Source organism: Vicugna pacos, unplaced genomic scaffold (genome assembly GCF_048564905.1).
Source record: "Vicugna pacos unplaced genomic scaffold, VicPac4 scaffold_125, whole genome shotgun sequence".
NCBI lineage: Eukaryota > Metazoa > Chordata > Mammalia > Artiodactyla > Camelidae > Vicugna > Vicugna pacos.
In genome coordinates this window covers 19,681-308,038 of record NW_027328805.1, presented here as the reverse complement: position 1 = coordinate 308,038, position 288,358 = coordinate 19,681, and the positions used below count along the sequence as shown (strand labels likewise).

The 288,358-nt window shown below is 44.0% G+C and overlaps 2 protein-coding genes across 2 annotated transcripts; both read right to left on the bottom strand.

Moving 5' to 3' along the window:
* Window positions 1–55,424: 55,424 nt before the first annotated feature.
* On the bottom strand, window positions 55,425–190,087 carry LOC140695036 (uncharacterized). The gene is made up of 13 exons (XM_072957991.1): window positions 189,815–190,087; window positions 182,406–182,565; window positions 179,048–179,221; window positions 178,455–178,594; window positions 173,798–174,016; window positions 149,307–149,427; window positions 113,061–113,632; window positions 97,498–97,585; window positions 91,080–91,266; window positions 90,384–90,527; window positions 89,132–89,192; window positions 88,481–88,601; window positions 55,425–55,656 (listed from the first exon to the last, which is right to left on the bottom strand). Exons 3-7 carry the CDS (start codon window positions 179,188–179,190, stop codon window positions 113,308–113,310), a joined length of 948 nt encoding a protein of 315 aa, XP_072814092.1. The 5' UTR covers window positions 179,191–179,221; window positions 182,406–182,565; window positions 189,815–190,087; the 3' UTR covers window positions 55,425–55,656; window positions 88,481–88,601; window positions 89,132–89,192; window positions 90,384–90,527; window positions 91,080–91,266; window positions 97,498–97,585; window positions 113,061–113,307.
* Window positions 190,088–204,148: 14,061 nt separating this feature from the next.
* Window positions 204,149–272,216, bottom strand: LOC140695037 (uncharacterized). The gene is made up of 6 exons (XM_072957992.1): window positions 271,835–272,216; window positions 270,886–271,025; window positions 266,229–266,447; window positions 241,729–241,849; window positions 204,769–204,946; window positions 204,149–204,570 (listed from the first exon to the last, which is right to left on the bottom strand). Exons 1-6 carry the CDS (start codon window positions 271,948–271,950, stop codon window positions 204,424–204,426), a joined length of 921 nt encoding a protein of 306 aa, XP_072814093.1. The 5' UTR covers window positions 271,951–272,216; the 3' UTR covers window positions 204,149–204,423.
* Between the last annotated feature and the right edge of the window lie 16,142 nt (window positions 272,217–288,358).

Here is a 288,358-nt window from a genome sequence, read left to right as displayed (position 1 = left end):
GAAACCAGAGTAAGGTTTTCTCCTGCAACCCGTTCCCTTTGTGCTGGATGAACGAACGTCTCTCCACATGCTCAGTTCTGAGAGATAAGTGTGTGTGAAAGCCGTCCTTCACCTAGCTTGAAGGGAACACAAAGTTTCTTTTCAGTTGCCAACTCCACTCCATACATATATATGGGGAGGTACAAGCTCCAACTCGGTTTTACAGTGAAAACGGCAGGCACTTCAAACCGGCACTAGGAAACAGACTGAGAAACCAGAGTAAGGGTTTTTCCTGCAACCCGTTCCCTTTGTGCTGGATGAACGAACGTCTCTCCACATGCTCAGTTCTGAGAGATAAGTGTGTGTGAAAGCCGTCCTTCACCTAGCTTGAAGGGAACACAAAGTTTCTTTTCAGTTGCCAACTCCACTCCATACATATATATGGGGAGGTACAAGCTGCAACTCGGTTTTACAGTGAAAACGGCAGGCACTTCAAACCGGCACTAGGAAACAGACTGAGAAACCAGAGTAAGGGTTTCTCCTGCAACCCGTTCCCTTTGTGCTGGATGAACGAACGTCTCTCCACATGCTCAGTTCTGAGAGATAAGTGTGTGTGAAAGCCGTCCTTCACCTAGCTTGAAGGGAACACAAAGTTTCTTTTCAGTTGCCAACTCCACTCCATACATATATATGGGGAGGTACAAGCTGCAACTCGGTTTTACAGTGAAAACGGCAGGCACTTCAAACCGGCACTAGGAAACAGACTGAGAAACCAGAGTAAGGGTTTCTCCTGCAACCCGTTCCCTTTGTGCTGGATGAACGAACGTCTCTCCACATGCTCAGTTCTGAGAGATAAGTGTGTGTGAAAGCCGTCCTTCACCTAGCTTGAAGGGAACACAAAGTTTCTTTTCAGTTGCCAAATCCACTCCATACATATATATGGGGAGGTACAAGCTCCAACTCGGTTTTACAGTGAAAACGGCAGGCACTTCAAACCGGCACTAGGAAACCGACTGAGAAACCAGAGTAAGGGTTTCTCCTGCAACCCGTTCCCTTTGTGCTGGATGAACGAACGTCTCTCCACATGCTCAGTTCTGAGAGATAAGTGTGTGTGAAAGCCGTCCTTCACCTAGCTTGAAGGGAACACAAAGTTTCTTTTCAGTTGCCAACTCCACTCCATACATATATATGGGGAGGTACAAGCTCCAACTCGGTTTTACAGTGAAAACGGCAGGCACTTCAAACCGGCACTAGGAAACCGACTGAGAAACCAGAGTAAGGTTTTCTCCTGCAACCCGTTCCCTTTGTGCTGGATGAACGAACGTCTCTCCACATGCTCAGTTCTGAGAGATAAGTGTGTGTGAAAGCCGTCCTTCACCTAGCTTGAAGGGAACACAAAGTTTCTTTTCAGTTGCCAACTCCACTCCATACATATATATGGGGAGGTACAAGCTCCAACTCGGTTTTACAGTGAAAACGGCAGGCACTTCAAACCGGCACTAGGAAACCGACTGAGAAACCAGAGTAAGGGTTTCTCCTGCAACCCGTTCCCTTTGTGCTGGATGAACGAACGTCTCTCCACATGCTCAGTTCTGAGAGATAAGTGTGTGTGAAAGCCGTCCTTCACCTAGCTTGAAGGGAACACAAAGTTTCTTTTCAGTTGCCAACTCCACTCCATACATATATATGGGGAGGTACAAGCTCCAACTCGGTTTTACAGTGAAAACGGCAGGCACTTCAAACCGGCACTAGGAAACAGACTGAGAAACCAGAGTAAGGGTTTCTCCTGCAACCCGTTCCCTTTGTGCTGGATGAACGAACGTCTCTCCACATGCTCAGTTCTGAGAGATAAGTGTGTGTGAAAGCCGTCCTTCACCTAGCTTGAAGGGAACACAAAGTTTCTTTTCAGTTGCCAACTCCACTCCATACATATATATGGGGAGGTACAAGCTCCAACTCGGTTTTACAGTGAAAACGGCAGGCACTTCAAACCGGCACTAGGAAACAGACTGAGAAACCAGAGTAAGGGTTTTTCCTGCAACCAGTTCCCTTTGTGCTGGATGAACGAACGTCTCTCCACATGCTCAGTTCTGAGAGATAAGTGTGTGTGAAAGCCGTCCTTCACCTAGCTTGAAGGGAACACAAAGTTTCTTTTCAGTTGCCAACTCCACTCCATACATATATATGGGGAGGTACAAGCTGCAACTCGGTTTTACAGTGAAAACGGCAGGCACTTCAAACCGGCACTAGGAAACAGACTGAGAAACCAGAGTAAGGGTTTCTCCTGCAACCCGTTCCCTTTGTGCTGGATGAACGAACGTCTCTCCACATGCTCAGTTCTGAGAGATAAGTGTGTGTGAAAGCCGTCCTTCACCTAGCTTGAAGGGAACACAAAGTTTCTTTTCAGTTGCCAACTCCACTCCATACATATATATGGGGAGGTACAAGCTGCAACTCGGTTTTACAGTGAAAACGGCAGGCACTTCAAACCGGCACTAGGAAACAGACTGAGAAACCAGAGTAAGGGTTTCTCCTGCAACCCGTTCCCTTTGTGCTGGATGAACGAACGTCTCTCCACATGCTCAGTTCTGAGAGATAAGTGTGTGTGAAAGCCGTCCTTCACCTAGCTTGAAGGGAACACAAAGTTTCTTTTCAGTTGCCAACTCCACTCCATACATATATATGGGGAGGTACAAGCTCCAACTCGGTTTTACAGTGAAAACGGCAGGCACTTCAAACCGGCACTAGGAAACCGACTGAGAAACCAGAGTAAGGGTTTCTCCTGCAACCCGTTCCCTTTGTGCTGGATGAACGAACGTCTCTCCACATGCTCAGTTCTGAGAGATAAGTGTGTGTGAAAGCCGTCCTTCACCTAGCTTGAAGGGAACACAAAGTTTCTTTTCAGTTGCCAACTCCACTCCATACATATATATGGGGAGGTACAAGCTCCAACTCGGTTTTACAGTGAAAACGGCACGCACTTCAAACCGGCACTAGGAAACAGACTGAGAAACCAGAGTAAGGGTTTCTCCTGCAACCCGTTCCCTTTGTGCTGGGTGAACGAACGTCTCTCCTCATGCTCAGTTCTGAGAGATAAGTGTGTGTGAAAGCCGTCCTTCACCTAGCTTGAAGGGAACACAAAGTTTCTTTTCAGTTGCCAACACCACTCCATACATATATATGGGGAGGTACAAGCTCCAACTCGGTTTTACAGTGAAAACGGCAGGCACTTCAAACCGGCACTAGGAAACCGACTGAGAAACCAGAGTAAGGGTTTCTCCTGCAACCCGTTCCCTTTGTGCTGGATGAACGAACGTCTCTCCACATGCTCAGTTCTGAGAGATAAGTGTGTGTGAAAGCCGTCCTTCACCTAGCTTGAAGGGAACACAAAGTTTCTTTTCAGTTGCCAACTCCACTCCATACATATATATGGGGAGGTACAAGCTCCAACTCGGTTTTACAGTGAAAACGGCAGGCACTTCAAACCGGCACTAGGAATCAGACTGAGAAACTAGAGTAAGGGTTTCTCCTGCAACCCGTTCCCTTTGTGATGGATGAATGAACGTCTCTCCACATGCTCAGTTCTGAGAGATAAGTGTGTGTGAAAGCCGTCCTTCACCTAGCTTGAAGGGAACACAAAGTTTCTTTTCAGTTGCCAACTCCACTCCATACATATATATGGGGAGGTACAAGCTGCAACTCGGTTTTACAGTGAAAACGGCAGGCACTTCAAACCGGCACTAGGAAACAGACTGAGAAACCAGAGTAAGGGTTTCTCCTGCAACCCGTTCCCTTTGTGCTGGATGAACGAACGTCTCTCCACATGCTCAGTTCTGAGAGATAAGTGTGTGTGAAAGCCGTCCTTCACCTAGCTTGAAGGGAACACAAAGTTTCTTTTCAGTTGCCAACTCCACTCCATACATATATATGGGGAGGTACAAGCTGCAACTCGGTTTTACAGTGAAAACGGCAGGCACTTCAAACCGGCACTAGGAAACAGACTGAGAAACCAGAGTAAGGGTTTCTCCTGCAACCCGTTCCCTTTGTGCTGGATGAACGAACGTCTCTCCACATGCTCAGTTCTGAGAGATAAGTGTGTGTGAAAGCCGTCCTTCACCTAGCTTGAAGGGAACACAAAGTTTCTTTTCAGTTGCCAACTCCACTCCATACATATATATGGGGAGGTACAAGCTCCAACTCGGTTTTACAGTGAAAACGGCAGGCACTTCAAACCGGCACTAGGAAACCGACTGAGAAACCAGAGTAAGGGTTTCTCCTGCAACCCGTTCCCTTTGTGCTGGATGAACGAACGTCTCTCCACATGCTCAGTTCTGAGAGATAAGTGTGTGTGAAAGCCGTCCTTCACCTAGCTTGAAGGGAACACAAAGTTTCTTTTCAGTTGCCAACTCCACTCCATACATATATATGGGGAGGTACAAGCTCCAACTCGGTTTTACAGTGAAAACGGCACGCACTTCAAACCGGCACTAGGAAACAGACTGAGAAACCAGAGTAAGGGTTTCTCCTGCAACCCGTTCCCTTTGTGCTGGGTGAACGAACGTCTCTCCTCATGCTCAGTTCTGAGAGATAAGTGTGTGTGAAAGCCGTCCTTCACCTAGCTTGAAGGGAACACAAAGTTTCTTTTCAGTTGCCAACACCACTCCATACATATATATGGGGAGGTACAAGCTCCAACTCGGTTTTACAGTGAAAACGGCAGGCACTTCAAACCGGCACTAGGAAACCGACTGAGAAACCAGAGTAAGGGTTTCTCCTGCAACCCGTTCCCTTTGTGCTGGATGAACGAACGTCTCTCCACATGCTCAGTTCTGAGAGATAAGTGTGTGTGAAAGCCGTCCTTCACCTAGCTTGAAGGGAACACAAAGTTTCTTTTCAGTTGCCAACTCCACTCCATACATATATATGGGGAGGTACAAGCTCCAACTCGGTTTTACAGTGAAAACGACAGGCACTTCAAACCGGCACTAGGAAACCGACTGAGAAACCAGAGTAAGGGTTTCTCCTGCAACCCGTTCCCTTTGTGCTGGATGAACGAACGTCTCTCCACATGCTCAGTTCTGAGAGATAAGTGTGTGTGAAAGCCGTCCTTCACCTAGCTTGAAGGGAACACAAAGTTTCTTTTCAGTTGCCAACTCCACTCCATACATATATATGGGGAGGTACAAGCTCCAACTCGGTTTTACAGTGAAAACGGCACGCACTTCAAACCGGCACTAGGAAACAGACTGAGAAACCAGAGTAAGGGTTTCTCCTGCAACCCGTTCCCTTTGTGCTGGGTGAACGAACGTCTCTCCTCATGCTCAGTTCTGAGAGATAAGTGTGTGTGAAAGCCGTCCTTCACCTAGCTTGAAGGGAACACAAAGTTTCTTTTCAGTTGCCAACACCACTCCATACATATATATGGGGAGGTACAAGCTCCAACTCGGTTTTACAGTGAAAACGGCAGGCACTTCAAACCGGCACTAGGAAACCGACTGAGAAACCAGAGTAAGGGTTTCTCCTGCAACCCGTTCCCTTTGTGCTGGATGAACGAACGTCTCTCCACATGCTCAGTTCTGAGAGATAAGTGTGTGTGAAAGCCGTCCTTCACCTAGCTTGAAGGGAACACAAAGTTTCTTTTCAGTTGCCAACTCCACTCCATACATATATATGGGGAGGTACAAGCTCCAACTCGGTTTTACAGTGAAAACGACAGGCACTTCAAACCGGCACTAGGAAACCGACTGAGAAACCAGAGTAAGGGTTTCTCCTGCAACCCGTTCCATTTGTGCTGGATGAACGAACGTCTCTCCACATGCTCAGTTCTGAGAGATAAGTGTGTGTGAAAGCCGTCCTTCACCTAGCTTGAAGGGAACACAAAGTTTCTTTTCAGTTGCCAACTCCACTCCATACATATATATGGGGAGGTACAAGCTCCAACTCGGTTTTACAGTGAAAACGGCAGGCACTTCAAACCGGCACTAGGAAACCGACTGAGAAACCAGAGTAAGGTTTTCTCCTGCAACCCGTTCCCTTTGTGCTGGATGAACGAACGTCTCTCCACATGCTCAGTTCTGAGAGATAAGTGTGTGTGAAAGCCGTCCTTCACCTAGCTTGAAGGGAACACAAAGTTTCTTTTCAGTTGCCAACTCCACTCCATACATATATATGGGGAGGTACAAGCTCCAACTCGGTTTTACAGTGAAAACGGCAGGCACTTCAAACCGGCACTAGGAAACCGACTGAGAAACCAGAGTAAGGGTTTCTCCTGCAACCCGTTCCCTTTGTGCTGGATGAACGAACGTCTCTCCACATGCTCAGTTCTGAGAGATAAGTGTGTGTGAAAGCCGTCCTTCACCTAGCTTGAAGGGAACACAAAGTTTCTTTTCAGTTGCCAACTCCACTCCATACATATATATGGGGAGGTACAAGCTCCAACTCGGTTTTACAGTGAAAACGGCAGGCACTTCAAACCGGCACTAGGAAACAGACTGAGAAACCAGAGTAAGGGTTTCTCCTGCAACCCGTTCCCTTTGTGCTGGATGAACGAACGTCTCTCCACATGCTCAGTTCTGAGAGATAAGTGTGTGTGAAAGCCGTCCTTCACCTAGCTTGAAGGGAACACAAAGTTTCTTTTCAGTTGCCAACTCCACTCCATACATATATATGGGGAGGTACAAGCTCCAACTCGGTTTTACAGTGAAAACGGCAGGCACTTCAAACCGGCACTAGGAAACAGACTGAGAAACCAGAGTAAGGGTTTCTCCTGCAACCCGTTCCCTTTGTGCTGGATGAACGAACGTCTCTCCACATGCTCAGTTCTGAGAGATAAGTGTGTGTGAAAGCCGTCCTTCACCTAGCTTGAAGGGAACACAAAGTTTCTTTTCAGTTGCCAAATCCACTCCATACATATATATGGGGAGGTACAAGCTCCAACTCGGTTTTACAGTGAAAACGGCAGGCACTTCAAACCGGCACTAGGAAACCGACTGAGAAACCAGAGTAAGGGTTTCTCCTGCAACCCGTTCCCTTTGTGCTGGATGAACGAACGTCTCTCCACATGCTCAGTTCTGAGAGATAAGTGTGTGTGAAAGCCGTCCTTCACCTAGCTTGAAGGGAACACAAAGTTTCTTTTCAGTTGCCAACTCCACTCCATACATATATATGGGGAGGTACAAGCTCCAACTCGGTTTTACAGTGAAAACGGCAGGCACTTCAAACCGGCACTAGGAAACCGACTGAGAAACCAGAGTAAGGTTTTCTCCTGCAACCCGTTCCCTTTGTGCTGGATGAACGAACGTCTCTCCACATGCTCAGTTCTGAGAGATAAGTGTGTGTGAAAGCCGTCCTTCACCTAGCTTGAAGGGAACACAAAGTTTCTTTTCAGTTGCCAACTCCACTCCATACATATATATGGGGAGGTACAAGCTCCAACTCGGTTTTACAGTGAAAACGGCAGGCACTTCAAACCGGCACTAGGAAACCGACTGAGAAACCAGAGTAAGGGTTTCTCCTGCAACCCGTTCCCTTTGTGCTGGATGAACGAACGTCTCTCCACATGCTCAGTTCTGAGAGATAAGTGTGTGTGAAAGCCGTCCTTCACCTAGCTTGAAGGGAACACAAAGTTTCTTTTCAGTTGCCAACTCCACTCCATACATATATATGGGGAGGTACAAGCTCCAACTCGGTTTTACAGTGAAAACGGCAGGCACTTCAAACCGGCACTAGGAAACAGACTGAGAAACCAGAGTAAGGGTTTCTCCTGCAACCCGTTCCCTTTGTGCTGGATGAACGAACGTCTCTCCACATGCTCAGTTCTGAGAGATAAGTGTGTGTGAAAGCCGTCCTTCACCTAGCTTGAAGGGAACACAAAGTTTCTTTTCAGTTGCCAACTCCACTCCATACATATATATGGGGAGGTACAAGCTCCAACTCGGTTTTACAGTGAAAACGGCAGGCACTTCAAACCGGCACTAGGAAACAGACTGAGAAACCAGAGTAAGGGTTTCTCCTGCAACCCGTTCCCTTTGTGCTGGATGAACGAACGTCTCTCCACATGCTCAGTTCTGAGAGATAAGTGTGTGTGAAAGCCGTCCTTCACCTAGCTTGAAGGGAACACAAAGTTTCTTTTCAGTTGCCAAATCCACTCCATACATATATATGGGGAGGTACAAGCTCCAACTCGGTTTTACAGTGAAAACGGCAGGCACTTCAAACCGGCACTAGGAAACCGACTGAGAAACCAGAGTAAGGGTTTCTCCTGCAACCCGTTCCCTTTGTGCTGGATGAACGAACGTCTCTCCACATGCTCAGTTCTGAGAGATAAGTGTGTGTGAAAGCCGTCCTTCACCTAGCTTGAAGGGAACACAAAGTTTCTTTTCAGTTGCCAACTCCACTCCATACATATATATGGGGAGGTACAAGCTCCAACTCGGTTTTACAGTGAAAACGGCAGGCACTTCAAACCGGCACTAGGAAACCGACTGAGAAACCAGAGTAAGGGTTTCTCCTGCAACCCGTTCCCTTTGTGCTGGATGAACGAACGTCTCTCCACATGCTCAGTTCTGAGAGATAAGTGTGTGTGAAAGCCGTCCTTCACCTAGCTTGAAGGGAACACAAAGTTTCTTTTCAGTTGCCAACTCCACTCCATACATATATATGGGGAGGTACAAGCTCCAACTCGGTTTTACAGTGAAAACGACAGGCACTTCAAACCGGCACTAGGAAACCGACTGAGAAACCAGAGTAAGGGTTTCTCCTGCAACCCGTTCCCTTTGTGCTGGATGAACGAACGTCTCTCCACATGCTCAGTTCTGAGAGATAAGTGTGTGTGAAAGCCGTCCTTCACCTAGCTTGAAGGGAACACAAAGTTTCTTTTCAGTTGCCAACTCCACTCCATACATATATATGGGGAGGTACAAGCTCCAACTCGGTTTTACAGTGAAAACGGCAGGCACTTCAAACCGGCACTAGGAAACCGACTGAGAAACCAGAGTAAGGGTTTCTCCTGCAACCCGTTACCTTTGTGCTGGATGAACGAACGTCTCTCCACATGCTCAGTTCTGAGAGATAAGTGTGTGTGAAAGCCGTCCTTCACCTAGCTTGAAGGGAACACAAAGTTTCTTTTCAGTTGCCAACTCCACTCCATACATATATATGGGGAGGTACAAGCTCCAACTCGGTTTTACAGTGAAAACGGCAGGCACTTCAAACCGGCACTAGGAAACCGACTGAGAAACCAGAGTAAGGGTTTCTCCTGCAACCCGTTCCCTTTGTGCTGGATGAACGAACGTCTCTCCACATGCTCAGTTCTGAGAGATAAGTGTGTGTGAAAGCCGTCCTTCACCTAGCTTGAAGGGAAAACAAAGTTCCTTTTCAGTTGCCAACACCACTCCATACATATATATGGGGAGGTACAAGCTCCAACTCGGTTTTACAGTGAAAACGGCAGGCACTTCAAACCGGCACTAGGAAACCGACTGAGAAACCAGAGTAAGGTTTTCTCCTGCAACCCGTTCCCTTTGTGCTGGATGAACGAACGTCTCTCCACATGCTCAGTTCTGAGAGATAAGTGTGTGTGAAAGCCGTCCTTCACCTAGCTTGAAGGGAACACAAAGTTTCTTTTCAGTTGCCAACTCCACTCCATACATATATATGGGGAGGTACAAGCTCCAACTCGGTTTTACAGTGAAAACGGCAGGCACTTCAAACCGGCACTAGGAAACCGACTGAGAAACCAGAGTAAGGGTTTCTCCTGCAACCCGTTCCCTTTGTGCTGGATGAACGAACGTCTCTCCACATGCTCAGTTCTGAGAGATAAGTGTGTGTGAAAGCCGTCCTTCACCTAGCTTGAAGGGAACACAAAGTTTCTTTTCAGTTGCCAACTCCACTCCATACATATATATGGGGAGGTACAAGCTCCAACTCGGTTTTACAGTGAAAACGGCAGGCACTTCAAACCGGCACTAGGAAACAGACTGAGAAACCAGAGTAAGGGTTTCTCCTGCAACCCGTTCCCTTTGTGCTGGATGAACGAACGTCTCTCCACATGCTCAGTTCTGAGAGATAAGTGTGTGTGAAAGCCGTCCTTCACCTAGCTTGAAGGGAACACAAAGTTTCTTTTCAGTTGCCAACTCCACTCCATACATATATATGGGGAGGTACAAGCTCCAACTCGGTTTTACAGTGAAAACGGCAGGCACTTCAAACCGGCACTAGGAAACAGACTGAGAAACCAGAGTAAGGGTTTCTCCTGCAACCCGTTCCCTTTGTGCTGGATGAACGAACGTCTCTCCACATGCTCAGTTCTGAGAGATAAGTGTGTGTGAAAGCCGTCCTTCACCTAGCTTGATGGGAACACAAAGTTTCTTTTCAGTTGCCAAATCCACTCCATACATATATATGGGGAGGTACAAGCTCCAACTCGGTTTTACAGTGAAAACGGCAGGCACTTCAAACCGGCACTAGGAAACCGACTGAGAAACCAGAGTAAGGGTTTCTCCTGCAACCCGTTCCCTTTGTGCTGGATGAACGAACGTCTCTCCACATGCTCAGTTCTGAGAGATAAGTGTGTGTGAAAGCCGTCCTTCACCTAGCTTGAAGGGAACACAAAGTTTCTTTTCAGTTGCCAACTCCACTCCATACATATATATGGGGAGGTACAAGCTCCAACTCGGTTTTACAGTGAAAACGGCAGGCACTTCAAACCGGCACTAGGAAACCGACTGAGAAACCAGAGTAAGGGTTTCTCCTGCAACCCGTTCCCTTTGTGCTGGATGAACGAACGTCTCTCCACATGCTCAGTTCTGAGAGATAAGTGTGTGTGAAAGCCGTCCTTCACCTAGCTTGAAGGGAACACAAAGTTTCTTTTCAGTTGCCAACTCCACTCCATACATATATATGGGGAGGTACAAGCTCCAACTCGGTTTTACAGTGAAAACGACAGGCACTTCAAACCGGCACTAGGAAACCGACTGAGAAACCAGAGTAAGGGTTTCTCCTGCAACCCGTTCCCTTTGTGCTGGATGAACGAACGTCTCTCCACATGCTCAGTTCTGAGAGATAAGTGTGTGTGAAAGCCGTCCTTCACCTAGCTTGAAGGGAACACAAAGTTTCTTTTCAGTTGCCAACTCCACTCCATACATATATATGGGGAGGTACAAGCTCCAACTCGGTTTTACAGTGAAAACGGCAGGCACTTCAAACCGGCACTAGGAAACCGACTGAGAAACCAGAGTAAGGTTTTCTCCTGCAACCCGTTCCCTTTGTGCTGGATGAACGAACGTCTCTCCACATGCTCAGTTCTGAGAGATAAGTGTGTGTGAAAGCCGTCCTTCACCTAGCTTGAAGGGAACACAAAGTTTCTTTTCAGTTGCCAACTCCACTCCATACATATATATGGGGAGGTACAAGCTCCAACTCGGTTTTACAGTGAAAACGGCAGGCACTTCAAACCGGCACTAGGAAACCGACTGAGAAACCAGAGTAAGGGTTTCTCCTGCAACCCGTTCCCTTTGTGCTGGATGAACGAACGTCTCTCCACATGCTCAGTTCTGAGAGATAAGTGTGTGTGAAAGCCGTCCTTCACCTAGCTTGAAGGGAACACAAAGTTTCTTTTCAGTTGCCAACTCCACTCCATACATATATATGGGGAGGTACAAGCTCCAACTCGGTTTTACAGTGAAAACGGCAGGCACTTCAAACCGGCACTAGGAAACAGACTGAGAAACCAGAGTAAGGGTTTCTCCTGCAACCCGTTCCCTTTGTGCTGGATGAACGAACGTCTCTCCACATGCTCAGTTCTGAGAGATAAGTGTGTGTGAAAGCCGTCCTTCACCTAGCTTGAAGGGAAAACAAAGTTCCTTTTCAGTTGCCAACACCACTCCATACATATATATGGGGAGGTACAAGCTCCAACTCGGTTTTACAGTGAAAACGGCAGGCACTTCAAACCGGCACTAGGAAACCGACTGAGAAACCAGAGTAAGGTTTTCTCCTGCAACCCGTTCCCTTTGTGCTGGATGAACGAACGTCTCTCCACATGCTCAGTTCTGAGAGATAAGTGTGTGTGAAAGCCGTCCTTCACCTAGCTTGAAGGGAACACAAAGTTTCTTTTCAGTTGCCAAATCCACTCCATACATATATATGGGGAGGTACAAGCTCCAACTCGGTTTTACAGTGAAAACGGCAGGCACTTCAAACCGGCACTAGGAAACCGACTGAGAAACCAGAGTAAGGGTTTCTCCTGCAACCCGTTCCCTTTGTGCTGGATGAACGAACGTCTCTCCACATGCTCAGTTCTGAGAGATAAGTGTGTGTGAAAGCCGTCCTTCACCTAGCTTGAAGGGAACACAAAGTTTCTTTTCAGTTGCCAACTCCACTCCATACATATATATGGGGAGGTACAAGCTCCAACTCGGTTTTACAGTGAAAACGGCAGGCACTTCAAACCGGCACTAGGAAACCGACTGAGAAACCAGAGTAAGGGTTTCTCCTGCAACCCGTTCCCTTTGTGCTGGATGAACGAACGTCTCTCCACATGCTCAGTTCTGAGAGATAAGTGTGTGTGAAAGCCGTCCTTCACCTAGCTTGAAGGGAACACAAAGTTTCTTTTCAGTTGCCAACTCCACTCCATACATATATATGGGGAGGTACAAGCTCCAACTCGGTTTTACAGTGAAAACGACAGGCACTTCAAACCGGCACTAGGAAACCGACTGAGAAACCAGAGTAAGGGTTTCTCCTGCAACCCGTTCCCTTTGTGCTGGATGAACGAACGTCTCTCCACATGCTCAGTTCTGAGAGATAAGTGTGTGTGAAAGCCGTCCTTCACCTAGCTTGAAGGGAACACAAAGTTTCTTTTCAGTTGCCAACTCCACTCCATACATATATATGGGGAGGTACAAGCTCCAACTCGGTTTTACAGTGAAAACGGCAGGCACTTCAAACCGGCACTAGGAAACCGACTGAGAAACCAGAGTAAGGTTTTCTCCTGCAACCCGTTCCCTTTGTGCTGGATGAACGAACGTCTCTCCACATGCTCAGTTCTGAGAGATAAGTGTGTGTGAAAGCCGTCCTTCACCTAGCTTGAAGGGAACACAAAGTTTCTTTTCAGTTGCCAACTCCACTCCATACATATATATGGGGAGGTACAAGCTCCAACTCGGTTTTACAGTGAAAACGGCAGGCACTTCAAACCGGCACTAGGAAACCGACTGAGAAACCAGAGTAAGGGTTTCTCCTGCAACCCGTTCCCTTTGTGCTGGATGAACGAACGTCTCTCCACATGCTCAGTTCTGAGAGATAAGTGTGTGTGAAAGCCGTCCTTCACCTAGCTTGAAGGGAACACAAAGTTTCTTTTCAGTTGCCAACTCCACTCCATACATATATATGGGGAGGTACAAGCTCCAACTCGGTTTTACAGTGAAAACGGCAGGCACTTCAAACCGGCACTAGGAAACAGACTGAGAAACCAGAGTAAGGGTTTCTCCTGCAACCCGTTCCCTTTGTGCTGGATGAACGAACGTCTCTCCACATGCTCAGTTCTGAGAGATAAGTGTGTGTGAAAGCCGTCCTTCACCTAGCTTGAAGGGAAAACAAAGTTCCTTTTCAGTTGCCAACACCACTCCATACATATATATGGGGAGGTACAAGCTCCAACTCGGTTTTACAGTGAAAACGGCAGGCACTTCAAACCGGCACTAGGAAACAGACTGAGAAACCAGAGTAAGGGTTTTTCCTGCAACCAGTTCCCTTTGTGCTGGATGAACGAACGTCTCTCCACATGCTCAGTTCTGAGAGATAAGTGTGTGTGAAAGCCGTCCTTCACCTAGCTTGAAGGGAACACAAAGTTTCTTTTCAGTTGCCAACTCCACTCCATACATATATATGGGGAGGTACAAGCTGCAACTCGGTTTTACAGTGAAAACGGCAGGCACTTCAAACCGGCACTAGGAAACAGACTGAGAAACCAGAGTAAGGGTTTCTCCTGCAACCCGTTCCCTTTGTGCTGGATGAACGAACGTCTCTCCACATGCTCAGTTCTGAGAGATAAGTGTGTGTGAAAGCCGTCCTTCACCTAGCTTGAAGGGAACACAAAGTTTCTTTTCAGTTGCCAACTCCACTCCATACATATATATGGGGAGGTACAAGCTGCAACTCGGTTTTACAGTGAAAACGGCAGGCACTTCAAACCGGCACTAGGAAACAGACTGAGAAACCAGAGTAAGGGTTTCTCCTGCAACCCGTTCCCTTTGTGCTGGATGAACGAACGTCTCTCCACATGCTCAGTTCTGAGAGATAAGTGTGTGTGAAAGCCGTCCTTCACCTAGCTTGAAGGGAACACAAAGTTTCTTTTCAGTTGCCAAATCCACTCCATACATATATATGGGGAGGTACAAGCTCCAACTCGGTTTTACAGTGAAAACGGCAGGCACTTCAAACCGGCACTAGGAAACCGACTGAGAAACCAGAGTAAGGGTTTCTCCTGCAACCCGTTCCCTTTGTGCTGGATGAACGAACGTCTCTCCACATGCTCAGTTCTGAGAGATAAGTGTGTGTGAAAGCCGTCCTTCACCTAGCTTGAAGGGAACACAAAGTTTCTTTTCAGTTGCCAACTCCACTCCATACATATATATGGGGAGGTACAAGCTCCAACTCGGTTTTACAGTGAAAACGGCAGGCACTTCAAACCGGCACTAGGAAACCGACTGAGAAACCAGAGTAAGGTTTTCTCCTGCAACCCGTTCCCTTTGTGCTGGATGAACGAACGTCTCTCCACATGCTCAGTTCTGAGAGATAAGTGTGTGTGAAAGCCGTCCTTCACCTAGCTTGAAGGGAACACAAAGTTTCTTTTCAGTTGCCAACTCCACTCCATACATATATATGGGGAGGTACAAGCTCCAACTCGGTTTTACAGTGAAAACGACAGGCACTTCAAACCGGCACTAGGAAACCGACTGAGAAACCAGAGTAAGGGTTTCTCCTGCAACCCGTTCCATTTGTGCTGGATGAACGAACGTCTCTCCACATGCTCAGTTCTGAGAGATAAGTGTGTGTGAAAGCCGTCCTTCACCTAGCTTGAAGGGAACACAAAGTTTTTTTCAGTTGCCAACTCCACTCCATACATATATATGGGGAGGTACAAGCTCCAACTCGGTTTTACAGTGAAAACGGCAGGCACTTCAAACCGGCACTAGGAAACCGACTGAGAAACCAGAGTAAGGTTTTCCCCTGCAACCCGTTCCCTTTGTGCTGGATGAACGAACGTCTCTCCACATGCTCAGTTCTGAGAGATAAGTGTGTGTGAAAGCCGTCCTTCACCTAGCTTGAAGGGAACACAAAGTTTCTATTCAGTTGCCAACTCCACTCCATACATATATATGGGGAGGTACAAGCTCCAACTCGGTTTTACAGTGAAAACGGCAGGCACTTCAAACCGGCACTAGGAAACCGACTGAGAAACCAGAGTAAGGGTTTCTCCTGCAACCCGTTCCCTTTGTGCTGGATGAACGAACGTCTCTCCACATGCTCAGTTCTGAGAGATAAGTGTGTGTGAAAGCCGTCCTTCACCTAGCTTGAAGGGAACACAAAGTTTCTTTTCAGTTGCCAACTCCACTCCATACATATATATGGGGAGGTACAAGCTCCAACTCGGTTTTACAGTGAAAACGGCAGGCACTTCAAACCGGCACTAGGAAACAGACTGAGAAACCAGAGTAAGGGTTTCTCCTGCAACCCGTTCCCTTTGTGCTGGATGAACGAACGTCTCTCCACATGCTCAGTTCTGAGAGATAAGTGTGTGTGAAAGCCGTCCTTCACCTAGCTTGAAGGGAAAACAAAGTTCCTTTTCAGTTGCCAACACCACTCCATACATATATATGGGGAGGTACAAGCTCCAACTCGGTTTTACAGTGAAAACGGCAGGCACTTCAAACCGGCACTAGGAAACCGACTGAGAAACCAGAGTAAGGTTTTCTCCTGCAACCCGTTCCCTTTGTGCTGGATGAACGAACGTCTCTCCACATGCTCAGTTCTGAGAGATAAGTGTGTGTGAAAGCCGTCCTTCACCTAGCTTGAAGGGAACACAAAGTTTCTTTTCAGTTGCCAACTCCACTCCATACATATATATGGGGAGGTACAAGCTCCAACTCGGTTTTACAGTGAAAACGGCAGGCACTTCAAACCGGCACTAGGAAACAGACTGAGAAACCAGAGTAAGGGTTTCTCCTGCAACCCGTTCCCTTTGTGCTGGATGAACGAACGTCTCTCCACATGCTCAGTTCTGAGAGATAAGTGTGTGTGAAAGCCGTCCTTCACCTAGCTTGAAGGGAACACAAAGTTTCTTTTCAGTTGCCAACTCCACTCCATACATATATATGGGGAGGTACACGCTCCAACTCGGTTTTACAGTGAAAACGGCAGGCACTTCAAACCGGCACTAGGAAACAGACTGAGAAACCAGAGTAAGGGTTTCTCCTGCAACCCGTTCCCTTTGTGCTGGATGAACGAACGTCTCTCCACATGCTCAGTTCTGAGAGATAAGTGTGTGTGAAAGCCGTCCTTCACCTAGCTTGAAGGGAACACAAAGTTTCTTTTCAGTTGCCAACTCCACTCCATACATATATATGGGGAGGTACACGCTCCAACTCGGTTTTACAGTGAAAACGGCAGGCACTTCAAACCGGCACTAGGAAACAGACTGAGAAACCAGAGTAAGGGTTTCTCCTGCAACCCGTTCCCTTTGTGCTGGATGAACGAACGTCTCTCCACATGCTCAGTTCTGAGAGATAAGTGTGTGTGAAAGCCGTCCTTCACCTAGCTTGAAGGGAACACAAAGTTTCTTTTCAGTTGCCAACTCCACTCCATACATATATATGGGGAGGTACAAGCTCCAACTCGGTTTTACAGTGAAAACGGCAGGCCCTTCAAACCGGCACTAGGAAACAGACTGAGAAACCAGAGTAAGGGTTTCTCCTGCAACCCGTTCCCTTTGTGCTGGATGAACGAACGTCTCTCCACATGCTCAGTTCTGAGAGATAAGTGTGTGTGAAAGCCGTCCTTCACCTAGCTTGAAGGGAACACAAAGTTTCTTTTCAGTTGCCAACACCACTCCATACATATATATGGGGAGGTACAAGCTCCAACTCGGTTTTACAGTGAAAACGGCAGGCACTTCAAACCGGCACTAGGAAACAGATTGAGAAACCAGAATAAGGGTTTCTCCTGCAACCCGTTCCTTTTGTGCTGGATGAACGAACGTCTCTCCACATGCTCAGTTCTGAGAGATAAGTGTGTGTGAAAGCCGTCCTTCACCTAGCTTGAAGGGAACACAAAGTTTCTTTTCATTTGCCAACTCCTCCATACATATATATGGGGAGGTACAAGCTCCAACTCGGTTTTACAGTGAAAACGGCAGGCACTTCAAACCGGCACTAGGAAACAGACTGAGAAACCAGAGTAAGGGTTCTCCTGCAACCCGTTCCCTTTGTGCTGGATGAACGAACGTCTCTCCACATGCTCAGTTCTGAGAGATAAGTGTGTGTGAAAGCCGTCCGTCAACTAGCTTGAAGGGAACACAAAGTTTCTTTTCAGTTGCCAACTCCACTCCATACATATATATGGGGAGGTACAAGCTCCAACTCGGTTTTACAGTGAAAACGGCAGGCACTTCAAACCGGCCTTAGGAAACAGACTGAGAAACCAGAGTAAGGGTTTCTCCTGCAACCCGTTCCCTTTGTGCTGGATGAACGAACGTCTCTCCACATGCTCAGTTCTGAGAGATAAGTGTGTGTGAAAGCCGTCCTTCACCTAGCTTGAAGGGAACACAAAGTTTCTTTTCAGTTGCCAACTCCACTCCATACATATATATGGGGAGGTACAAGCTCCAACTCGGTTTTACAGTGAAAACGGCAGGCACTTCAAACCGGCACTAGGAAACAGACTGAGAAACCAGAGTAAGGGTTTCTCCTGCAACCCGTTCCCTTTGTGCTGGATGAACGAACGTCTCTCCACATGCTCAGTTCTGAGAGATAAGTGTGTGTGAAAGCCGTCCTTCACCTAGCTTGAAGGGAAAACAAAGTTCCTTTTCAGTTGCCAACACCACTCCATACATATATATGGGGAGGTACAAGCTCCAACTCGGTTTTACAGTGAAAACGGCAGGCACTTCAAACCGGCACTAGGAAACCGACTGAGAAACCAGAGTAAGGGTTTCTCCTGCAACCCGTTCCCTTTGTGCTGGATGAACGAACGTCTCTCCACATGCTCAGTTCTGAGAGATAAGTGTGTGTGAAAGCCGTCCTTCACCTAGCTTGAAGGGAACACAAAGTTTCTTTTCAGTTGCCAACTCCACTCCATACATATATATGGGGAGGTACAAGCTCCAACTCGGTTTTACAGTGAAAACGGCAGGTACTTGAAACCGGCACTAGGAAACCGACTGAGAAACCAGAGTAAGGGTTTCTCCTGCAACCCGTTCCCTTTGTGCTGGATGAACGAACGTCTCTCCACATGCTCAGTTCTGAGAGATAAGTGTGTGTGAAAGCCGTCCTTCACCTAGCTTGAAGGGAACACAAAGTTTCTTTTCAGTTGCCAACTTCACTCTATACATATATATGGGGAGGTACAAGCTCCAACTCGGTTTTACAGTGAAAACGGCAGGCACTTCAAACCGGCACTAGGAAACAGACTGAGAAACCAGAGTAAGGGTTTCTCCTGCAACCCGTTCCCTTTGTGCTGGATGAACGAACGTCTCTCCACATGCTCAGTTCTGAGAGATAAGTGTGTGTGAAAGCCGTCCTTCACCTAGCTTGAAGGGAACACAAAGTTTCTTTTCAGTTGCCAACTCCACTCCATACATATATATGGGGAGGTACACGCTCCAACTCGGTTTTACAGTGAAAACGGCAGGCACTTCAAACCGGCACTAGGAAACAGACTGAGAAACCAGAGTAAGGGTTTCTCCTGCAACCCGTTCCCTTTGTGCTGGATGAACGAACGTCTCTCCACATGCTCAGTTCTGAGAGATAAGTGTGTGTGAAAGCCGTCCTTCACCTAGCTTGAAGGGAACACAAAGTTTCTTTTCAGTTGCCAACTCCACTCCATACATATATATGGGGAGGTACACGCTCCAAATCGGTTTTACAGTGAAAACGGCAGGCACTTCAAACCGGCACTAGGAAACAGACTGAGAAACCAGAGTAAGGGTTTCTCCTGCAACCCGTTCCCTTTGTGCTGGATGAACGAACGTCTCTCCACATGCTCAGTTCTGAGAGATAAGTGTGTGTGAAAGCCGTCCTTCACCTAGCTTGAAGGGAACACAAAGTTTCTTTTCAGTTGCCAACTCCACTCCATACATATATATGGGGAGGTACAAGCTCCAACTCGGTTTTACAGTGAAAACGGCAGGCACTTCAAACCGGCACTAGGAAACAGACTGAGAAACCAGAGTAAGGGTTTCTCCTGCAACCCGTTCCCTTTGTGCTGGATGAACGAACGTCTCTCCACATGCTCAGTTCTGAGAGATAAGTGTGTGTGAAAGCCGTCCTTCACCTAGATTGAAGGGAACACAAAGTTTCTTTTCAGTTGCCAACACCACTCCATACATATATATGGGGAGGTACAAGCTCCAACTCGGTTTTACAGTGAAAACGGCAGGCACTTCAAACCGGCACTAGGAAACAGACTGAGAAACCAGAATAAGGGTTTCTCCTGCAACCCGTTCCTTTTGTGCTGGATGAACGAACGTCTCTCCACATGCTCAGTTCTGAGAGATAAGTGTGTGTGAAAGCCGTCCTTCACCTAGCTTGAAGGGAACACAAAGTTTCTTTTCAGTTGCCAACTCCTCCATACATATATATGGGGAGGTACAAGCTCCAACTCGGTTTTACAGTGAAAACGGCAGGCACTTCAAACCGGCACTAGGAAACAGACTGAGAAACCAGAGTAAGGGTTCTCCTGCAACCCGTTCCCTTTGTGCTGGATGAACGAACGTCTCTCCACATGCTCAGTTCTGAGAGATAAGTGTGTGTGAAAGCCGTCCTTCACCTAGCTTGAAGGGAACACAAAGTTTCTTTTCAGTTGCCATCTCCTCCATACATATATATGGGGAGGTACAAGCTCCAACTCGGTTTTACAGTGAAAACGGCAGGCACTTCAAACCGGCACTAGGAAACAGACTGAGAAACCAGAGTAAGGGTTCTCCTGCAACCCGTTCCCTTTGTGCTGGATGAACGAACGTCTCTCCACATGCTCAGTTCTGAGAGATAACTGTGTGTGAAAGCCGTCCTTCAACTAGCTTGAAGGGAACACAAAGTTTCTTTTCAGTTGCCAACTTCACTCTATACATATATATGGGGAGGTACAAGCTCCAACTCGGTTTTACAGTGAAAACGGCAGGCACTTCAAACCGGCACTAGGAAACAGACTGAGAAACCAGAGTAAGGGTTTCTCCTGCAACCCGTTCCCTTTGTGCTGGATGAACGAACGTCTCTCCACATGCTCAGTTCTGAGAGATAAGTGTGTGTGAAAGCCGTCCTTCACCTAGCTTGAAGGGAACACAAAGTTTCTTTTCAGTTGCCAACTCCACTCCATACATATATATGGGGAGGTACACGCTCCAACTCGGTTTTACAGTGAAAACGGCAGGCACTTCAAACCGGCACTAGGAAACAGACTGAGAAACCAGAGTAAGGGTTTCTCCTGCAACCCGTTCCCTTTGTGCTGGATGAACGAACGTCTCTCCACATGCTCAGTTCTGAGAGATAAGTGTGTGTGAAAGCCGTCCTTCACCTAGCTTGAAGGGAACACAAAGTTTCTTTTCAGTTGCCAACTCCACTCCATACATATATATGGGGAGGTACACGCTCCAAATCGGTTTTACAGTGAAAACGGCAGGCACTTCAAACCGGCACTAGGAAACAGACTGAGAAACCAGAGTAAGGGTTTCTCCTGCAACCCGTTCCCTTTGTGCTGGATGAACGAACGTCTCTCCACATGCTCAGTTCTGAGAGATAAGTGTGTGTGAAAGCCGTCCTTCACCTAGATTGAAGGGAACACAAAGTTTCTTTTCAGTTGCCAACACCACTCCATACATATATATGGGGAGGTACAAGCTCCAACTCGGTTTTACAGTGAAAACGGCAGGCACTTCAAACCGGCACTAGGAAACAGACTGAGAAACCAGAATAAGGGTTTCTCCTGCAACCCGTTCCTTTTGTGCTGGATGAACGAACGTCTCTCCACATGCTCAGTTCTGAGAGATAAGTGTGTGTGAAAGCCGTCCTTCACCTAGCTTGAAGGGAACACAAAGTTTCTTTTCAGTTGCCAACTCCTCCTTACATATATATGGGGAGGTACAAGCTCCAACTCGGTTTTACAGTGAAAACGGCAGGCACTTCAAACCGGCACTAGGAAACAGACTGAGAAACCAGAGTAAGGGTTCTCCTGCAACCCGTTCCCTTTGTGCTGGATGAACGAACGTCTCTCCACATGCTCAGTTCTGAGAGATAAGTGTGTGTGAAAGCCGTCCTTCACCTAGCTTGAAGGGAACACAAAGTTTCTTTTCAGTTGCCAACTCCACTCCATACATATATATGGGGAGGTACACGCTCCAAATCGGTTTTACAGTGAAAACGGCAGGCACTTCAAACCGGCACTAGGAAACAGACTGAGAAACCAGAGTAAGGGTTTCTCCTGCAACCCGTTCCCTTTGTGCTGGATGAACGAACGTCTCTCCACATGCTCAGTTCTGAGAGATAAGTGTGTGTGAAAGCCGTCCTTCACCTAGCTTGAAGGGAACACAAAGTTTCTTTTCAGTTGCCAACTCCACTCCATACATATATATGGGGAGGTACAAGCTCCAACTCGGTTTTACAGTGAAAACGGCAGGCACTTCAAACCGGCACTAGGAAACAGACTGAGAAACCAGAGTAAGGGTTTCTCCTGCAACCCGTTCCCTTTGTGCTGGATGAACGAACGTCTCTCCACATGCTCAGTTCTGAGAGATAAGTGTGTGTGAAAGCCGTCCTTCACCTAGATTGAAGGGAACACAAAGTTTCTTTTCAGTTGCCAACACCACTCCATACATATATATGGGGAGGTACAAGCTCCAACTCGGTTTTACAGTGAAAACGGCAGGCACTTCAAACCGGCACTAGGAAACAGACTGAGAAACCAGAATAAGGGTTTCTCCTGCAACCCGTTCCTTTTGTGCTGGATGAACGAACGTCTCTCCACATGCTCAGTTCTGAGAGATAAGTGTGTGTGAAAGCCGTCCTTCACCTAGCTTGAAGGGAACACAAAGTTTCTTTTCAGTTGCCAACTCCTCCATACATATATATGGGGAGGTACAAGCTCCAACTCGGTTTTACAGTGAAAACGGCAGGCACTTCAAACCGGCACTAGGAAACAGACTGAGAAACCAGAGTAAGGGTTCTCCTGCAACCCTTTCCCTTTGTGCTGGATGAACGAACGTCTCTCCACATGCTCAGTTCTGAGAGATAACTGTGTGTGAAAGCCGTCCTTCAACTAGCTTGAAGGGAACACAAAGTTTCTTTTCAGTTGCCAACTCCACTCCATACATATATATGGGGAGGTACAAGCTCCAACTCGGTTTTACAGTGAAAACGGCAGGCACTTCAAACCGGCCTTAGGAAACAGACTGAGAAACCAGAGTAAGGGTTTCTCCTGCAACCCGTTCCCTTTGTGCTGGATGAACGAACGTCTCTCCACATGCTCAGTTCTGAGAGATAAGTGTGTGTGAAAGCCGTCCTTCACCTAGATTGAAGGGAACACAAAGTTTCTTTTCAGTTGCCAACTCCACTCCATACATATATATGGGGAGGTACAAGCTCCAACTCGGTTTTACAGTGAAAACGGCAGGCACTTCAAACCGGCACTAGGAAACCGACTGAGAAACCAGAGTAAGGGTTTCTCCTGCAACCCGTTCCCTTTGTGCTGGATGAACGAACGTCTCTCCACATGCTCAGTTCTGAGAGATAAGTGTGTGTGAAAGCCGTCCTTCACCTAGCTTGAAGGGAACACAAAGTTTCTTTTCAGTTGCCAACTCCACTCCATACATATATATGGGGAGGTACAAGCTCCAACTCGGTTTTAGAGTGAAAACGGCAGGCACTTCAAACCGGCACTAGGAAACAGACTGAGAAACCAGAGTAAGGGTTTCTCCTGCAACCCGTTCCCTTTGTGCTGGATGAACGAACGTCTCTCCACATGCTCAGGTCTGAGAGATAAGTGTGTGTGAAAGCCGTCCTTCACCTAGCTTGAAGGGAACACAAAGTTTCTTTTCAGTTGCCAACTCCACTCCATACATATATATGGGGAGGTACAAGCTCCAACTCGGTTTTACAGTGAAAACGGCAGGCACTTCAAACCGGCACTAGGAAACCGACTGAGAAACCAGAGTAAGGTTTTCTCCTGCAACCCGTTCCCTTTGTGCTGGATGAACGAACGTCTCTCCACATGCTCAGTTCTGAGAGATAAGTGTGTGTGAAAGCCGTCCTTCACCTAGCTTGAAGGGAACACAAAGTTTCTTTTCAGTTGCCAACTCCACTCCATACATATATATGGGGAGGTACAAGCTCCAACTCGGTTTTACAGTGAAAACGGCAGGCACTTCAAACCGGCACTAGGAAACCGACTGAGAAACCAGAGTAAGGGTTTCTCCTGCAACCCGTTCCCTTTGTGCTGGATGAACGAACGTCTCTCCACATGCTCAGTTCTGAGAGATAAGTGAGTGTGAAGCCGTCCTTCACCTATATTGAAGGGAACACAAAGTTTCTTTTCAGTTGCCAACTCCACTCCATACATATATATGGGGAGGTACAAGCTCCAACTCGGTTTTACAGTGAAAACGGCAGGCACTTCAAACCGGCACTAGGAAACAGACTGAGAAACCAGAGTAAGGGTTTCTCCTGCAACCCGTTCCCTTTGTGCTGGATGAACGAACGTCTCTCCACATGCTCAGTTCTGAGAGATAAGTGTGTGTGAAAGCCGTCCTTCACCTAGCTTGAAGGGAACACAAAGTTTCTTTTCAGTTGCCAACTCCACTCCATACATATATATGGGGAGGTACACGATCCAACTCGGTTTTACAGTGAAAACGGCAGGCACTTCAAACCGGCACTAGGAAACAGACTGAGAAACCAGAGTAAGGGTTTCTCCTGCAACCCGTTCCCTTTGTGCTGGATGAACGAACGTCTCTCCACATGCTCAGTTCTGAGAGATAAGTGTGTGTGAAAGCCGTCCTTCACCTAGCTTGAAGGGAACACAAAGTTTCTTTTCAGTTGCCAACTCCACTCCATACATATATATGGGGAGGTACAAGCTCCAACTCGGTTTTACAGTGAAAACGGCAGGCACTTCAAACCGGCACTAGGAAACAGACTGAGAAACCAGAGTAAGGGTTTCTCCTGCAACCCGTTCCCTTTGTGCTGGATGAACGAACGTCTCTCCACATGCTCAGTTCTGAGAGATAAGTGTGTGTGAAAGCCGTCCTTCACCTAGCTTGAAGGGAACACAAAGTTTCTTTTCAGTTGCCAACTCCACTCCATACATATATATGGGGAGATACAAGCTCCAACTCGGTTTTACAGTGAAAACGGCAGGCACTTCAAACCGGCACTAGGAAACAGACTGAGAAACCAGAATAAGGGTTTCTCCTGCAACCCGTTCCCTTTGTGCTGGATGAACGAACGTCTCTCCACATGCTCAGTTCTGAGAGATAAGTGTGTGTGAAAGCCGTCCTTCACCTAGCTTGAAGGGAACACAAAGTTTCTTTTCAGTTGCCAACTCCTCCATACATATATATGGGGAGGTACAAGCTCCAACTCGGTTTTACAGTGAAAACGGCAGGCACTTCAAACCGGCACTAGGAAACAGACTGAGAAACCAGAGTAAGGGTTTCTCCTGCAACCCGTTCCCTTTGTGCTGGATGAACGAACGTCTCTCCACATGCTCAGTTCTGAGAGATAAGTGTGTGTGAAAGCCGTCCTTCAACTAGCTTGAAGGGAACACAAAGTTTCTTTTCAGTTGCCAACTCCACTCCATACATATATATGGGGAGGTACAAGCTCCAACTCGGTTTTACAGTGAAAACGGCAGGCACTTCAAACCGGCCCTAGGAAACAGACTGAGAAACCAGAGTAAGGGTTTCTCCTGCAACCCGTTCCCTTTGTGCTGGATGAACGAACGTCTCTCCACATGCTCAGTTCTGAGAGATAAGTGTGTGTGAAAGCCGTCCTTCACCTAGCTTGAAGGGAACACAAAGTTTCTTTTCAGTTGCCAACTCCACTCCATACATATATATGGGGAGGTACAAGCTCCAACTCGGTTTTACAGTGAAAACGGCAGGCACTTCAAACCGGCCCTAGGAAACAGACTGAGAAACCAGAGTAAGGGTTTCTCCTGCAACCCGTTCCCTTTGTGCTGGATGAACGAACGTCTCTCCACATGCTCAGTTCTGAGAGATAAGTGTGTGTGAAAGCCGTCCTTCACCTAGCTTGAAGGGAACACAAAGTTTCTTTTCAGTTGCCAACACCACTCCATACATATATATGGGGAGGTACAAGCTCCAACTCGGTTTTACAGTGAAAACGGCATGCACTTCAAACCGGCACTAGGAAACCGACTGAGAAACCAGAGTATGGGTTTCTCCTGCAACCCGTTCCCTTTGTGCTGGATGAACGAACGTCTCTCCACATGCTCAGTTCTGAGAGATAAGTGTGTGTGAAAGCCGTCCTTCACCTAGCTTGAAGGGAACACAAAGTTTCTTTTCAGTTGCCAACTCCACTCCATACATATATATGGGGAGGTACAAGCTCCAACTCGGTTTTACAGTGAAAACGGCAGGCACTTCAAACCGGCACTAGGAAACAGACTGAGAAACCAGAGTAAGGGTTTCTCCTGCAACCCGTTCCCTTTGTGCTGGATAAACGAACGTCTCTCCACATGCTCAGTTCTGAGAGATAAGTGAGTGTGAAGCCGTCCTTCACCTATATTGAAGGGAACACAAAGTTTCTTTTCAGTTGCCAACTCCACTCCATACATATATATGGGGAGGTACAAGCTCCAACTCGGTTTTACAGTGAAAACGGCAGGCACTTCAAACCGGCACTAGGAAACAGACTGAGAAACCAGAGTAAGGGTTTCTCCTGCAACCCGTTCCCTTTGTGCTGGATGAACGAACGTCTCTCCACATGCTCAGTTCTGAGAGATAAGTGTGTGTGAAAGCCGTCCTTCACCTAGCTTGAAGGGAACACAAAGTTTCTTTTCAGTTGCCAACTCCACTCCATACATATATATGGGGAGGTACACGATCCAACTCGGTTTTACAGTGAAAACGGCAGGCACTTCAAACCGGCACTAGGAAACAGACTGAGAAACCAGAGTAAGGGTTTCTCCTGCAACCCGTTCCCTTTGTGCTGGATGAACGAACGTCTCTCCACATGCTCAGTTCTGAGAGATAAGTGTGTGTGAAAGCCGTCCTTCACCTAGCTTGAAGGGAACACAAAGTTTCTTTTCAGTTGCCAACTCCACTCCATACATATATATGGGGAGGTACAAGCTCCAACTCGGTTTTACAGTGAAAACGGCAGGCACTTCAAACCGGCGCTAGGAAACAGACTGAGAAACCAGAGTAAGGGTTTCTCCTGCAACCCGTTCCCTTTGTGCTGGATGAACGAACGTCTCTCCACATGCTCAGTTCTGAGAGATAAGTGTGTGTGAAAGCCGTCCTTCACCTAGCTTGAAGGGAACACAAAGTTTCTTTTCAGTTGCCAACACCACTCCACACATATATATGGGGAGGTACAAGCTCCAACTCGGTTTTACAGTGAAAACGGCAGGCACTTCAAACCGGCACTAGGAAACAGACTTAGAAACCAGAATAAGGGTTTCTCCTGCAAACCGTTCCTTTTGTGCTGGATGAACGAACGTCTCTCCACATGCTCAGTTCTGAGAGATAACTGTGTGTGAAAGCCGTCCTTCAACCAGCTTGAAGGGAACACAAAGTTTCTTTTCAGTTGCCAACTCCACTCCATACATATATATGGGGAGGTACAAGCTCCAACTCGGTTTTACAGTGAAAACGGCAGGCACTTCAAACCGGCACTAGGAAACAGACTGAGAAACCAGAATAAGGGTTTCTCCTGCAACCCGTTCCCTTTGTGCTGGATGAACGAACGTCTCTCCACATGCTCAGTTCTGAGAGATAAGTGTGTGTGAAAGCCGTCCTTCACCTAGCTTGAAGGGAACACAAAGTTTCTTTTCAGTTGCCAACTCCTCCATACATATATATGGGGAGGTACAAGCTGCAACTCGGTTTTACAGTGAAAACGGCAGGCACTTCAAACCGGCACTAGGAAACAGACTGAGAAACCAGAGTAAGGGTTTCTCCTGCAAACCGTTTCCTTTGTGCTGGGTGAACGAACGTCTCTCCACATGCTCAGTTCTGAGAGATAAGTGTGTGTGAAAGCCGTCCTTCAACTAGCTTGAAGGGAACACAAAGTTTCTTTTCAGTTGCCAACTCCACTCCATACATATATATGGGGAGGTACAAGCTCCAACTCGGTTTTACAGTGAAAACGGCAGGCACTTCAAACCGGCACTAGGAAACAGACTGAGAAACCAGAGTAAGGGTTTCTCCTGCAACCCGTTCCCTTTGTGCTGGATGAACGAACGTCTCTCCACATGCTCAGTTCTGAGAGATAAGTGTGTGTGAAAGCCGTCCTTCACCTAGCTTGAAGGGAACACAAAGTTTCTTTTCAGTTGCCAACTCCACTCCATACATATATATGGGGAGGTACAAGCTCCAACTCGGTTTTACAGTGAAAACGGCAGGCACTTCAAACCGGCACTAGGAAACAGACTGAGAAACCAGAGTAAGGGTTTCTCCTGCAACCCGTTCCCTTTGTGCTGGATAAACGAACGTCTCTCCACATGCTCAGTTCTGAGAGATAAGTGAGTGTGAAATCCGTCCTTAACCTATATTGAAGGGAACACAAAGTTTCTTTTCAGTTGCCAACTCCACTCCATACATATATATGGGGAGGTACAAGCTCCAACTCGGTTTTACAGTGAAAACGGCAGGCACTTCAAACCGGCCCTAGGAAACAGACTGAGAAACCAGAGTAAGGGTTTCTCCTGCAACCCGTTCCCTTTGTGCTGGATGAACGAACGTCTCTCCACATGCTCAGTTCTGAGAGATAAGTGAGTGTGAAAGCCGTCCTTCACCTAGCTTGAAGGGAACACAAAGTTTCTTTTCAGTTGCCAACTCCACTCCATACATATATATGGGGAGGTACAAGCTCCAACTCGGTTTTACAGTGAAAACGGCAGGCACTTCAAACCGGCACTAGGAAACAGACTGAGAAACCAGAGTAAGGGTTTCTCCTGCAACCCGTTCCCTTTGTGCTGGATGAACGAACGTCTCTCCACATGCTCAGTTCTGAGAGATACGTGTGTGTGAAAGCCGTCCTTCACCTAGCTTGAAGGGAACACAAAGTTTCTTTTCAGTTGCCAACTCCACTCCATACATATATATGGGGAGGTACAAGCTCCAACTCGGTTTTATAGTGAAAACGGCAGGCACTTCAAACCGGCACCAGGAAACAGACTGAGAAACCAGAGTAAGGGTTTCTCCTGCAACCCGTTCCCTTTGTGCTGGATGAACGAACGTCTCTCCACATGCTCAGTTCTGAGAGATAAGTGTGTGTGAAAGCCGTCCTTCACCTAGCTTGAAGGGAACACAAAGTTTCTTTTCAGTTGCCAACTCCACTCCATACATATATATGGGGAGGTACAAGCTCCAACTCGGTTTTACAGTGAAAACGGCAGGCACTTCAAACCGGCCCTAGGAAACAGACTGAGAAACCAGAGTAAGGGTTTCTCCTGCAACCCGTTCCCTTTGTGCTGGATGAACGAACGTCTCTCCACATGCTCAGTTCTGAGAGATAAGTGTGTGTGAAAGCCGTCCTTCACCTAGCTTGAAGGGAACACAAAGTTTCTTTTCAGTTGCCAACTCCACTCCATACATATATATGGGGAGGTACAAGCTCCAACTCGGTTTTACAGTGAAAACGGCAGGCACTTCAAACCGGCACTAGGAAACAGACTGAGAAACCAGAGTAAGGGTTTCTCCTGCAACCCGTTCCCTTTGTGCTGGATGAACGAACGTCTCTCCACATGCTCAGTTCTGAGAGATAAGTGTGTGTGAAAGCCGTCCTTCACCTAGCTTGAAGGGAACACAAAGTTTCTTTTCAGTTGCCAACTCCACTCCATACATATATATGGGGAGGTACAAGCTCCAACTCGGTTTTACAGTGAAAACGGCAGGCACTTCAAACCGGCACTAGGAAACAGACCGAGTTGGAGCTTGTACCTCCCCATATATATGTATGGAGTGGTGTTGGCAACTGAAAAGAAACTTTGTGTTCCCTTCAAGCTAGGTGAAGGACGGCTTTCACACACACTTATCTCTCAGAACTGAGCATGAGGAGAGACGTTCGTTCACCCAGCACAAAGGGAACGGGTTGCAGGAGAAACCCTTACTCTGGTTTCTCAGTCTGTTTCCTAGTGCCGGTTTGAAGTGCCTGCCGTTTTCACTGTAAAACCGAGTTGGAGCTTGTACCTCCCCATATATATGTATGGAGTGGAGTTGGCAACTGAAAAGAAACTTTGTGTTCCCTTCAAGCTAGGTGAAGGACGGCTTTCACACACACTTATCTCTCAGAACTGAGCATGTGGAGAGACGTTCGTTCATCCAGCACAAAGGGAACGGGTTGCAGGAGAAACCCTTACTCTGGTTTCTCAGTCTGTTTCCTAGTGCCGGTTTGAAGTGCCTGCCGTTTTCACTGTAAAACCGAGTTGGAGCTTGTACCTCCCCATATATATGTATGGAGTGGAGTTGGCCACTGAAAAGAAACTTTGTGTTCCCTTCAAGCTAGGTGAAGGAGAGCTTTCACACACACTTATCTCTCAGAACTGAGCATGTGGAGAGACGTTCGTTCATCCAGCACAAAGGGAACGGGTTGCAGGAGAAACCCTTACTCTGGTTTCTCAGTCTGTTTCCTAGTGCCGGTTTGAAGTGCCTGCCGTTTTCACTGTAAAACCGAGTTGGAGCTTGTACCTCCCCATATATATATATGGAGTGGGGTTTGCAACTGAAAAGAAATTTTGTGTTCCCTTCAAGCTAGGTGAATTTCGGCTTTCACACTCATTTATCTCTCAGACCTGAGTATGTGGAGAGACCTTCGTTCATCCAGCACAAAGGCAACGGGTTGCAGGAGAAACTCTTACTCTGGTTTCTCAGTCTGTTTCCTAGCGCCGGTTTGAAGTGCCTGCCGTTTTCACTGTAAAACCGAGTTGGAGCTTGTACCTCCCCATATATATGTATGGAGTGGAGTTGGCAACTGAAAAGAAACTTTGTGTCCCCTTCAAGCTAGGTGAAGGACGGCTTTCACACACACTTATCTCTCAGACATGAGCATGTGGAGAGACGTTCGTTCATCCAGCACAAAGGGAACGGGTTGCAGGAGAAACCCTTACTCTGGTTTCTCAGTCTGTTTCCTAGTGCCGGTTTGAAGTGCCTGCCGTTTTCACTGTAAAACCGAGTTGGAGCTTGTACCTCCCCATATATATGTATGGAGTGGAGTTGGCAACTGAAAAGAAACTTTGTGTTCCCTTCAAGCTAGGTGAAGGACGGCTTTCACACACACTTATCTCTCAGAACTGAGCATGTGGAGAGACGTTCGTTCATCCAGCACAAAGGGAACGGGTTGCAGGAGAAACCCTTACTGTGGTTTCTCAGTCTGTTTTTCTAGTGCCGGTTTGAAGTGCCTGCCGTTTTCACTGTAAAACCGAGTTGGAGCTTGTACCTCCCCATATATATGTATGGAGTGGAGTTGGCAGCTGAAAAGAAACTTTGTGTTCCCTTCAAGCTAGGTGAAGGACGGCTTTCACACACACTTATCTCTCAGACCTGAGCATGTGGAGAGACGTTCGTTCATCCAGCACAAAGGGAACGGGTTGCAGGAGAAACCCTTACTCTGGTTTCTCAGTCGGTTTCTTGTGCCGGTTTGAAGTGCCTGCCGTTTTCACTGTAAAACCGAGTTGGTGCTTGTACCTCCCCATATATAAGTATGGAGTGGAGTTGGCAACTGAAAAGAAACTTTGTGTTCCCTTCAAGCTAGGTGAAGGACAGCTTTCACACACACTTATCTCTCAGAACTGAGCATGTGGAGAGACGTTCGTTCATCCAGCACAAAGGGAACGGGTTGCAGGAGAAACACTTACTCTGGTTTCTCAGTCTGTTTCCTAGTGCCGGTTTGAAGTGCCTGCCGTTTTCACTGTAAAACCGAGTTGCAGCTTGTACCTCCCCATATATATATATATGGAGAGGGGTTTGCAACTAAAAAGAAATTTTGTGTTCCCTTCAAGCTAGGTGAAGGTCGGCTTTCACACTCATTTATCTCTCAGACCTGAGCATGTGGAGAGACGTTCGTTCATCCAGCACAAAGGGAACGGGTTGCAGGAGAAACCCTTACTGTGGTTTCTCAGTCTGTTTTTCTAGTGCCGCTTTGAAGCGCCTGCCGTTTTCACTGTAAAACCGAGTTGGAGCTTGTACCTCCCCATATATATGTATGGAGTGGAGTTGGCAACTGAAAAGAAACTTTGTGTTCCCTTCAAGCTAGGTGAAGGACGGCTTTCACACACACTTATCTCTCAGAACTGAGCATGTGGAGAGACGTTCGTTCATCCAGCACAAAGGGAACGGGTTGCAGGAGAAACCCTTACTGTGGTTTCTCAGTCTGTTTCCTAGTGCCGGTTTGAAGTGCCTGCCGTTTTCACTGTAAAACCGAGTTGGAGCTTGTACCTCCCCATATATATGTATGGAGTGGAGTTGGCCACTGAAAAGAAACTTTGTGTTCCCTTCAAGCTAGGTGAAGGACGGCTTTCACACACACTTATCTCTCAGAACTGAGCATGTGGAGAGACGTTCGTTCATCCAGCACAAAGGGAACGGGTTGCAGGAGAAACCCTTACTCTGGTTTCTCAGTCTGTTTCCTAGTGCCGGTTTGAAGTGCCTGCCGTTTTCACTTTAAAACCGAGTTGGAGCTTGTACCTCCCCATATATATGTATGGAGTGGAGTTGGCAACTGAAAAGAAACTTTGTGTTCCCTTCAAGCTAGGTGAAGGACGGCTTTCACACACACTTATCTCTCAGAACTGAGCATGTGGAGAGACGTTCGTTCATCCAGCACAAAGGGAACGGGTTGCAGGGGAAACCTTTACTCTGGTTTCTCAGTCTGTTTCCTAGTGCCGGTTTGAAGTGCCTGCCGTTTTCACTGTAAAACCGAGTTGGAGCTTGTACCTCCCCATATATATGTATGGAGTGGAGTTGGCAACTGAAAAGAAACTTTGTGTTCCCTTCAAGCTAGGTGAAGGACGGCTTTCACACACACTTATCTCTCAGAACTGAGCATGTGGAGAGACGTTCGTTCATCCAGCACAAAGGGAACGGGTTGCAGGAGAAACCCTTACTCTGGTTTCTCAGTCTGTTTCCTAGTGCCGGTTTGAAGTGCCTGCCGTTTTCACTGTAAAACCGAGTTGGAGCTTGTACCTCCCCATATATATGTATGGAGTGGAGTTGGCCACTGAAAAGAAACTTTGTGTTCCCTTCAAGCTAGGTGAAGGACGGCTTTCACACACACTTATCTCTCAGAACTGAGCATGTGGAGAGACGTTCGTTCATCCAGCACAAAGGGAACGGGTTGCAGGAGAAACCCTTACGCTGGTTTCTCAGTCTGTTTCCTAGTGCCGGTTTGAAGTGCCTGCCGTTTTCACTGTAAAACCGAGTTGGAGCTTGTACCTCCCCATATATATGTATGGAGTGGAGTTGGCAACTGAAAAGAAACTTTGTGTTCCCTTCAAGCTAGGTGAAGGACGGCTTTCACACACACTTATCTCTCAGAACTGAGCATGTGGAGAGACGTTCGTTCATCCAGCACAAAGGGAACGGGTTGCAGGAGAAACCCTTACTCTGGTTTCTCAGTCTGTTTCCTAGTGCCGGTTTGAAGTGCCTGCCGTTTTCACTGTAAAACCGAGTTGGAGCTTGTACCTCCCCATATATATGTATGGAGTGGAGTTGGCAACTGAAAAGAAACTTTGTGTTCCCTTCAAGCTAGGTGAAGGACGGCTTTCACACACACGTATCTCTCAGAACTGAGCATGTGGAGAGACGTTCGTTCATCCAGCACAAAGGGAACGGGTTGCAGGAGAAACCCTTACTCTGGTTTCTCAGTCTGTTTCCTAGTGCCGGTTTGAAGTGCCTGCCGTTTTCACTGTAAAACCGAGTTGGAGCTTGTACCTCCCCATATATATGTATGGAGTGGAGTTGGCCACTGAAAAGAAACTTTGTGTTCCCTTCAAGCTAGGTGAAGGACGGCTTTCACACACACTTATCTCTCAGAACTGAGCATGTGGAGAGACGTTCGTTCATCCAGCACAAAGGGAACGGGTTGCAGGAGAAACCCTTACTCTGGTTTCTCAGTCTGTTTCCTAGTGCCGGTTTGAAGTGCCTGCCGTTTTCACTGTAAAACCGAGTTGGAGCTTGTACCTCCCCATATATATGTATGGAGTGGAGTTGGCAACTGAAAAGAAACTTTGTGTTCCCTTCAAGCTAGGTGAAGGACGGCTTTCACACACACTTATCTCTCAGAACTGAGCATGTGGAGAGACGTTCGTTCATCCAGCACAAAGGGAACGGGTTGCAGGAGAAACCCTTACTCTGGTTTCTCAGTCTGTTTTTCTAGTGCCGGTTTGAAGTGCCTGCCGTTTTCACTGTAAAACCGAGTTGGAGCTTGTACCTCCCCATATATATGTATGGAGTGGAGTTGGCAACTGAAAAGAAACTTTGTGTTCCCTTCAAGCTAGGTGAAGGACGGCTTTCACACACACTTATCTCTCAGAACTGAGCATGTGGAGAGACGTTCGTTCATCAAGCACAAAGGGAACGGGTTGCAGGAGAAACCCTTACTGTGGTTTCTCAGTCTGTTTCCTAGTGCCGGTTTGAAGTGCCTGCCGTTTTCACTGTAAAACCGAGTTGGAGCTTGTACCTCCCCATATATATGTATGGAGTGGAGTTGGCCACTGAAAAGAAACTTTGTGTTCCCTTCAAGCTAGGTGAAGGACGGCTTTCACACACACTTATCTCTCAGAACTGAGCATGTGGAGAGACGTTCGTTCATCCAGCACAAAGGGAACGGGTTGCAGGAGAAACCCTTACTCTGGTTTCTCAGTCTGTTTCCTAGTGCCGGTTTGAAGTGCCTGCCGTTTTCACTTTAAAACCGAGTTGGAGCTTGTACCTCCCCATATATATGTATGGAGTGGAGTTGGCAACTGAAAAGAAACTTTGTGTTCCCTTCAAGCTAGGTGAAGGACGGCTTTCACACACACTTATCTCTCAGAACTGAGCATGTGGAGAGACGTTCGTTCATCCAGCACAAAGGGAACGGGTTGCAGGGGAAACCCTTACTCTGGTTTCTCAGTCTGTTTCCTAGTGCCGGTTTGAAGTGCCTGCCGTTTTCACTGTAAAACCGAGTTGGAGCTTGTACCTCCCCATATATATGTATGGAGTGGAGTTGGCAACTGAAAAGAAACTTTGTGTTCCCTTCAAGCTAGGTGAAGGACGGCTTTCACACACACTTATCTCTCAGAACTGAGCATGTGGAGAGACGTTCGTTCATCCAGCACAAAGGGAACGGGTTGCAGGAGAAACCCTTACTCTGGTTTCTCAGTCTGTTTCCTAGTGCCGGTTTGAAGTGCCTGCCGTTTTCACTGTAAAACCGAGTTGGAGCTTGTACCTCCCCATATATATGTATGGAGTGGAGTTGGCCACTGAAAAGAAACTTTGTGTTCCCTTCAAGCTAGGTGAAGGACGGCTTTCACACACACTTATCTCTCAGAACTGAGCATGTGGAGAGACGTTCGTTCATCCAGCACAAAGGGAACGGGTTGCAGGAGAAACCCTTACGCTGGTTTCTCAGTCTGTTTCCTAGTGCCGGTTTGAAGTGCCTGCCGTTTTCACTGTAAAACCGAGTTGGAGCTTGTACCTCCCCATATATATGTATGGAGTGGAGTTGGCAACTGAAAAGAAACTTTGTGTTCCCTTCAAGCTAGGTGAAGGACGGCTTTCACACACACTTATCTCTCAGAACTGAGCATGTGGAGAGACGTTCGTTCATCCAGCACAAAGGGAACGGGTTGCAGGAGAAACCCTTACTCTGGTTTCTCAGTCTGTTTCCTAGTGCCGGTTTGAAGTGCCTGCCGTTTTCACTGTAAAACCGAGTTGGAGCTTGTACCTCCCCATATATATGTATGGAGTGGAGTTGGCAACTGAAAAGAAACTTTGTGTTCCCTTCAAGCTAGGTGAAGGACGGCTTTCACACACACTTATCTCTCAGAACTGAGCATGTGGAGAGACGTTCGTTCATCCAGCACAAAGGGAACGGGTTGCAGGAGAAACCCTTACTCTGGTTTCTCAGTCTGTTTCCTAGTGCCGGTTTGAAGTGCCTGCCGTTTTCACTGTAAAACCGAGTTGGAGCTTGTACCTCCCCATATATATGTATGGAGTGGAGTTGGCCACTGAAAAGAAACTTTGTGTTCCCTTCAAGCTAGGTGAAGGACGGCTTTCACACACACTTATCTCTTAGAACTGAGCATGTGGAGAGACGTTCGTTCATCCAGCACAAAGGGAACGGGTTGCAGGAGAAACCCTTACGCTGGTTTCTCAGTCTGTTTCCTAGTGCCGGTTTGAAGTGCCTGCCGTTTTCACTGTAAAACCGAGTTGGAGCTTGTACCTCCCCATATATATGTATGGAGTGGAGTTGGCAACTGAAAAGAAACTTTGTGTTCCCTTCAAGCTAGGTGAAGGACGGCTTTCACACACACTTATCTCTCAGAACTGAGCATGTGGAGAGACGTTCGTTCATCCAGCACAAAGGGAACGGGTTGCAGGAGAAACCCTTACTCTGGTTTCTCAGTCTGTTTCCTAGTGCCGGTTTGAAGTGCCTGCCGTTTTCACTGTAAAACCGAGTTGGAGCTTGTACCTCCCCATATATAAGTATGGAGTGGAGTTGGCAACTGAAAAGAAACTTTGTGTTCCCTTCAAGCTAGGTGAAGGACGGCTTTCACACACACTTATCTCTCAGAACTGAGCATGTGGAGAGACGTTCGTTCATCCAGCACAAAGGGAACGGGTTGCAGGAGAAACCCTTACTCTGGTTTCTCAGTCTGTTTCCTAGTGCCGGTTTGAAGTGCCTGCCGTTTTCACTGTAAAACCGAGTTGGAGCTTGTACCTCCCCATATATATGTATGGAGTGGAGTTGGCCACTGAAAAGAAACTTTGTGTTCCCTTCAAGCTAGGTGAAGGAGAGCTTTCACACACACTTATCTCTCAGAACTGAGCATGTGGAGAGACGTTCGTTCATCCAGCACAAAGGGAACGGGTTGCAGGAGAAACCCTTACTCTGGTTTCTCAGTCTGTTTCCTAGTGCCGGTTTGAAGTGCCTGCCGTTTTCACTGTAAAACCGAGTTGGAGCTTGTACCTCCCCATATATATATATGGAGTGGGGTTTGCAACTGAAAAGAAATTTTGTGTTCCCTTCAAGCTAGGTGAATTTCGGCTTTCACACTCATTTATCTCTCAGACCTGAGTATGTGGAGAGACCTTCGTTCATCCAGCACAAAGGCAACGGGTTGCAGGAGAAACTCTTACTCTGGTTTCTCAGTCTGTTTCCTAGCGCCGGTTTGAAGTGCCTGCCGTTTTCACTGTAAAACCGAGTTGGAGCTTGTACCTCCCCATATATATGTATGGAGTGGAGTTGGCAACTGAAAAGAAACTTTGTGTCCCCTTCAAGCTAGGTGAAGGAAGGCTTTCACACACACTTATCTCTCAGACATGAGCATGTGGAGAGACGTTCGTTCATCCAGCACAAAGGGAACGGGTTGCAGGAGAAACCCTTACTCTGGTTTCTCAGTCTGTTTCCTAGTGCCGGTTTGAAGTGCCTGCCGTTTTCACTGTAAAACCGAGTTGGAGCTTGTACCTCCCCATATATATGTATGGAGTGGAGTTGGCAACTGAAAAGAAACTTTGTGTTCCCTTCAAGCTAGGTGAAGGACGGCTTTCACACACACTTATCTCTCAGAACTGAGCATGTGGAGAGACGTTCGTTCATCCAGCACAAAGGGAACGGGTTGCAGGAGAAACCCTTACTGTGGTTTCTCAGTCTGTTTTTCTAGTGCCGGTTTGAAGTGCCTGCCGTTTTCACTGTAAAACCGAGTTGGAGCTTGTACCTCCCCATATATATGTATGGAGTGGAGTTGGCAGCTGAAAAGAAACTTTGTGTTCCCTTCAAGCTAGGTGAAGGACGGCTTTCACACACACTTATCTCTCAGACCTGAGCATGTGGAGAGACGTTCGTTCATCCAGCACAAAGGGAACGGGTTGCAGGAGAAACCCTTACTCTGGTTTCTCAGTCGGTTTCTTGTGCCGGTTTGAAGTGCCTGCCGTTTTCACTGTAAAACCGAGTTGGTGCTTGTACCTCCCCATATATAAGTATGGAGTGGAGTTGGCAACTGAAAAGAAACTTTGTGTTCCCTTCAAGCTAGGTGAAGGACAGCTTTCACACACACTTATCTCTCAGAACTGAGCATGTGGAGAGACGTTCGTTCATCCAGCACAAAGGGAACGGGTTGCAGGAGAAACACTTACTCTGGTTTCTCAGTCTGTTTCCTAGTGCCGGTTTGAAGTGCCTGCCGTTTTCACTGTAAAACCGAGTTGCAGCTTGTACCTCCCCATATATATATATATGGAGAGGGGTTTGCAACTGAAAAGAAATTTTGTGTTCCCTTCAAGCTAGGTGAAGGTCGGCTTTCACACTCATTTATCTCTCAGACCTGAGCATGTGGAGAGACGTTCGTTCATCCAGCACAAAGGGAACGGGTTGCAGGAGAAACCCTTACTGTGGTTTCTCAGTCTGTTTTTCTAGTGCCGCTTTGAAGCGCCTGCCGTTTTCACTGTAAAACCGAGTTGGAGCTTGTACCTCCCCATATATATGTATGGAGTGGAGTTGGCAACTGAAAAGAAACTTTGTGTTCCCTTCAAGCTAGGTGAAGGACGGCTTTCACACACACTTATCTCTCAGAACTGAGCATGTGGAGAGACGTTCGTTCATCCAGCACAAAGGGAACGGGTTGCAGGAGAAACCCTTACTCTGGATTCTCAGTCGGTTTCCTAGTGCCGGTTTGAAGTGCCTGCCGTTTTCACTGTAAAACCGAGTTGGAGCTTGTACCTCCCCATATATATGTATGGAGTGGAGTTGGCAACTGAAAAGAAACTTTGTGTTCCCTTCAAGCTAGGTGAAGGACGGCTTTCACCCACACTTATCTCTCAGTACTGAGCATGTGGAGAGACGTTCGTTCATCCAGCACAAAGGGAACGGGTTGCAGGAGAAACCCTTACTCTGGTTTCTCAGTCTGTTTCCTAGTGCCGGTTTGAAGTGCCTGCCGTTTTCACTGTAAAACCGAGTTGGAGCTTGTACCTCCCCATATATATGTATGGAGTGGAGTTGGCAACTGAAAAGAAACTTTGTGTTCCCTTCAAGCTAGGTGAAGGACGGCTTTCACACACACTTATCTCTCAGAACTGAGCATGTGGAGAGACGTTCGTTCATCCAGCACAAAGGGAACGGGTTGCAGGAGAAACCCTTACTCTGGTTTCTCAGTCTGTTTCCTAGTGCCGGTTTGAAGTGCCTGCCGTTTTCACTGTAAAACCGAGTTGGAGCTTGTACCTCCCCATATATATGTATGGAGTGGAGTTGGCAACTGAAAAGAAACTTTGTGTTCCCTTCAATCTAGGTGAAGGACGGCTTTCACACACACTTAGCTCTCAGAACTGAGCATGTGGAGAGACGTTCATTCATCCAGCACAAAGGGAACGGGTTGCAGGAGAAACCCTTACTCTGGTTTCTCAGTCGGTTTCCTAGTGCCGGTTTGAAGTGCCTGCCGTTTTCACTGTAAAACCGAGTTGGAGCTTGTACCTCCCCATATATATGTATGGAGTGGAGTTGGCAACTGAAAAGAAACTTTGTGTTCCCTTCAAGCTAGGTGAAGGACGGCTTTCACACACACTTATCTCTCAGAACTGAGCATGTGGAGAGACGTTCGTTCATCCAGCACAAAGGGAACGGGTTGCAGGAGAAACCCTTACTCTGGTTTCTCAGTCTGTTTCCTAGTGCCGGTTTGAAGTGCCTGCCGTTTTCACTGTAAAACCGAGTTGGAGCTTGTACCTCCCCATATATATGTATGGAGTGGAGTTGGCAACTGAAAAGAAACTTTGTGTTCCCTTCAAGCTAGGTGAAGGACGGCTTTCACACACACTTATCTCTCAGAACTGAGCATGTGGAGAGACGTTCGTTCATCCAGCACAAAGGGAACGGGTTGCAGGAGAAACCCTTACTCTGGTTTCTCAGTCTGTTTCCTAGTGCCGGTTTGAAGTGCCTGCCGTTTTCACTGTAAAACCGAGTTGGAGCTTGTACCTCCCCATATATATGTATGGAGTGGAGTTGGCAACTGAAAAGAAACTTTGTGTTCCTTTCAAGCTAGGTGAAGGACGGCTTTCACACACACTTATCTCTCAGAACTGAGCATGTGGAGAGACGTTCGTTCATCCAGCACAAAGGGAACGGGTTGCAGGAGAAACCCTTACTCTGGTTTCTCAGTCTGTTTCCTAGTGCCGGTTTGAAGTGCCTGCCGTTTTCACTGTAAAACCGAGTTGGAGCTTGTACCTCCCCATATATAAGTATGGAGTGGGGTTGGCAACTGAAAAGAAACTTTGTGTTCCCTTCAAGCTAGGTGAAGGACGGCTTTCACACACACTTATCTCTCAGACCTGAGCATGTGGAGAGACGTTCGTTCATCCAGCACAAAGGGAACGGGTTGCAGGAGAAACCCTTACTCTGGTTTCTCAGTCTGTTTCCTAGTGCCGGTTTGAAGTGCCTGCCGTTTTCACTGTAAAACCGAGTTGGAGCTTGTACCTCCCCATATGTATGTATGGAGTGGAGTTGGCCACTGAAAAGAAACTTTGTGTTCCCTTCAAGCTAGGTGAAGGACGGCTTTCACACACACTTATCTCTCAGAACTGAGCATGTGGAGAGACGTTCGTTCATCCAGCACAAAGGGAACGGGTTGCAGGAGAAACCCTTACTCTGGTTTCTCAGTCTGTTTCCTAGTGCCGGTTTGAAGTGCCTGCCGTTTTCACTGTAAAACCGAGTTGGAGCTTGTACCTCCCCATATATATGTATGGAGTGGAGTTGGCAACTGAAAAGAAACTTTGTGTTCCCTTCAAGCCAGGTGAAGGACGGCTTTCACACACACTTATCTCTCAGAACTGAGCATGTGGAGAGCCGTTCGTTCATCCAGCACAAAGGGAACGGGTTGCAGGAGAAACCCATACTCTGGTTTCTCAGTCTGTTTCCTAGCGCCGGTTTGAAGTGCCTGCCGTTTTCACTCTAAAACCGAGTTGGAGCTTGTACCTCCCCATATATATGTATGGAGTGGGGTTGGCAACTGAAAAGGAACTTTGTGTTCCCTTCAAGCTAGGTGAAGGACGGCTTTCCCACACACTTATCTCTCAGACATGAGCATGTGGAGAGACGTTCGTTCATCCAGCACAAAGGGAACGGGTTGCAGGAGAAACCCTTACTCTGGTTTCTCAGTCTGTTTCCTAGTGCCGGTTTGAAGTGCCTGCCGTTTTCACTGTAAAACCGAGTTGGAGCTTGTACCTCCCCATATATATGTATGGAGTGGAGTTGGCAACTGAAAAGAAACTTTGTGTTCCCTTCAAGCTAGGTGAAGGACGGCTTTCACACACACTTATCTCTCAGAACTGAGCATGTGGAGAGACGTTCGTTCATCCAGCACAAAGGGAACGGGTTGCAGGAGAAACCCTTACTCTGGATTCTAAGTCGGTTTCCTAGTGCCGGTTTGAAGTGCCTGCCGTTTTCACTGTAAAACCGAGTTGGAGCTTGTACCTCCCCATATATATGTATGGAGTGGAGTTGGCAACTGAAAAGAAACTTTGTGTTCCCTTCAAGCTAGGTGAAGGACGGCTTTCACACACACTTATCTCTCAGAACTGAGCATGTGGAGAGCCGTTCGTTCATCCAGCACAAAGGGAACGGGTTGCAGGAGAAACCCTTTCTCTGGTTTCTCAGTCTGTTTCCTAGTGCCGGTTTGAAGTGCCTGCCGTTTTCACTGTAAAACCGAGTTGGAGCTTGTACCTCCCCATATATATGTATGGAGTGGAGTTGGCAACTGAAAAGAAACTTTGTGTTCCCTTCAAGCTAGGTGAAGGACGGCTTTCACACACACTTATCTCTCAGAACCGAGCATGTGGAGAGACGTTCGTTCATCCAGCACAAAGGGAACGGGTTGCAGGAGAAACCCTTACTCTGGTTTCTCAGTCTGTTTCCTAGTGCCGGTTTGAAGTGCCTGCCGTTTTCACTGTAAAACCGAGTTGGAGCTTGTACCTCCCCATATATAAGTATGGAGTGGAGTTGGCAACTGAAAAGAAACTTTGTGTTCCCTTCAAGCTAGGTGAAGGACGGCTTTCACACACACTTATCTCTCAGAACTGAGCATGTGGAGAGACGTTCGTTCATCCAGCACAAAGGGAACGGGTTGCAGGAGAAACCCTTACTCTGGTTTCTCAGTCTGTTTCCTAGTGCCGGTTTGAAGTGCCTGCCGTTTTCACTGTAAAACCGAGTTGGAGCTTGTACCTCCCCATATATAAGTATGGAGTGGAGTTGGCAACTGAAAAGAAACTTTGTGTTCCCTTCAAGCTAGGTGAAGGACAGCTTTCACACACACTTATCTCTCAGAACTGAGCATGTGGAGAGACGTTCGTTCATCCAGCACAAAGGGAACGGGTTGCAGGAGAAACCCTTACTCTGGTTTCTCAGTCTGTTTCCTAGTGCCGGTTTGAAGTGCCTGCCGTTTTCACTGTAAAACCGAGTTGGAGCTTGTACCTCCCCATATATATATATGGAGTGGGGTTTGCAGCTGAAAAGAAATTTTGTGTTCCCTTCAAGCTAGGTGAATTTCGGCTTTCACACTCATTTATCTCTCAGACCTGAGTATGTGGAGAGACCTTCGTTCATCCAGCACAAAGGCAACGGGTTGCAGGAGAAACTCTTACTCTGGTTTCTCAGTCTGTTTCCTAGCGCCGGTTTGAAGTGCCTGCCGTTTTCACTGTAAAACCGAGTTGGAGCTTGTACCTCCCCATATATATGTATGGAGTGGAGTTGGCAACTGAAAAGAAACTTTGTGTCCCCTTCAAGCTAGGTGAAGGACGGCTTTCACACACACTTATCTCTCAGACATGAGCATGTGGAGAGACGTTCGTTCATCCAGCACAAAGGGAGCGGGTTGCAGGAGAAACCCTTACTCTGGTTTCTCAGTCTGTTTCCTAGTGCCGGTTTGAAGTGCCTGCCGTTTTCACTGTAAAACCGAGTTGGAGCTTGTACCTCCCCATATATATGTATGGAGTGGAGTTGGCAACTGAAAAGAAACTTTGTGTTCCCTTCAAGCTAGGTGAAGGACGGCTTTCACACACACTTATCTCTCAGAACTGAGCATGTGGAGAGACGTTCGTTCATCCAGCACAAAGGGAACGGGTTGCAGGAGAAACCCTTACTGTGGTTTCTCAGTCTGTTTTTCTAGTGCCGGTTTGAAGTGCCTGCCGTTTTCACTGTAAAACCGAGTTGGAGCTTGTACCTCCCCATATATATGTATGGAGTGGAGTTGGCAGCTGAAAAGAAACTTTGTGTTCCCTTCAAGCTAGGTGAAGGACGGCTTTCACACACACTTATCTCTCAGACCTGAGCATGTGGAGAGACGTTCGTTCATCCAGCACAAAGGGAACGGGTTGCAGGAGAAACCCTTACTCTGGTTTCTCAGTCGGTTTCCTAGTGCCGGTTTGAAGTGCCTGCCGTTTTCACTGTAAAACCGAGTTGGTGCTTGTACCTCCCCATATATAAGTATGGAGTGGAGTTGGCAACTGAAAAGAAATTTTGTGTTCCCTTCAAGCTAGGTGAAGGACAGCTTTCACACACACTTATCTCTCAGAACTGAGCATGTGGAGAGACGTTCGTTCATCCAGCACAAAGGGAACGGGTTGCAGGAGAAACACTTACTCTGGTTTCTCAGTCTGTTTCCTAGTGCCGGTTTGAAGTGCCTGCCGTTTTCACTGTAAAACCGAGTTGCAGCTTGTACCTCCCCATATATATATATATGGAGAGGGGTTTGCAACTGAAAAGAAATTTTGTGTTCCCTTCAAGCTAGGTGAAGGTCGGCTTTCACACTCATTTATCTCTCAGACCTGAGTATGTTGAGAGACCTTCGTTCATCCAGCACAAAGGCAACGGGTTGCAGGAGAAACCCTTACTCTGGTTTCTCAGTCTGTTTCCTAGCGCCGGTTTGAAGTGCCTGCCGTTTTCACTGTAAAACCGAGTTGGAGCTTGTACCTCCCCATATATATGTATGGAGTGGAGTTGGCAACTGAAAAGAAACTTTGTGTTCCCTTCAAGCTAGGTGAAGGACGGCTTCACACACACTTATCTCTCAGAACTGAGCATGTGGAGAGACGTTCGTTCATCCAGCACAAAGGGAACGGGTTGCAGGAGAAACACTTACTCTGGTTTCTCAGTCTGTTTCCTAGTGCCGGTTTGAAGTGCCTGCCGTTTTCACTGTAAAACCGAGTTGCAGCTTGTACCTCCCCATATATATGCATGGAGTGGAGTTGGCAACTGAAAAGAAACTTTGTGTTCCCTTCAAGCTAGGTGAAGGACGGCTTTCACACACACTTATCTCTCAGAACTGAGCATGTGGAGAGACGTTCGTTCATCCAGCACAAAGGGAACGGGTTGCAGGAGAAACCCTTACTCTGGTTTCTCAGTCTGTTTCCTAGTGCCGGTTTGAAGTGCCTGCCGTTTTCACTGTAAAACCGAGTTGGAGCTTGTACCTCCCCATATATATGTATGGAGTGGAGTTGGCAACTGAAAAGAAACTTTGTGTTCCTTTCAAGCTAGGTGAAGGACGGCTTTCACACACACTTATCTCTCAGAACTGAGCATGTGGAGAGACGTTCGTTCATCCAGCACAAAGGGAACGGGTTGCAGGAGAAACCCTTACTCTGGTTTCTCAGTCTGTTTCCTAGTGCCGGTTTGAAGTGCCTGCCGTTTTCACTGTAAAACCGAGTTGGAGCTTGTACCTCCCCATATATATGTATGGAGTGGAGTTGGCAACTGAAAAGAAACTTTGTGTTCCCTTCAAGCTAGGTGAAGGACGGCTTTCACACACACTTATCTCTCAGAACTGAGCATGTGGAGAGACGTTCGTTCATCCAGCACAAAGGGAACGGGTTGCAGGAGAAACCCTTACTCTGGTTTCTCAATCGGTTTCCTAGTGCCGGTTTGAAGTGCCTGCCGTTTTCACTGTAAAACCGTGTTGGAGATTGTACCTCCCCATATATATGTATGGAGTGGAGTTGGCAACTGAAAAGAAACTTTGTGTTCCCTTCAAGCTAGGTGAAGGACGGCTTCACACACACTTATCTCTCAGAACTGAGCATGTGGAGAGACGTTCGTTCATCCAGCACAAAGGGAATGGGTTGCAGGAGAAACCCTTACTCTGGTTTCTCAGTCTGTTTCCTAGTGCCGGTTTGAAGTGCCTGCCGTTTTCACTGTAAAACCGAGTTGGAGCTTGTACCTCCCCATATATATGTATGGAGTGGAGTTGGCAACTGAAAAGAAACTTTGTGTTCCCTTCAAGCTAGGTGAAGGACGGCTTTCACACACACTTATCTCTCAGAACTGAGCATGTGGAGAGACGTTCGTTCATCCAGCACAAAGGGAACGGGTTGCAGGAGAAACCCTTACTCTGGTTTCTCAGTCTGTTTCCTAGTGCCGGTTTGAAGTGCCTGCCGTTTTCACTGTAAAACCGAGTTGGAGCTTGTACCTCCCCATATATATGTATGGAGTGGAGTTGGCAACTGAAAAGAAACTTTGTGTTCCTTTCAAGCTAGGTGAAGGACGGCTTTCACACACACTTATCTCTCAGAACTGAGCATGTGGAGAGACGTTCGTTCATCCAGCACAAAGGGAACGGGTTGCAGGAGAAACCCTTACTCTGGTTTCTCAGTCTGTTTCCTAGTGCCGGTTTGAAGTGCCTGCCGTTTTCACTGTAAAACCGAGTTGGAGCTTGTACCTCCCCATATATATGTATGGAGTGGGGTTGGCAACTGAAAAGAAACTTTGTGTTCCCTTCAAGCTAGGTGAAGGACGGCTTTCACACACACTTATCTCTCAGAACTGAGCATGTGGAGAGACGTTCGTTCATCCAGCACAAAGGGAACGGGTTGCAGGAGAAACCCTTACTCTGGTTTCTCAGTCTGTTTCCTAGTGCCGGTTTGAAGTGCCTGCCGTTTTCACTGTAAAACCGAGTTGGAGCTTGTACCTCCCCTTATATATGTATGAAGTGGAGTTGGCAACTGAAAAGAAACTTTGTGTTCCCTTCAAGCTAGGTGAAGGACGGCTTTCACACACACTTATCTCTCAGAACTGAGCATGTGGAGAGACGTTCGTTCATCCAGCACAAAGGGAACGGGTTGCAGGAGAAACCCTTACTCTGGTTTCTCAGTCTGTTTCCTAGTGCCGGTTTGAAGTGCCTGCCGTTTTCACTGTAAAACCGAGTTGGAGCTTGTACCTCCCCATATATATGTATGGAGTGGAGTTGGCAACTGAAAAGAAACTTTGTGTTCCCTTCAAGCTAGGTGAAGGACGGCTTTCACACACACTTATGTCTCAGAACTGAGCATGTGGAGAGACGTTCGTTCATCCAGCACAAAGGGAACGGGTTGCAGGAGAAACCCTTACTCTGGTTTCTCAGTCTGTTTCCTAGTGCCGGTTTGAAGTGCCTGCCGTTTTCACTGTAAAACCGAGTTGGAACTTGTACCTCCCCATATATATGTATGGAGTGGAGTTGGCAACTGAAAAGAAACTTTGTGTTCCCTTCAAGCTAGGTGAAGGACGGCTTTCACACACACTTATCTCTCAGAACTGAGCATGTGGAGAGACGTTCGTTCATCCAGCACAAAGGGAACGGGTTGCAGGAGAAACCCTTACTGTGGTTTCTCAGTCTGTTTTTCTAGTGCCGGTTTGAAGTGCCTGACGTTTTCACTGTAAAACCGAGTTGGAGCTTGTACCTCCCCATATATATGTATGGAGTGGAGTTGGCAACTGAAAAGAAACTTTGTGTTCCCTTCAAGCTAGGTGAAGGACGGCTTTCACACACACTTATCTCTCAGAACTGAGCATGTGGAGAGACGTTCGTTCATCCAGCACAAAGGGAACGGGTTGCAGGAGAAACCCTTACTCTGGTTTCTCAGTCTGTTTCCTAGTGCCGGTTTGAAGTGCCTGCCGTTTTCACTGTAAAACCGAGTTGGAGCTTGTACCTCCCCATATATATGTATGGAGTGGAGTTGGCCACTGAAAAGAAACTTTGTGTTCCCTTCAAGCTAGGTGAAGGACGGCTTTCACACACACTTATCTCTCAGAACTGAGCATGTGGAGAGACGTTCGTTCATCCAGCACAAAGGGAACGGGTTGCAGGAGAAACCCTTACGCTGGTTTCTCAGTCTGTTTCCTAGTGCCGGTTTGAAGTGCCTGCCGTTTTCACTGTAAAACCGAGTTGGAGCTTGTACCTCCCCATATATATGTATGGAGTGGAGTTGGCAACTGAAAAGAAACTTTGTGTTCCCTTCAAGCTAGGTGAAGGACGGCTTTCACACACACTTATCTCTCAGAACTGAGCATGTGGAGAGACGTTCGTTCATCCAGCACAAAGGGAACGGGTTGCAGGAGAAACCCTTACTCTGGTTTCTCAGTCTGTTTCCTAGTGCCGGTTTGAAGTGCCTGCCGTTTTCACTGTAAAACCGAGTTGGAGCTTGTACCTCCCCATATATATGTATGGAGTGGAGTTGGCAACTGAAAAGAAACTTTGTGTTCCCTTCAAGCTAGGTGAAGGACGGCTTTCACACACACATATCTCTCAGAACTGAGCATGTGGAGAGACGTTCGTTCATCCAGCACAAAGGGAACGGGTTGCAGGGGAAACCCTTACTGTGGATTCTCAGTCGGTTTCTTAGTGCCGGTTTGAAGTGCCTGCCGTTTTCACTGTAAAACCGAGTTGGAGCTTGTACCTCCCCATATATATGTATGGAGTGGAGTTGGCAACTGAAAAGAAACTTTGTGTTCCCTTCAAGCTAGGTGAAGGACGGCTTTCACACACACTTATCTCTCAGAACTGAGCATGTGGAGAGACGTTCGTTCATCCAGCACAAAGGGAACGGGTTGCAGGAGAAACCCTTACTCTGGTTTCTCAGTCTGTTTCCTAGTGCCGGTTTGAAGTGCCTGCCGTTTTCACTGTAAAACCGAGTTGGAGCTTGTACCTCCCCATATATATGTATGGAGTGGAGTTGGCAACTGAAAAGAAACTTTGTGTTCCCTTCAATCTAGGTGAAGGACGGCTTTCACACACACTTATCTCTCAGAACTGAGCATGTGGAGAGACGTTCGTTCATCCAGCACAAAGGGAACGGGTTGCAGGAGAAACCCTTACTCTGGTTTCTGAATCGGTTTCCTAGTGCCGGTTTGAAGTGCCTGCCGTTTTCACTGTAAAACCGAGTTGGAGCTTGTACCTCCCCATATATATGTATGGAGTGGAGTTGGCAACTGAAAAGAAACTTTGTGTTCCCTTCAAGCTAGGTGAAGGACGGCTTCACACACACTTATCTCTCAGAACTGAGCATGTGGAGAGACGTTCGTTCATCCAGCACAAAGGGAACGGGTTGCAGGAGAAACCCTTACTCTGGTTTCTCAGTCTGTTTCCTAGTGCCGGTTTGAAGTGCCTGCCGTTTTCACTGTAAAACCGAGTTGGAGCTTGTACCTCCCCATATATATGTATGGAGTGGAGTTGGCAACTGAAAAGAAACTTTGTGTTCCCTTCAAGCTAGGTGAAGGACGGCTTTCACACACACTTATCTCTCAGAACTGAGCATGTGGAGAGACGTTCGTTCATCCAGCACAAAGGGAACGGGTTGCAGGAGAAACCCTTACTCTGGTTTCTCAGTCTGTTTCCTAGTGCCGGTTTGAAGTGCCTGCCGTTTTCACTGTAAAACCGAGTTGGAGCTTGTACCTCCCCATATATATGTATGGAGTGGAGTTGGCAACTGAAAAGAAACTTTGTGTTCCTTTCAAGCTAGGTGAAGGACGGCTTTCACACACACTTATCTCTCAGAACTGAGCATGTGGAGAGACGTTCGTTCATCCAGCACAAAGGGAACGGGTTGCAGGAGAAACCCTTACTCTGGTTTCTCAGTCTGTTTCCTAGTGCCGGTTTGAAGTGCCTGCCGTTTTCACTGTAAAACCGAGTTGGAGCTTGTACCTCCCCATATATATGTATGGAGTGGAGTTGGCAACTGAAAAGAAACTTTGTGTTCCCTTCAAGCTAGGTGAAGGACGGCTTTCACACACACTTATCTCTCAGAACTGAGCATGTGGAGAGACGTTCGTTCATCCAGCACAAAGGGAACGGGTTGCAGGAGAAACCCTTACTCTGGTTTCTCAGTCTGTTTCCTAGTGCCGGTTTGAAGTGCCTGCCGTTTTCACTGTAAAACCGAGTTGGAGCTTGTACCTCCCCATATATATGTATGGAGTGGAGTTGGCAACTGAAAAGAAACTTTGTGTTCCCTTCAAGCTAGGTGAAGGACGGCTTTCACACACACTTATCTCTCAGAACTGAGCATGTGGAGAGACGTTCGTTCATCCAGCACAAAGGGAACGGGTTGCAGGAGAAACCCTTACTCTGGTTTCTCAGTCGGTTTCCTAGTGCCGGTTTGAAGTGCCTGCCGTTTTCACTGTAAAACCGAGTTGGAGCTTGTACCTCCCCATATATATGTATGGAGTGGAGTTGGCAACTGAAAAGAAACTTTGTGTTCCCTTCAAGCTAGGTGAAGGACGGCTTTCACACACACTTATCTCTCAGAACTGAGCATGTGGAGAGACGTTCGTTCATCCAGCACAAAGGGAACGGGTTGCAGGAGAAACCCTTACTCTGGTTTCTCAGTCTGTTTCCTAGTGCCGGTTTGAAGTGCCTGCCGTTTTCACTGTAAAACCGAGTTGGAGCTTGTACCTCCCCTTATATATGTATGGAGTGGAGTTGGCAACTGAAAAGAAACATTGTGTTCCCTTCAAGCTAGGTGAAGGACGGCTTTCACACACACTTATCTCTCAGAACTGAGCATGTGGAGAGACGTTCGTTCATCCAGCACAAAGGGAACGGGTTGCAGGAGAAACCCTTACTCTGGTTTCTCAGTCTGTTTCCTAGTGCCGGTTTGAAGTGCCTGCCGTTTTCACTGTAAAACCGAGTTGGAGCTTGTACCTCCCCATATATATGTATGGAGTGGAGTTGGCAACTGAAAAGAAACTTTGTGTTCCCTTCAATCTAGGTGAAGGACGGCTTTCACACACACTTATCTCTCAGAACTGAGCATGTGGAGAGACGTTCGTTCATCCAGCACAAAGGGAACGGGTTGCAGGAGAAACCCTTACTCTGGTTTCTCAGTCGGTTTCCTAGTGCCGGTTTGAAGTGCCTGCCGTTTTCACTGTAAAACCGAGTTGGAGCTTGTACCTCCCCATATATATGTATGGAGTGGAGTTGGCAACTGAAAAGAAACTTTGTGTTCCCTTCAAGCTAGGTGAAGGACGGCTTTCACACACACTTATCTCTCAGAACTGAGCATGTGGAGAGACGTTCGTTCATCCAGCACAAAGGGAACGGGTTGCAGGAGAAACCCTTACTGTGGTTTCTCAGTCTGTTTTTCTAGTGCCGGTTTGAAGTGCCTGCCGTTTTCACTGTAAAACCGAGTTGGAGCTTGTACCTCCCCATATATATGTATGGAGTGGAGTTGGCAACTGAAAAGAAACTTTGTGTTCCCTTCAAGCTAGGTGAAGGACGGCTTCACACACACTTATCTCTCAGAACTGAGCATGTGGAGAGACGTTCGTTCATCCAGCACAAAGGGAACGGGTTGCAGGAGAAACCCTTACTCTGGTTTCTCAGTCTGTTTCCTAGTGCCGGTTTGAAGTGCCTGCCGTTTTCACTGTAAAACCGAGTTGGAGCTTGTACCTCCCCATATATATGTATGGAGTGGAGTTTGCAACTGAAAAGAAACTTTGTGTTCCCTTCAAGCTAGGTGAAGGAGAGCTTTCACACACACTTATCTCTCAGAACTGAGCATGTGGAGAGACGTTCGTTCATCCAGCACAAAGGGAACGGGTTGCAGGAGAAACCCTTACTCTGGTTTCTCAGTCTGTTTCCTAGTGCCGGTTTGAAGTGCCTGCCGTTTTCACTGTAAAACCGAGTTGGAGCTTGTACCTCCCCATATATATTTATGGAGTGGAGTTGGCAACTGAAAAGAAACTTTGTGTTCCTTTCAAGCTAGGTGAAGTACGGCTTTCACACACACTTATCTCTCAGAACTGAGCATGTGGAGAGACGTTCGTTCATCCAGCACAAAGGGAACGGGTTGCAGGAGAAACCCTTACTCTGGTTTCTCAGTCTGTTTCCTAGTGCCGGTTTGAAGTGCCTGCCGTTTTCACTGTAAAACCGAGTTGGAGCTTGTACCTCCCCATATATATGTATGGAGTGGGGTTGGCAACTGAAAAGAAACTTTGTGTTCCCTTCAAGCTAGGTGAAGGACGGCTTTCACACACACTTATCTCTCAGAACTGAGCATGTGGAGAGACGTTCGTTCATCCAGCACAAAGGGAACGGGTTGCAGGAGAAACCCTTACTCTGGTTTCTCAGTCTGTTTCCTAGTGCCGGTTTGAAGTGCCTGCCGTTTTCACTGTAAAACCGAGTTGGAGCTTGTACCTCCCCATATATATGTATGGAGTGGAGTTGGCAACTGAAAAGAAACTTTGTGTTCCCTTCAAGCTAGGTGAAGGACGGCTTTCACACACACTTATCTCTCAGAACTGAGCATGTGGAGAGACGTTCGTTCATCCAGCACAAAGGGAACGGGTTGCAGGAGAAACCCTTACTCTGGTTTCTCAGTCGGTTTCCTAGTGCCGGTTTGAAGTGCCTGCCGTTTTCACTGTAAAACCGAGTTGGAGCTTGTACCTCCCCATATATATGTATGGAGTGGAGTTGGCAACTGAAAAGAAACTTTGTGTTCCCTTCAAGCTAGGTGAAGGACGGCTTTCACACACACTTATCTCTCAGAACTGAGCATGTGGAGAGACGTTCGTTCATCCAGCACAAAGGGAACGGGTTGCAGGAGAAACCCTTACTCTGGTTTCTCAGTCGGTTTCCTAGTGCCGGTTTGAAGTGCCTGCCGTTTTCACTGTAAAACCGAGTTGGAGCTTGTACCTCCCCATATATATGTATGGAGTGGAGTTGGCAACTGAAAAGAAACTTTGTGTTCCCTTCAAGCTAGGTGAAGGACGGCTTTCACACACACTTATCTCTCAGAACTGAGCATGTGGAGAGACGTTCGTTCATCCAGCACAAAGGGAACGGGTTGCAGGAGAAACCCGTACTGTGGTTTCTCAGTCTGTTTTTCTAGTGCCGGTTTGAAGTGCCTGCCGTTTTCACTGTAAAACCGAGTTGGAGCTTGTACCTCCCCATATATATGTATGGAGTGGGGTTGGCAAATGAAAAGAAACTTTGTGTTCCCTTCAAGCTAGGTGAAGGACGGCTTTCACACACACTTATCTCTCAGAACTGAGCATGTGGAGAGACGTTCGTTCATCCAGCACAAAGTTAACAGCTTGCAGGAGAAACCCTTACTCTGGTTTCTCAGTCTGTTTCCTTGTGCTCATTTGAAGTGCCTGCCGTTTTCACTGTAAAACAGAGTTGGAGCTTGTACCTCCCCATATATATATATGGAGTGGGGTTTGCAACTGAAAAGAAACTTTGTGTTCCCTTCAAGCTAGGTAAAGGTCGGCTTTCACACTCATTTATCTCTCAGACCTGAGTATGTGGAGAGACCTTCGTTCATCCAGCACAAAGGCAACGGGTTGCAGGAGAAACCCTTACTCTGGTTTCTCAGTCTGTTTCCTAGCGCCGGTTTGAAGTGCCTGCCGTTTTCACTGTAAAACCGAGTTGGAGCTTGTACCTCCCCATATATATGTATGGAGTGGAATTTGCAACTGAAAAGAAACTTTGTGTTCCCTTCAAGCTAGGTGAAGGACTGCTTTCACACACACTTATCTCTCAGAACTGAGCATGTGGAGAGACGTTCGTTCATCCAGCACAAAGGGAACGGGTTGCAGGAGAAACCCTTACTGTGGTTTCTCAGTCTGTTTCCTAGTGCCGCTTTGAAGTGCCTGCCGTTTTCACTGTAAAACCGAGTTGGAGCTTGTACATCCCCATATATATGTATGGAGTGGAATTTGCAACTGAAAAGAAACTTTGTGTTCCCTTCAAGCTAGGTGAAGGACGGCTTTCACACACACTTATCTCTCAGACCTGAGCATGTGGAGAGACGTTCGTTCATCCAGCACAAAGGGAACGGGTTGCAGGAGAAACCCTGACTGTGGTTTCTCAGTTTGTTTCCTAGTGCAGGTTTGAATTTCCTGCGGTTTGCACTCTAAAACCGAGTTGGAGGTTGTTCCTCCCCATATTTATGTATGGACCATATGCCGACACAAAAGATGAGATTGTAGTTAATATAAAGTGGCTGAAATCAATGTCCGGAAAACCTAGCTAAGTTTCCTAAATGTCCCAACTTAACTAACCACAGGACTGCCGCATCAAGAATGTGGCAAATAGCACCTTGTGAATTTTTTTTAATAAATAAATAATGATCCACTTCCTACCACCGGCAATTATGATAAGACTGAGTATAAGTTCTTACAACAAATAGTGTAGTAATCATAATTTCTACTTGATTCAAACCACTTCTTCTATAAAATTTGAATCTTTTTTCTTCAGACAGATTTGTGCCATTTGACCTAGTGATAAAATTTTCAACTTGCTTTTATTAAAAATATTCACCATAGTGAGAGTTTATTATATCAACTATTCCTTTATGGGAAACCCTTGTGCCTTGTCACTCTGTTTCATAATATTTCCTGTGGAAAATTCAATCCTTCATTTAGGAAAATCTGAGCAATATTTCTCATGGAAATCCGTCCTAAACTGCAACCCAAGAAAATGAAATTGACACTGAGCAGCCCGTGAAGCCGGCAGACACATGCAGTGCACTGTTGTGTTCCCGCCTCGTATTTCTGTAACCAGCAGGGAAATTTGTATCTCAAGAAATAGACATAAACATTTTTCAGGACCTGAGAACACAGTTTCCCTTTCAGGGTTTAGTGGGCTTCCATTTAATTCTATGAGAAATGTTTAAAACAACAGGACAACAGCTGAGATAGGGTTTAAAATAACTTTTATTTCAGTGAAAATAAAGCCAACTGACTGTTATCATTTTTACTTTATTTGATCTCACTCTCTTACTTTACCTTCCCAACCTCCTCCACAAAATGATGGTGAACATCCCCTCCTGGGTCAGAAATCTAAGTAGAAATTACCAATCACATTGAGGTGTGCTTTGTTGTTTTATTTTTCAAAACAACCAAGTTTCATTCATATGATTTAATAATTAAGATCAGAAACAAAGTCTACTCAATAAATGGTAGACAACACATGTCGTCATAGCTGCTCATCAGGTTTGGCCCCACGTTACACACTTTTACATGGACATGTGCCATGTGCTGTCATGGGAAACGGTGAGTGGGGACAGGGCCTCTGCTCTCACAGGGCACACAGCCTGGTGGGGCAGGCGGTGTTCAATCATTGCCCTTTTGTCTTTAATATACTTACAAATTATGGGAAATGCTATTTAAAAAGAACAAAATGAGTCACTGATAGTGAAAAATACAAGGACAGTATTTAGGCTGAGGGAAGACAGGGAATCTCTTTGAAGATCTGACACTCCACTGAGACCCAAAGGACAACTCTGGCACTGAAGGTGAAGGGCAGGGACACACTGATAAAGGGCTGAAATCCAGAATATACCAAAATTTCTTTACACTCAACAAGAAGGATGAATAACCTGATTAAAAAATGAGCAAAATGCCTGAAAACACACCTCATCAAAGAAGAAATCTGGATGCCAAAGAAGCCTTTGGAAAGATGCTCCACAGCACCTGTCATCAAGGGGATGCAGACTGAAACAGCGAGATACCACTGCACACCTGTCAGAACTGCCAAAATGCAGAACACTGACAGCACCGAATGCTGGTGAGGATGTGGAGCACCAGAAATTATAATGCATTGTTGGTGGGAATGAAAAATGGCCCAGGTACTTTGGAAGACGGTCTGGCAATTTTTTACAGAGCTAGACGTAATTCTAACATATGATCCGGCAACTGTGCTCCTTGGTGTTTACTCGATGAAATGGAAACTTATGTTCACACACAAATCTGCATACAGATGTTAATAGCAGCTTTATTCATACTCAACAGGATTCAGAAGCAACTAAGCTCTTCTTCAGTAGGTGAATGGATAAATAAACTGTGGTCCCGCCAGAAAATGGACTATTATTTGGTGCTAAAATGAAATGAGTTATCAAGGAATGAAAAGACATGGAGGAACCTTAAATGCATATTACCAAGTGAAAGAAGCCAATCTGGGAAGTTTCAGCAACTGTCTGATTCCAACTGTATGGTGTTCTGGGAAAGGGAAAAACACAGAGACTGAAAGATCAGTGGCTGCCAGAGGCTAGAGGGGAAAGAGCAATGAATGAGGTGCAGCACGGAGCATTTTAAGGTCACTAAGACACACGACTCTGTATGATGCTGTGATGGTGGATACATGTCATTGTACATCTGTCCAAACCCACAGAGTGCACAACACAATGTGTAAATCCTAGTGTCAACTATGGGCTATGGGTGATGATGACATGTCAGTGTAGGTTCACCCATTGTCACAAATGTACACTCTGGTGCAGGTGTCAATATTGAGGAGGCTGTGGGGGCAAACTGCAGTTCATACACCCAATCCAGCCCCAGCCACCGCTGTTAATAAAGCTCTATGGGTGTGTGGACTATCTGGCTGTTCTGGCATCTAAACAGTAGAGCTGAGCAGCTGCACCAGAGATCAGGAGGTTTTCAGACCCTGAAATATTTACCCCCAAGCCCTTGAAAGGAAAAGTCTGCTGAGCCCTGTTCTAAATGAATCAAGATTCACCCTGATGAGGCAGGACAGCAGGGCCCAAACCAGGCATGGTTAATGGGGCTGAAGCAATGTTTTAGTTCCAACACATTTGCTGAAGTCCTGCAAGTCCAGTGACAGACTGTAGCCAGGAAGCGTCTGCAGGAGGAGTCGGGAGCAGGCCTTCCCGCCAGGCTCCGGGATGCCGGGGGCCGCGTGCCGCACGGGGGCCACCCGCTTGAAGAAGGTGGACTTGCAGTGGAAGCCGATCAACTCGTAGAGCTCGGAGAGGATGCTGCACGGCTGAATTTTCTCCTCGGAACGCTGAAGCACAGGGAGAAAAGCAACAAGCATCTGAATGAAACACGTAAGTGAAAAAAGACCCATAAAAATGGTTTTCCCTTAAAACAGAGACCCGATGACACAGGAAGGAAGAGGAAGGCTGACTTAGTGCACTGATGGGACCGGATGCAGAAACGCAGGGAAGCAGCACTGTGCAGACACTCCAGACCCCCTCTGGGCCCCACCTCTCCGCATTCCACCTGTCCCTTTACTAGAAAAGCCCGTATTCCCTGAAATAGAGGAATCTGCTACCTAAACATGGGACACAGAGAAGGGAAAGAGGAAAAGGAAGGGAAAGTAAAGGAACAACAGTTCATCTAGACCCTAGGGTCTGGGCGGGACTTTCACCAAACACACAACTTCTCAAAGCACAGAGCGCACAGGGAGAGGCTGACAGAGTGATTGCGACTTCTGCTCCTAAAGCACCCAGCTACCTGTCAGCACACGCTGCGCCCATTACTGAATCATTACAATCATCTCAGAAACAACTACTACCCCGGCTCACAGGCAAGGAAATCTGAAACTCGGGGAGGAATTATTATCATCCTGGACAAAGTCCCACAGCCCAGTAGTCTCAGAGCCTCCGGCAGACCCTGGGCTAAAATGCTCCTCATCACCACGGGCCCTGAGACTCAGGCTGAGGCCACGTCAGGTCTGCACGGGCCCAGAGCACAGTCTGTGGGACAGGGAATGCTCCCACTCGAAGTGCCAGGTCAAGGCCCTCAGGAACTTGTGTAATGAAACCAAATCCCCAAACTCATTTCCAACCCACTGCCCTGTCCGGGAGGACTGCTCGGCACAACTGCGCTGTCACCTGTGCACAGGCTGAGCAAGGGGCCCAGACAGTGATGTGACATCCCAGTGGAAGTGGCTCGGAGACCACTTCATCACAGGACAGATTCTCCCGGCTTCCAACGTTAACTCTCCATTCCATTTCCAACTGGAAAGTAAGTTTAGACTTGTTTTCCTCTCTTAGAAACAAAGAGAGCGGTAACATCAGAGGGAAACTCAAGACAGAGGAAGAGTCTCCTGGTCATTTGCAAGGATAGGCCGGGGAGGGAACAGAGACAGGGATCAGAAAGACCCGTGTTCCAGTCCAAAGTCTGCACGTCACTCGCTTTGACAGTTTCCTTTTTAATACAGGTGATAAAATCTAATTATGATTTTTGGGAAAACTAAATGAAATAACGTATTCCACTAGCATAGGTGTAAAATCCTCCATGAGTGTTCCAGAAATGGACGTGATCGTGGTTAGTTACTGTCTGCCAATTCTTGTGTTCTCAGCTCACATCACCCAACCAGAGATGTGCGAGAGATTGCCTCACCAGCCAGCAGCCTTCTCCAACTTGGAAACTTACAGTGTCCGAAGAGCAGGCAGTGTTGGATGCTTTGCGGCACTCTGGAGGTAGCACTCCAGTGATGACTTTAAAAAGCTGGGGAGAATTTAGGGGACCATACAGTTCAAATACAGAGTACTCATTCCATGTCTACAAATATTCATCTCTAGCCATGATGAGTAAGAGAGGAAATACATATTCAAACATACATCATTTTCCCACATAAGTGCATCAAAACAATTTGGAAAGAGTGTAACTTTCTTCTCTAGATCACACAGCGGGGATTACAAGGTTTGTACTGACAGCCCTACTTGTAAATCATCTGCAAACGTAACTGGGTCCACTATCAGTCATCATAATTTGAAGGGAATGTTAGAAAAGAAAAAAGCCAAGCTAATACTCTCCAATCTTTTGTTTGGTTACGATGTCACAGAGGAAATGGACAGCTCAATAAGGAACCACTCTGCCGTGATCACGGAGCCGGGGAGCGGGATGTGCGGCAAGATGTATGACGCAGCCGCAACTGTGCCCATGATTCTAGGCAGGTACCCAAAGTCACCTTGACAAGGTGTGAAACGTTTATGCCCACGTCCTCATAACCTGACATGTATTAAGGAGAAATGGAAACTTATAAACGGCCAATACCCTTGGTGGATACACCGTCCAAAGAGCAAAGTCACAGTTTGACAACTGGCCATCCCGGTACCTTGGGATTCATTCTTGAAGAACCTTAAAAACCACTCCTCTGTCCTCAAGAAGTGCTGCCTACTAGTCCTATCTTTGGCTCATGGATACCACATGTTGAAGTGAACTTCAATGTCTGCACAGATTTGACTGTCTTTCTCCAGGTTCACTTGTCCATTCTGAAGAGGCCTGAGCTAAGTCCAAATACCTTAAGATTAATTCCCTCCAGTGACAACTCAACGAGCCTGTAATTACAAGCCAACTGAACAGGACTGTCCTCAGCGAAAAATGTCACCAACCCTTCACTGCTTTCTTAAACTCCTCTCCTGGTTAATTGCAACATACTAACACCACCCTCCACCAAGTTCCCCAACTATGTCAAATAGAAAGTAAGGTCCATAAAAGAGGAGACAACTCCATAGTCACCTTTGAATTCCTAGCATAAAGTAATGTCAATAAATAGAACTATGATTATGGCTTCTTTCCTTTAAAACCTTTCTGGTTATTTAAATGAGACCATGGAAGGGAGGTGTTTGAGTCCAGTATCTTGATCCAGAAGACTCTGGAGGCCTTTTTCAGAATGGCTGTCCACTGATTCATTCAAAACACACCTTCTCTTTCCGGGAGGAGCTGTGATTTTCTGCCATGGGTTTGTGGTCACTCTCATGCCAGAACAGCTTTAAACTAAATCCTTACTTTGGATATGTTATTTTTCCCGCTTCCAAAAAATTTTACTTTCCTTACTTCCTTGCCTTGAGGAATGCTTTTATTCTTTTCTTTCTAATTCAACCTTTTATAAAGCAGGATTCTCAGGATGTGTTTGGCCTTATATAAGAACAGCCATCCAACTCCCAGTGTGAGAGGCCACAGGCTCACCTCCTGCCCTCCTGCCAGGGCAACTGAAACTCAGTTCAGGAGCCAACCGGCACCCCAGGGCTTCTAAGGCTCACGTATCTCCCAGAATCCCTGCTTTCTGGTTTGTCTTGGCTTCTGAGAATTTCCCCTCACTTTCTTGACAATTAGCTGTGCAGCTTGAAAGATGAGGAAGGAAGGTTTTATTTCTTAATCAGAATTTAAAGGAACTTATGTAATGAAGCTTTTCACGAGTTTCTAGAACCCTCCATTGCTGAGACAGAAAACACACAAGATATTTTCTAAATTTAGCTATCATGTGCATTTTTTCTTTGCTTTTGTTTTGTTAAGTGCTAATAGACATTTTTTAATTAAAAAATAAAATAAGGTCCCAAATAAGATAGAAAATTGAAGGGGCAAACAAAATTAAAGAGCAAAGACAGAAAAATGATAAGTACTCTACAAAGTTAATAGAATAAATACACTATGGATCAGACCAGCAATTCTCAGTAACAGCTAATTGAAACCTGACCATGAGGTAAAAGGTCTCTCCTGTCAGGAGATGACCAACAGAAAATAGAATTAAATCAACAACCTAAAATTCTAAGTCTGGCGAGGTATAGAAGTCTACCAGCTAAGTGTGTCTTCTTCTGGAAAAGAGGGAGACTCACCAGCTCTTTTCTGTGGAGCCTGAGCCCAGGGGAGGACAGTGAAGTGTGTTCTGTAAGTACCCAATTAGCAAAGTGAGTGATGAATAAAGAGATGTGAGCTTTGATGAGAGATGATACTACTATTCACTTGTCCTGTAAAGTATGTCTTCGCGTTCAGAGATCAATATCTCAGCAGGAAAATGCACAGCCCGGGATCAGACCACTTCTGTGATTGTGACACTGCACTTAGATGTCTCAAGGGCACCTCCAACTCCACCTGCAAAGAGCTAACTTCACGGTGTTCCTCCCATAGCCATCCTGCCCAGGGCCCTTGGTCGGGGGCAAGGTCTCCCTGCCTCTCCCAGCTCAGGCCAATCACTCACAGATGTGACAAGACCCCTCCTTCAGGGGCAAATTTCCTCAGTCAACGAGATCCACCACCCACACCTGTCCTACCAGGTACTCACTGGCACTCCCTCAGCACTGACTCTGTGCTGGGGACCATGCTGCACACTGTGCACACGTTATCTCACTGGATCTACACAGCAGTCCTGGGAGTTCGGTACATCACTGCTTCTATTGATTAGATAAATTGTTTCACTTCCTTGGGTGTGTCATCCAAAGTGACACGGCTACTGAGCCACAAACCTGGGACTGAAAATCACTTGAAAATTGAACACTGCTACACCTCGCAGCCACCCTACTCTGACTCATCACATCACCTCCTGCCGAGCCTTCTAAATGTTTCTAAGCATTCTACAAGACAAAAGTGATCTACGAGAGCATCGCACTAGCCTACTTAAAATCTGTCAATGACGGTCCACTGCTCTTAGGAGAAAGCCCCACCGGGCCTGAGCACAGCCCAACGGCCCGGCATCCGCTTTCCCTGCGTGGCCGCGCCGCCTCACCCACCACGCAGCTCTACACGTGCAGCGTCCAGGACAGGGATGCTGACTCCGTACAACCCGGGGCTCGTCTCACTCAAACAATGATCACCCTCTTCAGTGGTTACCTTCTTCAATACTGAATCTCAGAAAAATATTTTCTCTGGATGAATCAATATCTTTTTCCTTACAACTTCCCATCATTGATAATGAGCTCCCCCCAAAAGAGAGAAGACCTAATCCTCAGTCTCCTTATCTGTAAAGTGCAAATAACAGGGAAATATGAGAGGTTTTATTAGAAGTAATATTCATGTGAGGCTGAGGGACAATTCCCAACATACAGTAAGTACTCAATATGTGCTTACTTAATATTAATAAGAATAGATTACATTCCAGCAACCTTAAATCAATGCTTTATGGCTTTGTCTAAAAGACTACCGACAAACTGTTGGACGAACTGTTTTGAGCAGATCAGCACAAGTGTACTGGGCGAGGTAAGCGCTGACTCCAGTTACAGCTGCAACCAACCAGCACTACGGGGCGGGAGCAGTTTGCTCAAACTCTTACATGTTGCTTGAGCATTTAGTTGTAGTTATTGAATAAAGACAGGTATTATTTACTCAAAGCTCCTGAAACATAAATCTTCAAAGATTGATGCAAATTATGTTTCAAGTACAACACTCTCACTAGAAATTACTTGAAAATTATAGTCTTAGCTCCTCCGCACATCAAAACAGCATTTTCCTAATGTATCTGACTATGTACTCTGAAAGGATTGTTTAAAAGAAATTAAGATGAAGCCATCCTGAATAAGATCTCAGTATCATCTACACAAACCCCACCCAAAGGTCTCATTTCTCACTTCCACATAGGTGTTCAGATGGCTTAAGCTGGGTCTTGGTTTCTTATGACACGGGGGTGGGAAGAATTGTGGATAGATCAATGTAGCAAATATAAACCTAGTGTATTTGCTATGTAGGAATCCTAGAAATAAATAAATTGATATATATAGTCCCACCCTTATGAAGCTAAGCCGTTCCATTTACAACTGCATAAAAAATAAAATGAGAGATACATTTAACAAAAGTTTACAAGATTTGTACATTGAATATTTTGAAGTATCACCAAAAAAATTTTAAAATATCTTCATATATGGAAGGCATCCCATGATCATGCAATGGTAGAAAATATTGTTAAAAATGTTAAGACTTCCCAAAGTAATCTACATATTTAATGGAATCCCTATCAAAATTCCAGCTGACTTCTTTGCAAAAATTGAAAAACTGATCCCAAAATTCATATTGAAAGCAAGGGACCCAGGTCAGCCAAAACAATCTTGAAAAAGAAGAGCAAATTTGGAGGACTCACTCAAAGGTTACAGCAAATCTATAGCACTCAAGTCATTATGCTTCTGTCATAAGTTTGGATGCAGAAATCTATGAGACACAATAAAAAATCCTGGGGGGAAACTTACATTTACAGTCAGTTTTCCAGAAATGTGCCAACAACACTCCATTGAAAGTATAGTCTATCCAACAAATGGAGCAGAGACACCTGGGTATCTGAAGGCAAAAGAATGAATCTGGAATCTGGACCCCGTATTTTATATAACAAATATTAATTCAAAATGGATCACAGACAGAAACGTAAAAACTAAATATATGAACTTTCTTAAAGAAGACATAGTATGAATCTTTGTGGTCATAGGATAGGCTATGGCTTCCTAGATACAATACCAAGAGCACAAGTGATAAAACAAAATAGATAAAATGGACTTCATCAAATTAAAATCATTTGTTACAAAGGGCAACATCAAGAGTGTGAAATGAAAGGGGAAAGGGGTAGCTCAAATGATAGAGTGCGTGCTAAGGAAGAAAAACAAAATGAATAAATCTAATTACCTCCCCTATAAAGAAATTGTTTTAATGTTTAAAAAAATTAAAGTGAAATGACAATCTGCAGAATAGGAGAAAAATCTTGCAAAGCATATATCTAATAAGAGACTAGTATCCAGGATATAAAACAAATGCTTACAACTGAACAATACAAAGAAAATCGACCCAATTTTTTAATTTGCCAAGGATTTAAATAGATACACAATTGGCCAATAAGCATCTGAAAAGATGGTCAGCATCACTAGCGAAATCAAAATCAAAATGAGATCTCATTTTAAACTCACTAGGATGGTTATAATCAAAACATGGACAATAACAAGTGTCAATCAGGAGGCAGAGAAATGGATACCCTCAATATGCAGCCGTTGGAAAGGGGCAATGGTGCAGCTTCTTTGGAAGAGCCCGATGTTTCCTCAAAAGGTTAGAGTTATGTGGCTGAGCAATTCCACTCCTACATGTAGAGTCATCCTTCAGTGTCCTCGGGGGGTTGGTTTCAGGAACCCCCACCCTGGATACCATAATCCAAGGATGATCAAGTCCCTTTGCAATCAGCCATCTGGATCCATGAAGTGGAAACTACAGATATGGTGGGCCAACTGTACAGCCAACAGAATGGAAATGTATTCTCACAAAAACTTGCACATCAATATTCATAGCAGTATCATTCAGAGTAGCTAAAAGTCACTAAAAATATCCATCCATCAATGAATGGATAAACAAAATTACCAAGAATAGTCCCACAAACTTTTGGTAATTGAATCTTTGACAAAGGAGGTGAGAACATACAATTGAGCAAAGACAGCCTCTTCAGCAAATGGTGCAGGGAAAACTGCACAGCTGCATGTAAATCAATGAAGTTAGACTACCCCCTCACAACATACAAAAAAATGAATTCAAAATGGCTTAAAGACTAAAAATTGTAGACAAGACACTATAAACCTCTTAGAAGAAGACATAGGCAAAACATCTGACATATATCTCAACAATATTTTCCAAGAGCAGTCTACTATAGCAATAGAAATACAAGCAAAAATATACAAGTGGGTTCTAATTAAACTTACAAGCTTTTGCACAGAAAAGAAAACAAAAATTAAAGCAAAAAGATAACCTATGGAGTGGGAGAAAATAGTTGCATTAAATGAAAGTGACAAGGGCTTAATTCCCAGAATATGTAAACAGCTTTTACACTTGATAAAAAAGAAAAACAAACAATTCAATCCAAAAATGGGCAGAAGACCTAAAGAAACATTTCTCCAATGAAGACATACAAATGGCCAATAGGCACATGAAAAAATGCTCAATATCATTATCAGAGAAATGCAAATCAAAACTGCAAACAAGTATCACCTTTCACCAGTCAGAATAGCCATCATTCAGAAGTTCATAGACACTAAATGCTGGAGAGGCTGTGGAGAATTGGGAACACTCCTACACTGTGGTGGGAATGCAGTTTGGTGGAGCCATTGTGGAAAACTGTATAGAGGTTCCTCAAAAGACAAAACCTTGCGGGCCCAGATGACACAGCAATCCCACTCCAGGGCATATATCCGAAAGGAAACGTAATTCAAAAAGACAGTTTCACCCCAATATTCACAGCAGCATTATTTACAATATCAAGACATGGAAACAACCTAAATGTCCACTGACAGACGACTGGATAAAGAGGTTGTAGTATATATGTCCAATAGACTACTATTCAGCAATAAAATAATAATAAAATAATGCCATTTGCAGCAATATGAATGGACCAGGAGAATGACATTCTAAGTGAAATAAGCCAGAAAGAGAAAGAAAAATACCATATGAGATCGCTCACATGTGGAATCTAAAACAAAAAAACAAACAAAAACAAAGGAACAAAAAGATAAACTTATCTACAGAACAGAAACAGACACAGAGACATAGAAACCAAACTATGGTTACCAGAGGGGAGAGGGTGTGGAATGAATAAATTGGGAGTTCAAGATTTGCAGATGCTGAGTATGTATACAATAAACAGCAAGTATATACTGTATAGCACAGGAGAATATATTTAATAACTTATAGTAACTTATGTTTAAAAAGAATATGAAAATGAATGCAGGTATGTTCCTATTTAACTGAAGTTTTGTGCTGTACACAAGAAACTGATGCAACACTATAAACTGACTAGACTTCAATGAAAATATTTTTAAATAGACCAAAAACGAAAAAAAAGGAAAAGGATATTATCAAACAAAAAGAATAATGTACTGATTCAGGCTACAATATGAATGAACTTTGAAAATTTATGCTAAAATAAGCCCGTCACAAAAGGGCAAATAGTGCCCTTTAAGGTGAACTGTATCTAAGCATTTATTGTACTACTCCTGTAAATTTTCCGGAGTTTTGAAGTCTATCAATATCAAAATAAAATGTATTATTCATTAAAAACTTAAAACCCTTCCTCACAGGAGGGCTTTAATTATTAAATGCAGAAAAGCATGTAAAACTCTTGGAACAACAATTTTCACGTCCACACACAGTCACTGCTGTCACTGCCACTCAGAGTGTGGTGCCAGCGCTGATGAGAGCTGCCTCCACTCGCTCCCCTGCAGAAAGGAGTGAAGGCCTGAGCTCTGACAGGCAGGGTGAGCGTGAACCTGAGTCATACACAGCCACGTTCCAGACTCTGCGTTACCCAACTTTCTTATACAAACTGCAACATGTAATGTAAACAATCTAGAGGGATGTATCTTACAACACAGGGAATACAGACAATGTTTTACAGTAACTATAAATGGAGCATCTATTGTACACCTGAAACATATATTTTAAATCAGCTATGTCTTTATAAAAAATTAAAAAATAATTTAAAAATGTTATCCCTTTAATATTCAATTTGGTTTTTAATTAACTACTAAACAGCTTAGAATATATAAAAGCATTTAAGTGTGATGTTTGTTTACATATTTATTTACTTCAGCCTCCTGCTAAAAGAGAAATTAAACAATTTTTTAAACACAGCTTAACAACCATAACAACAAAAAGGCAAAACTGAGAGTGAAGAGAAAATGGAGATTCAATACTTAAATGAAACCAGGGGGAGGTAAACTCATAAAAATGGATTCCATGAAGTCAGGGCAAGTGTTAAAGGCCGACTAGAAATTCAGCTGTAAGATTCTTGGCAGCTAAAGCAAAAAGAAAAAGATGATGGGGCAGGTGGTAGAGCGTGTGCTTAGTGTGAACAGGGTCCTGGGTTCAAGCCCCAGGGCCTCCACTAACAGATAAATATACCTAATTACCTACCCCCCAAAAGAGCCCCAAAGAAAAGAAAAAGAGAAATTTCTTTCCAAAAAAATCCTGATATTAAATTTGGATTAAATACTTTAAAAATAAAAGGAAAATAGAAAAGATGAGTGACACTGTGAACAAAAACCCCAGCTGGGCTAACAAGCTAAGTCACAAATCTAAGTGTGATAAGTGTCGGTTTACTGATCTAAGTTTTGCTGGGCTAACTCGTAAATCTGAAGTTCAGTGTCAGTTTACTGGGCTAACAAGCTAACTCGTAAATCCAAGGTCAACAATTGTCAGTAACGTGATCTGTTCCAAATTGATAAGCTTCAGTGTACTGATTCCTTGCTTTTTGTTGTTCGAGCCTTATTGGCTAAAAGCCCCATACTTGTAATTAACCCTATAAAACCTCATGTGCACGTCTTGGATGTGCTCAGGGCTTGGGAACAGAAGCCCCTCTGAGCCCGCTGGCATAATAAATCTCAGTACTCCCACCCTCTGAGTGCTGCTTATTTCTTGGCTGGCCTGTTGTTTCCGTAACAACACAAGCGATAATGCCCGTGAGATAAATCTGCAATGGCTGCTAGCAGGTCCCCATGTCTCATGTGGGAAAATCTGAAACATATTTCTCACCACTCAGAGTCATCCTCAGCCCACCCCACATCTCCCGCTGTTAAATGCAGGAACACACGCAGGGCCCGGCCTTTGCTCTCTCTGTGTCATCACAGTGAGACAGGATGGAAGGGGGCAGAGCAAGCCATTCAAGAAAGACCACAGCAATTAACATCAAAATGGTGGAGAATTCAACCCCCAATAGGTCTTGAGGCTCAGGATGAAGAGATTTAACTTCTAGTGTGAAGGAAAAGCTCAGCTGGGCTAACAAGCTAAGTCACAAATCTAAGTGTGATAAGTGTCGGTTTACTGATATAAGTTCTGCCGGGCTAACTTGTAAATCTAAAGTTTAGTGTCAGTTTACTGGGCTAACAAGCTAACTCGTAAATCCAAGCTCAACAAGTGTCAGTAACGTGATCTGTTCCAAATTGATAAGCTCCAGTGTACTGATTCCTTGCTTTTTGTTGTTTGAACCTTATTGGCTAATAGCCCCATACTTGTAATTAACCCTATAAAACCTCATGTGCACGTCTTGGAGGTGCTCAGAGCTTCGGAGCAGAAGCCCCTCTGAGCCCGCCGGCGTAATAAATCTGAGTACTCCAACCCTCCGAGTGGTGCTTGTTTCTTGGCTGGCCTGTCATTTCCGTAACATTTCTGGAGGCCCCAGCGAGATACAACCACGCCGGCCCCTTGAGCCGCTGGACTGGTGGCTCCGGCCGACCGGGGGACGGGACTCCGGCAGCGAACGAGGTGGCGCCACCCGACGGTATTCCGGGTTCTCTTTCGTGACGGCAACTCGGCCCCCCGGGTGGCTGGGCTACAACCAGAGCCAGACTCCGTGGAGGGACGGACAGACTCACCAGGTGGCCGTCCGGACAAGGTAGGATCCCCCGGGAGGAATCAGGTCCTGTCCCATTGGACAGAAGAGGAGGCTGATCCCCTCCTACAGGCTCTCCGTCTGATGGTAACTCAGACGGGGAAATCAGGAATCAGGTCAGGAATCAGGTCCTGTCCCAGTGGACAGAAGAGGAGGCTGATCCCCTCCTACAGGAAATAGGATATTGGTATTGGTGGGAGGAATGTTGTTAACCTCTGTGTATGTGTGTATGTGTGAGTGAATGAGCGGCCTGTGAAGCATGCGATCAGGCTCGAGTTTGTAGCTCCACGGCATTCTGCTACGGAGTTCGAGTGAGTCCCAACCTGCGGTTCCGTGGTGACCTCATACGGCTCAGGGCGGTATCGGTCCCTCAGGGTCCCGATCGGAGTCAGCGGCTTATACTGACCCGCCAAAGCTAAGAGGCACCTTCGTCCCCGCGAGGGGAGCGGCCAGGCGGACGCAACGAAAACCCTCCCTTGTCTTGTCTGCGACACCGGCACAGGGTGGCTACACTGGGAGGGAAAAGGACATAGCCAATGAGTCAACGCCCCTGTGCCCTTGGAGGCTAGGATGCTATTTCTTTGAGAAAGTCTCCTACCTGACTCTGTCACAGAACACCCGAGACTTATTGTTCCCCTACTGAACTGACCCAAGTAGTGCCCCTTTTGCCTAGCCCCAGACACCCAGGACGTAAGTTTAGAAGACGAATTCCTTCAGGACCGGGCTTGCCCAGCCCTGGAGGTCCCTTTTCTAGTCCATTTGTTTTGCCATCTGCCGTCAGTCCCACGCCCCTGATACGTTAGTTCAGAATATAGAGAGGATTTAATGAAGAAAGTCCCTGAAACTGCTTGAGGCCTTGAGATCCAGAGACATCAGCTGAGACTGGAACCCAGAGTCCCTGACCAAGTTAGCCTTAAAACAACTCATAGACCCAGCAAGAGAGCAGTCTCTCTGGGAACTCCGGTGTTTTGAAGAGTGAAGAAGAAAAAGATATAAAGGCTACCTTCCCAAACATCTAAAGCAACAGAACTATTATCCTTAAATATCTAAAAGAATGGGAGGCTCTAAGTCAAAACCCACCACTCTAGACTGCATGATTAAGAATTTCAAAAAGGGGTTCTCAGGAGACTATGGAATTCGAATGACCCCTGGCAGGCTGCGCACTTTGTGTGAGCTTGAATGGACTGCCTTTGGAGTCGGGTGGCCCTCAGGAGGAACTCTGGACCTAGCAACAGTGCGAGCAGTCTATCAAATAATCACTGGAACCCCAGGCCACCCAGATCAATTCCCTTACATTGACTCCTGGCTGAATATCGCCCAGACTCTACCCCCATGGATTCGGTTTTGCTCGAATGGACCTGGGCAATGCAAGATATTAGCAGCTCAGCCAGTCCAAGCCAAAAAGACAGAAAAAAAACCGATTTTCCAGGGAGACGCAGAAGACGAGATATGCCTGCCCCCTCCATATGCCCCCAAGGCACAAACACCTCCAGTCCCATTGGAGACACCACCACCCTCTGTGTCACCACCTCCCCAACCTGAGGACCCAGAGGCAGAACTCAGCCCCCAGCCTGAGCCGGTAGGAAGGAGACTCCGCTCAGCACAAGCCGTGAAGCCAGCACCACCGGCCCTCCAAATGCCGCTGCGGGAGACACAAGGGCCACAGCAAGTTGGGGAAGACGGGACTGTTCAGCCTGGGCACCCCGTACTCTACTACCAACCCTTTAGCACCACAGACCTTCTCAATTGGCGCCATCACACTCCTTCCTACTCTGAAAAGCCACAGGCTATGATTGACCTCATAGAGTCTATCTTCCATTCTCACCGGCCCACCTGGGAAGATGTCCGCCAGCTGCTTCTGACTCTTTTCAATACAGAGGAGAGGAGACGCATTCTCACTGAAGCACGAAAATGGCTGCAGGGCCGAGCCCCTGGGGACACAATGGATGTTGAGGCGTGGGCCATGACACGTGCCCCTGACACCAGACCAGATTGGGACTTTAACACTCAAGAAGGAAGAGAAGCACTACGTGAGTACCGGGAGGCCATCCTACAAGGGCTAAAAGCAGGAGCCAAGAAGCCAACTAACATGTCTAAAACGACCACAGTGACCCAGAGGCCAGACGAAACCCCCACTGACTTCTATGAGAGACTGTGTGAAGCATTCCGAGTCTACACTCCTTTTGATCCTGAGGCCCAAGAAAACCAACGGATGGTCAACGCTGCCTTCGTAGCCCAATCATACCCAGATATACGCCGGAAACTCCAAAAACTGGATGGATTCGCAGGGATGAACGCTACACAGCTGCTGGAAGTAGCAAACAAAGTTTTTGTAAACCGAGAACGGGAAGCCCAACGAGAAGCAGACCAGCGAATGAAGCAGAAAGCCGCGCTCCTTGCAGCAGCCCTGGGGAAAACAGGCTTCAGCCAGAACCCTGCACCACCCCGGAAGAGGGGACCCCAACCATGGATGCCCCTGGGCCGAGACCAATGTGCATACTGCCGGGAGACTGGGCACTGGAAGAGCGAGTGCCCAAACAGAAAGGATGGAAAGAGAGCACTCCCTAAAAGGCCTACTTATCAGCTGGAGCCACCAGCCAGTAATCACATCGGACTGGCTGGGGTTAACTCAGAATAGGAGAGACCGGGCTCCCTGCCCCTGGGCCCCCGGGAGCCCAAGGTCAAGATGTTTATAGGGGGCCAACCAATGACTTTTATGGTAGACACAGGAGCAGAGTATTCTGTGGTGACCCAACCTGTAGCCCCCCTGACCAAAAAAAAGGCGACTATTATTGGGGCTACTGGGGACTCAACTGCCCGCCATTTCTGCCAACCACGATCCTGTCAAGTAGGGGGCCATCTAGTGACACATGAATTTTTATATTTGCCTGAATGCCCAATACCATTGCTTGGAAGAGACCTTCTGTCTAAATTGGGGGCACAAATTACCTTTGTCCCCGGGAAACAGGCACATCTGACCCTACAGGGAGAGTCTATGATTCTAGCCATCTCAGTTCCCCGAGAAGAAGAGTGGCGTCTGTATGAGAGCAGAGAACTCCAGGAAAATCCTTGCAAACTCCTGGAAGAGTTTCCATTAGTCTGGGCTGAAAATGGACCACCAGGCTTGGCACATAATCAGGCACCACTGGTGATTGACCTCAAACCTGGAGCCAGCCCAGTCAGACAGAAGCAATATCCCATGCCTCGAGAGGCCCACCTAGGAATCCAGAAGCATATACAGCGCCTCAGACAAGAGGGAATCCTAACTGAGTGCAGATCTCCCTGGAACACACCGTTGCTCCCAGTGAAGAAAGCAGAAGGAACAGATTATAGGCCAGTGCAGGACTTACGAAAAGTAAATGAAGTAGTCACTACAATACATTCAGCAGTGCCAAATCCATACACTCTTCTGGGCCTCATTCCGGCAGATGCCAAATGGTTTACATGCCTAGACCTTAAAGATGCTTTCTTCTGTCTTCGACTCTCACCTGTGAGCCAGCCCATATTCGCATTTGAATGGGAGGATCCCCATACAGGAGGAAAAACTCAACTGACATGGACACGTCTCCCCCAAGGCTTTAAAAACTCGCCCACCTTGTTCGGAGAGGCACTAGCCACAGACCTTGTAAAATTCCCTGGGGAAACATTGAACTGTACTCTGCTCCAGTATGTGGATGACTTGCTGTTAGCCAGCCCCAGTGAAGAGGACTGTTGGAAAGGAACTCGAGCCCTCCTAGGGCTACTCCAAACAACTGGGTACAAGGTCTCATGGAAAAAGGCCCAGATCTGCAAAAAGACAGTCAAATACTTGGGATTTATTATCTCAGAGGGACACCGAGCCCTAGGACCAGAACGAAAACAAGTTATTTGTGCCATACCCAGACCGGAAACAAAAAGGAAACTGAGAGAGTTCCTGGGCGCAGCTGGGTTTTGCCGGATCTGGATCCCCGGATTTTCAAGAATAGCCAAGCCCCTCTACGAAGCAACTGCTGGATCAGGAAAAGAAACCCTCAAATGGGAAACTAAACAAGAAAATGCCTTTAGGCAATTAAAGGAACTACTAACCCAAGCCCCAGCACTAGGCTTACCAGATGTAACACGAGAGTTTAATCTGTTTCTACATGAAAGAGACCAAACTGCTCTTGGAGTCCTAACTCAGAATGTGGGGCCATGGCAGCGCCCTGTGGCTTATTTATCTAAAAGACTGGACCCTGTAGCATCAGGATGGCCACCCTGTTTACGGGCCCTCGCTGCCACAGCCCTCCTGGTCAATGAGGCAGACAAACTCACACTGGGACAGACTTTAAATGTAAAAGTGCCCCATTCTGTGGTGGCCCTGATGAATGGCCCAGGTTACAAATGGATAACTAACACAAGGATGACCCACTACCAGGGGCTTCTATGTGAAAATCCAAGAGTCCGTCTAGAGACTGTGCAAACCTTAAACCCAGCCACATATTTGCCTGAAGGGGAAGGGCAACCTGACCACAACTGCGAAGAAATCATTGAAGAGGTGTATGCAAGCAGGCCTGATCTAACCGACAAGCCCCTGCAAAACCCAGACCTGGAACTTTTCACAGACGGCAGCAGTTACATGCAAGATGGACAACGGCGAGCAGGTTACGCTGTAACAACAACCCGAGAGGTAATAAAGGCAGAGTCCCTTCCCCCAGGATGGTCTGCTCAGCGAGCAGAGATCTGGGCACTGGTCCAGGCACTAAGGGAAGGGAAAGGAAAACGAGTCAATATATACACTGATTCCAAATATGCATTTGCAACCTTGCATGTACATGGAGCCATCTATAAGGAGAGAGGACTTTTGACTGCTGGGGGAAAAGAAATCAAAAACAAAGAAGAAATTTTACAGTTACTGGAGGCAGTATGGGATCCAAAGGAAGTGGCCATTATTCACTGTAAGGGACATCAAAGAGGAAATGACCCTGTGAGCCAGGGGAACAGGCTAGCTGATCAAAAGGCAAGAGAAGCAACCGCCTGGGAACACTCAGTAATTAAAGTTATGGCAGCGCCAGAGCTACCCACTGCCCCAGAATATAGTCATGATGAAAACAAGTGGGCACAGGCTGAACGAGGAGAGAAAAGAAAGGACGGATGGTGGATCATGACGGATGGAAGGGTTTTCATCCCAGAACGACTAGCTTATCGTTTAGTCCAACAACAGCACGAAGCCACACATATGGGAAAAACAGCTTTAGAGGCCCTCTTAAAGCGATATTTCCTAATTTCTCGTCTCCCTACTCTATGTGCATCAGTTTCCCAACGCTGCTTGCTCTGTGCACAAAACAATCCAAAACAAGGGCTCACTGGGCCAATGGGAATACAACGATGTGGATTGGCTCCCTTTGAAGATTTAGAAGTGGACTTTACTGAACTTGGGCCCAATAAGGGATATAAGTACCTGCTGGTTTTTGTCTGCACCTTCACAGGGTGGGTAGAGGCCTACCCCACCAGGACAGAGAAAGCAAGGGAAGTGACAAAGGCTCTTCTCAGGGATGTTATCCCTCGATTTGGAATGCCTACCTCCATCGGGTCTGACAATGGACCCGCCTTTGTGTCAGAAATTGTACAGCAAGTGGCAAAGGCACTGAGCACTCGCTGGAACCTACACACAGCATACCGGCCTCAAAGCTCAGGGAAAGTAGAACGAATGAACAGAACTCTAAAACAAATTATAGCTAAAATCAGCCAAGAAACCCAGCTTCCCTGGGTGGACATTCTACCCCTGGCTCTGTTGCGAATTAGATGCACCCCAAGATTTAATATTGGGTACTCTCCCTTTGAAATCCTCTATGGGCGACCGCCACCTTTAGTCAGGATGAGAAACCCCACCCCAGAAATAGGAAATCTAGGGCTCCACCAACAACTGTTGGGACTAGGAAAAGTACTACGAGAAGTTTGGGGTTGGGTGATAGAGAAAACCCCCATTTCATTAGGGGTTCAAGTGCATCCCCATAAACCAGGTGACCAGGTATGGGTGAAGGATTGGAAAAAGGAACCTCTCAAACCAACATGGAAGGGACCATATTTAGTGGTATTAACTACTCCTACAGCTGTTAAAGTTGCAGGAATCGTCCCTTGGATCCACCACTCCAGAGTCAAGAGAGCAACTGCACCTCAGACAGAGGGTCCCTGGAAAATTGAGAGTGTCCCGGGAGACCCGCTCAAGATCAAGATCAAGAGGGACCAGAAAAGGATCGACGAGCCCTGCTCTAGCCACACCCGGAAGCTGGCTAGTCAACGCACGGCCGAAGCCTGAGGATCAACGAGCCCTGCTCTAGCCACACCCGGAAGCTGGCTAGTCAACGCACGGCCGAAGCTTGAGGAAAGCCCAACGCAGCTGTTAAATATATTTCTTTTGTGCTCCCTTGCCTCTTTCCTTGTTTTCTATACCAGTCTGCGTATTAGCAGTGGGGCTAGCTAGCGCCACCCCACCTGACTGGAACATAGGCCATAAAATCCTGATAGCTATTTTATATCTTCTTATAATTAGTGCCATCACTGCAGCATCATGTCTAAGATAATCATAAGGCTGATGTTACTAATGCTAATGTCCTCACTCTCCTTGGCTGTACAGTGCACCTGCATGGAACCGGGTGACAGGTGGTCCATATACCGGCCTGTATTTTCAGCTTATACTTATCAGCCGAGTCAATGCTATGACTCCGCTTCAGAGTGCACATATCAGGGAAAATCCTACTGGATTGGCACAATTAAGGCTTATTATGTATCTAGCATCAAATGCTATGGCACACCCGGCAAGCTGGTGTGCTGGACCAAGCAAACACATTATGGGATGAGTGATGGAGGGGGCGTACAGGACCAGGCACGCCGGCAAGCAGTCCAACAAGCTGTCCAGAGGCAACACCGGAAGTTATTACCTACCCGGAAGCCAATAAAACTTCCATCTTTAGCCGAGCCTCGGGATCTGGATCCACAAATAAATGGGCTGTTAGCCGCAGTCCATGGGATTCTCAATCATTCCAATCCAGACCTGGCTAAAGATTGCTGGCTATGCTTGCGTCCTGGCCCCATCCAGCACCTGGCTTTACCTCTGACAAACCTCACTAAGACTTTCACCACAACTCATAGCGATGCCGTTTCTACCACTAGGAGTTCCAGGCTGAACTGGGTACAGCTCGCCTACAAGGCACCAGAATGTTATTTCAACAATGGAACTAATCCTTTAGAGGGCAATCTAACTATAAATCAATGTATTAAAATCTCTCACTGTATGGGTCTAGGGTGCCAACCCACACAAAGATGGTGTTCTAATAACGGGACTTATTTTGTATGTGGTGAATTTGCCTACCGGTGCCTCCCTGCCAGATGGGCAGGGTTATGTGCTTTGGCTTATCTCACTCCCCGAATGGACATTATGCCTAATAATCAAAGTCTGCCCATCCCTGTCATAACTCACCAGCATCCACGGAGAATAAAACGAGCTATACAATTGATCCCCTTGCTAGTGGGGCTCGGAGTGGCAGCAGGGGTAGGCACAGGAATCGGGGGCATCGCCTCTTCCTCTTATTACTATTATCAGCTTACAGGTGAATTCAGCCACGATCTCCAACAAATAGCAGAAACCCTGGGAACTCTGCAGAATCAGATTGACTCTCTCGCCGAGGTGGTCTTACAAAACAGGAGGGGTCTGGACTTACTCACGGCCAAAGAGGGGGGACTATGCCTCTTTCTAAATGAAGAGTGTTGTTTTTATGCCAATCAATCAGGAATTGTCAGAGGGATGGTTCAAGAGTTACAAGACCGAGTGGAAAAAAGAAAACATATTTTAGATAAGAGCCCATGGACAGGCCCCTGGGGCTGGACCTCCTGGCTGGCACCGTTCATAGGTCCCTTACTCCTGATTTTTGCAGTTCTGCTGTTTGGGCCCTGTGTCCTAAACTTCCTGACCCGCTTTGTCAGTGAGCGGATAGAGGCTATGAAACTTCAGATGTTAGCCTCCAATTATGAGCCCCTGCAACAGGTAAATGATGATGCTTACTCCAACAAGGGTTGTGAAAGCATCAAGAGGGGGGAATGTGAAGGAAAAGCCCAGCTGGGCTAACAAGCTAAGTCACAAATCTAAGTGTGATAAGTGTCGGTTTACTGATATAAGTTCTGCCGGGCTAACTTGTAAATCTAAAGTTTAGTGTCAGTTTACTGGGCTAACAAGCTAACTCGTAAATCCAAGCTCAACAAGTGTCAGTAACGTGATCTGTTCCAAATTGATAAGCTCCAGTGTACTGATTCCTTGCTTTTTGTTGTTTGAACCTTATTGGCTAATAGCCCCATACTTGTAATTAACCCTATAAAACCTCATGTGCACGTCTTGGAGGTGCTCAGAGCTTCGGAGCAGAAGCCCCTCTGAGCCCGCCGGCGTAATAAATCTGAGTACTCCAACCCTCCGAGTGGTGCTTGTTTCTTGGCTGGCCTGTCATTTCCGTAACACTAGTAGATCCTGAGCTTCATTATACACCCATTGTAATAGTAACATGGTGAATAACACGGCCCCAGGCACCATGGCCGTCACAAGGCTAGCCACAAAAGGTCAAAGGGTGGAAAATGGCCAACTCCCTGGAATCCCAGCCCCTTGCCCTAAGGCTGGTCCTTCTACTTATTAGCATATGAAACCACGAAGCCCAAGAAAAGGAGCAACACAGAGCCACATCCCAGGAACCCCTCTCTCTACCTCTTCGGAGAAGGCCCACACTATTTCTGTGGAGTGTGTGCCTACTTTTAATCTGAGCATCAAACCCCCATACTTCGTGACGTTTCTCATGCCTGTCAATGTATCTCTCTGAATAAATCTACCTTTACTCAACACTGGCTTGTTCTTGAATTCTTTACTGCATGAAGCCAAGGAACAAAATCTGGTGGGGCACATCCCAGGGGCTCAACGGAAGCCTGGGACACAGCCCTTCTCATGCCCCACATATTTTTTCTTGTATCAACAGGACTGGGATGTGAAGTGAGGTCTGAGGCCCCAGCTAAGGGACAGAAGCAGCCTCCAGGTCTCCAATTGGTGGGCAGCCTCTCCCCCATCAGGGGCCATGGGGTCTGCCTGGTTCTGTGTGTTTTTTTGTTGTGCTGACTCCCCAGTCAGAGAGATTTCTCCTTAGGCCTGGCTCCACAAAACCCTTCTCTCCAAAATACAAGCACATCATGTCACAATCCTCTTGTTCAAACATGAATTTTTCAGCCAACTTTTTCCTTCCCCAGTTAAGTACCTAAATGTCCTCCCTGCCATCCCACCACTTCTTTCTTTTTGAGAACTCTGCACTCCCCACACACCATCCTGAACGCAGGTGCCTTGCTGGCTGGGACCGAGATGTTTCAGTCTCAAACATCCTGAGTCCTTTCTCTTTCCACTTGCTAACTTAAAAAGGCCTTCCTGTGTCTCCCACCGCTCTGATTCTGAACGTCAAAAAATGCTCAGGTTACATTCACTCTGTGAATACCTCCCAGGTTTTGGCTAGGTTTCCTTCCCAAGATCTTCATTAAGGAGCTGCATCAAGAAGTTTAAAGGGGCTATTCTTACATTTGAGTGGAGGAGCCTGCAAGAAATTTAAATGGCTTTGAAGAGAGAGTAAACCAGGGACAGAGAGGTCGCAGGTCCTAGTCAACAGTGTCATGAGGCAAAATGTTCTTCAAAGGCTCAGAGTGGCTTCTGAACACGGAGTCGGCAGGGAGGAGGTGACAGGCAGTGAGTGGGGTGAGAGACACAGGGTACGGTCCCCCAGCAGGGGAAGAATTGGTTATTTTCTAGTTTTCCAATTTCTTACTACCTTTTTCTCTTATTGCCACATACCATTTCCTACGAATTAAGCATATCAATGTCAGTCATTTGGGCCACTTGGGAGAAGCTGCACGATGCCATTCACAGGGCTGGGACATGACAGCCACACCAGTCTAGGTTGAAAGACCAGTGGGGGTATTTCCATGGTAATCACGGGCATGCAGCAAACTCCCCAGCTTCAATGACCTCCTCTCAAAGTTGGCGCCAATAAAACTACCAAGCAAAATGCGTGATGATTCTGGCCAACATCTGTTTATTAGTTAAGTGCCTGTGACACCTGCCACTTAATAGGGAATGAGTACGATCAACGAGGCCCTGTCTACCTGGCCACACGCGCCCTGCCTTCCTGCCTTGGTGCAGCAGCACAGCTTGTTTAGCTGAGATGAGCGCCCCCAGAGCAGCCCCGATGGGAAAGCTCCCAGCTCTGCACGGCCAGACGTGTTCCTTTCCTTCTCAGAGCTGATCACAATTTGCTGTCGTCTGTTTTTATGTTTATCCCTTTTGTAACTGCCTCTCCTCCGGAGACTTTGCTCAAGCAGCACAGGACCAGGTGTGTCTTGTGGCCTGCCGGATATTCTGGGCTGGGAAACAGCCGAGCCCACATCTGGCTCTGGTGCTGAACGGAGAGAGCAGAAGGCCCAGGAGCCCATGCTGAACCGAGGCCCCTGCACACAAAATTATGGTCTGACTTTGGGCAAATTACACAGTCTTTTTTACCCTGAGATTCCTCATCTGTCCATAAAAATAACTGCCCATGGCACACAGAGTTACAAGTATTAAAGGAAATCACCAAATTCACAAAGTAGCCAAGGGGCTACCAGTGCATCCTAAACAGACACATGCTGCCTTTAAGGCTCTGACACACACCAAGCGTGGTGGTCGAACAAAGTGTACACTGCTAAGTGTCAGTGTGTTAAGTGCTTCATGTGTGCTATAATAATCTTCAGAACTTACAACAAGCCCAGGAAGTAACGAATATTATTATGCCCATTTCACAGACTCACCATCAGTTTAAGAGAGGTTACATTCAAGTCCAAGGCGCTATGGTGAGTAAATGGCGATTTCAACCTGAATATGGGCCCAGGCCTGGGCTCCATCTCTGTCCCATCCACCTGACCACTGCCTATGAATTCCACCTGTCCAATACCCAAGTTGAAGCCAGCCAGCTCTTAAATGCAATGTGTGTCACCGTTTGTCAATGTTGGTTCATTACCATAAACAGTTCTCAGAAAGCACTTCAGAAAGGAAAGTTGGACTCACATACCTGCCCACAAAGAAGAAGAATTCTGCCTTGCCTTCTCCTGTAACGTGCAGAAACCCTTCCCATTCACCACCGAATCCTTTTGTATGCTTCCTCCGTGTTCATGTTTACACATGGCTTATTAAAGTAGAAGTTACCTGCAGTAATTCCATCTCGGTTCCATTCCAAGCTTCCAGATTATCCATAATCAGGGTAATACCATAATTTTCTGTGAATGAAAACACTACAAATTGAATGAAAATATTGCAACCATGTCACTAAACAAAGAATGCTGAAAACAAGTCATCAGCGGCTGCCGCCACCCCCCAGTGAAGACAGGCCTGCAGCCATTCACAACGGTGCCCTCTGAGCAGACTCAGAATAAGAAAGGACAGATTACTGGCCCTAGATAGCTAGGTGCTTGTCTAAAGTATATATTCAGTCAGCCCAAATGTTGGCTTCCTCCCATATATTGAAAAGCATTAAATTCATGAACTTGAGATACCTGGCTTTCTTTAGATAACAAGCAATGTTTTATTGTTCTGACTACCTGGTCTTTGTTGTAAAGCTCCTATATAATCCTAGCTTCTCCCCTACTCTTGCGAGCAGTCCCTCAGAGTGTTCTGAGAGGCGGTCATCCTGGCTCGAGTCCTTCTGACAAATAAAACATAACTCTTAATATTCAGGCTGCACGTTTATTTCAATCAAGTCCCAGAATAGACACAACTCATCAATTGTGTAATGGGACACACTGGATCAGGAACCAAAAGAGTGTAGTAGTCCCTAAGAACTACAGCTCCCTATTTCTTCCTGTCATTATACAATCCCACCAGAACTCATTACTTTGCTGTCTGCTCCTCTGGCAACCAAACTCAGAGAAGAGTCAACTCAGCAGAGCGTCCTGCTGGGGAGAACCCCTGCAGCAGCACTGCAGGCTGCCTGCCCTCCCGCACGATCTGACGACTGCTAGTGTCCTCCGTGGAAACCAGGCCAACAGAGCTGTTCCCTACAGCTACAAAGTCCCAAATATTAAATAAAACCTTTCATTTTATACTATATGTTACATATATACCCATCTCTGAAAACAGCTTTGCCAGAAGCCCAAATCTTCAACATTAATCTGCAAAGGCAAATCAGGTCCCCAAGGGAAAACAAGTCTTAAGACGATGCTAAGACCTCCAAAGTCCTCTCCACGACCATAAACCAAACTGACTGTAGGTCTGCAGCTGCAGGAGGCTACATGTCTGCTTTTAAAGCAACCCCTTCCTGCCCTCGGGTGCTACAATGCCCTTCTACGCCCTCCCATCTCAGGGTAAGAGCACCCACTGCAGAACCTTGCAGGGCAGCACTGACAGGACTGGACAATGAGGATCAGAGTTAAACTAAGCCTTCTGATGACACGAGTTGTCACTCTGTCACTTTACAGATGAAGATATATATAGAGAGAGGTGGGGTGTTATTGTTCAAAGTCACACAGATAAAAAGTGACAAAGTCTATAACTCTGCTCCTCCCTCTGGTGTGACGCCCCAACTGGGACAACCACAGGGTTCTTTCGTGCCTGCCTGACCAGTTCTTTCCTATCACTCATGACCCACCACAGGGTCTGAAATTAGCCTGCATTTGCAGCATCTTTTCCCTCCAGTTTCTCAGGAACAAGGCTGTTCGGGCCACTTTATGACTTCCAGGTCCCCGAAATCTCCGTGCTCAGGCTGCTCTTGCCTGTGCATCCGGCCCGCTGCTCAGAGGCTCTTCCTCCCCTGCAGGAGGATGTTTCTACTCTTCACAGGGACACCCCCTTAGGGGATCCCTCCTCTCGCCCTCAGCATGGCAGGTGTCCCAGGCCACATCGCGAGATGCCCCAATAGGACTGCATCTGCCCAGGTCTGCTAGTCAGACCAGCAGCCTCAGAGCCAGGGATTATGCCCAGGTCACACTGCAAACCTACTGCCCGCCTCACAGACCCCAGCCAGCAGGTCACCTGGAAGTCACAGCAAGTGCCCCACCCAATCCAGAAGCCTCTTCATTTCCCAGCACCACTGATGACTGGTTTCCAAACTTTGGTCAGTTTCGCACAAAACAACACCTTCTACTGTGTAGCGGGTGGTTTTTGCTTCTGCACCCCATTCTTACTGAAAACGTTAAGGGAAACCAAAAAGCCTCTTCTCAACCCTTTTCTGATGATACCCTCCCACCCACAATATACATATGCTCAAGAGATTTGGATCCACGTGATTTTGTTTCCCTTACGATAAGTGGCTCAAAACACTGCGGGATTATTTTTCCTTTGAGGGTATTAGGACTCAGTTTCTCGGCTTTAATCTGTTTTTGTCTTTGTCTTCTTTGTTCCTAGCAGTTGCCACCTCTTACTCCCTTCAGCAGCCTCCCTCCCAACTTCTAGTCTAGGAAATCAGCTGTGATGAGGGGCACGGGGGCATTCACAGAAGATGCAACAAAGGCAAAAAGAGGCTATATAATTTGCCAAAGATATCACCTTCAACCCCCAACAGAGTGTGTCATGTCCCTGTGTTTAACTCTTATTCTAAGCAAGTTAACTTTTTGTAGATTATGTTTATAAAGATGAGAAATCAAAATACATACAAGGACACACATCAACTCTAAGATATTCATTAACTCCACTATTTTGTTTCTATTTATTTTATTTGTATTAAAAAATTAAGAACCCCTGCAACCAATATAACAAAATGTTACTGGGTTTTAAATACAGAATATAGAGGGGTTAAGTGTGTCATTACTCATCCTTATATGTATGTTCACAAGATAAAATTATTTGAAAGTCTCTCTCCCCTCTCCCTACTCACTACTGGCTCTCACCTGAGATCCCAGACCACACATCTAACAACCTTTCACTTTACCCACAGCTGAACTCATCAGTTTTCCCCCAGAAATCCCTCTGCAGCTTTCCCTCCTCAGAGCACAGCAGGACCATCATTTAACTCATTAATCCACCCAGAAACCTGGGCCTTACTCCATCCTACCTTCACAGACAGCTTTAAATCTTTCTTTTTACCATCTAAACATGCCTTCAATCTGTTCGCTTTTACCCACTATCCTACCGCTCAAGTGGAAGCCACCAACACTGCCCACCTGGACTCACGAGTCTCCCAAGTGGCCCCACAGCCACTCTCCCCTACTTGAGACAAATGGGATTGTGTCACTCCCATGCTTTTTGGGCTCTTTTCAGACCCACTGTTCATAGAAGAAACCCCAATTTCTTCACCTTGTGAAGGTGTTTGCCATGAAACTGTCAGCTCATGGAGGGCAGGGCACGCCCTCTCCCCTCAACCCCACTCTCTGGCAGAGCATCAGCTTGGGAGGACCCGCTGAGCTACATCAGCCTGTATCCTAAACCTGGTCTTGGGTTCTTAGCAAACTGCTTCACTTATCCATACATATCCAAGGTAGATAAGAAAGATTTTAGATGTTGAGCTAGACTATTCATTTGGGGATTTTGCACTGGCAACCTGCAAGTATATGTTCTAATGTTTGTGTCTTGTTAAAACCACACCCAGATTAAAGGAGTATTTGTGGAATGTCTTCGGAGTAAAAGGGTTCTGTACTTTTACAGATTTTATGTTTTATAACATGAATAACCCGGACAGGGTCACAAATGGAACCGCCTCACAAGTGACAGAAGACAGGTGAGATGCATATAGCAACAGGTCACAAAGATGGTAAGAGCAAAGTTGTTTCTCCAAACCCCAAAAAAATTCCTCCAAGAACAGAAAACTCAGAATTTTGAAAGTAAAATACTATCATATAAGGAAAGAAAATAAATAATCCTCTTCATCAGGGGTTCAAGATCTGACTGCAGAGTTAATAGCAGGCTATACTGAATCCTAGCACAGAAAATTCAGATGGACTAGTGGTGAGTAAGTTCCAGGAAAACGGCAGTAATTCCTCCACTTGAAAGAGAACACACACTCACTTGTTCAAGGTGATTGCAAACAACATTCTGCAGAAATTCAGAATACTCAGGCACCGCATCTAGATGGTGATGACACGGAAGGATGGCTTGGATGCATGCTTCTAACTGAGTCACCGGCATTCTTACACTGCAGGGGGAAACGGAGGCCCTCAGCCAAGAGCAGAGATGTTCCTGTCATGTATCCCAGGTCGTGCCTCGGGGACTCAGTGTCCTGTAGCAGTCCGGCCCCAGGCGAGGACCAGCAGCGTGGCCCACCCAAGCAGGAAGGGCACTGTGCTTGAGAAAGCCCACACCAGATGGGAGCAAGAGTGGCTGGTGGGGTTTTGTGAACCTATGAATGCTCATAGAAAAACACCTGCATACATTCAAGTGATACAATTAACAGTAGCATTCTTTTTAACAAAATTTCAAATGTCAGTGGTAATTTTACCATTCCTTTTCTCTTGTCCCCTGCACTCTGAGACAGGCTTAGGTTCTCTCACACTTGCAGCTCTGATGCAATAGTTGTGAAGTTATTTTACTTTACTGCAAGTGTCTTCGCTCCACGTGTCACTGTGACTGTCGTCTCTTAACACAGTCAGATATCTTCCTGGATCTCTCCATGAGTTCCTTGCTCCTGCTTCTCAGATCCTGAGATAAAGAACAGGTGAAGGCACATGACTGGAAAAGTCAATGTGGACTTGAGCAAAGTCCTCAGTGACCCCCTAGGTGAGTGTTGACCACCCCTTAGCTTCGATTCTCAAAGTTCTGCCCAGGGTGACATCCAGACAGGAGGGAGTCCTGGGCCCAATTAAAAGCTGTGTGGCTTGGGTGCGGGGAAAGGTGCAGGAGCTAGTTCCGTAGCCGGGACCCTCCACACCTCTGCTCCTCTCTCTCCCGAGGCCCCGCTGCCAAGCCCCCACGTTCCCTGATATTCTGTCCTTCTCTTCTACTCTACTTCAAGCCCTTTTCCTCTTCCTTTATTCCCTGATTATCTGCAGCTGGAGAGATTTTTCCATCACAAAATCTGAAAAAATTTCCTGCAGCTGAAAAAGAGGTCTCCAGAGGTCAATGCCCATATGGTGGTTCCCGAAGAGAGCCCCTGGTTAGGGGGACCCTCACCAACACTCACGGGACATCCGGTATGTTACAGGGTCGACCACCCCCAACAAGAGTTTGCTGTGACACCAAGGCACGCACAGCATCCCTGCTCACTAAAGTGTAGTTGTAATCCGTTATTAAGAAGCAAAAATAAAAAAAAATTTCTCATGTTTCTTACTAAAATTATTTATGAGTTAGAAAAAGAAATTGTAAAAGAAAAGAACAAATTTGACTCCATGTTAGATGTGTTCGTTTGGCTTTAAACCTGTACCTTGTTTTCTAGGCTCCGACTTGCTATTTCTGCACCTTTTGTAAAAAAAAGTTGCCTTTAGCCTGAAATATCCAGGACAGCCTATTCTCCGGGCTCTGATCTTTAAGGATATTAGCTCTTCTACACTTATGTACAGATGGCAAGTTGCAAAATAGATAATAACCTTTCTTTCATTTGGAGGTTTTACGGGGGCACCTTAATTTGACCCACCATGGACAGCTGCAGGAACAAAGGATTCCTAGGACAAACAATTCGTACAGCGAGAAGTTTGCAACAACCAACCACATCCCCGCCGCTTTTTAGTATAAAAGGAGACTGAATTCTGCTTTGGGGAAGAGAGTTCTACTGGATATCAATATACCATTTTCTGGGTCTGCCAGATTTTCAAATGAAGTCACTATTCCTTACTCCAACATCTCATCTCCCCATTTATTGGCCTGTCATGCAGCAAGCAGAACGAGTTTGGACTTGGTAACAAAATGACTGCATTAGAGGTAGTATGTCTCCACTGTTTCCTCATTTCCAGTATGTCACAACCTATCAATTTTATATGCTGTTTAACAACATGACAAAGACCTATTATACAGAATTGATTCCACAGAAATAAAATTATTTCTACTCCCTCAAGACTTTTTTCTTTTCTATTTTATTTTGTTTTGCTTATTGAAAAGAAAATAAAAGTCAAATCATTTTATTTCATGTATTTTTATAGCTACATAATGTAAATACTACAAAAATATTTAAATTGCAATAAAACTTGTTAATATATTTGTATAAAGATATATAAACAATCAATGCAGATTAGGAAAGGAGTAGATATTTACTAAAAATCTACTGCACATCCAGTCTTTTACAAGCATATCCTGGAATATAAGCTCTATTATCCAGGGGTCCCCCACCCCCATTCTCACTGCCGATTCCCTTAGTAATCAACTACCAAGGCACCAGCATAGAACCATGCGATAGCTATTTTAGGTATAAATGAATGAATTAGCTCATTCAATTCTAAAACAGAAACCTTAAAATAAATACTGAACTTATTTACAGATAAACAAATTTGGACACAAAAAAGTACAGTTTCTCCCCCAAGACACAAAGATAATAATTGGTAAAGGCAAGATTTGAACTAATCTGCCTGATTATAAAGCTAAGGTGGAAATCCCCTTCAACTGTGTAGGTCCAGCAGCACAGCCCATCACCCTATCTTTGTTCAGATCTGGCTTTAGACAGCCTGAGACAGCACCCCATTCCTATGGAACTCGAGGGGAAACGATAACAATAAGGATTTTATATTCAGTAGTTTCTTAGGTCTCAATTATATAAAGTGTCAGCAGGTCAGCAGAAAACTCTGGGAAATATGAGTGGGTCCAGAGCTTTTCGCTGATAAGAAACTCAATCTATCAGGACAGAGTGACCTTCCCATGAGTGGCCTCATGAACATAAACTAAAGGCAGCTGAAATGAAAACTAGCAAGAACATGGAAGTGAAGCAGGAAGGATCCCTACTATCCCCTGCCCAGTTGCCTCTTCACCCGCGTGGACAAGATGGCAGAAGACCCAGGTTCTTGTCTAAGTTACAACATCATGGATTCTCACCCATAAAATGTTGCGACTCTATGCTGTCTTAAGTCCTTTACAACTAAAATATGATGACACCAATATCTCAGCGGAATGTCTATGTCTCCACTTTCTCTCTTCTATTAGGAGACTATATCTATGGCCACAAACAGAAATTCAATTAAAAACACCATGCACGAAGCCTGGTGAAAGTCTGTGTAAGAGACATTGTTCTCACTCTCTGTGAATGAAAACTCAGAAAAAGTGGACCTTCTCCCTCTGTAAGTGGGAGGTAGACTGATTTTGTGTGTGTGTGTGTTTGCACGCACATGTGTGTGTGTAAATCATATAAAATATATTCTGGGATTTGCAGTTTTTTTTATGATACTATCATTTCATGAGGATGAGCCAACCTTTAAAGTAATTTGAATCTATTTTTCTGAGAGGCTCTTTTGGTGGAGGATGGGAAAGGGGAAAGGAAAGGAGGAAAGAAGTAAATGAAGCAAAGCTGTAAGAATACTGCTAGGGAAAGGCAAGACATTAATTTTGTTCCTACTTGCATCACACACAAATTAGGGACTGGCTTTCCCCCATGTCTTGTCAAGCACTGAGCTGCAGAAGAACAGGCGACAGCCCATTTCTCACTGAGCTTGTGACTGTATGTGACATCTTATAGACACAAATTATTTAACCTGATCAAACACTCTAGCAGCAGGATGTAATTCTCCTAATTTGAGAGACAAGAAAACAGGAAGTGAAAGACGGTATATAGCTTGACAAAAGTCAGAGGACAAGTAAACTAAAGAGGATGAATTCAAACTCAGATCTGAATGCAGAGTCTGATATTCCCACTCCCAGGGCTGGAAAATCCTTAACACAAGGTTCCCCAGCTCCTCTGCATTGTTCCTGGCACCAAGCATTTCCCATGGCGATGGTCTCCAATTCTCAGACACAGTGCTCTGTGCAGCCAATAACCTCCATTCGACCTTGATCATCTACCTGCCACGCCTACCAGGCTTCACCATACAGGCAGGAAAGCTGGATTTCAAGTGCATACAAAGCCACCCTGGTTTAAGCTGGACTGTTTATCAGCTTTTCCAGCATAAAGGCAGCCATGAAAGTGCTCACAGTTTGTACATGAGCCACACTACCTCTCTCCATCTGTCTCCCCACCTATACTACTTAGCTATGACCATTTTGAGAATCTTGGAAACAAATTTTTAAAAACAGAAAAGAAAGGATTCTGTAACAAGTACTTAATACTTACAATTTTAAATGAGAAGTTACAAAGTGAGTATTTACAAACCGAATCTGCCTTCCTAGGTGTCAGTTTTAACAGTTAAAAAATATAATAGCAAAAATTTCTCACTTAAAAAATTAACAAAAACATCAACAATAATCTGGAATAAACTCAAAAACAATGCCCATGTTGTACATAGAGAAAGTACAGGACTGTACTGAGGGGTAAAGTAAAAGTGTGAAAGTAGAGACATCAACCTTTTGTATGGAGGAAAGCAGTTTTAAAGATGTACGTTCTCCTAAAGATAATTCAAAATTACTAAAAAATCCCATGACAACACTTATCTTTTTTTTTAACTTGAAAAAATTATATTAGAATTCTTCAGGAATAATAAAGTCATAATACAAGCCAAGAAATTTAGGGATCGAAAAAAGAATCAAAAAATTCAGACTGTAATATATTAAATAAATTTTTACAATATGTAAGATATAGTGCTAGAGTAAGAAAGTAAGATTGACAGAAATAGATCATGAGCTCAAAAAGAGACTCTAGTATACATAAGTATTTTTTACAGGTGGGATTTCAAATTAAAAAGCAAAGTATGAATTTAATAATTGTCTTGTTACAATCAGAGAATACCTGGAAAAAACAAATTCTATTCCCGTCAAAATGACCACAAGAAAAATTACAGAAAATGATGTAAATATTAGAAAGTACTAATAAGAGCAAATACAACTCTTTGCTCATATCAATTCAGCTTCTCCTCACTGTAACAAGTACCATTATCATCTCCATCTTAGAGATTAAAAAAACCTACAGAAGAAATTTATACCATTATAAGAAAGCATTTCTAAGAATAAAACCCAAAAAGAAGACATTTACTATCTTAAGATTATTTTGGGCCACAACAATAATGAACCTACTGAACAAAATGAAAGGCAAGAAATGACAAGTAAAAGCTCTCTGATACATGTTGATGAAGACAAGGGGTTAATGTTCATAATACACATTGAGCTGTCACAAAGCAGCAAGAAGCTCCCCCACTTAAATGTTTGCAAAGGACAAAAGGGATCATTCACTTTTTAAAAGTCAGATGGCTAATGAGTGAAAAATGCTCAAAACCTCACTGGTCATCAAGTGCAAACTAAAATAATGAAAATCATTTTGCTCGTCATATTGGCAAATATGTTTAAAAGATATTATAGCTAGTGTCCATCTTTGAGACAACAAACTGTGAGCGATCTTTTGGAGGATGACATGTCAATGGATATGTAAACTCTGAAAAACGTGTGTGCACACAGGCTGAACTCCACTTTTAGGAATCGTTACATTTAGAAAAAATCAGTTCAAAAAGATGTACTCATCAGAACATTTGCACAGCACTGTTTACAATGGTGGGAAGAAATGCTGAAGTGAAATCATATCCAGCGATAGAGAATTGGTTACATAAGTTATTCTACATCTTTTCATGCCCCACAGGAGAAGGAATTTCAAGATTCACTTGAAAGCATCCTGTGATGTATGAAGTTGTCACATCCAAGGACTAAATTTCCAGAAACCTTAGCTAAAGGAATACTCATACAAGATCACAGGAATGTTTGTACAAGAAGGATGCCAGTCAAACACCCTTTCTGACAGTGGAAAATGGAGAAAACTTAAGTGTTCACCATCAAGACAATGATGCGGTAAATCACGGAGAGCTGTGGGCACTAAAGTTGCAGCGTTTCAGCGTGGTCCAAGGCCTTGTCCACAGTACTCTCCCACGAAAGGTGTCGTTACACAAGAGACCAAACCTGCACATCAGGAGACCCCTTTACTCTATCTGAAAGGACCGGGTGAGTCTGGAGTGGGAGGAGGTCTATGATATATACGTTAGTGAATAAACCGAGCTACAGAAAACATATAGTATGGCCTTATTTTTCAATAAAGCATATATACACACACATATACATAGATTTCTCATATACGTGTATGTATGTGTGTATATATATATGACAAAGGCATAAAGGTCATGAAATATATACTCCACATTGTCAGCAGCTTTTACTCTCAGGAAAAAAGGGGAAGGGAAGTAGGGGACTTTCGGTACCACCACAGTTCTCTTTTCAGAATTTCAATTAAGTATACTTGGAATTTAAAAGTTTACTTAAGTACAAACTAAAATGGACGATGCCTCCACAAAACAGAATGCTATACTGGTCATTAAAAATCATGTCAGGGGAGATAGAATATTGTAGAAAAATGTGTAATAAGCCGAATGGAAAATGGAGGTCTCCACACAGTAAACAGGCACACAGTGCTCACTGGTTTTTATGACAGAGCTGATACACACTGATGAAAAGAACAGAAAATAGATGTTAAAGTGTTAATTATTATCTTTGAGTACTGGGACCAGGATAGACCCTTTTGACTCTTTTTTCAGACTTTTATATTAAATACACATTATTTTTCATCTGAAAAATGCATTTTTAGATGTCTAGTACCACACATTGGAAAAAATACATGAGTAGTTACAGAAACAAATAACTAGGAGACACCGCAGCACCGTCACACAGTGTAGAAAGGGCGATCCTGAATAACACCATGCAGTTACATAAGGACCCACAAAGTGAGAGCACCTGCTGTAACAGGACGCGGCTCCCTTCCATTTGTCAGTTGTGTCTTCAGGGCTGAGGCATTTCTGAGCACGGCCAGTGTCAGTGCTGGTGTCTGGATGGATGCCACTGGAGGTGAGGGCACCTGCAAGCCGAGAGGAAGAACAGAAGTAATCCTCTGCTTTTTCTGTCTTGTTTCTTTGTTACTTTTAAAGAGAGGCGTAAATAAGATAAACTGAATCTTCCTTACTGAAATTTCACTAATGAAGCCATTTTTAAAGTGTTCACAACTTATATTCTGCCTATAACTGTCTTTTCAAAAAAGCCTCATATTTATTAAATGTTAATTAACTCAGTTAATTAACTACATGTTGAAACCTTTTAAAAAACATGAAATGCACTACGTGAAAGCACCACACATGCAGTGACTAGCTCAGCTGTCTTTACGGCAGTGCAGTCAGCCCCCACCATCCCGAGACCCTGAACTCCTGATGCTGGGAAGAGAGCACGCTGCTTCCTCAGATGGAGAGAAACGGTAAAAGCATTTTCTGAAATCTACAGCACTGACAAAACATAACTGCTTAATCCCAGGCTCCTTGGAGGCTGTCATTTTCCGTTTCTGGCCAACACCCGTCAATGAGCAGAACCACCCCATTCCCGAGTCATGGGACTCACGTGGGCAGCAGTTTTGGAGAAATTTCCAGTTATAGAATGTTAACCAACTATACATAAAACTCTGAAAAAGAAAAGATGCAATACTCAGATTTTGGAAGACACTCAAAATATTCTCCTAAGTCTTAGTATTTGGAAAGGCTGGGCTTCTCCTAAGCCACTTATTTATTTCACAGCCAGTGAGCATCTCCCACAAACCCTGCTTCCCTGTGTGTGCTGGGAGCCTCAGGAACATTGATGCTGTCTATCTTATAAGTCACAAGGCAGAGGCGTGTGTCTCACGCCTGCAACTCTCACACAGGCTCAACTCCGAGCCTCAATTTGTGAACTTGGCCCCATTTTCTCACCTGTTTATTTGGTATCTGTTCTTCTGTAAGCTGCCTGAAGTGCTTCTTGGAACAAGTCAGAAGAATGAGTGGGTAGAGAAATGGACAGATGGACAGGTGAGAGATGGGCAGACAAACAGGGAGACTCCAAGAGAAGGGGAGCAAACAAAATTTCCTATGCAAAACCCTCTTCTAGTCAAGGAAGAAAACCATCACGAAGAAGTGTGAAGAGGCAGGTGGCTTAGGACTGTTTCCTGGATTCCATCAAAAGTCACACCACGTGATGAGAGGGTAGAAGTATAAATAATAAAAGAAAAAAAGCATGCATGTTTGAAAAATATATCTACATTATGTACTTTCTAAAGAATAGATTTATATCAGCAAGGCTCAATAACACAATCTTTGGGTATTTACAGAAGTGAGAATCCCATCTCCAATCCGCAAGACATCCCTTCGGAGCACTGAGGGTCTACACGGTGCGATCATAAAGCCGTAACCGCAAAAGCTGTGCTATCCTGCACTTACGAGGAACGAGCAGCTGTGCTTGGCCTGCCCACGCGCGTCGTTTACAACCCACAGCACCTCTACGGGGGAGGGATGACTAGCGAGCCCTGTCTCTGCAGGAAAGAAAAAAGTCCGGGAGAGGCTAAGCCGACCTACAAGTTCTCCATTTCACAGTACTTGTCACTCCAGAGCAGGACTCGAACTCGGCCCACGTTTGTAACCACAGTACTACCGTAATTTATGTGCTTTTTGTGTGTATAATACATTTGTTTCTGGCATGAAAGTGTATTTAATAAATGATCGGTTGTCTTGTATACTTCATTAGCTCACAATCTTTATATTTTTGAATTGTACTCTTCCCCTGGAGAAATGAACGGAAAGAGCAGTGGTCAGAATGAGGTGGGGCTTCATTCTTTATCTGTTACCTCATCTCATCCAAGTCCCCAAGCAGGGAGAAGGAGCAAATGTTCTCTTCATCTTTTAAAGAGAGGGCTCCAGTGATGGTGATTTACTCAACTCCAAAACTAAGTCTGGGGGAAGGGCACATGCAGCAACGAGAGCAGTATCACCTGTAGGAAGGCAAAAAGAGCTCAGGGGATGGCTCAATGGGTCAGCCTGATTTAATTTCAATTGATAATTCAATAACACACTCTAAAAATACTAGCATGCAATGGATTTGCTCTTTCTTGACATCTAGCAAGTTTCCACAGCCGACATGTAACATTATCATGAACTAGTGAAAAGAAGAGTCCACAGACAAGGAAAATCAATGCCACAGGCAGGCTGAAACCCAGGCTGGAGGAAAGGAAGAGAAAGGGCATATTTAAGAAGAGGGGAAAGTCTGGGAAAAAGACATCATCACAAGGACTCTCAAGCGTCATCCAGCAATCATATAATCATTCTTTCAAGAGAGAGTTACTTAGGTCCTATTTTGTGCTAGATTTTACAAAGGGCAAAGAGAGACCACAGCGTCCATGGTGGCAGCAAGTTGAGGGGCTATAATACAATTCTAATCTTGGTACCTTGCACAATTGTCCTCAGTATAAAGGCAAAAATTAAAGTAAAATAATACTATGTAAACCATACACATTGCTGAAATAAATTAAAGAAGACCTAAATACCTGGAAAGACAAACCACACAAATTCCTGGATCACATGACAATATTCTTGGGATGGCAGTGCTCCCCAGAGTGAAGCACACATACAACGTAGTCTTGATCACAATCCCAGCGGGCTCCTCAGCAATAACTGACTAGCTTCTGCTACAATTCATATGGGAATTCGAGGGTCTCAGTAACCAAAACGTACCTGAAAGAGTAGAACAAAGTGAGAGGACTTGTAATTCTCAATTTCAAACATTACAACTGTATCTACAAGTGAGATTAGAGGCCATTTTTAAGGTATTATTGTGTTTATCCTTATTTTCTAAATTCTGTACAACGAATATACCTGTTAGAATAAGAAAAATAAAAACTAAAGTATCTTTTAAAACATGCACACCGATTCATTCATTGGGGAAAATTATTTTAACTATAAAGAGGTAAACAAATATCTAGTGAAAAAGGACCACTTAAAAACAAGTCTGCATTTACAATTTTCATAAATTGAAAACTGAAAAGCACAAACACATCAAATTTCTAGGAAGACTGGTGAAACATATTAATAATTATTTTCAAAAATTCTAATTGCACAATGAAAACACAAGAAAGAGAAAATCGTGATTGACAGGAAACTGCGAACACGTGGAGAGCAAAGGCCTTGAAATCACTGTTCCTTTAACTCTGCTACTAGCTCAATAGGAGAGGAAATTCCTCACTGAGGGGACAGTGGAATCCCATGCATAAGATAGGATACACAGTACAAACTGCAGTAGTATCGGGAGTGAATATGTTAGAAGAATTCTGAAGTTACAACATTGCTGAAAAACTATAAAAACACTGACAGACAGATTAAAACACACAGTCATACATATTATATAGAAACATGAACTCTGCTCCCATGTTGCATAGAAATACAAACATATTTGTTCATTTATGGGCACTGATTACTTTATCCCAGGTAGAATATTTCAACTAAAACAAATAATCAATATTACACTCCTATTGTCAAATGTACTTGATAACTTACTCTGCTATGTAACCATATGTGTCTAAGATAGATCTAAAATTAGTGAAAAAGAGCTTTGTATGGTTTCTTGAATTCTTCTCAAAATTCCAAGCTTAATTTTAAAATAGATCTGAGCAGTATTTCTATATTATCTTTTCCCTTGTGAAATGAACAACACAGTCTGTTGTCAAAATTCTGTCCTTACAATGATTCACGAGCACCATATCCTCACAAAACTGCTGGACAGCAAGTCACTATCCAGACACTGTGACCAAATAAATGAAACAGAAGGAAGACAGTGATCCTATTCTGGAGGGCTTATAGTCTGTGTCAACACTGGGGTTTTTACTTGATTGGTTTGATTGGGTAGCAAAATAAAATCAATCAAGTACTTTCTTTGAGCATTCTATAAGTCATGACTGTTTTTAGTGTCATTAGCAGGAAAGACTTAAGCATGACTTGGTTAGGTCAACTAGCAACAATCATCACTGGAGAGTGAGTAATAAAGAAGTTAACTGATAGCAATGCTTCTGCCTACATGAGACCTAAAATAAATCTACACTGATATCCGAAAGGAAAATAAGGAGATGAGGTCCCCAATGAGAAAACAAACTAACAAGAAATCAAAAAATGAAAGTCATTTTCATTAACGATTCCAGGCAGTAGTGGAGCATGGTGGTGAAGATCACAAATGCTGGGGACAAACATGAGGGTCTGAAATCCCACAGCACTAGGTAGATGTGACACTGATATTTCAGTGAAATTTTCTGCATCTCAGTCTCCTATCCATAGACTGGGGACAACAACTGCACCCATCTCCTATAACGGTCCTAAGAATTAAGTTATTTTATATATAAAAGCTTAAATAAAATACCTCAGAGTTTAAATAATACCCCAAAAGCACAAGAAACAAAGAAAACAGAGACAAATTGCAGTTCATCAAAATTTAAAACTTTGCTTCAAAGGGCACCATCCAGAAAGTGAAACAACAACACAGAGGAGAAAATTTTTTCAAATCACTTATCTGGTAAGGAATTTGTATCTCAAAATGAAGAAAAAAAACCCCTACAACTCAACAATAAAAAGGCAACTCAATTAAAAGGTTAATAAAGTATCTGAAAAGGTATTTTTCAAGGAAAATATACAAATGTCCATAAAACACAATGTAATGATGTTCAATAGCATTAGCTGTAAGGGAAATCAAGTCAAAACCACTAGGAGAAACCGCTTCACACTCACTACAATAGGGTATAATAAAAAAAAAAGCGTAACAAGCACTAAAGAGGACACAGAGGAAGCGGAGCACGCAGCCCTTGCTGGTGAGGATGTAACACAGCGTGGCCACTTTGGAAAACAGCCTGGCAGGGCCTCAGAGAGTTGAACATTTCGTTTCTGACTTACCCAGCAATTCTGCTCTCTGGGCACACACGTAAGAGAACTGAAAACAAATATCCACATAAATAATACCACATGAGTGTTCACGGCGACATTACTCATCACAGCCAAAAACAGAAACAACCCAAATGCGTATCACCTGATGAATGGGTAAACAGTGGGGCCCAGCCATAGAGTGGAATGTTATTCAGCAATAGCATAGCATAGAATAGTGACTAAGGCCACAACATGAGCAAATATTGAAAACGTTACTCAGTGTGAAAGAAGTCAGTCACAATAGACGTTTCCACTTATATGAAGTGACTCGATTTACATGAAATGTCCAGCACAGGCAAATCCACAGAGAGAAAAGTGGCTCCTTGGGGCTGGGGGAGGATGGGGAAGATGAGAATGTCTGTTTATGCATACAGGGCTTCCTGTTGGGGGGATGAAAATATTCTAAGATTGAATGGGACGCACAATTCTGGGCATAGAGTAAAAACCGATGTACATTTTAATGGGTGAATTGTATTAAAACTCTTAAGAACAAAAGGACCTTGGGCCAGTATCTTCCATAGTAAATGCAAATTGCTAACTTTTATTAGAGGAAAAAGAAACTGCTCTCAGCATGAAAGCAGGAGATCAGCAAATGTGAGTTAACCGAAATTGGACAAGAGCATTTCACTTGAAACAGTTGCTGAGTGTACACGAAATATTCAGAAATAGGAAAATCACCTTGACATCACGAGGAAGCATTCTGTTTCAAATACAGATCAAGGATTCGGCAAGCCCAGCTGCCAGAAATGACCAGAGAAGAAACCTGGTTTATAAAACTAGCACCAGAGACAACAAGGAATGGTGATGAGGAAAGCAGGCGGCAAATATCTGGAACAGTTCACTACAAATAATTTCTCCACCAAAAATTGAAAAATAAAATGAAAGTGATGAAATGCTCTGTTGACATCTCGAGAATGGGCTTCCTTCTGTGCTCGACTGTTCTGTAACCCCGATTGAGAGACTAAGGAGAATCAGCATGGCTCCTGGGGGTCCCCAAAGGACTGCCCACCAGCACGCTGACCACCATCACATCTGCCAGGTTTGAATTGCAGAGAAGAGACCAAGTTCTGAAAGGCACAGGAAATATTGACAAGGGAAGAAAACGCTGAGGTCAGTCCTGGGACAGAAGCCCTCTGAGCAGAGGCCAGAAGGCTGCAGGTGAACTGCAGTAGACCTGGGGCAGGAAGGGATCACGGGGGAGCATATCTCAATTCTCTTCTGTCTCTGCCTCCGGTAGGAGAGATAAAGCCTGCATCCTTCTCACCTGGAACTGTGGGTTCTGGCTGGAAGAAGTCTTACTGACAAGGAATGATTATTCAAGACTCTGTGGAAAAAGTCAAGAAATCGAGAGGGATTAGGGAGCCATCTCCATAAGCCTCTCAAATGCTCCCATATTTATAGGGTATAATCAAAGGAAAACTTCGTTAACAGTTGTGAGATAGTAAGGAGGAAATTCGGGAAAGACAGGATGAGGCAGAGATTGTAGAATACACAATGAGTACAAAGGATTAGTGTATCTTTAGGGAAGTCATGGGGTGAGGGGAACAAGATACATTTTTAGATATGTTCATTAAAAAGCAGACCACCAGACCAGCCAGGTCCTTGTTTTGGGGATAATACATTATCTAACAACACACAAGCCCAGCGTTTATAGCTGAGGGTCTCGGTCCTTGCTTTACAACCAGCAGAGTGCTATCTAAAACCTCAACTACACAAGCAAAGCATTGTCTCTGCTTTTTAAGGCAAGGCGTCTGGAGTGAGGATGCACAGGAACTTGCTTGTAAAGCAGTATCAAAGCATATTTTTTCTTCTTAAAATTCAGAGGCGACTGGGGTGTGTTACAATTTGTTAACCCAATCATCTGCTTCCACATGGAACCATTATGGAGGACACCCTAGGATGAAAATCCTGGATGTGGGTCTCTTCCTGCCATCTTCAGCCACTCTATCAGGGTCTAGGCACATCCGTGAATAACGATCTTACAGTACCACTCACTCTCTTAACTCCTGGTGATTGAAACTTAATTTTAGCTCTACACAACTTAACGTAGAAAAGTTTCAGCAATAAAAGATATAATATTCCATTTATATCTCATCATATTACTGATTTTCTGATTGCTCTAAGCTGCTTCTACTTGGTAAAGCACCTCATTCTGAAGCTGAATTCAGTAATTTCCATTGTGCATTTCTAGCCAGTTTGGGCTCGCTAACTTCTTTTGGTCAAATATCGATATACTTAATTGATTTCTTTGTTTATCAATTTCAACCAGGAGGAGAGGGAGTGTCACTCTTTTCCTCAGCCCACCCTCAACTCTTTTCCCATCAACTCAGGCCTCCTGAAAACAAAACAAAGTATTTTTTTCCCTTCTACTCTTTCCACAAACCCAACAGGAAACATCAGCCTGGAGAAAGAATTCAACACAAATGTTAAAACAAAAATCTATAAACCTGAAACAATACCATCTCCGAATCATGATACACAATGACATGAGATTAAGTGTGTCAGGCACAAAGCATGAGGGAGCCTGACTACCTGATTTCTATTCTTCAAAGGAAGGAAGGTTTTCGTATTTTTTATTATCATTCTTGGTCATTGTTTCTGATTATGCCAAAAAATAATTTATGAAATATTTATGCACTGCAATAACTGATTTTTATTGTATCAATTTTAGAAGGCATTCAGAGGGGATAGGAAAACCCACCTCTGTAAAAAATGCAAAATTTCTTCCCCTGTAAAGAACACGTATACAAAATGCAACAGAGAATTCAAATTCTTGTGGAGAGGAGCAAAAGACACAGAATCAAATCAAAGTCATTACAATGAGTCAATTTAAAATTCACTGGACAAACATGCTCAATGCATACAAATAATTTTAAAGGCACACTGCAAACCATTCACTTAATGATCTGCAGGCTAGAGGAAGAATTTCACTCTTTAACAGACAACAGAAATCAATAGGGTGCCCCACCAAACAAAGAGCAGTGAACAATCAGGTTTTTAACAGTTCTGAGAAATCAGCATGTTCTAAAGATCAAAATCCAGAAATTTTAAACATTCATTCAAACCACAATGAAAAAAGCACTTAAAGAAAAAAAAAAAAGAAAGTAAGCACATAGATCATTGCAACAGAACAATGAGAATTTCTTGTACCGCTAGAAGAAAGAACAGGCTATAGCCTTTTACTTGAAAAGAGACTACTTTTAAAAATAACTGCTAAAACACATTTCATCATTCATGTTGCATTTAAAAATCTGAGGTACATGTATCTGATCAGAAAAGCAATTCTGAGTAATAGTATGTTACAATTCAGTGCCAGTTTGCTTTAGAAGAAAAGAGAAAAGTTACTGTTTCTAATTCTGCACAAAGTTTAAAGAACCTCCCTGCCTCTATCTCCTCCCATTTCCTAAGCTCATGCTCCCTAATCCTTCTGAAACAAGTATGAGAAAGTCTTATTCCCAATATGCCAAATGACAACTGAATATCAATTTATTAGTGTAAATATATGCCAACACCTTGAAATGGAGGAGAAAGGTATCAGAAGTCTATATGGAATTTCTTTCTACCTTCCTGAAATCACACACACCAACGTTCACACAGACACAGACACAGACACAGACACATACCCCCTGGATTACTGGGCACTTCACAAGCTTAGTACTTACAACTTGTAGAAGGTAACTTTGTAGTTACTTTAAAATACAAAACTGTCAGCTTTTGAAAGCCTTCATCATCTGCTAAACCATCTAAATATCAAAGAGACCCAATTAGCCTTCTCTGTAGAATGTAATTTCCCTTGATGGCAAAACAGTCTCTAAGAAGTACTGGATCAAAGATTCGTGTTTATCACTACCTATGATCGTTTTTAAGCACATTAACAGATTCAGAAATGTATGTCTCAAAAACATTTATTCCTATTGAAATAGTATACGTGTTCAATTGTCTATACAGTGACTAGGTCCCATGATGGTGTTTAAGAGCTATTTTGTGTATAGCAATATTTACCTTCAAGTGCAGAAAAGGAGGGTGTGTATTACTCAGTTGTAGAGCACCTGCTTAGCATGCACAATGTCCTGGCTTCAGTCCCCAGTACCTCCAAAAAAAATAAATAAAAATAAGTGCATATTTAAAAATAAGAATAAAGTTATAAAAAATGCAGACTAAAAACCACTGCAATCTAGGTGCTACAATTATACTAAAAAAACAAGTGTTTCTATCAAATATTAACTATATGCCAATCACAGAGACAACCAAAAGTCACACCTGAAGCATCACGTGTGATTCTCAGCAACCCTACTAAGTAGACACGGATGAGAAACCCGGCTCTGCGGATGAGGAGACGGAGCTCGGAGGAGCCGGGGACGCTGACTGTCCTGCTCCCCGTGACACCGCGTCAGCCCAGGGCAAGCGCTGACAGAGCTGCACTGAGGGGACACCCAGCTGCATGGAACCTTGGGGCACTGGGGAGTCCCAGAAAACACTAAAAACTTTTCAGTGAAAAACCAGCTAAAATATATTACACTGTGCTGCATCCTTTAAACAGGGAAAGTGACTGAGACCTTTTTGATGCCTCCGTGTCCTTTCTGCCATTATCAGTTACTTGCCCTCACAGTGCGACCAGTGATGATCTGGACCCCATATGAAGTGCACTCAGATGGAAGAGCTTTTAAAGCTGGTTTATGAAGTTTGTAAGACTGTCTATGACTCACAAAGGCGGTCATTCATCACTTCTCACCGGTGTGGACGTACCACCTGAAATCACTCCTTTCTGCTTTTTAAAATCCCTTCATCTACTCCAGACTTTTCAACAGCAAAGAAGTAGCTCAACCACAGACAGTGGGCAGCTTTTCACCAAATGGACTCGAACAGCCCATCTGACAACCTGGAAGCCCTTGTCTTCTATTAAACCCACTTCCAGGTACTTCATCATTTTCTGATTGGTGGACTCGGCCTCTGACTGGCCTACTCAGAGAGCTCCCAACCTCACATCCAGGGGTGGGAGAGGACCATGCTGTTGGGGGAAATCAGTGAGGAAGCTGGACATCCTCCAGCCACGTCTGCACGGGTAGAAGTGCCTCAACGTGCTCAGAAATTATACCGTCATCATCCCTGGGCTCCCATGGACTGGTTTCACATTAACCAAGCTCATGAGACACTGATGCAAGGAAACCAGAAACTTAAATTTTTAATGTAACAGAAGACGTGAATCTATGAACCAGACTGAAATATCAGAGTTCAACCATGAGTACATTTTCTCCTCCACGGCCCAATCACGGGCAGGCAGTCACATGGCAAGCATGGACAGAAACGGAGCAGGAAGGGTTTCTAGATTAATTCAATGGACTATATTTCTATTATACGAACAGATCTACTGCCCAGAAGTCAATTAACGCCAATCACGGTGCACTCTCCGTGGACAGCGGCCAAGAAATGACTATGAGCTCCTGTGTAACACTCCTTTCCCTGTCCTTTCTAGGCTAACTGATGCACAGAGGTATAAAGATTCAGGGATGTCGATAATGCTAAACACCCAAAGCCCATCTCTGGGAACCTCAAAACCAGACAGCCAGGGTTTAAATACCAGCTCTGCCAATTACTAGTTCTGTGATTTTGCCAACTTAATTACCCTCTGTGTGCCTCAATTTCCACACTGTAAAACTGGGATAACAATCAAACCTTCCTTACTCGCTTGTTGAGAAGATTGAAGGATTCATTTCTGTAAAATGCTCAGAAAAGAATGTAGCACATTTTGGGTGTTCAACAAATGTCAACTTAATATCAAATTGTTTTACAAGTCTCCCCTCTAATCATCTTATCTGTTTCCTGGCTAGCCTAAGTCCCAAATAAAATCCTTATTTCTCCTTTTACACACTCTTGGGGAGCACCCTTATGTTCCATCCAACCACCTGTTTAAACTGAGGGAGTGGATGTCTCCTAACCACTCCTCTGGGCCATGGAGGGTGCTTCTCCCTTCACACCCCTGGCCCCTGGCCCACAGCTAGCACTCATTACACTAACAGAGTGAGGTGTGAGTCCGGGGAGACAAGCAGGGCATGTGAAACCCTTCCTTTCACTCCAGTGTTGGTCACCATTGGGAAGCACGCGGGATGCTCAGCTCCATGTCAGGAAAGCCCTGTGCATGAAAGGGCAGGTCTTCTCAAGGGAAGGCTCTCTGTGGCCCAGAGCTACATGGGACAGGGTGAGTCTGTATTTCTGGGACACAGTATCATGACACGCATTTTCCCACAGCCTTGAAGTTCATGGAGAACGTGGCTTCATCAGTAACAAAGAAGACATTTATTGCCTGTCTACTCTTTTGTGTCATCTCTCAGTAGGCTGCTGGAGACAACATATGTATAAGTATTGGATCTCCTTAAACCCCAAAATATATGAAGTAACAAATAATTCTGTGGCTTAACGTTGGTTTAGGGCGACTGTGTAACAGTTCTGACTCTGCTGATGCTAAATTATGGGTATAGGAACTATGGAACCTCCTCAAATATCTTTCATCATAAAACCATCTCTTCTTATTTTCCTGTTTCTTAGTAATTGCCAAAGACTCTCAAATGATGGCTTCACACAAAACAGCAGCTAAAGTTTAAGAGCCCTCTTGACATACACACTGTGGTAAACACTGCACATAATTTCTAATTCTCACAATTCTACAAATCAGATACGAATGTCCCCATCTCACAGACGAGGGAAAAACTCAAAACGAACTGACTCAGGCTCAAGTGGCTCAGTGGCAGCGCGTGCAGGCAAACCATATCAAAAACTACACCCCTTCGTATATGTACCAAATCTCCTACCACCAATTAACACACAGCGGCGGGGTCAAAACTCAGGGAACTCAATACACTTTTCACCTTTAAGGTCCTCCAGATGCCGCTTCTAGCTGTTTTATAAAATCCCGGCTCACTGGTTTCTAACACTAGAAGAAAAGCCCGATTTTGCTATTGTTTGCACAGCAAGTCTGAAATGTTCACAGTGAGATGACAGAATAAATCTAAGATATAAGCAGAATAACTTTTCCAGTTAGACAGACATAATGGACATTGGGCTATTCTGAAGCATTAAGTAAAGTAATCAAAATAAAATAACGTTGTTTAAGCCTCCTTTTACAAACAGGAAAGTTAAGACTGTAAGTAGGTGCAACAGTGCCACCTATGGGTAAAATGACCTTCCAGGTTACCAGGAAAGATGCAACACAAAAATTGCCTGTAGGATCAGTAACGAGAATCAGATAAATAAAACTTATATAGCACATGCTGCACTTTGATTCGGGGGAAAGGAGGGATATTCAGTATTTAATCTGATATTGCTAATACTCCTGAATATAAACAGAAGATATAGGCTCATGGAAACTCATCTTAGAAGAGGAAAGAATCCAGTTCAGCCACTTCATTTTACAGGAGGGGAAACTGAGACATGGGATCTGTCCTCCTGGCAATCAGCAGCAAAGTTCTCCTATGCCTCATGTCTTGCACTGTAGCAAAAACCAACAGATCTGTACTAGGCCTATATTCATAAAATTCACGTTTGTATTTTTCCAACAGTAGGTTATCTAAGTATCTTGCAAAATACTAAAAGAGCCAGGATATCATACAATTTTGTTGCCATACAAAAACATTTATTTACATAATAAAACAGCATGAGCTTTATTCTCTCTATTAAAAAAGTGACATGTCAAATCAATGTTTTCATATTTTAAACCTGTTAAGAATGTAGAAAAAAATCAAAATTTTCTTTAATCACAAAATAGAGGAGTTTATTCCCTGAAAATGATCAATATGGATTTTACTAAACTTAACGGATCTGGTCAGAATCCCACGAATTTAAATGTCTGAGTGGATGGTTACACGGCAACATAAATTCTGATTTGTAACAATACATATTCTGTGTAAATAATCTTCAAGGTCATCTGATTAAGGCAATTTAACTAGTCCCTGTCTCACTAGAATGATACAGATTTCATTAAAACTTCATACTACACCAAAAAAAAAAAAATGAATCCTTGTTACTTTAAACCATATTCAAATATATCATACAAATACATATTGAATATGTATCAGAAATAAGCGACACTCTTTAGTATTCAGAGTTGATCCTTCTAAAATATCTGTCAGTGTGACAGCACACTTTTATTAAGCACCTCTTGGGTTCTTTGTATACAAGGCATCTACCTCTCACAGTCAGACAAATTAAACGATATTACTCAAATTTCACAAATGAGGAAATGTACTTAAGCCATGAAAATAAAGTACATATTCATCAACAGGAAAGAAAAGAGTAAAGACTTTTCTTACAATATTCACTGACAATCTTTTCTTCCATATTAAAACTACATAAAACCAATTCAGTCTTTGTAAGTATTTCTGTCAAAAAGGGCCACAAGAGAAAAACAAGCAACATCATTAGCAGTGGTTGGACTTTAAGAGCTCACTTCTCTTTTGCACTATAATTATTTTTAATGTTTTGTTTTTAGTGCTTACAGAGCACTAAAATAAAAAAAATAACTTTTTATGTAATTACCTGAGAATTAAAAATTTGTGAAAATGAACAATTTTAATTTCTGCCACTCTGTCTCAACTTCTCAATGGTGTCTCTCCTTTCAAGGCCTCATCAGTCTGAGGTCACTAAACTCGGCCGTTTATGGAGTCACAGGTGTTCGGGTAACCACTTAACGGGAGGCTGATAAGAGGAGCAATTAAGAATGCATTCTGTGCAGCCTGGGTTCCAGCACCGAGCTAGCCACAGCCTGCTGCGTGTAATTGGGACAAGCTGCTCCATCTCTCAATCCCTCAGCTGCAAAAAAGGAGACACTGATACCTACAATCAAACACCTGCTATGAATTAAAACATGAGGAAAACATTTTAGCCTTAGGTAGGTGTCCACTCACAGTGAGTTTGGTCATTATGATGATGAGGATGGCTGTTAACAAATTAAGCTAGACCAAACAGGAGAAATCCCCTTAAAGGAGAAACATTTTAAGTCAATGAGCATTTCTTTTTGGATGAATTGCAGAATATTCTAATGATTTTTTAATAAACCAAATTTTGTCCATTAATTATAGATTTACAGGTTCATGGACAAGTCTCCAGAAAAAGAATTAGAGGCCTCTTACCTCTGTAAACTAAGAAAGTAAATTTTAACAAAAATCACGGAGGAGATTATACCTCATTTGGGAGAGTAAGTGCTTAACATGCATGAGGCACTCAGTTCAGTCCCCATTAACTCCATTTAAAAACATGGTTTTTTAGGAAATGGAAAATTAAAGCAAAAAGATGGAGGAATACAGAATTTTTTAGAGACTCATCTCAGATTTAAGATGGGGAAGAAACCATCCATTTCTCAGAAGAAATCTTGAGGACTATGTAAACTGGATCTGAGATGTCTAGTCCTTTAACATTATTCAAGAATTCATATTACCAAGTCTTAAAATTACCTGATAACGCACAGTGGTGATACTGATCATAACAGCTTCCATCACGGATCGAGCTCCGGCTAGGACTGCTCTGTTCTGTCATCTCTGCCCCTCAGGCCTCACCAGGCTGAGAGCACTAAATTCGGTCATTCAAGAGCATCTTTTGTAAGTCCTCCATTTGTGCTTCTGACTCTCCCCTCACCAGCTCCTCTGAGGGAAGCACTGTTATCAGCTTTCCCACTCACAGATAAGGCCACTGAGGCACAGAGACTAAACTCGTTCCAGGTCACATTGGCATTAAAGGAATTCTGTATTTCTGCTGTTTGCTTTTGACAAAGGAATCTGAGATATCAATTCAAGGCAGACTGTTAAATAATCAAGTCTGTCAGGTCTTCACCTCAAAGAGCAGATAGTATAAATTCCTGATGTAGGATGAGGCTGCCGCCACAAACTGACTCAGCTTGAAATTAATGTCCAAGATGAAGCAGCGGATACACGTAAATATTCACGATTGTCAAGTCTGCTCACGGGTCTGGGCCCTTCACTGCCTGAACGGGGGTGAAATCCCCACCCGTGTCTGGGAGAGATGCACGGTGCTTCCCAGGCTCAAACAGGCTTCACGGGCTATTTCCTCCCACAGACTGGCCTCAACGATTAAAAGCTCTCAAGGTTTTTACACCATGCAAAACAAAAAGACATTTCTGCAGATGGAGCACTTTCTTAGGCTTAAATCTTTTTTTGCCTACACTCACCCAGGGGGAAAAAAGAAACATGACTCTGCAAAGTCTCTGACCCTCACCACTCACAGGAGTAGAACAGCCACAGCAGAAGATGGCTCTTCACATTGCAGGATGAGAACAAAATAAAGATGCCCCAACAACAGGCACTCCCAGACACAGCGCTCAGCAGTCTTCTGCAAACTCACGGTTGTGTAGCACCCATCACCTTCTATTTCCAGAACACTTCATCACCCCTAAAGAATCCGCCTATCACTAGCAGTCACTCCCTAATCCCCCTCCAACCAGCCCCTTCCAGCCATCACCTGCTCTCTGCCTCTGCATGTGCCTTTTCTGGGCATTTCAGATCACTGAAATCAACAATATTTGACCGTTTGTGTCTGCTTCCTTTCAATTAACAAGCTGTTATCAAGGCTTGTATATTTTGAAGTGGTATCAGCATCTCTTTCTTTTTTTTTTTTTGAAAACGTTAAAGATTATTAGAAGGTGGTAAGCACTATCAAAAAGAGTAGAGTGGAGCATAAGTGATTGGGTTTCAAAGGGAAAAGTGTGGGTTGAACAGTCAGGGTGGACTTCCAAAAACAGGTGGCCTTTTTCATTTTCCTCTTTTTTTTTTCTTTTTTATTCACTCTTACGTGTGAATAATCTTCCACTACATGGAGATACTACATTCTGTTCATCCATTCAGCAGCTATTTATGGACGAGTTCCAGAAAACTGAGTGTAAGAGTTGACTAGCATGGATGGCATTTAAGCAAAGGGCAAAATGTGCTTTCAAAAAAAAGCCAACAAACAGAGGCACAAGGAAATTCAGTGCGTTTCTGAGCAAAGTGCTTGCTTGCTTCGGCAGGACTACCGTGCAGGACTGTGGCGGATATTGGCAGGAGTCACGGTGTGGGAGAAACATGAGAAGACTCCCCACTGCAAGTAGCTCAGACAATTCTCCTCCCTCATCCTGTATTGTTAGAGCAATGTTTCTAGGTTACTCTTATTTCAAGTAATAGCACTTTAACTGCACATCTGATCATCTCCATCAGACCACCTTTCCTCCAAGCAACAGAAAAGCATTCAATGACCTGAGCAGCTCCAGGACATAATGGTGATGGATTAGGGAGTCCTGCAGCATTCCAGCCTGCAGGCACAAACCCCACATGTGCCCTGGTGATGTCCAGAAAATAAAATGCATGGAAATATCTCACTGTTTTTACACGACATCTGCCCTCAATTTGCCCCAAAATCATGCTCGCAAAGCACTAATCAACCCTCTCAATATAAAAATAAAAAAGCTAAGAAGGCAAATTTAGGCTCTTTCATTGAAAACCAGCAACCATCACTGCCAGTATCTGAGCTGGAATGCTCCTGACTTTGAAAACCACTGCGCAGTTACTTTTCAAGCGTAAAACTCATATATGTATTCCATGTAGATGATATTGCAGTAGGATCTTTCTTTTCAAAATTTCCACTTGCAACATTAGCACAAGAAAGTTTATGTATAGGCTTTAAAAAATCAATTATCCTCCACTTTCTTAATTTTGAACTAATTATTATTTTATAAATGTGGCTATGCTGCGTATTATAAACCGTTTGATTTCTGAAAACAAGACCTTTATGACCTCACTATTTCAGAGAAAACTTTAACGATTCTTTGAGAGGTGGGGCCTGGGGCGCCCACTATCAGCTCTTTAAATACTGACAAGGATGTGCTATGAAGTAATGCAAAGGCTCTAACTCCACATTAGCTCAGAAAGCAAAGAAACTTCACCAAAGACTTCCTTAAATATTTTATATATTTCTATTCTTTTGAATATTAAAGTTCTTAAATGATATGATTTTTTTGAAAAAGACAACAGCTGTATTAAATTTCCTCTCACCAAGAAAGCAATCTTTATGAAGTAAAAAACCCCTATGGAAATCGAAATGACAGGACGTTTCTAGCTAAGTGAACATCCAGATCTGAACACAAACCTAAATCCGATCAGATCTCACTCGAAGGAGCTCTACAAAGTCCTGGGCAACCCTGGAAATTAGCTCTTTTGTTCCAAATGTTGGCTGAGCTAAGATCATCACACTAGGCAGGGAAGGAGAGAAGAGGAAAATCCACCTGGCGGCCTCCATCAGTTTTCTTCCAGCCACAAAATGCCTCTAGGTCGGCCCGCTAACAAGTCCCCCAATAAGGAAAGCCGGCATCCACACTGCCCCTGCCATCCCCAAGTAGCCCCGATGCCCATATATATCCCAGCCTGTGAATGGTCTTCTAATGATCCCCCAGTTGGTGGCACCCACCCCCTCTTCCCCGCTATACAAACACAGAGAGCCACGGCAGCCTTCCCAAATCACAAATTTGATTACATCAACCCCCACTTCAAACCCTTTAGAGGCTCCCTGTTAGAGTTCTAGCCCCACCCCAGACCCTGCTCGCCCATCCTCACCTAAGTACACAGGTCCCCAGTGACCACAGGGGCCCCTGACCTGCTCCTACTTCCCACTTGCTCCAGTCTCATTTTGACTGTTTCCCAAGGAAGCCTTCCCTCCCTCCAACCTCCACAATTTGTTCCTCTCTTCCTAGAACATTCTAGGCTAAGTCAACTTCTGACAATGCTAAGCTCTCAAGAATCAAATACATTTTGCTTACTAAAGTGGCTACACGCTCTCTCCCCTAGACTCACAGAAGTGCACGTGTAATGTATAAATGAATGACCGGTTGGGTCTCAAAGGGACAGACATACCTGCTCTCACCCGTCCCGATCCTTCGGTCTGTAGAATATCAGAAGCAAAACCAGAAGTACCTTTCCTGAGGGTCACTTCTGTTGACACCCTTCACTGCCTACTGTGTCAGTTCTAGTAAAACTCAACTTCTTCCAAAGCCCTACATCCCGGACTCTCTCCAGTGTCCTCCCCAGCAGGGGCTCCCTCCACCCTGGACTGCACAGGGCACTCTCCCCGGGTGCCCACGCCAAAAGCCTCCAGGCCTCTGCCCGGGCTGCACCTGCGATCTGAGACACATTCTTGACTCCTTCTCCTGGCTGACTCTTACTCTGTCCTTACAACTGAATGTAGAGCCCATTTCTTCCAGGAATTCCTCTCCGATAATGTCCTTTAGGTCTTGTCTGGTCTCTATCTATAGCAGCAGTACATGGTGACCAACTGGGTGTTTGCCCGCTCCTTTGAGACCACGAACACTTGGGAACCACGTGGGAAGGAGTGAGAGATTACAAGACGGTTGAGGGAAGCAAAAAGCAGAAATCACAGTCCAAGTCCCAAATTCAAGGATACTTTCTCAGAAAAAAGTATAAACTATTTCACACGTGTGCAATTTGGCTACTATTTTTGTGGCTTGGGGACAGCAAGAACTTGGTGTTCTAGTCCAAAACCTAGGTTACATGCAAAGAAATGTATATATTCATATCCAAAGGAAACAAGAGCTGCTCAACAACAGTTTGCAGTTAGAACTGAAAGGAACTTTGATAAAGGCAATCTCTCTCTCTCTGTCTTCTTTCTTTTCTGGCATCATATAATTTTAGAAGTATTTGCGTGACTAACAGACGTCTACAGCCCGTGATTCTGCACTGAAGTGTTTGGGGCTGAGGAAGCCCAGATTACATTCACTCTGTAAATGCAATCACACCAACACACTGATAGGTGCCGTGTGGTGAAACTGATGTTCCAAAGCAGGCAACCTTATTCGGTAAGAGAACTCTGAATAGAAAGGAAGAAATGCAATGTCCTATACTGAATTTCATTTGCTATATGGGCCATTAACTGATAGTATATCTTGACTAATGAAACCCAAAAATAAATTGTCAATGTCGGTTTTCTTCATCTGACCATTTTATGCTAACTTCGGATATTAAATCCTCACTCCATACGGAAGCTCAGGCCTATGCTGCAGCACAGTTACACCCCGTGGAAGAAAGCCGACCAAGGGAGAATTGGAGAGTTTCCCTTTAGAAGCTGCGAAGTGTGGTTTTACACCTGTATATCATTTGCAACCACATCATCGACAATGGAGTTAGACGTTACCTCTGTGGGGCGAAAAGCACTGCATGCTTCAGAACCATCAAAGAACGCTGAGCTTTGTGAAACAGTCCTGAGGCACTTAAATCATACTTTTTCTGAAAGGCTCCAAATCTGACCCACTTCACCATTCCAGGTATAACAGGGAAGTACTGGAAACAGTAGAGAGAACATGCCCTTGAAGTCTGACAAGGCTCTGCTTGAATCCTGCTACAGCATTTATCAACCGCTAAACAAACCAATTCCTTAACCCCTCTGAGAAGGCTTCCCAATCCCCAAAAGGGGGCTGTCAGCGCCCACCTGGGAGTCATGGATGTGAATGAAACACACAAGTAGGGCGGCCGACTGCTACCTGACACGGGGCCTGGCTAGTTTCGCTCCGCTGCCCTTCTGCCCCTTTAAACTTGCACTGATCCCCCTGGTAAGGATCAAGTCCCCGGAACAGACTGCCCGTATCTTCTGTGTATCCCTGGATACATGACTTACACTTAGGAGGCCAGAAAAACAACTGCCTCCTCCCAAGTCACTAACAATATTCTTAAGAGTCTGGGTATTTTTAACTCTATTTTTCAGGGAGACTATTCCAGAACTTTCCAAGCACCATTCTCCAGGTTGGCTCCCCTCCCAGTGCCCATCCTTCTTACCTCAGATCCTCTGTCTGACTGCCTCCTGTTCATGGGAAAGCGAGTCCGGTAGGGTGGGGACTCCCTAGGCCTCCCTCCCTCCCTCACAGGTGACTGTGAATACCTTCTCCCCACTCCAACTCCAGCTTCTGAGGATTCTAACCTTCCGTATCCTGCAGCCTCTGCACCTTCCTAAGACGCACACGTGGCCAAGACTCTCCCTTTGGATTTCTTTCTGGCTGGCCCTGCTGACCCCCAGGCCCCTTAAGGATAAATGGGATTGCTCTGAAAATGATAAACGCCGCTGGCTGACACACCAAAGCTGCAAGGTCTGGGCTTACCTCCAACCGAGGCACAGCCCTCCCCTCCCTCAGCCTCAGTCTGCAGCTCTCGAGATGATCTAATTCACATGCAAGGCTGTGAACACCAGCTAAGAATGACGACTCCCAACTTGTATCTCTAGTCCAGCTCCTTCACCTGAGCCCCAGTCTCATAGAGCCGAGTGCCTCTTTGAAGTCCTAACTTGGATGAAAAATGGCATCTTAAAAATGCCTCATGTCCACCATTTACTCTGGAATTCGATTCCTGGCAGGTACCTCCCAGACTCCCCATTTTAGTAACAGCCTCAGCACCCACCTAGTTGTCTCAGCTCACATTCAATTTCCACTGTTCCCTCCCCCCGGCCCTGCCCTGGAATCAGTCCTGTTATTTTCGCCAATAAGCTGATCTCAAGTGTGGTTTTGCAGGGACCATGGCCGGAAACACACAAGCTCACAGCATGGTTCACTAACAGTCCGCCGTAGGGTGCTCCCTGGAGGGGGAGGCATCTCCTGCCGCTGGTCACCTCAGAAGGCACTGGATTCTCACACAGGAGGCCCAGGAGAAGGGACTCAAGATTTTCCCGTGGTCTGAGCTTTGAAGGGCCCGAGGTCTGGGGGAGCTCCTAATTAGCAGACACACTTGCCAGTGAGCAGATGAGGATGGGGGAACCCACGCAAGGCTGTTATCACTCCAACTCCTGGGCTCTCGGGAGCCACGGGAAAGACCTGTGTCCAGTGTACAGCCCAGCCATCACAGATCCCAGCCTGCATTTGCCAACCCGGACAGCCTAGACTCCATCTACTTGCGACACTTACTTCTGTTCTGTTCCCCACCCAGAATGTGATGGACTCATTCAGATATTCTGGCCTGTCTCAAGCGAGACAGATTCAGTGAAAAATGAAGTGTCCACATTTGGACCAGAGCATGAAAGGAGAAACAAGGCCTCATGGTCAGCATGATGGTGGTGGCCACACCCTTCCACCGGGTGAGATGAACCATGGTGAGGGTGAGAATCCAGGGTCCTAGGTCGGCCAAATCATCTTCCTTCACGGTTGTCTGGGGTGTTGGAGACTGACTGCCACAAACTAACGACACGGCTGTCAGTGGTGGATGTCAGCTGCAACAGAAACGGATTCAACTCTTTACTGCCAACATGGGTTAAAAGTAAAGGCCGGGGCAGGGAGGTCTGCACGGCTGCTGAGGCAAACCACAGACCCAGCTCTGAATGCCCACTGGCTGGAGCAGAGAGGAAGCTACGGCCCTTTTAGCTGTCCCTGTGTCCAACAGATCCAGGTGAGCCAGCTACTTAGGAGAAGGTCATGTTGTCCTGATACCCAGAAAAACCAGCCTCGTAAAGGGAACAAATAGTGTCATGGATTTTAGACCCAATTCTGCCCCTTTATGAAGGCAAAGTAAAGTAAATGGCACGGGGAAGTTGAATGCAAAAAAAAAAAAATTAAAGAACCAAACGGTGACCGCTTCCTCCAACAGCGTACCCTGCAGCTGTCACCCCCGAGCCGGCCACTTCCTCACCAGTGACCGCCGGCCAGGAAGCGCCGTCACGCACGTCACACAGCGACAGCAAGGAACCGCGTGCCGAGCACGTTTGTGTAAAAGCAGGAATCGAGCGAAATGCTGCAGAGTTTGACCTTACAACTTTAAATACTCCATGAAAAGAATCCCTGAGCAGCCGACTAAATCAATTCGCATCTTACTTCTTCAAAACAATCAAACAAATTTAATAAGGGCGCATTTGTCACCAAATGAAAGGAGGACCAAACAGGTCCCTCAAAGCAAGGATTTTAACAGGTATCTAACACCAGTGGGTAATGTGCTAACAAAGAAAATATTCCAAAACATTAGAAAATACAAAATGACTATGATAATACATGGATCAAGACAGATATTAAGATTTTGCTTTTTAAAGCGATGGAGACAGTATGGAGGGCAATCTGGCTATTTCCAATGCAGGGTGTGCACAGCCCACATTTTCAGATGCAACAACATGCTCACTGGGAAGTACAAATGAAAAAGGAATAAAGAAAAAGGAAAAGAGGAACAAGAGAAAATTAGAAACACACAAGAACAAAAATGATTTTGACAGCATGTACAAGAATTTACGTGAGTGTGTGAGGCCAGGGACGAGGGGATGGTGAGACCCACCCTCACCCCCTGCTCCAGGGAAAGCAGGGACCTAAGGGGAGCGGCGCTGCCGGGGGACCCCAACGTGGTCAGCGCCCCTAACCAAAATTCCACCTACAAGCTTCAAGGCAGCTTTTGAGCTACAAATTGTGGTCGCATTTCAGTCTGGACCGTTTTACTCACTTCCACCAAGAGTAGCAGGAGACAATTAGGCTCTGCTCCTGTACCAAAGAATTGTTTAAATAATTAATGACTGTGGAATACTAAAAGCAACAATGGGGTAAAAGTGACTGGAGGAGAATGTGCTTGACCCGAGCTCACTGGCCGCGTTATCTCACTGACGTTCAGAAGCTGGCTGAGCCCTTATGGTACCAGAACAGACAGACCCAAAAGGAGGGAGGTTTAATGCGCTGCTGTGTTTCGATACTGGGAGCCATGCCTGGTACACGAGGTTCTGGGTAAACAATGGGGACAGTGTCAACCACTGTGGGCTAATTACACATCCGGATACTCCGCCAAGTCCCAAGGGCAGACTTCAAAAGACAAAAACAAGCTGGCATTCTCTGGTGGGGCTGCAGACTCAGAGACAAGCATTTGTTGAGCAAAAATATCACCAGTGCCTCCTATGACGAAAGAGGAGGCACTGGCGTGGGGGCTGGGGCAGGGCTCCAGGCTTCCACTGCTCACTCACCAGTCTGTCCAGGGGGAGAAGTGGTCCCTGCTTATGTTGCACTGATGCACCTACCTTGACTAATGCCTGGGGCCTCAGCAGGTGTTGACAGGAGAGGTGAACGGAGCCAGACTTGGTGTAGCACGGTGCTGGCAGCTATGCCCTCAGCAGTGCCCAGGCTCCTATACATGCCAGCTCATCTTAAGAAGCAGATGGGGAGTGCGGGCATGTAGATCACAGGGCCCTGAGAGGACAAGTACAGATCATGGCTACAGCATGCTTCTCCCCTTCCTTAAGTCATAGAGGTATGTCTGGGAGGAACAGAAAATTCATCCAGAGCTCACTACATTATCTCTCGCAGGTGGGACTCGTGTCCCCTGTGCTTCTCACTCACAGGGCTGGTCTAGACATTCTTTTTATCAATTCTCTAGCATCTTCTCCTCCAACTTACCAACAACCAGAGAGTAGGATCTGATCTTAGCTAAGTTCAAGAGTCACAGAGCACTTCCTTCACAGCGGGCCCATAAACATGTGCCAGGTTCTCCGACCGTCACCTGTGGGACCACCATGAGCCCTCTCCAGACTCAAGGACAGAGGCCGTAGGCCGGGGGAACACAGCTTCCCTCACTCTCCCCAGCAAAGGTTTCCACGTCTCGGAAAAGGCATCTCACCCTCTTCTGCCTGAGGGACAGCACAACAGATACACCGGGAAACAGAGCTGAAGTTGGGGGGGTAGGCAGCCCAGAAGAGCTCGTCTGTACTTCCAAGGCAATGTGGGGCCGTTGACTTAATCACAGGGAAAAAGTGAGAATGAACATTTCCCTGCTCTGTCCCATACACCGTGATACGCCTTTCCCTGCATAAGGAGTTCATTCGGAAGTCCCCGGCGGTGTTTCTGATGTCCTAACTTGGCATGGAGGCTGTCGGGCAAGAAGAGAGGGCCTGAGCAGAATAGGTGCTGGGCCTGGGAGGCAGGAGACACCGGCTCCAGCCCCAGCTAAACCAGCTCCTCGTTCCGCCTCTCGGGGTTCAGCATCTCATCTATAAGCAAAGGGATGAGACTGTCCCAGGACAGGCTGCCCAACAGAAATGAAATGAGAGCCATGTAAATAACGTTTCCCATTTGCCACGTTTAAAATGGTAAACAAAGAAACAAACCAACAAACAAAAAACAAATACTAGAAACTGATTTTAAGAACAGATCTTACTTAATCTACTGTATGTAAAATACTATCATTTTGACATGTAATCAATATAGGAAGTAAAGAGATAGTTTATATACTTTTACTAGACAAGCCTCAGTGTCTGATGTGCATTTGACCTAGAGCACATCTCAGCTCAGTCCAGCCTCCTCCCCAGTGCTCCTAGCATCAGTGGCTTTGGCTACTTTATTGGACAGCAACCCCAGGGGTCCCACCATGGTCATGGCTGTAAAGCGGGAGTAAGTGTCCACACTAACCCTAAAAGGATCTCTCTGAAACAAAGGCGGATTCACTTTGAAATGTCTGGAAACCGGCGGGCTGCATCTCCATCCCCCCTTGGCTACAAGACAGACTTCTTCCTTGCTGATCCCTTTCTGGATGTAGGGAAGCAATCCGGCACAAAGCCAGGGTGGACTGGCCTCCAGGTAAACTTACCTGCTGTCTGTGTCCAGTCCCATGAAGTCCTCCTTCTCAAACGGGATGCAGGGGAGGGGGATCTTGTCCCCAGAATTCTTGGGGCCACCATCCAGCCACTTGGAATTGAGCAAGATGAAGAGTGACTCAGTGAAGTCCTCGATCCTCTTCTCCACCACCCTGCAGTCCTCTAAATTTGAAGGCAACGTCGGTGCGCGGCTGCTCGACTTCCTCCACATGCAGTACAAAGACAAAGAGCTGAGAGTCATTATCGAGGTGCCATACAGCTCCTCTGCACGTGGAGCTTCTCCAAGGCCTTGGCAGAGAGACAGTCGGTAATGGTGACAAGGCCCACGACCTTGCAGTGTTTCTGGAAGACGCTCCACCCATTCTCGGGCACATAGCGGTGCCTGTAGTGGATACAGAGTGTCCACTGGGAGCCACATGGGCTGATATGGCTCACCGAGGTGAGTAGCTGATAGATGCAAAAGAAATTCTCCTCTGAGATGATCTCCATGGTTTGGACTACAACGGGAAGAGTCTGGTGGTCCTCAGCACACTGCACGTAGTCAGGGATGCTCATGTTGCAGGCCCTGCCGAGACAGGAGAGGAGATCGAGGTACATACTCTGCTGTGTGCTATGGGCCCATCTGGGTTGCGGTGACCTGGTGTGTACCAGACAGAAGGCAAGGGAAGCCAAAGCAAATCCGGGGGTACAGTTTGTCCTCATAGTCTGCACATGGCTACTGTAGCTCGGATCACATTACCCAGCTTTTGGTCTAGGCTTCCTGCCTCTGCAGAGAAAGGTCATTTCTTATTTTCTATTTCCAAGCACCTAGCAAGGCCCTGATGCAAAGTCACTGCTCAAAAATGCTGAATAAAGAAATGAACAAAGGAAATGCTTCCCCAACCCCCTTCAGCAGAATATAAAGAGAAGGGCCACAGTAGGATCAAAAGATCTGGATTCCTATTCAATTTATTTGAACCCCTTAGCTTCATAGTAATGGATAAGAAAACTTGCCTTGGGGTAGAGGGTACTGTTCATTGGTGGAGCACATGCTTAGCATGTACGAGGTCCTGGGTTCAAACCCCAGTACCTCATTTTAAAAAATCAAACAAATAAATACACCTAATTTCCCTCCTGAAAAAGTATTTTTTAATTCAAAAGTCAAAAAACACCTTGCAATTGACACAACATTGTAAATTTGACTATACATCAATTAAAAAAAATCCATGCCTTGCAAGAATATATCTGGATTACGGATGTTTGCAAATGTAAAATGCCTAGGGTACCACCTGCATAAAAAGTGGTGACTGTACAATTGTACTATCCCCCCTTTATGAGCTATTCTTCCTTTGGGGGAGTTATAACCTCTCAGAGCTAATTTTCTCAGTTTAAAAAATATAAATATTTCCTGGTTCTCAGTACTGCTGAAGAATCAGATAACCCTAAGAAAGCATCTGACCCACAGAATTTACTCAATAATGTTTCTTGAATGAATGAATAAACAAGCAAAGTGAATGCTGCTCCCTGCCAAAGACCATCATAATGATACTTCCTGGGAATCCCAAGCCCACGTTCACCAGACTCTGCACTAACAATGTGGGTGACCTGGGCAGGCCTGTGTGCTTCTCTAAGCCCCAATTTAATCGTGGATAGAAATGAGGGCAATAACACAAACCTCAAATTGTTAGTGAGTCAGTAATGAATTGTACCCCAATATTGCAAGATGGAACCATTAAGGAAAACTGGGCAAAGAGTCCATAGGCTCTCTCCATATTATCTCTTACTACCACATGGGAATCTACATTACATCTCAAAATAAAAAGTCTAATTTTTTAAAGAGGTTTTCGAGGTTAGGTGAGCTCACTGTCTCAAATAAGGAACACACAGTACAAATAGGACAATGCCCAGCCCATCAGATACACTCAGTTAACATTCCCACTGAGCCCACTAGTCCCTCCAACTTCTAATGGTGTCCACTTCCAAGAGCCCATGTGACCATCCTTGTTCTAATTTTCTATTTGTAATTTTTTTCTTTTCATTAAATAGAAACACCCAATTCCATAGAATTCTTACCAGATATCATGATGGCAGCCCTTCAAAACCTGACCACAGAGATCATGATGGCAGCCCTTCTTGGTGAAACAATAAAATGAATAGCCATTTTCACAAGACCTCTGAGTAAATCTACTAGGGAACTTCATCCTGGACTGAGGAAGAGGACTGGGGAGGAGGGGGCATTCAGGGGCACAGAGAATCATGGGCCACCTGTCCCACGATGGACTTTAGACTCACCCTCACCCTTCAGGAACTACTAAATACACACAGACAGAGTGCTATGGACAAGATTTTTTTTTTTAAACAAATCCCTGAATCCCTAGCAGGTCTTGTTTCTACCCATACACAAATGGCTTATTTGCATAATGTTTCACAAAAGCCTTAAAATATTATCACCCCAACTTGACACATCAAGAAACTGAGGTAGAGTAGTTTATCACATTCTACAAGATTAGAGAGAGGCCACGTCAGACACCGTATTTAAATCCAAGCCCCTGCTCCAGTGCTCACACTAGAAAGTGTGACATACTGCCCCTTTCCTGCCCTCTCCCTGCAATCAATCTCTGAAGAGTCTTTTCTGTGTCACCTGGAATCACAATCACATTCATTTTCCACAAAGAGCTATGTCACTCCTTGGAGGACTTTTCAAAATCTAAAGGGTTGGTTTGAGAGGAGAGATTTGCATTTTCTGTTTCTCAAAGGAAACATGGCTTTAAAAGAAACTGAAAAGTAGTTATCTAGTCTAAGCCCTCATTGTGCAGAGAAAGAACCGGAGGCTCAGAAGAGATGAGGAAAGGGCCTTATTAACAAATATTGCCTCAGCGCAGCACCAAGCCAGACCTGGCACTTCTAGGGGAGGATCTGGAAGGCCCAGGAGAATGAGTGTTAGAAAACAGAAAGAGAAGAAGCATACAAGGCCCCGTCTCTTCACCACCATAACATGAATTTCCACCAAATTACCCAGAATGGGTGCAGCCAATATTAAGTTTGTCAAAAGAGGTTATAGAATTCTCAACCATAGTGGAAATTCCAACATTTACTGTGCTTTTTTCCCAGTTCAAGCATCAATTCAGTGGGCACTCTGTACCAGGGACTACACGAGGCCTGGGGTTCTCCCAAATACAGATCTCTATTACCACGTGTGCAAACCACATTAAGGCCACCAGAAGAAAAGCGCCCACAGATAAGATGGAATTACTGAAACTGAAAGCAGCAAAAGAGCATATATTACTAGGAAAAACGGTGCTCCTAGTAATGGACTCATGGACATAGAAAGCAAACTGTGTTTAGCAGGCAGGAAAGGGGGGATTAACAGATACAAATTAGTAAATATAAAATAAATGACAAGGACCTGCTACATAACACAGGGAACTATATTCAATTTCTTGTAGTGATTTATACTAAAAACAATCTAAAACATATATATATACATATGCATATGTTTATAACTGAATCTCTGCTGTACACTTGAAACTAACATTGTAAATTGAATACACTTAAATAAAAAATAATTTTAAAAAATAAGTAAAAATAAATGCAATGCCATTAAGAAAAAATAAAAGAACTCTCTAATCCCCTTAACTGTAGGTGGTCGAGAAATCTAGCTGCAAACACCAAGTCCACTGGATCACTCCAGCACTGGCTGTCACTCTTTCTGACCATCAGAGAGTCACTTGCTTCACTGAGGTTACTTTTCTCTTCTGTGAAAGGCTACAGTTGCAACTAACGATGTATAGAATCTCATCATTCACAAGCCCAAAAAGTAGTGAGGACTTCACATGGGCCAGGCTCTGGTCAGATGAAAAGATAGGGTCCCAGATATATTCATGGGTAGAAGAAGTTTATGCCATAAAGGTATAAATTCTTCCTGTTTTGATAGACAGATTCATTTCAATTCTGGTTAGAATTCCTACCAGATTTTTCTTGGAATATAACAAGTTAATTTATGGTCAGGAATAGCCAAGAAATTTCTTTAGAACCACCACTTGGGAGGGGTGGATAGGTCATTCATTTCCACTGCTCTTTCTGAAGTGATGAAAACGTTCTGGAATAATAATGCATGCACCACTGTGAATATGCAAAAAGCTGCTGAATTGTACCATTTAAATGGATGGAATTCATGGTGTGTGAACTATATCACAATAAAACTGTCCTATGAAAATTATTTCTTGACAATTATTTTTCAGTTTGTACACTAGTCTGTCCCACAATTTAAGAAAAACAAAAAACCTAAACAAGCCAAACTATGCCAGGAGCACTTTAGGGCTGCAATATGCCTGGGTCTCCAAGGCCTCTGGTGGTGCTGTTCCTGTTAACGCACAATAGCTGGGCTGGGCTAGTTAGGGACTGTAACTATCTTTTGAAAATCGAGGATCACTCCTTTCACCCTGGGAGAGGGAAGGAAGGAGGATGTCACAGCCTCATGCCTTCAGCACATTTTTAACAGAACCAAGCCCTGCTTTCACCACTGCAATCCCTCTCACTATAAAAACACGTGACATCAACAAGCACCGCCATCATAACACCTGAAAGTGTTCAAGGTACTTACCTGAGGCAGAAACATGGAGGGGGGAGACAGAACCTCGCTTAGCAGTGACGCTCCCTTTTCCCGACTCCACCAGGAGAAGCTGGGCGTTAGAGCCGGAGGCTTTCAGCCCAGGTAGCAGCGCCCACGCCACAGAGCTGGTCCTCAGGGAGCGGGAAAGGGAGAGCAGGGCAGCCCCGGGGTCGCGGGACAGGGAAAGCGGGGAGGGGGACGCGGGCTGCAGCCTCGCTCGGAGGACAGCCCCAGCCACAGTCCCAAGCGCCCGCCCCCGTCCGGGCCCGCAGACCCCGCCCGCCCGGGACACAGCCCGCCCAGGGGCGGGGACGGGCCGCCGGACGAGAAGAGGAAGCCCGGGAGGAGAGGACTAGCGGGAGGGAGAGGGGAAGGGGACGCCAGCCGCGGACTGAGGGGATCCCGGCTGGGTGAGAGATGGCAGGTGCACACCAGGCCCTGGACACTGTGGCCGGGACGCCGGGGCAGGTGGCGCTGGCAGAGGGGTCTGGCCTGAGCAATTCATCTGAACACGGGCTGACTAGCGCCCTTGGGGTCTGTGACAGGCGGACCGCCCTCCCGCAGCCGCCTGACCCCTTTCCCAGGAGCCCCCCACCTTGCACTTCCACAGTCAGAGGCCCCGACCCCAGGCAGGAACCAAAGGCCTACCGGGCGACGTAGTTGAGAAGCCTTTGGGCCCGATCCCCGGCTCGGATATGGAGTTCTCAACCAGCGGACCACTTGGCACTGACTGCGCATGCGCAGGAGGGCCAGCGATCCTCTCTGGGTTCTGTGAGAGAAGGTGGGACAGCGAGGGAGGGAGAAGATGGGAGCGGGTGGAGAGGACGGGAAAATTGGAGGGATACAGATGGACAGGATGAGCAGAGAGAAGGAAGGGATCTGGAGAAGGGAGGGTCTTAGAGGAGTTGGAGAAAAAAAGCTTTACCTCTGGGGCACCCCTAGGCGGCAGACCTGCCTCTGTACCCTTCTGTTACCCTTCAAGCCCCGCAGCTCAATTTTACCACCGTGATCCAACCCTCCGTCCGATGCTTCTGCAGAAACCCTAGGGAGATCACACCCGTTGCCCCCACGCGGAGCTGGGTTTTCTGTTGCTCTGAGAACCAAGCACCCGCAGGTGTTGTCGCTCAGAACTACCTTGGGAAGAGCACATATTCCCCTTTTACACGCTGGGAAACAGGCAGGCAGGATCTCTGCCTTAGCTCCACTGTCCCAGGTGTTGGGCTGGCGGGGAGCGGGATGGTACAAGATCAGAGCCCCAGACAGAGCAGACTGCCTGAGTGTTGGTGCATAGTCCCCATCCCTCCTGGGTAAACCATACCCCACCCTAGTGGAAACATCAAGGGCTCACAGTAGTTCCCTGGGTGTGGGAGAGCTGTCCTCATGTGAAGGAAAAGTCCAGCTGGGCTAACAAGCTAAGTCACAAATCTAAGTGTGATAAGTGTCAGTTTACTGATCTAAATTCTGCTGGGCTATCTCGTAAATCTGAAGTTTAGTGTCAGTTTATTGGCCTAACAACCTAACTCGTAATTCCAAGCTCAACAAGTGTCAGTAATGTGATCTGTTACAAATTGATAAGCTCCAGTGTACTTATTCCTTGCTTTTTGTTCTTTGAGCCTTATTGGCTAATCCCCCCTTACTTGTAACTAAGCCTTTAAAACCTCATGTGCACGTCTTGGAGGTACTCAAAACTTCGGAGCCGAAGCCCCTCTGAGCCCACCGGCATAATAATTCTGAGTACTCCAACACTCCGATTGGTGCTTTTGTCTTGGCTGGCCTGTTTCCATAACACTCAGCTCCAGTGCCCAGCTTTCTAGGTAGATAGGAGTGTTACCAAGTCGAAATTAATTCTCCTCAGTGCAGGACAGGCCAATAAGTTGGGAGACCAGATGTTGGGGCATGGAATAGCAAGTTTCTGTAGACCTAGATGGCAAACTAATGTCCTGGAAAACCATCTCCCCAAGTCACAATTCAGGCTCCTTTCCTATGTGCTTGGTTAGTGCAAACTTCTTAGTGTAGGAATTCCTTCTTGTTAGAATCCTTTCTTCTTGCAGCTATCTGCGTGGGTCAGATCCCTGTAAACCTCCAACAAAAGAAACGTTATTTTCTATTCTGCAATTTGCTATCTTTTAATGAATGAAAAAGTGTTAAATATCCTTAAAGGTCAGAGCCTTCAGAATAGGGTCTCCTGTTTATTTCAGGCTCTAGGCAACATTGTTTTACAAGCAAGGTGAAGCCTAGGTGACAGAGCATAGGGTTAAATTCAAAGGAACAAATCTAATATGGAGTCAGATTTGTTCTGTTATATTACCCGGCCAGATGCCACTTGAGGATTTAAACCCCTTTAAGTTAAAAATAACTAAAATTTTAAAGGAATTTACATACATAGGTGGGAATGTGCAAAGCATATCTGGAAAAACACCCAAAGGATAGTAAACAGAGGCATCTCCAGAGAGGGCTGAAAGAACAGAGGATGAGGGAAAACTTCTTTCACTTGTGTATTTTTGTTCTCTGAGTTTTTTTTAAACCATTTCCTTGTATTTCTTTTTCAGATAAAAGAAATGTGTAATGGAGCAAAGGAGTAATTAGCTTAGCAAATACAGCAGCCATGGAATCATTAGTCATCACTTTTGATTTAAGCCAGAAAGCATTTTTTGACTCTCTCCAATGTGCTCTGTCCTGTTTTAAGACTTCTATTAATATTATTATTATTATTATTATTATTATTATAATTATTACTATTACTACAAGTACTACTACTATGACTATTACTATTATTACTATTATTTTATGAAATAATAACACGGTTTACCTCACCCCTGCCCATGGCTGGTGGAAAACCAACTGAGTTTTTCTTGAGTTGTTTTCCAAGGAGTAGAGATGAGTTTATAAACAGAACACATCTTCAGGGCAAAACAGGCAGTGTGCATTACCAGCAGGCCAGACAGCAATGAAGGGTTTTCAATAGAGGCACCCAGAAGCTGAGAGAGAAAGCCTCCAGGACACTACAAAAAGCTGCCCAAACTGCCATCTCCATGGTACTACTGAAATAGGAAAGAACAAATCTGACTCCATATTTGATCTGTTTCTTTGACTTTAACAAAGCCAAGTTAATATGCTCCGGTCTTTTCATGGGTTATGATGTCACAGAGGAAACGGACAGGTCAACAAGGAACCACTCTGCCGTGATCACGGAGCCGGGGAAAGGGATGGGCTGCAAGATGTATGAAGCAGCCGCAACTGTGCCCGTGCTTCTAGGCAGGTATCCAAAATCGCCTCGACAAGGTGTCAAACATTTGTGCCCATGTCCTCATCAACAGACATGTATTAAAGACAAATGGAAACATATAAAAGGCCAATACCCTTGCTGGGTACACCGTCCAAAGAACAAAGTCTCAGTTTGACAACTGGCCATCTCGGTTCCATGGGATTCATTCTTGGAGAACCTTAAAAACCACTCTTCTGTCCTCAAGAATTGCTGCATATTTGTCCTATCTTTGGCTCAGGGATGCAGCACGTTCAAGTGAACTTTAATGTCTGCACAGATTTGACTGTCTTTTTCCAGGTTCACTTGTCCATTCAAAAGAGGCCTGAGCTAAGTCCATCCTCCGTAAGATCTATTCCCTCCAGTGACAGCTCATTGAGCCTGCAATTAAAAGCCAAGTGAACAAGACTGTCCTCAGCTAAAAAGTTCACCGATCTTTCACTGTTTTCTTAATCTCCTCTCCTGGCTAATTGCAACAGACTAACACCTCCCTCCACCAAGATACCCAACTATGTCATTTTTCTCCCCAAAGAGAAAATAAGGTCCATAAAATAGGAGACAACTCCATAGTCACCTCTGAATTCTTAGCATATAGTAATGTCAATAAATACAACTCAGATTATTGTTAGTTTCCTTTAAAACCTTTCTGGTTATTTGAATGAGACCTTGGAAGAGAGGTGTTTGCTGTCCAGTATCTTGATCCACAAGACTCTGGAGGCCTTTTTCGGAATAGCTGTTCACTGATTCATTCAAAATACAACTTATCAATCAAGGAGTAGCTGTGCTTTTCTGCCAGGAGTTTGTGGTCACTCTCATGCCAGAACAGCTTTAAACTATATCCTTACTTTGGATTTGTTATTTTTCCCCTCTTCCAACAAAATTGACTTTTCTTACTTTCTTGTTTTGAGGAATTTTTTTTTCCTATTTCACCCTTTAGTAAAGCAAGATTCTCAGGATGGGCTTGGCCCATTATATGATCACCCATCCAACTCCTAGTGTGAGAGGTCTGGGGCTCACATCCCTCCCTCCTGTCAAGGCAACTGAAAATCAGTTCAGGAGCCAACCAGCACACCACGGCTTCTAACGCTCACGTATCTCTCAGAAACCCTGCTTTCTCGTTTGTCTTGGCTTCTGAGAATTTTCCCTCACTTTCTTGACAATGAGTTGTGCAGCTTGAAAGATGAGGAAGGAAGGTTTTATTTCTCAATCAGCATTTTAAGGAACTTGTGTAATGAAGGTTTTCAGGAGTTTCTAGTACCCTCCATTGCCGAGACAGAAAACACACTAGACATTTTCTAAATTTAGCTCTCATGTGCATTTTTTCTGTGCTTTTTTTTTCTTAACTGCTAACAGACATTTTTTAATTAAAAAAAAATAAGGCCCCAAAAAGAATAGAACACTGAAGGGGCAAACAAAATTAAAGGGCAAAGACAGAAAAATGATAACTACTCTACAAAGTTAATGTAATACATACACTATGTATCAGATCAGCAATTCTCAGTAACAGCTAATTGAAACATGACCATGAGGTAAAATTTCTCTCCTGTCAGGACATGGCCAACGGAAAATACAATTAAACCAACAAACTAATTTCCTAAGTCTGGCGAGGTACAGAAGTCTACAAGCTAAATGTGTCTTATTCTAGAAAAGAGGGAGTCTCACCAGCTCTTTTCTGTGGAGCCTGAGCCCACGGGAGGACGGTGAAGTGAGCTCTGTAAGTACCCAATTAGCAAAGTGAGTGATGAATAAATAGACGTGAGCTTTGATGACAGAGATAATACTACTATTCGTTTGTCCTTTAAAGTATGACTTCACGTTCAGTGATCAATACTTCGGCGTCCTTAGGAGTTGAGATTTTAGGAAAATGCACAACCTGGGCCCAGATCTCCTCTTTAAGCTCGTGACACTGCAGTTAGTTGTCTCAAAGGCAGCTCCAACTCCACATGCAAAGAGCTGACTTCACGGTGTACCTCCCATAGCCGTCCTTACCAGGGCCCCTGGTCGGAGTGTAAGGTCTCCCTGCGTCTCCCAACTCAGGCCCATCACTCACAGATGTGAATGGACCCCTCCTTCAGGGACCAGATATCCTCAGACACCGAGTCCCACTACCCTCAACTGACCTACCAGATACTCACTGGCACTCACTCAGCACTGACCCTCTGCTGGAGACCACGCTGCACACTGCACAGTGTATCTCACTGGATCTCCACAATAGTCCTGGGAATTGGGTACATCACTGCTTCAATTGATTAGATAAATTGTTTCACTTCCTTGCGTGCGTCATTCAAACTGACACAGCTACTAAGCCACAAGCCTGGGCCTGAAAACCACTTGAAAATTGGACACTGCTACACCTCGCAGCCACCCTACTCTGACTCATCACATCATCTCCTGCCAAGCCTTCTAAATGTTTCCAAACATTCTAGAAGACAAATATGAACTATGAGAGCACCCCACTCTCCTACTTAAAATCTGTCAATGATGGTTCACTCCCCTTAGGAGAAAGCCCAACCAGGCCTGAGCACAGCCTAAGGCCCCAGCATCCGCTTTCCCTGCACGGCCGCGCCGCCTCACCCACCACGCAGCTCTACACGTGCCGTGTCTAGGACAGGGATGCTGACTCCGCACAACCCAGGGCTTGTCTCACTCAAACAATGATCACCTTCTTCAGTGTTCATCTTCTTCATTGCTGACTCTCACAAAAATGTTTTCTCATGATGAATCAATATCTTTTTCCTTACAACTGCCCATCATTAATAATGAGCTCCCCCCAAAGAGAGAAGACCTAATTCTCAGTCTCCTTATCTGTAAAGTGAGAATAACAAGGAAATATGTGAGGTTTCAAGAGAAATAATATTCATGTGAGGCTGAGGGACAATTCCATCATACAGTAAGCATTCAATATGTGCTTACTTAATATTAATAAGAATATATTGCATTCTAGCAACCTTCAATCAATGTTTTATGACTTTGTCCAACAGACTACTGACAAACTGTTGGACGAACCACTTTGAGCAGATCAGCACAAGCATACTGGGAGAGGTAAGTGCTGACTCCAGTTACAGCTGCAGCCACCCAGCACTACGGGGCGGGGGCAGTTTGCTCAAACTCTTACATGTTGCTTGAGCATTTAGTTCTCATTATAGAATAAAGACAGTTGTTCTTTAGTCAAAGCTCCTGAAACATAAATCTTCAAAGATTGATGCAAATTAGGTTTCAAGTACAACACTCTCACTAGAATTTATTTGAAAATTATAGTCTTAGCTACTCCGCACATCAAAAGGGCATAATCTTAATGTATCTGACTAAATACACTGAAAGGGTTGTTTAAAAGTAATTAAGAAGAAGCCATTCAGAATAAGCTCTCAGTATCATCTGCACAAAGACCCACCCAAGGGTCTCATTTCTCACTTCCACATAGGTGTTTTCAAGTAGCTTACCTTGGGTCTTGGTTTCTTATAACACGGGGCGGGGAATAGTTGTGGATAGATTTATGTAGCAAATATATACCAAGGGTATTTGTTGTGAAGGAATTCTACAAATAAGAAGATTGATACATAGTCCCACCCATAAGAAATTCAGCCTTTCCATTTACAACAGCATTGAAAATAAAGTGAGAGATACATTTAACAAAAATTTACAAGATTTGTACATTGAACTTTTTGAAGTATCACCAGAATAAATTTTAAAAGATCTACATATATGGAAGACATCCCATTTTCATGGAATGATTGACAATATTATTAAAAATGTTAAGAATCCTCAAAGTGAACTATATATTCAGTGGAATCCCTATCAAAATTCCAGCTGACTTCTATGCAAAATTGAAAAACTGATCCCAAAATTCACATGGACGTGCAAGGGGCCCAGGACAGCAAAAACAACCTTGAAAAAGAAGAGTAAAGTTGGAGGACTCACTTTAAAGTGTACTAAAATGCTATAGTACTAAGTCAGTATGATACTGGCATAAGTTTGGATAAATAAGTCTAAGAGACACAATAAAAACCCACGGGGAAAAACTTACATTTACAGACACTTTTCCACTAGGGGGCCAAAAACACTCCATTGAAAGAATAGTCTATTCAACTAATGGTTCAGGGACAGCTGGGTATCTGCAGGCAAAAGAATCAATCTGGAATCTGAACACCCATATTTTATATAACAAATAAAATTAATTGAAAATAGATCACAGACAGAAATGTAAAAATTAAACCTATAAACTTTCTAAAAGAAGACACAGTATAAATCTTTGTGGGCCTAGGATAGGCTTTGGTTTCCTAGATACAAAACCAAGAGCACAAGTGATAGAAGGAAAAAGCAGATAAACTGGACTTCATCAAAACTAAAACCTTTTTCTTACAAAGGACATCATCAAGAAAGTGAAATGACAGGGGAAAAGGGTATCTCAAGTCAGAGAGTGCGTGCTTTGCAAAAAAATAAAATAAATCTTTACATCAAACTACCTCCCTTGTAAAGAAATTGTTTTAATGTTTAAAAAAATATAGTTAAAGGACAATGTGCAGAATAGAAGAAAAATTTTGCAAAGCATGTATCTAATAAGAGAGTAGTATCCAGGATATATAACGAATGCTTACAACTGAACAATACAAAAAAATACACCCAATTTTTAAATTTACCACGAATTTAAATAGATATACAAATGGCCAATAATCATATGAAAAGATGCTCAGCATCACTAGGGAAGTCAAAAACAAAATGAGATCTCATTTTACACCCACTAGGATGGTTATAACCAAAACATGGACAATAACAAATGTCGTTCAGGAGGCAAAGAAACCTCATATGCGGCCAGGGGAAAGGAACAATGTTGCAGCTTCTTTGGAGAAGTCTGGTATTTCCTCAAAAGCTTAGAGTTATATGTCTCAGCAATTCCACTCCTACATATAGAGTCATCTCTCAATATCCTTGGGGGGTTGGTTTCAGGAACACCACACCCTGGATACCATAATCCAAGGATGTTCGAGTCCCTTTACAATCAACCATCTGGATTCATGTAGTGGAAACTACAGATATGGCGGGGCAAATGTACAGCCAACAGAATGAAAACATATTCTCATAAAAAATTTCACATCAATATTCATAGCAGTATCATTCAGAGTAGCCAAAAGTTACTAACAATATCCATCCATCAATGAACGGATAAACACATTTACCAAGAATAGGCCCACAAACTTTTGGTCATTGAAACTTTGACAAAGGAGGTGAGAACATACAATGGAGTAAAGACAGCCTCTTCAGCAAATGGTGTAGGGAAAACTTAACAGCTGCATGTAAATCATTGAAGTTAGACTACTCCCTCACAGAATATACAAAAATGAATACAAAATGTGTTAAAGACTTAAACATGTAGACAAGACACTATAAACCTCTTAGAAGCAACCATAGGCAAAACATCTGACATACATCTCAGCAATGTTTTCCTAGAGCAGTCTACTCAAGCAATAGAAAAACAACCAAAAATATACAAGAGGGATCTAATTAAACTTACAAGCTTTTGCACAGCTATGGAAACAGTAAGCAAAACAAAAAGACAACCAACCTATGGAATGGGAGAAAATATTTACAATAAATGAAACTGTTAGGGGCTTAATTCCCAGAATATGTAAACAGCTTTTACACTTAATAAGAAAGAAAAACAAACAATTCAATTCAAAAATTGGCAGAAGTCCTAAAGAAACATTTCTCCAATGAAGACGTACAAATGGCCAGTAGCCACATAAAAAAATATTCATTATCATTATCAGAGAAATGCAAATCAAAACTGCAATCAAGTATCACCTCTCACCAGTCAGAATAGCCATCATTCAGAAGTTCACTGACAATAAATACTGGAAAGTCTGCGGAGAATTGGGAACACACCTACACTGTGGTGGGGATACAGTTTGGTGGAGCCATTGTGGAAAAGTGTATAGATGTTCCTCTAAAGACATAAAATTGACCTCCCAGATGACCCAGCAATCCCACTCCTGGGCATATATCCAGAAGGAACCCTAATTGAAAAAGACACCTACACCCCAATGTACACAGCAGTACTATTTACAATATCAAGACATGGAAGCAACCGAAATGTCCACTGAGAGATGACTGGATAAAGAGGTTGTAGCATATTTGTCCAATAGACTACTATTCAGCCATAAAATAATAATAAAATAATGACATTGGCAGCAACATCAATGGACCTGGAGAATGTCATTCTAAGTGAAGTAAGCCAGAAAGAGAAAGGAAAATACCATATGAGATTGCTCACATGTGGACTCTAAAAAAAAAAAATAGAAAGAAACAAAAAAATAAACTTATCTAAAGAACAGAAACAGACACAGAGACATAGAAACCAAACTATGGTTACCAGTGGGGAGAGGGTGTGGGAAGGAATAAACTGGGAGTTGAAGATTTGCAGATACTGAGTATGTAAAGAATAAACAGCAAGTTTATACTGTATAGCACAGGAGAATATATTTAATATCTTATAGTAACTTATGTTTAAAAAGAGGATGAAAATGAATACAGGTAGGTTCCTATTTAGCTGAAGTGTTGTGCTGTACACAAGAAACTAACACAAAATTATAAACTAACAAGACTTCAATGAAAATATTTTTAAATAGACCAAAAACGAAAACAAAGGAAAAGGATATTATCAAGCAAAAAGAATAAAGTACTGATTCAGGCTACAATTATGGATGAACCTTTAAACTTTATGCTAAAATAAGCCAGACACAGAAAGCCAAATAGTGCCCTTTAAAGTGAACTGTATCTAAGCGTTTATTGTACTACTCCTGTAAATTTTCCAGAGGTTTGAAATCTATCAATATCAAAATAAAATGTATTATGCATTAAAAACTTAAAACGCTTCCTCACAGGAGGGCTTTAATTATTAAATGCAGAAACGCATATAAAGCTCTTGGAAAAACAATTTGCACGTCCACACACAGTCACTGCTGTCACTGCCACTCAGAGGGTGGTGACAGCGCTGATGAGAGCTGCCTCCACTCGCTCCCCTGCAGAAAGGAGTGAAGGCCTGAGCTCTGACAGGCAGGGTGAGCGTGAACCTGAGTCATACACAGCCACGTTCCAGACTCTGCGTTACCCAACTTTCTTATACAAACTGCAACATGTAATGTAAACACGCTAGAGGGATGTATCTTACAACACAGGGAATACAGACAATGTTTTACAGTAACTATAAATGGAGCATCTATTGTACACCTGAAACTAATATCATATTTTAAATCAGCTATATTTTTATGAAAAATTAAAAAATATTTTTAAAATGCTATCACTTTAATATTCAATTCGGTTTTTAAGTTACTACTAAACAGCTCAGAATGTATAAAAGCATTTAATTGTGCTGTTTGCTTACATATTTATTTACATTCAGCCTCTTGCTAAAAGAGAATTTAAACAATTCTGTTAAACACAGCTTAACAACCATAACAACAAAAGGCAAAACGGAGAGTGAAGAGAAAATGGAGATTCAATACTTAAATGAAACCAGGGGGAAGTAAACTCATAAAAATGGATTCCATGAAGTCAGGGAAGGGGTTAAGGCTGACTAGAAATTCAGCTGTAGGATTCTTGGCAGCGAAACCAAAAAGAAAAGATGATGGGGCGGGTGGTAGAGCGTGTGCTTAGCGTGCACGGGGTCCTGGGTTGAAGCCCCAGGGCTTCCACTAACAGGTAAATACATCTAATTAACTGCCCCCCTAAAAGATCACCAAAGAAAAGAAAAAGAGAAATTTCTTTCCCAAAGAACCCTGATATTAAATTTGGATTAAATATTAAAAAAATGAAAAAAAGAAAAATTCAAAAGATAAGTGACACTGAAGGAAAACCACAGCTGGCCTAACAAGCTAAGTCACAAATCAAAGTGTGATAAGTGTCGGTTTCCTGATCTAAGTTTTGCTGGGCTACCTGGTAAATCTGAAGTTTAGTGTCAGTTTACTGGGCTAATAAGCTAACCCGAAAATCCAAGGTCAACAGTTGTCAGTAACGTGATCTGTTCCAAATTGATAAGCTTCAGTGTACTGATTCCTTGCTTTTTGTTGTTTGAGCCTTATTGGGTATTAGCCCCATACTTGTAATTAACCCTATAAAACCTCATGTGCACGTCTTGGAGGTGCTCAGAGCTTTGGAAAAGAAACCCCTCTGAGCCCGCCAGCGTAATAAATCTCAGTACTCCAACCCTCTGTGTGATTCTTATTTCTTGGCTGGCCTTTTGTTTCCATAACAACACAAGCGATAATGCCCGTGAGATAAATCTGGGGAGGCTGCTGGTAAGTCGCCATGTCTCACGTGGGAAAATCTGAAACATCCTTCTCACTACTCAGAGTCATCATAAGCCCACACCACACCTCCTGCCGTTAAATGCAGGAGCAAGGTTAGGGCCCGGCCTTTGCTGTCTTTGTGTCATCACAGTGATACAGGATGGAAGGGGGAAGAGCACAGCCATTCAAGGAAGGCCGCAGCAATTGACATCAAAATGGTGAAGGATTCAACCCCCAATAGGCCTTGAGGCTCAGGATGAAGAGATTTAACTTCTAGCAGATCTTGAGATTCAGTAAACATCCATTGTAATAGTAACCTGGTGAATAACATGCCCCAGGCACCATGGCAGTCCCAATGATAGCCACAAAAGGTCAAAGGGTGGGAAATGGCCAACTCCCTGGGAATCCTAGCCCCTTGCCCTAAGGCTGGTCCTTCTACTTATTAGCATATGAAACCACCAAGCCCAAGAAAACAAGCAACACAGCGCCACCTCGCGGTCACCACTCTCTGTCCCTCTTTGGAGAAGACAGACCTTCTGTCTGTGAGGTGTGTACCTACTTCTAATCTGTGCATGAAACCCCCACACCTCGTGACGTTTCTCTTGCATTTCAATGTATCTGTCTGAATATATATACCTTTACTCAACACTGGCTTGCTCTTGAATTCTTTACTGCATGAAGTCAAAGAACAAAATCTGGTGGGGCACATCCCAGGGGCTCAACGAAAGCCTGGGACACAGCCCTTCTCATGCCCAACGTGTTTTATTCTTGTATCAACAGGACTGGGCTGTGAAGTGACGTCTGAGGCCCCAGCTAAGGGACAGAACCAGCTTCCAGGGTTCCAATTTGCGGGCAGCCTCTCCCCCAGCTTGGGCCTTGGGGTCTGCCCGGTTCTCTGTGTTTCTCTGTTGTGCTGACTCCCCAGCCATACAGCGTACTCCTAGGCCTGTCCCCACAAAACCCTTCTCTCCAAAATACAAGCACGTCATGTCACAATCCTCTTGTTCAACCAGGAAATGTTCAGCCCACTTTTTTCCTCCCCAATAAATTACCCAACTGTCCTCCCTCCCATCACATCACTTCTTTCTTTGTGAGAACTCTGCACTCGCCACACCCCATCATGAACACAGGTGTCTTGCTGGCTGTGACCGAGATGTTTCTTTCTCACACAGCAAGCGTCCTTTCACTTTCCCCTTGTTACCTTAAAAAAGCCTTTCCTGAGTCACCCACCCCTCTGATTATGAACTCACAATGTGCTGAAGTTGCAGTCACTATGTGCATACATCCCAGTTTTGGCTAGGTTTCCATCACAAGATCTTCATTAAGGAACTGCATCAAGAAGTTATACAGGGTATTCTTACATCAGAGTGGAGGAACCTGCAAAAAATTTAAACGGCTTTGAAGAGAGTGTTAACCAGGGACAGAGATGTCGCGGGTCCTAGTCAAAAGTGTCATGAGGAAAAATGTTCTCCCAAGGCTCAGAGTGGCTTCTGAACACAGAATCCTCAGGGAGGAGGTGACAGGCAGTGATTAGGGTGGGTGATACAGGTTACGCTCCCCCAGCTGGGGAAGAATAGGTTTTTTTCTTGTTTTCCAAACAATTTCTTACTATCTTTTTCTCTTATTGCCACATACCATTTCCTACGAATTAAGCATATCAATGTCAGTCACTTGGGCCACTTGGGAGAAGCTACACGATGCCATTCACAGGGATGGGGCATGACAGCCACACCAGTCTAGGTTGAAAGACCAGTGGGGGTATTTGCAAGGTAATCACGGGCATGCAACAAACTCCCCAGCTTCAATGACCTCATCTCAAAGCTGGGGTCAATAAAACTACCAAGCAAATTGCGTGAAGATTATGGCCAATGTTTACTAGGTAAGTGCCCGTGAAAGCTGCCGCTTAATGGGGAATGAGTACGATCAATGAGGCCCTGTCTACCTGCCCACATGCGCCCTGCCTTCCTGCCTTGCTGCAACAGCAGAACTTGTTTAGCTGAGATGAACACCCCCAGAGCAGCCCAGACAGGAAAGCTCCCAGCTCTGCACGGCGAGACGTGTTCCTTTCCTTCTCAGAGCTGATCACAGTTTGCTGTCGTCTGTTTTTATGTTTATCCCTTTTGTAACTCCCTCTCCTCCGGAGTTTTTGCTCAAGCAGCACAGGGCCAGGTGTGTCTTGGGTCCTGCCGGATATTCTGGGCAGGGAAACAGCCAACTCCATATCTGGCTCTGGTGCTGAACGGAGAGAGCAGAAGGCCCAGGGGCCCATGCTGAACTGAGGCCCCTGCACCCAAAATTATGGTCTGACCTTGGGCAAATTACACAGTCTTCTTTACCCTGAGATTCCTCATCTGTCCATGAAAATAACTGCCCATGTCACACAGAGTTACAAGTATTAAAGGAAATCAACAAATTCACAACCTAGCCAAGGGGCTACAAGTGCATCCTCAACAGACAAATGCTGCCTTTACGGCTCTGACGCACGCTAAGCGGGGCGGCCCCACACAGTGAACACTGCTAAGTGCCAGGGTGTTAAATGCTTCATGTGTGCTATAATACTCTTTAGATCTTACAACAATCCCAGGAAGAAATGAATATTATCATGCCCATTTCACAGATTCACCAACAGGTTGAGAGTATGCATTCTATTCCAAGGCCCTATGGTGAAGAAATGGCAATTTAAACCGGAATCTGGGCCCAGGCCTTGGCTCCATCTCTCTCCCATCCACCTGACCACTTGCCTATGAATTCCACCTGTCCAATATAAAAGTTTGCAGCCGGCCATCCCTTAAAAGCAATGTGTGCCACCGTTTGTCAATGTTGTTTAATTACCATAAACTGTTCTCAGAAACCACTACAGTAAAGAAAGTTGGACTTAAGGAATTCTGCATTGCGTTCTCCTGCAATGTGCAGGATCCCTTTCCTACACCTCCAAATCCAAGTGTATGCTTCCTCCGTGTTTATGTTTGCACACGGCTTATTAAAGCAGAAGGTATCTGCAGTAATTCCATCTCGGTTGCTTTCCAAGTTTGCAGATTATCCATATTCGGTCTGTGAACGAAAATACTACAATGTGAATGAGAATACTGCAACCATGTCAGTAAACAAAGAATACTGATACCAAGTCATTAAAGGCTTCCCCCACTCCCCGGCGAGGACAGGCCTGCAGCCCAGCCACTGCAGCAACTCACAATGGTGCCCTCTGAGCAGACTCAGAATAAGAAAGGACGGGCTACTGGCCCGAGATAGCTAGGTGCTTGTCTAAAAAATGAATTCAGTGAGTCCTAATATTTGCTTCCTCCCATTCATACAAAATCACTAAATTCTTGAACTTGAGATACCTGGCTTTCTTTAGATAACAAGTAATCTTTTATTGTTCCAACAACCTGGTCTTTGTTGTAAAGCTCCTATATATCCTAGCTCTTCCTCAACCTCTTGGGAGCAGTCCCTCAGAGAGTTCTGAGAGACGGTCATCCTGGCTCGAGTCCTCCCGCCAAATGAAACATAACTCTTAACTTTTAGGCTGCACGTTTATTTCAGTCAACAGTTTTGGACACCATGAAGCACCACAGCAGATTTCTCTCCACCTGAACTCTCCAAGTAACCAGAGCCTTGGTACCAGCAGTGGCCCTTTGTGCTCATCCGCCTCCTCGGGGGGTCCAGATGAATTTGGCTGAGTCTCTCCTGGTTCTCAGATCTCACATATTGGTTGATGATCCTAAGTTTTATCTGGCGGTGTATCCAGGTACGTGGCCCTCCAGTTGAAAGAAACTGAGGTGAATTACCCACCCAGTGGAGACATCCCGAGTGGGTCCAAGTTGAAAGACACTGGGTTCAGGACTGAGTGGTTAGGTAAGAGGCTGGTCTAATGTTTTCCTCAATTTGGTTACCTCCATTGAATTTTTCAGGATAAAAGTAAAACTCTTATGAGGAAACTTTCAACTCCAAATTTTGGACCATCCTCCTGGCTGGTAACAGCATTCTCGGGTGACAGGGAATCTTCCAGGAGTGGTAGACACAAAGACTTCATGCCACAGAGTTGTCCCTCTGGGAAATCTTACTAGCAAATTTATTCTGAGAACCCGACCTTACAATGGGAAATAGAACTTTCAAAAAAAAAATAAAGAACAGAAAAGAAAAGAAAAAGAAATGACAGATTGCCAGTCTCCAAGTAAAACCCCAGCCAGATTTATGTACATACAAAACTTACAACATTAATCGGGAATAAGAAAAAAAAAAAAACTCACTCTGGAAATAACCAGGCCTGATAAAAACATTTTTTGGCATTCTGAACTTGTAAAAACAAAATCCCCTTTAGTGGGAACTTGGATTTCTCTTCCTGTGTCCTTGAAATGTAAACGTTTTATCTTTCTCTGGATGTTTTAAGTGTGTGCATGTAAGTATATATATGTTTAGTTTAGTTTTTAAAGGAAACCTTGGTCTCTGCCATACAAAAGTTCAAGTATTGTGTACATATGGTGGCCACGCAAATAAATTGGGATTCTAAGCAATTCTTTGATTGTACCAATTTTCAGATATTTTGCCATCTTAAACTTTGTTGCATCAGCCTGGACCACGAAGGCTTTAAGCTTTTGGAGAGTAAACCTTTGAATTTTATTTAGGCAACACCCCGACTCTCATGTGGAAGGGCCTCTTCATCTTATTGGTTTAAAATCACTATATATATATATATATATATATATATATATATATATATATATTTATTTATATATATATAAATTGATGGCCATATGATGGATTTTTTAATTTGGAAAAACTTTTTAATTGGTGAAAGTTTAAAGAGATCTCATTATAAACGGCTGTTTTATTGGTACCTATTAAAATAAAGTTTAAATGCAGAAAAATATATCTAATGGTTAACCTAAGAACTCAGATATAAAAATATAACTGGTTTGAAAAGCTACATTTTTGTTTTTCCTTTCTGATAAATGTTTCTAGAGATGCTAATAAAAACTTAGTATAATTAATGTTAATTAGGTTGAATAACTGGAAAAAGGATTGTAAAAATGTCAAAAAAACAGATAAGTGGCTTATCCCAAAAGGATAAATATTTTTATATGGTTATTTTGAATGAGATAAATAAAATGGACATTTTTGGATTTACATACAGGGTTTTGATACTACACTACGTAAAGTTAAAAAAAAAGGGCCAAAGAGTTCACCTACTCCCCCCCAACATTAAAGTTCAAACAAGTCCGTTTTATTTACCACAGTTTAACATATATTTATATGTAGACTGAAATACTTGATCAAGGATTGGGACAACAGACCAATTAATGAAATTAAAAATCGAGAAGGGCCTAAGCTCTTTGGCTGAAACTTGGGCATCCTAGAGACTTCTATAAAATTATATACAATGTACACCCACAAAAAAAAGGTTTCTGTCACTCCTTCTAGAAATAAGAATTATTGATTAAACTTAATAAATATAAAAATTAAAGGTATAAGATTTAATAAAATTGAGATAAAAGTTTGTGAAATTGGTATATTTAGATGGTCTTTATATAAACCTTTTGCTTATGTTGTGGGATAGATATGTTTCAGTGGAAAAACGCTTCCCCTTCTTGGTATTATAAGGCTGGGCACATGTCTATCCCTCTGAAAATATTAATTGAACAAATTAAAGGAAACCAATATAGTTACTTGAGACGTCCAATATAACGTAAATCTAAAAAGTAATTTGAGTAGCTAAAAAAAAAGATAGGTTTACCCTGGGTTTAACTTATAACTCAAGGAAAAGAGACCTTAATAAATGTCTTATGCAAGCTTTGGAAGACAAAATAAAGAAAACCTTAGTTTTAAAACATGGAATTCTTTGTTTACAGCTCTTCTCACTGATACAAAAATGCCAATTAAGGAGATAAAATTGGGTCTGGGTGACAGAGCATTTATCTGGGGACCTGGAAGAGAGTGTCTTTGTCTTGCAGATCAGAAATATAAATACAACAAACAGTGACCTAGGACTGAGCCTAATTAGCTCAACGAAATAAAACTTGAGGCCATGAAATTTTTGGCATTTTAGAACTCAGAACTCTGACGGGTCCTTCAGACTTTGTGAGGAAATCTTAATTATCTGTTTCATAAATAGTAAGCCTTAGTGATTTGAGCAAGCAAATTCAGCTTACTCCAACTATTATTATAAATATAAGTAAGTTTTAAAGTGAAGCTATGAGATCTCTAGCTTTTGTCTGTTTATAAGCCTGCATACAGATTATAGAAGTGAGATATTTCTACTGCTAAAAAAAAAAATTTCGAAGTCAAAGAGCTCTGCTTAATTGATGTAAAAATATAAGAGCTTAAAAATTAAGTATTTTTAAAATAAAAACTTAACAAATTGACTTTCAGTGTCATGTGAATTGGAAAATATTCAATATTAAGGTAATATTTGATATTGTTTAGTTTAAGTATGTTCTAATAAATGTAGACATCTTTAAAATCATCCATCTTAACTATAATACCTTTACTGTACCTAGGTTTAATGAAAGTCAAATAAGATCCTGTTATATCTGTTGCAGATTTGTCAAAAAAAAAATAACAGTAATGTGCTGTGGTAAAATTTTAAGTAAATTAAATGCAAATGAGATGAGAGCTTTGGGTAAATATTTAAAATATATTTTTAAAATGTATGCTTAAAATAATCTCTAAATGTTTGATATCTTTAAATTCTAGAGTTGTGCTAAATTAAGTTAAATGACAAGATTTTATTAAATATCTATGCCATTTTCAGATAAAATAAGATTGAAATATGAATTACTTAACATTTAACTTCCTCTTACAGTGAAACTAAAGGTGTTTAGAAATATTAATAAATGGTTGGTATCACACAGAAATAGTCTCTATTAGTAAGGGAATGATCTCAGTATCCTAGGAAAGTAACATAAATGCGTAAAGGAAGATGTAAGAATGGAATAATACTTTGTTAATGAAAAATAGTGACTTTCTCCTGAAGCTGGTTACCTCTGAATGGAAGACAAAATAAGGGACACACTAATATAAGGATAGAAAGCTGTGGAAGGCTTGTGGAAAAGGAACCCTGAGGAAAGTTTTGTACGTGGTCAGAATTGGCTAAGTTTAGAATCAAATTGGGCAACGTAAATGAATCTTAGGAGTTAGCTGGAACAAGATTAGATTTGGTTTTCTCTCTGTTAAGAGGAAAAAATTTTCTTAAAATATTAATCCACCTTCAGTAACAGATTGTAAAACTTCTTATACCACTTAGCTGATCTGTTCTGCCTTTACATTTGACATATTTTCTTGTTAATGAATTAGTACTACATTACAGTGATCTATATGTTTATCTGATCAAGTGTTCTGAAATCTTTCAAAAAGCTCCCCAAATATAAAATTCTAATTAATTAAATAAAAATTAATTTAATTAATTAAAATTCTTTTAATCTCCAGTTAAGTTTGGGATGCTACAGAAGGCCCCTGAAACATCCCAAAGAGAGATTTTTAACTATAAAGTTTCATTTGGCATTTTAAATAACATGGAATTGTCAAATGAATCATAAAACTTCTAAGGTTATATTGAATGAGAAATATTATTAATATAGGTATTGTAGAAATTATATGGACTCCCTAAAATTCTGGTTTATCTGAAATGTTACCAGTGATAATTATGGGTATAGTGAACAGGTTTCTTTATTGATTATAGTGTAACGGTGTTTAACCATGCTTTTAAATCTTTTGTCATTTATAGACAGTTAATTGTTTTCTTCTGATGGTTTTGCAAAATGCTTTCTCTTCAAGGAGATTTACTGATTTCTAATAAATTTCAAACTACAGCACTGAACTAAACTGGGTAAGACATTTTAAAGTTCTAATGAAAACTCTCATTAAAAGAATTAGTTACATGGGACTGATTAACCAGCTGAATATGGTTATAATTTTTGATATTGTTTGAAATACTACTGCCTTTTAACCTGTTTCCCAGACATAAAGAATCTCTTCTCCTTAAGCTAGTTATGGTTCACAGCAATTTGATAAATTATAACTATGTATACAGACTTGGAACAGTTATCTTTTCTCTCTATCTGATCCCTCAAAAGACTAAAAATACTTAGGTCCCCAGTGGCTCTATCAGACAAATTAGGGAGATCATCTCCTAAGAGATATAGGAGTATAAAGGTATTTTAAGGATTTTAAAGAGAAAAGAATTTACCTAAATCTGTAAGGCAAAAATCCATGAAAAGCCTTGACGTGGCTTTCTTGGCCTTAGAAAACCTTATTAACATTCTACCCTGAGACTCCGTATTAAAACTTCCAACACAGTCAATTTAAAAAGCCTATATGATCAAATAATCAGATTTAATTTGTAAAGAAATTAATCTTGATTTGGCTATATTTGAGAAAACTGAGGGTAACTTTAGAGAGAAAAAAATTATATTTTAGTCGATATTAAATTCTAGTTTTGTTAATTGAGGTCCATATTTACTAAGACACTTCCCAGATCATTCCTTGCTGTTATGTCACACTGCTGTACAGTTTAATTGAATTATGAAAAGAATACTCTAGGTTTGATTCTGAAGCTCAGTAATCTATCCTTGGGTAAAATTCCAATGCCCCATGACCTGCAGCCAGGGGATTATACATACTGCAACAGGCATGACTTAAAGAACTGTCTCCAACCTGAATGGAAAGACCCTTTTTCAGATACTCTTAACTAGACCATACACACCAAAGCTGAAGGAAACGGAGTCTCGGATTCATTTCCTATCTGAAACAGCCCCTGCAGTGCACTGGCCTATAGAGCACTGCTCACCTTAAAACAATGCCCAAATGGAGAAAAAGCTTCCATACCAGGATGAGAAGAAGACGACATCTGAGCTAGACTGCTGACCCAAGACACCGGACCAGGACTGTATACCAATTACTTTGATAATTTCTCCAACCTTTGATTATGAACTACTCCAATTGTTAAGTTTATGATAAATTACCTATGTCTAGTACTTCTGTGTTACCTTGGTGGGTTTCCCTACTCCAAGGCTCTAACTAGATAGCCCTCAGAAACGTTATTCTAAAAAGAATTTATAGTTCTGTTTAGGCCACTGTTGATCTTACAAGGTGGGAGATTTCAACTGGCCAATTAATACCTGCCCTGACCCTGACCATAAATATGAACTTTCTCATAGGATCAAACTCAGAAACACAAGCAAAATTTTAACCCAAAAATACAACTTCTCGACTATTAAATTCTTACTCGTGACTTTATTAACGTTACTAGCTGTATTACTTATATCCTGTCTATTTTATAAAATTGTTGTCTGTTACATTTCCCAATGTGTAACTAGGCCCACAAGATGGATGATGGCTAAACATCTTGAAGAAACAGATAAAATTTATAACCCTGAATAAAATAAATATAATAGTGTGATTCTAGGTATGGGAATGAGCAAAGATGGGTAAACACTTCCTGGATCATAATAGAGTAGTAAGACAGGTGATCCAGAGAACTTTTAGTATCAACAGGGCCTGATAAAAAAAACTAACACCTTGAATGGCAACTCAGAAGATTCTTCACCTGAACTAGGAATGAGCCATCCTAGCACCGTGGGACAAAATTGGTCATGAAATGTCTCTCAAAATATTGGTCGAATTTAGGACCAAGGGGGAACACTGTGAATGAAAATACTACAATGTGCATGAAAATACTGCAACCATGTCAGTAAACAAAGAATGCTGAATCCAAATCATCAGCGGCTGCTGCCAACCCCCAGCGAGTTCATGCCTACAGCCCGGCCTCTCAGCCACTCACAGTGGTGCCCTCTGAGCAGACTCAGTGCAAGAAAGGACAGGATACTGGCCCTAGATAGCCAGGTGCTTGCCAAAGGAATGAATTCAATGACCCAAATGTTTGCTTCCCACCATACATAGAAAACCACTAAATACTTGAACTTGAGATATCTGGTTTTCTTTAGATAACAAGCAATATTTTATTGTTCCAATTACCTGATCTTTGTTGTAAAGATTCTATTTATCCTAGCTCCTCCACTACCTCTTGGGAGCAGTCCCTCAGAGTGATCTGAGAGGCTGTCATCCCGGCTCGAGTCCTCCAGCCAAATAAATCAAAGCCCTTAACATTTAGGCTGAACGTTTATTTCAATGACGTTCCAGAATAGACACAACTCATCAATTCTGTAATGGAACACACTGAATCAGGAACCAAAAGCGTGTTTTAGTCCAGAAAATCTCCAGGTTCCTATTTCTTCCTGTCATTATACAATCCCTCCAGAACTCATTACTTTGCTGTCTGCTCCTCTGGCAACCAAACTCAGAGAAGAGACAACTCAGCAGAGCGCCCTGCTGGGGAGAACACCCCGCAGAAGCACTGCAGGCTGCCTTCCCTCCCGCACGCTCTGCTGACCCTTGGTGTCCCCCGTGGAGACCAGGCCAACACAGCTCTTCCCAACAGCTGCAAAGTCGCACACGTTAAATAAATCATTTTATTTTATATGATATTTTACGTATATACCCATCTCTGAAAACAGCTTTGCCAGAAGCCCAAATCTTCAACATTAATCTGCAAAGGCAAATCAGGTCCCCAAGGGAAAACAAGTCTTAAGACGACGCTAAGGCCTCCAAAGTCCTCTCCACGACCATGAACCAAACTGCCTGCAGGTCTGCAGCTGCAGGACGCTACATGTCTGCTTTTAAAGCAACCCCTTTCTGCCCTCGGGTGCTACAATGCCCTTTTATGCCCTCCCATCACAGGGCAAGAGCAGCCGCTGCAGAACCTTGCAGGGCAGCACTGACAGGACTGGACAAAGGGGATCAGAGCTAAACAAAGCATTCTGATGACACGAGCTTGTCACTGTGTCTCTTTACAGATGTAGATATATATAGAGAGAAGTGGGGTGATATTGCTCAAAGTCACACAGCTAATAAGTGGCAAAGTATATAACTCTGCTCCTCCCTCCTGTGTGACGCCCAACTGGGACAACCACAGGGTTCTCTCGTGGCTGCCTGAACAGTCTTTTCCTATCACTCATGACACACAATAATGTCTGAACTTAGCCTGCATTTGCAGCATCTTTTCCCTCCAGTTTCTCAGGAACAAGGCTGTTCGGGCCTGTATGAATTCCGGCTTCCTGAAATCTCCGTGCTCAGGCTGGTCTTGCCTGTGCATCCGGCCCGCTGCTCAGAGGCTCTTCCTCCCCTGCAGGAGGACGTTTCTAATCTTCACAGGGACACAACCTCAGGGGAGCTCTCCTCTCGCCCTCAGCATGGCAGGTGTCCCAGGCCTCATCCCGAGCAGCCCCGTTAGGACGGTGTCTGCCCAGCTCTGCTAGTCAGATCAGCAGCCTCAATGCCAGGGATTATACCCAGGTCACACTGCAAACCTACTGCCCGCCTCACAGCCCCCAGCCAGCAGGTCACCTGGAAGTCACAGCAAGTGCCCCACCCAATCCAGAAGTCTCTTCTTTTGCCAGCACCACTGATGAATGGTTTCCAACCTTCGGTCAGTTTCGCACAAAACAGCACCTTCAACTGTGAAACGGGTGGTTTTTCTTCTGCACCTCATCCTTACTGGAAACGTAAAGGGAAACCAAAAGGCCTTTTCTCAACCCTTTTCTGATGAAACCCTCCCACCCACAATACTCATATGCTCAAGAGCTTTGGATCCACATGATTTTCTTTCTCTTAGGCTAAGTGGCTCAAAAAACTAAGGGATTCTTTCTCCTTTGAGGGTATTAGCACTCAGTTTCTCGGCTTTAATCTGTTTTTGTCTCTCTCTTCAGTGACCCTAGCAGTTGCCACCTCTTACTCCCTTCAGCAGCCTCCCTCCCAACTTCTAGTCTAGGAAATCAGCTGTGATGAGGGGCATGGGGGCAGTCACAGAAGATGCAACTAAGGCACAGAGAGGCTACATAATTTGCCCAAGAAATCACCTTGAACCACCAACAGAGTGTGTCACGTCCCTCTGTTTAACTCTAATGCTAAGCAAGTTAACTTTTTGTAGATTATGTTTATAAACAGATGAGGTATGAAAATACATACAAGGACACACATCAACTCTAAGATATTCATTAACTCCACTATTTTGTTTCTATTTATTTTATTTCTATTAAAAAATTAAGAACCCCTGCAGTCAATATAGCAAAATGTTACTGGGTTTTAAATCCAGAATATACAGGGGTTGTGTCATTACTCACTCTTGTATGTATTTTCACAAGACAAAATGATTTGAAAGTCTCTCTCCCCGGCCCCTACTCACTACTGGCTCTCACCAGAGCTCCCAGACCACATATCTAACAGCCTTTCACTTTACCCACAGCTGAACTCATCAGTTTTCCCCCAGAACTCCCTCTGCTGCTTTCCCTCCTCAGAACACAGCAGGACCATCATTTAACTCATTAATCCACCCAGAAACCTGGGCCTTACTCCATCCTACCTTCACAGACAGCATTGATCCTTTCCTCTTTACCATCTAAACATGCCTTCAATCTGTTCGCTTTTACCCACTGACCGTCCCACCGCTCAATTGGAAGCCAACAACACTGCCCACCTGGACTCATGAGTCTCCCAGGTGGCCCCACAGCCACTCTCCCCTACTTGAGACAAATGTGATGGTGTCTCTCCCACGCTTTTGGACTCATTTCAGACCCACTGTTCTTAGAAGAAACTTCAATTTCTTCACCTGGTGAAGGTCCTTGCCATGAAACTGTCAGCTCAGGAAGGGCAGGACACACCCTCGTCCCTCGGCTCCACCATCTGGCAGAGCATCAGCTTGGGAGGATTGAGTTCTTAGCAAACTACTTCACTTATCCATACAAATCCATGGTAGATTAGAAAGATTTTAGATGTTGAGCTCGACTATTAATTTGGGGATTTTGCACTGGCAACCTGCAAGTATATATTCCAATTATTGTGTCTTCTTAAAACCATACCCAGATTAAAGGAGTATTTGTGGAATGTCTTCAGAGTAAAAGAGACTGTACTTTTACAGATTTTATGTTTTAAAATATGAACAACCCGGACAGGGTCAAAAATAGAACCGCCTCACAAGTGACAGAAGACAGGTGAGACGCATATAGCAACAGGTCACAAAGATGGTAAGAGCAAAATTGTTTCTCCAACCCCCAAAACATTCCTCCAAGAACTGAAAACTCAGAAATTTGAAAGTAAAATACTATCATATAAAGAAAGAAAATAAATAATCCTCTTCATCAGGGTTTCTAGATCTGACTGCAGAGTTATTAGCAGGCCATACTGAATCCTAGCACAGAAAAATCAGATGGACTAGTGGTGAGTAAGTTCCAGGAAAACGGCAGTAACTCCTCCACTTGAAAGAGGACACACACTCACTTGTTCAAGGTGATTGTAAACCACATTCTGCAGAAATTCAGAAGATTCAGGCACCGCTTCTAGATGGTGATGACACGGAAGGACGGCTTGGATGCATGCTTCTAACTGAGTCACCGGCATTCTTACACTGCAGGGGGAAATGGAGGCCCTCAGCCAAGAGCACAGTTGTTCCTGTCATGTATCCCAGGCCGTGCCTCGGGGACTCAGTGTACTGTAGCAGTCCGGCCCCAGGTGAGGACCCGCAGCGTGGCCCAAGCAAGCAGGAGGGGCACTGTGCTTGAGAAATCCCATCCCCCATGGGGGCAAGAGGGGCTGGTGGGGTTGTGTGAACCTATAAATGCTCATAGAAATACACCTGCATACATTGAAGTGATAAAATTAAAAGTAGCAGGCTATTTAACAAAATTTCAATTGTCAGTGTTAATTTTACCATTCCATTCCGCTTGTCCCCTGCACTCTGAGACAGGCTTAGGCTCTCTCACACATGCAGCTCTGATGCAATGGTTGTGAAGTTATTTTACTTTGCTGCAAGTGTCTTCGCTCCCAGTGTCACTGTGACTGTCGTCTCTTAACACAGTCAGATATCTTCCTGCATCTCTCCCTGAGTTCCTTGCTCCTGCTTCTCAGATCCTGAGATAAAGAACAGGTGAAGGCACATGACTGGAAAAGTCAATGTGGACTTGACCAAAGTCCTCAGTGACCCCCTAGGTGAGTGCTGCCCACCCCTTACCTTCGATTCTCAAGGTTCTGCCCAGGGTGACATCCAGCCAGGAGAGAGTCCTGGGCCCTATTAAAAGCTGTGTGGCTTGGGTGCAGGGAAAGCTGCAGGAGCTGGTTCTGTAGCCGTTCCCATCCACACCTCTGCTCCTCTCTCTCCTGAGGCAGCGCTGCCAAGCCCCCAGGCTCCCTGAGCTTCTGTCTTTCTCTTCTACTCTACTTCAAGCCCTTTTCCTCTTCCTTTACTCCCTGATTATCCCTAGCTGGAGTGATTTTTCTATCATAGAATCTGAAAAAATTTCCTGCAGCTGAAAAAGAGGTGCCAGAGGTCAACGCGCATATGGTGGTTCCTGAATAGAGCCCCTGGTTAGGGGGACCCTCACCAACACTCACGGGGCATCAGGCATGTTGCAGGGTCGACCACCACCAACAAGAGTTTGCTGTGACACCAAGGCACGCACAGCATCCCTGCTCACTAAATTGTAGTTGTAGTCCTTTATTAAGAAGCAAAAATAAAAAAATTGCTCATGTTTCTTACTAAAATTATTTATGAGGGAGAAAAAGAAATTGTAATAGAAAGAACAAATTTCACTCCATGTTAGATGTGTTCATTTGGCTTTAATCTTGTACCTTGTTTTCTAGGCTCAGACTTGCTATCTCTGCACCTTTTGTAAAAGAAAGTTGCCTTTAGCCTGAAATATCCAGGAGGGCCTATTCTCCGGGCTCTGATCTTTAAGGATATTTGCTCTTCTACACTTATGTATAGATGGCAAGTTGTAAAATAGTGAATAACCTTTCTTTTTTTTTGGAGGTTTTACAGGGGCACCATAATTTGACCCACATGGACAGCTGCAGGAACAAAGGATTTCAAGGACAAACAATTCATACAGCAAGAAGTTTGCAACAACCAGCCACATCCCCGCCGCTTTTTAGTATAAAAGGAGACTGAATTCTGCCCTGGGGAAGAGAGTTCTACTGGATAACAATATGCCATTTTCTGGGTCTGCCAGCTTTACAAATAAAGTCTCTTTTCCTTACTCCAACATCTCATCTCCCGATTAATCGGCCTGTCATGCAGCAAGCAGAACGAGTTTGGACTTGGTAACAAATTGACTGCCTTAGAGGTAGTATGTCTCCACTGTTTCCTCATTTCCAGTATTTCACCACCTATCAATTTTATATGCTTTTTAACAACATGAACAAAAAACCTATTACAAGGAATTGATTCCACAGAAATAAAATTATTTCTACTCCTTCAAAACTTTTTTCTTTTCTATTTTATTTTGTTTTGCTTATTGAAAAGAAAATAAATTCAAATCTTTTTATTTCACGTATTTTTATAACTAGATATTGTAAATACTACAAAGATATTTAAATTGCAATAAAAATTGTTCATATATTAGTATAAAGATATATACACAATCAATGCAGATTAGGAAAGGAGTAGATATTTACTAAAAATCCACTGCACATCCAGTCTTTTACAAGCATATCCTGGAATATAAGCTCTATTATCCAGGGTCCCCCACCCCCAATCTCACTGCGGAGTCCCTTAGTAATCAACTACCAAGGCACCAGCATAGAACCATGAGATCACTATTTTAGGTATAAATGAGAGTATTAGCTCATTCAATTCTAAAACAGAAACCTTAAAATAAATACTGAACTTACTTACAGATAAACAAATTTGGACACAAAAAAGTACAGTTTCTCCCCAAATTCACAAAGATAATAACTGGTAAAGGCAAGATTTGAACTCATCTGCCTTGAATATAAAGCTAAGTTGGAAATCCCCTTCAACTGTGGAGGACCAGCAGCACAGCCTGTCACCCTATCTTTGTTCAGATCTGGCTTTAGACAGCCTGAGACAGCACCCCTTCCTATGGAACTCGAGGGCAAACAATAACAATAAGGATTTTATATTCTGTAGTTTCTTAGGTCTCAATTATATAAAGTGTCAGCAGGTCAGCAGAAAACTCTGGGAAATATGAGTGGGTCCAGAGCTTTTTGCTGATAAGAAACTCAATCTATCAGGACAGAGTGACCTTCCCATGAGAGGCCTCATGGACATAAACTAAAGGCAACTGAGCAATGAAAACTAGCAAGAACATGGAACTCAAGCAAGAAGGATCCCTACCATCCCCTGCCCAGTTGCCTCTTCACCTTTGTGGACAAGACGGCAGAAGGTCCATGTTCTTGTCCAAGTTACAACATCATGGATTCTCACCCATATAATATTACGACTCTATGCTGTCTTAAGTCCTTTCCAACTAAAATATGATGACACCAATATCTCAGCGGAATGTCTATGTCTCCACTTTCTCTCTTCTATTAGGAGACTATATCTATGGCCACAAAGCCGAAATTCAATTAAAAACACCATGCACGAAGCCTGGTGAAAGTCTGTGTAAGAGACATTGTTCTCAAGCTCAGTGAGTGAAAACTCAGAAAAAGTGGTCCTTATCCCTCTGCAAGTGGAAGGTAGCCTGATTGTGTGTGTGTATGTGTGCGCACGTGTGTGTGTAAATCAAATACAATGTATTGTGGGATGTGCACAGATTTTTTTTATGTTACTATCATTTCATGAGGATGAGCCAACCTTTAAAGTAATTTGAATCTACTATTCTGAGAGAGTCTCAGGATCTTTTGGTGGAGGATGGGAAAGGGGAAAGGAAAGGAGGAAAGAAGTAAATGAAGCAAAGCTGTAAGTATACTGCTAGGGAAAGGCAAGACATTAATTTTGTTCCTACTTGCATCACACACAAATTAGGGACTGGCTTTCCCACATGTCTTGTCAAGCACTGAGTTGCAGAAGAACAGGTGACAGCCCATTTCTCACTGAGCTTGTGACTGTACGTGGCATCTTATAGACACTAATTATTTAACCTGATCAAACAATCTAGCAGCAGGCTGTAATTCTCCTATTTTGAGAGATAAGAAAACAGGGAGTGAAAGAGGGTATATAGCTTGACCAAAGTCAGAGGACAAGTAAACTAAAGAAGATGAATTCAAACTCAGATCTGAATGCAGAGTCTGATCTTCCCACTCCGAGGGCTGGAAATTCCTTAACACACAGGGTCCCCAGCTCCTCTGCTTTGTTCCTGGCACCAAGCATTTCCCATGGCGATATTCTCCAGTTCTCAGACACAGCGCTCTGTGCAGCCAATAACCTCCATTCGACCTTGATCATCTACCTGTCACGCCCACCAGGCTTCACCAGGCAAGAAAGCTGGCTTTCAACTGCATACAAAGCCACCCGTTTTATCCTGGACTCTTCAGCGGCTTTTCCAGCGTAAACGCAGCCATGAAAGTGCTCACAGTTTGTACATGAGCCACACTACCTCTCTCCATCTCTGTCCCCACCTATACTACTTTGCTATGACCATTTTGAGAATCTTGGAAACAAATTTTTAAAAACAGAAAAGAAAGGATTCTGTAACAAGCACTTAATACTTACAATTTTAAATGAGAAGTTACAAAGTGAGTATTTACAAACCGAATCTGCCTTCCTAGGTGTCAGTTTTAACAGTTAAAATATACAATAGCAAAAAATTCTGACTTAAATAATTAACAAAAACATCAACAATAATCTGGAATAAACTCAAAAATAATGCCCATGTTGTACATGGTGGAAGTACAGGACTGTACTGTGGGGTAAAGTAAGAGGTGTGAAAGTAGAGACATCAACATTTTGTATGGAGGAAAGCAGTTTTGTAAAAATGTACGTTCTCCTAAAGATAATTCAAAAGTACTAAAAAATCCCACGACAGCACTTCTTTTTTTTTTTAACTTGAAAAATTATATTAGAATTCTTCAGGAATAATAAAGTCATAATACTAACCAAGAAAATTTGGGATCGAAAAGAGAATCAAAAAATCGCACTGTCAGATATTAAATAAATGTTTACAATATGTAAGATATAGTGCTAGTGTAAGAAAGTAAGATTGATAAAAATAAACCATGAGCTCAAAAAGAGACTCTAGTGTACATAAGTATTCTTTACAGGTGGGATTTCAAGTTAAAAAGCAAAGTAGGAATTCAATAATTGTCTTGGGACAATCAGAGAATCCCCTGGAAAAAACAAATTCTATTCCAGTCATAATGACCGCAAGAAAAATTACAGAATGTGATGTGAATATTAGAAAGTACTAATAACAGCGAATATAATTCTTTGCTCATATTAATTCAACTTCTCTTCACTATAACAAGTACCATCATCATCTCCATCTTAGAGATTAAAAAAACCTACAGAAGAAATTTATACCATTATAAGAAAGTATTTCTAAGAATAATATCAGGAATAAAACCCAAAAAGAAGACATTTACAATCTTAAGATTATTTTGGGCCACAACAAAAATGAACCTACTGAACAAAATGAAAGGCAAAATATGACAAGGAAAAGCTCTCTGATACATGTTGATGAAGACAAGGGGTTAATGTTCATAATATACATAGAGCTGTCACAAAGCAACAAGAAGCTGCCTCACTTAACTGTGTGCAAAGGACAAAAGAGATCATTCACTTTTTAAAAGTCAGATGGCTAATGAGTGAAAAATGCTCAATACCTCACTGGTCATCAAGTGCAAATTAAAACAATGAAAAAGTACTTTTGCTCATCATATTGGCACATATTTTTAAAAGATATTCTAGCTAGTGTCCATCTTTGAGAGAACAAACTGTGAGCGATCTTTTGGAGGATGACATGTCAATGGATATGTAAACTCTGAAAAACGTGTGTACACACAGGCTGAACTCCACATTTTGGAATCGTTTCATTTAGAAAAATTCAGTTCAAAAAGATGTACTTATCAGAGCATTTACACAGCACTGTTTACAATGGTGAGAAGAAAAGCTGAAGTGAAATCATATCCAGCGATAGAGAATTGGTTACATAAGTTATTCTACATCTTTTCATGCCCCACAGGAGAAGGAATTTCTTGATTCACTTGAAAGGAGCCTGTGATTTATGTAGTTGTCACATCCAAGGACTAAATTTCCAGAAACCTTAACGAAAATAATACTCATACAAGATCACAGGAATGTTTGTATAAGAAGTATGCCAGTCAAACACCCTTTCTGACAGTGGAAAATGGAGAAAACTTAAGTGTCCACCATCAAGACAATGATGCGGTAAATCACGGTGAGCTGTGGGCACTAAAGTTCCGGTGTTTCGGCGTGGTCCAAGGCCTTGTCCACAGTACGCCCCCACGAAAGGTGTCCTTACACAAGAGACCAAACCTGCATATCAGGAAAACCCTCTACTCTATCTGAAAGGACCGGGTGAGTCTGGAGAGAGAGGACGTCTGTGATATATACCTGAGTGAATAAACCGAGCTGCAGAAAACATATAGTATGGCCTTATTTTTCAATAAAGCATATATACACACACATAGACATAGATTTCTCATATACGTGTATGTATGTGTTTATTTATATGACATAGGCATAAAGGTCATGAAATATATACTCCACATTGTCAGCAGTTTTTACTCTCAGGAAAAAAGGGGAAGGGATGTAGGGGACTTTCGGTACCACAACAGATCTCTTTTCAGAATTTCAGTTAAGTATACTTGGAATTTAAATGTTTATTTAAGTCCAAAGTAAAATGGACGAGGACTCCACAAGACAGAATGCTATACTAGTCATTAAAAATCATGCCAGGGGAGATAGAATATTGTAGAAAAATGTGTAATAAGCCGAATGGAAAATGGAGGTCTCCACACAGTATACAGGCACACATTGCTCGCTGGTTTTTATGACAGAGGTAATACACACTGATGAAAAGAACAGAAAATAGATGTTAATGTGTTAATTATTATCTCTGAGTACTGGCACCAGGATAGATCCTTTTGACCCTTTTTTCAGACATTTATATTAAATACACACTATTTCTCATCTGAAAAATGCATTTTTAGATGTCTAGTACCACACATTGGAAAATTACACGAGTACTTACAGAAACAAATAACTAGGAGACACCGCAGCAGCGTCACAAAGTGTAGAAAGGGCGATCCTGAATAACACCGCGCAGTTACATAAGGACCCACAAAGTGAGAGCACCTGCTGTAACAGGGCGCGGCCCCCTTCCATTTGTCAGATGTGTCTTCAGGGCTGAGGCAGTTCTGAGCACGGCCAGTGTCAGTGCTGGTGTCTGGATGGATGCCACTGGAGGTGAGGGCACCTGCAAGCCGAGAGGAAGAACAGAAATCATCCTCTGCTTTTTCTGTCTTGTTTCTTTGTTACTTTTAAAGAGAGGCGGAAATAAGATAAACTGGATCTTTCCTACTGAAATTTCAGTAATGAAACCATTTTTAAAGTGATCCCAACTTATATTCTGCCTATGACTGTCTTTTCAACAAAGCATCATATTTATAAAATGTTAATTAACTCAGTTAATTAACTCCCTGTTGAAACATTCTAGTAAAGAGCATGAACTGCAGTATGTAAAAGAACCACACCTGCAGTGACTAGCTCAGCTGTCTTGACGGCAGTGCAGTCAGCCCCCACCATCCCGTGGCCCTGAGCTCCTGATGCTGGTAAGAGAGCGCGCTGCTGCCTCAGATGGAAAGAAAAGGTGAAAGCATTTTCTGAAATCTACAGCACTGACAAAACATAACTGATAAATCCCAGGCTCCTTTGAGGCTGTCATTTTCCGTTTCTGGCCAACACCCGTCAATGAGCAGAACCAGCCCATTCCCGAGTCATGGGACTCACGTGGGCAGAAGTTTTGGAGAAATTTCCAGGTATAGAATGTAAACCAACTATACATAAAACTCTGAAAAAGAAAAGATGCAATAATCTGATTTTGGAAGACACTAAAATATTCTCCTAAGCCTTAGTACTTGGAAAGGCTGGGCTTCTACTAAGCCACTTATTTATTTCACAGCCAATGAGCATCTCCCACAAACCCTGTTTCCCTGTGTCTGCTGGGAGCTTCAGGCACATTGATGTTGTCTATCTTATAAGTCACAAGGCAGAGGCGTGTGTCTCACGCTGGCAACTCTCACACAGGCTCAACTCCTAGCCTCACTGTATGAACTTGGCCCCATTTTCTCACCTGTTTATTTGGTACCTGTTCTTCTGTAAGCTGCCTGAAATGCTTATTGAAACAAGTCAGAAGAATGAGTGGGTAGAGAAATGGACAGATGGACAGGTGAGAGATGGGCAGAAAAACAGAGAGTCTCCAAGAGAAGGGGAGCAATCAAAATTACCTATGCAAAACCCTCTTCTAGTCAGGGAAGGAAACCACCACGGAGAAGTGTGAAGAGGCAGGTTGCTTAGGACTGTTTCCTGGATTCCATGAAAAGTCACACCAAGAGATGAGAGGGTAGAACTATAAATAATAAAAGAAAAAATCATGCATGTTTGAAAAATATATCTACATTATGTACTTTCTAAAGAATAGAGTCAAATTAGCAAGGCCCAATAACACAATCCTTGGGTATATACAGAAGTGAGAATCCCATCTCCAATCTGCAAGGCATCCCTTTGGAGCACTGAGAGTCTACACGGTGCAGTCATAAAGCCATCACCGCAAAAGCGATGCTATCCTGCACTTACGAGGAAAGAGCAGCTGTGCTCGGTCTGCCTACACATGTCTTTTACACCCCTCAGCACCTCTACGGGGGAGGGACGCCTAGCGAGCCCCATCTCTGCAGGACAGAAAACAAGTCCAAGAGAGGCTAAGCCGACCTACCAATTCTCCATCTCACAGGACTTGTCACTCCAGACCAGGACTCGAACTCGGACCCACGTTTGTAACCACAGTACTACCGTATTTTATGTGCTTTTTGTGTGTATAATACATTTGTTTCTGGCATGAAAGGGTATTTAATAAATGATCGGTTGTCTTGTCTATCTCATTAGTTCACAATCTTTATATTTTTGAATTGTACTCTTCCCCTGGAGAAAGGAACGGAAAGAGCGGGGGTCAGAATGAGGTGGGGCTCCATTCTTTATCTGTTGCCTCATCTCATCCAAGTCCCCAAACAGGGAGAAAGAGCAAATGTTCTCTTCATCATTTAAAGAGAGGGCTCCAGTGACGGTGACTTACTCAACCCCAAAACCAAGTCTGGGGGAAGGGCACATGCAGCAACGAGAGCAGTATCACCTGTAGGAAGGCAAAAAGAGCTCAGGGGATGGCTCAATGGGTCAGCCTGATTTCATTTCAATCGATAATACAATAGCACACTCTAAAAAAACTAGAATGCAATGGATTTCCTCTTTCTTGACATCTAGCAAGTTTCCACATCTCACATGTAACATTATCACGAACTAGTGAAAGGAAGAGTCCACAGACAAGGAAAATCAATGCCACAGGCAGGCTGAAACACAGGCTGGAGGAAAGGAAGGGAAAGGGCATAGTAAAGAAGAGGGGAAATTCTGGGAAAAAGACATCATCACAAGGACTCTCAAGCATCATCCAGCAATCATATAATCATTCTTTCAAGAGAGAGTTACTTAGGTCCTATTTTGTGCAACACTGTACAGTGGGCGAAGCAAGAGCACAGCGTCCATGGTGGCAGCAAGCTGCGGAGCTCCAATACACTTCTGATCCCGGTACCTTGCACACTTGTCCTCAGTATAAAGGCAAAATATATAGTAAAATAATCCAATGTAAACTCTATGCAATGCTGAAAAAAATTAAAGAATACCTAAATACCTGGACAGACACACCACGCACATTCCTGAATCAAATGACAGCATTCTTGGGATGGCAGTGCTCCCCAGAGCGATCCATATATTCAACGTGGACTCGATCACAATCCCAGTGGGTTCCTCTGCAGAAACTGACTATCTGCTGCTACAATTCATATGGGAATTCGAGGATCTCAGTAACCAAACCGTACTTGAAATAGAAGAAGAGTTTGAGAGGACTTGTAATTCTCAATTTCAAACCTTACAACTGTATCTCCAGGTGAGATTAGAGGCCATTTTTAAGTTATAATTGTGTTTATCCTTATTTTCTAAATTCTGTACAACGAATATACCTGTTAGAATAAGAAATTTAAAAAGTAAGGTATCTTTTAAAACATGCAAACCTATTCATTCATTGGGAAAAAAATATTTTGACTATAAAGAAGTAAACAAATATCTAGTGAAAAAGGACTATTTAAAAACAAGAGTGCATTTACATTTTTTGTAAATTGGAAACTGAAAAGCACAAACACATCAAGTTTCTAGGGAGAGTGTTGCAACATATTAATTGTTATTTCCAAAATTCTAATTGAACAATGAAAACTCAAGAAAGAGAAAATCTTGATTGACAGCCAACTGCAAACACATGGAGAGCAAAGGCCTAGAAATCACAGTTCCTTTAACTCTGCTACTAACTCAATAGGAGAGGAAATTCCTCAGTGAGGGGACAGTGGAATCCCATGCATAAGACAGGATACACAGCACAAACTGCACTAGAATTGGGGGTGATTTCCATAGAAGAATTCTAAAGTTACAACATTGATGAAAAACTATAAAAACACTGACAGACAGATTAAAACACACAGTCATATATATTATATAAAAACATATGAAGTCTGCCCCCATGTTGCATAGAAATACAAACATATTTGTTCATTTATGGGCACTGATTACTTTATCCCAGGTAGAATATTTCAACTAAAATAGATAATCAATAATACACTCCTCTTGTCAAAACTAGTTGATAAGTTACTCTGCTATGTATGCATAATGTGTCTAAGATAGATTTAAAATTAGTGAAAAAGATTTTTGTATGGTTTCTTGAACCCTTCTCAAAACACCAAGCTTAATTTTAAAATAAATCTGAGCAGTATTTCTATATGATCTTTTCCCTTGTGAAATGAACAACACAGTCTGTTGTCAAAATTCTTTCCTTACAATGATTCACGAGCACCGTATACTCACAAAACTGCTGGACAGCAAGGCACTATCCAGACACTGTGACAAATCAAATGAAACACAAGGAAGACAGTGACCCTATTCTGCAGGGCTTATAATCTGTTCCAACACCGGGTTTTTATTTGATTTGTTTGATTGGTTAGAAAAATAAAATCACTCAAGTACATTCTTCTTTGAGCATTATGTAAATCATGACTCTCTTTTTAGTGTCATGAGCAGGAAAGACTTGAGTATGAATTGATTAGATCAACTAGGCACAATCATCGCTGGAGCCTGTGTAATAAATAAGTACATGAGATCTAAAATAAACCTACACAGATCTCTGCAAGGAAAATGAAGAGGTGAGTTCCCCAATGAGAAAACAAACAATCAAGAAATCAAAAAAGGAAAACTTTTTCATTAATGATTCCAGGCAGTAGTGGAGCATGGTGGTGAAGATCACAAATGCTGGGGACAAACATGAGGGTCTGAAATCCCACAGCACTGGGTAGCTGTGACACTGATATTTCAGTGAAATTTTCTGCACCTCAGTCTCCTATCCATAGACTGGGGACAGCCACAGCACCCATCTCCTAGAACAGTCTTAAGAATTAAGTTATTTTTTATATAAAAGTTTAAATAAAATACCTCAGATTTTAAATATTACCCCAAAAGCTCAAGGAACAAAGAAAACAGTGATAAATTGGAGTTCATCAAATGTTAAAAATTTGCTTCAAAGGACACCATCCAGAAGGTGAAAAAACAACAGAGAGGAGAAAATTTTTTCAAATTATTTATCTGATTAAGTATTTGTATCTTCAAATAAAAGAAAAAACTCCTACAACTCAACAAGAAAAAGAGAACTCAATTAAAATGTGTATAAAGTATCTGAAAATGTATTTTTCAAAGAAAATATACAAATGGCCAATAAGCACAATCAAACGATGTTCAATATCATTAGCTGTAAAAGAAATCAAGTCAAAACCACTAGGAGAAACCGCTTCACACTTACTACAATAGGTTATAATAAAAAAAAATGTGTAACAAGCACTAATGAAGACACAGAGGAAGCGGAGCACGCAGCCCTTGCTTTTCAGGATGTAACACAGGGTGGCCACTTTAGAAAACAGCCTGGCAGGTCCTCAGAGAGTTGAACATTTGGTTTATGAATGACCCAGCATTTCTGCTCTCTGGTCACACAAGTAAGAGAACTGAAAACAAATGTCCACATAAAAATTCCTACAGGAGTATTCACGGCGCCATTACTCTTCACAAACAAAAAGCAGACACAACACAAACGACTATCACCTGATGAATGGGTAAACAGTAGGGCCCAGATATACAGTAGAATATAATTCAGCAATAGCAAAGCATAGAGTACTGACCCAGGCCACAACCTGGAAATACATTGAAAAAGTTACTCAGTGTGAAAGAAGTCAGTCACAATAGACAGTTCCATTTACATGAAATAACTTGTTTTACATGAAATGTCCAGCACAGGCAAATCCATAGAGAGAGAACAGTGGCTGCCTGGGGCTGGGGGAGGATGAGGAAGATGGGAATGACTGCTTGTGCATACAGGGCTTCCTGTTGGGGGATGAAAATATTCTAAGATTGACTGCGATGCACAATTCTGGGCTTTGAGTAAAAACCGCTGCACATTGTAATGGGTGAATTGTATTAAAACTGTTAAGGACAAAAGCACCTAGGGCCAGAACCTTCAAATAGTAAATGCAAATTGCTAACTTTTATTACAGGAAGAAGAAACTGCCCTCAGCATGAAAGCAGGAGATCGGCAAATATGGGTTAACAGAATTGGACAAGAGCATTTCACTTGAAAGAGTTGCTGAGTGTACACGAAATATTCAGAAATAGGAAAATCAGCTTGACATCACGAAGAAGCATTCTGCTTCAAATGCAGATCAAGGATTCGGCGCTCCCAGCTGCTAGAAATAACCAGAGAAGAAACCTGGTTCTTACAACAAGCACCAGAGCCAACAAGGAAATGGTGGTGAGGAAAGCAGGCAGCCAAAAATCTGGAACAGTTTGCTACAAATAATTTCTCCACTGAAAATTCAAAAATAAAATGAAAGTGATGCAATGCTGAGCTGGCCTCACGTTAAAGGGCTTCCTCTGCTGCTCGACAGTTCTGTAACCCCGAATGAGAGACTCAGGAGAATCAGCATGGCTCCTGGCAGTCCCCAAGTGACTGCCCTCCAGCACGTTTACCACCATCACATCTGCCAGGGTTGTATTGCAGAGAAGAGACCAACTTCTAAAAGGCACAGGAAATGTTTACCAGGGAAGAAAAGGCTGCTGTCAGTCCTGGGACAGAGGCAGTGTGAGCAGAGGCCAGAAGGCTGCAGGTGAACTGGAGCAGACCTGGGGCAGGAAGGGACCACGGAAGAGCAGATCTCAATTTTCTACTCTCTCTCCCTCGGGTAGGAGAGATAAAGCCTGCATCCTTCTCACCTGGAACTGTGGGTTCTGGCTGGCAGAAGTCTTACGTACAGGGAATGAATACTCAAGACTCTGTGGAAAAAGTCACGAAAGAGAGAGGGCGTAGGGACCCAACTCCACGAGCCTCTCAAATGATCCCATATTTATTGTGTATAATCAAAGGAAAACGTCATTAACAGTTGTGTGATAGTAAGCAGGAACTTGGGGAAAGAAGGATGAGACAGAGATTGTAGAATCCACCATGAGTACAAAGGCTTAGTGTATCTTTAGGTAAGTCATGGGGTGAGGGGAATAAGATACATCCTTTAGACATGTGAATTACAAAGCAGACCACCAGACCAGCTAGGTCCTTGCTTGGGGGATAATAGAGTATCTAACTGCACACAAGCCCAGCCTTTATAGCTGTGGGCCTGGGTCATTGCTTTGCGATGAGCAGAGTGCTATCTAAAACATCATCTACGCAAGCAAAGCATTATCTCTGCTTTTTAAGGCAAGGAGACAGGAGTGAGGATGCACAGGCACTTGCTTGCAAAGCAGTTACTAAGCATACGTTTTCTTCTTAAATTTGACAGGCGGCTGGGGTCTGTTACAATTTGTTAACCCAATCATGGGCTCCCACATGGAACCATTATGGAGGACACCCTAAGGTGACAAATCCTGGCTCTGGGTCTTTTCCTGCCAGCTTCAGCCACTCTAGCAGAGTCTAGGCACATTCCTGAATAATGATCATACAGAACCACCCACACTGTTAACTCCTGGTGCTTGAAACTTAATTTTAGCTCTACACAACTTAACGTAGAAAAGTTTCAGAAATAAAAGATATTATATTTACTTTATATCTCATCATAGGACTGATTTTTCTGATTGCTCTAAGCTGCTTCTTCTTGGTAAAGCACCTAATTCTGCAGGTGAATTCAGTACTTTCTTTGGGCATAACTAGCCAGTTTGGGCTCGCTAACTTCTATTGGTCAAATACCGATACACTTAATTGATTTCATTGTTCATCAATTTCAGCTGGGAGCAGAGGGAGTGTCACTCTGTTCCTCAGCCCACCCTCAACCCTTATCATCAGCAACTCAGGCCTCCGGAAACCAAAAAAAGCTTTTGTTTCCCTTCTACAGTTTCAACAAACCCAACAGGATACATAAGCCTGGAGAAAGAATTCAACACAAATGTTAAAACAAAAATCAATAAACCTGAAGCAACTCCATCTCCGAATCATGATACACAATGACATGAGATTAAGTGTGTCAGGCCCAAAGCATGGGTGAGCCTGACCACCTGATTTCTATTCTTCAAAGGAAGGAAAGTTTTCCTATTTTTTATTATCACTCTGTCATTGTTTCTGATTAAGCCAAAAACTAGTTTATGAAATAATTAAGCATTGAAATAACAGATTTTTGTTGTATCAATTACAGAAGGCATTCAGAGGTGTTAGGAAAAACCACCTCTGTAAAAAATGCAAAATTTCTTCCACTGTGAAGAACACGTATACAAAATGCAACAGAGAATTCAAGCTCTTGTGGAGAGGAGCAAAAGCCACAGAATCAAAGCAAAGTCATTACTATGAGTCAACTCAAAATTCACTGGACAATCATGTTCAATGCATTCAATGAAATTTAAAGGCATACTGCAAACCATACACTTAATGATCTGCAGGCTAGAGGAAGAATTTCTCTCTTTAACAGACAAGAGTAATCAATAGGGTGCCCCACCAAACAAGGACCAAAGAACAATCAGATTTTTAACAGTTCTGATATATCAGCATTTTCTAAAGATCAAAATCCAGAAATTTTAAACATTGATTCACACCACAATGAAACAAGCACTTAAAAAAAAAGAAAAGAAAATAAGCACATAGAACATGTACATAGATCAATGAGAATTTCTTGAGATGCTGGAAGAAACAGGCTATAGTCTTTTACTTGAGAAATAAAACTACTTTTAAAGATAAATGCTAAAACACATTTCATCATTCATGTTGCCTTGAAAAATCTGAGGCACTTGTATCTGATTAGAAAAGCAATTCTGAGTAATAGTGTGTTACAATTCAGAGCCAGTTTGCTTTAGAAGAAAAGAGAAAAGAAAAGCTACCGTTTCTCATATACTGCACAAAGTGTGAAGTGTCTCCCTGCCTCTTTCTCCTCCCGTTTTCTAAGCTCATGCTTCCCAACCCTTCTGAAACAAGTATGAGAACCTCTTATTCCCGCCAATATGCCAAATGACAAAAGAAAATCAATTTATTTGTGTAAGTATATGCTTAAACCTTGAACTGGAAGAGAAAGATATCAGAAGTCTATATGGAACTTATTTCTACATTCCTGAAATCACACACACAAACGTTCACACAGACACAGACACAGACACATACCCCCTGGATTACTGGGAAATTCACAAACTTAGGATTTCCATCTTCTAGAAGATAACTTTGTAGTTAGTTTAAAATACAAAACTGTCAGCTTTGGAAAGCCTTGATCACCTGCTAAACCATCCAAATATCAAAGAGACCCAATTAGCCTTCTCGGTAGAATGTAATTTCCCATGATGACAAAACATACCCTAAAAAGTCCTGGATCTAAGTCTCGTGTTTATCACTAGCTATGATCGTTTTTAAGCACATTAACAGATTCAGAAACTTATGTCTCAACAGCATTTATTCTTATTGAAATACTATACGTGTTCATTTGCCTATACAGAGACCAGGTCCCATGATGGAGTTTAAGAGCTATTTTGTGTATTGCAATATTTATTTTTAAGTGCAGAAAAGGAGGGTGGGTATTACTCAGTTGTAGAGCACCTGCATAGCATGCACAATGTCCTGGCTTCAGTCCCCAGTACCTCAAAAAAAAATAAATAAAATAAGGGCATATTTAAAAATGAGTACAGTTATAAAAAAATGCAGACTAAAAACCACTGCAATCTAGGAGACACAATTACAATAAAAGAAAACAAGAGTTTCTATCAATTATTGGCTATTGGCCAATCGCAGAGACAACCAGAAATCACACCTGATAACCATCACGTGTGATTCTCAGCAACCCTACTAAGTAGACACGGATGGGAAACCAGGCTCTGCAGATGAGGAGACGGAGCTCAGAGGAGCCGGGGACGCTGACCGTCCTGCTTCCCGTGACACCACATCAGCCCAGGGCAAGCGCTGACGGAGCTGCAATGAGGGGACACCCAGCTGCATGGAACCTTGGGGCACTGGGGAGTCCCAGAAAACACTAAAAGCTGTTCAGTGAAAAACCAGCTCAAATATAATACACTGTGCCACATTCTTTAAACAGGGAACATGAGTGAGACCTTTTTGATGCCTCCGTGTCCTTTCTGCCATCGTCAGTTACTTGCCCTCACAGCGTGACCAGTGATGAACTGGACCCCATATGAAGCGCACTCAGATGGCAGAGCATTTGAAGCTGTTTTATGAAGTTTGTAAGACTCTGTCTGTGCCTCACACAGGCGGTCATCCATCACTTCTCACCGGTGTGGATGTACCACCTGAAATCACTCCTTTCTGCTTTTTAAAATCCCTTCATCTACTCCAGACTTTTCAATAGCAAAGAAGCAGCTAAACCACAGACAGTGGACAGCTTTTCACCAAATTTCTTGAACAGCCCATCGGACTACCTGGAAGCCCTTTACTTTTATTAAACCCACTTCCAGGTACTTCATCATTTTCGGATTGGTGGACTTGGCCTCTGACTGAGCTACTCAGAGAGCTCCCAGCCTCACATCCGTGAGAGGACCCTGCTGTTGGGAGAAATCAGTGAGAAAGGCGTACATCCCCCAGTCATGTCTGCATGGCTAGAAGTGCCACAACGTGCTAAAAATTTATACCATCATAACCCCTGGGCTCCCATGGACTGGTTTCACATTAACCAAACTCATGAGACACTGATGCAAGAAAACCAGAAATTTAACTTATTAATGTAACAGAAGATGTGAAACTATGAACCAGACTGCAATATCAGAGTTCAACCATGAGTATATGTTCTCCTCCACGGCCCAAACACGGGCAGGCAGTCACATGGCAAGTGTGGACAGAAGCAGAGCAGGAAGGATTTCTAGATGAATTCAATGGACTAAATTTCTGTTATACCAACAGATCTGCTGCCTGGAAAACAATTAATTCTAATCACGGTGCACTCTTCGTGGACAGTTGCCGAGACACGACTGTGAGCACCTGTGTAACTCTCCTTTCCCTGTCCTTTCTGGGCTAATTGATGCACAGACGTACAGAAATCGAGGGATGCAGATACATCTAAACACCCAAAGCCCATTCTGGGAGCCACAATACCATACAGCCAGGGTTAAAATACTTGCTCTGCCACTTACTAGTTCTGTGACCTTGGTCAACTTACCCTCTGTGTGCCTCAATTTCCACACTGTGAAACTGGGATAACAATCAAACCTTCCTTACTCGCTTGTTGAGAAGATTGAAGGATTCATTTCTGTAAAACGCTCAGAAAAGAATGTAGCACATTTTGGGTGCTCAACAAATGTCAAATTAATATTACAGTGGTTTACAAGTCTCCTTCCTAATCATCTTCTGTGTTTCCTGGCTAGACTAATACCCAAAGGAAATTCTTATTTCTCCTTTTATAAACTCATGGGATGAACCCTTCTGTTCCATCCCACCACCTGTTTAAACTGATGGAAGGGATACCTCCTCCCCACTCCTCTGGGCCATGCAGAGTGCTACTCCCTTCACAGCCCTGACCCCTGGCCCACAGCTAGCCCTCCTCACATTAACAGATTGAGTTGTGATTCCGGGGAGACAAGCAGGGCATGTGAAACCCTTCCTTTCCCTCCAGTGTTGACTACCCTAGGGAAGCACCCTGGATGCTCAGCTCCATTGCAGAACAGCCCTGTGCATGATGGGGCTCATTCTCTCAAGGGAAGGCTTGCTGTGGCCCAGAGATACCTGGGACAGGGTGAGTCTCTACTTCTGGGACACAGTATCATGACACTCATTTATCCACAGCCCTGAAGTTCATGGAGAACGTGGCTTCATCAGTAACAAAGAAGACATTTATCGCCTGCCTACTCTTTTGTGTCATCTCTCAGTTGGCTGCTGGAGACAACATGTGTATAAGTATTGGTTCCCCTTAGGCCCCAACATATATGAAGTAACAAAAATTTCTGTGGCTTAACGTTGGTCCAGGGCGACTGTGTAACAGTTCTGACTCTGCTGATGCTAAATTATGGGTGTAGGAATTATGGAACGTCCTCAAATATCTTTCATCATAAAATCAGCTTTTCTTATTTTCTTGTTTCTTTGTAATTACCAAAGACTATAAAATGATGGCTGCACACAAAACAGCAGCTAAAGTTTATGAGCTCTCTTGACATACCCACTGTGGTGAACATGTTACATAATTACTAATTCTCACAATTCTACAAAGCAGATATGAGTGTCCCCTTCTCACAGACGAGGGGAAAACTCAGAACGAGCTGACTCAGGATCACATGGTTCAGTGTCAGCACGTGCAGGCAAACCCAAGTCAAGAAACTACACCCCATCATATATGTACCAAATCAACTCCCACCAATTAACACACAGCGGCGGGGTCAATACTCAGGGAACTCAACACACCTTTCAGCTTTATGGTGCTCCAGAGGCAGCTTCTAGCTGTTTTATAATATCCCGGCTCACTGGTTTCTAACACTAGAAGAAAAGCCCGATTTTGCCATTGTTTGCACAGCAAGTCTGAAATGTTCACAGCGAGATAAAAGAATAAAACTATGATATAAGCAGAAAAAATTTTCCAGGTAGAAAGACATAATGGACGTTGTGCTATTCTGAAGCATTAAGCAAAGGAATCAAAATAAAATCACATTGTTTAAGCCTTATTTTACAAACAGAAAAATTAAGACTGTAAAAAGTTGCAACAGCGCCACCTATGGCTAAAAAGACCTTCCAGGTTGCCGGGAAACATGCAACACAAAAATTGACTGTAAGATGAGAAACGAGAATCAGATAACTAGAAGCTTATGTAGCATATACTGCACTTTGCTTCGGGGGGATGGAGGGGTATTCAGTATTTAATCTGATATTGCTAATACTCCTAAATATAAACAAAAGACATAGGCTCATGGAAGCTCATCTTAGAAGAGGAAAGAATCCAGTCCAGCCACTTCATTTTACACGAGGGGAGACTGAGACCTGAGATCTGTCCTCCTGGCAATCAGCAGCAAAGCTCTCCTAGGTCTCATGTCTTGCACTGTAGTAAAAACCAACAGAACTGTACTACGCCTATATTCATAAAAGTCACGTCTGTATTTTTCCAACAGTAGGTAATCTAAGTATCTTGCAAAATACTTCTCAAAGAGCCAGGAAATCATAGAAGGGTATTGAAATACAAAAACATTTATTTACATATTAAAACAGCATGAGCTTTATTCTCTCTATTAAAAAAGTGACATGTCAAATCAAAATTTTGAAATTTTAAAACCTGAAAAGAGTGCAGAAAAAAATCAAAATTTTCTTTAGTCACAAAAGAGAGAAGCTTATTCCCTGATAATAATCAATGTGGATTTTTCTAAACTTAATGGTTCTGGTCAGGATCCCGAGAAATTAAATGTCTGATGGATGGTTACACGGCAACATGAATTCTGAGCTTACATTCTGTGTAAATAATCTTCAAGGTCGTCTGCTTAAGGCAATTTAAGTAGTCCCTGTCTCACTAGAATGACACAGATTTCATTAAAGCTTCATACTGCACTTAAAAAAAACAATCCTAGTTACTTTAAGCCATATTAATGTATATCATATATACACATATTGAATATGCATCAGAAATAAGCTACCCTTTTTAGTATTCAGAGTTGATACTTCTAAACTATCAGTCACTGTGAAAGCACATTTTTATTAAGCACCTCTACGGTGCTTTGTATACAAGGCGTCCAGCTCTCACAGTCAGACAAGGTAAACCATATTACTCAAATTTCACAAATGACGAAATATACTTAAGCCATGTAAACAACTAAGATATTCATCATCAGGAAAGAAAAGAGTAAGGATTTTACTTACAATACTCACTGACAAAGTTTTCTTTCATACTAAGACTACATAAAACAAATTCAGTGTTTGGAAATTTTTCAGTAAATAAGCACCACTAGAAAAAACAAGTAACATCATTAGCAACAGTTGGACTTTCAAAGACCACTTCTCTCTTGCACAATAGTTATTTTAAATGTTTTGTTTTTAGTTCTCACAAAGCACTAAATTAAAAAACTATTTCCTTTACAGTCATTACCTGAGAATAAAACATTTGTGAAAATGTACAATTTTAATTTATGCCACTCTGCCTCTCATTCTCACTGGTGTCTCTCCTTTGAAGACCTCATCAGGCTGAGATAGCTAAAATCGGTCATTTATGGGCTCACAGGAGTTCGGGAAAACACTCAACGGGAAGCTGATTAGAGGAGCAATTGAGAATTCATCCTGTGCAGCCTGGATTCCAGCATCGAGCTAGCCACCGCAAGCTGCGTGTCATTTGGGGCAAGCTGACCCATCTCTCAATCCCTCAGCTACAAAAAAGGAGACACTGATACCTACAATCAAACACTTGCTATGAAGTAAAATATGAGCAAAGCATTTTAGCCTCAGTTAGGCGTCCACTCACAGCGAGTTTGGTCATTATGATGATGAGGATGGCTGTTAACAAATTAAGCTCGACCAAACAGGAGAAATCACCTTAAAGGAGAAACATTTTAAGTCCATGAGTATTTCCTTTTGGGTGGACTGTAGAATATTCTATAGATTTTTTTTTAATAAACCAAATTTTGTCCATTAATTGTAGATTTACAGGTTCATGGACAAGTCTCCAGAAAAATAATTAGAGGCCTCTAACCTCTGAAAATTAAGATGTAAATTTAAAAAAAAATCAGGGAAGAGATTATACCTCATTTGGGAGAGTATGTGCTTAGCATGCATGAGGCCCTCAATTCAGTCCCCAGTAACTCCATCTAAAAACTTTGTTTTTTAAGAAATAGAGAATTAAAGCAAAAGGATGGAGGAATACGGAAATTTTTAGAGACTCATCTCAGATTTAAGATAGGGAAGAAACCATCCAATTCTCAGAAGAAATCTTGAGGACTATGTAAACTGGATCTGAGATGTCTAGTCTTTTAACATTATTCATGAAATCATATTACCAAGTCTTAAAACTACCTGATAACCCACAGTGGTGATACTGATCATAACAGCTACCATCACGTATCGAGCTCCGGCTAGGACTGCTCTGTTCTGACATCTCTACCCCTAAGGCCTCACCAGGCGGAGAGCACTAAATTCGGTCATTTATGAGCATCTCGTGTAAGTCCTCCATTTGTGCTTCTCACTCTCCCCTCACCAGCTCCTCTGAGGGAAGCACTGTTATCATCTTCCCCACCCGCAGATAAGGCCACTGAGGCACAGACACTAAACCCGTTCCAGGCCACATTGGAATTAAAGGACGTCTGTATTTCTGCTGTTTTGCTTTTGACAAAGGAATCTGAGATATCAATTCAAAGCAGACTGTTAAATAATCAAGTCTGTCAGGTCTTCACCTCAAAGAGCAGATACTATAAATTCCTGATGTAGGATGAGGCTGCCGTCACAAACTGACTCAGCTTGAAATTAATATCCAAGATGAAGCAGCGGATACACGTAAATATTCACGACTGTCAAGTCTGTCCACGGGTCTGGGCCCTTAACTGCCTGAAAGGGGGTGAAATCCCCACCCGTGTCTGGGAGGGAAGCGCGGCTCTTCCCGGGCTCACCCAGGCTTCATAGGCTATTTACCCCCACAGACTAGCCTCAACGGTTAAAAGCTCTCAAGATTTTTACACCAGGCAAAACTGAAAGACATTTCTGTAGATGGAGCACTTTCTCAGGCTTAAATTTTTTTGCCTACACTCAGCCAGAGGGAGAAAAGAAACAGGACTCTACAAAGTCCTGACCCTCACCACTCACAGGAGTAGAATGACCACAGCAGAAGATGGCCCTTCACATTGCAGGATGTGAACAAAATAAAGATGCCCCAACAACAGGCACTCCCAGACACAGCGCTCAGCAGTCTTCTGCACAATCACAGTTGTGCAGCCCTCAACACCTTCTATTTCCAGAACACTTCATCAGCCCAAAAGAATCCCCCTATCACTAGCATTCACTCCGTAATCCCCCTCCACCCAGCCCCTTCCAACCATCACCTGCTCTCTGCCTCTGCATGTGCCTTTTCTGGGCTTCTCAGATCACTGAAATCAACAATATCTGGCCGTTTGTGTCTGCTTCCTTTCAATTAACATGCTGTTAGCAAGGCTTGTATATTTTGAAGTGGCATCAGCATCTCTTTATTTTTTATTTTTTTTGGAAACGTTAAAGATTATTAGAAGGTGGTAAGTACTATCAAAAAGAGTAGAGTGGAGCATAAGTGATTGTGTTTCAAAGGGAAAAGTGTGGGTTGAACAGTCAGGGTGGACTTCCCAAAACAGGTGGCATTTTTCATTTTCCTCTTTTTTTTTTCTTTTTTATTCACTCTTACGTGTGAATAATGTTCCACTACATGGAGATACTACATTCTGTTCATCCATTCAGCAGCTATGTATGGACGAGGTCCAGAAGAATGAGTGTAAGGGGTGACTAGCATGGATGGCATTTAAGCAAAGGGCAAAATGTGTTTTCAAAAAAAAGCCAACAAACAGAGGCGCAAGGAAATTCAGTGCGTTTCTGAGCAAAGTGCTTGCTTGCTTCGGCAGGACTACCGTGCAGGGCTGGGGCGGATATTGGCAGGAATCACGGTGAGGGAGTCACCTGAGAAGACATCCCACTGCAAGCAGCTCAGCCAATCCTCCTCCCTCATCCTGTATTGTTAGAGCAATGTTTCTAGGTTACTCTTATTTCAATTAATAGCATTTAACTGCACGTCTGATCATCACCATCAGACCACATTACCTCCAAGTCACAGAAAATCATTCACTGACCGGAGCAGCACCAGGACATAATGGTGATGGATTAGGGAGTCCTGCAGCATTCCAGCCTGCAGGCACAAACCCCACATGTGCCCTGGTGATGTCCAGAAAATAAAATACATGGAAATATCTCACTGCTGGAACACGACAGCTGCCCTCAAATTGCCCGAAAATCATGCTGGCAAAGCAGTACTCAACCTTCTCAGTACAAAAAAAAAAAAAAGCTAAGAAGGCAAATTTAGGCTCTTCCATTGAAAACCAGCAGCCACCACTGCCAGTATTTGAGCTGGAATGCTCCTGACTTTGAAAACCACTGCGCAGTTACATTTCAAACGTGAAACTCATATATATATACCACGTAGATGATATTGCAGTAGGATTTTTCTTTTCAAAATTTCCAGTTGCAAAATTAGCACAAGAAAGTTTATGTTTAGGCTTTAAAAAAATCAATTATCCTCCATTTTCTTAATTTTGAACTTATTATTATTTTATAAATGGAGCTATGGTGCGTATTTAAAACCTTTTGATTTCTGAAAACAAGACGTTTATGACCTCACTATTTCAGAGCAAACTTTAACGATTCTTTGAGAGGTGGGGCCTGGGGTGCTCACTAACAGCTCTTTAAATACTGACAAGGATGTGCTATTAAGTAATACAAAGGCTCTAAGTCCACATTAGCTCAGAAAGCAAAGAAACCACACCAAAGACTTCCTTAAATATTTTATATATTCCTATTCTTTTGAATATTAAAGCTCTTAAAACATATGATTTTTTTTGAAAAAGACAACAGCTGTAATAATTTTCCTCTCACCAAGAAAGCAATCTTTATCAGGAATAAAAACCCCTATGGAAATCGAAATGACAGGACGTTTCTAGCTAAGTGAACATCCAGATCTGAACACAAACCTAAATCCTATCAGATCTCACTCGAAGGAGCTCTACAAAGGCCTGGGCAACCCTGGAGATTAGCTCTTTTGTTCCAAATGTTGGCTGAGCTAAGATAATCACACTAGGCATGGAAAGAGAGAAGAGGAATGTCCACCTGGCAGCCTCCATCAGTTTTCTTCCAGCCACAAGGTGCCTCTAGGGCAGCCCCGCTAACAAGTCCCCCATAAGAAAAGCCGGCATCCACACTGCCCCTGCCGTCCCCAAGTAGCCCCGAAGCCCATATCCCAGCCTGTGAATGGTCTTCAAATGATCCCCCAGTTGGTGGCACCCTCCACCTCTTCCCCGCTACACACACACACAAAGCCACGACAGCCTTCCCAAAGCACAAATTTGATTACATCAACCCCACTTCAAACAGTTCAGAGGCTCCCTGGTAGAGTTCTAGCCCCAGCCCAGACCCTGCTCGCCCAGCCTCATCTCAGTACATAGGTCCCCAGTGACCTCAGGAGCCCCCTGACCTGCTCCTACTTCCCACTTGCCTCCAGGTTCATTTTGACTGTTTCCCAAGGAAGCCTTCCCTCCCTCCAACCTCCACAATTTGTTCCTCTCTTCCTAGAACATTCTAGGCTAACTGACAACGCTAAGCTCTCAAGAAGCAAATACATTTTGCTTATTTATGTGGCTACACTCTCTCTCCCCTAGACTCACTGAAGTGCACGTGTTATGAATAAATGAATGACGGGTTGGATCTCAAAGGGACAGACATACCTGCTCTCACCCGTCCCGACCCTTTTGTCTGTAGTATATCAGAAGCAAAACCAGAAGTACCTTCCCTGAGGGTCACTTCTGTTGACACCCTTCACTGCCTACTGTGTCAGTTCTAGTAAAACTCAACTTCTTCCAAAGCCCTACACCCCGGACTCTCTCCAGTGTCCTCCCCAGCAGGGGCTCCCTCCACCCTGGACCGCACAGGGCACTCTCCCCGGGTCCCCACGCCAAAAGCCTCCAGGCCTCTGCCCGGGCTGCACCTGCGACCTGAGCCACATTCTTGACTCCTTCTCTTGGCTGACTCTTACTCTGTCCTCACAACTGAATGTACAGCCCATTTCTTCCAGGAAGTTCTCTCTGATAATGTCCTTTAAGTCTTGTCTGGGCTCTATCTATAGCAGCAGTACATGGTGACCAACTGGGTGTTTGCCCGCTCCTTTGAGACCACGAACACTTGGGAACCACGTGGGAAGGAGTGAGAGATTACAAGACAGGTGGGGGAATCAAAAAGCAGAAATCACAGCCCAAGTCCCAAATTCAAGGATACTTTCTCAGAAAAAAGTATAAACTATTTCACACGTGTGCCATTTGGCTACTATTTTTGTGGCTTGTGGACAGCAAGAACTTGGTGTTCTAGCCCAAAACCCAGGTTACATGCAAAGAAATGTATATATTCTTATCCAAAGGAAACCAGAGCTGCTCAACAACAGTTTTCATTTAGAACTGAAAGGAAATTTGATAAAGGCAATCTCTCTCTCTTCTTTCTTTTCTGGAATCATATAATTTTAGAAGTATTTGCGTGACTAACAGACGTCTACAGCCCGTGATTCTGCACTGAAGTGTTTGGGGCTGAGGAAGCCCAGATTACATTCACTCTGTAAATGCAATCACACCAACACACTGATAGGTGCCGTGAGTGGTGGAGCTGATGTTCCAAAGCAGGCAACATTATTCTGTAAGAGAACTCTAAATAGAAAGTAAGAAATGCAATGTCCTGTACTCAATTTCATTTGCTATATGGGCCATTAACTGATAGTATATCTTGACTAATGAAACCCAAAAATAAATTGTCAACTTCGATTTTCTTCATCTGACCGTTTTATGCTAACATCGGATATTAAACTCTCACTCCATATGGAAAGCTCAGGCCTACGCTGCAGCACAGTTACATCCCGTGGAAGAAAGCCGACCAAGGGAGAACTGGAGAGTTTCCCTTCAGAAGCTGCAAAGTCTGGTTTTGCACCTGTACACCATTTGCAACCACGTCATCATCAAAGGAGTTAGACGTTACCTCTCTGGGACGAAAATCACTGCGTGCTTCAGAACCATCAAAGAATGCTGAGCTTTGTGAAACAGTCCAGAGGCGCTTAAATCATACTTTTTCTGAAAGGCTCCAAAACTGACCCACTTCACCATTCCAGGTATAACAGGGAAGTACTGGAAACAGTAGAGAGAACATGCCCTTGAATTCTGACAAGGCCCTGCTTGAATCCTGCTACAGCATTTACTAGTCGCTAAATGGACCAATTCTGTAACCCCTCTGAGAAGGCTTCCCAATCCCCAAAAGGGGGCTGCCACCGCCCACCTGGGAGGCATGGATGTGAATGAAACACGCAAGTAGGGCGGCCGACTGGTACCTGACACGGGGCCTGGCTAGTTTCCCTCCGCTGCCCTTCTCCCCCTTTAAATTTGCACTGTTCCCCCGGTAACGATCAAGCCCCCGGAACAGACTGCCCGTATCTTCTGTGTATCCCTGGATACATGCCTTACCCTTAGGAGGCCAGAAAAACAACTGCCTCCTCCCAAGTCACTAACAATGTTCTTAAGAGTCTGGGTATTTTTAACTCTATTTTTCAGGGAGACTATTCCAGAATTTTGCAAGCACCATTCTCCAGGTTGGCTCCCCTCCCAGTGCCCATCCCTTCTCACCTCAGATCCTCTGTCTGACTGCCTTCTGTTCATGGGAAAGCGAGTCCGGTAAGGTGGGGCTCCCTAGGCCTCCCTCCCTCCCTCACAGGTGATTGTGACTAACTTCTCCCCACTCCTCACTGCAACTCTAGCTTCTGAGGAGTCTACCCTCCCGTACACTGCAGCCTCTGCACCTTCCCAAGACGCACACGTGGCCACGACCCTCCCTTCAGATTTCTTCCTGGCTGGCCCTGCCCAGCCCCTGGCCCCTTAAGGATAACTGGCATTGCTTTGAAAATGGCAAACGCCACTGACTGACACACCAGAGCTGTATGGTCTGGGCTTTCCTCCAACCAAGACACAGCCCTGCCCCCCTCAGTCTCAGTCTGCAGCTCTCGAGACGATCTAATTCACATGCAAGGCTGTGAACACCAGCTAAGAATGACGACTCCCAACGTGTATCTCTATTCCGGCTCCTTCACCTGAGCCCCAGGCTCATCGACCCGAGTGCCTCTTTGAAGTCCTAATTTGGATGACAAATGGCATCTTAAAAATGCCTCATGTCCACCATTTACTCTGGAATTCCATTCCTGGCAGGTATCTCCCAGACTCCCCATTTTAGTAACAGCCCCAGCACCCACCGAGGTGTCTGAGGTCACATTCAATTTCCACTGTTCCCTCCCCCAGGCCCTGCCCTGGAATCAGTCCTGTTATCTCCATCAATAAGCCCATCTCAAGTGTAGTTCTGTAAGGACCATGGCCGGAAACACACAAGCTCACAGCATGGTGCACTAACAGTCCTCCGTAGGGTGCTCCCTGGAGGGGGAGGCATCTCCTGCCGCTGTTCACCTCAGAAGGCAGTGGATTCTCACACAGGAGGCCCAGGAGAAGGGACTCAAGGTTCTCCCATGGTCTGAGCTTTGAAGGGCCCGAGGTCTGGGGGAGCTCCTAATTAGCAGACACACTTGCCAATTAGCAGATGAGGATGGGGGAACCCACGCAAGGCTGTTATCACTTCAACTCATGGGCTCTCAGGAGCCATGGGAAAGGCCTGTGTCCAGTGTACAGCCCAGCCATCACAGATCCCAGCCTGCATTTGCCAACCCGGACAGCCTAGACTCCATCTACTTGCGACACTTACTTCTGTTCTGTTCCCCACCCAGAATGTGATGGACTCATTCAGATATTCTGGCCTGTCTCAAGCGAGACAAATTCAGTGAAAAATGAAGTGTCCACATTTGGACCAGAGCATGAAAGGAGAAACAAGGCCTCATGGTCAGCATGATGGTGGTGGCCAAACAATTCCACCAGGTGAGATGAACCAGGGTAGGGTTGAGAATCCAAGGTCCTGGGTTGGACAAATCATCTTCCTTCATTGTTGACTGGGGAGTTGGGGACTGACTACCACAAACTAACGACACGTTAGGGGGCCCACGTGGTGGGCGTCAGCTGCAACAGAAACGGATTCAGCTCTTTACTGCCAACATGGGTTAAAAGTAAAGGCCGAGGCAGGAAGGTCTGCACGGCTGCTGAGGCAAACCACAGACCCAGCTCTGAATGCCCACTGGCTGGAGCAGAGAGGAAGCTACGGCCCTTTTAGCAGTCCCTTTGCCCAACAGATCCAGGTGAGCCAGCTACTTAGGAGAAGGCCATGTTGTCCTGATACTCAGAAAAACCAGCCTCGTAAAGGGAAAAAATAGTGGCATGGATTTTAGACCCAATTCTGCCCCTTTATGAAGGCAAAGTAAAGTAAATGGCACGGGGAAGTTGAATGCAAAAAAAAAAATTAAAGAACCAAACGGTGACCTCTTCCTCCAACAGCGTCCCCTGCAGCTGTCACCTCCGTGGCGGCCACATCCTCACCAGTGACCGCCGGCCAGGAAGCGACGTCATGCACGTCACACAGCGACAGCCAGGAACCGCGTGCTGAGCACGTTTGTGTAAAAGCAGGAATCGAGCAAAATGCTGCAGAGTTTGACCTTACAAGTTTAAATACTCCATGAAAAGAATCCCTGAGCAGCCGACTAAATCAATTCACATCTTACTTCTTCAAAACAATGAAACAAATTTAATAAGGGCGCATTTGTCATTAAATAAAAGGAGGACCAAACATGTTCCTCAAAAGCAAGGATTTCAACAGGTATCAAACACCAGTGGGTGATGAGCTAACAAAGCAAATATTCCAAAAAATTAGAAAATAAAAAATGACTAAGATAATAGATGGATCAAAACAGCTGTTAAGTTGTTGCTTTTTAAAGCGATGGAGACTGTACGGAGGGCAATCTGGCTATTTCCAATGCAGGGTGTGCACAGCCCACATTTTCAGAAGCAACAACATGCTCACTGGGCAGTACAAGTGAAAAAGGAGTAAAGAAAAAGGAAAAGAGGAACAAGAGAAAATTAGAATCACACAAGAACAAAAATAATTTTGACTGCATGTACAAGAATTTATGTGAGTGTGTGAGGCCAGGGACACGGGGATGGTGAGGCCCAACCTCACCTCCTGCTCAAGGGAAAGCAGGGGCCTGAGGGGAGCGGCGCTGCCGGGGGACCACAACGTGTTCAGCTCCCCTAACCAAAATTCGACCTACAAGCGACTAGGCAGCTTTTGAGCTACAAATTATTGTCGCATTTCAGTCTGGACCGTTTTACTCACTTCCACCAAGAGTAGCAGGAGAGAATGAGGCTCTGCTCCTGCACCAAAGCATTGTTTAAAAAATTAATGACTGTGGAATAGTAAAGGAAACAATGGAGTAAAAGTGACTGGAGGAGAATGTGCTTGACCCGAGCTCACTGGCCGCGTTATCTCAATGACGTTCAGATGCTGGCTGAGCCCTTATGGTACCAGAATAGACAGACCCACAACGAGGCAGGTTTAATGCGCTGAACCACTGTGGGCTAAGTACACATCCGGCTACTCCGCCAAGTCCCAAGGGCAGACTTCAAAAGGCAAAAACAAGCTGGCATTCTCTGGTGGGTCTGCAGACTCAGAGACAAGCATTTGTTGAGCAAAAATGTCACCAGTGCCTCCTATGACAAAAGAAGTGGCACTGGCGTGGGGGCTGGGGCAGGGCTCCAGGCTTCCACTGCTCACTCACCAGTCTGTCCAGGAGGAGAAGGTGGTCCCTGCTTAGGTTTCGCTGATGCACCTACCTTGACTAATGTCTGGGGCCTCAGCAGGAGTTGACAGATGAGGTGAACGGAGCGAGACTCTGTGTAGCACGGTGCTGGGAGCTATGCCCTCAGCAGTGCCCAGGCTCCTAAACATGCCAGCTCATCTCCAAGAAGCAGATGGGGAGTGCGGGCATGTAGATCACAGGGCCCTGTGAGGACAAGTACAGATCATGGCCACGACATGCCTCTCCTCTTCCTTAAGCCATAGAGGTATTTCTGGGGAGGAACAGAAAATTCATCCAGAGCCTGCTAGGTGGGCTCTCGCAGGTGGGACTAGTGTCCCCTGTGCTTCTCACTCACAGGGCTGGTCTAGACATTCTTTTTATTAATTCCCTAGCATCTTCTCCTCCAACTTACCAACAACCAGAAAGTAGGATCTGATCTTAGGTAAGTTCAAGAATCACAGAGCACCACCTCCAAAGCGGGCCCGGTAGCACATGCCAGGTCTTCTGACCGCCACCTGTGGGACCACCATGAGCCCTCTCCAGACTCAAGGACCGAGGCCGTAGGCCGGGGGGACACAGCTTCCCTCACTCACCCCAGCAAAGGGGGACCACGTCTCGGCAAAGGCATCTCACCCTCTTCAGCCCGAGGGAAAACATGATAGATATACGGGGAAACAGAGCAGAAGGTGGGGGGTAGGCAGCCCAGAAGAGCTCATCTGTACTTCCGAGGCAAAGTGGGGCCATTGACTTAATCACAGGGACAAAGTGGGAATGAACAGTTCCCTGCTCTGTCCCATACACCGTGATACGCCTTTCCCTGCATAAGGAGTTCATTAGGAAGTCCCTGGCGGTGTTTCTGATGTCCTAACTTGGCATGGTGGCTGTCGGGCAGGAAGAGACGGCCTGAGCTGAAAAGGTGCTGGGCCTGGGAGGCAGGTGACAGCGGCTCCAGCCGCAGCTCAACCAGCGCCTCGTTCTGCCTCTCGGGGCTCAGCATCTCATCTATAAGCAAAGGGATGAGCATGTACCAGGACAGGCTGCCCAACAGAAATGAAATGAGAGCCATGTAAAGAAAGTTTCCCAGTTGCCACGTTTAAAATTTGAAACAAAGAAACAAACCAACAAACAAAAAACAAATACTAGAATGTGATTTTAAGAACAGATCTTACTTAATCTACTGTATGTAAAATACTATTATTTTGACATGTAATCAATATAGGAAGTAGAGAGATAGTTTATGTACTTTTACTAGACAAGCCTCAGCGTCTGATGTGCATTTGACCTACAGTACATCTCAGCTGAGTCCAGCCTCCTCCCCAGTGCTCCTAGCATGTGGCTTTGGCTACTTTATTGGACAGCAACTCCAGGGGTCCCACCATGTTCCTGGCTGTAAAGCGGGAGTAAGTGTCCACACTAACCCTAAAAGGATCTCTCTGAAATAAAGGCGGATTCACTTTGAAATGTCTGGAAACCGGCGGGCTGCACCTCCCTCCCCCCTTGGCTACAAGATTGACTTCTTCCTTGCTGATCCCTTTCTGGATGTAGGGAAGCAATCCAGCACACAGCCAAGGTGGACTGGCTTCCAGGTAAACTTACCTGCTGTCTGTGTCCAGTCCCATGAAGTCCTCCTTCTCAAACGGGATGCAGGGGAGGGGGATCTTGTCCCCAGAATTCTTGGGGCCACCATCCAGCCACTTGGACTTGAGCAAGATGAAGAGTGACTCAGTGAAGTCCTCGATCCTCTTCTCCACCACCCTGCAGTACTCTTAGATTGAAGGCAACGTCGGTGCGTGTCTGCTCGGCTACCTCCCCATGCTGCACAAAGACAAAAAGCTGAGAGTCATTAAGCGATGCACCATACAGCTCCTCTGCATGTGGAGCTTCTCGAAGGCCTTGGCAGAGAGACATTCGGTAATGGTGACAAGGCCCACGACCTTGGGGTGTTTCTGGAAGACGCTCCACCGATTCTCGGGCACATAGCGGTGCCTGTAGTGGATACAGAGTGTCCACTGGGAGCCACAAGGGCTGATATGGCTAACCGAGGTGAGTAGCTGATAGATGCAAAAGAAATTCTCCTCTGAGATGATCTCTATGGATTGGACCACAACGGGACGAGTCTGGTGGTCCTCAGCACACTGCACGTAGTCAGGGATGCTCATGTTGCAGGCCCTGCCGAGAGGGGAGAGGAGATCGAGGTACATTCTCTGCTGTGTGCTACGGGCCCATCTGGGTTGCGGTGACCTGGTGTGTACCAGCCAGAAGACAAGGGAAGCCAAAGCAAATCCAAGGGTACAGTTTGTGCTCAGAGTCTGCATATGGCTACTGTAGCTCGGATCACATTACCCAGCTTTTGGTCTAGGCTTCCTGCCTCTGCAGAGAAAGGTCATTTCTTATTTTCTATTTCCAAGCACCTAGCAAGGCCCTGATGCAAAGTCACTGCTCAAAAATGCTGAATAAAGAAATGAACAAAGGAAATGCTTCCCCAACCCCCTTCAGCAGAATATAAAGAGAAGGACCACAGTAGGATCAAAAGATCTGGATTCCTATTCAATTTATTTGAACTCCTAAGCTTCATAATAATGGATAAGAAAACTTGCCTTGGGGTAGAGGGTACTGTTCATTGGTGGAGCACATGCTTAGCATGTACGAGGTCCTGGGTTCAAACCCCAGTACCTCATTTTAAAAAATCAAACAAATAAATACACCTAATTTCCCTCCTGAAAAAGTATTTTTTAATTCAAAAGTCAAAAAACACCTTGCAATTGACACAACATTGTAAACTTGACTATACTTCAATTAAAAAAAAAGCCTTGCCTTACAAGAATATATCTGGATTACGGATGTTTGAAAATGTAAAATGCATAGGGTACCACCTGCATAAAAGGAGGTGACTGTACACATGTTCTATCCCTCCTTTATGAGTTATACTTCCTTTGGGGGGGTTATAACCTCTCAGAGCTAATGTTCTCAGATTAAAAAATATAAACATTACCTGATTCTCAGTACTGCTGAAGAATCAGATAACTCTATGAAAGCATCTGACCCACAGAGTTTACTCAATAAATGTTTGTTGAATGAATGAATAAACAAGCAAAGTGAATGCTGCTCCCTGCCACAAACCATCATAATGGTACTGCCTGGAAATCCCAAGCCCACGTTCACCCGACTCTGCATTAACAATGTGGGTGACCTGGACAGGCCTGCGTGCTTCTCGAAGCCCCAGTTTAATCGTGAATAGAAATAAGGGCAATAACACAAACCTCAAATTGTTAGTGAGTCAGTAATGAATTGTACCCCAACACTGCAAGATGGAACCATTAAGAAAACTGGGCAAAAGGCCCATAGGCCCTCTCCATATAATCTCTTACTACCACATGGGAATCTACATTACATCTCAAAATTAAAAGTCTAATATTTTAAAGAGGTTATCGAGGTTAGGTGAGCTCACTGTCTCAAATAAGGAACACACAGTACAAATAGGACAATGCCCAGCCCATGAGATACACTCAGTTAACATTCCCACTGAGCCCACTAGTCCCTCCAACTTCAGAGCAAGAGGATGGGTCCTCGTGGCAACAGGCCACAGCACCTGAAGCTAACAAAGCTAATGGTGTCCACTTAAAAGAGCCCCTGTCACCACCCTTGTTCTAATTTTCTATTTGTAATTTTTTTCTTTTCATTAAATTGGAACTCCAAATTGCATAGAATTCTTACCAGATATCATGATGGCAGCCCTTCAAAACCTGACCACAGAGATCATGATGGCAGCCCTTCTTGGTGAAACAATAAAATGAAAAGCCATTTCCACAAGACCTCTGTGTAAATCTACTAGGGAACTTCATCCTGGACTGAGGAAGAGGACTGGGGAGTAGGGGGTAAACTGGGACATGGAGAAATATGGGCCACATGTCCCACAATGGACTTTAGACTCACCCTCACCCTCCAGGAACTTCTAAATACACACAGACAGAGTGCTATGGACAAGAATTTTTTTTAAACAAATCCCTGAATCCCTAGCAGATCTTGTTTCTACCGAGACACAAATGTCTTATTTGTATAATGTTTCACAGAAGCCTTAAAATATTATCACCCCAACTTGACACATCAAGAAACTGAGGTAGAGAAGTTTATCACATTCTACAAGATTAGAGAGAGGCCACGTCAGACACCGTATTTAAATCCAAGTCCCTGCTCCGTTGCTCACACTAGAAAGTGTCACATACTGCCTCTTTCCTGCCCTCTCCCTGCAATAAATCTCTGAAGAGTCTTTTCTGTGTCACCTGCAATCAAAATCACATCAATTTTTCACAAAGAGCTATGTCACTCCTTGGAGGACATACCAAAATCTAAAGGGTTGGGTTGAGAGGAGATATTTGCATTTTCTGTTTCTCAAAGGAAACATGGCTTTAAAAGAAACTGAAAAGTATTTATCTAGTCTAAGCGCTCATTGTGCACAGAAAGAAACGGAGGCTCAGAGGAGAAGAGGAAAGGGCGTTATTAACAAATATTGCCTCAGTGCAGCACTAAGCCAGCCCTGGGCACTTCTGGGGGAGGATCTGGAAGGCCCAGGAAAATGAGTGTTAGAAAATAGAAAGAGAAGAAGAATATAAGGTCCCGTCTCTACACCACCATACCATGAATTTCCACCAAATTACCCAGTATGGGTGCAGCCAATAGTAAGGTTGTCTAAACAGGTTATTGAAACCTGGAATTCTCAACCATAGTGGAAATTCCAGCATTTACTGTGCTTTTTTCCCAGTTCAATCATCAATTCAGTGGGCATTCTGTACCAGGGACTACACGAGACCTGGAGTTCTCCCAAATAAAGATCTCTATTACCACGTGTGCAAACCACATAAAGGCAACCAGAAGAAAAGCGCCCACAGATAAGATGGAATTACTGAAACTGAAAGCAGCCAAAGAGCATATATTACTAGGAAAAATGGTGCTCCTATAAATGGACTCATGGACATAGAAAGCAAACTGTATTTAGCAGGCAGGAAAGGAGGGATTAACAGATACAAATTAGTAAATATAAAATGAATGACAAGGACCTGCTATATAACACAGGGAACTATATTCAATTTCTTGTAATGAGTTATACTACAAACAATCTAAAACATATGTATATACATATGCATATGTTTATAACTGAATCTCTGCTGTACACCTGAAACTAACATTGTAAATTGACTACACTTAAATAAAAAATAATTTAAAAAATAAGTAAAAATAAAAGCAACGCCATTAAGAAAAAATAAAAGAACACTCTAATCCCCTTAGCTGTAGGTGGTGGAGAATTCTGGTTGTAAACACCAAGTCCACTGGATCACTCCAGCAATGGCTGTCACTCTTTCTGACCATCAGAGAGTCACTTGCTTCACTGAGGTTTCTTTTCTCTTCTGTGAAAGGCTACAGCTGCAACTAACGATGTATAGAATCTCATCATTCACAAGCCCAACAAGTAGTGAGGACTTCCCATGGGCCAGGCTCTGGACAGAGGAAAATATAGGGTCCGAAATATATTCATGGGTAGAAGAAGTTTGTGCCATAAAGACGTTAATTCTTCCTGTTTTGATAGACAGATTCATTGCAATTCTGATTAGAATTCCTACCAGATTTTTCTTGGAATGTAACAAGTGAATTTATGGTCAAGATTAGCCAAGAAATTTCTTTAGAACCACCACTGGGGAGGGGTGGATAGGTCATTAATTTCCACTGCTCTTTCTGAAGTGATAAAAACGTTCTGGAATAATAATGGTTGCACAACTGTGAATATGCTAAAAGCTGCTGAATTTTACCATTTAAATGGATGTACTTCATGGTGTGTGAACTATATCACAATAACGCTGTTATATGAAAAAATATTTCTTGACAAATATTTTTCTTTTTATACCACTAGTCTGTCCCACAATTTAAGAAAAACAAAAAACCAATACAAACCAAACTGTGCCAGGAGTTCTTTAGGACTGCAATATCCCTGGGTCTCCAAGGCCTCTGGTGATGCTGTTCCTGTTAACACACACTAGCTGGGCTGGGCTAGCTAGGGACTGTAACTATCTTTTTAAAATTGACTGTCACACGTTTCACCCTTGGAGAGGGAAGGAAGGAGGATATCACAGCTTCATGCCTTCAGCTCATTTTTAACAGAACCAAGCCCTGCTTTCACCACTGTTAATCCCTCTCACTATAAAAACACGTGACATCAACAAGCACCGCCATCATAACACCTGAAAGTGTTCAAGATACTTACCTGCGGCAGAAACACTGAGGGAGGAGACAGAAGCTTGCTCAGCACTGATGCTCCCTTTTCCCGACTCCACCAGGTGAAGCTGGGCGCTACAGCCAGGGGCTCTCAGTCCGGGGAGCAGCACACACGCCACTGAGCTGGTCCTGAGGGAGGGTGAAAGGGAAAGGAGGGCAGCCCTAGGGGGGAGGGAAAGGGGGGGTGCGGGCTGCAGCCCCGCTCGGAGGCCAGCCCCAGCCCCAGCCCAAGCCGCCCGCCCCGTCCGGGTGTGCAGACCCTGCCCGCCCGGGACACAGCCCGCCCAGTGGTGGGGACGGGTCGGCGGCCTAGGAGAGGAAGCCCGGGAGGGGAGGACTCGCGGGCGGAAGAGGGGAAGCGGACGCCAGCCGCGGACTGAGGGGAGCCCGGCTGGGCCAAGAGGCGGCAGGGGCACACCTGGCCCTGGGCAGCTGTGGCCGGGGCGCCGGGGCAGGTGGCGCGGGCAGAGGGGTCTGGCCCGAGCAATCCAGCTGAACACACGCTGACTGGCGCCCTGGGGGGCTGTGACACGCCGACCGCCCTCCCGCAGCCGCCTCACCCCTTTCCCGATATCCCCTCACCTTGCACTTCCACAGCCAGAGGCCCCGGCCCCAGGCAGTAGCCAAAGGCCTACAGGGCGACAGAGCTGAGAAGCCATTGGGGCCGATCCCCGGCTCGGAGCTGGAGCTTCCAACCCGCGGTCCAGCTGGCAGCAACTGCGCATGCGCAGGAGGGCCAGCGATCCGCTCTGGGTCCTGAGAGAGAAGGGGAACCGAGGGAGGGAGAATAGGGGAGGAGGAGGGGAGGCGGGGAAAAGTGGAGGGAGACACATGGACAGGAGGAGCAGAGGGAAGGCAGTTATCTGGAATTGGGAGGGGAGTAACAGAGATGGGGAGAAAGCGTTTTACCTCTTGTGGCACCCCGAAGGAGGCAGCAGTCCTGCCTATACACCCTTCTCTTACCCGTCATTGCCCACAGCTCATATTTTACGTCCCTGGCCCAGCCCTCCAGCTAAGGTCTCTGCAGAAACCCTACGGGTATCATACCCGTTGCCCCCACAAGGAGCTAGGTTTACTGTTGCTCAGGGAACCAAGCACCCGCAGGTGTTGTTTCTCAGAACTACCTTGGGAAGAGTACATATTCCCCTTTTACACGCTGGGAAACAGGCAGGCACGATCTCTGCCTTAGCTCCACTGTCCCAAATGTTGGGCTGGCAGGGAGCGGGAGGTAAAATGTCAGAGCCCCAGAAGGAGCAGACTGCCTGAGTGTTGGTGTAGAGTCCCCATCCCTCCTGGGTAAACCACACCCCAACCTCGGGGAATAATCAAGGGCTCACCGTAGGCCCCTGTGTGTGGGAGAGCTGCCCTCAGTCCCAGTGTCCAACTTGCTAGGTAGGTAGAAGTGTTATTGAGTCCAAATTCATTCTCCTCAGTGCAGGACAGGCCAGTAAGTTGGGAGACCAAGTGTTGGGGCATGGAATAGCAAGTTTCTGTAGACCTAGATGGCAAACTAATGTCCTGGAAAACCATCTCCCCAAGTCAGAATTCAGGCTGCTTTCCTATGTGCTTGGTTTTTGCAAACTTCTTGGTGTAGGAATTCCTTCTTGTTAGAATCCTTTGTTCTTGCAGCTATCTCCCTGGGTCAGATCCCTGTAAACCTCCAACAAAACAAACGTTATTTTCTATTCTGCAACGTGTTATCTTTATATGATTGGAAAAGTGTTAAATACCCTTAAAGGTCAGAGCCTTCAGAATAGGCTCTCCTGTATATTTTAGGCTCTAGGCAACATTGTTTTACAAGCAAGAAGAAGCCTAGGAGACAGAGCACAGGGTTAAAGTCAAAGGAACAGATCTAATATGGAGTCAGATTTCTTCTTTTCTATTACTGTGGCAGAAGCCACTTGAGGATTTAAATCCCTTTAAGTTAAAAATAAGTAAAACTTTAAAGGAATTTACATACATTGGTGGGAACTTGCATAGCATATCTGGAAAAGCACACAAAGGATTGTAAACATTGGCATCTCCAGGGAGGCATGTAAGAACAGAGGATGAGGGAAAACTTCTTTCACTTGAGTATTTTTTGCTCTGTTTGAATTTTTTTAACCATATGCATATATTTCTTTTTCAGTTAAAATAAATGTGTAATGGAGCAAAGGAGTAACTAGCTCAGCAAATACAGCAGCCATAGACTCACTGAGTCATCATTTTCGATTTAAGCCAGGAAGCATTGATTGTCTCTCTCCTATGTGCCCAGTGCTGTTTTAAAACTCTTTTATATATTTTTTTAATAAAATAATAACATGCTATCCCTCACCCCTGCTCAGGGCTGGTGGGAAACCAACTGAGTTTTTATTGAGTTGTTTTCCAAGGAGTAGAGATGAGTTATAAACAGAACACAACTTCAGGGCAAAACAGGCGGACTGGTTTTCCAGCAGGCCAGATAGCGATGACGGGTTTTCAATAGAGGCGCACAGAGGCTGAGAGAGAAAGCCTCCAGGACCCTACAGAAAGCTGCCCACAGTGCCTTCTCCATGGCACTACTGAAATAGGAAAGAACAAATCTGACTCCATATTAGATCTGTTCCTTTGACTTTAAACCTGTGCCCTGTTTCCTAGGCTTAGTCTTGCTGTTTCTGCACCTTTTGTGAAACAATGTTGCCTAGATCCTGAAATATACAGGAGACCCTATTCTCAAGGCTCTGACTTTGAAGGATATTATCACTTTTCCATTCGTATAAAGATAACAAGATACAGAATAGAAAATAACATTTGCTTGTTGGAGGTTTACACGGATCTGACCCAGGTGAAGAGCTGCAAGAACAAAGGATTCTAACAACAAAGAATTCATACACCAAGTTTGCAACAACCAAGCATTCCCGCTTCCCCTTTTTAATATAAGAAGAGCCTGAATTCTGACTTGGGATGATGGTTCTCCAGGACATTGGTCTACCATCTTCTCCGCTGGCTTTACAAATTAAAGCCGCTATTTCTTGCCCCAAATCCTTGTCTCCTGATGTGTTGGCCTATAATGCACGAGTAGAACAAGCGTGGACTCGGAAACACAAACATACATTGAAAGTACGCATTTGGTATATTAAATGACCTGCTTCCACTCGTATTCCTGAGGTTTTCTTCTCTTGACCACTCCTACTATATTTATGAAAAACCTGTCATGTGGACACATTTCCTTCTCTAGCCACTACCCTTCCATGTAAAAACTGATGCCAAGAAGGCAATGGAAGTTGCTAGAAGGTATTACCTGGCCAAAAAAGAGCAGAAGTGGGTTCTGGCTGATGTTCAGGAGCAGGCCGGGGCACCTGACAAGATGTCATAAGTACGGATAGACAGCTGGGCACCAAAGGAGAAGCTTCTAAACTTCCATGAGGGAATTGTTGGATAGGAAGGAACAGTCCCAGACTATAGCTCTGATCCCACCATGAGCTTCCTGGGCAAGGCTGGGCAAGTCATTTAAATTCTCTAGACCCTTGCTGTCCAACACGGGAGCCACCAGCCACATGCAGGATTATGATGTTATTCTGTAGCCAGACAGAATTATAAATAAACACTTTATTGCAAAGGGTCAGCAGGTATAATATTTAAAAACATTATTGGTTATCTTGCCCTAACAAGTTATTTTTGTATGTCTAGCTTTCTGTGGGTTGTAATGCCTGCAACTAATGTTTCCCTTACAGTGAGGTATTTTGAAATTATAAGTTACTGGACACAGTACACTCATATCACAGTTGAAAAAAAACTGATCTAAATAAGCAAGGTGATCTGACTTAGTAGTTATGAGCAGGGGCTCTGGGGCCAGCCTGCATAAGTATTAATTCTCACTCTCCCTCCAGGGAGTTCTGTGTGAATCTTGGACAAATTATTGTTGCTGTTGTTGTTGTTGTTGTCATTGTCATTGTTATTATTTGTGCCTCTTTTTCCTTACCTTTTAAATAGCGAGGAAAATGTAGACTCTATCCCCTACAGTGTTGGCAGGATTAAATGAGTAAACGTCTGTGCTGCCCACTTCCCTGGGTTTCAGCATTCTCCAGGCAATCAGTGCCAAACGCAGTGGCATTCTCCACTGTCTTCGTCAGTCTGGGATTCTGTAACAAATTACCGTGTGTCGGGTGGCTTAAACAACCAGCATATTCCTTATGGTTTGGAGGCTGAGGCTTTCAAGGTCAATGTATCTGGGAGAGGATTGCCAGCTCGAAGATGGCTGTCTTCCCACTATCTTCATGGCCCAGAGAGGAGAGAGAAGCAAGCACTTTGGGGCCCTGTATAAGAACACTAATACCATTCATGAGGGCAATACTCTCATGACCTCATTTTATCCTACTAATCACCTCCCAAAGGCCCCGCATCCTTATATCATCAACCTGGGAGATGAGGTTTCGACATATGGATTTTGAGGGGATGCATTCAGTCCACACATCGGCTAACTCTCCCAAACATGCAGTCATCAAACCTGTAGCTAATTTCAAAATAATGTTTATATCTCTCTGCCCATTTCCATTCCTACATCTACTAACACTGAAGCCCTGCTACATTTTATTTCTTATTTTCCTTGTAGAGGTTTAATTGATTCCTCTAACTCCAAGGATTCGCTCACTCCAGTCTGCTTGACAGCCCTGCCAGGTAGGACTTCCTTAAAACACCTTCCCACTTCACCTGGTTGTTTTTTAGGTGTAAATGTCAGAATTCTCTCCACACCCCATCCTAGACCTTTAATCCCTTACACTACCGCTCACTATGTTATTTTCCTATTACCACTGTAACAAATTCCATTAAGCTTAATAGCTTAAACCAGCACAGACTTATCAGCTTATGGCTGTGGATGTCAGAGATCCAACACAGTTCTCATTGGGATAAATTCAAGATACCAGCAGGGTTCCTTCCTTCTAGAGGGTCTAGAAGAGAATGTTTCCTTTTTTTTTTTCCAGTTTACAGAGGTCACCCACCTTCCTTAGCTTGTGCCCCTCAACTTCCTCCATTTTCATGGTCAGCAGCCTTTCTGAACATTGCTCCATCGCTACACCTCCCTCTGATTTTAAACTCAGCTGGGAAATATCCTCCAATTTAAGGACCCCTGTGATTACATTCAGCCCACCTGGACAATCCAGACTACTCACCCTATTGTCTCATCTCAGGATCCCCTTGTCCCATCCCACTCAGGCAGTATGTATGTGGCTGTGACATTCACCTTGTGTAACATTTCCTCATGAGCAATTTATGGTTCAAGGCACTTATAAGTGACTTTTTGTTTTTCTTCCTTATCCTTTCTACATTCAGTTTGTCTGGTGAGATTATATGAATCCTTTTTATTTGTGCCCCTGCACTAATCTATAATAATGTATCATGGGTTTAAAGGCTAACTAATAGACAATTTAGGAGACAGAAATCCTCTAAGATTTTTAATCCTAAAATATCTGTCATCCCTTTTGCCATGTACAGTAACATGTCACAGGTGGCTACCCTGTGGCCGGGGAGGGACATGATTCTGCCATCACACTCCCCTCATTCTTACCAATGTGCTGATCAACTAACCAAGGATCTATGCTCTCCAACTCACTCACTTCCTCCTCCTTTGCATTGACTATCCTGTTCCCACCGCTTCCTTCATTCACCACATCAGGATTTCATGACCACATTCTCCCCTAAATGAAATGGGTATCTTGCATCTAATGCCTGACAGCTGTTCTTATTGTACATGCACACACTGACCTACACATAATCCCGTCCATCTCTTTATTTTCCTAGAATCTTCCAGAAGAATCAGTTCCATGATGATAATGATGATACTGACAATGATGACAGGGGCCTCTCAAGGATTCTGATAAAGAGGGAATCGATAAAGGGAGGGAATCATTGCAAAATTGCCCCAGAAACAGGCTTAAAGGTAAATAACTCTTATAGTGTTTAATGAAATTGACTAATATTTAACTATTTTTAAGACTTTATATCACTGAATTTAAAATTTTAACGGGAATTTTCATTCACCACTAACCAAGATTCAACTCTGGGACCAAAATCTAAGGATTTCTGTCTTCTAAAAAATTGTCCACTAGCCTTTTAAACACGTGATCCTTTTAAAAAGTTTAGTGCTGGGCTGAAAATAAGCAGGATTCATATAATCTCACGAGACACAGTGAATGTGGAAAGACTAAGAAATAAAAATAAAAAGCCATTCATAACGTCTTGAACTTTACGTTGCTCACAGGGGAAAATGTTTGCCAATGTGTGTGTCACATCAACATGACGACTGAGTGGGATGGGGAAGCTGATCTTCCTCATCAGTCATTTATGCTGATTTGTTAGATGCCAAAACAGTTTCCTCATTGAAATTGCTTCTAACAAGTATGGAAGAATTTAGGTTCTACCAAAAGCAGGCTGAACATTTTCCCCTGCTTTCAGGTCTCTGGACTGAATGTCCCCACAAGAAGGACATGATTATGTTTCATAGGGAAGTCTTCCTGAGAAGCAACAGGCTTTTCTAGGGCAGAACTGCAGGGCCCCCCATGGAGGGCTGGAGGAGGTCTAGAGGGGACACTGGAAAAATAGCAGGAGTGAATTCAGATACTGCTGCTCAGGTCGCCAAAGACAGCATTGCTATCTCTAAGGATATGACATTCTCCCAAATTTTCCATGAGTGAAGGAGCCTGTGAACACTAAGCAGGTTGTTAAGACACAGCAGCACATAATTTGCGTGACAACACAATTAGAGTATGATTTGATATTTGCAAAATAACTAGCCCATTGTTCTTTGAAACTGCAGCAGTAGCAATAGAAATAAAAAAGACTGAGCCGTCTTGGAGACAACAATCAATAAACAATTCTAAATCTGCAGAATTCCTTGACAATATTCAAGCAATGAGCTAGATGTGTGCTGCAGATACCTCTTACTGCAGGGCTCACTCCTGCAAAGCATAGAACTAGTTTCTCAGCACACAGAGGGAACCAAGTCAAGATTCCTAATCTTTTGAGATTTACTAAATGGCTGGAAAGATCAGACAAGTACATACAGGCAAATATGATTAAATGGAATCAAATAATATCAAATGTGATTTGAGCACAGACGAAAGGGAAATTCCTTTCACCTGGGATCTAGAGAGACTTCTTCAGAAAATGTGGCTCTGGAGACGGCCAAAGACATGGGTGGAATTTTGGCAGAACAGGATGTAAGGAATTTAAAAACTTATTCTATAATTCATATAAAAATTCAAAGGATCCCAAAAATCCAAAACAACTTTGAACAAGAAAAACAATGTTGGAAGACTTGCACTATCTGATTTTCAAACTTTTTTTTTATAAAGCTACAGTAATCAGAAATTATGGTGTTGGTGTAAAACAGGAAAATAGAATAATGGAACACAATAGAATGTTCAGAACTAAACCAAGACTTATACAGACAATTGATTCTCAAAAAGGATGCTGTGGAGAAAGGATCTTTTCAGCATGTAGTGCTGGAACAATTAGATAGTGATACGCAAAAAAAAAAAAATGAACTTTGATTCACACCTCACAAAATATACAAAATTTACCTCAAAATGGATCATAGATCTTAATAGGAAATCTAAAACTATAAAACAGCTAGGAGAACAAGCATAGGCTTAAGCTTTATGGCCTTGGGTTTGGCAAATTTTTCTATCATCTATTTTAAAAAGAAACTGATAGAGTGAACTTTATGAACATGAAGACTCTTCAATGCTCTTCTAAACACTGCTAAGCAAATGAAAAGACAAGCCATAGACAGAAGCTATTTGCAGATCATATATCTGATAATGGTCTCTCTTTGTATCTGATCCAGAATAAAGAGGTCTCAAAATTCAATAATAATTCAAACACCTGAGTGAATGAGGCCAGAAAACACACTTCAGTAAAGATATCCAGATGGATAATAAGCATATGAAAAGATGCTGTTTAAAGGTGTCATTAATGATTAGAGAAATACTTTTAAAAACCACAGTGAGATACTAGTTCACATACATACTAGAATGAATACAGTTAGAAAGACTGACCTTACAAGGTGCTGGCAAGGAAGTAGAGCAACCAGAACTGATACACACCACGAGGAATTTACAATAGTACAACCATTTTGGAAAAGTCTTTAACAGATTCTTTTAAAAAGGTAAACACCTATGTACCATATAATCCAGACATTCCTCATCTGGTGCTTTAGAAAGGAAAAGCATATGTCCATACAAAGACTTATAACCAAATATTCACTGCTATTTTATTTATAATAGCACAAGTTGTAAATAACCCATGCATCCATCAAGAAGTAAATGCAGAAAGAAATGATGGTCTATACAAACACTGCTCACAATAAACTCTTCAGTAAAAACTCAGCACTAAACAATACTCTACTATAAGACAAATAAGCTATTAATACAGCAACACAGATGATTCTCAAAATAATTACACTGAATGAAAGAAGTCAGACAACATAGAGTAGATACTGCATGAATCCATTCATATAAGGATCTTGAAAATGCAAACCAATATGTTGTGATAGAAAGCAGATCAATGGTTCCCAGGGGAAGAGACGGGGAGGGAGGGAGGGACAAAAAAAGTCAGGAGAGAAGCTTTGTGGGTGATGGGTATGTTCACTGTCTTGAGTGTGGTCATGGTTCCTTGGGGATATTCTTACGTCAAAACATATTAAGCTGTACACTTTAAACGTGTGAAAATTATTTTGCCAAGTATACCTCAAAGCTGTTTTAAGAAAAAAGGCACTTTAGTCCTGATCCACCTCAGCGCCTGATTGGAGTGACATGATCAGTCCCTCACACTGTCTGCCTAACGGGAAGGTAGAAAAGCTCTCACAGAAGATAACATGGATTTTTCATTTGCAATGTCTGCCATGTAATAAAGAATTTCTAGACATGCAACATGTCCAGACTATATGACAGATAACATGAGAATAAGGAGCATTAGACAAAGGATGCAAACCCCAGGTGATGTAGGCATCAGAGTTACCAATAAAGGCTATAAAATACTTTTAATATATTCAAGAAAATAAGGAAATGATGGGAGAATAGATAACAGGGTAGAGACTTTCACCAGAGAAATATACTGGAATGTATTTTTAGGAAAAATCAAACTGATACTCTAGAACTGAAGCTTTCAGCTCTGGAAACAGGTAAACAGAGCTAATTAGGATCCCTTTTAAGTAAAACTTTCAGTAATTCTGGGTAAAATATAACAACAAAGTAACACAGAGCTAACTATGGAAAGAGAAGTTCCCTGATGACAATACAAAGAGGACACTTAAAGCCCAGAGTGGTCATCTTGTGAGCTGATGCCACCGCACCCTGGAGGGAAGGGGTTTTCATCTGCACATAAATAAGGATACAATGTCCATGTAGGAAAAAGGGTCCATACCAGATGTAGAAGACTCTTCCTCTATATCTATATAGTCAGAGACAGAGATGTAAAGTGGCAGCAGAGGTCACAGTGACACAGGGCCCTGGGCCAAGGAGTGTGAGCACCTCTGCAAGCTGGGAAAGGTAGGATGATGAATCCCTCCCAAGAGCCTAGGTGTGGAACTTAGCCTTGGCCACTCCTTGGTTTTAGCCCACTGACATTGACTTTGCACTACTGCACCCTAGAACAGTGAGAAGATGAATGTGTATTGCTTTAAGCCACTGAGTCTGTGGTCCTTTGTTACAACAGCAATAGGAAAGGAACTCAGGAACCAATATGAACTTGAACCACAGGCTGCCTGCTGTGCTGGCAGGGAGTCCTTTGTCTCTGATCCTGGGGGAGTGTCCTGTCCTCTGGCAGCATCCACAAACTACCTCATGCTAACTTGGCAGTTTGCAGAGGGTTAAATCTTATCCCTGCACAGTTCTTGATATTTAGTTAATAAAAATGATGGTGTCATCATGGGTATTTTTCCATCTTTTAAATACCCTTCAGTCTTCTAATAAAGCTACTTCTAATTAAGAGACCATGTAAATAGTTTTCAATCTTCATAATAAATAACTGTGGTTTTATCTGGTTACTTAAATTATGAATAATAATGTTCACATTTGTAAAAGTTATTAAAATCAACATTGTTTAATGAAAATATCATTTCTTTTCGCATGAACATGTATTAACTACAAGAAATGTTCCATGCTTTCTTCTACGATTTACTGTTAGAGCCTTAAAGAATAATATTTTCCTCAAAAGATATTACGGCAAAGGGATTTCTTTTGGTGGAACTGTTCCGGCATCAAATCTGGTGCATGTCTCAGGCCACTGGCAACATAGAGATGATAGAAATTAGGAGGCATTATAAACACAGAATCACTTTTAAAGGAATTAAAAAAACTGGATGTGTGTAAACAAAGAATCAGAGAAAATTCTGGTGAAATAAATGTATTTTTCAGCTTAAGCAAGACATGGGGTGAATAAATCTGAAATGAAAAAACCACCCAGAGATTAGCAGCGAGTCATGCACGCAGTGTGAATGATCAAAACCAAGTTGTTTCCAAACCAGTGTGCAGGCTTGATGCCTTCATGAATCAAATCTGTGTGGCACCAGGCCACCTCGAATACATGTTGATGAGGTATTTATAAGCCCTTCACCATCCCAAATCAAAGCCCACGCACGAGCCACAAGACCATCACCTACACATTTGGAAAACACACAACATGGTGAATAGCACTTTTCTTGTTCAGTAGCCGGTGGCAGCGAACTGTCAGCAGACAGAGATACAGGGACACAGAGGCACCTCCCCTCACTCAGCTGATAAACTTCCGTGCATCCCTGGGGACAGGATTGTCATCAAATGCACCATGGATTGATCCTCCTCCTAGGAAAGGAACCGTAGTGCTGTCATTAGGTTTGAGCAGGGGTGGGTGGAGGATCTCAGAAGAGTTGTTTCAGCACACCAATAGAATTCTTGGCCACCGTGACCACGAAAGACAAGTCCCCTGCCATCCCGGTAGGCACTTGGGCTCCTGACAAAAGCTGGGCTCAGTAAAGGGTTGAGTAGAAGGCACAGACCTGAGGGATGCCCCAGCAATAGGCAGGAGGTAGGGCCTGGTTTATACTGCTCTGGGTGTATCCCAGACTCATCCGAATACGAAATCAGAAATTTGCAAAACAGCAGAGCTGGGGTGGATCATCTACTCCAGACTCCTCACCTTACAGTTAAAAGGGTGGCAACCCTGACAGGCAAAGCAACGTGCTAAAGGCAGAGCGTGGAAGTGGCAGTGCCAGATGAAACGCAGCGTGCAACCCCCGTTCAAGGCCGCTGACTCTGACGACGGGGCCAAGGTTTCCAATGAGGAGAATAAGACAGTGTAAATACTTTGTTCCCCCTAAAACCCCAAATGTTTTTTAAAGGCACAAAAACTCACCTTAACTAGATCTCTTCTGAGGGGGCTCTCTTCTGCTTCTTCGTCTTTCTGTCTCCATTTCCCTCTCTCAGACACAAACACATTCAGTTTTGTGAAAGGGGACTTCCTTCCATACAAAGACAGACTTCACATCTTCAGAAAGATACCTGAGAAAGCACGTTTCTCAATTCAAGTCTTTGTGGGAGTTCTGGGCAACTGGCTTATTTTCTAGAACAATCGGTAGTTACAAAATCAGGAAATCATCTTCCACAAAGGCAGAGTTCTGGTCCGTGTTGATAAAGTTGGGGATGTCACATTTCATGAGTCTGTTCGGCTCCTCCTCTGGCCACCTGCTGCATCTGATGGCTTCCTGGAGCCGAATAACACTGTAAAGGGCTATGGTAGGGATACCAGCTTTGGCCTTGTCCAAGTGGTCCACTTCATTGATGTAGCAGTGAAAGAGGGACCTAGATTCATCATTGCACTGCCAGAGAACACCTTGGGCAGCAGCGGTCTTCCAAAGTCTGACACAAAGCTGTTGAGTCTAAATCTCTTCTCGGGAGACTCTGCATTGCTACAAAGAAAACCAAAATAAAATATCGTTCACAGTGTAGCTCGGTGACCTGAAGAATCATAGTTTTTGCCATCTACTGAGAGTAAATCCCTGCACAGAGCATGCTGACATGCACTGGAATTGAAAGACATCACTTCTGAACACATAAAATTAAACTCAAGGCAAAAGTCTAAAGTGAGGGCCCATGGACCATCCTAAAAAGACATCGTTCCCTGAGAATCCTCAATATTGGTGCCTCGCACACCAGTGTTTCTCCGTGGGACACTCAGATCTCTTCATCAGGATTCGTTAAAGTGCTTCTTAAAATGCAGAATCCTGGGGTGCACACCCTCAGAGTCTCCAGAGGTAGCGACTGGTAGTCTGTATTTTCATAGCCACCAGGATAACTAAACATGCTCAGGTTTAGCACCGCAGTCTACATCGGGTCACCTGAGCATCGACATTTCTGTCTCACGGGATGGGGGGTGCCATGTGTGTCAGGGTGCTGTCCTACCCATGTGTCTCCCCTGATTCTCAGAACTGACAGTGCTGCCCCATTGGGCACGAAATACCACCGTTTCACAATGCATACGCAGGGCGCCCGACTGAAAAACAATCAGTGATAGGAGAGGGGACAAAACTCAGCTTCCTGTTACCTTGTTTCACTTACTGTGGGACGAGTGATCAATTCAAGGGTAATAAATCAGTGAATGAGTGAATAACATGACTCGCGTTAGTCCCACGAGTGCCTGGAAGAGCAAGCCTGGGCACATTGAGAACCATAACAGCCCATCTACTTAAATGTCATCCTCCACAGATCTATGTAAAGGTTACTTCCACCCAGGCAGTGACTCCAGAAGGGCAAGAATCATGTATGAACACACTCTCAAATCCAGAACAGAACCTGACAACAATTAGGCTCTGGAGTCTGTGTTTAGCGAGTGTGGAATCTCAGTGATTCCAGCTCTTACACCTTGCCTTCCCATCCCACCACACACGATATGGCCCTTATGTCCAGTTCTCCCGGGGCTGGGGCCACGGAACCCATTTATAGGACTGGAAGAATCTGATCATTTAAACCATCCCCCAGATTATCATCAAGAGTCACCTGCATTTCAGGGATCAGTAATCCCAGAAGCTTTGCAGTTCAGGCAGCTGAGGGATTTTTATATCAGCTCTGTCTTCTACTGTGACTGCCTGGGTGACATCAGACAAGGAATTCTGAAAAGCCTGAACTTTTCCTTTCAGGAATAATCTAATTAACAAATCTCGTTGACCACTCAACAAATGTGATGTGAAGATCAATGATTTTACACAGGAGTACAACATTCACTAGGTCGTGGATTTAGAATCAGAGGAAAATCATTTTAGAAAGATTGACAGAATGTAGCTTTAATGCGAATTTAAGTATTCTTACCTTTCAGTAAATCATCTTCCCCTACTTATCACTTCACCCAAGTTTAAAAGATGTCTGAGAACAGGGATGAGTGTGCCAGCAATCTGAGACCCAATAACCTAAAATTTCACCTAGGAAAAAGAGGGGAGTAACACATTTTTAAAAAGCATGGCGAGGATGGCGGGGCCATCCCCAACCCCAGACTAAGAAGCTCTGAGTAATAGCTTTCCTGCCTGCCTGGGGCATCAGCTGATGTGAAAATCCACCCAGAAACCTCACTGTCCAGCAGCTCTTCCATAACACAGGCTACACTTTCTCAGAATTAAGAATTGCGTCCAGTAACCACTTCGCTGAAGAATAAAGACAAAGGAGAACAAGAGAGTTCTGCCCCTCCCAAGGGAGAGCCCAGACCTCGGGCTGCATGCACTGCGCCCACCTCCCTGGAGAAGAATAAACTGGAGAAGGGCGTTCTGCGAAACTGGGGCAGCAAAGGTTGAGATGGGAACAAATTGACCAGCTGGCCAGGGACAGCCCCCTCCGTCGCTGCCTTGGCGGCTGCCTCAGCCCTCTCAGCCCATCCTGCCCACCTCTGGTGGCTAAGCTGTCAGGGAAATTGCTTTGCGATCTGGAGCAACAGAGGCTGCCCACAGGCCAATCTGCGGAAAAGATGGGCGCTAAACCCCCAGCTCCCGAGTGACAGGCTCCATACCCCCGCCAACACCCCGACGCCCCCGCACCCTACCGCAACCCCGGGGAAATATGACCCGAAGAAGTGTGACCTGGGAACGAGGGGCAGCAGAGGCCGCCCCCACGTCAGGCCTGCAGAGAGATTGGAGCTTATCCTCCAGCTCTCCAGGGGCAGCCCCTGTCCTCTCCACCTCCTGATCTCACCGCGCCTACCTTCCAGGAGCAATCAGACCCGGTGTGGGGTGTCAGGCGAATCTTGCGCCAGAGAGGACGTCCCCAGGCCAGGTCAGGGGAGAGGAGAAGAAGTGGCCCCATTAGGCGGGGCAGCCGGCCGTCGCAACTGCCTCTGCCCCTTGACCGCATCGGGCCCGTCTCCCAGGAGCAAGCTGACCTGGAGACGGGCATCCGGCTTCTTGGGCAGCAGAGGACGCCCCCAGGATTGTTCGCGGGGAAAAGGAGAGCAAATTGACAGGCTCCGCGCTGCAGGTCTTCTACCCCCGCCATCGCCACCCCCGCACCTTAAAGGCACCGCCCAGGGCGCCCCTCCCCCAGCAGGCTGAGTAGGACACGTGAGTCTGGTGACCTGGGGCAGGAGAGGCCACTCCCACACCAGGCCATCGGGGAGACGGGAGCCAATCCACCAGCTCCCCAAGGCAGCCCCTACCCCCGCAGCAGCCACCACTCTTGCCCATGACCTCACAGTGGCCTTCTCTAGGGAGCAGGCTGACCTGGAGATGGACGTCCGACGAACTTGGGACAACAGGGACCGCCCCCAGGGCAAACCATGGGGGGAAGTGGGAGCAAATGGACAAGTTCCATGGGAAAACCTGCCGCTGCTGCCACCACCCCCAAAGTACCAAGTCCAACTCCCGGGGTCAGGCCGACTAGGATACACGCGTCTCTTAACACAGGGCAACAGCGACCGCCCCCAGAACAAGACGCGGGGAAGATGGGAGCAAATGGTCCGCTCCCCCGCTGCAGGCCCCCGACCACCGCCACCCCTGCACCCTGACTACCCTGCCTCCCGCCCCCAGCAGGCAAAGTGGGACAGGGGTGTCCCGGGACCTGGAGCAGCAGAGGCCGCCTTCAGGCCACGCGGTGCAGACATGGAGCTAATCCACAATCTCCTCCGGGGCAGCCTCCCTATGCCTGCAGCCACCACCTTACCAGCCCCCTGACCGCACCGCACCCATCTCCCAGGAGCAAGCTCACCTGGAGTCGGACCTGAGGCAAATCTCCGGCGGCAGGCGTCGCCCCCAAGCCAGGCCGTGGGGGAGAGAAGAAATGGAGCAACTCCCTGGAACACATCCCCTGCCCCTGCCGCCTCCGCCGCCGCCTCCCAGGAGCAAGCTCATCTGGAGACCCGCGTCCCGCCTCTAGGGCAGCAGAAGCCGCCCCTGGCTCCGCCTCTGGGGAGAGCGGAGCGAATTGATCGGCTCCCCCGCGGCAGCCTCCCTCCCCCCGTGGGTCCCGCACCTTAACGGCCCCGCCCCCACTCCGCACTCAGCAAGCTGAGTGGGACAGGAGTGTCCGGCGACCTGGGGAAGAAGAGGCCGCTCCCAGGCCCAGCAGCCGGGACAAGGCAGCTATTCCACCCGTTCACCAGGGGTAGACCCGCTCCGCCCCTCTGCCGCTGCCACTGCCTTCTGACCTAACCGCCCCACCTACCAGGAGCAAGCTTACCTGGAGTGCAACATCTGGTGAATCTCCGGCGGCTAAGCCCCACCCCAGGCCAGGCTGCAGGGAAGAGAAGAAATCGATCGGCTTGCCCGGGCAGCCTCCCAACCGCCACCGCCGCCGCCGCCGCCCAAAAGCATTGCAATAGCCTACCGGGGTCAGGCTGACTGCAAGGATGTGCACTTGCCTTCTTATCCTGGCCAGGTCCCTGAGCACCTCCCTGCATCCCTACACTCCCTGCACCTCTGCACCCCTGCTACTCTCTGCAATTCTGCATCCCTCCACCCCCACATCCCCTGAAATGCCTGCGCCCTCCACAGCCCCTGCACCCCTGTCACCAGTTACACTTTTGCACTGCTTACACTCCTGCACCCCTGCATGTCCCACACACCACCTCTTGGGCCTTTGGCAGAGTCTCTGCTGTTAGACCAATGCACAGTGACTCACTCTTTGCCAGTATATGATGCATCAGTGGACGTCAGGGGTTGCCTGCAGGAAGGTACATGTTCCTGGTCACTAGCCTGGGCCACTAGGGTGATCTCTGTGAGGTCACCCAGGACGGGTTCAGAGATGCTGTTCTCTGGGAAGAGAGGAGTTGAAACCGGTCTTGAGGGCAGAGCTGTGCTCACCAGGCCGTCCACGCTTCATGTTTTACACAGGGCTTCGGAGAAGTGAAATGGATCCGGCCAAGTAATACCGGCCTGCTGTGAGCCCACCTCAGTCCTGGGCTCTGAGTCAGACCGACTGGCTCCCTCAATCAGGGCCCAGTTTGGGCACCTGAATGGTCCCTTTGAGGCATCCCAACAGTTCTCAGGATGAAGTCTGGCTGCTTCCACCCCATGGCCCTCCCTCCTACTGTGCTGGCCTCAGGAAGGTTCCTTATATGGGGAAGAAGGCAGCCCACACCCTACCCCACCCCTCACCTTTCTCTAACCCAGGCTGGTGCTCTCTCTGCCCCTCAGAGTCTGGGAAGCCATCCCTCTTCAGTTATGTCCCTTCTGAGATGGACTTGCTTCCACTCAATTCTAGGCGAGGATGCACCATGGAATGCACTGGGTAAGAGAACCAAAATAAATAATTTCTTCTGTGAGGTTGTCTGTTTATCTACTGGGGCTGGGCTGTGTGTAGTTTGCTACAGCTATTGGTGTGAGAGGCTAAAACAGCCTGTGTGTCCTTGTTTTCATCTCCCCGCTGTCTTTGGGTTTTCCCTAGACACTCCTGAGACATTTACTTCTGTTAGTATTATTCCTGTTATTACACACGGGCCCTACTGACATGGAGGTAAGGTGTTGGGGGAGCGGGACAGAGCAGGGCATCTGCAGTCCTGTGATTAGTTCTCATTGAGCCTGTGCCCTGAGCTGTGACCTCCACAAGTGTGTCTCTTTCCCCCCACCCCAATTTGGGTGACACAGAAGGGATTTCCCTTCTCCCAGGTTGGTTAGGCTCTGGTAAAATAATTTCTCATTAAAAAAACAAACAAAAAACAACTTCCCCCAATGAAACAGAATGTTCTGGGTGTATTTCAATACAGTTATTTTCTCCTCTCCAGGCAGGAAGCATGAGGAGTTATCCTCTGACCTTCATTCTGAGAACAGGACATGGTCCTGGATGTAAAATACATGAAAAAGAGCATGGGGCCCCTCTGACTGGCCCCCTGGACTTGTCACACTCTTATTTCCCCAAACTGAGCCTCCTGCTGGCCTCAGGGACCTGTTAAATCTGCCTGCCCCCAGGGTTCTTACAAAAGCAGGTTCTGCCTTGGGAGCTGTGACTCTCCAAGCCTGCCCGCTGTTCCCTTTGCAACCTCTCTGAGTTGGGAGCAGCTTTCCCTCTCAGTCTTCTGGGATCTAAGAAGAGCAGTGGGTTTGCAGCTCCCTCAGATCTGGTGTTATTTTCAGGACAGGAGGAAGAACTTCTGAGCTCCACACGAGCTGGACCAGAGGCTGGAATCCTTCCTTCCTCTGCCACCGTGCAATCAGTGGCTGTGGTTCTAGCCGAGTTTCTGAAGATGTGGACTTAAACACACATATCCCAGCCCCCACAGGAGCACACAGTCCCATAAATCCCCCTAGTTTCCACTGGTAACTATGGAGCGGATGGGGACCCGGGTTTCGGGACCACAGAGGCCTGACTGCACGACTTGCTCCATGGCCTATTTACGTGGTTGCTCTGGGCCTTGTCTGAAGTGGCTTGCTTACCACACCTGGTACGTGGGAAACACAAAATAAGTACTAGAACCTTCACTTTTTCTCCCTCCAGGGCCTTCAAACGTAGAAAGTAATAAGTGAACTCAGACAGCCTAGTCACCACAATGAGGTCCGTCCAGCCTGGCTCTCCTGAGTGATGGGCACTGACTTGCACCTTAACTCGGAACAGTAGGAGAACTGCCTTCCTCTAACTGGGCCTCTCCCCACACCAGGCAGGCCCGCAGCTCAGACGGGGCCAGCTCCCCAACTGAGATGTGTGCTGGTGGCTTCAGTGTGACCTGGCCCTGCCGGGACATGAACCTGCAGTGAGTGAGGTGGAGGGTCGGGTGGAGGGGGGTCCCTTCTGGGGTGGCAGGGGGCCCGGTAGCACCCCTCCCAGCCTGGTGCCTGGGGCTCCCTAACACCTCCTACAGCTCCTGGGTTGGCTCCGGTCCTGGCCACTCCACACACCCTCCCAGTATCTTTTCATTATGTCCCTTTTCTGCTTTTATCAGCGAGAAGTGGCTTCTGTTGCTTGTTCAGTGAAACAGTACATCGGGAAACCAGACTACTTCTAACATCAGTAAAATACCAACCTCGGTCAGCTCGCCGGGCAGACCGTGCAGCACAAAGGCCTGAACAGGGCTGTGCGAACGGCTTACGTGAAGGGTCCTCAGCATCTGTCTTCAGAGATACAGAAGCTGATGGTTCAGGTAAAACCTCAGGGTGGGATTGAGGAATCCAAAGCTGGTTGGTTTCAAAGGCTAACTGGTCAGACCAGACCCCTGAGCTGTGGTCAGAAGCCTGGCTCACCGTCACGCAGACTCAGCGCCCTAAGTGCCGGGTGGGGCTGGTGCTGTTCCCTTTGCAGGCTCTCGTTGGGGATTCACTGTAGCCCCTTAAATACAGCAGAAATTCCAGCCCCATTAGCCCCCACCCTGAGTGTTCCATGACACAAATCCCGGGAGTGTTTAATTTTTATCTTTGTTTAGGAGGATGAAGGTGGTTCAAGAGAAGACATAAATTCACACTTAGTGACACAAGGTCACAGCCAGTACTTCCTCCACGGAGAGCTATGTGCTCCCACAGTGGTGGCTGGGGGCTGGGCAGAGACACTCTGCTGGTCCCAGAGGGACTCGCTCATCTGGCCACAACTCATGGGTTGGACAGCAGATCCAGAGGGTGACAGAGCATCTTTCCTGGGAATTTGGAACTGACACATAGAAATCAAGTTCACTCATCTGGAGTTTGGCGGAGGGGAGGGGCGGTGGTTGGAAATCAAATGAAACCAGAGCATGAGAGAAACTTAGAAGTGAAAGAGCGAGAGACAGAGAGACTGAGCTTGTGAGAGCAAATAGTCAGAAAGAAGGCAAACAATCAGGGGACAGAAGAATTCCAGCTCCTGACTGTGTAGTCTGTCCCAGCCCATCAATGACCCCGCGAGATGTTTAATAACATTCCAGTTTTGCAGATTAGGAAACAGGCTGAAAGAGGTGGGGGCTGGGTTTGGGTGCACAGTTAATTCAATTGCCACTGGACCCCACACTTCCCATTGCCTGAAGGTACCCTAATCCTCACTGGGACCCCTGTGGTCCCCTGACAGCCCAGCACCCTGATCAAAGGGACCCTGCGGGAGTGGGAACCCCTCTTGAGTGTGGAGAGTTCCCTGCCCCGAGATGCCATGCATCAGCAAGCTCCCGCTCACCCCAGGTTAACATCAGCCCAGCTGTACAGTCTCCCAACCCGCTTCCCTCCCTGCCAGGCACCCCCCATCCTTACCACCGAGTGTACTGCAGGAATTCAGGCACAGGGATGCCCAAATCAACACGAGCCCATCGGCTATAGAAAAAGCAGACTCCCAGGCCCACCTGGGTTGCGAGGGGACAGAAGGTGTCCTCAACTTTCATGTGTCTAAGACAATCTTCTTCAGCTGGAGGTTCTAGAGAAAAATAAAAGGTCCAAAACATAGTTCGGTGAGGAATTCCTCCAAGGACCTGACTCCAGTGTCTACAACCATGTGTACCTACCCCCGGAATTGGGGTGAAGGTGGATTATTGATCAGCACAACCCCTGGTGGCCCAGCTCCTTGGCTTGGCTGCCCAGAGGGGGCTGGGGGAATGGGTAAGGCCAGGGCACTCAGGAAAAGCACAGAGGACCTGACCTCTCCCTTCTGCACTCGTAAACCCTTCCCCAAATCTCAAGGCATTGGACAGAGATCCGCCACAATAATGAGATGCTCCCATCTCTTCACTCACTCCTGTCGGTTCACTTACATGCTGAGCATCCACTGGGTCCCAGGACAAGACACATAGGATGGCTGATGGGACAGGCTTGGTCCTTCCCCCTGGAACCTGTTCAATCTGATCAAAGAATGATCACTTATAAAGAGTTTCTCAAAATTATACAGAGACCAAAGACCAACTGCAGAGTGAACCAAATTTAAAAATATATATGAAGATCCCCCAGTCTCCCCGCCTAAGGTTAACAGCATAAAGCAAAAAGTTCTTGCCTTTAATCACCAGGGAAGTTGTCACCCCCTCTCAGGTGGAAAGAAGAGTTATTCTTTGAGCACGTCACAGAAGTGCTCCATTGGATTGGACCAGGGCATCTACATTCATTCAGCAAATGTGTATAAGCTCCTACTACATACGGGAATCTCCTAACTAGACCGTTCCCAAGGCTCTCGGGCTTTATCAGTCAACAAAATAGACATGACTCCCCATCACTGGGGGCTCAGAATTTTAGCAGAGGAAACAGGCAGCATGTTGGGGTAGCAAGAGTTTGGATAAATTTTTAAAAAAGAGTGATATGAGCAAACTCGGGTGATGGCGGTGGGGTGGGAGGCAGGCAGGAGAGAATAAGGCAATCCTGGCAGATCTCACGGAGTAATGAACTTGAAGCAGAATAGATCCGGAGGAAGAAGGAAGAGCCGGAGCCAGAGGCCCCCAGAGTGAGGGGGAGAGTGTGGGCAGAGAGGCAGAGCACGCCGGGTCCTGAGGCCTTTGTGACGACTTTGGCTCCTAATGACATGGTGACCCGTTTAGTGAGTTTTGAGGGGAGGGGTGATGTAGTCCAACTTATGCTTTTGTGTTTGTGTTTTTTGGGGGGAAGTAATTTATTTATTTTAATGAATGTGCTGGTGATTGAACCCAGGATCTCAAGCATGCTAAGCATGCGCCCTACCACTGAGCAACACCCACCACCCCCAATGTATGTTTTTACAGGCTCCCTCTGACTCTGTGTGGATGAGAGATTGTAGGAAAGCAAAGATGGAAACAGAAGGCTATTGGTATCCAGGAAAGGCTGAAGGTGGCTCTTAGGAGGGCGGGGAGCAGAGAGCAGGTATTTAATTAAGACAGAATATCCAGAATTTTCTAACAAGCTGGATTTGCTGTCTGTGAGTGTAAAAGAAAGAGAGAGAAAGGACATGGTTCCAACATCTGGGCCTGGACAATGGGAGGGATGTCCTCTCCGGATGGGAAAGGGGATGGGAAAAGGTGGGGCTGAGCAGGTGGAAAGGGGCTGGTATCAGCTCAGTTCTTCAATGTCATGGTTAAGGGGTGTGTTACATATTGCCACAGAAGTGCCTAATAGGTAGAGGAATCTGTTTTCTTTTTCTTTTTAACATTTAAAAAATATAATTAAACATATTAATTGTATTATGTGAATGATTTGGGAATTTTGTTTCATGCCAAGTTATATGTTATATATAGCCAAATGGAGCATATATCAAAAAGGGGAGAAATGAGGGCTTTCACATAAACTGACTGTCCGTAACGTAGGTAAAATTTCAATAAAACCAGTCTTCAGGGCAAAAACCTCATCTCGGTGTTACATAAAAATAAATGAAAAACGACTATGTTGATGTACCATTATTTCATGTTACATAATAGCCCCAAACTAACAGTGTTTAACTATGAGGCTTGCAGAAATACTATTCGCTTTATTCACATAAATACAGAAGTGCAGAAATGTTCTAAGGTAGAATTAGCATCTTAGTGGAAATAATACATATTTGAGCATTTTACATGATATATATGTACTGATTCAAAATTTGGAAAAGTAATTTCATAGTAGAACATATGTATGAATGTGAAAGCAAGATGAATGAAAGGAAAAGAATGTGATGTGAGTCTCAGGGATAAAGGCTCAGATGGAAAGGGGAAATCAGGGAATTTTGGAGAAATCGAGAAATTGATGGCATGCCAATTTCCAAGGCTGGGTTGCTTCCACCAAAGGAATAGCAGAGAGAGAGAGGAGAGGCCCAGGAGCCCACCCTGGGGAACACCCACAGTATATGTTTGGAAAAAACAGGAGACATTGGCAAAGGACCAGCCAGCAGGCCAAAAGCAGAAACAGACAGAGAGATGGGCTGGGGGTTGAGTGAAGCAGGAACACGGGGTAGGAGGGATGGAAGAGCTGGGTCAAATGCTGCCGAGGGGCCAAACATGATGAGGAGTCAAAATTGACCACTATACTTAGCAACATGGGGTCACTGATGGCCTTGACAGGGCAGTTTCCATAGAGCGAGGGATCAGGCGAAAAGCCAGAATGGGTGTAAAAGGGGATGGCTCAAGAGAAGATGCAGACAGTGAGTTTAAACAACTCCTTAAAGATTTGCTGCAAAGACACAGGGTGGCAATTGGTGGGGGTGAATTAGGGTCAAGGAGTGCTGTTGGTTTAAGAGGATGGACGTTTATATACTGATGGTGCCAACTAGCAGGAGAACAAAATAGATGAGGCAGTGAAAGAGAGGATGGTTTTGGGAGTGACAACCCAGAGAAGATGGGAGGGATGGGGCCTCGGGGACTTTTGGAGGAACTGGCTTTCGATGCCACTTTTAATAAGCGGTGGGGCACCGAGAGTGAGGTCACAGACATCAGAAGGCGAGCGGATGTGCTGGGAGTTGCTTGTGAAATTTCTCTTCTGTTGGCTTGTTTGCTTGTTCAAAGTAGAAAACTAACCTTACCAGCTGAGGAACAAGGAGGAAGAAAGAGTTACTGGAGCCATGAGCAGAAGATAAGAAAGAGCCTTCCAGGGAGAATGGGACAGTAAAAAGGGCAGGGGGAGGCGGGGGAGTGCGCTCCCAGAAAGTTACATTTTCTCTTTGACGTCCCCAAATGTGTGACGTGTTATTACCCTTCCTGCTGTCTACAAAATAAAAATTAATTATGGTTCAGAGGAAATGCTATTTCATTCTAAGAGGCTGCCTGTTTCTCAGGAATGGTCATCTTAAACTGCAAATATTACAAACAATGTTGAAAAGATGAACCTGTGTACCTAAAATCCCCTATTTTCTATTAATCTGTTTACTACTTAGTTCCCCTATCAATAACACATAACAAATACTGCCATGATGGAGGTACACCGATGCTTAAAAGGAAATGAGATCTGTATCCTTTTGCTAAATTCCATGGCTTCCTTAATATGCAGTTCCACTTGGAATTTAGGAATGTCTGGTATAAGAAGTGAGAAACAGTTTGAGAAAATCCCGGCTCAGAATTATACATCACAACCACATCTCACAAGTATATACAGCCGTAAAAAAGTTTAAAAGCAAAACTCCGTAACTACTCTTAAAGACCTTTGCAAACCTGGGCCTGCCAAGATGTTTCCAAACTGGAAAGGAACTCCAATCTCTTGCCTGGTACCGGACCAGAGGCTGGCCAGCCTTTTCTGTAAAAGCAAGAGAGTAAATATTTTCAGTTTTGCAGATCATTTTGTTGTAACCATGCAGGTAGGCAATAAGAAAGCTAAGAGCACTGGGAGATAGGAAACAAACGGGCATGCCCACACTCTCCCTTCCACTCAGGGCAGCTTCTCTGTGGTGGGGAGCTTTGCCACAAACACTTGCTTCTTTTTTCCATTGGTTTCTTTGTTTCCACCTTACTGCTCGAGCTCAGAACTTCAGGTGGGCCTGGTCCTTCAGCATCCATGCAGAGAAGGCTGAGCGGGGTTGGGAACCCCACCTGATGGAGAAGAGAGATTACTGGGAGGGACATTGTGGAGGCCACCATGACACGAGACAATCACACCTTCCGGGGTGAAAGGGAAAGAAGACAAGGGAAGGACACAGTAGTGGGACCCCTAGGTCGCCTGCCAGGCTTGTTCTCCCTCCACGGCAACCATGGGGGCCTGGGGGGTGTTGGGCTTCAGCTACGGTGATTAGGATGAAGGGACTCAATATAAAGGACCCTCCAACTCCTCACTAGGTTCCAAACGCAGCCCCTCTAAGTCCACCCTCTGAGTTTCTGGAACTCTGCTGGAAGAATACATGAGCAGGCCAGAACCAGAGCCCAAGCCAAACATGACAGGGGCTCGTGGGGCTGTAACCCCATGCTCAGTGGTCGGGGACTCCTTGCAAATCTGCAGAAATCCCTGTTCCACCTCATTCCTGGGAGAAACTCCAGATCTCCTCCTGCTCTGTCTGTTCTTCTCTTGAGGCTATTGTCCTGGAGGGATGCTGAGTCATTGAACCTGGTCCTCCAAACGTACATAAGCAGCCTGTTCAATAAAACAAATTATGCACTTTTTCACATTTGCCAGTTTTTTGATTCCAGAAAGGCTGTGGGACTCATTCTCACAGTCTCCTGTGCCCCCACCACATGGTGGCCCTCTGCTCATGTAAACACGATTTCCCACAACTGCACCCTGCCTCCCAGCTTGTCAGAGGGGAGTGTCCCACAAAGACACAGGTGTTTGTGAGGATCCTGTCCCCCAGCAGAAAACCTGCTCCTGGAGCCACGGTCAGGGATCTGGCCTCCTAAGCCGCTCAGCTCTAATTCAAAGCCTAAAGTGGGGGCCCCGAACATTGCTGAATGACTTTCTGAATCACCTGGACTGGAGGGGACTGATTTTCTTTCCAGGAATGGAGGTAGCGCAGCCTCCATTTTCAGGGCTGACCTTGACGATGGATCTAGTTCCCCCGACTGCAACACAGGAAGGAGTGGCCCTTCCATCCCACAGGTTGGAGACCCAACCCAAGGGAGTACTGAAGCAGTGCATTGCTGCCAGGTCCAGCATCCCTGCAGAGTGGCCTCTGCCCTTGAATGACCCCCTTCCCAGGGCCTTTCTTGCCCGGACACCACCACACCCCAGGCTGTGCCAGAGCTCTGGGGCTCTGCGTGTCCAGGGCACACAGGTGGCACCTGAGCCAGGTGTCCCCTGGGCCTCAAGGGAGAGAGGTCTGCTTCTGCATCAGGGGAAGGTGACCCCACAAGGCTGGCAGGACACTCTCAATATGGACCTCCAGGAGCCCTGGGAGCAGTTTCCCTGCAGGTGTTAAGAGCCATCATCAGGAGGGCAGGCCCCTCTTTGTGCAGACCATCCAGCAGTGCTGGGCCCACGTGCTGACCTCAGAAATCTACATGCCCCCACGATTCCCCAGGTAACCTCACAACTTCGTCACTTGGTGACCTGGGTACCACGAGCTCCTTGGCCATCCCATGAGGGTGGTCCTTGCAGGCATGGTCTCCAGGTTCTCCTGTTGAGAAATCCCCCTGGGTTTCTGTGGTCACAGAGCAGACACCAGAAGATTCTAGTCCTGCAGTGACCCCCACAGCAGTCAGCTCCCCTGTGCATGTCCAGGGACAAATGACAGCAATTTATTGCCAGGAACCGTGATTCCATACTAAGTTCAGGATCCTGGTAACTCACTCTGCACCCCAAAAAGCTTCCATGAGAAATGTGTGTATTGGGATGTCTGTGCCCCTAGAAGAGCTGTTCCTGAGGGTTCCTGGGACCCTCCAGCCCCTCTCAAGGTTCTCAGATCCTGGGTCTAAATTTCTATCTGCCTCTTTTGGTGTACGGCCACCTGTGTCTCGTGGTCACGGGTCACTTTATTGCATGACTTGGCATGTTCTTAGTGCTCGTCCTCCACCCCTGCACTAGACTCCCAAGATGTTCCCACTGACCCTTGGCTCCCTGGGTGGCTCAGGGGGCCCTAAGTCTGCACCCTTCACTCTCCTCCTCTACCCCCACCTCTGGGGCCACCCCTAGGTGGACTTGGAGGTGTTTGTAAATGAGTCTTACACAAGGACATATCTGGACAAAGCAGGACCCCACCCCCGGAAAACTCACCTGCTCCCTTCTCAGAAGAGGACCCCACAGCCCCACATTGCCTCCCAGGGGTCTACTCAGGACACAGTCCCCCAGTTCTGGGCAAGGTGTCTCCCTGGAATCCTTGCTTCCAGGAAGAGTCTCTCTGTCCTTCTTCAGAGTTTAGAGGTGTTCCCATGTCCCTGACCACCAAGATGCCCAGCACAGTCCCTTCAGTGACCTGGAGAGACAAGGAACTTATGTGGCCACAGGTCTCACAGGACACACCTGCTGGGACCCCAGGCTAAAGGGCTGTCCTTCTGCATTCTCAGGTGTGGCTCCCGTGGTATCTTTTTGCAGGGGGCCCAAACGGGGAGTGTGGCCCAAAGCAGTTCATGGGGCTCTCTGGGCAGGGAAGACTTGGGCCAGGTGGCCTTGCCTGGTTTCCCTGCTGGGCCACTCTGAAAACCCCCGCTCCTCTGGCTGTGGCTGGAGGCCCCTCAAACCTCAGGGCGGGGCTCTTTCTCTCAGCCTCCACTGACTCCAAAGCCACGCTGGTGCTGGCGAGGGGAAAGAGCTTTCTTGCCTTCTTTTGGCCAAGTTGCCACAGGTGGATGCTGCGGGCAGCTGGAGAGAGAGGTAGCACTTGCTCAGATGTGAGTGGTTAAGCAATTTGACACCCTGTCAACTAGCCTTAAACATTGGAATGAGGTCTTTCCCGGTAAAGCTGGAAGTTACTTTCAGTAACTTGTCTAAAGATTTCTTTTTTTTTTCCACTTAAAGACTCATAAAACCTCTCCCAGGTCATTCCTGGTATGGACCATTATCCAGGGATCAATCAGGAAATGCAGGAGGAGAGGGGTGGGGGTGGGGGAGAGGGGAGGTTAGATCAGAGCCCACGGAGAGGAGATGCCCCTCCCAGGAGCCTCACACTGGGCAGTGGCTTCTGGCATCCAGCTCTCCTGTTCTCAGGCCCATTCCATCTGCGGGGTTTTCCAAAAACATAATGGTGGAAGGGCCATGGAGGACACCTAGAACTTCCAGAATAGACAGGGGGAGCAGAGTTACCATGCTGGCCCTGGGTTTGGAGACAGACCTGCAGTGGAGACCACAGGCTTCTGAGAAGCCAGTTTCGAAATAAAGGCAGTATGCACTGGAATACCCGGCTCGAGAGAGTGCTTCATCATAGACATGTAATTTACATAGTTCTCACCACTAAATTCTGTGTTCCCAACACGCTACATGAATGACGGCTTCAACACACATTCATTTCTGAGATGTGAAAAAGTGTAGAGCCGCTCTTTCATCCTGCATAATGGGCATGGCTACACTTAAGAACACTTACCAAGATTTCTCAGCAAGAGCCAATTTCGAAATAAAGGCAGTTTGTGCAGGAAAACCCTGTTGGAGTGAGGGCTTCCCCATACACATGTAAGTTATAGAGTTCCCCTCACCATGAAACGCTGTTCCCAACATGCTACATGCATGAAGGCTTCGACACACATTCAGTTCTAAGCTGTTAGCATGTGGAGAGCCGCTCTTTCATTCAGCACAAAAGGCATGGTTACACCCAGGAAGATTTACCCAGATTTCTCAGCCTCTTCCTTCAGCCAGATTCAAAATAAAGGCAGTTTGTGCTGGGAAAGCCTGTTGGAGCGTGTTCAGAGCTGTTTCGGGCTGTGTCCCAGCTGGAGGGTGCAAAGCCCAACCTCCAGAAAGAGGGACCAGGACCCCACCCGCCAGGTGGTGTTGCCTTTGTAGGGGAACAGTGATCTTTGGGTAAGATATATTGCGGCTCTCTCTAAAAACTGCTTTGACTTAAGTTTGCATCCTAGTCACCAGTTCCAGGACAACAGAAAAGGCATACCCTACATCCCTTTGCACTCAACTCTTCCCAAAAGAGCAAATATTTGTCCATGAAAATACCAGCTGCTCTTCTAAGGCCCACTAAATACCCAGCAGTGTGGGCGGTGCACTCTTGATCAGGGACAGGAGGAGAGGGAACAGCGGTCCTCCTGCAGGCTTGGCCTGGTGTGGCAGCTGCGCTGTGGGTGCGTGGTGGGGAGGGAATGCAGGGAATCCTGTTTGAGGGGCCTCTGTGCACGCCTGCATTATAGTCTGAGGTTTCATACAAAGGCTCCAGGCATCCTAACTGGTTAGATACAGCCCCCACCCTTGGGCTGGAACCACCAGGAGATAAGTACCTGTAACAGGGACGGTGCCTGGTGTGGGGAGAGGTCATGGGACACTCCGGGGGCAGGGGCGGTGGTGATGGGGAAGGCAGGGGATGCAGTGAAGGGTGGAGGGAGCAGGGTCCTTTGCTTGGGGGTGCGAGTTCTTTGGGAGACCACAGGGAATGGCACACATCATCCCCACCCTATACCCCAAATTCCTAGCCCCGCCAACACAGGGGCTGCTCTGCACCCTCTCAACGTGGCTCTCCTGTAAGACCGCACCCAACCAGGCATCTGGTACCCTGCCCTACCTCCCCTCTTGGGACAGATCCCGTCTTCTTGGAAACTGCCTAGCAGCGCGTATTCAAGGCCGGCAGCCGGCCTGGCGGATCTGCACTTCAGGTGCCCTACCTGGCCAGCCGTGCCTGCCTGGGCTCAGTCCTCTATCTTGCCCACAGGTAGCCTGGGTCCACTTCCGGTGCAAGCGGAGGCCGCGGAGCCCAGGCTGAGCCCCGCACACAGACAGGTGAGGGTGCCCCCGCCCCGCTGCCCCGCCGCCGCGCCCACTGTTGGCAGCATTGCCCCAGCCTCCGGCCGGTGCCACCTGCAGCTGAGGACCTCCGCGCAGCCCCGCCCGCCCCGGCCCCGCCCAGCTGCCCCATAAGCCTCCCCCCACCCCCGTCCTGGCCGCGCCCTTGCTCCCATTGGCTCCGAAAGTTCTGCCCTTGCACGTCTAGCCTCGGGAGGACGCAGACGCAAGCGCTAGGGGAGGGCCCCGCGGCGTTGCCATGGATAAAGACGCCGCGCTCCTCGAGGGCTGGCGTGCGCTTCTGGGGCAGGCAGCGGGCTCCGGAAGTGTGCAGCTGCCCGGGACCATGGCGGTGTTTGCTGCTGGGGATGGCGGCCTGCTTGGCCGGGCCACTAGTTCTGGCCGCGTCAGTCGGCGGCCGACATCCTTTCTGGGGCGGCGTCTCACAGACGGTAAACGTACGGCAGCGCCGTTGGCGGGGCCAGTGGACATGGACCGGGGTGGGATCCGGGTAGGTGTGGCGGCCGGGGAGGGCTGAGGTCATGATGGCAGCCCTTCTTGGTGAAACAATAAAATGAATAGCCATTTTCACAAGACCTCTGAGTAAATCTACTAGGGAACTTCATCCTGGACTGAGGAAGAGGACTGGGGAGGAGGGGGCATTCAGGGGCACAGATTACCATGGGCCACCTGTCCCACGATGGACTTTAGACTCACCCTCACCCTTCAGGAACTACTAAATACATACAGACAGAGTGCTATGGACAAGATTTTTTTTTTTAAACAAATCCCTGAATCCCTAGCAGGTCTTGTTTCTACCCATACACAAATGGCTTATGTGCATAATGTTTCACAAAAGCCTTAAAATATTATCACCCCAACTTGACACATCAAGAAACTGAGGTAGAGAAGTTTATCACATTCTACAAGATTAGAGAGAGGCCACGTCAGACACCGTATTTAAATCCAAGCCCCTGCTCCAGTGCTCACACTAGAAAGTGTGACATACTGCCCCTTTCCTGCCCTCTCCCTGCAATCAATCTCTGAAGAGTCTTTTCTGTGTCACCTGGAATCACAATCACATTCATTTTCCACAAAGAGCTATGTCACTCCTTGGAGGACTTTTCAAAATCTAAAGGGTTGGTTTGAGAGGAGAGATTTGCATTTTCTGTTTCTCAAAGGAAACATGGCTTTAAAAGAAACTGAAAAGTAGTTATCTAGTCTAAGCCCTCATTGTGCAGAGAAAAAACCGGAGGCTCAGAAGAGATGAGGAAAGGGCCTTATTAACAAATATTGCCTCAGTGCAGCACCAAGCCAGACCTGGCACTTCTAGGGGAGGATCTGGAAGGCCCAGGAGAATGAGTGTTAGAAAACAGAAAGAGAAGAAGCATACAAGGCCCCGTCTCTTCACCACCATAACATGAATTTCCACCAAATTACCCAGAATGGGTGCAGCCAATATTAAGTTTGTCAAAAGAGGTTATAGAATTCTCAACCATAGTGGAAATTCCAACATTTACTGTGCTTTTTTCCCAGTTCAAGCATCAATTCAGTGGGCACTCTGTACCAGGGACTACACGAGGCCTGGGGTTCTCCCAAATACAGATCTCTATTACCACGTGTGCAAACCACATTAAGGCCACCAGAAGAAAAGCGCCCACAGATAAGATGGAATTACTGAAACTGAAAGCAGCAAAAGAGCATATATTACTAGGAAAAACGGTGCTCCTAGTAATGGACACATGGACATAGAATGCAAACTGTGTTTAGCAGGCAGGAAAGGGGGGATTAACAGATACAAATTAGTAAATATAAAATAAATGACAAGGACCTGCTATATAACACAGGGAACTATATTCAATTTCTTGTAGTGATTTATACTAAAAACAATCTAAAACATATATATATACATATGCATATGTTTATAACTGAATCTCTGCTGCACACTTGAAAATAACATTGTAAATTGACTACACTTAAATAAAAAATAATTTTAAAAAATAAGTAAAAATAAATGCAACGCCATTAAGAAAAAATAAAAGAACTCTCTAATCCCCTTAACTGTAGGTGGTCGAGAAATCTAGCTGCAAACACCAAGTCCACTGGATCACTCCAGCACTGGCTGTCATTCTTTCTGACCATCAGAGAGTCACTTGCTTCACTGAGGTTACTTTTCTCTTCTGTGAAAGGCTACAGTTGCAACTAACGATGTATAGAATCTCATCATTCACAAGCCCAAAAAGTAGTGAGAACTTCACATGGGCCAGGCTCTGGTCAGATGAAAAGATAGGGTCCCAGATATATTCATGGGTAGAAGAAGTTTATGCCATAAAGTTATAAATTCTTCCTGTTTTGATAGACAGATTCATTTCAATTCTGGTTAGAATTCCTACCAGATTTTTCTTGGAATATAACAAGTTAATTTATGGTCAGGAATAGCCAAGAAATTTCTTTAGAACCACCACTTGGGAGGGGTGGATAGGTCATTCATTTCCACTGCTCTTTCTGAAGTGATGAAAACGTTCTGGAATAATAATGGATGCACCACTGTGAATATGCAAAAAGCTGCTGAATTGTACCATTTAAATGGATGGAATTCATGGTTTGTGAACTATATCACAATAAAACTGTCCTATGAAAATTATTTCTTGACAATTATTTTTCAGTTTATACACTAGTCTGTCCCACAATTTAAGAAAAACAAAAAACCTAAACAAGCCAAACTATGCCAGGAGCACTTTAGGACTGCAATATGCCTGGGTCTCCAAGGCCTCTGGTGGTGCTGTTCCTGTTAACACACAATAGCTGGGCTGGGCTAGTTAGGGACTGTAACTATCTTTTGAAAATCGAGGATCACTCCTTTCACCCTGGGAGAGGGAAGGAAGGAGGATGTCACAGCCTCATGCCTTCAGCACATTTTTAACAGAACCAAGCCCTGCTTTCACCACTGCAATCCCTCTCACTATAAAAACACGTGACATCAACAAGCACCGCCATCATAACACCTGAAAGTGTTCAAGGTACTTACCTGAGGCAGAAACATGGAGGGGGGAGACAGAACCTCGCTTAGCAGTGACGCTCCCTTTTCCCGACTCCACCAGGAGAAGCTGGGCGTTAGAGCCGGAGGCTTTCAGCCCAGGTAGCAGCGCCCACGCCACAGAGCTGGTCCTCAGGGAGCGGGAAAGGGAGAGCAGGGCAGCCCCGGGGTCGCGGGGCAGGGAATGCGGGGAGGGGGACGCGGGCTGCAGCCTCGCTCGGAGGACAGCCCCAGCCACAGTCCCAGGCGCCCGCCCCCGTCCGGGTCCGCAGACCCCGCCCGCCCGGGACACAGCCCGCCCAGGGGCGGGGACGGGCCGCCGGACGAGAAGAGGAAGCCCGGGAGGAGAGGACTAGCGGGAGGGAGAGGGGAAGGGGACGCCAGCCGCGGACTGAGGGGATCCCGGCTGGGTGAGAGATGGCAGGTGTACACCAGGCCCTGGACACTGTGGCCGGGACGCCGGGGCAGGTGGCGCTGGCAGAGGGGTCTGGCCTGAGCAATTCATCTGAACACGGGCTGACTAGCGCCCTTGGGGTCTGTGACAGGCGGACCGCCCTCCCGCAGCCGCCTGACCCCTTTCCCAGGAGCCCCCCACCTTGCACTTCCACAGTCAGAGGCCCCGACCCCAGGCAGGAACCAAAGGCCTACCGGGCGACGTAGTTGAGAAGCCTTTGGGCCCGATCCCCGGCTCGGATATGGAGCTCCCAACCAGCGGACCACTTGGCACTGACTGCGCATGCGCAGGAGGGCCAGCGATCCTCTCTGGGTTCTGTGAGAGAAGGTGGGACAGCGAGGGAGGGAGAAGATGGGAGCGGGTGGAGAGGACGGGAAAATTGGAGGGATACAGATGGACAGGATGAGCAGAGAGAAGGAAGGGATCTGGAGAAGGGAGGGTCTTAGAGGAGTTGGAGAAAAAAAGCTTTACCTCTGGGGCACCCCTAGGCGGCAGACCTGCCTCTGTACCCTTCTGTTACCCTTCAAGCCCCGCAGCTCAATTTTACCACCGTGATCCAACCCTCCGTCCGATGCTTCTGCAGAAACCCTAGGGAGATCACACCCGTTGCCCCCACGCGGAGCTGGGTTTTCTGTTGCTCTGAGAACCAAGCACCCGCAGGTGTTGTCGCTCAGAACTACCTTGGGAAGAGCACATATTCCCCTTTTACACGCTGGGAAACAGGCAGGCAGGATCTCTGCCTTAGCTCCACTGTCCCAGGTGTTGGGCTGGCGGGGAGCGGGATGGTACAAGATCAGAGCCCCAGACAGAGCAGACTGCCTGAGTGTTGGTGCATAGTCCCCATCCCTCCTGGGTAAACCATACCCCACCCTAGTGGAAACATCAAGGGCTCACAGTAGTTCCCTGGGTGTGGGAGAGCTGTCCTCATGTGAAGGAAAAGTCCAGCTGGGCTAACAAGCTAAGTCACAAATCTAAGTGTGATAAGTGTCAGTTTACTGATCTAAATTCTGCTGGGCTATCTCGTAAATCTGAAGTTTAGTGTCAGTTTATTGGCCTAACAACCTAACTCGTAATTCCAAGCTCAACAAGTGTCAGTAATGTGATCTGTTACAAATTGATAAGCTCCAGTGTACTTATTCCTTGCTTTTTGTTCTTTGAGCCTTATTGGCTAATCCCCCCTTACTTGTAACTAAGCCTTTAAAACCTCATGTGCACGTCTTGGAGGTACTCAAAACTTCGGAGCCGAAGCCCCTCTGAGCCCACCGGCATAATAATTCTGAGTACTCCAACACTCCGATTGGTGCTTTTGTCTTGGCTGGCCTGTTTCCATAACACTCAGCTCCAGTGCCCAGCTTTCTAGGTAGATAGGAGTGTTACCAAGTCGAAATTAATTCTCCTCAGTGCAGGACAGGCCAATAAGTTGGGAGACCAGATGTTGGGGCATGGAATAGCAAGTTTCTGTAGACCTAGATGGCAAACTAATGTCCTGGAAAACCATCTCCCCAAGTCACAATTCAGGCTCCTTTCCTATGTGCTTGGTTAGTGCAAACTTCTTAGTGTAGGAATTCCTTCTTGTTAGAATCCTTTCTTCTTGCAGCTATCTGCGTGGGTCAGATCCCTGTAAACCTCCAACAAAAGAAACGTTATTTTCTATTCTGCAATTTGCTATCTTTTAATGAATGAAAAAGTGTTAAATATCCTTAAAGGTCAGAGCCTTCAGAATAGGGTCTCCTGTTTATTTCAGGCTCTAGGCAACATTGTTTTACAAGCAAGATGAAGCCTAGGTGACAGAGCATAGGGTTAAATTCAAAGGAACAAATCTAATATGGAGTCAGATTTGTTCTGTTATATTACCCGGCCAGATGCCACTTGAGGATTTAAACCCCTTTAAGTTAAAAATAACTAAAATTTTAAAGGAATTTACATACATAGGTGGGAATGTGCAAAGCATATCTGGAAAAGCACCCAAAGGATAGTAAACAGAGGCATCTCCAGAGAGGGCTGAAAGAACAGAGGATGAGGGAAAACATCTTTCACTTGTGTATTTTTGTTCTCTGAGTTTTTTTTAAACCATTTCCTTGTATTTCTTTTTCAGATAAAAGAAATGTGTAATGGAGCAAAGGAGTAATTAGCTTAGCAAATACAGCAGCCATGGAATCACTAGTCATCACTTTTGATTTAAGCCAGAAAGCATTTTTTGACTCTCTCCAATGTGCTCTGTCCTGTTTTAAGACTTCTATTAATATTATTATTATTATTATTATTATTATTACTATTACTACAACTACTACTAATATTACTATTACTATTATTACTATTATTTTATGAAATAATAACACGGTTTACCTCACCCCTGCCCATGGCTGGTGGAAAACCAACCGAGTTTTTCTTGAGTTGTTTTCCAAGGAGTAGAGATGAGTTTATAAACAGAACACATCTTCAGGGCAAAACAGGCAGAGTGCTTTTCCAGCAGGCCAGAGAGCTATGAAGTGTTTTCAACAGAGGCGCCCAGAAGCTGAGAGAGAAAGCCTCCAGGACACTACAAAAAGCTGCCCAAACTGCCGTCTCCATGGTACTACTGAAATAGGAAAGAACAAATCTGACTTCATATTTGATCTGTTTCTTTGAATTTAACAAAGCCAAGTTAATATCCTCCGGTCTTTTCATGGGTTATGATGTCACAGAGGAAACGGACAGGTCAACAAGGAATCACTCTGCCGTGATCCCGGAGCCGGGGAAAGGGATGGGCTGCAAGATGTATGAAGCAGCCGCAACTGTGCCCGTGCTTCTAGGCAGGTATCCAAAATCGCCTCGACAAGGTGTCAAACATTTGTGCCCATGCCCTCATCAACAGACATGTATTAAAGACAAATGGAAACATATAAAAGGCCAATACCCTTGCTGGGTACACCGTCCAAAGAACAAAGTCTCAGTTTGACAACTGGCCATCTCGGTTCCATGGGATTCATTCTTGGAGAACCTTAAAAACCACTCTTCTGTCCTCAAGAATTGCTGCATATTTGTCCTATCTTTGGCTCAGGGATGGAGCACGTTCAAGTGAACTTTAATGTCTGCACAGATTTGACTGTCTTTTTCCAGGTTCACTTGTCCATTCCAAAGAGGCTTGAGCTATGTCCATCTTCCGTAAGATCTATTCCCTCCAGTGACAGCTCATTGAGCCTGCAATTAAAAGCCAAGTGAACAAGACTGTCCTCAGCTAAAAAGTTCACCCACCCTTCACTGTTTTCTTAATCTCCTCTCCTGGCTAATTGCAACAGACTAACACCTCCCTCCACCAAGATACCCAACTATGTCATTTTTCTCCCCAAAGAGAAAATAAGGTCCATAAAAGAGGAGACAACTCCATAGTCACCTCTGAATTCTTAGCATATAGTAATGTCAATAAATACAACTCAGATTATTGTTAGTTTCCTTTAAAACCTTTCTGGTTATTTGAATGAGACCTTGGAAGAGAGGTGTTTGCTGTCCAGTATCTTGATCCACAAGACTCTGGAGGCCTTTTTCGGAATTGCTGTTCACTGATTCATTCAAAACACAACTTATCAATCAAGGAGTAGCTGTGGTTTTCTGCCAGGAGTTTGTGGTCACTCTCATGCCAGAACAGCTTTAAACTATATCCTTAATTTGGATTTGTTATTTTTCCCCTCTTCCACCAAAATTGACTTTTCTTACTTTCTTGTCTTGAGGAATTTTTTTTCCTATTTCACCCTTTAGTAAACCAAGATTCTCAGGATGGGCTTGGCCCATTTTATGATCACCCATCCAACTCCTAGTGTGAGAGGTCTGGGGCTCACCTGCTTCCCTCCTGTCAAGGCAACTGAAAATCAGTTCAGGAGCCCACCAGCACACCACGGCTTCTAACGCTCACGTATCTCTCAGAAACCCTGCTTTCTCGTTTGTCTTGGCTTCTGAGAATTTTCCCTCACTTTCTTGACAATGAGTTGTGCAGCTTGAAAGATGAGGAAGGAAGGTTTTATTTCTCAATCAGCGTTTTAAGGAACTTGTGTAATGAAGGTTTTCAGGAGTTTCTAGAACCCTCCATTGCCAAGACAGAAAACACACTAGACATTTTCTAAATTTAGTTCTCATGTGCATTTTTTCTTTGCTTTTTTTTTTAACTGCTAACAGACATTTTTTAATTAAAAAAAAAATAAGGCCCCAAAAAGAATAGAACACTGAAGGGGCAAACAAATTAACGGGCAAAGACAGAAAAATGATAACTACTCTACAAAGTTAATATAATACATACACTATGTATCAGATCAGCAATTCTCAGTAACAGCTAATTGAAACATGACCATGAGGTAAAATTTCTCTCCTGTCAGGACATGGCCAACAGAAAATACAATTAAACCAACAAACTAATATCCTAAGTCTGGCGAGGTACAGAAGGCTACAAGCTAAATGTGTCTTATTCTAGAAAAGAGGGAGTCTCACCAGCTCTTTTCTGTGGAGCCTGAGCCCACGGGAGGACGGTGAAGTGAGCTCTGTAAGTACACAATTAGCAAAGTGAGTGATGAATAAATAGACGTGAGCTTTGATGACAGGGATAATACTACTTTTCGTTTGTCCTTTAAAGTATGACTTCACGTTCAGTGATCAATAATTCAGCGTCCTTAGGAGTTGAGATTTTAGGAAAATGCACAACCTGGGCCCAGATCTCCTCTTTAAGCTCGTGACACTGCAGTTAGTTGTCTCAAAGGCAGCTCCAACTCCACATGCAAAGAGTTGACTTCACGGTGTTCCTCCCATAGCCGTCCTTACCAGGGCCCCTGGTCGGGGGGTAAGGTCTCCTTGCGTCTCCCAACTCAGGCCCATCACTCACAGATGTGAATGGACCCCTCCTTCAGGGACCAGATATCCTCAGACTCCGAGTCCCACTACCCTCAACTGACCTACCAGATACTCACTGGCACTCACTCAGCACTGACTCTCTGCTGCAGACCACACTGCACACTGCACAGTGTATCTCACTGGATCTCCACAATAGTCCTGGGAGTTGGGTACATCACTGCTTCAATTGATTAGATAAATTGTTTCACTTCCTTGCGTGCGTCCTTCAAACTGACACGGCTACTAAGCCACAAGCCTGGGCCTGAAAACCACTTGAAAATTGGACACTGCTACACCTCGCAGCCACCCTACTCTGACTCATCACATCATCTCCTGCCAAGCCTTCTAAATGTTTCCAAAGATTCTAGAAGACAAATATGAACTATGAGAGCACCCCACTCTCCTACTTAAAATCTGTCAATGATGGTTCACTCCCCTTAGGAGAAAGCCCAACCAGGCCTGAGCACAGCCTAAGGCCCCAGCATCCGCTTTCCCTGCACGGCCGCGCCGCCTCACCCACCACGCAGCTCTACACGTGCCGTGTCTAGGACAGGGATGCTGACTCCGCACAACCCAGGGCTTGTCTCACTCGAACAATGATCACCTTCTTCAGTGTTCATCTTCTTCATTGCTGACTCTCACAAAAATGTTTTCTCATGATGAATCAATATCTTTTTCCTTACAACTGCCCATCATTAATAATGAGCTCCTCCCAAAAGAGAGAAGACCTAATTCTCAGTCTCCTTATCTGTAAAGTGAGAATAACAAGGAAATATGTGAGGTTTCAAGAGAAATAATATTCATGTGAGGCTGAGGGACAATTCCATCATACAGTAAGCATTCAATATGTGCTTACTTAATATTAATAAGAATATATTGCATTCTAGCAACCTTCAATCAATGTTTTATGACTTTGTCCAACAGACTACTGACAAACTGTTGGACGAACCACTTTGAGCAGATCAGCACAAGCATACTGGGAGAGGTAAGTGCTGACTCCAGTTACAGCTGCAGCCACCCAGCACTACGGGGCGGGGGCAGTTTGCTCAAACTCTTACATGTTGCTTGAGCATTTAGTTCTCATTATAGAATAAAGACAGTTGTTCTTTAGTCAAAGCTCCTGAAACATAAATCTTCAAAGATTGATGCAAATTAGGTTTCAAGTACAACACTCTCACTAGAATTTATTTGAAAATTATAGTCTTAGCTACTCCGCACATCAAAAGGGCATAATCTTAATGTATCTGACTAAATACACTGAAAGGGTTGTTTAAAAGTAATTAAGAAGAAGCCATTCAGAATAAGCTCTCAGTATCATCTGCACAAAGACCCACCCAAGGGTCTCATTTCTCACTTCCACATAGGTGTTTTCAAGTAGCTTACCTTGGGTCTTGGTTTCTTATAACACGGGGCGGGGAATAGTTGTGGATAGATTTATGTAGCAAATATATACCAAGGGTATTTGTTGTGAAGGAATTCTACAAATAAGAAGATTGATACATAGTCCCACCCATAAGAAATTCAGCCTTTCCATTTACAACAGCATTGAAAATAAAGTGAGAGATACATTTAACAAAAATTTACAAGATTTGTACATTGAACTTTTTGAAGTATCACCAGAATAAATTTTAAAAGATCTACATATATGGAAGACATCCCATTTTCATGGAATGATTGACAATATTATTAAAAATGTTAAGAATCCTCAAAGTGAACTATATATTCAGTGGAATCCCTATCAAAATTCCAGCTGACTTCTATGCAAAATTGAAAAACTGATCCCAAAATTCACATGGACGTGCAAGGGGCCCAGGACAGCAAAAACAACCTTGAAAAAGAAGAGTAAAGTTGGAGGACTCACTATAAAGTGTACTAAAATGCTATAGTACTAAGTCAGTATGATACTGGCATAAGTTTGGATAAATAAGTCTAAGAGACACAATAAAAACCCACGGGGAAAAACTTACATTTACAGACACTTTTCCACTAGGGGGCCAAAAACACTCCATTGAAAGAATAGTCTATTCAACTAATGGTTCAGGGACAGCTGGGTATCTGCAGGCAAAAGAATCAATCTGGAATCTGAACACCCATATTTTATATAACAAATAAAATTAATTGAAAATAGATCACAGACAGAAATGTAAAAATTAAACCTATAAACTTTCTAAAAGAAGACACAGTATAAATCTTTGTGGGCCTAGGATAGGCTTTGGTTTCCTAGATACAAAACCAAGAGCACAAGTGATAGAAGGAAAAAGCAGATAAACTGGACTTCATCAAAACTAAAACCTTTTTCTTACAAAGGACATCATCAAGAAAGTGAAATGACAGGGGAAAAGGGTATCTCAAGTCAGAGAGTGCGTGCTTTGCAAAAAAATAAAATAAATCTTTACATCAAACTACCTCCCTTGTAAAGAAATTGTTTTAATGTTTAAAAAAATATAGTTAAAGGACAATGTGCAGAATAGAAGAAAAATTTTGCAAAGCATGTATCTAATAAGAGAGTAGTATCCAGGATATATAACGAATGCTTACAACTGAACAATACAAAAAAATACACCCAATTTTTAAATTTACCACGAATTTAAATAGATATACAAATGGCCAATAATCATATGAAAAGATGCTCAGCATCACTAGGGAAGTCAAAAACAAAATGAGATCTCATTTTACACCCACTAGGATGGTTATAACCAAAACATGGACAATAACAAATGTCGTTCAGGAGGCAGAGAAACCTCATATGCGGCCAGGGGAAAGGAACAATGTTGCAGCTTCTTTGGAGAAGTCTGGTATTTCCTCAAAAGCTTAGAGTTATATGTCTCAGCAATTCCACTCCTACATATAGAGTCATCTCTCAATATCCTTGGGGGGTTGGTTTCAGGAACCCCACACCCTGGATACCATAATCCAAGGATGTTCGAGTCCCTTTACAATCAACCATCTGGATTCATGTAGTGGAAACTACAGATATGGCGGGGCAAGTGTACAGCCAAAAGAATGAAAACATATTCTCATAAAAAATTTCACATCAATATTCATAGCAGTATCATTCAGAGTAGCCAAAAGTTACTAACAATATCCATCCATCAATGAACGGATAAACACATTTACCAAGAATAGGCCCACAAACTTTTGGTCATTGAAACTTTGACAAAGGAGGTGAGAACATACAATGGAGTAAAGACAGCCTCTTCAGCAAATGGTGTAGGGAAAACTTAACAGCTGCATGTAAATCATTGAAGTTAGACTACTCCCTCACAGAATATACAAAAATGAATACAAAATGTGTTAAAGACTTAAACATGTAGACAAGACACTATAAACCTCTTAGAAGCAACCATAGGCAAAACATCTGACATACATCTCAGCAATGTTTTCCTAGAGCAGTCTACTCAAGCAATAGAAAAACAACCAAAAATATACAAGAGGGATCTAATTAAACTTACAAGCTTTTGCACAGCTATGGAAACAGTAAGCAAAACAAAAAGACAACCAACCTATGGAATGGGAGAAAATATTTACAATAAATGAAACTGCTAGGGGTTAATTCCCAGAATATGTAAACAGTTTTTACACTTAATAAGAAAGAAAAACAAACAATTCAATTCAAAAATTGGCAGAAGTCCTAAAGAAACCTTTCTCCAATGAAGACGTACAAATGGCCAGTAGCCACATAAAAAAATATTCAATATCATTATCAGAGAAATGCAAATCAAAACTGCAATCAAGTATCACCTCTCACCAGTCAGAATAGCCATCATTCAGAAGTTCACTGACAATAAATACTGGAAAGTCTGCGGAGAATTCGGAACACACCTGCACTGTGGTGGGGATACAGTTTGGTGGAGCCATTGTGGAAAAGTGTATAGATGTTCCTCTAAAGACATAAAATTGACCTCCCAGATGACCCAGCAATCCCACTCCTGGGCATATATCCAGAAGGAACCCTAATTGAAAAAGACACCTACACCCCAATGTACACAGCAGCACTATTTACAATATCAAGACATGGAAGCAACCGAAATGTCCACTGAGAGATGACTGGATAAAGAGGTTGTAGCATATTTGTCCAATAGACTACTATTCAGCCATAAAATAATAATAAAATAATGACATTGGCAGCAACATCAATGGACCTGGAGAATGTCATTCTAAGTGAAGTAAGCCAGAAAGAGAAAGGAAAATACCATATGAGATTGCTCACATGTGGACCCTAAAAAAAAAAAAATAGAAAGAAACAAAAAAATAAACTTATCTACAGAACAGAAACAGACACAGAGACATAGAAACCAAACTATGGTTACCAGTGGGGAGAGGGTGTGGGAAGGAATAAACTGGGAGTTCAAGATTTGCAGATACTGAGTATGTAAAGAATAAACAGCAAGTTTATACTGTATAGCACAGGAGAATATATTTAATATCTTATAGTAACTTATGTTTAAAAAGAGGATGAAAATGAATACAGGTAGGTTCCTATTTAGCTGAAGTGTTTTGCTGTACACAAGAAACTAACACAAAATTATAAACTAACAAGACTTCAATGAAAATATTTTTAAATAGACCAAAAACGAAAACAAAGGAAAAGGATATTATCAAGCAAAAAGAATAAAGTACTGATTCAGGCTACAATTATGGATGAACCTTTAAACTTTATGCTAAAATAAGCCAGACACAGAAAGCCAAATAGTGCCCTTTAAAGTGAACTGTATCTAAGCGTTTATTGTACTACTCCTGTAAATTTTCCAGAGGTTTGAAATCTATCAATATCAAAATAAAATGTATTATGCATTAAAAACTTAAAACGCTTCCTCACAGGAGGGCTTTAATTATTAAATGCAGAAACGCATATAAAGCTCTTGGAAAAACAATTTGCACGTCCACACACAGTCACTGCTGTCACTGCCACTCAGAGGGTGGTGACAGCGCTGATGAGAGCTGCCTCCACTCGCTCCCCTGCAGAAAGGAGTGAAGGCCTGAGCTCTGACAGGCAGGGTGAGCGTGAACCTGAGTCATACACAGCCACGTTCCAGAGTCTGCGTTACCCAACTTTCTTATACAAACTGCAACGTGTAATGTAAACACGCTAGAGGGATGTATCTTACAACACAGGGAATACAGACAATGCTTTACAGTAACTATAAATGGAGCATCTATTGTACACCTGAAACTAATATCATATTTTAAATCAGCTATATTTTTATGAAAAATTAAAAAATATTTTTAAAATACTATCACTTTACTATTCTATTCGGTTTTTAAGTTACTACTAAACAGCTCAGAATGTATAAAAGCATTTAATTGTGCTGTTTGCTTACATATTTATTTACATTCAGCCTCTTGCTAAAAGAGAATTTAAACAATTCTGTTAAACACAGCTTAACAACCATAACAACAAAAGGCAAAACGGAGAGTGAAGAGAAAATGGAGATTCAATACTTAAATGAAACCAGGGGGAAGTAAACTCATAAAAATGGATTCCATGAAGTCAGGGCAAGTGTTAAGGCTGACTAGAAATTCAGCTGTAGGATTCTTGGCAGCGAAACCAAAAAGAAAAGATGATGGGGCGGGTGGTAGAGCGTGTGCTTAGCGTGCACGGGGTCCTGGGTTGAAGCCCCAGGGCTTCCACTAACAGGTAAATACATCTAATTAACTGCCCCCCTAAAAGATCACCAAAGAAAAGAAAAAGAGAAATTTCTTTCCCAAAGAACCCTGATATTAAATTTGGATTAAATATTAAAAAAATGAAAAAAAGAAAAATTCAAAAGATAAGTGACACTGAAGGAAAACCACAGCTGGCCTAACAAGCTAAGTCACAAATCAAAGTGTGATAAGTGTCGGTTTCCTGATCTAAGTTTTGCTGGGCTACCTGGTATATATGAAGTTTAGTGTCAGTTTACTGGGCTAATAAGCTAACCCGAAAATCCAAGGTCAACAGTTGTCAGTAACGTGATCTGTTCCAAATTGATAAGCTTCAGTGTACTGATTCCTTGCTTTTTGTTGTTTGAGCCTTATTGGGTATTAGCCCCATACTTGTAATTAACCCTATAAAACCTCATGTGCACGTCTTGGAGGTGCTCAGAGCTTTGGAAAAGAAACCCCTCTGAGCCCGCCAGCGTAATAAATCTCAGTACTCCAACCCTCTGTGTGATTCTTATTTCTTGGCTGGCCTTTTGTTTCCATAACAACACAAGCGATAATGCCCGTGAGATAAATCTGGGGAGGCTGCTGGTAAGTCGCCATGTCTCACGTGGGAAAATCTGAAACATCCTTCTCACCACTCAGAGTCATCATAAGCCCACACCACACCTCCTGCCGTTAAATGCAGGAGCACGGTTAGGGCCCGGCCTTTGCTGTCTTTGTGTCATCACAGTGATACAGGATGGAAGGGGGAAGAGCACAGCCATTCAAGGAAGGCCGCAGCAATTGACATCAAAATGGTGAAGGATTCAACCCCCAATAGGCCTTGAGGCTCAGGATGAAGAGATTTAACTTCTAGCAGATCTTGAGATTCAGTAAACATCCATTGTAATAGTAACCTGGTGAATAACATGCCCCAGGCACCATGGCAGTCCCAATGATAGCCACAAAAGGTCAAAGGGTGGGAAATGGCCAACTCCCTGGGAATCCTAGCCCCTTGCCCTAAGGCTGGTCCTTCTACTTATTAGCATATGAAACCACCAAGCCCAAGAAAACAAGCAACACAGCGCCACCTCGCGGTCACCACTCTCTGTCCCTCTTTGGAGAAGACAGACCTTCTGTCTGTGGGGTGTGTACCTACTTCTAATCTGTGCATGAAACCCCCACACCTCGTGACGTTTCTCTTGCATTTCAATGTATCTGTCTGAATATATATACCTTTACTCAACACTGGCTTGCTCTTGAATTCTTTACTGCATGAAGTCAAAGAACAAAATCTGGTGGGGCACATCCCAGGGGCTCAACGAAAGCCTGGGACACAGCCCTTCTCATGCCCAACGTTTTTTATTCTTGTATCAACAGGACTGGGCTGTGAAGTGACGTCTGAGGCCCCAGCTAAGGGACAGAACCAGCTTCCAGGGTTCCAATTTGCGGGCAGCCTCTCCCCCAGCTTGGGCCTTGGGGTCTGCCCGGTTCTCTGTGTTTCTCTGTTGTGCTGACTCCCCAGCCATACAGCGTACTCCTAGGCCTGTCCCCACAAAACCCTTCTCTCCAAAATACAAGCACGTCATGTCACAATCCTCTTGTTCAACCAGGAAATGTTCAGCCCACTTTTTTCCTCCCCAATAAATTACCCAACTGTCCTCCCTCCCATCACATCACTTCTTTCTTTGTGAGAACTCTGCACTCGCCACACCCCATCATGAACACAGGTGTCTTGCTGGCTGTGACCGAGATGTTTCTTTCTCACACAGCAAGCGTCCTTTCACTTTCCCCTTGTTACCTTAAAAAAGCCTTTCCTGAGTCACCCACCCCTCTGATTATGAACTCACAATGTGCTGAAGTTGCAGTCACTATGTGCATACATCCCAGTTTTGGCTAGGTTTCCATCACAAGATCTTCATTAAGGAGCTGCATCAAGAAGTTATACAGGGTATTCTTACATCAGAGTGGAGGAACCTGCAAAAAATTTAAACGGCTTTGAAGAGAGTGTTAACCAGGGACAGAGATGTCGCGGGTCCTAGTCAAAAGTGTCATGAGGAAAAATGTTCTCCCAAGGCTCAGAGTGGCTTCTGAACACAGAATCCTCAGGGAGGAGGTGACAGGCAGTGATTAGGGTGGGTGATACAGGTTACGCTCCCCCAGCTGGGGAAGAATAGGTTTTTTTCTTGTTTTCCAAACAATTTCTTACTATCTTTTTCTCTTATTGCCACATACCATTTCCTACGAATTAAGCATATCAATGTCAGTCATTTGGGCCACTTGGGAGAAGCTACACGATGCCATTCACAGGGATGGGGCATGACAGCCACACCAGTCTGGGTTGAAAGACCAGTGGGGGTATTTGCAAGGTAATCACGGGCATGCAACAAACTCCCCAGCTTCAATGACCTCATCTCAAAGCTGGGGTCAATAAAACTACCAAGCAAATTGCGTGAAGATTATGGCCAATGTTTACTAGGTAAGTGCCCGTGAAAGCTGCCGCTTAATGGGGAATGAGTACGATCAATGAGGCCCTGTCTACCTGCCCACATGCGCCCTGCCTTCCTGCCTTGCTGCAACAGCAGAACTTGTTTAGCTGAGATGAACACCCCCAGAGCAGCCCAGACGGGAAAGCTCCCAGCTCTGCACGGCGAGACGTGTTCCTTTCCTTCTCAGAGCTGATCACAGTTTGCTGTCGTCTGTTTTTATGTTTATCCCTTTTGTAACTCCCTCTCCTCCGGAGTTTTTGCTCAAGCAGCACAGGGCCAGGTGTGTCTTGGGTCCTGCCGGATATTCTGGGCAGGGAAACAGCCAACTCCATATCTGGCTCTGGTGCTGAACGGAGAGAGCAGAAGGCCCAGGGGCCCATGCTGAACTGAGGCCCCTGCACCCAAAATTATGGTCTGACCTTGGGCAAATTACACAGTCTTCTTTACCCTGAGATTCCTCATCTGTCCATGAAAATAACTGCCCATGTCACACAGAGTTACAAGTATTAAAGGAAATCAACAAATTCACAACCTAGCCAAGGGGCTACAAGTGCATCCTCAACAGACAAATGCTGCCTTTACGGCTCTGACGCACGCTAAGCGGGGCGGCCCCACACAGTGAACACTGCTAAGTGCCAGGGTGTTAAATGCTTCATGTGTGCTATAATACTCTTTAGATCTTACAACAATCCCAGGAAGAAATGAATATTATCATGCCCATTTCACAGATTCACCAACAGGTTGAGAGTATGCATTCTATTCCAAGGCCCTATGGTGAAGAAATGGCAATTTAAACCGGAATCTGGGCCCAGGCCTTGGCTCCATCTCTCTCCCATCCACCTGACCACTTGCCTATGAATTCCACCTGTCCAATATAAAAGTTTGCAGCCGGCCATCTCTTAAAAGCAATGTGTGCCACCGTTTGTCAATGTTGTTTAATTACCATAAACTGTTCTCAGAAACCACTACAGTAAAGAAAGTTGGACTTAAGGAATTCTGCATTGCGTTCTCCTGCAATGTGCAGGATCCCTTTCCTACACCTCCAAATCCAAGTGTATGCTTCCTCCGTGTTTATGTTTGCACACGGCTTATTAAAGCAGAAGGTATCTGCAGTAATTCCATCTCGGTTGCTTTCCAAGTTTGCAGATTATCCATATTCGGTCTGTGAACGAAAATACTACAATGTGAATGAGAATACTGCAACCATGTCAGTAAACAAAGAATACTGATACCAAGTCATTAAAGGCTTCCGCCACTCCCCGGCGAGGACAGGCCTGCAGCCCAGCCACTGCAGCAACTCACAATGGTGCCCTCTGAGCAGACTCAGAATAAGAAAGGACGGGCTACTGGCCCGAGATAGCTAGGTGCTTGTCTAAAAAATGAATTCAGTGAGTCCTAATATTTGCTTCCTCCCATTCATACAAAATCACTAAATTCTTGAACTTGAGATACCTGGCTTTCTTTAGATAACAAGTAATCTTTTATTGTTCCAACAACCTGGTCTTTGTTGTAAAGCTCCTATATATCCTAGCTCTTCCTCAACCTCTTGGGAGCAGTCCCTCAGAGAGTTCTGAGAGACGGTCATCCTGGCTCGAGTCCTCCCGCCAAATGAAACATAACTCTTAACTTTTAGGCTGCACGTTTATTTCAGTCAACAGTTTTGGACACCATGAAGCACCACAGCAGATTTCTCTCCACCTGAACTCTCCAAGTAACCAGAGCCTTGGTACCAGCAGTGGCCCTTTGTGCTCATCCGCCTCCTCGGGGGGTCCAGATGAATTTGGCTGAGTCTCTCCTGGTTCTCAGATCTCACATATTGGTTGATGATCCTAAGTTTTATCTGGCGGTGTATCCAGGTACGTGGCCCTCCAGTTGAAAGAAACTGAGGTGAATTACCCACCCAGTGGAGACATCCCGAGTGGGTCCAAGTTGAAAGACACTGGGTTCAGGACTGAGTGGTTAGGTAAGAGGCTGGTCTAATGTTTTCCTCAATTTGGTTACCTCCATTGAATTTTTCAGGATAAAAGTAAAACTCTTATGAGGAAACTTTCAACTCCAAATTTTGGACCATCCTCCTGGCTGGTAACAGCATTCTCGGGTGACAGGGAATCTTCCAGGAGTGGTAGACACAAAGACTTCATGCCACAGAGTTGTCCCTCTGGGAAATCTTACTAGCAAATTTATTCTGAGAACCCGACCTTACAATGGGAAATAGAACTTTCAAAAAAAAAAATAAAGAACAGAAAAGAAAAGAAAAAGAAATGACAGATTGCCAGTCTCCAAGTAAAACCCCAGCCAGATTTATGTACATACAAAACTTACAACATTAATCGGGAATAAGAAAAAAAAAAAACTCACTCTGGAAATAACCAGGCCTGATAAAAACATTTTTTGGCATTCTGAACTTGTAAAAACAAAATCCCCTTTAGTGGGAACTTGGATTTCTCTTCCTGTGTCCTTGAAATGTAAACGTTTTATCTTTCTCTGGATGTTTTAAGTGTGTGCATGTAAGTATATATATGTTTAGTTTAGTTTTTAAAGGAAACCTTGGTCTCTGCCATACAAAAGTTCAAGTATTGTGTACATACGGTGGCCACGCAAATAAATTGGGATTCTAAGCAATTCTTTGATTGTACCAATTTTCAGATATTTTGCCATCTTAAACTTTGTTGCATCAGCCTGGACCACGAAGGCTTTAAGCTTTTGGAGAGTAAACCTTTGAATTTTATTTAGGCAACACCCCGACTCTCATGTGGAAGGGCCTCTTCATCTTATTGGTTTAAAATCACTATATATATATATATATATATATATATATATATATATATATATATATATATATATATATTTATTTATTTATATATATATAAATTGATGGCCATATGATGGATTTTTTAATTTGGAAAAACTTTTTAATTGGTGAAAGTTTAAAGAGATCTCATTATAAACGGCTGTTTTATTGGTACCTATTAAAATAAAGTTTAAATGCAGAAAAATATATCTAATGGTTAACCTAAGAACTCAGATATAAAAATATAACTGGTTTGAAAAGCTACATTTTTGTTTTTCCTTTCTGATAAATGTTTCTAGAGATGCTAATAAAAACTTAGTATAATTAATGTTAATTAGGTTGAATAACTGGAAAAAGGATTGTAAAAATGTCAAAAAAACAGATAAGTGGCTTATCCCAAAAGGATAAATATTTTTATATGGTTATTTTGAATGAGATAAATAAAATGGACATTTTTGGATTTACATACAGGGTTTTGATACTACACTACGTAAAGTTAAAAAAAAAGGGCCAAAGAGTTCACCTACTCCCCCCCAACATTAAAGTTCAAACAAGTCCGTTTTATTTACCACAGTTTAACATATATTTATATGTAGACTGAAATACTTGATCAAGGATTGGGACAACAGACCAATTAATGAAATTAAAAATCGAGAAGGGCCTAAGCTCTTTGGCTGAAACTTGGGCATCCTAGAGACTTCTATAAAATTATATACAATGTACACCCACAAAAAATAGGTTTCTGTCACTCCTTCTAGAAATAAGAATTATTGATTAAACTTAATAAATATAAAAATTAAAGGTATAAGATTTAATAAAATTGAGATAAAAGTTTGTGAAATTGGTATATTTAGATGGTCTTTATATAAACCTTTTGCTTATGTTGTGGGATAGATATGTTTCAGTGGAAAAACGCTTCCCCTTCTTGGTATTATAAGGCTGGGCACATGTCTATCCCTCTGAAAATATTAATTGAACAAATTAAAGGAAACCAATATAGTTACTTGAGACGTCCAATATAGCGTAAATCTAAAAAGTAATTTGAGTAGCTAAAAAAAAAAATATAGGTTTACCCTGGGTTTAACTTATAACTCAAGGAAAAGAGACCTTAATAAATGTCTTATGCAAGCTTTGGAAGACAAAATAAAGAAAACCTTAGTTTTAAAACATGGAATTCTTTGTTTACAGCTCTTCTCACTGATACAAAAATGCCAATTAAGGAGATAAAATTGGGTCTGGGTGACAGAGCATTTATCTGGGGACCTGGAAGAGAGTGTCTTTGTCTTGCAGATCAGAAATATAAATACAACAAACAGTGACCTAGGACTGAGCCTAATTAGCTCAACGAAATAAAACTTGAGGCCATGAAATTTTTGGCATTTTAGAACTCAGAACTCTGACGGGTCCTTCAGACTTTGTGAGGAAATCTTAATTATCTGTTTCATAAATAGTAAGCCTTAGTGATTTGAGCAAGCAAATTCAGCTTACTCCAACTATTATTATAAATATAAGTAAGTTTTAAAGTGAAGCTATGAGATCTCTAGCTTTTGTCTGTTTATAAGCCTGCATACAGATTATAGAAGTGAGATATTTCTACTGCTAAAAAAAAAAATTTCGAAGTCAAAGAGCTCTGCTTAATTGATGTAAAAATATAAGAGCTTAAAAATTAAGTATTTTTAAAATAAAAACTTAACAAATTGACTTTCAGTGTCATGTGAATTGGAAAATATTCAATATTAAGGTAATATTTGATATTGTTTAGTTTAAGTATGTTCTAATAAATGTAGACATCTTTAAAATCATCCATCTTAACTATAATACCTTTACTGTACCTAGGTTTAATGAAAGTCAAATAAGATCCTGTTATATCTGTTGCAGATTTGTCAAAAAAAAAATAACAGTAATGTGCTGTGGTAAAATTTTAAGTAAATTAAATGCAAATGAGATGAGAGCTTTGGGTAAATATTTAAAATATATTTTTAAAATGTATGCTTAAAATAATCTCTAAATGTTTGATATCTTTAAATTCTAGAGTTGTGCTAAATTAAGTTAAATGACAAGATTTTATTAAATATCTATGCCATTTTCAGATAAAATAAGATTGAAATATGAATTACTTAACATTTAACTTCCTCTTACAGTGAAACTAAAGGTGTTTAGAAATATTAATAAATGGTTGGTATCACACAGAAATAGTCTCTATTAGTAAGGGAATGATCTCAGTATCCTAGGAAAGTAACATAAATGCGTAAAGGAAGATGTAAGAATGGAATAATACTTTGTTAATGAAAAATAGTGACTTTCTCCTGAAGCTGGTTACCTCTGAATGGAAGACAAAATAAGGGACACACTAATATAAGTATAGAAAGCTGTGGAAGGCTTGTGGAAAAGGAACCCTGAGGAAAGTTTTGTACGTGGTCAGAATTGGCTAAGTTTAGAATCAAATTGGGCAACGTAAATGAATCTTAGAAGTTAGCTGGAACAAGATTAGATTTGGTTTTCTCTCTGTTAAGAGGAAAAAATTTTCTTAAAATATTAATCCACCTTCAGTAACAGATTGTAAAACTTCTTATACCACTTAGCTGATCTGTTCTGCCTTTACATTTGACATATTTTCTTGTTAATGAATTAGTACTACATTACAGTGATCTATATGTTTATCTGATCAAGTGTTCTGAAATCTTTCAAAAAGCTCCCCAAATATAAAATTCTAATTAATTAAATAAAAATTAATTTAATTAATTAAAATTCTTTTAATCTCCAGTTAAGTTTGGGATGCTACAGAAGGCCCCTGAAACATCCCAAAGAGAGATTTTTAACTATAAAGTTTCATTTGGCATTTTAAATAACATGGAATTGTCAAATGAATCATAAAACTTCTAAGGTTATATTGAATGAGAAATATTATTAATATAGGTATTGTAGAAATTATATGGACTCCCTAAAATTCTGGTTTATCTGAAATGTTACCAGTGATAATTATGGGTATAGTGAACAGGTTTCTTTATTGATTATAGTGTAACGGTGTTTAACCATGCTTTTAAATCTTTTGTCATTTATAGACAGTTAATTGTTTTCTTCTGATGGTTTTGCAAAATGCTTTCTCTTCAAGGAGATTTACTGATTTCTAATAAATTTCAAACTACAGCACTGAACTAAACTGGGTAAGACATTTTAAAGTTCTAATGAAAACTCTCATTAAAAGAATTAGTTACATGGGACTGATTAACCAGCTGAATATGGTTATAATTTTTGATATTGTTTGAAATACTACTGCCTTTTAACCTGTTTCCCAGACATAAAGAATCTCTTCTCCTTAAGCTAGTTATGGTTCACAGCAATTTGATAAATTATAACTATGTATACAGACTTGGAACAGTTATCTTTTCTCTCTATCTGATCCCTCAAAAGACTAAAAATACTTAGGTCCCCAGTGGCTCTATCAGACAAATTAGGGAGATCATCTCCTAAGAGATATAGGAGTATAAAGGTATTTTAAGGATTTTAAAGAGAAAAGAATTTACCTAAATCTGTAAGGCAAAAATCCATGAAAAGCCTTGACGTGGCTTTCTTGGCCTTAGAAAACCTTATTAACATTCTACCCTGAGACTCCGTATTAAAACTTCCAACACAGTCAATTTAAAAAGCCTATATGATCAAATAATCAGATTTAATTTGTAAAGAAATTAATCTTGATTTGGCTATATTTGAGAAAACTGAGGGTAACTTTAGAGAGAAAAAAATTATATTTTAGTCGATATTAAATTCTAGTTTTGTTAATTGAGGTCCATATTTACTAAGACACTTCCCAGATCATTCCTTGCTGTTATGTCACACTGCTCTACAGTTTAATTGAATTATGAAAAGAATACTCTAGGTTTGATTCTGAAGCTCAGTAATCTATCCTTGGGTAAAATTCCAATGCCCCATGACCTGCAGCCAGGGGATTATACATACTGCAACAGGCATGACTTAAAGAACTGTCTCCAACCTGAATGGAAAGACCCTTTTTCAGATACTCTTAACTAGACCATACACACCAAAGCTGAAGGAAACGGAGTCTCGGATTCATTTCCTATCTGAAACAGCCCCTGCAGTGCACTGGCCTATAGAGCACTGCTCACCTTAAAACAATGCCCAAATGGAGAAAAAGCTTCCATACCAGGATGAGAAGAAGACGACATCTGAGCTAGACTGCTGACCCAAGACACCGGACCAGGACTGTATACCAATTACTTTGATAATTTCTCCAACCTTTGATTATGAACTACTCCAATTGTTAAGTTTATGATAAATTACCTATGTCTAGTACTTCTGTGTTACCTTGGTGGGTTTCCCTACTCCAAGGCTCTAACTAGATAGCCCTCAGAAACGTTATTCTAAAAAGAATTTATAGTTCTGTTTAGGCCACTGTTGATCTTACAAGGTGGGAGATTTCAACTGGCCAATTAATACCTGCCCTGACCCTGACCATAAATATGAACTTTCTCATAGGATCAAACTCAGAAACACAAGCAAAATTTTAACCCAAAAATACAACTTCTCGACTATTAAATTCTTACTCGTGACTTTATTAACGTTACTAGCTGTATTACTTATATCCTGTCTATTTTATAAAATTGTTGTCTGTTACATTTCCCAATGTGTAACTAGGCCCACAAGATGGATGATGGCTAAACATCTTGAAGAAACAGATAAAATTTATAACCCTGAATAAAATAAATATAATAGTGTGATTCTAGGTATGGGAATGAGCAAAGATGGGTAAACACTTCCTGGATCATAATAGAGTAGTAAGACGGGTGATCCAGAGAACTTTTAGTATCAACAGGGCCTGATAAAAAAAACTAACACCTTGAATGGCAACTCAGAAGATTCTTCACCTGAACTAGGAATGAGCCATCCTAGCACCGTGGGACAAAATTGGTCATGAAATGTCTCTCAAAATATTGGTCGAATTTAGGACCAAGGGGGAACACTGTGAATGAAAATACTACAATGTGCATGAAAATACTGCAACCATGTCAGTAAACAAAGAATGCTGAATCCAAATCATCAGCGGCTGCTGCCAACCCCCAGCGAGTTCATGCCTACAGCCCGGCCTCTCAGCCACTCACAGTGGTGCCCTCTGAGCAGACTCAGTGCAAGAAAGGACAGGATACTGGCCCTAGATAGCCAGGTGCTTGCCAAAGGAATGAATTCAATGACCCAAATGTTTGCTTCCCACCATACATAGAAAACCACTAAATACTTGAACTTGAGATATCTGGTTTTCTTTAGATAACAAGCAATATTTTATTGTTCCAATTACCTGATCTTTGTTGTAAAGATTCTATTTATCCTAGCTCCTCCACTACCTCTTGGGAGCAGTCCCTCAGAGTGATCTGAGAGGCTGTCATCCCGGCTCGAGTCCTCCAGCCAAATAAATCAAAGCCCTTAACATTTAGGCTGAACGTTTATTTCAATGACGTTCCAGAATAGACACAACTCATCAATTCTGTAATGGAACACACTGAATCAGGAACCAAAAGCGTGTTTTAGTCCAGAAAATCTCCAGGTTCCTATTTCTTCCTGTCATTATACAATCCCTCCAGAACTCATTACTTTGCTGTCTGCTCCTCTGGCAACCAAACTCAGAGAAGAGACAACTCAGCAGAGCGCCCTGCTGGGGAGAACACCCCGCAGAAGCACTGCAGGCTGCCTTCCCTCCCGCACGCTCTGCTGACCCTTGGTGTCCCCCGTGGAGACCAGGCCAACACAGCTCTTCCCAACAGCTGCAAAGTCGCACACGTTAAATAAATCATTTTATTTTATATGATATTTTACGTATATACCCATCTCTGAAAACAGCTTTGCCAGAAGCCCAAATCTTCAACATTAATCTGCAAAGGCAAATCAGGTCCCCAAGGGAAAACAAGTCTTAAGACGACGCTAAGGCCTCCAAAGTCCTCTCCACGACCATGAACCAAACTGCCTGCAGGTCTGCAGCTGCAGGACGCTACATGTCTGCTTTTAAAGCAACCCCTTTCTGCCCTCGGGTGCTACAATGCCCTTTTATGCCCTCCCATCACAGGGCAAGAGCAGCCGCTGCAGAACCTTGCAGGGCAGCACTGACAGGACTGGACAAAGGGGATCAGAGTTAAACAAAGCATTCTGATGACACGAGCTTGTCACTGTGTCTCTTTACAGATGTAGATATATATAGAGAGAAGTGGGGTGATATTGCTCAAAGTCACACAGCTAATAAGTGGCAAAGTATATAACTCTGCTCCTCTCTCCTGTGTGACGCCCAACTGGGACAACCACAGGGTTCTCTCGTGGCTGCCTGAACAGTCTTTTCCTATCACTCATGACACACAATAGTGTCTGAACTTAGCCTGCATTTGCAGCATCTTTTCCCTCCAGTTTCTCAGGAACAAGGCTGTTCGGGCCTGTATGAATTCCGGCTTCCTGAAATCTCCGTGCTCAGGCTGGTCTTGCCTGTGCATCCGGCCCGCTGCTCAGAGGCTCTTCCTCCCCTGCAGGAGGACGTTTCTAATCTTCACAGGGACACAACCTCAGGGGAGCTCTCCTCTCGCCCTCAGCATGGCAGGTGTCCCAGGCCTCATCCCGAGCAGCCCCGTTAGGACGGTGTCTGCCCAGCTCTGCTAGTCAGATCAGCAGCCTCAATGCCAGGGATTATACCCAGGTCACACTGCAAACCTACTGCCCGCCTCACAGCCCCCAGCCAGCAGGTCACCTGGAAGTCACAGCAAGTACCCCACCCAATCCAGAAGTCTCTTCTTTTGCCAGCACCACTGATGAATGGTTTCCAACCTTCGGACAGTTTCGCACAAAACAGCACCTTCTACTGTGAAACGGGTGGTTTTTCTTCTGCGCCTCATCCTTACTGGAAACGTAAAAGGAAACCAAAAGGCCTTTTCTCAACCCTTTTCTGATGAAACCCTCCCACCCACAATACTCATATGCTCAAGAGCTTTGGATCCACATGATTTTCGTTCTCTTAGGCTAAGTGGCTCAAAAAACTAAGGGATTCTTTCTCCTTTGAGGGTATTAGCACTCAGTTTCTCGGCTTTAATCTGTTTTTGTCTCTCTCTTCAGTGACCCTAGCAGTTGCCACCTCTTACTCCCTTCAGCAGCCTCCCTCCCAACTTCAAGTCTAGGAAATCAGCTGTGATGAGGGGCATGGGGGCAGTCACAGAAGATGCAACTAAGGCACAGAGAGGCTACATAATTTGCCCAAGAAATCACCTTGAACCACCAACAGAGTGTGTCACGTCCCTCTGTTTAACTCTAATGCTAAGCAAGTTAACTTTTTGTAGATTATGTTTATAAACAGATGAGGTATGAAAATACATACAAGGACACACATCAACTCTAAGATATTCATTAACTCCACTATTTTGTTTCTATTTATTTTATTTCTATTAAAAAATTAAGAACCCCTGCAGTCAATATAGCAAAATGTTACTGGGTTTTAAATCCAGAATATACAGGGGTTGTGTCATTACTCACTCTTGTATGTATTTTCACAAGACAAAATGATTTGAAAGTCTCTCTCCCCGGCCCCTACTCACTACTGGCTCTCACCAGAGCTCCCAGACCACACATCTAACAGCCTTTCACTTTACCCACAGCTGAACTCATCAGTTTTCCCCCAGAACTCCCTCTGCTGCTTTCCCTCCTCAGAACACAGCAGGACCATCATTTAACTCATTAATCCACCCAGAAACCTGGGCCTTACTCCATCCTACCTTCACAGACAGCATTGATCCTTTCCTCTTTACCATCTAAACATGCCTTCAATCTGTTCGCTTTTACCCACTGACCGTCCCACCGCTCAATTGGAAGCCAACAACACTGCCCACCTGGACTCATGAGTCTCCCAGGTGGCCCCACAGCCACTCTCCCCTACTTGAGACAAATGTGATTGTGTCTCTCCCACGCTTTTGGACTCATTTCAGACCCACTGTTCTTAGAAGAAACTTCAATTTCTTCACCTGGTGAAGGTCCTTGCCATGAAACTGTCAGCTCAGGAAGGGCAGGACACACCCTCGTCCCTCGGCTCCACCATCTGGCAGAGCATCAGCTTGGGAGGATTGAGTTCTTAGCAAACTACTTCACTTATCCATACAAATCCATGGTAGATTAGAAAGATTTTAGATGTTGAGCTCGACTATTAATTTGGGGATTTTGCACTGGCAACCTGCAAGTATATATTCCAATTATTGTGTCTTCTTAAAACCATACCCAGATTAAAGGAGTATTTGTGGAATGTCTTCAGAGTAAAAGAGACTGTACTTTTACAGATTTTATGTTTTAAAATATGAACAACCCGGACAGGGTCAAAAATAGAACCGCCTCACAAGTGACAGAAGACAGGTGAGACGCATATAGCAACAGGTCACAAAGATGGTAAGAGCAAAATTGTTTCTCCAACCCCCAAAACATTCCTCCAAGAACTGAAAACTCAGAAATTTGAAAGTAAAATACTATCATATAAAGAAAGAAAATAAATAATCCTCTTCATCAGGGTTTCTAGACCTGACTGCAGAGTTATTAGCAGGCCATACTGAATCCTAGCACAGAAAAATCAGATGGACTAGGGGTGAGTAAGTTCCAGGAAAATGGCAGTAACTCCTCCACTTGAAAGAGGACACACACTCACTTGTTCAAGGTGATTGTAAACCACATTCTGCAGAAATTCAGAAGATTCAGGCACCGCTTCTAGATGGTGATGACACGGAAGGACGGCTTGGATGCATGCTTCTAACTGAGTCACCGGCATTCTTACACTGCAGGGGGAAATGGAGGCCCTCAGCCAAGAGCACAGTTGTTCCTGTCATGTATCCCAGGCCGTGCCTCGGGGACTCAGTGTACTGTAGCAGTCCGGCCCCAGGTGAGGACCCGCAGCGTGGCCCAAGCAAGCAGGAGGGGCACTGTGCTTGAGAAATCCCATCCCCCCTGGGGGCAAGAGGGGCTGGTGGGCTTGTGTGAACCTATAAATGCTCATAGAAATACACCTGCATACATTGAAGTGATAAAATTAAAAGTAGCAGGCTATTTAACAAAATTTCAATTGTCAGTGTTAATTTTACCATTCCATTCCGCTTGTCCCCTGCACTCTGAGACAGGCTTAGGCTCTCTCACACATGCAGCTCTGATGCAATGGTTGTGAAGTTATTTTACTTTGCTGCAAGTGTCTTCGCTCCCAGTGTCACTGTGACTGTCGTCTCTTAACACAGTCAGATATCTTCCTGCATCTCTCCCTGAGTTCCTTGCTCCTGCTTCTCAGATCCTGAGATAAAGAACAGGTGAAGGCACATGACTGGAAAAGTCAATGTGGACTTGACCAAAGTCCTCAGTGACCCCCTAGGTGAGTGCTGCCCACCCCTTACCTTCGATTCTCAAGGTTCTGCCCAGGGTGACATCCAGCCAGGAGAGAGTCCTGGGCCCTATTAAAAGCTGTGTGGCTTGGGTGCAGGGAAAGCTGCAGGAGCTGGTTCTGTAGCCGTTCCCATCCACACCTCTGCTCCTCTCTCTCCTGAGGCAGCGCTGCCAAGCCCCCAGGCTCCCTGAGCTTCTGTCTTTCTCTTCTACTCTACTTCAAGCCCTTTTCCTCTTCCTTTACTCCCTGATTATCCCTAGCTGGAGTGATTTTTCTATCATAGAATCTGAAAAAATTTCCTGCAGCTGAAAAAGAGGTGCCAGAGGTCAACGCGCATATGGTGGTTCCTGAATAGAGCCCCTGGTTAGGGGGACCCTCACCAACACTCACGGGGCATCAGGCATGTTGCAGGGTCGACCACCACCAACAAGAGTTTGCTGTGACACCAAGGCACGCACAGCATCCCTGCTCACTAAATTGTAGTTGTAGTCCTTTATTAAGAAGCAAAAATAAAAAAATTGCTCATGTTTCTTACTAAAATTATTTATGAGGGAGAAAAAGAAATTGTAATAGAAAGAACAAATTTCACTCCATGTTAGATGTGTTCATTTGGCTTTAATCCTGTACCTTGTTTTCTAGGCTCAGACTTGCTATCTCTGCACCTTTTGTAAAAGAAAGTTGCCTTTAGCCTGAAATATCCAGGAGGGCCTATTCTCCGGGCTCTGATCTTTAAGGATATTTGCTCTTCTACACTTATGTATAGATGGCAAGTTGTAAAATAGTGAATAACCTTTCTTTTTTTTTGGAGGTTTTACAGGGGCACCATAATTTGACCCACATGGACAGCTGCAGGAACAAAGGATTTCAAGGACAAACAATTCATACAGCAAGAAGTTTGCAACAACCAGCCACATCCCCGCCGCTTTTTAGTATAAAAGGAGACTGAATTCTGCCCTGGGGAAGAGAGTTCTACTGGATAACAATATGCCATTTTCTGGGTCTGCCAGCTTTACAAATAAAGTCTCTTTTCCTTACTCCAACATCTCATCTCCCGATTAATCGGCCTGTCATGCAGCAAGCAGAACGAGTTTGGACTTGGTAACAAATTGACTGCCTTAGAGGTAGTATGTCTCCACTGTTTCCTCATTTCCAGTATTTCACCACCTATCAATTTTATATGCTTTTTAACAACATGAACAAAAAACCTATTACAAGGAATTGATTCCACAGAAATAAAATTATTTCTACTCCTTCAAAACTTTTTTCTTTTCTATTTTATTTTGTTTTGCTTATTGAAAAGAAAATAAATTCAAATCTTTTTATTTCATGTATTTTTATAACTAGATATTGTAAATACTACAAAGATATTTAAATTGCAATAAAAATTGTTCATATATTAGTATAAAGATATATACACAATCAATGCAGATTAGGAAAGGAGTAGATATTTACTAAAAATCCACTGCACATCCAGTCTTTTACAAGCATATCCTGGAATATAAGCTCTATTATCCAGGGTCCCCCACCCCCAATCTCACTGCGGAGTCCCTTAGTAATCAACTACCAAGGCACCAGCATAGAACCATGAGATCACTAGTTTAGGTATAAATGAGAGTATTAGCTCATTCAATTCTAAAACAGAAACCTTAAAATAAATACTGAACTTACTTACAGATAAACAAATTTGGACACAAAAAAGTACAGTTTCTCCCCAAATTCACAAAGATAATAACTGGTAAAGGCAAGATTTGAACTCATCTGCCTTGAATATAAAGCTAAGTTGGAAATCCCCTTCAACTGTGGAGGACCAGCAGCACAGCCTGTCACCCTATCTTTGTTCAGATCTGGCTTTAGACAGCCTGAGACAGCACCCCTTCCTATGGAACTCGAGGGCAAACAATAACAATAAGGATTTTATATTCAGTAGTTTCTTAGGTCTCAATTATATAAAGTGTCAGCAGGTCAGCAGAAAACTCTGGGAAATATGAGTGGGTCCAGAGCTTTTTGCTGATAAGAAACTCAATCTATCAGGACAGAGTGACCTTCCCATGAGAGGCCTCATGGACATAAACTAAAGGCAACTGAGCAATGAAAACTAGCAAGAACATGGAACTCAAGCAAGAAGGATCCCTACCATCCCCTGCCCAGTTGCCTCTTCACCTTTGTGGACAAGACGGCAGAAGGTCCATGTTCTTGTCCAAGTTACAACATCATGGATTCTCACCCATATAATATTACGACTCTATGCTGTCTTAAGTCCTTTCCAACTAAAATATGATGACACCAATATCTCAGCGGAATGTCTATGTCTCCACTTTCTCTCTTCTATTAGGAGACTATATCTATGGCCACAAAGCCGAAATTCAATTAAAAACACCATGCACGAAGCCTGGTGAAAGTCTGTGTAAGAGACATTGTTCTCAAGCTCAGTGAGTGAAAACTCAGAAAAAGTGGTCCTTATCCCTCTGCAAGTGGAAGGTAGCCTGATTGTGTGTGTGTATGTGTGCGCACGTGTGTGTGTAAATCAAATACAATGTATTGTGGGATGTGCACAGATTTTTTTTATGTTACTATCATTTCATGAGGATGAGCCAACCTTTAAAGTAATTTGAATCTACTATTCTGAGAGAGTCTCAGGATCTTTTGGTGGAGGATGGGAAAGGGGAAAGGAAAGGAGGAAAGAAGTAAATGAAGCAAAGCTGTAAGTATACTGCTAGGGAAAGGCAAGACATTAATTTTGTTCCTACTTGCATCACACACAAATTAGGGACTGGCTTTCCCACATGTCTTGTCAAGCACTGAGTTGCAGAAGAACAGGTGACAGCCCATTTCTCACTGAGCTTGTGACTGTACGTGGCATCTTATAGACACTAATTATTTAACCTGATCAAACAATCTAGCAGCAGGCTGTAATTCTCCTATTTTGAGAGATAAGAAAACAGGGAGTGAAAGAGGGTATATAGCTTGACCAAAGTCAGAGGACAAGTAAACTAAAGAAGATGAATTCAAACTCAGATCTGAATGCAGAGTCTGATCTTCCCACTCCGAGGGCTGGAAATTCCTTAACACACAGGGTCCCCAGCTCCTCTGCTTTGTTCCTGGCACCAAGCATTTCCCATGGCGATATTCTCCAGTTCTCAGACACAGCGCTCTGTGCAGCCAATAACCTCCATTCGACCTTGATCATCTACCTGTCACGCCCACCAGGCTTCACCAGGCAAGAAAGCTGGCTTTCAACTGCATACAAAGCCACCCGTTTTATCCTGGACTCTTCAGCGGCTTTTCCAGCGTAAACGCAGCCATGAAAGTGCTCACAGTTTGTACATGAGCCACACTACCTCTCTCCATCTCTGTCCCCACCTATACTACTTTGCTATGACCATTTTGAGAATCTTGGAAACAAATTTTTAAAAACAGAAAAGAAAGGATTCTGTAGCAAGCACTTAATACTTACAATTTTAAATGAGAAGTTACAAAGTGAGTATTTACAAACCGAATCTGCCTTCCTAGGTGTCAGTTTTAACAGTTAAAATATACAATAGCAAAAAATTCTGACTTAAATAATTAACAAAAACATCAACAATAATCTGGAATAAACTCAAAAACAATGCCCATGTTGTACATGGAGGAAGTACAGGACTGTACTGTGGGGTAAAGTAAGAGGTGTGAAAGTAGAGACATCAACATTTTGTATGCAGGAAAGCAGTTTTGTAAAAATGTACGTTCTCCTAAAGATAATTCAAAAGTACTAAAAAATCCCACGACAGCACTTCTTTTTTTTTTTAACTTGAAAAATTATATTAGAATTCTTCAGGAATAATAAAGTCATAATACTAACCAAGAAAATTTGGGATCGAAAAGAGAATCAAAAAATCGCACTGTCAGATATTAAATAAATGTTTACAATATGTAAGATATAGTGCTAGTGTAAGAAAGTAAGATTGATAAAAATAAACCATGAGCTCAAAAAGAGACTCTAGTGTACACAAGTATTCTTTACAGGTGGGATTTCAAGTTAAAAAGCAAAGTAGGAATTCAATAATTGTCTTGGGACAATCAGAGAATCCCCTGGAAAAAACAAATTCTATTCCAGTCATAATGACCGCAAGAAAAATTACAGAATGTGATGTGAATATTAGAAAGTACTAATAACAGCGAATATAATTCTTTGCTCATATTAATTCAACTTCTCTTCACTATAACAAGTACCATCATCATCTCCATCTTAGAGATTAAAAAAACCTACAGAAGAAATTTATACCATTATAAGAAAGTATTTCTAAGAATAATATCAGGAATAAAACCCAAAAAGAAGACATTTACAATCTTAAGATTATTTTGGGCCACAACAAAAATGAACCTACTGAACAAAATGAAAGGCAAAATATGACAAGGAAAAGCTCTCTGATACATGTTGATGAAGACAAGGGGTTAATGTTCATAATATACATAGAGCTGTCACAAAGCAACAAGAAGCTGCCTCACTTAACTGTGTGCAAAGGACAAAAGAGATCATTCACTTTTTAAAAGTCAGATGGCTAATGAGTGAAAAATGCTCAATACCTCACTGGTCATCAAGTGCAAATTAAAACAATGAAAAAGTACTTTTGCTCATCATATTGGCACATATTTTTAAAAGATATTCTAGCTAGTGTCCATCTTTGAGAGAACAAACTGTGAGCGATCTTTTGGAGGATGACATGTCAATGGATATGTAAACTCTGAAAAACGTGTGTACACACAGGCTGAACTCCACATTTTGGAATCGTTTCATTTAGAAAAATTCAGTTCAAAAAGATGTACTTATCAGAGCATTTACACAGCACTGTTTACAATGGTGAGAAGAAAAGCTGAAGTGAAATCATATCCAGCGATAGAGAATTGGTTACATAAGTTATTCTACATCTTTTCATGCCCCACAGGAGAAGGAATTTCTTGATTCACTTGAAAGGAGCCTGTGATTTATGTAGTTGTCACATCCAAGGACTAAATTTCCAGAAACCTTAACGAAAATAATACTCATACAAGATCACAGGAATGTTTGTATAAGAAGTATGCCAGTCAAACACCCTTTCTGACAGTGGAAAATGGAGAAAACTTAAGTGTCCACCATCAAGACAATGATGCGGTAAATCACGGTGAGCTGTGGGCACTAAAGTTCCGGTGTTTCGGCGTGGTCCAAGGCCTTGTCCACAGTACGCCCCCACGAAAGGTGTCCTTACACAAGAGACCAAACCTGCATATCAGGAAAACCCTCTACTCTATCTGAAAGGACCGGGTGAGTCTGGAGAGAGAGGACGTCTGTGATATATACCTGAGTGAATAAACCGAGCTGCAGAAAACATATAGTATGGCCTTATTTTTCAATAAAGCATATATACACACACATAGACATAGATTTCTCATATACGTGTATGTATGAGTTTATTTATATGACATAGGCATAAAGGTCATGAAATATATACTCCACATTGTCAGCAGTTTTTACTCTCAGGAAAAAAGGGGAAGGGATGTAGGGGACTTTCGGTACCACAACAGATCTCTTTTCAGAATTTCAGTTAAGTATACTTGGAATTTAAAAGTTTATTTAAGTCCAAAGTAAAATGGACGAGGACTCCACAAGACAGAATGCTATACTAGTCATTAAAAATCATGCCAGGGGAGATAGAATATTGTAGAAAAATGTGTAATAAGCCGAATGGAAAATGGAGGTCTCCACACAGTATACAGGCACACATTGCTCGCTGGTTTTTATGACAGAGGTAATACACACTGATGAAAAGAACAGAAAATAGATGTTAATGTGTTAATTATTATCTCTGAGTACTGGCACCAGGATAGATCCATTTGACCCTTTTTTCAGACATTTATATTAAATACACACTATTTCTCATCTGAAAAATGCATTTTTAGATGTCTAGTACCACACATTGGAAAATTACACGAGTACTTACAGAAACAAATAACTAGGAGACACCGCAGCAGCGTCACAAAGTGTAGAAAGGGCGATCCTGAATAACACCGCGCAGTTACATAAGGACCCATAAAGTGAGAGCACCTGCTGTAACAGGGCGCGGCCCCCTTCCATTTGTCAGATGTGTCTTCAGGGCTGAGGCAGTTCTGAGCACGGCCAGTGTCAGTGCTGGTGTCTGGATGGATGCCACTGGAGGTGAGGGCACCTGCAAGCCGAGAGGAAGAACAGAAATCATCCTCTGCTTTTTCTGTCTTGTTTCTTTGTTACTTTTAAAGAGAGGCGGAAATAAGATAAACTGGATCTTTCCTACTGAAATTTCAGTAATGAAACCATTTTTAAAGTGATCCCAACTTATATTCTGCCTATGACTGTCTTTTCAACAAAGCATCATATTTATAAAATGTTAATTAACTCAGTTAATTAACTCCCTGTTGAAACATTCTAGTAAAGAGCATGAACTGCAGTATGTAAAAGAACCACACCTGCAGTGACTAGCTCAGCTGTCTTGACGGCAGTGCAGTCAGCCCCCACCATCCCGTGGCCCTGAGCTCCTGATGCTGGTAAGAGAGCGCGCTGCTGCCTCAGATGGAAAGAAAAGGTGAAAGCATTTTCTGAAATCTACAGCACTGACAAAACATAACTGATAAATCCCAGGCTCCTTTGAGGCTGTCATTTTCCGTTTCTGGCCAACACCCGTCAATGAGCAGAACCAGCCCATTCCCGAGTCATGGGACTCACGTGGGCAGAAGTTTTGGAGAAATTTCCAGGTATAGAATGTAAACCAACTATACATAAAACTCTGAAAAAGAAAAGATGCAATAATCTGATTTTGGAAGACACTAAAATATTCTCCTAAGCCTTAGTACTTGGAAAGGCTGGGCTTCTACTAAGCCACTTATTTATTTCACAGCCAATGAGCATCTCCCACAAACCCTGTTTCCCTGTGTCTGCTGGGAGCTTCAGGCACATTGATGTTGTCTATCTTATAAGTCACAAGGCAGAGGCGTGTGTCTCACGCTGGCAACTCTCACACAGGCTCAACTCCTAGCCTCACTGTATGAACTTGGCCCCATTTTCTCACCTGTTTATTTGGTACCTGTTCTTCTGTAAGCTGCCTGAAATGCTTATTGAAACAAGTCAGAAGAATGAGTGGGTAGAGAAATGGACAGATGGACAGGTGAGAGATGGGCAGAAAAACAGAGAGTCTCCAAGAGAAGGGGAGCAATCAAAATTACCTATGCAAAACCCTCTTCTAGTCAGGGAAGGAAACCACCACGGAGAAGTGTGAAGAGGCAGGTTGCTTAGGACTGTTTCCTGGATTCCATGAAAAGTCACACCAAGAGATGAGAGGGTAGAACTATAAATAATAAAAGAAAAAATCATGCATGTTTGAAAAATATATCTACATTATGTACTTTCTAAAGAATAGAGTCAAATTAGCAAGGCCCAATAACACAATCCTTGGGTATATACAGAAGTGAGAATCCCATCTCCAATCTGCAAGGCATCCCTTTGGAGCACTGAGAGTCTACACGGTGCAGTCATAAAGCCATCACCGCAAAAGCGATGCTATCCTGCACTTACGAGGAAAGAGCAGCTGTGCTCGGTCTGCCTACACATGTCTTTTACACCCCTCAGCACCTCTACGGGGGAGGGACGCCTAGCGAGCCCCATCTCTGCAGGACAGAAAACAAGTCCAAGAGAGGCTAAGCCGACCTACCAATTCTCCATCTCACAGGACTTGTCACTCCAGACCAGGACTCGAACTCGGACCCACGTTTGTAACCACAGTACTACCGTATTTTATGTGCTTTTTGTGTGTATAATACATTTGTTTCTGGCATGAAAGGGTATTTAATAAATGATCGGTTGTCTTGTCTATCTCATTAGTTCACAATCTTTATATTTTTGAATTGTACTCTTCCCCTGGAGAAAGGAACGGAAAGAGCGGGGGTCAGAATGAGGTGGGGCTCCATTCTTTATCTGTTGCCTCATCTCATCCAAGTCCCCAAACAGGGAGAAAGAGCAAATGTTCTCTTCATCATTTAAAGAGAGGGCTCCAGTGACGGTGACTTACTCAACCCCAAAACCAAGTCTGGGGGAAGGGCACATGCAGCAACGAGAGCAGTATCACCTGTAGGAAGGCAAAAAGAGCTCAGGGGATGGCTCAATGGGTCAGCCTGATTTCATTTCAATCGATAATACAATAGCACACTCTAAAAAAACTAGAATGCAATGGATTTCCTCTTTCTTGACATCTAGCAAGTTTCCACATCTCACATGTAACATTATCACGAACTAGTGAAAGGAAGAGTCCACAGACAAGGAAAATCAATGCCACAGGCAGGCTGAAACACAGGCTGGAGGAAAGGAAGGGAAAGGGCATAGTAAAGAAGAGGGGAAATTCTGGGAAAAAGACATCATCACAAGGACTCTCAAGCATCATCCAGCAATCATATAATCATTCTTTCAAGAGAGAGTTACTTAGGTCCTATTTTGTGCAACACTGTACAGTGGGCGAAGCAAGAGCACAGCGTCCATGGTGGCAGCAAGCTGCGGAGCTCCAATACACTTCTGATCCCGGTACCTTGCACACTTGTCCTCAGTATAAAGGCAAAATATATAGTAAAATAATCCAATGTAAACTCTATGCAATGCTGAAAAAAATTAAAGAATACCTAAATACCTGGACAGACACACCACGCACATTCCTGAATCAAATGACAGCATTCTTGGGATGGCAGTGCTCCCCAGAGCGATCCATATATTCAACGTGGACTCGATCACAATCCCAGTGGGTTCCTCTGCAGAAACTGACTATCTGCTGCTACAATTCATATGGGAATTCGAGGATCTCAGTAACCAAACCGTACTTGAAATAGAAGAACAGTTTGAGAGGACTTGTAATTCTCAATTTCAAACCTTACAACTGTATCTCCAGGTGAGATTAGAGGCCATTTTTAAGTTATAATTGTGTTTATCCTTATTTTCTAAATTCTGTACAACGAATATACCTGTTAGAATAAGAAATTTAAAAAGTAAGGTATCTTTTAAAACATGCAAACCTATTCATTCATTGGGAAAAAAAATATTTTGACTATAAAGAAGTAAACAAATATCTAGTGAAAAAGGACTATTTAAAAACAAGAGTGCATTTACATTTTTTGTAAATTGGAAACGGAAAAGCACAAACACATCAAGTTTCTAGGGAGAGTGTTGCAACATATTAATTGTTATTTCCAAAATTCTAATTGAACAATGAAAACTCACGAAAGACAAAATCTTGATTGACAGCCAACTGCAAACACATGGAGAGCAAAGGCCTAGAAATCACAGTTCCTTTAACTCTGCTACTAACTCAATAGGAGAGGAAATTCCTCAGTGAGGGGACAGTGGAATCCCATGCATAAGACAGGATACACAGTACAAACTGCACTAGAATTGGGGGTGATTTCCATAGAAGAATTCTAAAGTTACAACATTGATGAAAAACTATAAAAACACTGACAGACAGATTAAAACACACAGTCACATATATTATATAAAAACATATGAAGTCTGCCCCCATGTTGCATAGAAATACAAACATATTTGTTCATTTATGGGCACTGATTACTTTATCCCAGGTAGAATATTTCAACTAAAATAGATAATCAATAATACACTCCTCTTGTCAAAACTAGTTGATAAGTTACTCTGCCATGTATGCATAATGTGTCTAAGATAGATTTAAAATTAGTGAAAAAGATTTTTGTATGGTTTCTTGAACCCTTCTCAAAACACCAAGCTTAATTTTAAAATAAATCTGAGCAGTATTTCTATATGATCTTTTCCCTTGTGAAATGAACAACACAGTCTGTTGTCAAAATTCTTTCCTTACAATGATTCACGAGCACCGTATACTCACAAAACTGCTGGACAGCAAGGCACTATCCAGACACTGTGACAAATCAAATGAAACACAAGGAAGACAGTGACCCTATTCTGCAGGGCTTATAATCTGTTCCAACACCGGGTTTTTATTTGATTTGTTTGATTGGTTAGAAAAATAAAATCACTCAAGTACATTCTTCTTTGAGCATTATGTAAATCATGACTCTCTTTTTAGTGTCATGAGCAGGAAAGACTTGAGTATGAATTGATTAGATCAACTAGGCACAATCATCGCTGGAGCCTGTGTAATAAATAAGTACATGAGATCTAAAATAAACCTACACAGATCTCTGCAAGGAAAATGAAGAGGTGAGTTCCCCAATGAGAAAACAAACAATCAAGAAATCAAAAAAGGAAAACTTTTTCATTAATGATTCCAGGCAGTAGTGGAGCATGGTGGTGAAGATCACAAATGCTGGGGACAAACATGAGGGTCTGAAATCCCACAGCACTGGGTAGCTGTGACACTGATATTTCAGTGAAATTTTCTGCACCTCAGTCTCCTATCCATAGACTGGGGACAGCCACAGCACCCATCTCCTAGAACAGTCTTAAGAATTAAGTTATTTTTTATATAAAAGTTTAAATAAAATACCTCAGATTTTAAATATTACCCCAAAAGCTCAAGGAACAAAGAAAACAGTGATAAATTGGAGTTCATCAAATGTTAAAAATTTGCTTCAAAGGACACCATCCAGAAGGTGAAAAAACAACAGAGAGGAGAAAATTTTTTCAAATTATTTATCTGATTAAGTATTTGTATCTTCAAATAAAAGAAAAAACTCCTACAACTCAACAAGAAAAAGAGAACTCAATTAAAATGTGTATAAAGTATCTGAAAATGTATTTTTCAAAGAAAATATACAAATGGCCAATAAGCACAATCAAACGATGTTCAATATCATTAGCTGTAAAAGAAATCAAGTCAAAACCACTAGGAGAAACCGCTTCACACTTACTACAATAGGTTATAATAAAAAAAAATGTGTAACAAGCACTAATGAAGACACAGAGGAAGCGGAGCACGCAGCCCTTGCTTTTCAGGATGTAACACAGGGTGGCCACTTTAGAAAACAGCCTGGCAGGTCCTCAGAGAGTTGAACATTTGGTTTATGAATGACCCAGCATTTCTGCTCTCTGGTCACACAAGTAAGAGAACTGAAAACAAATGTCCACATAAAAATTCCTACAGGAGTATTCACGGCGCCATTACTCTTCACAAACAAAAAGCAGACACAACACAAACGACTATCACCTGATGAATGGGTAAACAGTAGGGCCCAGATATACAGTAGAATATAATTCAGCAATAGCAAAGCATAGAGTACTGACCCAGGCCACAACCTGGAAATACATTGAAAAAGTTACTCAGTGTGAAAGAAGTCAGTCACAATAGACAGTTCCATTTACATGAAATAACTTGTTTTACATGAAATGTCCAGCACAGGCAAATCCATAGAGAGAGAACAATGGCTGCCTGGGGCTGGGGGAGGATGAGGAAGATGGGAATGACTGCTTGTGCATACAGGGCTTCCTGTTGGGGGATGAAAATATTCTAAGATTGACTGCGATGCACAATTCTGGGCTTTGAGTAAAAACCGCTGCACATTGTAATGGGTGAATTGTATTAAAACTGTTAAGGACAAAAGCACCTAGGGCCAGAACCTTCAAATAGTAAATGCAAATTGCTAACTTTTATTACAGGAAGAAGAAACTGCCCTCAGCATGAAAGCAGGAGATCGGCAAATATGGGTTAACAGAATTGGACAAGAGCATTTCACTTGAAAGAGTTGCTGAGTGTACACGAAATATTCAGAAATAGGAAAATCAGCTTGACATCACGAAGAAGCATTCTGCTTCAAAGGCAGATCAAGGATTCGGCAAGCCCAGCTGCTAGAAATAACCAGAGAAGAAACCTGGTTCTTACAACAAGCACCAGAGCCAACAAGGAAATGGTGGTGAGGAAAGCAGGCAGCCAAAAATCTGGAACAGTTTGCTACAAATAATTTCTCCACTGAAAATTCAAAAATAAAATGAAAGTGATGCAATGCTGAGCTGGCCTCACGTTAAAGGGCTTCCTCTGCTGCTCGACAGTTCTGTAACCCCGAATGAGAGACTCAGGAGAATCAGCATGGCTCCTGGCAGTCCCCAAGTGACTGCCCTCCAGCACGTTTACCACCATCACATCTGCCAGGGTTGTATTGCAGAGAAGAGACCAACTTCTAAAAGGCACAGGAAATGTTTACCAGGGAAGAAAAGGCTGCTGTCAGTCCTGGGACAGAGGCAGTGTGAGCAGAGGCCAGAAGGCTGCAGGTGAACTGGAGCAGACCTGGGGCAGGAAGGGACCACGGAAGAGCAGATCTCAATTTTCTACTCTCTCTCCCTAGAGGTAGGAGAGATAAAGCCTGCATCCTTCTCACCTGGAACTGTGGGTTCTGGCTGGCAGAAGTCTTACGTACAGGGAATGAATACTCAAGACTCTGTGGAAAAAGTCACGAAAGAGAGAGGGCGTAGGGACCCAACTCCACGAGCCTCTCAAATGATCCCATATTTATTGTGTATAATCAAAGGAAAACGTCATTAACAGTTGTGTGATAGTAAGCAGGAACTTGGGGAAAGAAGGATGAGACAGAGATTGTAGAATCCACCATGAGTACAAAGGCTTAGTGTATCTTTAGGTAAGTCATGGGGTGAGGGGAATAAGATACATCCTTTAGACATGTGAATTACAAAGCAGACCACCAGACCAGCTAGGTCCTTGCTTGGGGGATAATAGAGTATCTAACTGCACACAAGCCCAGCCTTTATAGCTGTGGGCCTGGGTCATTGCTTTGCGATGAGCAGAGTGCTATCTAAAACATCATCTACGCAAGCAAAGCATTATCTCTGCTTTTTAAGGCAAGGAGACAGGAGTGAGGATGCACAGGCACTTGCTTGCAAAGCAGTTACTAAGCATACGTTTTCTTCTTAAATTTGACAGGCGGCTGGGGTCTGTTACAATTTGTTAACCCAATCATGGGCTCCCACATGGAACCATTATGGAGGACACCCTAAGGTGACAAATCCTGGCTCTGGGTCTTTTCCTGCCAGCTTCAGCCACTCTAGCAGAGTCTAGGCACATTCCTGAATAATGATCATACAGAACCACCCACACTGTTAACTCCTGGTGCTTGAAACTTAATTTTAGCTCTACACAACTTAACGTAGAAAAGTTTCAGAAATAAAAGATATTATATTTACGTTATATCTCATCATAGGACTGATTTTTCTGATTGCTCTAAGCTGCTTCTTCTTGGTAAAGCACCTAATTCTGCAGGTGAATTCAGTACTTTCTTTGGGCATAACTAGCCAGTTTGGGCTCGCTAACTTCTATTGGTCAAATACCGATACACTTAATTGATTTCATTGTTCATCAATTTCAGCTGGGAGCAGAGGGAGTGTCACTCTGTTCCTCAGCCCACCCTCAACCCTTATCATCAGCAACTCAGGCCTCCGGAAACCAAAAAAAGCTTTTGTTTCCCTTCTACAGTTTCAACAAACCCAACAGGATACATAAGCCTGGAGAAAGAATTCAACACAAATGTTAAAACAAAAATCAATAAACCTGAAGCAACTCCATCTCCGAATCATGATACACAATGACATGAGATTAAGTGTGTCAGGCCCAAAGCATGGGTGAGCCTGACCACCTGATTTCTATTCTTCAAAGGAAGGAAAGTTTTCCTATTTTTTATTATCACTCTGTCATTGTTTCTGATTAAGCCAAAAACTAGTTTATGAAATAATTAAGCATTGAAATAACAGATTTTTGTTGTATCAATTACAGAAGGCATTCAGAGGTGTTAGGAAAAACCACCTCTGTAAAAAATGCAAAATTTCTTCCACTGTGAAGAACACGTATACAAAATGCAACAGAGAATTCAAGCTCTTGTGGAGAGGAGCAAAAGCCACAGAATCAAAGCAAAGTCATTACTATGAGTCAACTCAAAATTCACTGGACAATCATGTTCAATGCATTCAATGAAATTTAAAGGCATACTGCAAACCATACACTTAATGATCTGCAGGCTAGAGGAAGAATTTCTCTCTTTAACAGACAAGAGTAATCAATAGGGTGCCCCACCAAACAAGGACCAAAGAACAATCAGGTTTTTAACAGTTCTGATATATCAGCATTTTCTAAAGATCAAAATCCAGAAATTTTAAACATTGATTCACACCACAATGAAACAAGCACTTAAAAAAAAAGAAAAGAAAATAAGCACATAGAACATGTACATAGATCAATGAGAATTTCTTGAGATGCTGGAAGAAACAGGCTATAGTCTTTTACTTGAGAAATAAAACTACTTTTAAAGATAAATGCTAAAACACATTTCATCATTCATGTTGCCTTGAAAAATCTGAGGCACTTGTATCTGATTAGAAAAGCAATTCTGAGTAATAGTGTGTTACAATTCAGAGCCAGTTTGCTTTAGAAGAAAAGAGAAAAGAAAAGCTACCGTTTCTCATATACTGCACAAAGTGTGAAGTGTCTCCCTGCCTCTTTCTCCTCCCGTTTTCTAAGCTCATGCTTCCCAACCCTTCTGAAACAAGTATGAGAACCTCTTATTCCCGCCAATATGCCAAATGACAAAAGAAAATCAATTTATTTGTGTAAGTATATGCTTAAACCTTGAACTGGAAGAGAAAGATATCAGAAGTCTATATGGAACTTATTTCTACATTCCTGAAATCACACACACAAACGTTCACACAGACACAGACACAGACACATACCCCCTGGATTACTGGGAAATTCACAAGCTTAGGATTTCCATCTTCTAGAAGATAACTTTGTAGTTAGTTTAAAATACAAAACTGTCAGCTTTGGAAAGCCTTGATCACCTGCTAAACCATCCAAATATCAAAGAGACCCAATTAGCCTTCTCGGTAGAATGTAATTTCCCATGATGACAAAACATACCCTAAAAAGTCCTGGATCTAAATCTCGTGTTTATCACTAGCTATGATCGTTTTTAAGCACATTAACAGATTCAGAAACTTATGTCTCAACAGCATTTATTCTTATTGAAATACTATACGTGTTCATTTGCCTATACAGAGACCAGGTCCCATGATGGAGTTTAAGAGCTATTTTGTGTATTGCAATATTTATTTTTAAGTGCAGAAAAGGAGGGTGGGTATTACTCAGTTGTAGAGCACCTGCATAGCATGCACAATGTCCTGGCTTCAGTCCCCAGTACCTCAAAAAAAAATAAATAAAATAAGGGCATATTTAAAAATGAGTAAAGTTATAAAAAAATGCAGACTAAAAACCACTGCAATCTAGGAGACACAATTACAATAAAAAAAAACAAGAGTTTCTATCAATTATTGGCTATTGGCCAATCGCAGAGACAACCAGAAATCACACCTGATAACCATCACGTGTGATTCTCAGCAACCCTACTAAGTAGACACGGATGGGAAACCAGGCTCTGCAGATGAGGAGACGGAGCTCAGAGGAGCCGGGGACGCTGACCGTCCTGCTTCCCGTGACACCACATCAGCCCAGGGCAAGCGCTGACGGAGCTGCACTGAGGGGACACCCAGCTGCATGGAACCTTGGGGCACTGGGGAGTCCCAGAAAACACTAAAAGCTGTTCAGTGAAAAACCAGCTCAAATATAATACACTGTGCCACATTCTTTAAACAGGGAACATGAGTGAGACCTTTTTGATGCCTCCGTGTCCTTTCTGCCATCGTCAGTTACTTGCCCTCACAGCGTGACCAGTGATGAACTGGACCCCATATGAAGCGCACTCAGATGGCAGAGCATTTGAAGCTGTTTTAAGAAGTTTGTAAGACTCTGTCTGTGCCTCACACAGGCGGTCATCCATCACTTCTCACCGGTGTGGATGTACCACCTGAAATCACTCCTTTCTGCTTTTTAAAATCCCTTCATCTACTCCAGACTTTTCAATAGCAAAGAAGCAGCTAAACCACAGACAGTGGACAGCTTTTCACCAAATTTCTTGAACAGCCCATCGGACTACCTGGAAGCCCTTTACTTTTATTAAACCCACTTCCAGGTACTTCATCATTTTCGGATTGGTGGACTTGGCCTCTGACTGAGCTACTCAGAGAGCTCCCAGCCTCACATCCGTGAGAGGACCCTGCTGTTGGGAGAAATCAGTGAGAAAGGCGTACATCCCCCAGTCATGTCTGCATGGCTAGAAGTGCCACAACGTGCTAAAAATTTATACCATCATAACCCCTGGGCTCCCATGGACTGGTTTCACATTAACCAAACTCATGAGACACTGATGCAAGAAAACCAGAAATTTAACTTATTAATGTAACAGAAGATGTGAAACTATGAACCAGACTGCAATATCAGAGTTCAACCATGAGTATATGTTCTCCTCCACGGCCCAAACACGGGCAGGCAGTCACATGGCAAGTGTGGACAGAAGCAGAGCAGGAAGGATTTCTAGATGAATTCAATGGACTAAATTTCTGTTATACCAACAGATCTGCTGCCTGGAAAACAATTAATTCTAATCACGGTGCACTCTTCGTGGACAGTTGCCGAGACACGACTGTGAGCACCTGTGTAACTCTCCTTTCCCTGTCCTTTCTGGGCTAATTGATGCACAGACGTACAGAAATCGAGGGATGCAGATACATCTAAACACCCAAAGCCCATTCTGGGAGCCACAATACCATACAGCCAGGGTTAAAATACTTGCTCTGCCACTTACTAGTTCTGTGACCTTGGTCAACTTACCCTCTGTGTGCCTCAATTTCCACACTGTGAAACTGGGATAACAATCAAACCTTCCTTACTCGCTTGTTGAGAAGATTGAAGGATTCATTTCTGTAAAACGCTCAGAAAAGAATGTAGCACATTTTGGGTGCTCAACAAATGTCAAATTAATATTACAGTGGTTTACAAGTCTCCTTCCTAATCATCTTCTGTGTTTCCTGGCTAGACTAATACCCAAAGGAAATTCTTATTTCTCCTTTTATAAACTCATGGGATGAACCCTTCTGTTCCATCCCACCACCTGTTTAAACTGATGGAAGGGATACCTCCTCCCCACTCCTCTGGGCCATGCAGAGTGCTACTCCCTTCACAGCCCTGACCCCTGGCCCACAGCTAGCCCTCCTCACATTAACAGATTGAGTTGTGATTCCGGGGAGACAAGCAGGGCATGTGAAACCCTTCCTTTCCCTCCAGTGTTGACTACCCTAGGGAAGCACCCTGGATGCTCAGCTCCATTGCAGAACAGCCCTGTGCATGATGGGGCTCATTCTCTCAAGGGAAGGCTTGCTGTGGCCCAGAGATACCTGGGACAGGGTGAGTCTCTACTTCTGGGACACAGTATCATGACACTCATTTATCCACAGCCCTGAAGTTCATGGAGAACGTGGCTTCATCAGTAACAAAGAAGACATTTATCGCCTGCCTACTCTTTTGTGTCATCTCTCAGTTGGCTGCTGGAGACAACATGTGTATAAGTATTGGTTCCCCTTAGGCCCCAACATATATGAAGTAACAAAAATTTCTGTGGCTTAACGTTGGTCCAGGGCGACTGTGTAACAGTTCTGACTCTGCTGATGCTAAATTATGGGTGTAGGAATTATGGAACGTCCTCAAATATCTTTCATCATAAAATCAGCTTTTCTTATTTTCTTGTTTCTTTGTAATTACCAAAGACTATAAAATGATGGCTGCACACAAAACAGCAGCTAAAGTTTATGAGCTCTCTTGACATACCCACTGTGGTGAACATGTTACATAATTACTAATTCTCACAATTCTACAAAGCAGATATGAGTGTCCCCTTCTCACAGACGAGGGGAAAACTCAGAACGAGCTGACTCAGGATCACATGGTTCAGTGTCAGCACGTGCAGGCAAACCCAAGTCAAGAAACTACACCCCATCATATATGTACCAAATCAACTCCCACCAATTAACACACAGCGGCGGGGTCAATACTCAGGGAACTCAACACACCTTTCAGCTTTATGGTGCTCCAGAGGCAGCTTCTAGCTGTTTTATAATATCCCGGCTCACTGGTTTCTAACACTAGAAGAAAAGCCCGATTTTGCCATTGTTTGCACAGCAAGTCTGAAATGTTCACAGCGAGATAAAAGAATAAAACTATGATATAAGCAGAAAAAATTTTCCAGGTAGAAAGACATAATGGACGTTGTGCTATTCTGAAGCATTAAGCAAAGGAATCAAAATAAAATCACATTGTTTAAGCCTTATTTTACAAACAGAAAAATTAAGACTGTAAAAAGTTGCAACAGCGCCACCTATGGCTAAAAAGACCTTCCAGGTTGCCGGGAAACATGCAACACAAAAATTGACTGTAAGATGAGAAACGAGAATCAGATAACTAGAAGCTTATGTAGCATATACTGCACTTTGCTTCGGGGGGATGGAGGGGTATTCAGTATTTAATCTGATATTGCTAATACTCCTAAATATAAACAAAAGACATAGGCTCATGGAAGCTCATCTTAGAAGAGGAAAGAATCCAGTCCAGCCACTTCATTTTACACGAGGGGAGACTGAGACCTGAGATCTGTCCTCCTGGCAATCAGCAGCAAAGCTCTCCTAGGTCTCATGTCTTGCACTGTAGTAAAAACCAACAGAACTGTACTACGCCTATATTCATAAAAGTCACGTCTGTATTTTTCCAACAGTAGGTAATCTAAGTATCTTGCAAAATACTTCTCAAAGAGCCAGGAAATCATAGAAGGGTATTGAAATACAAAAACATTTATTTACATATTAAAACAGCATGAGCTTTATTCTCTCTATTAAAAAAGTGACATGTCAAATCAAAATTTTGAAATTTTAAAACCTGAAAAGAGTGCAGAAAAAAATCAAAATTTTCTTTAGTCACAAAAGAGAGAAGCTTATTCCCTGATAATAATCAATGTGGATTCTTCTAAACTTAATGGTTCTGGTCAGGATCCCGAGAAATTAAATGTCTGATGGATGGTTACACGGCAACATGAATTCTGAGCTTACATTCTGTGTAAATAATCTTCAAGGTCGTCTGCTTAAGGCAATTTAAGTAGTCCCTGTCTCACTAGAATGACACAGATTTCATTAAAGCTTCATACTGCACTTAAAAAAAACAATCCTAGTTACTTTAAGCCATATTAATGTATATCATATATACACATATTGAATATGCATCAGAAATAAGCTACCCTTTTTAGTATTCAGAGTTGATACTTCTAAACTATCAGTCACTGTGAAAGCACATTTTTATTAAGCACCTCTACGGTGCTTTGTATACAAGGCGTCCAGCTCTCACAGTCAGACAAGGTAAACCATATTACTCAAATTTCACAAATGACGAAATATACTTAAGCCATGTAAACAACTAAGATATTCATCATCAGGAAAGAAAAGAGTAAGGATTTTACTTACAATACTCACTGACAAAGTTTTCTTTCATACTAAGACTACATAAAACAAATTCAGTGTTTGGAAATTTTTCAGTAAATAAGCACCACTAGAAAAAACAAGTAACATCATTAGCAACAGTTGGACTTTCAAAGACCACTTCTCTCTTGCACAATAGTTATTTTAAATGTTTTGTTTTTAGTTCTCACAAAGCACTAAATTAAAAAACTATTTCCTTTACAGTCATTACCTGAGAATAAAACATTTGTGAAAATGTACAATTTTAATTTATGCCACTCTGCCTCTCATTCTCACTGGTGTCTCTCCTTTGAAGACCTCATCAGGCTGAGATAGCTAAAATCGGTCATTTATGGGCTCACAGGAGTTCGGGAAAACACTCAACGGGAAGCTGATTAGAGGAGCAATTGAGAATTCATCCTGTGCAGCCTGGATTCCAGCATCGAGCTAGCCACCGCCAGCTGCGTGTCATTTGGGGCAAGCTGACCCATCTCTCAATCCCTCAGCTACAAAAAAGGAGACACTGATACCTACAATCAAACACTTGCTATGAAGTAAAATATGAGCAAAGCATTTTAGCCTCAGTTAGGCGTCCACTCACAGCGAGTTTGGTCATTATGATGATGAGGATGGCTGTTAACAAATTAAGCTCGACCAAACAGGAGAAATCACCTTAAAGGAGAAACATTTTAAGTCCATGAGTATTTCCTTTTGGGTGGACTGTAGAATATTCTATAGATTTTTTTTTAATAAACCAAATTTTGTCCATTAATTGTAGATTTACAGGTCCATGGACAAGTCTCCAGAAAAATAATTAGAGGCCTCTAACCTCTGAAAATTAAGATGTAAATTTAAAAAAAATATCAGGGAAGAGATTATACCTCATTTGGGAGAGTATGTGCTTAGCATGCATGAGGCCCTCAATTCAGTCCCCAGTAACTCCATCTAAAAACTTTGTTTTTTAAGAAATAGAGAATTAAAGCAAAAGGATGGAGGAATACGGAAATTTTTAGAGACTCATCTCAGATTTAAGATAGGGAAGAAACCATCCAATTCTCAGAAGAAATCTTGAGGACTATGTAAACTGGATCTGAGATGTCTAGTCTTTTAACATTATTCATGAAATCATATTACCAAGTCTTAAAACTACCTGATAACCCACAGTGGTGATACTGATCATAACAGCTACCATCACGTATCGAGCTCCGGCTAGGACTGCTCTGTTCTGACATCTCTACCCCTAAGGCCTCACCAGGCGGAGAGCACTAAATTCGGTCATTTATGAGCATCTCGTGTAAGTCCTCCATTTGTGCTTCTCACTCTCCCCTCACCAGCTCCTCTGAGGGAAGCACTGTTATCATCTTCCCCACCCGCAGATAAGGCCACTGAGGCACAGACACTAAACCCGTTCCAGGCCACATTGGAATTAAAGGACGTCTGTATTTCTGCTGTTTTGCTTTTGACAAAGGAATCTGAGATATCAATTCAAAGCAGACTGTTAAATAATCAAGTCTGTCAGGTCTTCACCTCAAAGAGCAGATACTATAAATTCCTGATGTAGGATGAGGCTGCCGTCACAAACTGACTCAGCTTGAAATTAATATCCAAGATGAAGCAGCGGATACACGTAAATATTCACGATTGTCAAGTCTGCCCACGGGTCTGGGCCCTTCACTGCCTGAAAGGGGGTGAAATCCCCACCCGTGTCTGGGAGGGAAGCGCGGCTCTTCCCGGGCTCACCCAGGCTTCATAGGCTATTTACCCCCACAGACTAGCCTCAACGGTTAAAAGCTCTCAAGATTTTTACACCAGGCAAAACTGAAAGACATTTCTGTAGATGGAGCACTTTCTCAGGCTTAAATTTTTTTGCCTACACTCAGCCAGAGGGAGAAAAGAAACAGGACTCTACAAAGTCCTGACCCTCACCACTCACAGGAGTAGAATGACCACAGCAGAAGATGGCCCTTCACATTGCAGGATGTGAACAAAATAAAGATGCCCCAACAACAGGCACTCCCAGACACAGCGCTCAGCAGTCTTCTGCACAATCACAGTTGTGCAGCCCTCAACACCTTCTATTTCCAGAACACTTCATCAGCCCAAAAGAATCCCCCTATCACTAGCATTCACTCCGTAATCCCCCTCCACCCAGCCCCTTCCAACCATCACCTGCTCTCTGCCTCTGCATGTGCCTTTTCTGGGCTTCTCAGATCACTGAAATCAACAATATCTGGCCGTTTGTGTCTGCTTCCTTTCAATTAACATGCTTGTTAGCAAGGCTTGTATATTTTGAAGTGGCATCAGCATCTCTTTATTTTTTATTTTTTTTGGAAACGTTAAAGATTATTAGAAGGTGGTAAGTACTATCAAAAAGAGTAGAGTGGAGCATAAGTGATTGTGTTTCAAAGGGAAAAGTGTGGGTTGAACAGTCAGGGTGGACTTCCCAAAACAGGTGGCATTTTTCATTTTCCTCTTTTTTTTTTCTTTTTTATTCACTCTTACGTGTGAATAATGTTCCACTACATGGAGATACTACATTCTGTTCATCCATTCAGCAGCTATGTATGGACGAGGTCCAGAAGAATGAGTGTAAGGGGTGACTAGCATGGATGGCATTTAAGCAAAGGGCAAAATGTGTTTTCAAAAAAAAGCCAACAAACAGAGGCGCAAGGAAATTCAGTGCGTTTCTGAGCAAAGTGCTTGCTTGCTTCGGCAGGACTACCGTGCAGGGCTGGGGCGGATATTGGCAGGAATCACGGTGAGGGAGTCACCTGAGAAGACATCCCACTGCAAGCAGCTCAGCCAATCCTCCTCCCTCATCCTGTATTGTTAGAGCAATGTTTCTAGGTTACTCTTATTTCAATTAATAGCATTTAACTGCACGTCTGATCATCACCATCAGACCACATTACCTCCAAGTCACAGAAAATCATTCACTGACCGGAGCAGCACCAGGACATAATGGTGATGGATTAGGGAGTCCTGCAGCATTCCAGCCTGCAGGCACAAACCCCACATGTGCCCTGGTGATGTCCAGAAAATAAAATGCATGGAAATATCTCACTGCTGGAACACGACAGCTGCCCTCAAATTGCCCGAAAATCATGCTGGCAAAGCAGTACTCAACCTTCTCAGTACAAAAAAAAAAAAAAGCTAAGAAGGCAAATTTAGGCTCTTCCATTGAAAACCAGCAGCCACCACTGCCAGTATTTGAGCTGGAATGCTCCTGACTTTGAAAACCACTGCGCAGTTACATTTCAAACGTGAAACTCATATATATATACCACGTAGATGATATTGCAGTAGGATTTTTCTTTTCAAAATTTCCAGTTGCAAAATTAGCACAAGAAAGTTTATGTTTAGGCTTTAAAAAAAATCAATTATCCTCCATTTTCTTAATTTTGAACTTATTATTATTTTATAAATGGAGCTATGGTGCGTATTTAAAACCTTTTGATTTCTGAAAACAAGACGTTTATGACCTCACTATTTCAGAGCAAACTTTAACGATTCTTTGAGAGGTGGGGCCTGGGGTGCTCACTAACAGCTCTTTAAATACTGACAAGGATGTGCTATTAAGTAATACAAAGGCTCTAAGTCCACATTAGCTCAGAAAGCAAAGAAACCACACCAAAGACTTCCTTAAATATTTTATATATTCCTATTCTTTTGAATATTAAAGCTCTTAAAACATATGATTTTTTTTGAAAAAGACAACAGCTGTAATAATTTTCCTCTCACCAAGAAAGCAATCTTTATCAGGAATAAAAACCCCTATGGAAATCGAAATGACAGGACGTTTCTAGCTAAGTGAACATCCAGATCTGAACACAAACCTAAATCCTATCAGATCTCACTCGAAGGAGCTCTACAAAGGCCTGGGCAACCCTGGAGATTAGCTCTTTTGTTCCAAATGTTGGCTGAGCTAAGATCATCACACTAGGCATGGAAAGAGAGAAGAGGAATGTCCCCCTGGCAGCCTCCATCAGTTTTCTTCCAGCCACAAGGTGCCTCTAGGGCAGCCCCGCTAACAAGTCCCCCATAAGAAAAGCCGGCATCCACACTGCCCCTGCCGTCCCCAAGTAGCCCCGAAGCCCATATCCCAGCCTGTGAATGGTCTTCAAATGATCCCCCAGTTGGTGGCACCCTCCACCTCTTCCCCGCTACACACACACACAAAGCCACGACAGCCTTCCCAAAGCACAAATTTGATTACATCAACCCCACTTCAAAAGTTCAGAGGCTCCCTGGTAGAGTTATAGCCCCACCCCAGACCCTGCTCGCCCAGCCTCATCTCAGTACATAGGTCCCCAGTGACCTCAGGAGCCCCCTGACCTGCTCCTACATCCCACTTGCCTCCAGGTTCATTTTGACTGTTTCCCAAGGAAGCCTTCCCTCCCTCCAACCTCCACAATTTGTTCCTCTCTTCCTAGAACATTCTAGGCTAACTGACAACGCTAAGCTCTCAAGAAGCAAATACATTTTGCTTATTTATGTGGCTACACTCTCTCTCCCCTAGACTCACTGAAGTGCACGTGTTATGAATAAATGAATGACGGGTTGGATCTCAAAGGGACAGACATACCTGCTCTCACCCGTCCCGACCCTTTTGTCTGTAGTATATCAGAAGCAAAACCAGAAGTACCTTCCCTGAGGGTCACTTCTGTTGACACCCTTCACTGCCTACTGTGTCAGTTCTAGTAAAACTCAACTTCTTCCAAAGCCCTACACCCCGGACTCTCTCCAGTGTCCTCCCCAGCAGGGGCTCCCTCCACCCTGGACCGCACAGGGCACTCTCCCCGGGTCCCCACGCCAAAAGCCTCCAGGCCTCTGCCCGGGCTGCACCTGCGACCTGAGCCACATTCTTGACTCTTTCTCTTGGCTGACTCTTACTCTGTCCTCACAACTGAATGTACAGCCCATTTCTTCCAGGAAGTTCTCTCTGATAATGTCCTTTAAGTCTTGTCTGGGCTCTATCTATAGCAGCAGTACATGGTGACCAACTGGGTGTTTGCCCGCTCCTTTGAGACCACGAACACTTGGGAACCACGTGGGAAGGAGTGAGAGATTACAAGACGGGTGGGGGAATCAAAAAGCAGAAATCACAGCCCAAGTCCCAAATTCAAGGATACTTTCTCAGAAAAAAGTATAAAATATTTCACACGTGTGCCATTTGGCTACTATTTTTGTGGCTTGTGGACAGCAAGAACTTGGTGTTCTAGCCCAAAACCCAGGTTACATGCAAAGAAATGTATATATTCTTATCCAAAGGAAACCAGAGCTGCTCAACAACAGTTTTCATTTAGAACTGAAAGGAAATTTGATAAAGGCAATCTCTCTCTCTCTCTTCTTTCTTTTCTGGAATCATATAATTTTAGAAGTATTTGCGTGACTAACAGACGTCTACAGCCCGTGATTCTGCACTGAAGTGTTTGGGGCTGAGGAAGCCCAGATTACATTCACTCTGTAAATGCAACCACACCAACACACTGATAGGTGCCGTGAGTGGTGGAGCTGATGTTCCAAAGCAGGCAACATTATTCTGTAAGAGAACTCTAAATAGAAAGTAAGAAATGCAATGTCCTGTACTCAATTTCATTTGCTATATGGGCCATTAACTGATAGTATATCTTGACTAATGAAACCCAAAAATAAATTGTCAACTTCGATTTTCTTCATCTGACCGTTTTATGCTAACATCGGATATTAAACTCTCACTCCATATGGAAAGCTCAGGCCTATGCTGCAGCACAGTTACATCCCGTGGAAGAAAGCCGACCAAGGGAGAACTGGAGAGTTTCCCTTCAGAAGCTGCAAAGTCTGGTTTTGCACCTGTACACCATTTGCAACCACGTCATCATCAAAGGAGTTAGACGTTACCTCTCTGGGACGAAAATCACTGCGTGCTTCAGAACCATCAGAGAATGCTGAGCTTTGTGAAACAGTCCAGAGGCGCTTAAATCATACTTTTTCTGAAAGGCTCCAAAACTGACCCACTTCACCATTCCAGGTATAACAGGGAAGTACTGGAAACAGTAGAGAGAACATGCCCTTGAATTCTGACAAGGCCCTGCTTGAATCCTGCTACAGCATTTACTAGTCGCTAAATGGACCAATTCTTTAACCCCTCTGAGAAGGCTTCCCAATCCCCAAAAGGGGGCTGCCACCGCCCACCTGGGAGGCATGGATGTGAATGAAACACGCAAGTAGGGCGGCCGACTGGTACCTGACACGGGGCCTGGCTAGTTTCCCTCCGCTGCCCTTCTCCCCTTTTAAACTTGCACTGTTCCCCCGGTAACGATCAAGCCCCCGGAACAGACTGCCCGTATCTTCTGTATATCCCTGGATACATGCCTTACCCTTAGGAGGCCAGAAAAACAACTGCCTCCTCCCAAGTCACTAACAATGTTCTTAAGAGTCTGGGTATTTTTAACTCTATTTTTCAGGGAGACTATTCCAGAATTTTGCAAGCACCATTCTCCAGGTTGGCTCCCCTCCCAGTGCCCATCCCTTCTCACCTCAGATCCTCTGTCTGACTGCCTTCTGTTCATGGGAAAGCGAGTCCGGTAAGGTGGGGCTCCCTAGGCCTCCCTCCCTCCCTCACAGGTGATTGTGACTAACTTCTCCCCACTCCTCACTGCAACTCTAGCTTCTGAGGAGTCTACCCTCCCGTACCCTGCAGCCTCTGCACCTTCCCAAGACGCACACGTGGCCACGACCCTCCCTTCAGATTTCTTCCTGGCTGGCCCTGCCCAGCCCCTGGCCCCTTAAGGATAACTGGCATTGCTTTGAAAATGGCAAACGCCACTGACTGACACACCAGAGCTGTATGGTCTGGGCTTTCCTCCAACCAAGACACAGCCCTGCCCCCCTCAGTCTCAGTCTGCAGCTCTCGAGATGATCTAATTCACATGCAAGGCTGTGAACACCAGCTAAGAATGACGACTCCCAACGTGTATCTCTAGTCCGGCTCCTTCACCTGAGCCCCAGGCTCATCGACCCGAGTGCCTCTTTGAAGTCCTAATTTGGATGACAAATGGCATCTTAAAAATGCCTCATGTCCACCATTTACTCTGGAATTCCATTCCTGTCAGGTATCTCCCAGACTCCCCATTTTAGTAACAGCCCCAGCACCCACCGAGGTGTCTGAGGTCACATTCAATTTCCACTGTTCCCTCCCCCAGGCCCTGCCCTGGAATCAGTCCTGTTATCTCCATCAATAAGCCCATCTCAAGTGTAGTTCTGTAGGGACCATGGCCGGAAACACACAAGCTCACAGCATGGTGCACTAACAGTCCTCCGTAGGGTGCTCCCTGGATGGGGAGGCATCTCCTGCCGCTGGTCACCTCAGAAGGCAGTGGATTCTCACACAGGAGGCCCAGGAGAAGGGACTCAAGGTTCTCCCATGGTCTGAGCTTTGAAGGGCCCGAGGTCTGGGGGAGCTCCTAATTAGCAGACACACTTGCCAATGAGCAGATGAGGATGGGGGAACCCACGCAAGGCTGTTATCACTTCAACTCATGGGCTCTCAGGAGCCATGGGAAAGGCCTGTGTCCAGTGTACAGCCCAGCCATCACAGATCCCAGCCTGCATTTGCCAACCCGGACAGCCTAGACTCCATCTACTTGCGACACTTACTTCTGTTCTGTTCCCCACCCAGAATGTGATGGACTCATTCAGATATTCTGGCCTGTCTCAAGCGAGACAAATTCAGTGAAAAATGAAGTGTCCACATTTGGACCAGAGCATGAAAGGAGAAACAAGGCCTCATGGTCAGCATGATGGTGGTGGCCAAACAATTCCACCAGGTGAGATGAACCAGGGTAGGGTTGAGAATCCAAGGTCCTGGGTTGGACAAATCATCTTCCTTCATTGTTGACTGGGGTGTTGGGGACTGACTACCACAAACTAACGACACGTTAGGGGGCCCACGTGGTGGGCGTCAGCTGCAACAGAAACGGATTCAGCTCTTTACTGCCAACATGGGTTAAAAGTAAAGGCCGAGGCAGGAAGGTCTGCACGGCTGCTGAGGCAAACCACAGACCCAGCTCTGAATGCCCACTGGCTGGAGCAGAGAGGAAGCTACGGCCCTTTTAGCAGTCCCTTTGCCCAACAGATCCAGGTAAGCCAGCTACTTAGGAGAAGGCCATGTTGTCCTGATACTCAGAAAAACCAGCCTCGTAAAGGGAAAAAATAGTGGCATGGATTTTAGACCCAATTCTGCCCATTTATGAAGGCAAAGTAAAGTAAATGGCACGGGGAAGTTGAATGCAAAAAAAAAAAATTAAAGAACCAAACGGTGACCTCTTCCTCCAACAGCGTCCCCTGCAGCTGTCACCTCCGTGGCGGCCACATCCTCACCAGTGACCGCCGGCCAGGAAGCGACGTCACGCACGTCACACAGCGACAGCCAGGAACCGCGTGCTGAGCACGTTTGTGTAAAAGCAGGAATCGAGCAAAATGCTGCAGAGTTTGACCTTACAAGTTTAAATACTCCATGAAAAGAATCCCTGAGCAGCCGACTAAATCAATTCACATCTTACTTCTTCAAAACAATGAAACAAATTTAATAAGGGCGCATTTGTCATCAAATAAAAGGAGGACCAAACATGTTCCTCAAAAGCAAGGATTTCAACAGGTATCAAACACCAGTGGGTGATGAGCTAACAAAGCAAATATTCCAAAAAATTAGAAAATAAAAAATGACTAAGATAATAGATGGATCAAAACAGCTGTTAAGTTGTTGCTTTTTAAAGCGATGGAGACTGTACGGAGGGCAATCTGGCTATTTCCAATGCAGGGTGTGCACAGCCCACATTTTCAGAAGCAACAACATGCTCACTGGGCAGTACAAGTGAAAAAGGAGTAAAGAAAAAGGAAAAGAGGAACAAGAGAAAATTAGAATCACACAAGAACAAAAATAATTTTGACTGCATGTACAAGAATTTATGTGAGTGTGTGAGGCCAGGGACACGGGGATGGTGAGGCCCAACCTCACCTCCTGCTCAAGGGAAAGCAGGGGCCTGAGGGGAGCGGCGCTGCCGGGGGACCACAACGTGTTCAGCTCCCCTAACCAAAATTCGACCTACAAGCGACTAGGCAGCTTTTGAGCTACAAATTATTGTCGCATTTCAGTCTGGACCGTTTTACTCACTTCCACCAAGAGTAGCAGGAGAGAATGAGGCTCTGCTCCTGCACCAAAGCATTGTTTAAAAAATTAATGACTGTGGAATAGTAAAGGAAACAATGGAGTAAAAGTGACTGGAGGAGAATGTGCTTGACCCGAGCTCACTGGCCGCGTTATCTCAATGACGTTCAGATGCTGGCTGAGCCCTTATGGTACCAGAATAGACAGACCCACAACGAGGCAGGTTTAATGCGCTGAACCACTGTGGGCTAAGTACACATCCGGCTACTCCGCCAAGTCCCAAGGGCAGACTTCAAAAGGCAAAAACAAGCTGGCATTCTCTGGTGGGTCTGCAGACTCAGAGACAAGCATTTGTTGAGCAAAAATGTCACCAGTGCCTCCTATGACAAAAGAAGTGGCACTGGCGTGGGGGCTGGGGCAGGGCTCCAGGCTTCCACTGCTCACTCACCAGTCTGTCCAGGGGGAGAAGGTGGTCCCTGCTTAGGTTTCGCTGATGCACCTACCTTGACTAATGTCTGGGGCCTCAGCAGGAGTTGACAGATGAGGTGAACGGAGCGAGACTCTGTGTAGCACGGTGCTGGGAGCTATGCCCTCAGCAGTGCCCAGGCTCCTAAACATGCCAGCTCATCTTCAAGAAGCAGATGGGGAGTGCGGGCATGTAGATCACAGGGCCCTGTGAGGACAAGTACAGATCATGGCCACGACATGCCTCTCCTCTTCCTTAAGCCATAGAGGTATTTCTGGGGAGGAACAGAAAATTCATCCAGAGCCTGCTAGGTGGGCTCTCGCAGGTGGGACTAGTGTCCCCTGTGCTTCTCACTCACAGGGCTGGTCTAGACATTCTTTTTATTAATTCCCTAGCATCTTCTCCTCCAACTTACCAACAACCAGAAAGTAGGATCTGATCTTAGGTAAGTTCAAGAATCACAGAGCACCACCTCCAAAGCGGGCCCGGTAGCACATGCCAGGTCTTCTGACCGCCACCTGTGGGACCACCATGAGCCCTCTCCAGACTCAAGGACCGAGGCCGTAGGCCGGGGGGACACAGCTTCCCTCACTCACCCCAGCAAAGGGGGACCACGTCTCGGCAAAGGCATCTCACCCTCTTCAGCCCGAGGGAAAACATGATAGATATACGGGGAAACAGAGCAGAAGGTGGGGGGTAGGCAGCCCAGAAGAGCTCATCTGTACTTCCGAGGCAAAGTGGGGCCATTGACTTAATCACAGGGACAAAGTGGGAATGAACATTTCCCTGCTCTGTCCCATACACCGTGATACGCCTTTCCCTGCATAAGGAGTTCATTAGGAAGTCCCTGGCGGTGTTTCTGATGTCCTAACTTGGCATGGTGGCTGTCGGGCAGGAAGAGACGGCCTGAGCTGAAAAGGTGCTGGGCCTGGGAGGCAGGTGACAGCGGCTCCAGCCGCAGCTCAACCAGCGCCTCGTTCTGCCTCTCGGGGCTCAGCATCTCATCTATAAGCAAAGGGATGAGCATGTACCAGGACAGGCTGCCCAACAGAAATGAAATGAGAGCCATGTAAAGAAAGTTTCCCAGTTGCCACGTTTAAAATTTGAAACAAAGAAACAAACCAACAAACAAAAAACAAATACTAGAATGTGATTTTAAGAACAGATCTTACTTAATCTACTGTATGTAAAATACTATTATTTTGACATGTAATCAATATAGGAAGTAGAGAGATAGTTTATGTACTTTTACTAGACAAGCCTCAGCGTCTGATGTGCATTTGACCTACAGTACATCTCAGCTGAGTCCAGCCTCCTCCCCAGTGCTCCTAGCATGTGGCTTTGGCTACTTTATTGGACAGCAACTCCAGGGGTCCCACCATGTTCCTGGCTGTAAAGCGGGAGTAAGTGTCCACACTAACCCTAAAAGGATCTCTCTGAAATAAAGGCGGATTCACTTTGAAATGTCTGGAAACCGGCGGGCTGCACCTCCCTCCCCCCTTGGCTACAAGATTGACTTCTTCCTTGCTGATCCCTTTCTGGATGTAGGGAAGCAATCCAGCACACAGCCAAGGTGGACTGGCTTCCAGGTAAACTTACCTGCTGTCTGTGTCCAGTCCCATGAAGTCCTCCTTCTCAAACGGGATGCAGGGGAGGGGGATCTTGTCCCCAGAATTCTTGGGGCCACCATCCAGCCACTTGGACTTGAGCAAGATGAAGAGTGACTCAGTGAAGTCCTCGATCCTCTTCTCCACCACCCTGCAGTACTCTTAGATTGAAGGCAACGTCGGTGCGTGTCTGCTCGGCTACCTCCCCATGCTGCACAAAGACAAAAAGCTGAGAGTCATTAAGCGATGCACCATACAGCTCCTCTGCATGTGGAGCTTCTCGAAGGCCTTGGCAGAGAGACATTCGGTAATGGTGACAAGGCCCACGACCTTGGGGTGTTTCTGGAAGACGCTCCACCGATTCTCGGGCACATAGCGGTGCCTGTAGTGGATACAGAGTGTCCACTGGGAGCCACAAGGGCTGATATGGCTAACCGAGGTGAGTAGCTGATAGATGCAAAAGAAATTCTCCTCTGAGATGATCTCTATGGATTGGACCACAACGGGACGAGTCTGGTGGTCCTCAGCACACTGCACGTAGTCAGGGATGCTCATGTTGCAGGCCCTGCCGAGAGGGGAGAGGAGATCGAGGTACATTCTCTGCTGTGTGCTACGGGCCCATCTGGGTTGCGGTGACCTGGTGTGTACCAGCCAGAAGACAAGGGAAGCCAAAGCAAATCCAAGGGTACAGTTTGTCCTCAGAGTCTGCATATGGCTACTGTAGCTCGGATCACATTACCCAGCTTTTGGTCTAGGCTTCCTGCCTCTGCAGAGAAAGGTCATTTCTTATTTTCTATTTCCAAGCACCTAGCAAGGCCCTGATGCAAAGTCACTGCTCAAAAATGCTGAATAAAGAAATGAACAAAGGAAATGCTTCCCCAACCCCCTTCAGCAGAATATAAAGAGAAGGACCACAGTAGGATCAAAAGATCTGGATTCCTATTCAATTTATTTGAACTCCTAAGCTTCATAATAATGGATAAGAAAACTTGCCTTGGGGTAGAGGGTACTGTTCATTGGTGGAGCACATGCTTAGCATGTACGAGGTCCTGGGTTCAAACCCCAGTACCTCATTTTAAAAAATCAAACAAATAAATACACCTAATTTCCCTCCTGAAAAAGTATTTTTTAATTCAAAAGTCAAAAAACACCTTGCAATTGACACAACATTGTAAACTTGACTATACTTCAATTAAAAAAAAAGCCTTGCCTTACAAGAATATATCTGGATTACGGATGTTTGAAAATGTAAAATGCATAGGGTACCACCTGCATAAAAGGAGGTGACTGTACACATGTTCTATCCCTCCTTTATGAGTTATACTTCCTTTGGGGAGGTTATAACCTCTCAGAGCTAATTTTCTCAGATTAAAAAATATAAACATTACCTGATTCTCAGTACTGCTGAAGAATCAGATAACTCTATGAAAGCATCTGACCCACAGAGTTTACTCAATAAATGTTTGTTGAATGAATGAATAAACAAGCAAAGTGAATGCTGCTCCCTGCCACAAACCATCATAATGGTACTGCCTGGAAATCCCAAGCCCACGTTCACCCGACTCTGCATTAACAATGTGGGTGACCTGGACAGGCCTGCGTGCTTCACGAAGCCCCAGTTTAATCGTGAATAGAAATAAGGGCAATAACACAAACCTCAAATTGTTAGTGAGTCAGTAATGAATTGTACCCCAACACTGCATGATGGAACCATTAAGAAAACTGGGCAAAGGGTCCATAGGCCCTCTCCATATAATCTCTTACTACCACATGGGAATCTACATTACATCTCAAAATTAAAAGTCTAATATTTTAAAGAGGTTATCGAAGTTAGGTGAGCTCACTGTCTCAAATAAGGAACACACAGTACAAATAGGACAATGCCCAGCCCATGAGATACACTCAGTTAACATTCCCACTGAGCCCACTAGTCCCTCCAACTTCAGAGCAAGAGGATGGGTCCTCGTGGCAACAGGCCACAGCACCTGAAGCTAACAAAGCTAATGGTGTCCACTTAAAAGAGCCCCTGTCACCACCCTTGTTCTAATTTTCTATTTGTAATTTTTTTCTTTTCATTAAATTGGAACTCCAAATTGCATAGAATTCTTACCAGATATCATGATGGCAGCCCTTCAAAACCTGACCACAGAGATCATGATGGCAGCCCTTCTTGGTGAAACAATAAAATGAAAAGCCATTTCCACAAGACCTCTGTGTAAATCTACTAGGGAACTTCATCCTGGACTGAGGAAGAGGACTGGGGAGTAGGGGGTAAACTGGGACATGGAGAAATATGGGCCACCTGTCCCACAATGGACTTTAGACTCACCCTCACCCTCCAGGAACTTCTAAATACACACAGACAGAGTGCTATGGACAAGAATTTTTTTTAAACAAATCCCTGAATCCCTAGCAGATCTTGTTTCTACCGAGACACAAATGTCTTATTTGTATAATGTTTCACAGAAGCCTTAAAATATTATCACCCCAACTTGACACATCAAGAAACTGAGGTAGAGAAGTTTATCACATTCTACAAGATTAGAGAGAGGCCACGTCAGACACCGTATTTAAATCCAAGTCCCTGCTCCGTTGCTCACACTAGAAAGTGTCACATACTGCCTCTTTCCTGCCCTCTCCCTGCAATAAATCTCTGAAGAGTCTTTTCTGTGTCACCTGCAATCAAAATCACATCAATTTTTCACAAAGAGCTATGTCACTCCTTGGAGGACATACCAAAATCTAAAGGGTTGGGTTGAGAGGAGATATTTGCATTTTCTGTTTCTCAAAGGAAACATGGCTTTAAAAGAAACTGAAAAGTATTTATCTAGTCTAAGCGCTCATTGTGCACAGAAAGAAACGGAGGCTCAGAGGAGAAGAGGAAAGGGCGTTATTAACAAATATTGCCTCAGTGCAGCACTAAGCCAGCCCTGGGCACTTCTGGGGGAGGATCTGGAAGGCCCAGGAAAATGAGTGTTAGAAAATAGAAAGAGAAGAAGAATATAAGGTCCCGTCTCTACACCACCATACCATGAATTTCCACCAAATTACCCAGTATGGGTGCAGCCAATAGTAAGGTTGTCTAAACAGGTTATTGAAACCTGGAATTCTCAACCATAGTGGAAATTCCAGCATTTACTGTGCTTTTTTCCCAGTTCAATCATCAATTCAGTGGGCATTCTGTACCAGGGACTACACGAGACCTGGAGTTCTCCCAAATAAAGATCTCTATTACCACGTGTGCAAACCACATAAAGGCAACCAGAAGAAAAGCGCCCACAGATAAGATGGAATTACTGAAACTGAAAGCAGCCAAAGAGCATATATTACTAGGAAAAATGGTGCTCCTATAAATGGACTCATGGACATAGAAAGCAAACTGTATTTAGCAGGCAGGAAAGGAGGGATTAACAGATACAAATTAGTAAATATAAAATGAATGACAAGGACCTGCTATATAACACAGGGAACTATATTCAATTTCTTGTAATGAGTTATACTACAAACAATCTAAAACATATGTATATACATATGCATATGTTTATAACTGAATCTCTGCTGTACACCTGAAACTAACATTGTAAATTGACTACACTTAAATAAAAAATAATTTAAAAAATAAGTAAAAATAAAAGCAACGCCATTAAGAAAAAATAAAAGAACACTCTAATCCCCTTAGCTGTAGGTGGTGGAGAATTCTGGTTGTAAACACCAAGTCCACTGGATCACTCCAGCAATGGCTGTCACTCTTTCTGACCATCAGAGAGTCACTTGCTTCACTGAGGTTTCTTTTCTCTTCTGTGAAAGGCTACAGCTGCAACTAACGATGTATAGAATCTCATCATTCACAAGCCCAACAAGTAGTGAGGACTTCCCATGGGCCAGGCTCTGGACAGAGGAAAATATAGGGTCCGAAATATATTCATGGGTAGAAGAAGTTTGTGCCATAAAGACGTTAATTCTTCCTGTTTTGATAGACAGATTCATTGCAATTCTGATTAGAATTCCTACCAGATTTTTCTTGGAATGTAACAAGTGAATTTATGGTCAAGATTAGCCAAGAAATTTCTTTAGAACCACCACTGGGGAGGGGTGGATAGGTCATTAATTTCCACTGCTCTTTCTGAAGTGATAAAAACGTTCTGGAATAATAATGGTTGCACAACTGTGAATATGCTAAAAGCTGCTGAATTTTACCATTTAAATGGATGTACTTCATGGTGTGTGAACTATATCACAATAACGCTGTTATATGAAAAAATATTTCTTGACAAATATTTTTCTTTTTATACCACTAGTCTGTCCCACAATTTAAGAAAAACAAAAAACCAATACAAACCAAACTGTGCCAGGAGTTCTTTAGGACTGCAATATCCCTGGGTCTCCAAGGCCTCTGGTGATGCTGTTCCTGTTAACACACACTAGCTGGGCTGGGCTAGCTAGGGACTGTAACTATCTTTTTAAAATTGACTGTCACACGTTTCACCCTTGGAGAGGGAAGGAAGGAGGATATCACAGCTTCATGCCTTCAGCTCATTTTTAACAGAACCAAGCCCTGCTTTCACCACTGTTAATCCCTCTCACTATAAAAACACGTGACATCAACAAGCACCGCCATCATAACACCTGAAAGTGTTCAAGATACTTACCTGCGGCAGAAACACTGAGGGAGGAGACAGAAGCTTGCTCAGCACTGATGCTCCCTTTTCCCGACTCCACCAGGTGAAGCTGGGCGCTACAGCCAGAGGCTCTCAGTCCGGGGAGCAGCACACACGCCACTGAGCTGGTCCTGAGGGAGGGTGAAAGGGAAAGGAGGGCAGCCCTAGGGGGGAGGGAAAGGGGGGGTGCGGGCTGCAGCCCCGCTCGGAGGCCAGCCCCAGCACCAGCATAAGCCGCCCGCTCCCGTCCAGGTCCGCAGACCACGCCCGCCCGGGAAACAGCCCGCCCATTGGTGGGGACGGGCAGGCGGCCGAGGAGAGGAAGCCCGGGAGGAGAGGACTCGCGGGCGGGAGAGGGGAAGGGGACGCCAGCCGTGGACTGAGGGGATCCCGGCTGCGTGAGAGGTAGCAGGCGCACACCTGGACCTGGACAGCTGTGGCCAGGGCGCCGGGGCAGGTGGTGCTGTCAGAAGGGTCTGGCCAGAGAAATTCAGCTGAACACGGGCTGACTGGCGCCCTTGGGGGCTGTGAAAGGCGGATCACCCTCCCGAAGCCGCCTGAACCCTTTCCCGGGAGCCCCCCACCTTGCACTTCCACAGCCAGAAGCCCCGGCCCCAGGCAGGAACCAAAGGCCTAACGGGCGACAGAGTTGAGAAGCATTTGGGGCCAATCCCCGGCTCGGACATGGAGCTTCGAACCAGCGGACCACCAGGCACCGACAGCGCATGCGCAGGAGGGACATGGATCCTCTGGATTCTGCGAGAGAAGGTGGGACAGCGAGGGAGGGAGAAGATGGGAGCGGGTGGAGAAGAGGGGAAAAGTGGAGGGATACAGATGGACAGGAAGAGCAGAGAAGGGATGGGTCTGGATAGGGGAGTGTCGTAGCGGAGTTGGAGAGAAAAAGCTTTACCTCTAGGGCACCCTGAGATGGCAGACCTACCTCTGTACCCTTCTGTAACCGTTCAAGTCCCGCAGCTCATGTTTTACCTCCCTGATCCAGCCCTCCATCAGATGCTTCTGCAGAAACACTACGGGGATCACACCCGTTGCCCCCATGCGGAGCTGGGTTTTCTGTTGCTCTGAGAACCAAGCACCCGCAGGTGTTGTCGCTCAGAACTTCTTGGGAAGAGCACATATTCCCCTTTTACACGCTGGGAAACAGGCAGGAAGGATCACTGCCTTAGCTCCACTGTCCCAGGTGTTGGGCTGGGGGGAGTGGTGTGGTACAAGATCAGAGCCCCAGACAGAGCAGACTGCCTGAGTGTTGGTGCATAGTCCCCATCCCTCCTGGGTAAACCATACCCCACCCTAGTGGAAACATCAAGGGCTCACAGTGGTTTCCTGGGGGTGGGAGAGCTGTCCTCATGTGAAGGAAAAGTCCAGCTGGGCTAACAAGCTAAGTCACAAATCTAAGTGTGATAAGTGTCGGTTTACTGATCTAAGTTCTGCTGGGCTATCTCGTAAATCTGAAGTTTAGTGTCAGTTTATTGGCCTAACAACCTAACTCGTAATTCCAAGCTCAACAAGTGTCAGTAACGTGATCTATTACAAATTGATAAGCTCCAGTGTACTGATTCCTTGCTTTTTGTTCTTTAAGTCTTATTGGCTAATATCCCCTTACTTGTATTGAAGTATTTAAAACCTCATGTGCACGTCTTGGAGGTGCTCAGAACTTCGGAGCAGAAGCCCCTCTGAGCCCGCCGGCATAATAATTCTGAGTACTCCAGCACTCCGATTGGTGCTTGTTTCTTGGCTGGCCTGTTTCCATAACACTCAGCTCCAGTGCCCAGCTTTCTAGGTAGATAGGAGTGTTACCAAGTCCAAATTCATTCTCCTCAGTGCAGGACAGGCCAATAAATTTGGAAACCAGATGTTGGGGCTTGGAATAGCAAGTTTCTGTAGACCTAATTGGCAAACTAATGTTCTGGAAAACCATCTCCCCAAGTCACAATTCAGGCTCCTTTCCTACGCGCTTGGTTGTTGCAAACTTCTTAGTGTAGGAATTCCTTCTTGTTAGAATCCTTTGTTCTTACAGCTATCTGCGTGGGTCAGATCCCTGTAAAACTCCAACAAAACAAACGTTATTTTCTATTCTGCAATTTGCTATCTTTTAATGAATCAAAAAGTGTTAAATATCCTTAAAGGTCAGAGCTTCAGAATAAGCTCTCCTGTGTATTTCAGGCTCTAGGCAACATTTTTTTACAAGCAAGATGAAGCCTAGGAGACAGAGCATAGGGTTAAATTCAAAGGAACAGATCTAATATGGAGTCAGATTTGTTCTGTTCTATTACCCGGGCAGAAGCCACTTGAGGATTTAAATCTCTTTAAGTTAAAAATAACTAAAATTTTAAAGGAATTTACATACATAGGTGGGAATGTACAAAGCATATCTGGAAAAGCACCCAAAAGATAGTAAACAGTGGCATCTCCAGACAGGGCTGAAAGAACAGAGGATGAGGGAAAACTTCTTTCAGTTGTGTATTTTTGTGCTCTGTTTGAGGTTTTTTTTTAACCATTTGCTTGCATTTCTTTTTCAGTTAAAATAATGTGTAATGGAGCAAAGGAGTAACTAGCTTAGCAAATACAGCAGCCATGGAATCACTAAGTCATCACTTTTGATTTAAGCCAGAAAGCATTTATTGACTCTCTCCAATGTGCTCAGTCCTGTTTTAAGACTTCTTTTATATTATTATTATTATAATAATACTATTATTATTTCTAGTACTATTACTATTACTATTATTACTATTATTTTATGAAATAATAACATGGTATACCTCACCCCTGCCCATGGCTGGTGGAAAACCAACTGAGTTTTTCTTGAGTTGTTTTCCAAGGAGTAGAGATGAGTTTATAAACAGAACACATCTTCAGGGCAAAACAGGCAGTGTGCATTACCAGCAGGCCAGACAGCAATGAAGGGTTTTCAATAGAGGCGCCCAGAAGCTGAGAGAGAAAGCCTCCAGGACACTACAAAAAGCTGCCCAAACTGCCATCTCCATGGTACTACTGAAATAGGAAAGAACAAATCTGACTCCATATTTGATGTTTCTTTGACTTTAACAAAGCCAAGTTAATATGCTCCGGTCTTTTCATGGGTTATGATGTCACAGAGGAAACGGACAGGTCAACAAGGAACCACTCTGCCGTGATCACGGAGCCGGGGAAAGGGACGGGCTGCAAGATGTATGAAGCAGCCGCAACTGTGCCCGTGCTTCTAGGCAGGTATCCAAAATCGCCTCGACAAGGTGTCAAACATTTGTGCCCATGTCCTCATCAGCAGACATGTATTAAAGACAAATGGAAACATATAAAAGGCCAATACCCTTGCTGGGTACACCGTCCAAAGAACAAAGTCTCAGTTTGACAACTGGCCATCTCGGTTCCATGGGATTCATTCTTGGAGAACCTTAAAAACCACTCTTCTGTCCTCAAGAATTTCTGCATATTTGTCCTATCTTTGGCTCAGGGATGGAGCACGTTCAAGTGAACTTTAATGTCTGCACAGATTTGACTGTCTTTCTCCAGGTTCATTTGTCCATTCCAATGAGGCCTGAGCTAAGTCCATCCTCTGTAAGATCTATTCCCTCCAGTGACAGCTCATTGAGCCTGCAATTAAAAGCCAAGTGAACAAGACTGTCCTCAGCTAAAAAGTTCACCCACCCTTCACTGTTTTCTTAATCTCCTCTCCTGGCTAAGTGCAACAGACTAACACCTCCCTCCACCAAGATTAAAAACTATGTCATTTTGTCTCCCCAAAGAGAAAGTAAGGTCCATAATAGAGGAGACAACTACATAGTCACCTCTGAATTCGTAGCATATAGAAATGTTAATAAATAGAACTATGATCATGGCTTCTTTCCTTTAAAACCTTTCTGGTTATTTGAATGAGACCTTGGAAGGGAGGTGTTTGCTGTCCAGTATCTTGATCCACAAGACTCTGGAGGCCTTTTTCAGAATAGCTGTTCACTGATTCATTCAAAACACAACTTATCAATCAAGGAGTAGCTGTGCTTTTCTGCCAGGTGTTTGTGGTCACTCTAATGCCAGAACAACTTTAAACTATATCCTTACTTTGGATTTGTTATTTTTCCCCTCTTCCAACAAAATTGACTTTCCTTATTTTCTTGCCTTGAGGAATTCTTTTTTTTCCTATTTCACCCTTTAGTAAACCAAGATCCTCAGGATGGGCTTGGCCCATAATATGATCCCCCATCCAACTCCTAGTGTCAGAGGCCTGGGGCTCACATCCTGCCCTCCTGTCAAGGCAACTGAAAATCAGTTCAGGATCGAACCAGCACCCCAGGGATTCTAAGGCTCGCATATCTCCCAGAAACCCTGCTTTCTCATTTGTCTTGGCTTCTGAGAATTTCCCCTCACTTTCTTGACAATTAGTTGTGCAGCTTGAAAGATGAGGAAGGAAGGTTTTATTTCTTAATCAGCATTTTAAGGAACTTATGTAATGAAAGTTTTCACGAGTTTCTAGAACCCTCCATTGCCGAGATAGAAAACACACTAGACATTTTCTAAATTTAGCTCCCATGTGCATTTTTTCTTTGTTTTTGTTTTCTTAAGTGTTAACAGATATTTTTTAATTAAAAAAAATAAGGCCCCAAAAAGGATAGAACACTGAAGGGGCAATCAAAATTAAAGGGCAAAGACAGAAAAATGATAACTACTCTACAAAGTTAATATAATACATACACTATGTATCAGATCAGCAATTCTCAGTAACAGCTAATTGAAACATGACCATGAGGTAAAATTTCTCTCCTGTCAGGACATGGCCAACAGAAAATACAATTAAACCAACAAACTAATATCCTAAGTCTGGCGAGGTACAGAAGGCTACAAGCTAAATGTGTCTTCTTCTGGAAAAGAGGAAGACACACCAGCTCTTTTCTGTGGAGCCTGAGCCCACGGGAGGACGGTGAAGTGAGCTCTGTAAGTACCCAATTAGCAAACTGAGTGATGAATAAATAGACGTGAGCTTTGATGACAGAGGTGATACTACTATTCATTTGTCCTGTAAAGTATGACTTCCGTTCAGTGATCAATACTTCGGTGTCCTCAGGAGTTGACATTATTCGAAAATGCACAGCCTGGGCCCAGACCTCCTCTTTCAGCTCGTGACACTGCACTTAGATGTCACAAGGGCACCTCCAACTCCACCTGCAAAGAGCTGACTTCACGGTGCTCCTCCAATAGCCGTCCTGCCCAGAGCCTCTGGTCCGGGGCTAAGTTCTCCGTGCCTCTCCCAACTCAGACCCATCACTCACAGATGTGAATGGACCCCTCCTTCAGGGCCCAGATATCCTCAGACACCGAGTCCCACCACCCACACCTGACCTACCAGATACTCACTGTCACTCACTCAGCACTGACTCTGTGCTGGGACCATGCTGCACACTGCAAACGTTATCTCACTGGATCTCCACAACAGTCCTGGGAATTGGGTACATCACTGCTTCAATTGATTAGATAAATTGTTTCACTTCCTTGAGTGCGTCATTCAAACTGACACGGCTACTGAGCCACAAGCCTGGGCCTGAAAACAACTTGAAAATTGAACACTGCTACACCTCGCAGCCACCCTACTCTGACTCATCACATCACCTCCTGCCAAGCCTTCTAAATGTTTCCAAGCATTCTACAAGACAAAAGTGAACTACGAGAGCACCCCACTCTCCAACATAAAATCTGTCAATGATGGTCCACTGCCCTTAGGAGAAAGCCCCACCGGGCCTGAGCACAGCCCAACGGCCCAGCATCCGCGTTCCCTGCGCGGCCGCGCCGCCTCACCCAGTACGCAGCTCTACACGTGCCTTCTCTAGGACAGGGATGCTGACTCCGCACAACCCAGGGCTTGTCTCACTTGAACAATGATCACCTTCTTCAGTGTTCATCTTCTTCTTTGCTGACCCTCAGAAAAATGTTTTCTCATGATGAATCAATATCTTTTTCCTTATAACTTCCCATCATTGATAATGAGCTCCCCCAAAAGAGAGAAGACCTAATTGTCTGTCTCCTTATCTGTAAAGTGAGATTAACAAGGAAATATGTGAGGTTTTATGAGAAATAATATTCATGTGAGGCTGAGGGACAATTCCATCATACAATAAGCACTCAATATGTGCTTAATTAATATTAATAAGATTATATTGCATTCCAGCAACCTTCAATCAATTTTTAATGACTTTGTCCAACAGACTACTGACAAACTTTTGGACGAACCACTTTGAGCAGATCAGCACTAGCGTACTGGGAGAGGTAAGCGCTGACTCCAGTTGCAGCTACAGCCACCCAGCACTATGGGGTAGGGGCAGTTTGCTCAAGCTCTTACATGTTGCTTGAGCATTTAGTTGTCGTTATTGATTAAAGACAGGTGTTCTTTAGTCAAAGCCCCTGAAACATAAATCTTCAAAGATTGATGCAAATTAGGTTTCAAGAACAACACTCTCATTAGAAATTATTTGAAAATCATAGTCTTAGCTACTCCGCACATCAAAAGGGCATGTTCTTAATGTATCTGACTAAATACACCGAAAGGGTTGTTTAAAAGAAATTACGATGAAGCCATCCTGAATAAGCTCCAGTATCATCTGCACAAAGCCCCACCCAAGGGTCTCATTTCACATTTCCACATAGGTGTTCAGGTAGCTTAACTTGGGTCTTGGTTTCTTATAACACGGGGTGGGGAATTGTTCTGGATAGATTTAAGTAGCAAATATATAACTAGGGTAATTGCTGTTAAGGAATTCTAGAAATAAGAAGATTGATATATAGTCCCACCCATAAGAAACTCAGCATTTCCAATTACAGCAGCATTAAAAATAAAATGAGAGATACATTTAACAAAAATTTACAAGATTTGTACATTGAACTTTTTGAAGTATCACCAAAATAAATTTTAAAAGATCTACATATATGGAAGACATCCCATTTCCATGGAATGATAGACAGTATTATTAAAAATATTAAGAGTCCTCAAAATGATCTACATATACAGTGGAATCCCTATCAAAATTCCAGCTGACTTCTTTGCAAAAATTGAAAAACTGATCCCAAAATTAATATGGACGTGCAAGGGGCCCAGGATAGCCAAAACAACCTTGCAAAAGAAGAGTAAAGTTGGAGGACTCACTTTAAAAGTTACTAAAATGCTATAGTAATAAGTCAGTATGTTGCTGGCATAAGTTTGGATAAATAAATCTATGAGACACAATAAAAACCCACGGGGAAAAACTTACATTTACAGACAGTTTTCCACTAGGGGGCCAAAAACACCCCATTGAAAGAATAGTCTATTCAACAAATTGTGCAGGGACAGCTGGGTGTCTGCAGGCAAAAGAATCAATCTGGAATCTGAACACCCATATTTTATATAACAAATAAAAATTAAAACAAAGTAGATCACAGACAGAAATGTAAAAATTAAACCTATAAACTTTCTAAAAGAAGACACAGTATAAATCTTTGTGGTCCTAGGATAGGCTTTGGTTTCCTGGATACAATACCAAGAGCACAAGTGATAGAAGAAAAAAGCAGATAAACTGGACTTCATCAAAATTAAAACCCTTTTCTTACAAAGGACATCATCAAGAAAGTGAAATGACAGGGGAAATGGGTATCTCAAGTCAGAGAGTGCGTGCTTAGCAAGAAAAATAAAATAAATCATTACATCTAACTACCTCCCCTGTAAAGAAATTGTTTTAATGTTTAAAAAAATATAGTGAAAGACAATGTGCAGAATAGAAGAACAATTTTGCAAAACATGTATCTAATAAGAGAGTAGCATCCAGGATATATAACGAATTCTTACAACTGAACAATACAATAAAACAGACCCAATTTTTAAATTTACCACGAATTTAGATACATATACAAATGGCCAATAAGCATATGAAAAGATGCTCAACATCACTAGACAAATCAAAATCAAAATGAAATCTCATTTTACACCCACTAGGATGGTTATTACCAAATCACGGACAATAACAAATGTCGTTCAGGAGGCAGAGAAACCTCATATGCGGCCAGGGGAAAGGGACAATTGTGCAACTTCTTTGGAGAAGCCTGGTATTTCCTCAAAAGCTTAGAGTTATATGGCTCAGCAATTCCACTCCTATATGTAGAGTCATCCCTCAATACCCTTGGGGGGTTGGTTTCAGGAACCCCACACCCTGGATACCATAATCCAAGGATGTTCGAGTCCCTTTACAATCAGCCATCTGGATCCATGTAGTGGAAACTACAGATATGGAGGGCCAACTGTACAGCCAACAGAATGAAAACATATTCTCATAAAAATTTCACATCAATATTCATAGCAGTATCATTCAGAGTAGCCAAAAGTTACTAACAATATCCATCCATCAATGAACGGATAAACACATTTACCAAGAATAGGCCCACAAACTTTTGGTCATTGAAACTTTGACAAAGGAGGTGAGAACATACAATGGAGTAAAGACAGCCTCTTCAGCAAATGGTGCAGGGAAAACTGCACAGCTGCATGTAAATCAATGAAGTTAGACTACTCCCACACAGCATACACAAAAATGAATTCAAAATGTGTTAAAGAATTAAACATATAGACAAGACACTATAAACCTCTTAGAAGCAACCATAGGCAAAACATGTGACATACATCTCAGCAATGTTTTCCTAGAGCAGTCTACTCAAGCAATAGAAAAACAACCAAAAATATACAAGAGGGATCTAATTAAACTTACAAACTTTTGCACAGCTAAGGAAACAGTAAGCAAAACAAAAAGACAACCAACCTATGGAATGGGAGAAAATATTTGCAATAAATGAAACTGCTAGGGGCTTAATTCCCAGAATATGTAAACAGCTTTTACACTTAATAAGAAAGAAAAACAAACAATTCAATTCAAAAAATGGCAGAAGTCCTAAAGAAACATTTCTCCAATGAAGACGCACAAATGGCCAGTAGGCACATGAAAAAATGTTCAATATCATTATCAGAGAAATGCAAATCAAAACTGCAATCAAATATCACCTCTCACCAGTCAGAATAGCCATCATTGAGAAGTTCACAGACAATAAATACTGGAGAGGCTGCGGAGAATTGGGAACCCTCCTACACTGTGGTGGGAATGCAGTTTGGTGGAGCCATTGTGGAAAAATGTATAGAGGTTCATCAAAAGACAAAACCTTGACCTCCCAGATGACCCAGCAATCCCACTCCTGGGCATATATCCAGAAGGAACCCTAATTAAAAAAGACACCTACACCCCAATGTTCACAGCAGCACTATTTACAATAGCAAGACATGGAAACAACCGAAATGTCCACTGACAGATGGCTGGATAAAGAGGTTGTAGCATATTTGTCCAATAGACTACTATTCAGCCATAAAATAATAATAAAATAATGCCATTTGCAGCAACATCAATGGACATGGAGAATGTCATTCTAAGTGAAGTAAGCCAGAAAGAGAAAGGAAAATACCACATGAGATTGCTGACATGTGGAATCTAAAAAAAAAAAAAGAAAGAAACAAAAAAATAAACTTATCTACAGAACAGAAACAGACACAGAGTCACAGAAAACAAACTGTGGTTACCAGAGGGGGGAGGGTGTGGGAAGGAATAAATTGGGAGTTCAAGATTTGCAGTTACTGAGTATGTAAAGAATAAACAGCAAGTTTATACTGTATAGCACAGGAGAATATATTTAATATCTTATAGTAACTTATGTTTAAAAAGAGGATGAAAATGAATGCAGGTATGTTCCTTTTTAACTGAAGTCTTTTGCTGTAGACAAGAAACTGACACAACATTATAAACTGACTAGACTTCAATGAAAATATTTTTAAATAGACCAAAAACGAAAACAAAGGAAAAGGATATTATCAAGCAAAAAGAATAAAGTACTGATTCAGGCTACAATTATGGATGAACCTTTAAACTTTATGCTAAAATAAGCCAGACACAGAAAGCCAAATAGTGCCCTTTAAAGTGAACTGTATCTAAGCGTTTATTGTACTACTCCTGTAAATTTTCCAGAGGTTTGAAATCTATCAATATCAAAATAAAATGTATTATGCATTAAAAACTTAAAACGCTTCCTCACAGGAGGGCTTTAATTATTAAATGCAGAAACGCATATAAAGCTCTTGGAAAAACAATTTGCACGTCCACACACAGTCACTGCTGTCACTGCCACTCAGAGGGTGGTGACAGCGCTGATGAGAGCTGCCTCCACTCGCTCCCCTGCAGAAAGGAGTGAAGGCCTGAGCTCTGACAGGCAGGGTGAGCGTGAACCTGAGTCATACACAGCCACGTTCCAGAGTCTGCGTTACCCAACTTTCTTATACAAACTGCAACGTGTAATGTAAACACGCTAGAGGGATGTATCTTACAACACAGGGAATACAGACAATGCTTTACAGTAACTATAAATGGAGCATCTATTGTACACCTGAAACTAATATCATATTTTAAATCAGCTATATTTTTATGAAAAATTAAAAAATATTTTTAAAATACTATCACTTTACTATTCTATTCGGTTTTTAAGTTACTACTAAACAGCTCAGAATGTATAAAAGCATTTAATTGTGCTGTTTGCTTACATATTTATTTACATTCAGCCTCTTGCTAAAAGAGAATTTAAACAATTCTGTTAAACACAGCTTAACAACCATAACAACAAAAGGCAAAACGGAGAGTGAAGAGAAAATGGAGATTCAATACTTAAATGAAACCAGGGGGAAGTAAACTCATAAAAATGGATTCCATGAAGTCAGGGCAAGTGTTAAGGCTGACTAGAAATTCAGCTGTAGGATTCTTGGCAGCGAAACCAAAAAGAAAAGATGATGGGGCGGGTGGTAGAGCGTGTGCTTAGCGTGCACGGGGTCCTGGGTTGAAGCCCCAGGGCTTCCACTAACAGGTAAATACATCTAATTAACTGCCCCCCTAAAAGATCACCAAAGAAAAGAAAAAGAGAAATTTCTTTCCCAAAGAACCCTGATATTAAATTTGGATTAAATATTAAAAAAAAGAAAAAAAGAAAAATTCAAAAGATAAGTGACACTGAAGGAAAACCACAGCTGGCCTAACAAGCTAAGTCACAAATCAAAGTGTGATAAGTGTCGGTTTCCTGATCTAAGTTTTGCTGGGCTACCTGGTATATATGAAGTTTAGTGTCAGTTTACTGGGCTAATAAGCTAACCCGAAAATCCAAGGTCAACAGTTGTCAGTAACGTGATCTGTTCCAAATTGATAAGCTTCAGTGTACTGATTCCTTGCTTTTTGTTGTTTGAGCCTTATTGGGTATTAGCCCCATACTTGTAATTAACCCTATAAAACCTCATGTGCACGTCTTGGAGGTGCTCAGAGCTTTGGAAAAGAAACCCCTCTGAGCCCGCCAGCGTAATAAATCTCAGTACTCCAACCCTCTGTGTGATTCTTATTTCTTGGCTGGCCTTTTGTTTCCATAACAACACAAGCGATAATGCCCGTGAGATAAATCTGGGGAGGCTGCTGGTAAGTCGCCATGTCTCACGTGGGAAAATCTGAAACATCCTTCTCACCACTCAGAGTCATCATAAGCCCACACCACACCTCCTGCCGTTAAATGCAGGAGCACGGTTAGGGCCCGGCCTTTGCTGTCTTTGTGTCATCACAGTGATACAGGATGGAAGGGGGAAGAGCACAGCCATTCAAGGAAGGCCGCAGCAATTGACATCAAAATGGTGAAGGATTCAACCCCCAATAGGCCTTGAGGCTCAGGATGAAGAGATTTAACTTCTAGCAGATCTTGAGATTCAGTAAACATCCATTGTAATAGTAACCTGGTGAATAACATGCCCCAGGCACCATGGCAGTCCCAATGATAGCCACAAAAGGTCAAAGGGTGGGAAATGGCCAACTCCCTGGGAATCCTAGCCCCTTGCCCTAAGGCTGGTCCTTCTACTTATTAGCATATGAAACCACCAAGCCCAAGAAAACAAGCAACACAGCGCCACCTCGCGGTCACCACTCTCTGTCCCTCTTTGGAGAAGACAGACCTTCTGTCTGTGGGGTGTGTACCTACTTCTAATCTGTGCATGAAACCCCCACACCTCGTGACGTTTCTCTTGCATTTCAATGTATCTGTCTGAATATATATACCTTTACTCAACACTGGCTTGCTCTTGAATTCTTTACTGCATGAAGTCAAAGAACAAAATCTGGTGGGGCACATCCCAGGGGCTCAACGAAAGCCTGGGACACAGCCCTTCTCATGCCCAACGTTTTTTATTCTTGTATCAACAGGACTGGGCTGTGAAGTGACGTCTGAGGCCCCAGCTAAGGGACAGAACCAGCTTCCAGGGTTCCAATTTGCGGGCAGCCTCTCCCCCAGCTTGGGCCTTGGGGTCTGCCCGGTTCTCTGTGTTTCTCTGTTGTGCTGACTCCCCAGCCATACAGCGTACTCCTAGGCCTGTCCCCACAAAACCCTTCTCTCCAAAATACAAGCACGTCATGTCACAATCCTCTTGTTCAACCAGGAAATGTTCAGCCCACTTTTTTCCTCCCCAATAAATTACCCAACTGTCCTCCCTCCCATCACATCACTTCTTTCTTTGTGAGAACTCTGCACTCGCCACACCCCATCATGAACACAGGTGTCTTGCTGGCTGTGACCGAGATGTTTCTTTCTCACACAGCAAGCGTCCTTTCACTTTCCCCTTGTTACCTTAAAAAAGCCTTTCCTGAGTCACCCACCCCTCTGATTATGAACTCACAATGTGCTGAAGTTGCAGTCACTATGTGCATACATCCCAGTTTTGGCTAGGTTTCCATCACAAGATCTTCATTAAGGAGCTGCATCAAGAAGTTATACAGGGTATTCTTACATCAGAGTGGAGGAACCTGCAAAAAATTTAAACGGCTTTGAAGAGAGTGTTAACCAGGGACAGAGATGTCGCGGGTCCTAGTCAAAAGTGTCATGAGGAAAAATGTTCTCCCAAGGCTCAGAGTGGCTTCTGAACACAGAATCCTCAGGGAGGAGGTGACAGGCAGTGATTAGGGTGGGTGATACAGGTTACGCTCCCCCAGCTGGGGAAGAATAGGTTTTTTTCTTGTTTTCCAAACAATTTCTTACTATCTTTTTCTCTTATTGCCACATACCATTTCCTACGAATTAAGCATATCAATGTCAGTCATTTGGGCCACTTGGGAGAAGCTACACGATGCCATTCACAGGGATGGGGCATGACAGCCACACCAGTCTGGGTTGAAAGACCAGTGGGGGTATTTGCAAGGTAATCACGGGCATGCAACAAACTCCCCAGCTTCAATGACCTCATCTCAAAGCTGGGGTCAATAAAACTACCAAGCAAATTGCGTGAAGATTATGGCCAATGTTTACTAGGTAAGTGCCCGTGAAAGCTGCCGCTTAATGGGGAATGAGTACGATCAATGAGGCCCTGTCTACCTGCCCACATGCGCCCTGCCTTCCTGCCTTGCTGCAACAGCAGAACTTGTTTAGCTGAGATGAACACCCCCAGAGCAGCCCAGACGGGAAAGCTCCCAGCTCTGCACGGCGAGACGTGTTCCTTTCCTTCTCAGAGCTGATCACAGTTTGCTGTCGTCTGTTTTTATGTTTATCCCTTTTGTAACTCCCTCTCCTCCGGAGTTTTTGCTCAAGCAGCACAGGGCCAGGTGTGTCTTGGGTCCTGCCGGATATTCTGGGCAGGGAAACAGCCAACTCCATATCTGGCTCTGGTGCTGAACGGAGAGAGCAGAAGGCCCAGGGGCCCATGCTGAACTGAGGCCCCTGCACCCAAAATTATGGTCTGACCTTGGGCAAATTACACAGTCTTCTTTACCCTGAGATTCCTCATCTGTCCATGAAAATAACTGCCCATGTCACACAGAGTTACAAGTATTAAAGGAAATCAACAAATTCACAACCTAGCCAAGGGGCTACAAGTGCATCCTCAACAGACAAATGCTGCCTTTACGGCTCTGACGCACGCTAAGCGGGGCGGCCCCACACAGTGAACACTGCTAAGTGCCAGGGTGTTAAATGCTTCATGTGTGCTATAATACTCTTTAGATCTTACAACAATCCCAGGAAGAAATGAATATTATCATGCCCATTTCACAGATTCACCAACAGGTTGAGAGTATGCATTCTATTCCAAGGCCCTATGGTGAAGAAATGGCAATTTAAACCGGAATCTGGGCCCAGGCCTTGGCTCCATCTCTCTCCCATCCACCTGACCACTTGCCTATGAATTCCACCTGTCCAATATAAAAGTTTGCAGCCGGCCATCTCTTAAAAGCAATGTGTGCCACCGTTTGTCAATGTTGTTTAATTACCATAAACTGTTCTCAGAAACCACTACAGTAAAGAAAGTTGGACTTAAGGAATTCTGCATTGCGTTCTCCTGCAATGTGCAGGATCCCTTTCCTACACCTCCAAATCCAAGTGTATGCTTCCTCCGTGTTTATGTTTGCACACGGCTTATTAAAGCAGAAGGTATCTGCAGTAATTCCATCTCGGTTGCTTTCCAAGTTTGCAGATTATCCATATTCGGTCTGTGAACGAAAATACTACAATGTGAATGAGAATACTGCAACCATGTCAGTAAACAAAGAATACTGATACCAAGTCATTAAAGGCTTCCGCCACTCCCCGGCGAGGACAGGCCTGCAGCCCAGCCACTGCAGCAACTCACAATGGTGCCCTCTGAGCAGACTCAGAATAAGAAAGGACGGGCTACTGGCCCGAGATAGCTAGGTGCTTGTCTAAAAAATGAATTCAGTGAGTCCTAATATTTGCTTCCTCCCATTCATACAAAATCACTAAATTCTTGAACTTGAGATACCTGGCTTTCTTTAGATAACAAGTAATCTTTTATTGTTCCAACAACCTGGTCTTTGTTGTAAAGCTCCTATATATCCTAGCTCTTCCTCAACCTCTTGGGAGCAGTCCCTCAGAGAGTTCTGAGAGACGGTCATCCTGGCTCGAGTCCTCCCGCCAAATGAAACATAACTCTTAACTTTTAGGCTGCACGTTTATTTCAGTCAACAGTTTTGGACACCATGAAGCACCACAGCAGATTTCTCTCCACCTGAACTCTCCAAGTAACCAGAGCCTTGGTACCAGCAGTGGCCCTTTGTGCTCATCCGCCTCCTCGGGGGGTCCAGATGAATTTGGCTGAGTCTCTCCTGGTTCTCAGATCTCACATATTGGTTGATGATCCTAAGTTTTATCTGGCGGTGTATCCAGGTACGTGGCCCTCCAGTTGAAAGAAACTGAGGTGAATTACCCACCCAGTGGAGACATCCCGAGTGGGTCCAAGTTGAAAGACACTGGGTTCAGGACTGAGTGGTTAGGTAAGAGGCTGGTCTAATGTTTTCCTCAATTTGGTTACCTCCATTGAATTTTTCAGGATAAAAGTAAAACTCTTATGAGGAAACTTTCAACTCCAAATTTTGGACCATCCTCCTGGCTGGTAACAGCATTCTCGGGTGACAGGGAATCTTCCAGGAGTGGTAGACACAAAGACTTCATGCCACAGAGTTGTCCCTCTGGGAAATCTTACTAGCAAATTTATTCTGAGAACCCGACCTTACAATGGGAAATAGAACTTTCAAAAAAAAAATAAAGAACAGAAAAGAAAAGAAAAAGAAATGACAGATTGCCAGTCTCCAAGTAAAACCCCAGCCAGATTTATGTACATACAAAACTTACAACATTAATCGGGAATAAGAAAAAAAAAAAAACTCACTCTGGAAATAACCAGGCCTGATAAAAACATTTTTTGGCATTCTGAACTTGTAAAAACAAAATCCCCTTTAGTGGGAACTTGGATTTCTCTTCCTGTGTCCTTGAAATGTAAACGTTTTATCTTTCTCTGGATGTTTTAAGTGTGTGCATGTAAGTATATATATGTTTAGTTTAGTTTTTAAAGGAAACCTTGGTCTCTGCCATACGAAAGTTCAAGTATTGTGTACATATGGTGGCCACGCAAATAAATTGGGATTCTAAGCAATTCTTTGATTGTACCAATTTTCAGATATTTTGCCATCTTAAACTTTGTTGCATCAGCCTGGACCACGAAGGCTTTAAGCTTTTGGAGAGTAAACCTTTGAATTTTATTTAGGCAACACCCCGACTCTCATGTGGAAGGGCCTCTTCATCTTATTGGTTTAAAATCACTATATATATATATATATATATATATATATATATATATATATATATATTTATTTATATATATATAAATTGATGGCCATATGATGGATTTTTTAATTTGGAAAAACTTTTTAATTGGTGAAAGTTTAAAGAGATTTCATTATAAACGGCTGTTTTATTGGTACCTATTAAAATAAAGTTTAAATGCAGAAAAATATATCTAATGGTTAACCTAAGAACTCAGATATAAAAATATAACTGGTTTGAAAAGCTACATTTTTGTTTTTCCTTTCTGATAAATGTTTCTAGAGATGCTAATAAAAACTTAGTATAATTAATGTTAATTAGGTTGAATAACTGGAAAAAGGATTGTAAAAATGTCAAAAAAACAGATAAGTGGCTTATCCCAAAAGGATAAATATTTTTATATGGTTATTTTGAATGAGATAAATAAAATGGACATTTTTGGATTTACATACAGGGTTTTGATACTACACTACGTAAAGTTAAAAAAAAAGGGCCAAAGAGTTCACCTACTCCCCCCCAACATTAAAGTTCAAACAAGTCCGTTTTATTTACCACAGTTTAACATATATTTATATGTAGACTGAAATACTTGATCAAGGATTGGGACAACAGACCAATTAATGAAATTAAAAATCGAGAAGGGCCTAAGCTCTTTGGCTGAAACTTGGGCATCCTAGAGACTTCTATAAAATTATATACAATGTACACCCACAAAAAATAGGTTTCTGTCACTCCTTCTAGAAATAAGAATTATTGATTAAACTTAATAAATATAAAAATTAAAGGTATAAGATTTAATAAAATTGAGATAAAAGTTTGTGAAATTGGTATATTTAGATGGTCTTTATATAAACCTTTTGCTTATGTTGTGGGATAGATATGTTTCAGTGGAAAAACGCTTCCCCTTCTTGGTATTATAAGGCTGGGCACATGTCTATCCCTCTGAAAATATTAATTGAACAAATTAAAGGAAACCAATATAGTTACTTGAGACGTCCAATATAGCGTAAATCTAAAAAGTAATTTGAGTAGCTAAAAAAAAAAATATAGGTTTACCCTGGGTTTAACTTATAACTCAAGGAAAAGAGACCTTAATAAATGTCTTATGCAAGCTTTGGAAGACAAAATAAAGAAAACCTTAGTTTTAAAACATGGAATTCTTTGTTTACAGCTCTTCTCACTGATACAAAAATGCCAATTAAGGAGATAAAATTGGGTCTGGGTGACAGAGCATTTATCTGGGGACCTGGAAGAGAGTGTCTTTGTCTTGCAGATC

Coding starts and splice junctions, on each gene's coding strand:
- LOC140695036 (XM_072957991.1), bottom strand. CDS start 179,190: ATGCGCAGTTGCTGCCAGCTGGACCGCGGGTTGGAAGCTCCAGCTCCG. Junction 149,428..173,797: donor GGACTGGACACAGACAGCAG/GTAAGTTTACCT, acceptor CTCGGCTTGCAG/GTGCCCTCACCTCCAGTGGC. Junction 113,633..149,306: donor GCCGCGCCCTGTTACAGCAG/GTGCTCTCACTT, acceptor CTGTCTCGGCAG/GGCCTGCAACATGAGCATCC.
- LOC140695037 (XM_072957992.1), bottom strand. CDS start 271,950: ATGGGGGCAACGGGTGTGATCCCCGTAGTGTTTCTGCAGAAGCATCTG. Junction 266,448..270,885: donor CCTCAGTGTTTCTGCCGCAG/GTAAGTATCTTG, acceptor GTCTTTGTGCAG/CATGGGGAGGTAGCCGAGCA. Junction 204,947..241,728: donor GCCGCGCCCTGTTACAGCAG/GTGCTCTCACTT, acceptor AGCTGCCCGCAG/CATCCACCTGTGGCAACTTG.